Source organism: Gallinula chloropus (assembly GCF_964237585.1).
Source record: "Gallinula chloropus genome assembly, chromosome: Z".
NCBI lineage: Eukaryota > Metazoa > Chordata > Aves > Gruiformes > Rallidae > Gallinula > Gallinula chloropus.
The window spans coordinates 72,160,550-72,448,907 of NC_140089.1; the positions used below are offsets into that span (position 1 = coordinate 72,160,550).

The 288,358-nt window shown below is 40.8% G+C and overlaps 3 protein-coding genes across 4 annotated transcripts; 1 reads left to right on the forward strand and 2 right to left on the reverse strand.

The window, feature by feature from the left end:
- Positions 1-27,600: 27,600 nt before the first annotated feature.
- Positions 27,601-146,247, reverse strand: PARP8 (poly(ADP-ribose) polymerase family member 8; the record flags this gene model as incomplete). 2 transcript variants are annotated; one of them, XM_084278302.1, is made up of 26 exons in its annotated part: positions 27,601-27,901; positions 28,542-28,626; positions 31,347-31,416; positions 32,292-32,368; positions 33,648-33,717; positions 36,641-36,713; positions 37,237-37,349; positions 38,169-38,217; positions 38,572-38,639; positions 40,021-40,086; positions 45,489-45,614; positions 50,358-50,450; positions 63,279-63,374; positions 63,478-63,531; positions 65,854-66,418; positions 69,097-69,222; positions 70,950-71,016; positions 73,865-73,955; positions 74,988-75,048; positions 78,731-78,825; positions 83,202-83,279; positions 85,749-85,819; positions 87,139-87,228; positions 93,356-93,393; positions 145,220-145,274; positions 146,151-146,247. In XM_084278302.1, the coding sequence occupies 26 exons, from the start codon at positions 146,239-146,241 to the stop codon at positions 27,799-27,801; spliced, it is 2,571 nt and encodes an 856-aa protein (XP_084134428.1). In that variant the 3' UTR covers positions 27,601-27,798. The 2 variants fall into 2 exon arrangements, with proteins under 2 accessions (XP_084134428.1, XP_084134427.1); XM_084278301.1 differs by lacking the exon at positions 45,489-45,614 and having other exon boundaries at positions 146,151-146,241.
- Positions 146,248-189,560: 43,313 nt separating this feature from the next.
- On the forward strand, positions 189,561-213,920 carry EMB (embigin; the record flags this gene model as incomplete). The annotated part of the gene is made up of 10 exons (XM_084278512.1): positions 189,561-189,645; positions 194,133-194,219; positions 196,213-196,302; positions 197,521-197,610; positions 200,796-200,967; positions 202,045-202,133; positions 205,549-205,676; positions 206,780-207,056; positions 207,827-207,860; positions 213,863-213,920. The coding sequence occupies 10 exons, from the start codon at positions 189,561-189,563 to the stop codon at positions 213,918-213,920; spliced, it is 1,110 nt and encodes a 369-aa protein (XP_084134638.1).
- A 40,926-nt stretch (positions 213,921-254,846) lies between these two features.
- LOC311203755 (inositol 1,4,5-trisphosphate receptor-interacting protein-like 1) lies at positions 254,847-256,400 on the reverse strand (the record flags this gene model as incomplete). Its single annotated transcript, XM_084278513.1, is given in 2 exon segments — positions 254,847-256,274; positions 256,278-256,400. Coding segments are annotated over 2 exon segments (1,551 nt in total).
- Between the last annotated feature and the right edge of the window lie 31,958 nt (positions 256,401-288,358).

Sequence of the window (288,358 nt, forward strand, 5' to 3'; positions counted from 1 at the left end):
CTAGAAGTGAACCAAGCAGCAGTGTGACAGAGTCAAAGATGGGACCAAAAGTCCAGCTGAAGTGCGTCCAAATGGCTGGTGATAAAATCCAGGATGGCATGCTACCATCAGAGGTGCTGCGTGTTACTGAGTTCCTTAAGTCCACTCCAAGATGTGATGGGTACGTTGAAGCACATCTGAAGTGTTTCTACACAGATGCACGCAGCATGAGGAAAACCCAAGGAAAGCGGGAAGTCCTGGCTCAGTCCCAGAGCTATGGCAACACTGGCTTAAGTGAAACGTGGTGGGAAGGGTCCTGTGACTGGTGTGATGGTTACAGGCTCTTCAGAAGAGACAGGCAGGGCAGGAAAGGTAGGGTGTGGCACTGTATATAATGGAGGTGCTGGACTGCATGGACCTGTAAATTGGCAACAACACAATTGAGAGTCTCTGGGTTAGGATTAAGGAACAAGCTAAGGGTTTTAGTGGGAGTTTACTATAGACTGCCTGGCCGGAATGATGACATTGATGAGTTATTCCTCAAGGAACTAAGAGACACCTCTAGATCTTGTTCTCAGGGGGGGACTTCAGCTTACCAGACATTAGCTGGGTACACCACACACCTAATACAAATGAGTCCAGGAGATTCCTAAAGCAAATGGATGATAACTTCCTTGTTCAGGTATTGAGGTGCTTTCCTAGATCTCTTGCTTGTGAACAGAGAAGGTCTCATGGAGGAAGTGCAGGTAGATGGCCATGCAAGGTCAGGCAATGTGGGAGGATTGCAGGGACACTGTTCACCTTTGTAGAGAGAAAATTCGTGTGGCCAAAGCTGAGACTGGCCAGCTGAGCTTGGCTAATACTGCGGCAGACAATAAAAAGGGGTTTTTTCAATACATTAACAACAAGATGGGGACCAGAGAGAACATGGGTCCCTTACTTGATGAGAATGGTCACTTTACTGACAGGGATATAGCCAAAGCAGAGACAGTTAACACCTTCTTTGCCTCTGTGTTCAACACAGCTGATGGGCTCTGAGACTTCAGACGCCTCAGGTTGGAGGACTGTGCAGTAATGCTAAACTACTAGTGAACCCTGAACTTGTTGGTGATTTGCTGCTCTGTCTGAGTATGTATAAATCCACAAGCCCTGATGGGATTCATCCCAGGGTACTCAGGGAGTGATGTCATTGTGAGACCTCTTTATTATTTTTCAATGGTCTTGGGAAACTGGAGAGCTGACAAACATCCCAGTTTTCAAGAAGCATAAGAAACAAGACTCTAGTAATTACAGGCCTGTCAGTCTCATGTCAGTGTCTGGTAAAATTATGGAGAAAATCATGCTGGGAGATATTGAAAAATGCCTAAAGGACAACACAGTCATTGGTCACAGCCAACACAAGTTCAGAACAGGAAGGTCCTGTCTATCCAATCGGATTTCCTTTTGCGACAAGGTCACCCAGCTGGCTGACCAAGGGGAACCCTTTGATGTTACTTTTTTGGATTTCAGTAAGGCTTTTGATCCTGGGTCTCACAATATCTCACTGAACAAAATGTACAGCATACAACTAGGCAAAGCCATAATGTGTTGGGTGGGCAGTTGGCTGATGGGTGGGGCCCAGAGGTTGACAGTAAATGGGGTTACATCTGGCTGGCAGCCAGTTACAGTGGGGTTCCCCAGGACTCCAGTTTAGGCGCAGTTCTTTTTAACATTTTCATAAACAATCGGAACTTGGGACTAGAGGGCGTCTTAAGTAAGTTTGCAGGTAACACCAAACTTGGAGGAGCTGCTGATTCCATTGAGAGTGGACAGATTAGAGATTTGGACAGATTAGAGAACTGGGCAATCCCCAACAGCATGAAGTTTAACAAGGGCAAGTGCCGGATTCTGCACCTGGGAAGGGGCAACCCTGGCTGCACATCCAGGTTGGGGGATCAGATGCTGGAGGCCGGCCATACTGAGAGGGATTTGGAGGTCTTGGTTGACAGCAAGTTAACCATGAGCCAGCAGTGTGCCCAACCTTACCCTGGGCTGCATCAAGCATGGTATTGCCAGCCAGTCCAGGGAGGGGATTGTCCTACTCTACACTGCACTGGTGCAGCCTCACCTTGAGTACTGTGGGTGTAGCTTTGGGTGCCACAGTACAAGAGGAACATGAAACTAACAGGAGAGTGCCCGGAGGAGGGCAATGAGGATGGGGAAGGGTCTGGAGGGGAAGTCTTACGAGGAGAGGCTGAAGCCCTTTCGTTTGTTCAGCCTGGAGAAAAGTAGACTGAGGGGAGACCTCACTGTGGTCTACGGATTCCTGATGAGGGAGTGAAGGGACAGGCACCGATCTCCTCTCTCTGGTGACCATGGATAGAATCCAAGGGATTGTCTTAAAGCTGTGAGGGGTGAGATTTAGGTTGGATGTTAGGAAGAAGTTCTTTACTGAGAGGGTGGTTGGGCACTGGCACAGGTTCCCCAGGAAAGGGGTCACAGCACCCAGCTTGGCTGAACTCAAGCGTCTGGATGATGCGCTCAGTCCCATGCTCTGACTTGTCTGGCCCTGTGTGGAGACAGGAGTTGGACTTGATCATCCTGGGTCCCTGCCAGCTTCTATGATTCTATAGCCTTGTTTGCTCTGGCAACATTTTCCAGTCCTCTTAATATGTTAAAATGGCCTCTATTGCCTTATAATATTTTTTTAGTATTACCAGAAAGCTGCAGGTCTTCACCAGTGAGGGAATCTAAAATGCAGAAGGACAGCATTAGACAGAGGTTGCTTCCCAAGATGCACAGCACCTACCCCTAGCCCAAAGCTAATTGCAAAATATCACTAGCATCAAAACATCACTAAATCTTGTAGAAGGGAGTGTACAAAGCAGAATAAACATGACGAGCCATATTACAGAGACATAGTATAAAAGGTATTAGGCAGAGGATATACAGTATCTAAACATCAGATATAACAAAACAGTTAGGAACAGTGTGTCCTGGTTATAGACTTGGTTGTAGACAACAACACAAGTGATAACAGAAAAAGATTGTGACTAAAAAAGTCTGTATAAAAAAATAAGTACACTCACTACAGACTTCAGAATAGTCCTTTATAAAACTTGTGTGCTAGAAAACCATTATTGGCATGTGATATTCACATCAGTGGCCTTTGGAACTGAAACAACTAAAATGCCAATAAGAATCTGGAGGTCATTACAGACACATCCAGATCTGTTGTGTAAGTGAGTGGTACTGACGGAACATAATAATGAGAAATCTGATTTATAGAACATGGACTGCTCTACAGATGTAATTAAGCAGTGCCAGAGATAAGATATTTTGTAGATGCTTAGTCAAGGAGCGTATATATAAATACCAAAGCGACCATACAGTCTTTGATGATAGAGTTTGATGATGTCTAAAGAAATGGGATGCTTTGCAGTGAGTCATATAAAAATGAATCACTGTGTACCAGCAGCTGTTCTTGTTGGCAGAATTATGCTTGCTTGCCTTAGATGTATATTAAAAATACAGACGTAAACTGCCAGATAGGAGTAATAGAAAAGGCAGGAGAACCTACTGGGTTAGATGGTTTAGTTTTATGAAGAGTCTTCTCACTCTGAGGGACTAAAAGCAAGGTCAGTAAATGCATGGGGATTTAGTGGGCCACAAGGAAGAAAATGTCTATAGTATTTGCAGCTGAGGTTTACAGAGGAAAGAGTGAAGAAACACAATTATAGAGTACAGTCAGTGATGAGACATTATTAACATTTTCCTCCTACTGTCAATTTTCTTGCAGAAATGTTGTATTGGTACTTTCACAGGAACTCTGAGAGCCCAGGAGTCCAAGCTAAATTGAAGTTTAGAAAAAAAAAAGAGACTGAGAGAGAGAAATGCTACAGTCTTGATACATGCAATGTATTTAAACTACTGAAACAAATCCAGGTAGGTTAGACAGCTAATGAATACTGATGTGGAAAAAGTACTAATGGTAAGTAATGTCTCTAAAGTATGAGATTTTTGGTGTTATGATCAGGGTTATCTACTTTTCTCTAAGAAAATTCAACTGGCTTGAATAAATGTAGAAATGGATCCGATACAGTCATTGCCCAGGATTCTAGACTGTGGAGAAATTTAGCAATTAAAATGCTGGTAGCCATAGATGTACCAAGGGCAACTTCTTGGGGTTTCATGGGTAATTCCAGTATCGCTACTGAAGTCATCACTAACTGCAAAGCTGTTCTTTTTAGAATTCTGCTGGTCTACTAAGAAATTGCTAATGTAATACTTGATTGTTTATTGGAAACCATTCAGGATCTGTCTTATGTGAGTTGAAGTTAAAAGCTGTCTTCACCGATCCCTATGAGCAACTGTCCCTTACAAAATAAGAGAAGATCTGTGGTTACTTAACAACGCCTTTTCTCTTCCGGGCTATCAGACCTATTTGCTATTTTGTCACTGTGTTTTGGCATTTGTTTTTAAATCGTAAAGGCAGAGAATAATCCAAAAGAGATTATAGCACTTGTAGTACTATTGGTGCTATTCGATACTAACTATAGTTATTTGCATTCCTGACTTCAAGATCTACTTCTGAAACATAAGCACATTGATGGTATTTTATTATTATTGCTCCTATAACTCCTATCACTCCTATTACTCTATTACTAATAGTACTAGTGCCAATACTAGTATTACTAGTACTACCATTTTTCAACTGTTGCAGCCTTCCACAATGACCTCATTGTGCTAGGCACTGTACAAACACTAACAGTCATCACCTAAGTCCTTTTGCAAAGGCAGGTGCTTGGCAGCCATCAGTGTACCAGTTCTTCTTGCCATGCAAAACCCTGGGCAGTACTTGGGAAACTTCAACAGAGGTGACAGAGATTAAATGTACTCTACCATCTCAAAGTTTAATCTTTTCCATGTTTTAAATGAGAATTTCTGGTACTTTTTGTAATGCGCCTCAGGTGTTTTGCAGTAGCTGAGCAACAGCTGCTTAGGAGCTTTCACAATATTTTCCATTGTTTTGACTGGACAGAGCTGTGAAATCAACCCGCTGTTTCATATTCTCTTAGAGTATGTATTATGGAAATCCAGGAGCTCATAGCTGATTTAGATTTTTCATTTTGGTCTATTGGGGTCCATTTTGTGTGTCACCCCAAGATTTAGAATCAGGGGTATTGTCAATTTGTAATAATTTACATTTTGTGTTTTCTTTAAAAAAAAAATTAAAGAATTCACTATGCTTTTAATATCAGCTTAAAATTCTGAACCACTTCCCTGCTCATTTTCAAACTCACCCTCCACATAAATTCCTATTTTCAAGTGCAACTGTGACATTCTCTAGATAATTAATATTTAGTTACAGCCTTTATATTTCCCGCTCTCATTGCACTACTTAATGTGAATGTGGGATTAGTGCCTTTAAAAGACATGCAAGCCTGCCCTTTCAAAGCAATTATTTTATGGGGCATTTCAAAGATTGCTTTATTTTTACATAATGCTGAAAACAAGTATCAGGCTCTGTGTGTCTGAGCAGAAGACCTGGAGCTTTATCAGCCATGCAGTCAGTAGGTGTTTTACACTTCTTCAGTTACAGCATCCTCATGCATAGTGCCACAGGATCTTTACTTGATTGAGTTATATTCTGTTTTGAACTTGGAGAGAGTAGAGAGTAAAAAAAGAAGAGAGGAAAAGAGAAATAAAATAAAGGAAAAGAAGCGATGACAGTAGACAAAAAGATGCATGAAGACAGCAAAGTCTGCTGGGAATCAGTCAGGATTTGCTTCCTCTCATCAAAATTAGAGCTGGAAGGTGAATTTACAGGCAAGACCTGGAAACTGGTTATTTTCTGGTAAACAGACTGCATAAATATCACGAATAAAGGAATTATATTCACACAGGTAACAAGGAGCTTGTGCACATTTAAATGGGTGCACAGCTGATGCATCCACATCACACTTTAGGATTTAATTATCTCTGACATATACTGATTTCTTTTTGATATTATAATCTAAAACCAAATCAGTCTTTGAGTTGCTCAATAAAATAATTGTTTGGAAAGTGTGCACACACATGGTCTCAAAAGGAAGCATTCTAACCCTGCATTTCCACTGAAGCATATCAATTTATTGAGGCAGCTGCTCCCTGTTTCCTTCATTTGTCTGTCAGGTTTCCCTCTCTACAGTCCATCCAAAAGCTATGTAACATTAAAACATAGATTTATAAATCTAGTTACCAGCACAATTATGAAACTTTTCCTTTCTTAGATTCAACAAAAACCCTTAAATGTATAATGTGTAATAAAAATACTTCTTCCTGCCATCACTCAAATACAAAAGGAAAATGATTGTAAGGACTGATACAAACAGAAACAGTTAGATGAATTTCAAAGCAGATGACAGGAAATGTGACCAGACAGCAGTCCATCTTTTTCTCAGTAGACTGTCTAGAGCAATGCCTGGTAGCAGCTGTATAGAGAAGAGCATTAGAAACATGGCCAGTTCAGAGGTTTGGGGGGCTTTCTTTCCTCATTTACCCTATTGGTTTCCGGCTATAATGACAGGGACTTTCTGAGCTAGAATCATGTCATCTGATGGATTTGCCATCTCTGAATTTGTCTAATCCTGTTTATTTTTTTTAGCCTCAAAAACATCCCGTGGCAGTGCATTTCACAATATCGTTGTGACTCATGTGAAAAGCACCTGGTTTTTTATGTTTGATTTTGCATGTTTTATAACATGCCTTGTAGTTCTTCTTATTTCTTATAAAAAATAATGATGCATGATTTCTATTCACCTTCTTTATGGTGTTGATGATTTACATCGCTTTTCCCCTTAAATTTTTCCACAAGCTGTAGAGTCAAAGCCTGTTTATCATACTGAGCCTCTAGCCATATGTTCACTCCCCTGCATTATTTGTAGCGGTACTATAAAATGTGTAGATCTCAGAATCTGAACAGTGTGTATACCATAGTTGACTCTAGTGATCCATGTTTTGCTAGGACATTCACTCTTAGTAATTCCTATAATTTAATTTCTCTTCTAGACTACAGTTGAGTACAGATTTGATATTCACAAAGGACTGTCCACAATTATCTGAAGTTTATTTCTTGTTGAAAATAATTTGCAATAAAATAAAAGCATATTTCCTTATGTTGTTATTAATTTTTGTGGAAAACTTTATCTCATTAAGAGTGAATTCTCTTGTGGAAAGAAAATGAAATTACTCCTATGCAAATTGTTATGCATAGAATTATTTTCATTCATTTTAGTACTCCTGTACTTGCAGTCTCCCTAAAGACTTTGCTTCACAGTCAACAGTCTTGAAATGGTGGTAGGGAGCAAATTCTTTCACATTCAAGTAGTTAGCAACCACTTCTAGGCAGATGTCTGTGGCAGTAAGTTTGCGAGACCAAATTTTTACCACTGGTCTAACTGGCTGACAAGAGAAGCCCAAAGCTAATGCTGAATTTTATTGATTTAATACTGTGAAAAACAGACATTCCTATCTGAGTTCCAGCATAGCACAACCCCTTGTGTTTAACGCTGTGAGTCCTATAATGACCCTTATAGGTATCTCTTAGAAAGTTGTATATTCACTCTTCAGATGAAATCTGTAACTTCACCCTATTCCCAATGGTTACACCTGATAAAAACTGACTGTGATTTTGCGTCCTCTTCATCTACTAGGAGTTAACTAATTTTGATCTTTCTCTGTCAGGTTCATGAGTTGCATTTTAACAGATCTACTTCCCCGTCTCCACCAAAGAGTCTCAAACTCTGCACAGAATGGGAAATAAGTGCTGCTCAGAAGACTGCAACCAGGCATGATGTTTTTTTTTCCTGGAAGGACTACTTGTCCAACTACTACTTCCAAACTTGTTGCAGCTGATTATATGGGACTGTGTGGAGTTAGCAATGATATATTACAAAAGCCTTTAGAAATCAGCAGAGATTTCAAAATGGACCAATACAGGAAATAGTGGTAAGCATGTGTAGAAGAAGGGACCAGGCTTTAAGGGCTGTTACAAAAGTAGATAGTTTTGCTCCTAACAGAATTTTCAGAAGCAGCTTTATCTCACTGCAGTGCTCCTAACGCATTTACACAATTCTGTAAATATCATTAGGCTTCTTTCTGCATTTCCTCTGCACAGATTTTGTCTAACAGCAGTGACTCTGAAATTAATTTTATTAAAATGTTGTCAGCAGTACCATATATTTTTGATGGTCATGCAAACAGACCAGGTACCTGACAGGTGGTGGAATATGAAACAACATGCAGATGGCTATGTGAGAGGAGGTAGCAGAGTCTAACCTCCCAAGGCACTCTGCTCAGTGATGCTTCTCTTTCAATGTGCTGAAATAAACTGGAGTGAAAAAACAGCCATAAACTGAAAATTATTTTCTTTCCAGAAAAACCTTTGCAGGCTGGAAAATTGTTTACAAATTAATGCAACACAAACTAGCTCTATTACCCTCTTCAGGGTTTGGTAGTAATACATCATATCAACTTCCACTCCTGTTTGGGGCAGAAAATTTGAAGAAAAGGTGATTTGTAGAAGCATGAAGATACGGTATGTAAAATGTTTCATGAAGATTATGGTATAGCTGATAGTCAGATAACCTGACCGGTGTAGGGTGGGAAAATAAAACAGTCTGGGTGTGAAATCTGTCAGGAACTAATTACCAGAGGCACAAGTTTCTATCAGGTAAACAGTGGCTATGAGACACAGTAATTGAGCTATCTCAGTGCTTGGACATCCTTCTCCCAAAGCTCTGAGATGTATTGTAGATGGCCCAGATTTACAATACTTTTATTGGCACATACCAAATTCAAGAAGAGTTTCTGATTCAAAGCCAGAATTTTCACTCAGCACTAAATTCTGTGCGGATAAGTTTTCTTTCCTAGAGCAAAATACAAGCATTACAAAATAGCTACCAGTTTGGAAAATGTGACACAACTAATTTTGAAGTAAAGCATTAGACGTGGGCATGTATCAATGATTCTTAATGAATAGCGCAATGTGCTGTAACAGGGCTGGGGCTCTGGGCACGTGGTTCTGGGGCACTGAGCCTTCTGCACCCTGAGATCCTCACGAGTTTCCGTTGTCCCAATGCCCTGGTAGAGTCTCAGGGATTCCTGAGCATCTCTGGGGCTCCTTTGCTGCAGGGCAGCACTCCAGAAGCAGAGATCCTTAACACTGGAGGCTGGCTGGCTGCCCAGAAGATTTGGAAATACAGGATCCTCAGCAGCGCATAGGTAGTGCACTGGCTCTATTTAATATTAATTCAGAGAAGACAATACATCACCACAAAACATCTTTACACTTTATTAAATTTCCACTTTCCAATAAAACTCCTTTTCCTTCCAAACATTCCTGTGCAGTCTTTTTTCTGGTGCAGTAAGAAATTATAGATTGTACATCAGCACCTAACTGGCTGCAGTTCCCTATGCTCACATCCAGAAGTGATAACATGCATAGAAATCCAGTTCTGCTGAAACCCAACAAGCTAAAGAAAGAGTTTCTTAAAATGGAATTTAAGGTTCTTAGACATCAAAAACTTTACTCTTGGTCTTTGGTCAGACTGCAGAATTTTTCTTGCTGAAGAAGTAGTTGGAGGCAGTCTAACCCTGAGCACGATGCTCATGCAGTCTGTGGAGCTTGCTGTGCAGCTGACAGAGGATGTTCTTTTGATTTATAAACTAAGCAGAAAAACAAGTCTAAGAAATGGCCTTATATTGTGTTTGCAGGGCTTCCATTAAGATGTCCTGCTGCTTTTCAGCATTTTTCAAGATAAAATTCTGTCACCTCCTTTTCCCTCTATCTGCATAACCAGAAAAGGTGTTTTGCAATGACTTTTAAGCAATGTGATATACTGCCACTAACACCTCCTTAGACACAGAAAATTGCCAAGCATCTAAGATAGCTCCCAGGGTGGCAGGGTCTATCCACTGTGCATTGCAGCCCCTGACATTTTGAGTCTCTTTTTCTGAGGAAATGGTTTCTTTCAGTCATTATCAGAAAGCAAGAAGGGAAGGAGAAGAACAAAACATTGTGGCTTCCCCTGTTTCTTTCCCTTGCTTCTCTTTAAATTAAATATCTAAATTATTTAGGCACAAGTGATCGTGCTGTCATTTTGAAGATTATTTAGGTATACAATTTGGTGAAGGGCATTCGTGTGCTGTGCTGGAAAGATCCGTTATGCTGCATGACACTGGCTGGTACAAATTCTTCATAAAGATTAAGGCACTGGATGTAACTCTACATGCTCTCTGTAAAGATTCAGATTCCTGAAGTTCCCTTGCTGTTCCTTGCTGTCTGGAGGCAGGAGAGGACACTGGAGTTTGTTGTGTGTACCTTTATTATGGTACCTAATTATGATGTTTAATTTCACAGTGAATCTCAGCCACAAATGAAACCTTAGACATCTAGATATCCATAATCAACAGCTTACCATCTCAAACTCCTCTCAACCAGCCTACTGCTACCTCCACCTTTTGGATTAATAACCACATTTGTTTCCTGGATGTACTACTTTTCTGTGGTGTATTCCACACCAGAGGAAATTTCATTTCTCGACATATCAGTTTCCCTTTCTCTAAAGATGAAGACAACAATAATATTTCCAGTTGAAGTACAGCAAGTAAATTTTAATTTAGTCCATACATGCATATCTGTGTGTTGGCTACCAATGTTGAGAAACAGCGTGGCCAGCAGGTCCAGGGAAGTGATTGTGCACTTCTACTTGGCACTGGTGAGGCCACACCTCAAGTACTGTGTTCAGTTTTGGGCCCCTCACTACAAGAAAGACATCGAGTTTGTGGAGTGTCCAGAGAAAGGCAACCAGGCTGGTGAAGGGGCTGGAGAGCAAACCTTATGAGGAGTGTTGTTTAGCCCAGAGAAGAGGTGGCTGAGGGGAGACCTTATTACTGCCTACAATTACTTGAAAGGAGGTTGTAGAGAGATGGGTGTTGGTCTCATTGCCCAGGCAACGGGTGATAGGAAGAGGGAGAATGGGCTCAAGCTGTACCAGGGCAGGGTCAGATTAGACACCAGGAAAATGTTCTTCACCGAAAGGGTTGTCGGGCATTGGAACAGGCTGCCCAGGGAGGTGGTTGAGTCACCATCCCAGGATGTATTTAAAAGACGGGTAGATGAGGTGTTCAGGGATGTGGTTTAGTAGAGGATGGGTATGGTTGGGCTTGATGATCTCAAAGGTCTTTTCCAACCTAGTGATTCCATGATTCTGTGATCTATTGGTGAATAAGACATTACGATCAATCAAAGCATTGCCACAGTGAAGATATCATAGGGGGCAGCAAACATTTTCTAGATAAGAAACACGAGAGGCAAATGGTATATTGGGGATTTTTCCCATTAATTTATACAGTCTTTAAGATACTACAGCCATTGTGTTTGTGAATATATTAATTTTACCGCCATCAAGCAAGCAGGTTGATGGCAGTAAAACTAATTAATTTTCAGGTTTAACTGCTTTTTCTGGCATCCTAGCTTTCTTCTCTTTTTGAATAAATAACATTTCATTTATGTACTCATACAAAGAGAAAGAAGGATAAATCAGGGGAAAGAGGCACAATGTCCATCCACAGAGTGCTTGGGAGTCTATCTTGTGTATCAGTGTTGTTTTGAGTAACCTTGTGAGATGGTAGCACATGTTGGCAAGTCAGACTTGCTAAATGCATCTTGAGTATTTCTCATGCTGACCTCAGGGCCAGTCTTTGCAAAGAGAAAATTCTTCACTTCTTACCAGGTTTAATACATACAAATGTGTAGTCATTTAACAGTTGCTAGCATGCCTATATACATCTAGCAGAATTTCTTTAAAAATAAAGACCATTGCTAGTGTTCTTTCCAAGTAAAATAAAATAAAAATATTGTGTTTTACACTTTTGAAGTGTAAAACAGATATAATCCAAACGTCCAGGTCATATGCCATATCATGAACCCTACATGGTATCCTCTTGCAGCTATATAACATCTAAACATATAACATATAAACATATAAACATATAAACATATAACATATAAACATATAAACATATAACATCTAAATAATTCCCCCATTCTAAATAACATCTCAGTGTAAATACATCTCTTATTCTCATACTGAAAGAACATAGAAAAAGAATCGTATCATATTCCAAGATAATCAAATGTCCTAAGTCTAATGCTGAAGGAAGATGAAGTAACATTACAGGTTTTTCAACTGTCCATTTCACAGATGTAAAGAATAAATATTCAGTTATTCATACACATTATTTGTTTTATTCTTCTCTCACCAAGAAGATACAGTAATCATTTGTACTTGATTAGCATTATCAAATATTTAAAATGTCAAAATCCAAACCTAAGGGCTCATAGATTCTTCCTCTTGTACTTAAGGACGTTCACATTAAATGGATTTTGGCTACAGCTTGTGGTTAAATGCTGTATCTGACAACATTTTTTAATGCCTCCACACAGCTCATAATGATAATTATCAGTTTACATAATTCATTGCAGTAATAAAAATGGAGGCAAAAGACTAAAATCTACACTACTAGGAAGAGGAAAAAGTATCAAATCTATCCCTGCAGCTCAGAACTAATGCCACTGCATATCTCATCATTTCCCCTTAGATAAAACTATCTAATGAAATCTTGGAATGCTCATTTTCATGCATTTTTTTTTCTTCAGATATAATGTGCAGTGTTAATACTACAACCCTGCAAGAGATCAAAGTTTAAAATATCTTAAAATGTGTCTTTCCTTAAGGAAGGAGACAAAACACAATGCTTTACTCAGGTGGAAGGAACAAATAATTTGCTGAGTTGCTTTTACTAGAGGCAAGTCTGTTGTATCTACTCTTTTAGAAAAACTGAGGCAATCTCATTTTCTTTTTCAATGATTGCCATAGATGGCACCAACTTTTATGAAAGAGCACTCTACTTTATCACTAGTAGGACACTTGGATCTATGTTTTCTTCCTTAGATTGAGATAACTAAATTTCATGCCTGCTCCACTGGGAAGAACAGACCATGTTGTGGCAGACATCTATCACTCTTTCTTTGGCACGACTTGTCTTTTATTCTGGTTTTAGGAAATGCCCCAGCAGCCCAGTCTCCTATTCCAGTAGCCAGGTTTATTCTCAATTTAGGATATTTACAAACTTCAGAAGCAGGGCTAAAAAATGTCCTATGAGAATGTTTCACTGGAGTTAGTTTTTTTGAGAAAAAGACAACTATATGCTTATATATGTTTATACTGAAAACGAATGGGCATATAACATTGCTTGCATGTTTCTCCCTCACTCAAACACTACCCAGAACCCACTCACTCACTGGCACTGTTGGTAGAAAGCACGTTGCCCTCATACTCACTTTTCTGCAATGATCATTCTATAAAACCATGGGTTTATCTTTCACAGGTTAACTTCCCTTTCTCCTGGCCTTTTCTACTGACAGTTGATATCAGTCAGGACTCTCAGATCTGAGTCCCCAGTGAGGAGCTGAAAGAACAGTCCTCAGTGTAATGCTCAAGCCAGCTTCTCTTGGGGACCACTCTGCACTGCCAGTTTTGTTGGGGAAGAGCTCTCCTCTCTCTGTCTGTGTAACCAATGACAAAACCCAGAAAATATGTGCTTTTACTGTGCTAGTTACTTTTACAAGCTAAAGAAGGCTTTGTGTTTTGTAAAATATACATTCTCTGTGCTTTCAGTTCCCTTTATTGTATGTTACATGTGTGGTTCTATGCTACTGTTCTCATGTCCGAGTTCTGTGTTGGTTTTCTTTAGTTTTGCATGACTTACAAGTTGAGAGCAACAGCTCTGCAGTACAAGAAGGGTAATGGAAAAAAGGTTGCTGGAAAAGAGACAAGAACCCAAATCCCACCTCCTACACAGGACAAATTGCTACTGTCAATTCCTGCAACTTTGACACAGGGCTGCATCATCTTCAGAAAAACGTTTCCATCCTCATAGGCACAGCTACTCAGTGATATTTCCTTCTATATATGACACACTATATGAAAGGCTGTAGGAAAAGCCTGAATTTTTGAGACTGATCTTTTTCAAAACTGCAGAATGCAGGATCTGGCTTGAGTTTAGTATTCACACATGTATTTCAGGGGACTGTGGAGGAAATGGTATCATGCAGTCACGTAGTATTGATGAGAATCTAGATGTAGTTTTGCAGAGGTGAGCAGAGAGTCTGGCAAGTGTTTGAAAGCTCATATTTTTGCTACTGTAATGCTGGTGTTAGATCTCAGAAGTCTCACTCTAAGTCTATCAGGAAGTTCACATTTTTTGGGTTGGTTTGGTTTTTTTGCAGCTTACATCTTTTATACAGGAGAAGAATAATTTGAACAAAAATGTGTGATTAGTGACTTCTCTGGTAACACAGAAAAACTGGTAGAAAGGCCAGCTTGGTAGAGAGGCCAGCTGTTCTGATGCTGGGCCAGGGCTTGAGGCCTAGTGGCACGGGCATTTTGTATGAGTGTCCTGGAGCCTAAAGTCATGGACTAAATGAACTCAACAGATATTTTAGAGGGATGGCTTATAGATCAAGGGAATGGTATCTGAGTGTGTGTGTGTGTGTGCCAAAGACAGGGAAAATGGTGGTGCTGAAGGGAATGGTTGTATTTGGGCATGATGTAGATGGTACAGAATAAGGGGTGGATAATGTCCTGGGTTCAGCTAGGATAGGGTTAATGTTCTTTCTAGCAGCTGATGTAGCACTGTGTTTGGGAGTTGGGATCAGAGCAGTGCTGACAACACATGGATGGTTTTAACTGTTCCTAAGCAGTCAGGGCTTTTCAGCTTCTTATACTGCCTGCTAGTGAGAAGGTGAGGGCACCCAGGAAGCTGGAAAGGGACACAGCAAGGACAGATGACCCAAACTAACCAAAGAGGGTATTCCATACCATGAGGTTATGCTCAGCATAAAGGGGGGCTGGTGGAGGAGAAGCACATGGCTCCAGGACACACAATTTGGGGACAATCTAACTTTGGGACAGCTCTGAGCTATATGGTCTGAGTTGTGCAGTTCACTGAGAAGCTGCATTGTGCATCACCAGCTCTGTGTGTTTTGCTGTAAAATCCTGTTATTGTTATTTCTCCTTCCCTTTGCTGTGCCAGTAAACTGTCCTTGTCACAACCCACGAGGCCTGCTTTTTGGGTTTTTTTCCCCTCTTCCGCCCCCCCTCCCCGCCACACCTTCTACCGTCAGAGAGTGCAACTGTGGTGCTCAGCTGCCAGCTGTGGTAGAATCATGGTAATGAGGAACTCCTGTAAGTAAGAAGAGACAGAGTCAATAGTCTCTAAGGTGAGCACAGCAAAAAGTGAGGAGATGTGCTTTCAGCCCACAGAGATTGCCCAGGAAAGATCATACGGACATAGCAAGGTGATCTTGTGTGGTAAGTGTCCTCCACAGAATCATAGAGTAGTTTGTGTTGGAAGGAACTTTTAAAGGCCATCTAGTCCAACCCTCTCAATAAGCAGGGTTATCTTCAACTAGATCAGGTTGCTCACAACCCTGACCAACCTGACCTTGCATGTTTCCAGGGTGGGACACCTTCCAGCTCCCTGGCAGCCTATTCGAGTGTTTCACCACTCTCATCATAAAAATGTTCTTCCTTATATCTAGTCTAAATCTTCCCTCTTTTAGTTAAAAACCATTTCCTCTTGTCCTATTGCAAGAAGCCCTGATAAAAAGTTTGTCCTCATTGTTCTTATAAGCTCCCTTTAAGTACTGAAAGGCCCTCTTTAAGTACTGAAGCCTTCTCATCTCCAAGGTGAACAACTCATACTCTCCTCCCATCTTCAGAGAAGAGGTGCTCCAGATCTCTGATTTTTTTGTGTCCATGAGAGTGAACACTACCAAGACAGCAATGAAAAGTAACTTCTATGCAAATGTTTAAAATGTGAGCACAGAACCAAGAATTTTCTGGAAGAAGAATGCATGCTTTACCCTAAGTAAGCCTTTGGACCTGCTGGTGCTGAATTTAAAAAACAGTTCAGAGACAAGGGCAAATGCAGTTGGTCAAAGAGAAGAAGATGAAAGACCCTGTGGATCAGGTGTGTATGAAGATAGCCCTCTGTTCAGAGGGAATTTGTGGAAGTGGCCAAATATCTGGCCATGCGTTCTGATATGCCCTGCAGGAAGCCAACCTCACCACCAAAAAACAGCTCATTCAGGCTTTCTCATACCAGCAGTCTGGTCCAGTATGGATGCTGTAGGAACAATTTTGCAAGTAAAATTGCTTCCTCAGTTAAGTAGCCCTTAGGTGGTTGGCCCAACATCCTGACTTAAAGAGACTGAATCAAAAGATATAGAGATGAGCTCAAACCAGCAGAAAAAGGAAAGAATAAATTTCACTCGCTGCTGAAAGGGCTCAGTGAAACAAAAAAATACCACCTCAACATCCCCCTTCAAAATATCTAACTACTATAGCATGATTTTCATCAAGTGATCACATTATGTTGATTAATTACTGCAGGAAATGAGTACCTCAATTCAGGTTTTATGCAGACCAGCAAGAGGGTGCAAGGAAGTCTGTGTTGCATATTGCTACTATACCTTTCAAGTTTTTATGGCTCTCAAGAGAAATGAGGCATTCATAATGTGGGGGGAAAATAAAAATCATAGAGAGCAACATAAATCTAAAGGACTAAGTTGTGGAAATCACATCTTTAAACTGACACAGCTGTGATTAACTGGCAATGGCTTTTACAGTTACAAAAGTTTTTGGATATAGTTATTTGCCCAGAGAAAGTTTCTGTTGGTAAAAAAAAAAAAAAAAGCAAGCAAAAGAAAAAAGAACAAGTACAAGTATTTAATCAAATCCTTGTTTTGGGGCTGGTGGGATGGAGTATGTTAAACCACTAGACTTGCACCTCAAGAAGCTTGGTTTTGAATCTGTTCTGATCACAGGCCACAGACTATTAACTTCCCAGTAGACATTCGCTCACATTTTTTTATAAAACCACCCGCAGGATTCAGTAGTCTTTGCTCAGCAGAGCACTGGAATAAATTATCGTTCATGGCTGATCTCTACTTGCTTAGCCATCTTAGCAAGTGCAGTCTCTGTGTATGTAAAACAGTGCTCCGTAATTTCCCACATTCAAACCCCAAATTGCCAATTAAAAGGATATATGCATGTGTGTGTATGAATGTATAGTTAAAGAAAAAAAAGGTAATTATTGTTGGTAATGGTGTCTATATAGAGGCCTGAATCATAATTGACTTAAATTGGTGTTGGAACTAGATAATCTTTGAGGTCCCTTCCAACCAAAAGCATTCTGTGATTCTATGATTTGACAAATCACTGCTGTAGAATCACTCGTACTTAGGATGAAGGAATCAAGCTACAAATCAAAATAATAGCATCCTTCATCCATTTTGAATTTACTTTCCCCACAGGGGAACGTACAAAGTGAAGCAAATGCAGCAGTGCTTTAAGAAATTTAATCTTCTACCAAGGAATAGTTTTACTGCTACACAGCAAAGACCTAGGTCTAGACAACCAAACATCCCAAATTTGATCAGGATGGCTGTGCCTGTACAAGCAAACTGAAAAGGCTTGAGAACATTGCTGGGCATGAAACACAACTGCATGGCTCACAAATCTGCTAGAGCATTCCCTTGCACAATTTCACCCTACATAAACTCCTACACAACTTCCAGTCGGCATGGACCATGAACCACATCTTTACTGTATCTTTGTATCTTCCTTTGCATTCATGCATGCTAGAGTTGGCAGGAATACATGCAAATAAAGATCCACAGAGCAGTGGATTTAAATTGCTAAAGGAACAGTGTAAAAAAGTAACATTGTTTAAGGATAACAGAATTAGAACAGGCCAAATTTTTAGCTTTATCCAACGGTTCAACAATATTCTAAAAGCCAAAACCAAGATCAGTCCACATTGAGATCAACCAATAAATTCTAGCACTACCCCAAAGCATCTGCTGCCTAGGGTGTGGAAACGTCACTTACAAATAACACAAGTGAAAAATGTTCATCATAAATGTCATATACATGTCATCAATTCTTTCAATCCTCTAAGGAAAAGTTTGATTCAAGGAAATGGATTTGGGGTTTACAAACATAAAAAATCTCTGTGGAAAGAAAGGATATGCATCTGGTAGAATACTGATGAAAAAGCCCATTTCAAATCGATTTATGGAAATTTTTCAAGCAGATTAATCTAGGAGATCAATAACATTCCTTAAAGTAACTAAGACCCCAGTAAGCTTCCTAATAATAACACAGGAAAAGATGAATCTAGGAAGGAAAGACCAGCAATCCAACCTGAACCTTATTTAAAGACATAGCCAGAACTACAGGTAGAGTGTATTTCAAACTTATGCTGCCAGTTTTGCTTAGATGAAAGGAAATTATGAGAGGAAATGGTGTATATAAAACTCCTTAGCTTTTAACAGCATCCTTCTTGGCATACTCTCTCAGCCACACATTCTTGTTCTCATGTATAAGTTAATAGTTTGTACATATGCTTTTCATATTGTAGGACTGTAATTTAAATACTTTTTTATTATTCATGGCCCCACATTTTTGCATTTTAACTGAAATATCCTCAGTGTTGTATTTTAATGCTAATGTTTTATGCTTTTCTAAAGGCTAGCTGTGTGAGCAAAAGAGTGAATGATAGGGAAGAGAACCGCAATGGATCAGAAATTCAGGTCACATTAGCTTGGTTATACAGAATATGAAGTCATTGAAGAACATAACAAAATAGTCATCTTTCCAAAAAGCCCTACATAACTTTTTGGTAGTGGGAAAAGGAAAAAAAAAATTTGGACAAAAAGGATAACCCAGCCTTCCAGAGAGAGAAATGCCACAGTTCAGGTTCAGCAAGTGGTTGAGCAGCTACCTAAAGACCTTTGGAATGGGGGAACAAAATAGACCAATGGTGTCCAATGCTGGACTGATACTGTCAACTGATGGGGCTGAAAAAGAGATGAAAGATCCAAAGCACGCAACTATGTGAAGGAATCTGAAGCAAGGTTGATAACTAAAAATAAGGTAGTAAGTGAGATCTGGGTGCTTCCTTCACAAACAATATCTGTAATTCAGGATGCTTTTTTAAGTAGAAAAGAAGTACAAGTAGGGACAACTCAGCAGCCACAGAAGAGACTTGAGCTTTTTGATATTTACGTCCCACTGATTAGCATGGCAAGCATGAAATTGAAGTTTGCAGAAGATAATAAAGAGTCAAATAGTGGAATAATACAATTTCACACAGATGGAATATTGCATGAAGAGCAACATGCCAGCTACAGTAACACATACAGAGGATGCATGACTGGTGTCTTGAAATTCCCTGTGGGCAAGAATTTAAAAGCCTCTAGCAAAATGTGTCATTGCTAAAGAGAGTGAGATCTACCAAAAGCTACCACATTAGGGTAATTAAAACCTGTGCTTGTATCACACTGCCCTTATCAAAGAAGTGTTGTTAACAGTGATCCTTAGCTTTCAGTCAAAAGAACTGTTGTAATTCACATATATATATATATGTGCAAATATATTTACATTTCAATATATGCTATCTATTCACACTAATACATATTTAAATTAGTTTGGTCTTTGGGTCCTCTCATCTTCAAACTTCTTCATACTGAATTAATCTCAGTAGATGACTGTGAGCAGAAATATCCCCAAACCCTAAGTTATTTGGGAGAGATGGGGGGAGCAAGATCTTTTTCTTAAACGTTCAGCAAAACTGTTCAACAGCTCACATGGGAATAATAATCTGACCGGAGCTGAAAACCAGCAAGGAAAGTATCAGCTACCTATTCCCTTTCTGGATTGTTTCACCTGTACAGACTCCATGAGAATATGTAAATAAAATATGAGACAGGCTCCAAGGAACTGTCAGCTAACCAAGCCATTGTTCATCCTTCCCAAGATCTGCAAGAAAGTTGCTACTGCTACAAGTAAGCCTGCTAGATACTAGTGCAATGGGACACTGCCCTAAGCATGCTATTAGTCTGAGCTTCACAGCTATAGGACAGCAGTTTGAGGAAAACTAACAGATTTTTTTTTCTTGTTTCTTCCAAACAATGGAAAGCTTTCTCTTTAAAAGTTACAAATTAGAATTGCTTTGCTGATGATAAGCTCTGGCTTTTGTTGAGCAAACCTTAAGCCAGGAGTTCCTGTATTTTTTTCCAGACATGATCTCTGGAGATTTGTGCTGCTCTTGCTTCTGTAGCAGTTACTGTTCCTGCTGCTAGTGTTATTCCCACTGCTTCAGCATTTTGCAAAATGCCAGTTTTCTGGAACTGGCTGAAATCCAATAGCTTACGCCTTGCACAGGACCTTGCTACATTCAGTGCTGCTACTAAAAGGGTCTTATGCCCCGTTCAGAGGCTTCCATTTCCATATGTCGAATTACACTTCTCTCCCTCAAACATGAATGCAAAAGGTTTGCCACATTTAAGAAAATTATCCTGAGGGAGCTATTATGTAGGCTACTAAAAAATGCCAATTTAAAATCTACAGATTTTTGTTTTGTTGTGTTTTTTTTTTCTCTTTGTACGGCTTTTGTCTTTCATGTGCTGTTCCTCTTTCACCTGTTTTGACACTAGGTTTTTGCAAGGCACTGAGCCCTATAGTAAGTCTTCGTTATATTCCTTAAAACTTCTTCTCATTAGTAACTGAAGAGCTTGCACTGTGGTGAGAGCTGGGACACAGAAACACTGTGGCCCTTAGCTACTACTGGCTTTATTTATTTAGTGCACCCTAATTCAAGCGGCCTCCCAGTATTTGGGGTGGACAAATGGGGGCTCAGGCTGTGTGACCTGTGCAAAATTACTTGCTGCAATCTGCAGTGCACAGTAATTCAGAAAAAAGTTGGTCAACTCTGCAAACACAATTTAATGAACACAGCATGTACTTTTTCCAGTGGTCATACTTAGAAAACTTTCTGCGCTTCCTCTAGTCAAAAAGTCAGTGTGTGAAAACAGCTCTGGTCCACTGCAATAATTTTGTATTCCTGTTGATTAATGTTTGGATTATTAATTTCTTGGGTCCCACACTGAGCTGCTCAACATGTGAATACAATATGCCATTAACTTTCTCATTGGAAAATGGACTATTGATGAATATGCAGAGAGCTTGCGAAGCAGCAACTTAGAAATGGCGTACTAGTTAAGTCAACGCTGATATAAATCCTGTCCCCACTGCTATCTGTGGGTACTAATTTTAGCAAAGTCAGAGACTTCATCACTGATTCAGCTGTTGTTTCAGTGAGCTTGGAAGTCCCTGTTTCTTCCAACTTTAAGGTCCCCAAAGTATGGAGTATCTCTTTCCATTACAGAACCCAAGCTCCAACCTGTAAACACCAATCAAAAGTATCAGTCAATTAGGGTAGGAACAATGTATTTTTTCTTCTCTCATAGTTCTATTTGTGTAAAACACTTAACAGCATTCAAAAGAATAGTACCACTTTCACTTCTCCAATCAAAAATCTACAATAATAAAATAATAAATTTAACAAAGCAAGAGGTAAAACTTTCAAAATATACAAGTTAATATCCACCCATATAATTAAAATGAGCTCACAGGCAGTGAAACTCCCCCCCTCACTGAATTAATAACCAGTCCCACAAATGTCTGCATATTTTATGAGCTGCAGATGTGCATTTATACTTTAAACATACCCACATTAAAGTACAACATGGTTTGTCATACATTTGCTGTGTTTTCATGACAAAAACAGCTCTACAGGAAAACAGAGGACTACTTTAAAAGCAATTATAAAAGGCATCTTGAAACATCCTTATCCATTTTACACAACACTGTACATGCAAAATACTACTTTAATTCCAGTATCTCCATTCTGAACCAGTTGTGTAACCCATTCAGATAAACACAGCATGGAAAGCTGTGTTATCTAAGTGTTTCTAAAAAGATCTCTGCAGAAATTTTTTACTTCAATACATGTAGAAGCATGACATAACCTTTAGATGTCGTCGAGATTAGCAAAAGTCAAAAAACTGCTTCAGATGCAGTTTAACTCTTGGACAACTGTTTTAACTTCGAACAGAGTTCTCAAAATAGTGCCCAAATGCACAGTGCTTGTTGAACAAATTCTGATTTATTGAAAGTAAACATTTACATTGGCTACAATGTTATAACTGTTACAAAGCTGGATAAAAGAGGCTTAAATAGCAATAGAAAGCAAGTGCAGTAAAAAGTGAATAGAGAAAATATTTGGCCTTAGTGATCTTCTGGCAGTATTTACATTATGTACATTTTGTTAAATATTTGTAGTAACTCTAAGGCACCATAGGCTAAATAGCAGGCTGCAGTACTATTTTGTGCACAGAATTTAATAAATTTATTTGGAGAATAAAAGGCTGTAGAGTTAAAAGAAACATAGGCATACTTTATGTTTACATAAAGGGTGGCTGCTTCTTAAAATTCAAAGATACAATACATACTGGGTAAATTCAAAAATTATTTTTAGAACATTAAATTATATTGAATGCCTGTGCATAAGGACTATTTTTACTGACTTGCTGGTAAATGTTTAATGTAATCTATTCTTCAACAGGTTTTTCACACGCTAGATATGTTCACCTAAAAACTACTTGAATTTTTTTTTTCTTACAAAAATCTTATACCTAGTATGTATACAAAATCCCAATGCAAAGTGTAATGGGTAGTAATTTACATCGTAGCCATTCTGCGGCGGACTGAAACTTAGCAAGAGCACGCAATCAAAATACTACAAAACAGCAGCTCAAGGTGTTTTATTCACCCCGCTCTTGTTGCTGGCTGTTGCTCCAGCCAGTGAGCAAGGGTATGAAACTGCCACCCCAGGAAAGACAGAGGCGGTCTGTGCTTTCACACCTGATGTTTCCAAAACTAAATCCGGACATTCAAACTACTGGCGACATCCTTGTACATTTTGTATGACACTGTGCATGCAGAACGCCGCTCTGCTTTGAGTAAATCTTCCCATTTTTATTTATCCCCTTTCGGAAGCGCTAGTGTCCCTCTACTCCTGAGCGCTTCAAGAAATATATTTAATTATTATCACAGCCCTGGCTGACTGGACTTAAGATTCTCTCTGAACAACTTTCTATGCTACACATATCTTAAGTGCTCTCCAAACAACAGACCTTGCTCGGTTTAGTCAACAGGCTCATCTTTCACCTTGAGGTAGTGTTTGTAACACAGAAATTGCGCAGGACACCAGATTAACACCAAATAAAGCGCCGTGGGACCCTATGTGCCTGAAAAGACACGTGGATGTGTGGCCACTGCCAGCCAGGCTGCCACAGTGCTGCTGGCACAATGCCCTTAGTGCTCCTGGCGCAATGGCCACAGAGCTGCTGGCACAATGCCTGCAGCGGAGTGGCTGTGCGTGGCAACACTAGGCCCTGTCTGCGGGGCCCTCCCAGCCCTTTGTCCCCCTCACCACCACCACAGCTGCTGTCCCACCATCACAGAGCTAAGGAGAAGCCCAGTCCTGTGAAATCTTGCCCGAGCCTACTGGGCAGGCGGTGCCTGGGTGTCTGCATGCTGACCCCATGACCCCACTGTGAAGCGGCCTTTGCCTCAGCGGTTTCTTAAAAACTTACCAGGAAAGTGGGGTGTGTCTAGTACAAAACCCGCCTGTTTTCGTTTAAGGGCCCAACCCTCAGCACCTCTGACAGGCGCTCAGCACAGCGTGGGATCAGGCCCCAACCCTAGCTGTTGCGAAAATGCTAGGATTACGGAGTGCTTTTTCTCCTGTAGCATTACCTCCCTGTCAGTGATGGCTCACAATCTTTTGTATGAGACTGTATTTTCCAGAGCCAAGAAGAAATCCAACTAACTTAATAAGATACTTAAGTAACTAGATACTGCTTTTACATTTATTAAGGTTGGTTTGTTGGGGTTTTTTTTTAAGTGTGTCTTTTTAGGAATCTCTTCACTCAGTTGTCCCTTTTCGGGCTTTTAAGCACTTCGTACTCATCCGTGGTGGAAGTACACTGATTGCTACCACAGTAGTAATTGTTTATAAGCAAAGTATAATTGATCTAAGCACAAAGTCTTCATTTGGAGTGATCTTATATTTGTATTAACAAAAGCATAATCTTAGCATTATTCATCAGATGCATTTTTAGTACCAACATCTATAATAATAAAATTACACAGCATCAATAACAGTTTTTCATGAGCTTTAGAGGAAAAGTATTAGCATAAACAATTCCGGTGTTGACTAATTCCTGTAAAATATTAAGCAGAATATTACACAAACTGGCCATTTTATGATAAGTAATATGGATCCAGAGACTCAGGTTTATCAAAACAGTATAGCACTGCCAAAGAAAACAGTTACGCTGATTCATATCATAGAAGATAACTCAAATTGCTTAACCCCTTGAATGCCAAATATCCACCTGAATCTCAAGAAAGGTTTAAAAGCATCATTTTGGATTCCTTTCTCAATGTTTAAAATATCCAGAAGTATAAACATGGCAATTCAGAATCAGGGTGCAACATTAAGGTATTAGTCAAACCTTCCCCATTCAAGGGCTTATAATTTGTAGTTGGATGTAGAAAGGAATTGTTATAAAGTTCTTTCCCCAGAATCCCCTTTGTTGCTCCGTGCTGGACTTGGTCACAGCTAGCTAGCTATGGCTTCACGGAGATTTATACTAAGAAAAACAGTAGAGCTGGGTCTATTTTCTTTGATTAAAAGCTATCTGTGCAAAGCCTACATCTTTACAGCGGGAGCTACAAAGTTTGCTCTATCACCAACACGTGTACATGATAACAGAAGAAAGGAAATGCAAGGGCTTTGGGGATAACACAGGGTTGATGACCCTGGCTTTTTTTCATCCCCTGGAATCCATGTGAATGCAAGTATTTGGAAGAATCTGGAAATGTGCAACTTCCACCCCCGGATAGAACTACGAGGGAAAAATCCTTCCAAGAAAATCTCATCCTTCAGCTTTTTTATTCCAGTACTTGGTGATAAAGTCTTTGTTTCAGCTTAGAAGTTTGCTATAGAAAGGCTATTTGAGTAATATATCCCCAAAGAACGTCCCTCTTTTCCCTCACCTTTTAAAAATAAGAACTAATACTCAAGACTCACTCACGTTCACCTGCAGATAATACAACATCTTAGAAGAAGTTTCTGAACTATATATTTGCTAAAGAAAAGTGTCTGAGTGAGAGCCTGGCAAGTGAATTTTGGTATAGTTCAACTGCTGGGTTTTTTTGTGTGTGACACTGGGCTTATGCCCTTGCACTGTCCCCTACAGCATGACACCTTCCCAGGTGGTCCAGCTGCCCAGGGTACAGTGATGCCCCATACCTCCAAGGGCTGTTTCCCCACACTGCAGCTTCATTGTCCCAGTACCTTTTCTTGCCATGTACTGTGTGGGATCTTAGCTGCTAATGCCACCTGTTAGTAGTTTGGTGACATTTTTTGTGTTCTTTCCTACCAGCAAACCCCCTGTCCCTTCAGAACTACCCTTCTCCCTGAAAGGTTTTGCCATCTCCCCATTGCCTGTGCTCATCACATTCTCCCTTTTACTCTTGGCCACCCTCCTTCCCCATGTGTAAGCCAGTTGCCTCACTACTCCCTGAAGTGGGCACCTTACCACAGCAAGACCTCCATACACTTTGGAACTCAGTTTTCCTCCATGCTGTCCCTTCCTCCTGCTCAAACATTCAAAATAAACCTCTGAGCAGTCTCAAAATCTGGCAGGGATGTGTTCTGCCTTCCCTTTCCAGTTGCTGTACTTACAGTGGCACCATGCATGGCCAGTATCATGACCCCACCATGCAAACCAAGGCTGACTTGCTGCCATAGCTACATTCCAGGTTTCTTCCTTTGAGGGACTCACTTGTGACCCTGTGGCAGCTTGAAAGGACAGGGATGATGACAGCTTACTTGGCTTCTCCAGCTCACTCATGATCATCTTTCTTTTTGCCTAGTTTTTTGAGGAGGCCTCCCAGAGTCAATGTGGAATATCTCTGTGGGCTTGCTTCCTAGTTTCTTTTTGTTACAAAACATAGTGATTCAGACACATATGGCAGGAAAAATTACAGAGATGGTCAAGCCAGGGTTTCAGCTCCACTTCTCAATTATGCTGATTTTGTCAGTTACAAAGCCTAAGGCAGTCTTTACGTAGATAAAGAAATTTCAGGAATCCTCTTTGTTTCAAGAAGTTAACCTGTATCCCAACACAAAAGATAACAGTTAGAGTAGTGATTCTCATGTTACGGATCCACCTGGTGGGGGTGAAAGTCAATAGAAATTCAGTATCAAAACAGGGATTTGCAACAGGATTGGCTTTACAAGTTTGGATGTGAACCCATAAAAACTGAAATCCCCAGCAAACAAACCTGGAATAGTAAAATACACCTCCAAACTGTGTTCTCCTAGGCCAAATAACACTATTTTAGTTGTAGTGCACTTCAATTGCAGTAAGTAATAAGGGAAAATAGCTTGAACTAGATAGGAGGACTCACCCATTATAGCATATCAAATGCCGTTCTGTTTAAAAGAAGCAAACGTGCCTGTGTTCTGCTGTGCTGCTATTTGGTGCTTCAGTATTATTATTATTAAAACTATGTAATGGAGGATTCACTCTATTTTTGCTTTCTGAGGTGGCTTGTAATAGTTGCACAGACGGTAAGCTCCATGTTCAGGGGTGAGATTGATGCTTCAGGGTAGCTACCGTGAGGGCCACCGAGGGCACTCAACAGGACACAGGATTTGCTTTATGCCTTAGAGACTTGGCCTCTCCCTACCTGTGTTGCTATCATGCTCACTTGGAAAAAACAGGTGCTGATTTGAAGGACAGAGAAATTTAAATTGGATTGTTTTCCCTTAGCAATAAATTAATAAAAATATTTCACCAAGAGAAAATCAGTAATATTTTGCATTTGATGCATTTTCTGATGTACCAACAATCAACTTAATCATGTAAAAACCTTAATTCAGCATGTATTTTTCAATATGTGGCTAAATTTACCCACAGAGCAGTTTCACTTATCTTAAGATGAAAACATTAAGAACCTTGTTGATATAAAGAAACTGTAAAATCTAGTATATAAAAACCAAACTTGTAAAAAGGAAGTTAACAGCTTCAGTATTTCCAGATATATGCTTGGCTTATACAATTAAAAGCTGCAACTGAGCTGCTTAATGGATAGGACAGTGATTCCAGAGATGAAAACTAAACATTACATTCAATACTTTTTGGTTTTTTCCACTCATTAAATAATAAAAAAAATATTGTTTTAACCTTTGACTCTAAATCCTAGCTGCATCTGTGTAAAATAAAATGAATTAAAGATATCTGCAGGTAACCAATCTCTTTAATTTGACATGTTCCAGACAACCTTTTATTGTGTTTAAATACGAGAATATTTTACTTATTGCAAAGTATCCTGTGTAATACAGGTGCTCCGCTATAAAATCTTCTCTCTCACTTGTAATTCAGTCATTCTAAATTTAAAATACCAGTATACAGTACTAAAACCTCCAGTGGAAGTTTAATATAAAAATATCAGCACAAAACTCCTTTTTAAATCTGTTTATTGTGAGCAACCCAAATGCCTGTTTAATTGTTATTAGTTGTAGTATGTTAATAGACTTTGCACCCCTACAGTTGCTAATTTATACCATGTCAGGTATTTTGATGAGATAAGAAATACTAAGTAAGAAAACAGTTAAGTATTCAAAGGGTTAATTTGCTTAGAATAGTAATAATAAATTATTTTTTTGCATCTTCTTCAGTTCAAAATCCAGCTTTGAGACTGAGGAAGGCTTCCAAATCACATCGATTAAATAAGAGTGGTCCTTTTAACCAGTAGCAGTTTGATTGCCAATGACTCGAAGAATCTCTTTATGAATGCTTGGTTCCTGGGTATTTATACTTGTATCACCCACTTGACCATCTTCATAACTAAAAAAAAGTACAGAAAATAAAATCAAATTAGTGTTATATTAATCTACCTAAAAACATCCAAACCCCCATTCATTCAATAATCGAGTCCTTATTCCATATGTTAAGTTACAATGTTAAAACGCTCTGCTGTGTTTCACCATTATATGCAGATCCTAAACCCAATGGAGAGTGAAGAGTGGTAAAGTGGTTGTCACTGAAACGCTGAGGCAAATAAGCCACTTGGACTTAGAGGGGACAAGTCATAGGTGAGAGGCGAAATGTTCACATCAGGAGGCCCTTAATGAATTCCTCTGCTTTAAACCACAAATGGTATTTTGTGATACATGGATAGGCTGGCTTACTGTAACATGAGGTAATGCTCTAGAGTGGGAAAAATCAGTAACTCTCCATTCATTTACTGTGAAACAAAATACCTACTAACCCTTTGTCACTAGCTTATCCATACATTTCCTAACAAATGCATCCATTTTTTCTAAACATTTCCTAAGTACTGAGCAAGATAAAAAGATTAAGTAACACTGAAAAGAATTAGGAAGAAATGTCTTTAATCTAGTTCAGTTACAACTACTGGAGGGAACATGGGGAAAAAGGTCTAGGATGAACAGAAGTTGAGTGATAAAAGCAGCTTCGTACTCACACAAAGAAAAATCTTGTACACACATGATCCGTATTTGGAACTACCCATATCTCCCCATGTTTGTGCAGATCGGATGAGGTTATCACTATCAAGGAAAGAGTAAATTTCATAGTGATGAAAACATGTCTGGAAAAAAAGGCTTGAAAAGATTTGCTTTTTTATATGTCATAAATAACCTTCTGGGAATATGTAGTTTTCTATTGTATATCTGTGGTGTGGTGCAGACTGAGTTGATTGCTAGTACAAACAGGGAGATAAACTTGATTCTTATTTCCAAAATATATTTTCCAGAAAACACAGATGCTTGCTATATGGGAGCTATTTGTTAATTGGAATGAAAAATGAAAAAATGTATTTATTAAAAATTGATTTAAAATGGCCATAGTGCTGTTAGGGAGGATCTGAGTCAACTAACCAACCTTTGGAACAGATATTTGTGTTTGATGGTGGCTGAGCCAAAAATAGGACATTAAAGACAAAGCCTGAAACTGAGATATGACAAATTTGGGATTTGCAAAAGTACCAAATATTTTTTTAAAATAAGCAATTATGACTCAAGAGGATTATGAAGCTTGCCAAAACTTGCTCAATGTTTATAAAACAGCAGTATACTTGAACAGTTGTTTACCAGCAGAATGAGGACAACACAGGAAAGAAACCTTTTTATTGATAGGAAGAGGCTATTTAGCAGCATGGTTCTGGACAAGTTATCTACCTGTGGTATGAGCGTGTTCAAGGTGTGCTGGGTGAAGGACTGGTTGAAGGGCAGAGCTTAAAGGTTTGTAATGAATGGGGCTACATCTGTCTGGCAACTGGCCACCAGTGCCATTCCTCAAGGCTCAATTCTGAAGCCAGTTCTGTTCATTATATTTATCAATGATCTGCATGAAGGAGTTTAATGAACCATTAGCATGTTTGGGATGTGCTGTTGACTCTGTTGAGGGAGGAGAGGCCTAGCAGAGATCTAGACAGATCAGAGCATTAGGCTGTGATTAGTGGAATGAATTTACAGGTCCAAATGCTGGATTCCACACTAGGATGGAGTAATGCTGGGCACAAGTATAACTTGGGAGAGGAGTGGCTGGAGAGCCACTGGGGTGCTGGTTCACAGCAGCTCAGCAGACAGCCAGCAGTGTGCTGGGGGGGGCATCAAACAGGGTATGTAATTTTTAACATACATTTATCAGTTGTAACTAATTTTATTTAAAATCTCTATTAACTACCTCCCCATAAAACTTCACAGAAAAAATGAGTATCAGTGATGCAAAATATATTTTACCAAATATTCAAAATTCTCCCTTATAAAATTGATAATCCATGATTAAGTGTGAGAACAGAATGACATGGATGACAAAGTCCTTGCGAAAGAAGTAATTTCTACTATGAAACTTCATTCAGCAAATTCTAGGAAACCCTAGATTTATTCCTGTCTTCTGAAAGTTTTAGAACTAAATTTATATATTTTTCTGTTCAGATCAAAATGCATTTTCATGTTGATTGACATCTCCTGAATAATGCTTAATATTTATTTTAACATTCTCAAAAAGAAATGTATTTACATTAAAAAGTGGCATATACAATTTACAGCTTCCATTTTGAAATTACTTCTTTTCCACTATCTCTATTAAATTTTACTTTCAAAAGTAAGCAAATACTCCAAATGATGGGCAAACTGAGTTTAATACAATATCTAATTGTTTGGCCAATGAGACTAATCACTACTAGTACAATTCTAATTCAAATTTTATAATTCCTAGTTCTCTAAACCTGCTGAGGTTTCACTAATTATTAAAAGACTAGACAAGTCACAGAATCACAAGGTTGGAAAAGCCTTTTAAGATCATCAAGTCCCCCCATTCCCATCCTAAACAACCATATCCCTGAGCATGTCATCTACCCTCTTTTTAAACACATCCAGAAAAGGTGACTCAACCCCCTCCCTGCGCAGCCTGTTCCAGGCCCCAACAACTCTTTCTATAATTTTTTTTTCTAACATCTAACCTCAACCTGCCCTGGCACAGCTTCATGCCATTTCCCCTTGTTCTATATCCTGTTACCTGGCTGAAGAGACCATCGCCCACCTCTCTACAACCTCCCTTCAGGTAGGTGTAGGTGGTGATAAGGTCTCCCCTCAGCCTCCTCTTATCCAGGCTAAACATCCCCAGCTCCCTCAGCCGCTCCTCATAGGATTTGCCCTCCAGCCCCTTCACCAGCCTGGTTGCCCTTCTCTGGACTTGCTCAAGGACCTCAATGCCCTTCTTATGGTGAGGAGCCCAGAACTGGACACAGTACTCGAGGTGTGGCCTCACCAATGTCAACTATAAAGTCTTTCAAGAATAACTGTAGTCCTATACACTGAATTTTAATTTCACAAAATTCCTGAAGCAGTCTGAGAAAACAAACTGGTATCAGGAGAACAGTGTATTTGCCTGAAGGGTGAAAAATTATTTGGCAATCCAATAGGAAAGCTGTTTTTTCCAAGTTTTAGGTGTTTAATACGTTTGTCAAGAGCTTGCAGGATGTTAGTGTTTCAAATAACGGCCACAACTTGGGTTATGTTGATGGCTTAGGAGCATGATCACATTCGAAAGACAGACAAGATGATCAGTCGATTGGTGCAGGCTTTGTTTGAAGAGGGAAACATTCTGAAGTGAAATGCAAAGGTCGGCTATTCGTCAAACGTTAATATGCCTACAAGTAGTCTCTTACCTAAAAAGAACCAATACTGGAACTAAAAGTCTCACTGATTTGCATCCAGTAACAGTGTCCACGACTAAAACAGTTTTTCAAAGGCTTTCAGCTTACCTTCACATAAGGCTATGCATTTTAAGTTACGGCTTTGCAAAAATTGTGACTGTTGTCCTTTCTTCTGTGACTGAGGTGTAAAAACATGAGAAAACTTAATTAGTGCAGTAAGGCAACCTGAGTGAAAAAGTAACAAAGGTGAGGGCTGCTGCTATTTTCAGTGGTTTATTAATGAACAAAGATAGAGGCAGTCTTTCTAAAGCATTTCTATTGTATTTCTAAATGTAATAGAATTTCTAAAAATATTTATATCATTTGTTTGGGTTATTGTAGGAGGGATTTAAATGTCTTTATCTGGAAAGAAAAATTCCTCATTATTAGAGAATTATTAATATTGTTAGAAATACCAGAGTGTTACTAATAACCAAACTGATAGCAGAAAAAAAAAAAAGCAGCTATTACATGCCAGTCTCTCCAAAGGCAGATTTTTCTGCAGTTTCCATGTGTTAACAATGGAAAGAGTTGCAAGATTTCTCTTTCAAAATGTAGCCCTACACATAAATGCTATGAATTTGCTTTAGATAAAGCAGAATTGTAATGGTTTAATATGTAAAAACCATGAAAAAGAAAAACTGACTAGCTATAAATGAAATGGTACTAATTTTCCAGCACTAACCACTCTCAATTCCATTTGCATCATTCTTCTACAAGTCTAGAATTTGGGAAGCAAAGGCTTGCTAAGGGTCATAATGCAATTTGTATTTAATTTTCATTCTCTTCCTAAATTATTCTGGTTGGTAAAGAAAGGCACAAGACCTGCATTATAGTCTGTAAATTGTTACTACAAACAGTTGGAATGTATATGACATTTGCAGTCTCTGAAGTTGTTGATTTTGTTTGATAAAATAAAACTGTTAGCTTTCACAAAGGGAGTATTACCTCCTTTTCTGCTATCAAGATCCCAAGCATAAAACCATAAATCTGGAGGTGGTTGATGTACTGTACCTGTGATGTATTACTGCCCTTACTGCCTGAAGCTGGTTCATCTTTAGCTGACACCTTCTGCTGCTTCTTGTTCATCCCTAGGAACATCAAAATCAGGTAAGATATCCTGGCATATAAATACCATAATAAGTAAGGTTAAATATGGAGAACAAACCAGGTAGCACAGTGGGAATCACAGTCCTTTGCATGGCACCCCAAAAGCTATTTAACTTTGTCATAGAATAACCCAATTTAATCCTGCAAATTCTCAGTACATCTGCATGTACTGCAAAAACCTTAGCAAAGCGAAGTTGGCATCAGGTAGGTACAATAGTAGATAAACGTGAGCTTAAATGTCACCAAATTCTGCTCAGGAATGCTATTTGCTGGTTCATTAGCAGAGTTGCATGTCAGCATGTCTTCAGTCTAACTGACCCTATTCACAGTGAAGAAACACAGTCTGATTTACTGTGGGTGGGCCAGTAAAATCACAAGGCAAAGAACTTCAGATACTAATCTTTGACACTTTATTCAGACATTAAAAATCTAAATAGTTTTAGGGGTAGTTAATTTATCTAAAGTTTTAAAGTCTACCTTGGTTTAATAATCTATACATTAAAGTATTAAACTATTTGTCAGCCACATTGGATCCAATTTCTATTTCAGAAATCTAAACACATAAATTTGTGTCTTAGATCTCTTTTATATTCCTCATGTTGGTTTCCATGAAACTCGTGCAATGAAACAGGTTTCCTTGCCTTTCCAGTAGCCTGCATTTCTTGGCAGTTTGCAAACACAGACTGAATTACAGGGAACTTTAATTCTTTGAAGGAACAGGTAATATAGGCCATTACTCGTATTAAAATTCAATAAATAGAGTAAAAAATGCTGAGGTCATAAAATGAATTGTGACATTATCTAAAAATACTGAAAATCAGAAAGTGTAACTAAAAGTTTCAGAATTATCTACATGGGCACAAACTCACATTCAGCTATACCAGCACTTTACAGCTATACTGTAAAGAAACAGTAAATATGAAATAACTAAAGGAAAAAGTCACCATACTAAAAAAAAAATACATCTCTTGAGTTTCTTAATGCACGTATTGGTGTACATTCTTTCTATTATGCTTCTATTTTTTATTTAATTCTAATATGGAAAACTCTGCGAAACTCACTGCTTCAAGCACAGTTCCAAGAAACTTAGCACCATGGAAAATGAGGAATTTAGATTTTCTCCTTTTTGAACAAATTAAATCTTGGTCAACAAAGATAAAATTTACTACAATGTTGCAAATAGTGAAGCTAGTAAGAGAAGCAGTAAAATAAGATATCCCCCTATATTTCTCCAGCTTTAGGGTGATTTATAAATATCACCTGAGTAACCAAATGATATGCTTGACAATGGACTAAGGTAGATTCCACTTCCAAACATTGCACCATGGAGCTGAAAAAGAGCAGAATGGTCATTTAACATTAGTTTGGTAATTTGGACAAAATAGTAATGATAGACACAAGTCCTAATGTAGATATACAAATGCCCCACTCTGCTGATTTATTGACTGATAATAAATGGTGTTCAAAGAAGTCTTTAAAACCATCAGACTGCAAATATACAACTAAAATAACTGCATATTCTGGAAACCATGTCCGAATGCCCCAAACAAATTTTATATGAGATTTATATGCATAATCACATTTTCTGTTTTTAAATATAACATTACCATGGAGGATGATTACATAGGGTGCTTGTATACATGTCCAAATACAATTAGCCTTAAGAAGGATGAGCAAGCTCAGCATGTGTCTTATATGAAAACATTGGCAGGAAGCACTGCCTAAGCCAGCCTTTGTGAATCAACAGCAGCATCAGATGCTTCTCTTTTCTGTAAAGTTAAGAACTGAAGAGATGGGTCCAACCCCCCTGCCAAAGCAGCTCCCTAGCTCATAGTGCACAGATAGGCATCCGGACGGGTCTTGAGTATCTCCAGAGATGGAGACTCCACCACCCCCTGGGCAGCCTGTCCCAGGGCTCTGTCACCCTCACTGTGTAAGAGTTCTTCCGCATGTTGGTGCGGAAAATTCCTGTGCTCCATCTTGAAGCCATTGCCCCTTGTTCTGTCTCCACAGGCCACTGAAAAGGTGCTGGCCATTTCCCCCTGCATCCCATACTTAAGATATTTATAAACATGAATAAGCCTTTCCTCATAGGGGAGATGCCCCAGGACCTGATGATCTCTCGAGGTCTCTTCCAACCCCTATGATTCTAATATTCTATGATTCTATGATATTGAAAAATTTAGTCAGCAGTTCAGTTGGGAGTACTGGAGGGAATGGGTTTAATCAAGATTTTGCCTGAATCAGTTCAGGTGTGCACATCCCATCGCTGCAGGATTGCACTTTAGTTACAAAGCTACCAGCTGTCTGAAAAGAAGAGGGAAGGAAAGAATCTTCTTCACCAACATCACTGTTCCCTGTCATTAAGACTGGACTAAGCAACTGTCCTGGTTTTGGTCAGGATGGAGTTAACTTCATTTGTAGCAGCGGATGGAATGCTGTGGTTGAGAGTTAAAATGGGAGTAGTGCTGATAACACCCTGATGTTTTTAGTTGCTGTCAGACAGTCAAGGACTTTTTCAGCTCTTCATGAGAAAGGAGGGGCGAAGCCAGGACAGGTGACCTAACTGACCAAAGAGAGTATTCCATGCCAGTTACGTCCTGCCCAGGATATCGGGGGCTGACGGGAGGAAGGCCGAGGGCAGCTCCGGGATGTGCGGTTCTTGGGGGACGGTCGGGTTCTGGGACGACTCTGGGTGGCACGGCCTGAGCTGTGTGGTTTGGTGAGAAACTGCATTGTGCAGCAACAGCTTCATATATTTTTGCTCTAAAGTCCTGTTAGCATTGTTACATTGTATCTTTCTGTTATCTTAGTAAACTATCCTTATCCCAACCCACGGGCCTCTTATTTCTTGGTTTTGGGGTTATTTGCCCCTTCCTTTTCCCTTTCCCTTCCCTTACCTATTCCTCCCCCCCCCCCCCCCCCTTCCCCCTTCCCCTGCTCTTTTCCTTTAAAGAGCAGGCAGCTGTGTGGATCTCGGCTCTCAGCTGGGGTGAAACCACGACAGCAACAAAAGCAAGCATTTTAATTAGTCCTGCACTTGTTTTCTTTTCTGGAAAGAGGGAAGTATGGGTCTCACTTCTCCACCAGGGACTGATGACTTCATGTGAAAAAGCCTTTAGAGAAAACACACCAAGGAGTTGTTGAAGCACAAATAAGAAATCCAAAGTAGCTCCTGTCTAGGTAGATGTTATGACCATTGGGCTTCAGAGTCATGATCATTCTTGTATTTTTCCTCTGACCCAATGATATTTACATTGTCTCTGCAATGTGTCTGAGCTCTCATAGGAATGTGCAAACATGGCTTCACTCCTCCAGATGCCACAATGCTGCATCAGATCCTTGGTAAGTAGGCATTTTTCCTGTCTGGTTGGTACTGGGGCAAATAGGATGAACTGCAGTCAGGATACGCCTTAGCTAGGTGAGAGATCTAAAAATGACAAACTGTATAAAATAGGGCTTTATTGCTTCCTCCCAGTATCTCACCCCTCAACAACAACAAAAAAGCATAAACAAAAGGGTTTACTTTGGTGAAATTTGGTGTGTAAATTGTGCTTTCTTGGAGAAGTATCTTCCAAAGATACTAATAAAACCACCCAACCTACTAAAAAGACCTGAAATTTCCATTTCTTTTTTTTTCAGAATCTTCTGTACCCTGATCCTTAGTCAGTACCCTGGGATCCTCCTCCAAGGTATCATGGAATCAGCTCTGGGGAAGAGCTGTCAAAACCATAATGCTAAAATAAACTAAGTTATAGCTCCCAGTCCCTCAGGTACTGCCTGCTTTGCTCTGCAATAGTGGTCTCTTGATGATTCAGTCCGAGAAAGTGAAGCTTGCAGTAGCTGCCCCCCTGGCTAGTACAATCATATTTCCGTTCCCAAGGAAACCAGAGGAGAATAGATGGTGTAAATCCAATTTCTGTAATTCAAGTATACATTTGGATCCTATAACGTGAAGACAGTATATGTAGCTCTAAATTTCACTCCTGCTTTTAAGCATTACCGAGCTAAGCCTCCTGGAGGTGCTGCTCTGCAATGTAACTGAAACACTGACTCCAGCAATTGGATTTTGTAACCATTTTAGCAGACCCACTGTTAGATTCTAATTGCATCAGAAAAGTACCTTTTCCAGAAAAAAAGACATCCATTTTTTCCAACTATATGACTACCAGAATCACACCCCCTGAAAACTTGCCTAAGCTAGTATGGAACCAAACATGCACAGGTTAGCTGAAGTCTAGTCTCCTATTTACCTGCAGCCTTGTATTGGAAGCAACAACCAAGCCATTCCTCAGGATGGAATGCCAGTTTTCAATGTGTGAACCACTGAAAAAAACCAAAGGGAGTTAAAATCCACAGTGTAAGATGCAAAATTAAAACAGTAATCCTTTAAAACAAATTCACAGCTTTAAACTTCAAATGGGGGGAAGGGGAGGAGAAGGGGAAGGAAAAGGGAAAGGAAAAGGGGAAGAGGAAAGGGAGGCAAAGGAAAAGGGGAAGGGGAAGGAGAAGGGAAAGGGAAAGGGAAAGGGAAAGGAAAGGGAAAGGGAAAGGGAAAGGGAAAGGGAAAGGGAAAGGGAAAGGGAAAGGGAAAGGGAAAGGGAAAGGGAAAGGGAAAGGGAAAGGGAAAGAGAAAAAGGAAAAGAAAGGCAGGGGTAAAGGAAAAGGACACAAGTCCAACATCACCATGTCAGCTAAACCATGTCCTGGGATACCACTTCTACATGTTTTTTGAACATCTCCAGGGATGACGACTCCACCACCTTTCAGGCCAGCCTGTTCCAATGCTTGGAAAAAAACGAGCATGACATTTTGATAAACTTTGATTAATATGAATATAAGTACTTACTGAAATGCAAAGGTACTTCCATAGAGATTTTTAGCAGCTCGGAAATTGGATTCTTTGGCTGGTGGACTGCTGAGAAGTAGGAACTGGTGGGGAGTGTGCATAAACTTCAGTTGCTGTAAAATATAATGGTGCACAAGTGAAATACATTGATTAACACAAAAGCATTATATTTCCATAATGCCAGTTCTTAAAATACCGTGCTGTTTTGCACAGTACATGACTACATCTAAATAAATACATGAACTAAGTTGAAACTGGTCTCATTATCATAGGTTTTACCTGAAATCAAACAGTAAAAATGTCTTCCAGTTTATGAAATATGTGGGAGTTTCTGAAACAGATTTCATCCTTATATGGCTCTAGTAAAGTAATTAAATTGAAAAATTTCATCATGGTATCTGATCAGAGCTGGCTTTGAATTAAGGTTCAGATTTGAAAGGCTGCAGATTACTATGCCTTAATCAGAGGATCAGAGGCATACATACTCAGAAATGAATCTCAGCCCCATCCCCATAAAATTCAAGTTCTATAATCTTTTTAAGGTGTACTCATATGTGCATCCCCTGGTATATCATGCTTGTGTGCACCCATTTCTGTGCAATTCTGTATCTAATATCCTATACGATAAAAACAGAAAAAGTGAAATTATTGTTACCCAATCTCAGATGACTACAAGGTAGAAATTTGTACTTGAGCTACTCACCTCAAATGGGCTTTTTCTGAGCATTATTTGTTTGACCTATTTTATATATTCACAACATGATTCTACGAGTCATGACCTGAAACTGATGATTTCTCTCCCTTTTCTACTAATGGAGTCCATGTGATTAGATAGATTGTACACACCTATGTCTGGCTAGGAGAATCCCACCTGAAATGCTCATACGAACAATGAGAAGTAGGAAAATAATAAAGTACCCCCAGACACTTACCCTATTCACTGGTAGCTTCACAATATGTGATCTATTACTAGAAATAACCCTAAAATAAGAACAGTTAGATGTATTAGACATGGTAACCAAACAGAACTTTTCTTTAAAATGTGTTATAAATGACAACCACAAGCAACCAGCTGTAGGCTTTGAACATATCAGATGGAAGAAGACCAAATCCTGTCTAGAAAGTGAGATCAGAGGCTGTACAAATGAGCTGGAGTCTTTCCAGTGTTTTCAGGGGGCCCAGAAGAGGTCCAGAAACGGCCTTAGAAACACCTGCAGTTGCAAATATCAACCCTGATGTTAATTCTTAGGGTGAGCTTATACCAAATTCCACTGGTGATTATTCATTTATCTTGGTATTTTAATAGCTATCATCTCATGTGAGTCAATTTTATACCATTGTAGAAGAGGATGTGCAAGTGGGTCTTGTTTATCCATTTGCTTCTTTATCTCCAAGTAAGGTGCCTAGAAAAGAGTAATTGCATTCTTTACTTCTAGTTGAAATCATAAGGTTAAATTTTATATGTTACATTGCTCATGATTTAATCTATTAATATGAAAACATGGGACTCATTACTAGGCTTAAATAACAGTTTTACTGACATTTAGCATTGTACAGTTATAAATGTGTTTTGACAACAAGAAGAATTAATATACCAATTATTTTCCCTGAAGTAAAATAATAAGCATATCATTAGCATCAAAATGAGTATATTACAGCAAATATTGGTGATCTCAGAGAGAACGGGCAAAGACATCTTTTTATGTTTGGCTTTTGGATTAAGAAATTGGACTGGAACTTCATACAGTAACTCTCTCAAAATACCCCAATACAATCCACTCAAATTTTTTAACTGTTTCACGGTATAAACTGGTAAGTAAAATAGTGCTTCTCTTTTTAATAACTTTGAAAACCTTTCTAAATTTCAGTCACAGTGCCATGCATCCCCTTAAAACTGCTTGGTCCAAGAATTATTTTAACATTTTTTTAAAAACCCCACAAAATAGTGGTTATTTTTCTTTTATAAAGAAATTATAGTAAGTAACATAAATACCTGATTTTTAATAAAAATATATACAAGTTGTTGCATTATGTAACAAAAATTTGTTAATTTTAATTTTCAGTTTGTTTTACTCCTTTCTACACAGTTTGTTCTTCATTCCAGAATCCCAAAGTTCCTTTCAAATAGATATAGAGTAAGATTTATAAACTGTTGGGAGGTTACATTTCTACAGCAGTTGGAAAAGCAAAGGCCATGTGAGAGATTTCAATAATCAGTTATAATCAGCTGGGCTGTTTGTGAAGAGTAACGATAAACATAATAAACAAAATCACATAATAATATAAAATAACACAGTAAACATAATAAACAAACAAAAAGTATGGCTATCAGATTCTATCCCATTGTGGTTATTGAGAAATCATACAGTCCCAAAAGAGCCAGCCCTTTAAGTCCCCAACCATACGTAGCTGCTCAAGTGTTTTGCTCTAGTAGAAATAAAGCTATCATTCAGAACACTGTCACAAAATCAATTTCTTTTGGTTTGGAAATAAAAGACCCAGTTTGGCTTTGATATTTCCAGAAATGCAGCAGTTGGTGATTATCTCGTTACAACTTCCCATTCTGCTGTTATTATCTTTTATTTAAACTTCAAAAGATCAGTTTTACGTCATCACTTTTATTTGACCACTGGTATGGAAACTCTAGTTTTGATATTTTAAACACATTTTATTATTATTACTGCTCTATAGGAAAGAGATGGTAACACTGACTTCCCCACCCAAGCAATTTGAACAGCTTCCTAGTTCAAGAAACAGCAAAAATCAGGCAGTTTTTTAACTCACCTGTGTCATCTCTCTAATAGAAGTGATACTGTCCAATGCCTTCATGACTCGGTCATAATTCTTCTTCTGATGTAGCATAAAATAAGCAAATAAAAGATTATGAGTCTTTGGCTCTACAAAAGCCTGAATCCTTTGTGTATAAAACCAAAGCCAGGATAGACGTCCAGCAAACCAATTCTTTCAAACATTTCTAACCAATAGCTTCCTTCCACCTCACACATAGACTTTCTCATTAGTAGTCCAGGAAAATTACCTGAAAAAATATTACTATGGTGCCTTTTCTTTGAATTACACTGGAATCTCCAACACACTAACATAAACCAACTCATTAAAAAAAAAAAAAGTATTTGTAACTAAACACGGTTTCTGACAGTTATTTGGACAAAAAGCTATTAATTTAAACAGAATCACAGAATCCTTTTGGTTGGAATAGATCTTTAAGATCAAGTCCAACTGTTAACCAACACTGCCAAGGCTAACCACTAAACTATGTCCCTGAGCATCACATCTATGCATCTTTTAAATACCTCCAATGATGGATACCTTCACACAGGTGATTATTAACCCTTCTGGTGAAAGATTTTTTATTAACATCCAATTTAACCCAGTGCAATTTTGAGACCATTTCCTCTTGCCCTATCACATGTTACTTGGGAGAAGAGACCCAGGCCCACCTTGCTAAAATGTCCTTTCAGGTAGTTGTAGTGAGCAATAAGGTCTCCCCTCAGCCTCCTGTTAAAGGAGATCTTCCAGACTAAAGAACCCAAGTTTCCTCAGCAACTCCTCTTCAGACTTGTGCTCTAGACCCTTTTCCAGCTCAATGCCCTTCTCTGGATATGCTCAGTGTCTTTCCTGTAGTGAGGGGCCTAAAACTGAACACAGCACTCAAGGTGTGGTCTCACTTGTGCCAAGAACAGGGGCACAATCCATTCCCTGGTCCTGCTAGCCACACCATTCCTGATACAGGCCAGTATGCACTTGGCCTTCTTGGTCATCGGGGAACACTGTTGGCTCATCTTCAACCAGCTATCAACCAACACCCCCAGGTCCTTCTCTGCCATCCAGCTTTCCAGACACTCTTCCCTGAGCCTGCAGTACTGCCTGGGTTTGTTGTGACCCAAGTGCAGGATGCAGCACTGAGTCTTAATGAACCTCCCACAATTGGCCTTGGTCCATCAATGCAGCCTGTTGAAATCCCTCTGCAAAGGCTTCCCACCCTCAGGCAGATCAAAGCTCTCACACAACGTGGTGTTGCCTGCAAACTTACCGAGGGTACACTCAATCCTCTCATCCAGACCATTAATAAGGTTATCAAAGACAACTGGCTCCGGTACTGGGACCTGGGGAACACCACTTGTGACCAGCTGCTGCCTGGATTTAACTTCATTCACCCCAATTCTTTGGGACTGGCCAACCAAGCAGTTTTTAACCTGGCTAAGTGTACACCCATCCAAGCCACAAGCAGCCAGGTTCTCTAGAAAAATGTTGTGGGAAATGGTGTCAAAGATTTTACTAAAGGCCAGACAGGTAAACAACATCTACAGCATCTCCCTCATACACTAAGTGGATTGCCTTGTCATAGGAAGAGATCAGGTTAGTCAAGCAGGACCTGCCCTTTGTAAACCCATTCTAACTAGGCCTGATCACCAGGATGCACTGTACGTGCTGCATGAAGGCACTCAAGATGATCTGCTCCAAAACTTTCCCTGGCACTGAGGTCAGTCTGACAGGTCTGTAGTTTCCCAGATCCTTCTTCTGGCCCCTCCTGTAGATGGGTGTCACACTGCCTAATCTCCAGTCAACTGGGACCTCCCTGGTTAGCCATTCTGATCATAAATGTTGGAAAGTGGCTTTGAGAGCACTTCTGCCAGTTCCCTCAGTACCCTTGGTGGATCCCATATGACCCCAAAGACTTGTGTGTGTCTACATGGTGTAACAGGTTGCTGACCATTGGAAAACGGGGACTTCATTCCCCTCCCTGTCACTGTCTTCCAGCTCAGAGCAGTGGATACCTGGCCAACAACTGGTATTACTGCTAAAGACTTAAGCAAAGAAGGTATTAAGTATCTCAGCCTTTTCCTCATCCTTTGTCACTTTGTTTCCCCCCACATCCACTAAAGGCTGGACATTCTCCTTAGTCATCCTTTTGTTCTTACATTATTTACAAAACCATTTTTTATTATCTTTAACTGCAGTAGTCAGGTTAAGTTCTGGCTGGGCTTTGGCCCTTCTAATTTTCTTTCTGCATAGCCTCATGACACCTTGTAGTCCTCCTCAGTTGCCTGTCCCTTCTTCCAAAGGCCTTAAACTGTATTTTTTTTTTTACTGACTTCCAGCCATTGCTCTCTGTCAGCCAGGCCAGGCTTCTTCCCTGCTGACTCATATTTCAGCACATGGGGACAGGTCCTGTGCCTGCTTCTTTAATATTTCCTTCTTGAAGAATGTCCAGCCTCCCAGACTCCTTTTCCTTTCAGGACTGCCTCTCAAGTGGCTTTGCCAAAACGCCAAATCTGCATTCCAGAAGTCATAGAATCATAGAATCATAGAATCATAGGGGTTGGAAGGGACCTCGAGAGATCATCGGGTCCAACCCCCCTGCCAAAGCAGCTCCCCAGCTCATATTGCACAGACAGACGTCCAGACGGGTCTTGAATATCTCCAGAGATGGAGACTCCACCACCGCCCTGGGCAGCCTGTCCCAGGGCTCTGTCACCTTCACTGTGTAAAAGTTCTTCCGCATTTTGGTGCGGAACTTCCTGTGCTCCAACTTGCAGCCATTGCCCCTTGTCCTGTCTTCACAGAGCACTGAAAAGGGGTTGGCCATTTCCCCCTGCATCCCATACTTAATACATTTATAAACATTAATAAGGTCACCCCTTAAAAATGCAAGGCAGCAATACTGCTGACCCCTCCCTTACTCCTCCAAGAATCAAAACCTCTAATTTCATGATCACTGTGCCCAAGAGAGCCGCCAACCACCACAACACGACAAGTCCTTCCCTATTCACAAACAATGGGTCTATCAGGGCATCTTCCCTAGTTGGCTACCTCACCAGCTGTGACAGGAAGTTGTCACCCACACACTCCAAGAACCTCCTGGACTGTTGCTTCTCTGCAGTATTGTTTTTTCAGCAGACATCTGTTAAGTTGAAATCCTTCATGAAAACAATGGTTAGAGATCACAAGATTTCTCCTAGGTGCTTATGGAATATTTTCTCTGCCAGTTCATCCTGGTTAGGTGGTCTATAACCTATACTCACACTGCGTATCTGCCTTATTTGCCTTCCTCCTGATTCTTAGACCCTCAGTCTTATCATAATTGTCATAGAGCTCTAAACAATCGAAACACTGTTTAGCATACAGAGCCACCCCACTACCTCTCCTTTCTTGCATATAACTTCTAAAGAGTTTGCAACCAGATGTGAGTCATCTCACCAGAGTTTTGTGAGTGCAACTATATCATAGTTTTTCTGCTGCATAATGTCTTTGAGCTCTTCTTGTTTGTTGCCTATGCTGCATGGATTGATGCTGTTGTACTTCAGCTGGGCTACTGATTCCATGACCTTTTTGAGAGTGGAATCCTACTTGACCATTCTCAGGCACCTCTGTGGTTTCTAACCCAATAATAACCTTTGTGTCCTTGCTGCCACATGGCTCTCCATCTCCTACCTTCACTGATATGGTAGACCAAAGGACCTTGCCATGACACCGATATCTATAAAATAGAATTTCCCACTTTACAGGGACTTTCAGAAGGGTGTTTGTGTTAGTGCTTAGACACTGTTTAATTTAGGGTTAAATGCACTACCTTGCTTTCCTAATGACTATCCTTGTAGAAGAACTGAAAGACTGAAAAAGAGGAAACATCCTGTCCCAGAAGATGTGAGAGTGTCCTGGGTTTGGCTAGGATAAGTTAGTTTTCTTTCTAGCAGTGCTGTGTTTGGGAGTTGGGATGAGAGCTGTGCTGAAAACACACGGATACTTTCACCTGTTCCCAAGCAGTCAGGGGCTTTTCAGCTTCTCATGCTGACCTGCTAGTGAGAAGGTGAGGGCACCCACGAAGCTGGGAGGGGACACAGCCAGGACAAGTGACCCAACCTAACCAAAGACAGTATTCCATACCATGAGGTAATGCTCAGCACAAAAGCGGGCTGGTGGGGGAGAAGCTCATGGCTCCAGAATACGTGATTTGGGGATGGTCTGACTTTGGGATGGCTCTGAGCTCTGCGGTCTGAGTTGTGCAGTTCACTGAGAAACTGCATTGTATATCATCAGTTTTGTATATGGATCATACCACACTGACAACTGAAATAATGAAGTAACCAAATAGGTGTTAAATAAAATGCTAAATAAACAAATGTGTTTGCTTTTCTAACAGCTCTACAAAACATGAGGTCCTTCAGTTTTCTCTCTGCTTCACCCTGATCCTTGCCTAACTTCAGCTTGGGAAATGCTAGCAGACAGCTTCACCTTTTCTGCATGAATGAGCTTAACAGTCTGTTTCAGCAGCTTCACATGTCACGCCACCTTCCAGAACTTCACTGTTCCCCATCTCTGAGTCTTGCCAACTTCTATTCATGAGTTTTCACCTTGCTCATATTGGAAAGAAGCTGGGAGGAAGAGATGTGGGCTCTGCCAGCCCAGGGGCTCTCTCTATACCTTTTCTGGCGTGACTGTCTTTTATATTCCCTTATCCGCTTCAAACTCCCCTTGCCCAACCACTAGACTTGGTGTCTCCTAATCAGCCCTGTTCCAAGTACCTCCTCGGCAAGTCCGTCTTCCCACATGCTACACAACACGCTTGTCCTAAGCTCCTCCAAAGGAAAGACCACCGCTAACTGGCCTTTACTCAAAAAAAGTGAAATGTATCCCAATGCACGATATCCAGAGTTCTCATTTATGCCTTTGGGGGACTGCTCAAGTGAGAAGCAATAGTTCACAATTTCCTGAGGGGATCCCTGAGAGGCAGTATTTGCAGCCTGAGCAGCAAGTAGTACAAAGACAATTTTTTACTTCAAAACTGATGGTTGCAGAAAATTACTATTATGTCAACTTTCACAAAATTATATTTAGGGACATAATTGTTTGCAAAGAAAAAAGGAATAAGAATAGAAAGATGGACAGTCTGCACCTCCCAAAGGCCATCTTCCTTTTTGTGTCCAACGTGTGACAGAAAGATCCCAAGAAAACAAAGGTTTGCATCTATAATTTATACCCTAGAAGAACTATTTGGCTTCAACATAACTTTGAATGCAACTTAAAGTTTATATTCAAATACCTTCTTAGAGAAAATTTAAAAAGCTACAAACTTATGAAAATAGTCACACATTCTGTGATTCTGTGATTTGCACTATATTCTGGAGCTGTATTTTGTATAGTAAAGGAGACTCCTCTAGGAGAAGGCTTTGCTTTGCAATCTCATGCATGACTAAAACCAAGCTATGACATAAAGACAGATAACTACTTACCCTGGGGTTAAAGGCCAGCATCTGAGGATCATTAGGATCAACTACAGAAGGATATGGCTCAAAAATGACAACTTTCCTAGGTGACTCTAATGCAGACCGACACATGGATACTAGCAGATCAACCACCTAGAGATAAAGAAAAATGTTTATTCAATATATGTATTTTCATATTGGATCTTCCAATTTGCTTTTCTGACACACTATGGTAATACTATATTTCATCATTAGGTATATTAACCAAACCATGCTATCCATAGGAGAGTAAGTAGGACCACTATGTCGTCCTAAATGTGCTGCTATGTCAAGTGCTTTGCTTACAGACTGCTTTCTTTAGTGCGCATGTGTTAATTCCTCGATTAAACTCATTCATTAGAGAAATGAAGCTCGTACATGGCTGTACAGGAGACACCAGTGAAGTATGTTGCTCAAGAACAAGGAAGACTTTGTGAATCTGTACCACTGCCTGCTGCTTACTGAAGACAGTAATCATAGAAACATGTGTATACATTGCTTCTGCTAAAGTCAGACTATGCAGTGATTTAACAGTCATTTGTATGGTTCACATTGGAAGATACTCTTCCTTCCATCCTGTTGTATGAAATTACAAGATGGCTTTGGGTATCTATGATTTACAACTTTTAACTGTAAGACCATGCATGTAATGCGTACACAGGCTTGTATTCACATATGTGCATGTAGGCATATGTACAATTTAGCAACAGATTTCTGCATAAACATTCCAAAATTTGTAATTCTGAGCTTATAAAGAGAATACAGCAACCACAAGCAAGACAGAATGCAGATTTCTGGCACCTGTGAAACCTAAATCCAGTTCATAATGAAATCCAAAGTTGCTACAGAAAAATGTAGCTCCAAATTAGTTCAAACCCCTATTTTTTCGGTGCCTTCTGAAAATATTCCTCTGTGAAAATGGACTTTTCCATGAAAGAAAGGAAAAGCTAAAGTGAGTTGTATATAGTAGGCATCCCCGGTTTCTACCACAGCTCACAGCTCAAGTTGTTCTAGAAGTTTTTATGTATCTGTCATTGTACCTGATAATTTGGAAGAAAAAAAAAAAAAAAGATGGTCCCTTACAGAAGCAGAATGAAAATAAGAATCATGATGAAAAAGAAAAGGAACTGCACTGTGGTGAGTCATACTGTTGCTATTCTCCTCCTCTGTTCCTTTAGCACAAATGGACAATTTTCTCCATCAGTTTAAAAATATTCTGTTAGTTCCTGTTACTAAATACCTTACCTATATTGAAAATGAAGTTATTTAAATAATGAACCCTACCTCCATGGTGCTCTGCTTACTTTCCAGTTTATAATACCTATAAGTTTCAAAATTTGCATTAGTATTTGCAAAGGAGACTAGGAATCTCCATACATAGGCAGGTCAGGCAACAGGCCTGCATCAACATAAATGCATTACCATGAAACTGAGGCTGAGTTCATACACCCTGCTTTTGAGAAGTACTTCTTAGCCTCTGGTTGCAATATACTGCTAGGGAAGAGTTGTTTCAGTCCCCAGATTTCTTAATACGATGACTCAAAGTTGTCTTTTCTGTGTTGTTTCTCACCGTGATAACTGCATATTGGTCTGACATGGTGGAAAACATGCATAGATTAGTCTTAGTTAAACCCTAATTTTCCATGAGATCATTGTTTTGAGCTGATGGAATGCAGAGCAACTTAAACTGGGAGGTAAGTCTAATACAATTATAATGCAAACTTGTGTATGCATTCCTTGGTAACAGGAAGTGCTGTGGATCTAGGAAACGTCCTTGCAGTTGGGCCTGAACTCCTCCTCCTTAACACTAGGTACCAAAGTACGTAAGTAAGGACTAAAATATTTTCAAGGAGGACAAGATGACACTTGCTGATGACAATCCCCTCTTATGACATCAGTCACTCAGGCAGTGCTTCTCTCTCCAGGGACTCTCTCCAGGGAGTCTGAACAAATCGGGCACTTAATTTTCAGGCATACTGACTATGTGACTAAAATAAGGCAAGGCGAGTTTGGGCTTGAAAGTTTTAGAAAGTACAATCTCTTATTATTAAGGAGGAGCCATAAGAATATCGGAGTGACAAAGTAGGGGTGCAAACATTAGGAAATGAGCTGAAAACATAGCAGAAAAAGAACTCAGGATGTGATTTCTAATAATGGGAATGTATATTCAGGTTCCTCCACTACACAAAATTATTTGGAGGAAGATTCTTATGACAAAATGTAGAAAGTCACAATGCGAACACCCACTTCTTACTAGTCAGCCTAAGCTCTCTTTATAATCAATGGAGAAAATAATCACTGTGCTGACAGTCTACGCTGTGATTCACACTTTCCTAAACTAATGTCAAAAATAGCTCTGATGAATCAAACCCTGGAAATGCTGAATTCTTTCTGCAAACAGGAATGGGAGCTCAACTAGATCAGATGTAGCAAGCTCAGAGCAATGCTATCACTAGAGTGAAACAGCAAAATTTAGTCACCTAGGTCCAATGGGACAATCGACAAAACCTCTTAACTAAGTCTTTTAAGCAATGTTGATGTTGTAATCACTTCAGTACTCTACAGCGAAGCTCTGTAGAGGTACTCTAGAGAACTAAAGCAAGCTCTACATATGCCTGCAAGAGCGATACCTACATAAAACAAAGTGAGAGCAAACTAGGACCACCTTTCCTGTTGGCTGTATTTAAAAAGAGATCAACTTTGTTCTATCTTTAAGTTGGAGAGGTACAGATTTCATGGGTGGACTGTTCAGAAGACAAGGAATTGGCCGTACAGTCACATCGAGAGGGTAGTGGTCAACTGCTTAATGTCCAGATGGAGATCAGTGATGAGTGGTGTTCCTCAGGGGTCTGTACTGGGACCAGTACTTTTTAATATTCTCATCAGTGACATAAGACAGTGGAATCAAATGCACGCTCAGCAAGTGTGCAGAGACACCAAGCTGAGTGGTGTGGCTGGCACACCTGAGGGACAGAATGCCATCCAGAGGGTCCTGAACAAGCTCAAGAAGTGGGCCTAAGTGAATCTCAGGGTATTCAGTAAGGCCAAGTGTAAGGACCTCCACATGGTTGGGGCAGTCCTTGGCACAAATAGAGGTTGATGGATGAAGGGATTGAGAACAGCACTGAGGAGAAGGACTTGGGAGTGTTGGTGGATAAAAGATGGACGTGAGTCAGCAATGCATGCTTGCAGCCCAGAAAGCCAACCGTATCCTGGGCTGCATCAAAACTAGCATGACCAGCAGGTCAAGGGAGGCGATTCTGACCCTCTGCACTCTCATGGGGCCCCATCTGGAGTACTGTGTCTACCTCTGGGTCCTTCAGCAGAAGACTGCATGCAGATGAGGGCCATGAGGGCTGGAGCACCTCTTCTCTGAAGTCAGGCTGAGAGTTTTTGGGTTTTTCAGCTTGGAGAAAAGAAGGCTCTGAAGAGACCTTATTGCAGCCTTTCAGTACTTGAAGGGGACTTATCAGAGAGGTGGAGACAAACTTTTTAGCAGGGCAGATAAATTTTTTACAGTGAATGGTGAAACACTGGAACGGGTTGCTCAGAGAGGTGGTAGATGCCTCGTCTCTGAAAACATTCAAAGTCAGGTTGGACAGGACTCTAAGCAACCTGATCTAATTGAAGATATCCCTGCTAATTGCAGTGAGGTTGAACTAGATGACCTGTAAAAGATCCCTTCCAACCCAAACTATTCTATGATTCTTTGATTTTAAATGTACATGTAATGTATCATATAAGTGCCTGAATTGAAAAAAACCCAAAAAATTCTGTCTTACCAGAAACACATATCTGAGGAAGAAGTAGGGTTTCATCAGCACACCACTCCATTTCTTAGAAGCTTACACACGTATCCCAAAATTTTATATCCTTGATGTTGCAGATATAGCCATCTAACAATCTTCAGACATCAGATGAAGAGCTGATGTTGAGATCCTGCAGTCTCAAGTGAAGAAGCTGGTGTACATGGCTCTAAGTTTCTTCCATTGGGGATAGGCCCGTAGGTGGTATTCAGGCACTTGGACAAATAACCTTATTTCCAGTGGCCTGACTCACTAGTGCTAGTTAAGGTTACTTGAACTGAATGTTTTCTCTTCCAAAAAAACCCCATGTCACTTAGTAAATAAATGTACAGTAAGTGACATATGTCTAGGAAATCAGAAAGGAATGAATGTAAGATGTGTAATCAGTTAAGATAGTAAAACAATTTTATATGTAAGATTTTTAGCTTTCTAATTTACTGTGGTTTAAGGTTAAATGGTGATTTGGAAACATTAAAATACTTAAAGGCATATAAACTTATGAAAGAAAACAATTATATTATTATAACTACATTAATAACTGAACTTAAGCAAGCTTATGTTAAAATCCCTATCCTTGAGAAGAGTGAAAAAACCCTATGTAGCAACATCAGTAAGGACTTTCCCACTGTTATTTAATGATCAAAACAACAGATGCTCAGTGGATAGCTGCATTGCAACAACATGAACAGGAAGTAGCTTATTAATTGCATGAGAGTAGTAATGGCTCATTAGGTGAAAATAAATGGGAATTATCTCCAAATGACAATGACTGCCTTTATTAACAACCCAGGTGACCTAATTGAATACAACAGAACAAGAAAACAGGGTTACTCTAATTACATGGAAGCAAAACAATGGAAGCACCTCATTAGTACCGTTTGAACACACCATGTATAAAACTGTATTTACAGCTGTAAGAGTGGACAAATAACTAATACTTACCGAAAAGTACTTGTATGGAGAATACAATTCAAAATGAATACCAAAAGAGACTGAAAGACTGAATATATTATAGAAAATCATACATGTAATAACCATTGAATAATTCTACCTGAGCCCCGGTTGCAATTTCATCAGCAGCTTCGTTCATCACTCCCAGTGTTTGGAAAGCAAATACGCACAGCTCCCGTTCACAAACAGTGGGCTACACAGAGAAAGAAAGTTAATTATACTTTTGTTCTAGTTTTGCATTCTTGATTTTACTCTTTAATACCTACAACAAAGCCCAAACACAACGTTATTGTTTTTCTTCAAATATTAACTGCAACATTAAATTAGAATTATGAATACATTTCAATTATTGAGGAAGATATATTAAAGAAGCATATTAGTAATGTGAAGAACAAGTGTGAACAAATCCTAAGTACTCACAAAGGCTAAACGTAAGAAATCCACAGATTACAAAACCAAAATTACAGGCATAGTACCCAAATGTCCTTATCACTATTTTGTCAGGCACTGAAAACTTCCTACATAATTAAAAGTAATGTAATGGAGAGCAAATCCCCAAATGAATGGAGGGACACCCCCTTCATAAATGGGGGTTTATTCTTCACAGCTTGTTCTTCACTGTCGAGAACACACATAAAAATCTCATCTACACAATACATTTATTGGAGAAGCTACTTTTAATTTTTAACTAATTTAACAATTTATTCATCAACTTCAAGAAAATGCATTATATTTTTAATGAAAAAACTGTATTTGGGAAGGCCACATGTGATTTAAATAAGGTGCTTCCACTCTTCTTTTCAGATATCAAAAATTATTGAAAAAATCTTGCTGTTGAACCAGGTTTTTTGTCTATATTTTTGAAAAAATTAATTCACACAACCATCACAATGATCATATAAAAAACTTATATGTAAGTTTGTATATATATATTATAATAATTAAATACAAAATATTGAGTAAGAATGGAGCATTCTGCCTTCATAAAGCAAACAAAGCAGAAACAAAAAAGAACCTAGCTTTAAGTAAAGAGAATAGGTATGACTTCACAGACTTCCTAATTGGTTACAACCCTTACAACAACTTCATTCTTATTTACCTAAAGATAATTAGCAGACCAAGTTTTTAAAGCCTCAAGTAATGAATCACACAGCAAATTTTTATAATCATTCAAAATGAACAAAGAGTTGAAAGAAATACAAGAAATAAACACAAATTAAAACCTTCCTTAAGACTGACCCAACTAAATATAATTCTTATTACAAAGTTGAAAACAATAGAAAATATTTTTGGATACCATTTCTTTGATTCTATATTCATAAATTCTAGTTCACTGAAACCTAAAATTATCTTTGGTAGGCACTACTGAACTTTTCTATCTACAAATTATGAGTCTAGTTACCACAATAATCGCTAAAGCATTCATAGTGGTATGCTTTGAAGTTCAAGCCAATGTCTCTAGGAAGCACTTGCAGAAATTAAAAAATGAATTGAGCACACAAAGAAAACATAAAATTTAGCTGAATCCTGTTTCAGGCAACAGCTTTGTAAGTAATACGCATACTGCTGGATTCGTAATCACTTGTTTCATAGCCCTTAAAATATGCATTTGCTGGGTTTCAAAGATTCAAGACTTCAATAAACATCTGAAATCTGCTGCACTGACATTTCTCACATCAGCTGCTTTACAAGAGCTATAATCTTTCAAGTCTAATATGGTGTCAATCATCTGATTTATGCTATCAGCTATGTTACATTGCATTAGGCAGCAGATGAAGCCTAACATGATCCAACTCACAGAGCCATGGAATGCTAGTAAAAAAGTATTTATTATTGTCATTGTTCTTAGGTTTTCAGCATTTAGAAGAAGGTGGTTAAAACATTTACTTAGTTGCAGAAGCATGGTGGCACTACCACCTTGACTATCATAGTGAACAGTATACACAGACTTCCATTTATTTCAGAGCAAGTGATTGCTTTGGAATAGCAGGCTAATCTATGTTTACCCATGCTTGCCATGAAGTGACATTTCAAGAAAAGTTATTTTTGACATTTTGGTTACAATGCCAACTAAGTTATCCTGACACTTAAAGACGTCAAATGGAGCACAGGATTTGTCATATTTTGTTCTTTCCCCCTGTCCCCTTTTTCCTCCTGTGTTACCATCCCAGAAATATCTACACCTTTGGAAGAGGAAAGTCAGGAAAATTGTCACTGTACTTATGTTTGACATTTTAAAGCCTTTTCTTCTCTCAGGTGGACACTGGAGCTAAGATCTTAAGAGATACTCTGATCTCTGATTCTCTGATCTTTGATCCTCTGAAGAAGAAGAGACATTATTGTTAGGGTCTGAGTATTTTGGCTCCAAAATCAAATGGGGAAAAGAAACCAAACCCTGTAGCTATATGGACACCTCACTATGCTGCCTTCATAGATCTATCCCAATGCTTTCTAACCCAAGCTCTGGACAATTTAAAAGCACTTCTGAATCCTTTCCGAAATTTGTCTCAATTTAACCAGATCAGGTGCTTTTAACTTAGATTTCCCACAAGTGTTAGTAGAGTGTTCCAAGAGATGTTCATACAGTCATTTCACTGTCCTCTACTCCAGTAATCAATTAGATTCAGCCATTTAAACCTCTCTTTCCCTACAAATTTTTTTTCCTACAAAAAAGGAGATTGGTTTGCACTTAAGAGGCAAACATTTGGAGGGTTTTTGTTTGTCACACAATAGTAAAATCTATCCATTGTCACATTCCCCTATTTTGGTTTTGTCTGCAAATGTGTATGCTAGAAACAATGAGAACATATTAAAACAAAGTTAATAAATCAACTGCAGAAGACAGATGTTAAAGAAAATCACAAGCTTTATGGGAAAACTACGATTTAAAGCTGCTCTTACATGGCTGGTAATGCTTTGCATACTGCCAGTGTGTTTCCATTTATGGTGCCCACTTGGCTCTTCTCTTGTAATAGGATGTGAGCCCTTGGGATAGGAACAGCCTTGTTCTGACCTCGTATCATAAATACGAGAGATGTCCCTAGCCACCGTAAACAAACAAGAACAACAGCACTAACACATTTATAAAAGCTATGTTGCTCCAATGGATACTCTTACTTTGGTTCATGTACGTGTACTATTCAGCAGACCAAACTTTCTAAGAACTTCTGTGTCCGTACATGAAAGTGCAGGCATGCTCTTACTGATATGGACTGATACCCACAAAGGTACAGAATATCCAATCTATCAGGTTAGCCGTTTCTATTGTTTTCAAAAGGAAAATACACGACAAAAGGGGTTTATATATTCAAGTATGTATTTCTGAACATGAACATTACACATTACAACCATCACTCTGAAGCCACGCAGAACTGACTAGCAGGGCAACTTTGTTTTCCACTACCTGAAGAGGACAGCTGTAACTCCTCTTCACCACCAGCACCTGCTAGTGGTCTCACGAATACTTCATTTTCCACTCAAAAAGAGAAAATTAACATGAAGCCATTGACTTCCACAAAACTATTAGCTAAATGAAGCTCACTGGTGCTGAAAGACTATTTAGAAGGATAATTATTCCAGTGGGGAAAAGCAAGAATATAAACCAGGCAGTTAACCTGAGACTGAAAATGCTTGGAAGCAGAAAGTACTGACAAAAGCAGAAAGCATTTTTTCAGCTTTTGAGGTTTTCAGACTTTTCCTTTAGCCCCTCCCCCGCATTATTTGAATGCTCAGTAGCACCCATCCAACTGTTGCTGTGATGAAAAAGGGCTCAATCAGAGTTTTTGTATGTAACAATGCAAGTGTCACTTCTTAGAGCACTGACATGGAAACCATCTAGATATTATGCCATATTCTGGTTCCTGGACTCATACACAAAATATTTCCCAGGCATTCTTTCAATTTGGAAAAGCTGAAGCTTTCATAGCTGATATCGATCTGTCTTGCTACTTCATAATGTGTGCTGTGTCTGTGCCCAGAAGAGCAATGTACTACCCTTTCCTGTATCCTCAGGGATGTCACACAGACATTAATGAGGCTGCAACATGACTGACACAACTAAAAACTCTTGATCTAAAAGGAGAAGCTCTGGGAGGGCTTATAGCCTGACTTACAGCAAATGTAACAAATGGTAAAGGTGAAACCATTAGTGACCATCTCACCATCTCACTTTTAATGAAAGCAACAGGCACAGGGATGGAGTGTAACTTCAAACCTCCATTCTGTTTCCTACTCTCAACCATGGAAATGCTTAGTTTTTCCATAAGAAGAACCTCTCTGAGAAGGATATAAGAGAGCAGTGTTAATATTGAAAATGCATGAGGAAGTAAGGCAGGCAGGGAGGAAGGCAGGAAGGAAGGAAGGAAGGCAGGAAGGAAGGAAGGCAGGAAGGAAGGCAGGAAGGAAGGCAGGAAGGAAGGAAGGAAGGAAGGCAGGAAGGAAGGCAGGAAGGAAGGCAGGAAGGCAGGAAGGAAGGAAAGGAAGGAAGGAAGGAAGGAAGGAAGGAAGGAAGGAAGGAAGGAAGGAAGGAAGGAAGGAAGGAAGGAAGGAAGGAAGGAAGGAAGGAAGGAAGGAAGGAAGGAAGGAAGGAAGGAAGGAAGGAAGGAAGGAAGGAAGGAAGGAAGGAAGGAAGGAAGGAAGGAAGGAAGGAAGGAAGGAAGGAAGGAAGGAAGGAAGGAAGGAAGGAAGGAAGGAAGGAAGGAAGGAAGGAAGGAAGGAAGGAAGGAAGGAAGGAAGGAAGGAAGGAAGGAAGGAAGGAAGGAAGGAAGGAAGGAAGGAAGGAAGGAAGGAAGGAAGGAAGGAAGGAAGGAAGGAAGGAGGAAAAAGTAAAGAAATTTCACAGCTTGTGTCAATTATGGGTTTTTAGATATGCCTTAGCTGTACTGGTAAGAAAAGGCAAAATAAGACTAGTTGCTAATTCTCTACTACCTGAGTTCCTGCTAGCTAAGGATCAATTGTATTCAGAGCAGTAAAAATGTGACAAATTCTGAAAGAGTCCAGAGCGGTAGGAAAGGCTCTCTTCTGGCTCTCTCACAGTTTATACCTGTAAGCCATGCTTTCAGATTAAATACCAAACACCATAGAAACTTCTGATGTATCTATAGATCTGACACAAAAGGTAAAAACGGTGCCTGGAAGGCCAGCACTGATGAGGCACTTCAACACTTTCTACCAGTACTACTTAAAGTCTGTATGAAAATTTTCATTCTCTGTAAGAGGACTACAGCAAAGCACATTTGTGAGCTTGACTTGTATATTTACTGGAGTATAACACAAGGGTCAATTCAATTCAAAATTGATAACATAAAAAGTTTTAGGAAATCTGTATCCTAGAAAACATTTCCACAGAATTACGGGGTGAAGATTTGAGGCCACACTTTAATCATTACTGAACTAATGCAGAATTACGCTCAACTGTAGCATAAGGTTTATCAAATGCAAAAGTTTAAGCAATTTTTAATTATTAGTGAGCAATGTAATTCTAAACGGCAAGTTCAGTGCATATCTGCCTACTCTCCCATGATTTATACATCTGAGTAAAGCATCCCAGCACTAGTTCATAGTGGATTAAACCTCCTATGATTCATTAAAATTCAGCTTTGTAGTTTAATAATCTTTATTGATTGTTTTTGCTTTATACTAAAACATACATTTAAAAATAAAGTTATTCAAATTAAATATTTATAATATTGTGTAGGCTCCCTACAATTTAAATAGTCTGTCTATTCTATCCTATAAGCTCTACAAAGTCAAGGTACGATAAGATCTGTGTATGTATACACACTGACAAAGAGCAGGAATAATTTATTTGATATCCTATCACTATAAATCCATACCGTAAGGTCTCTGAATAATCTCACAATATTCATCTGATATATGAAACATGCTGCTGAAAGACATACAAGATACCACAGTGGTAAGCAGATACAACCTATAGAAAAATTAGGGTAGTCTGGGGCTGAATAAAAAATGTCACTTGTTCTGTTAGGTTTTGTTTTGGCTGATTCAGATTTTATTTCCCATCTGTCTTCCTGGTTTTTGTTTTGTTTTGCATTCTTGGAGAGCTTATACCCTTTTTTTATAATGCATTTTTATTTCCCAGATATATAGTTGGCAAATTGACAAGCATTTTGGAGTGCTAGTAGGGCAAGGTGCACTTTGGTAAATTCCTGGAGACAGGAAGAGAAGTTTTACTGTAGCCTTTTAACATTACTGGTAAAAAACAAAGTGACTGAAATCCATTCTACTAAACTACTGGTTGTAAGACACATTTCTTAAAAAGACAAAACCCACTTCTATTGTGGAGTAATGGCATCATAAGTACCATGACGTTATTACCTAGGAATGTCAGAATTCCACAAGCATCTTGGTTAACCTCCAGTCTGGCTAAACATATTTATACACATACTCTTTTTTTCCATAGTTCAATGATGTTTATGCTATTTCAAAAGCCTCCCACCCGTAAGCGTTGCACTGTTCCCAGAAACCAAGGCTACTGTGTTTCAGTGGTCGCCAAGAATCTTACACTCAAAGACAGAGAAATCCAACGCCCCTTCAAGTCTATAGGAACTCACTGAGGGCAAGATTTCACCCATAATAAATAAATCAAAAAAATGAGAATTTTGGGATGAAAAAAAAAAAAAACCAACCTGAGAACTTTGGGATGAAAAACATTCTTAAAATATAAGCTTACTCGCATAAGAACAGATATATCAGAAATACCAGGCTGCACTTTTACAGCTAAATACAAATAAATGGTAATTTAAATATTCTTTTACAGTGCTTTGCCATTCATATTTTATGGAGAAAACATTAAACAGCAGAGATATCTGTACCACAGTAGAAATTTCAAAGAAACTACCTTCAGTATATAGTTTTGCTGTTTGTTTTCTATTTCCTGCTTTGTTCTAGTAAGGTTTCAGTCTGAGGTTTCAACACAAGATGGCACTCTAAAGAGACTTCTTGACAGAAAGAAAAGTTATGGCTACAGAGAGGGGTTTTTTATCATCTTACTGAATACATTCTGAGATTTTTTTTTTTTTTGTCCTGTACAATTCCCTCTCAGGTCTTTACAATCCATTCCATGATGCTGTTGTGCCAATTCAGGAAGGCATAGACAGTCAGATATGACATTAGCCACACATCTTAAGTTATGCTATGTAAAAGCTGAATATGATCAAAGAATTCTAGAATGACTGGGGTTGAAAGGGACCTCTGGAGGTCATCTGGTGCAAGACTCTTGCTCAAGCAGGCTCTCCTGGAGGTGGTAGCCCAGGACTGTGTCCAGGTGCCTTCTGAATGTCTCCACAGCTGGAGACTCCAAAACCTCTCCAGGCAAATTGCTCCCAGATTTAGTCACCCTCAGAAGAGGTGAAAAAGGTAGGAAAGAGTCTTCTCTTGCTCCAACGGAATCTCCTGTGTTTCAGTCTGTGCCCACTGCCTCTTGTCCCACTGGCTCCATCCTTTTGGCACCCTCCCTTCAGGTATTTATAGACATCAGTAAGATACTTCCCCAGCCTTCTCTTCTCCAGACTGAACAGTCCCAGTGCCTTTCTTCCTATGTGAGATGCTCTAGTGCCCTAGTCATCTTAGCAGCCCTTCGCTGAGACTCTCTCCACTAGCTCCATCTCTGTCTTGTACCGGGGAGCCCAGAACTCGCCACATACTCCAGCTGTGGCCTCACTAGTGCTGGGTGAGGATCATCTATCTCCACCTGCTGCCAATTTTATTGTTTGGAGCAGCCCAGGACACCATTAACCTTCCTTACTGTATAAGCACGTTGTTGGCTCATGTTCAGCTTGGTGTCTACTAGGACTCGCAGGCCCTTTTCTGCCAAGCCTCTTTCCGGATGGGTGGTTAACATCACATATTGGTGCCCAGGGCTACTTCTCTGCAGCTGCAAGGCTTTGCCCTTCTCCTTATTGAACTGCATAAAACTCCTGTCTGACCACTTCTTCAGCCTGTTGAGGTCCCTCTGAATGGCATCCCATTGGTCTGGAATATCATCCACTTCTCCCAGTTTTGTATCATATGCAAACTCATTGAGGGTACACTCTGTTCTATATTCCAGGTGATTAATGAAGATAGGAGCAGACCCAGTCTTGATCCCTGAGGTACTTAACTACTTAATGGCCTTCAATAGATTTTGTACCACTGATAATCACCCTCAGAAATTCAGTGAGTTTTCAGACTACCTCACTATCTCCTCATCCAACCCATGCATCAACAGCTTCTTTATGAGTATCTATGGGTAGGTAGTGTCAAAAGCCTTAATTAAGTTCATGTAGACAATATCTACTGTCTTCCTCTGATCTACCAGACCAATCATTTCATCACAGAAGTTTATTAATGACTTCCCACTGGTGAAGTTATGCTGACTATTCCTGATCTTCTTGTCCTTAATGTGCCTGGAAATGGTTTCCAGGCTTACATGCTCCATCACCTTCCCAGAGATTGAAGTGAGGGTGACCACCCTGTAGTTCTCTGGGCCCTCCCCTTCTTGCACTTCTTGAAGAAAGAAGTTACATTTGCTTTCGTTCAGTCTTTCAATATGATAACACACAATAATATATTTTTATTATACTGTTTTTAAGCAGATCCTTAAATATAATAACCACTTTTGTTAATGATCTCATTATATTTAAGTGTTTGCAATAAAAATACATGCTGAATTCCTAAAACAAGCCATCTCTCTACTATTATAGCAGCAAAACTGTTGCATTATTAAAATGCAACTTAGTCCTTCCACAGAATATTATTATGACCTCTAGAGTAACAGGAGGAATTTCATATGGGATTACAAAAGTGCCTTCTAATACTGAACCAAACAATGCTGAAGTTTATTAAGTATATTATATCTGCTTTATAAAATATTTTTTTTAGTTAGATGAAACAAATCATATAGTTGAAAGCTAACTTTAGAGCTCAAGTACTGTATTTATTCTCTCATTCAGGACTAGCTTTCTGAAAACTTCATCTGAAATTTTAGAAAAAGCTAAAATCAGCTTTCTCTAAAGCTTTATCAAGCACTGAAACAAGTTGACCAGGCAGGCTGAGTCTCTATACAAAAGCCAGTGAAAGATAGTGGATGAAATGAGGTCCAGTTTCAGGGGCTCCATGGTAGAATATCCCAGCAAATTATAATGGGATTTGTGGAAATCATTAAAATTTCCTAAGTTTAATTCTAGTATTTAATTTGGTAATTGACAGTAATCATAATAATGTATTTAACTATCTTAACAACACATATATGAGAGAAATGCCAACTGTTTAAAAATATCAGAAAAAAAGGATTTAAAAATATGTTTTTGAAACAATTAAAATCAAACCTCTATAAAGAAATAGTAGTCCATGTCCCACTCATCTAAAGAATTACCCTGTTGAGAATAAATTCAAAGACAGTAACACAAAGTTAACAATTCAAATGAGCAAACTTACTTTTTCCAATAGGTTTAGAGGTCTGCCTTCTCCATCTCTCCTCTGCACAAAACCTATGTCTCACCTTGTACTTCCCATTGTTTGCTAAAGCTGAGCAAAGGGCTACTTCAGAAGAGCTGTGCAACACAAGTTGCCTTGCAGGAAGATGCACTGTGATTCTTTACATGAGATAAGGGAGCTGTTTAAATGTAAAGGCTGCAGTCCCAAATCTTGCTAATGATTTTAAAGCTGTTTCTTAATCCTTCTAAGAAGAGTGAAATATGTAGCATTCAGATCACAGTTAGGAATTAAAGAATACCTTATCTTCTTAGGATCCATGAATTCATTGAATATTCCTTGTACTTTGCAGCAAGACTGTAAATCATGCCATGCAGTGATTTCTGGGAATTTGCAGTTTTCTGTTGCATTCTATGTAAATGTATATTTCTAAACATCAATTTAGCTTTTATTACTTTGAGTGCACTGTAAATAATCATTAAATCTCACTGTGCTCTTGAAATAAATGTTAGAGAAACAGGCTATCATGAGAAATAACATTCATCCTCATCTCATATGGGAAAGGTGTGGATACCTACAGGAATGCATTGTCTGCTTTACTGTTTGTTTGTTGTTTGTTTTTTTTTTCAAAGGGGATGGAATCAAGCAATGGATCATGGACATTTATAAAGAAGAGTTTTACAGCTTCATGATGTGTTATCGTACTTTTCTACACTCCTTACATTCTAGAGAATCTCTGTCCTTCCCCTTCACAGTAATAAAAGCTGCAGTTCCTTGTGAGAACGTTAGGTGAGAACGTTAGGTTTGTGAGTGTTTTGAAGTTACTCCAGCTACATGAATTATTCTTATCTACACACACACCTGTGGAGTATACACAGGAACTGTATCTCTAATTCTGGCCTTCTGTATTTGAGTGAGCTTTTGGAGCACAGGAGAAAACTAATTAATCTGTAAGATCCATACTTTGTTCCATAAAGAAATTCCCATGAGAAATGAAAGAATTTTATGCATATTCATCTTCTGTAGGTCATTAAGGTAGCCTCTTTATTTATTTAGAAAATGTCCAGATTTTAAGAAAACAAAATGAATTGAAACAGTTACTAAAAACAGAACAGCCCCTTGAAAATACCCAGGAAAAAGAAACATAATACTGAGAAGAATATTTGTACTGAGAGAGACTGATTTAAAGATGCTTCATAACTAAGATAAAAATAAAGCCTGTAAAGGAAATCTGCAGAAAGGAAAAACTTTGTCTCGTTTTCATTTGATATCTTTAGCTGTCCAAAGAATGAGACATCTAAATTATGCAAATCATTTACAATCAACACAAAAAATTTGTATCCAAGAATGAGAGTTTAGAGTATTCAAATAATGTAACTATTGTGTGATGGCAATTGTTAAATTTTTTTAACTGTATTTCAAGACAATTAATTAAACTACAATATAGCTCAGGAAAGGTGTTGGGCTAGGACACCTGAGGATTATAGAATCAACTTTCTTACTCGATTCTTTGCAATTGCAGAGACCTCCATTAAATACCAGAAAATCAAGCCTAAATACCTGTTAAAATAACTTCTCAAGCAATAATGTTGCTATGTTTTTAGCATCATGATCATTATGAAAAGTGGTGAAATTACTGTTGTATCAAAAGTATGAGCTGTTTATGAAGGCCACAGATCCTACCTGAGACAGATGACATAAAGCTAAATTGCATGTAGCCTTGCCTTAAATGAAAGACCCCTCTATTTTGCGTAATGAAAAACTGTAATCCTGCTGCAAGATTTGATCTCAGAAATAAAGTGCTCTTTCAGTTGGGTTATTCTTTATTCTTTTTATACACCTTATATACCTATATACACAGATACATGTGTATATGTGTATGCAGCTGAAGCTTGTAAATAAACCTTACAACCTGCATCGACCAGGCCTCTCAGTTGAGGGAAGCATGAAGTTCTTTAACACCCTTTGTCAAATTCATGCTCAATTCAAACTGAGATACTTTCTCACCTTCTACAGAACTGAAAACACATTAATAGCTCTACATTGCTTATTGAGTCATTCAAGCATACAGAGCACGTGCTAGATTTTTCCCGCTCTCTCCCTCTCCCTGGGTTATGTAAGGACAACCTTCCATCTTTTGCAAAGCTTGCTAAGTTATGCTGCTTGCAAAGGCTCTGATGAATATACGTTTGGTGGAAAACATGGTTGTACTTTCCTCTGTTTTGAAGCACTGACAAACTCTCAGACAGATAGCGGAAATAACCCCTCTTTAAACTGAAGACAGTGGAAAGTTATTCTTTGGGATTTTATCCTCTAAGGTTGGATGACAAGAAGAATTAAGGTTCTTTTATTTAGAGTAGATGAGTTTCCATTCCATTTTCTTACAATAGTTCACATTGTGAACATGAATAAATCCTACTGTTTGATTTGTCCTATGGATGAGAGATAAACCCCAATAATTCAAAGAATTATACTATCCAAACTTTACTCACTATTCAAACATTAGTCACTTCATTTTATCTCATCCTGTCACAGGTAATGTGCACAGAGGTGCATTCAAAGATGAACAACAATGAACTGATGCCTTTTCTACAGTCTTCTACTCAGGGTTTTGTTGCTGACAAATCTGGCAGACCATGTTTTTAAAAGGGAGATATGAGCTCAAAGAGGCAAAAAACACCCGACAGGATAATGAAAAGTACAGAGTTTTAACAATGACTTAAAATGGTCCTAACAGAATATAAAGATGCTTTTGCAAATCCTATTAGCAGCCTATTTGCATAACCTGACTGCAGTGAGAATGCCTTGACCGTGATGCCAGAGTGTCACAAGGGATGGTGATGAAGTGACTTCTGCTACTGTGTAATCAATGACCTTCCTGGATTTACACCAGTGTTATTTAGGTTTCCATAACATTCTAATCTGGAAAATCAGTCCTAAAGGTTCTTTCATGAAGTTGCACTGGTCCCGTAGCTCCAGGCAGACTGTTTCTCATGACCAATCTTAAGTCTTTTTCACTGTACGTGTCCACCAACAGCATGAGAGGGTACAACATTCAGCACAGAAAAATCCTGGTTCTCTTTCTATTGCTTTTTTACCACATTATGTAGGATGGCTCATTTCAGTGCTCCATGAGCAAATGAGGGTTAGAAGAACTTCGCAGTCTTCTGGCATTAACACCAGTGTATCTGCATACCTGGGTCATGGCTTGCTAAGAGCTCAACAGCTGAGGTAACTCTGTTTTTAAAAGAATGCCAGAGGACTAGGAAAGCATTCTAATGGTTTACCTCTATCTTATCTGGTTGTGACTACTGTAGCAGAGTAGTGTTCAGTGAAATACACCCTCTGCTTATGTTTCTGTGATATTATACAAGCCTGATTTCCATCTCCCTTGCTTGCAATACAATCTTTTTTTTTTTTCATATTTACAGCAAAATCTAGTTAATATGCATTACTTTAGCATCTTAAAAGGATATTAGGATGAAATGCATCTGAAATACTTAAATAGTTCTAGAGCAGGTTTGTATGGTCCATTGCTATTTAAGGCATTATAAAATGCATTGTTTATCCCAGCAAGCAAACCACTTACCCTCAGCATAGGGCCATTCTGGAAAACATGGGGTTCATCACAAACTACACAGTATTCATTCAGTACCGGTATCCGCTGCTCGGCAAATTCAATAGTCTGAGAACAATGAAAATGAGAATAAAAACATCTGCTTAAAAATAATTAAAAGTCAGCTCATGTTCCACAGTGTTTCATGAATGGGCAAGATATGACATCCTACCTGCACAAGAAAGCCACGGTCTCGTACCGGAATGCATTTTGCACCATAATTTTGCTGCAAGGAAAAAGTTGAGGCAACTTCAGTGTTGGCAGATTCATTATAACGAAATGGTAAAACATTTGTATTTTTGTGTGCAAATATATTAATTAAACAAGATTTGTACCTAAGAAGAGCTCTCATTTGCATAAAGCAGACATTACAAATAATCAGTCATTTGAGAGTGAAGTAGATTTTTAGCATTTCTTTTTTGTTCTTGAATCTGGTAAGATTTTGCATCTGAGCATCCCCAAAGCTTTAATCTCCAATGGAAATACCAGTGCCTTAACTCCATTCTGGCCTTCGGTAACTTCCATTAAATTGTAACTGTGCATTGTCTGTCCAAATATGGGCTTTATCCTTAGGCTTGAAAGACTAATGTAATGCTCGGAACAGCTGAAAATCTGTTCCTTTTAAGTTTACTAAGATCTCACTTCTGTAAAAACCACACTAACAGATCTCTGTGCTCAGATACTACTCAAATTCCCTGTCTTTTCCTTTCAACAAACAACACAAATTAGAAGGAACTTCTGCTACAGAGTCACAGAATCACAGAATTGTAGGGGTTGGAAGGGGCCTCGAGAGATCCAACCCCAAAGATACAAAATTCCCTCTAGGCTGACCTCCATCTCAATCAAACCTTGTTTTGAATAAGAGTCAGATTACCACCATTTACAGCTTTTTTAGTTTTGTTTATAGGCTTATTGCCTTTCATTTTTCTATCTGCTTAGTTGGGAAACTTTTCCCCTTTTTCTCCTGTGAAACATTTCTCGTGTGAAACAGTCTCTCCATATATGAGACTGAAATACTTTAGCTAAGAACCAAAGAGAAGCTAGGTCCTGATTCATCACTTCTACATTCCACTGACTTGAAATTGCAGTTAGGTGTCCAAGTGATCCATATATCTTGCGCCTGCATGTAAAATGTGAAGCAGACTGTTGATGCCCTTCCACTAACATCATTCAACCTGCACCTGACTACGTATATGATGATTTTCCCTCACAGTAAATGCATTCTAATAATAAATTACTCACAGTTTTAACAGACTGTCAAGCAGAGCTAGCATTTCTTTCATATCAGATGATAACATCAGTAATGAAACCACTTAGTCAATTCTTTATTATCTTATCAAGATCAGTGGGGCTCTTCTACTAACTTCAGGAGACAAATTCTTGCTCTGTTAAGACATCCTCTGCTGATTCAGAAAGAAAAATGCAACCCTAAGCTGAGATAAGTAAAATACCTGTTGGCTCACCTCAAATTAACACTGTTGAGTACATTACAGGAACTAACACATAGCATGTGTATAAATAATGTTCCAATAGCATCTCAGTGCTTTTAGATCTGATGAGTATAGCTCACAGCATATTAAACTAATTTACCATGACACATAGCACACTCAGTATAAATTCATTCTTCAGAATGCACTATTTTGAATATATGTATGGCATTCCAAGAACAAATCAGCTTTTTCTTGCTGAGAACATCAAGGCACCACCAGGCTAAAGGACTGTACTGTCTCCTAAGTGCCTCTCCACAGATCTAAGAGACAGAACAGACGGATGCCTTGAAAGAATGCAAATAGACCTGCTCTTTCCTCTGAAGTGTACAAGTCATTTTTTAAGAGGCAGAGGAAGAATTAATTTTGAGTGCTCATTCTTAAATTTGAGAATGTGTGCTACCCTTTGTTTTCCCAATTGATCATGTCTCCAAGGAAAGAAAGTGGGCTAATGTGGACCTAATTCCTTCCCTGACCTCCAGCTGCCACCAGTGTGTTTGAAGGTTAGATCTTTCAGAAACCACAAATTCGCAAGAGGTGAGCTGAACCGTGACTGCATTCTTTCCACTATGATGATGATCACAGATGCAAAGACCAGAAGGAGAGGTGACTTGGCACCTGAACAAGCCAATAGATGGTTTCTTCCTCCACAAAGCAAACACTGAATTCAGAAAAGACCTGTGTGACCAAGCCAGTTTTGCAGCAAGAAGCTCACACTGTCCCTTACTCCCGCACTAATAAAGAAGGCAGGGAAGCAAGTGGATGACTGAATCTTTCCCACAGCCAGCAGGTACACTGAGTTGTATTCAATGTGACATGTAAAATCTGTCTTGAACTAAGCAAATCCTCATTTTATAACAAATACATGCACATGCTCAGTTTTTTAAATCCTCCTTAAAAAGCTGAATCTATTGCTCTATCTTCCAACATATTCAATATATTTGATGCATTCACTAACATGTGTCCTAGGTTTTAGTGCCTTTTTGTAACAAGCATAACTGCACATTTGGCAAATAATAGGAGGAAAATGAGCAGAATAAAAAAACCAAAACATTACGCACAGCAGCTTGTGAAGGTGATGATGAAGATGGTGTTAAGATACCAATAAGCCCTGAGGTAAGAGAGAGCCTCCTGCTCTCTGCTATGGTGGACTCCTTGAAAGGCTCCATTTTGGATGTCTTAGGGGCATTGGAGTAAGTCTTGCTGAGTAACTTGTGATTCTTCAATCCATCCAATTCTTCCATTCTCAGATTACTGGAGTAGGACCTGCTTAAAAGTTTGTGGGGCTTCAAGGTGCTGTTGTGCTCACATCGTGGATCCCCAGAACACGACCTACTTAATAGCTTGTGGGGCTTTAAAGTGATGCACTCCTCCTGCTTGACGGCTGCAGAGCAAGAACGGTTCAAGAGTTTGTGCGATTTAATAGCCATTGTCTGTTCAGCCCTAGGGTCACTCGACAACGAGCGGCCAAAGGTTCTGTGAGATTTTGTGGCACACATATCCTCTGCCTTCACTGTGCTAGAGCAAGTCCTTCTCAGCAGCTTGTGAGTTTTGGAGATCCCATCCTGTTCTGACTTCAATTTTGATTTATTTTTACCACAGCCAGGTGGAGGATAACTTGGCGACCTTTAACAGAGAGAACAAAGTTGGAGAATAATCAAAATCTTGTGCAAAGCAAGTAAGACCACACATAAGTAAAAGCTTTTGTGACCACTGTCTTTATGTATTTCACTAGTGATAAATGCAGTCCAAAATTTTAAAAAACGATGACTACAGCACTAATTTTTCAATATCAAATAAACATCTTACTCGTATTTGCATACAATTTCATTGATCAAAAAGGCAAGTAGCTACTTAAGTACAAATTAAGTAAAAAATCCTTAAAGCTCTTAGTAAAGGTCGCTATATCTCTTAACAAACCATTTATTCAGGGAATTATCTTTGAAATGAAAACTGCATTATTTCATGTAAGATTATAACACATTTTCCTTATCAAAATCTGTCTTTCCTATATAATCATCATGAAATGATCCATTAAAGTTCTTGTCCTCTGTGTACAGCATAAAAAATTCTGCCTCCAGATCCAACGGAAGATATAATGAGCAGTGAAGCTTGCAGTCAGTAAATAAAACTGAATTCAGCTGAAATTAACATTATTTTAAAAAACCCAACAGAATAATCTGGGTGCTGTATGGAAGACAATTTTATGAAGTTTCCTGGTTTAGACTGTAAATGAGAATGAGAGGGACCTGAATTACAAATGCAGAGTGAAGACCAAAAGTTTTTCCTGAAACAACATTCATATGAACTATCACACTTCTAGCCTGTTCACATTTGCCCGTCCTTGCAAAGCAAGAACATATAATAGGTATGCTGAGTATTTTTTCTATGCCTTATAAGCAACTCTAATCTTTGGATCGAACAGAAAAGAAGTGAAACCCCAAGGGAAGAAGCTGGCAGGTTTCCCCAGCGTGTTAGCAAGTGGTGACAGTCGAAGATGCACGTGGAGGTTGCTGACTCACTGTTGCGGTTGGCTCACTACCACCCTCCCACAGTCAGGAGGTAGGAATGGTGCTCTGGAGAGAGAGGGCATCTGTGTGTTTGGGCTAAGCCACCTTTGGACAGGCATTGCAAGAGCAGCAAAACCAAGAGGAGAAAGATTGAGCTGGCTATTTTAATGCCCTATCTGAATGAAACCAAACCCCAAACTACAGCCTGCAGTAGGCAATGGTGTGCGGCATGGTAGGGAATGGATAAGCCTTCTACTTAAACCACCACTTTTCTACCTTTGTAAAGACAAATAGTCTTTTGACATCTTTGCCATTCCTCCCTTCTTCGATGTGAGTGATCAGTTCTCTTTTGTCATATATGGAATTTAAAAGGGCAAAATTCATCCAAAAGACGGAACGTTCAAAGCAGCATTCAAATAAAATTCACAGAAGGGATGATCTCTCAACCCTTCCTAAGCAGCAAAACATGCTAGAGGAAATAGCTACATTCCTGAAATAGCTAAAATCAGAGCCAGGTTTTACATACACTTCAGAAAGTAAATGGCAGAAGTCATAATGAACTCAAATTAACTATTCACAAATTATTTCTTATGTTTTTAATGCCTTCGTTCTTTGAAATTCTGTGCCTGCATTTCAGTAGTGAATATTAGTGTACCTAAACAGTGGAGAGGGGTGGGTGCTCAGCAGGTCTAAAAAATCAGTCTTTCATTGTTGACCATTCTAGTTTTAGAAAATTAAAAATACACACAGCTGTAGAAGGAACCACTGTGGAAAGAACACCATTTCTTTTCATATATGCATGTAATATATATGTTATGTATTACTTCAATGTATTAATGTCATGGTTTTACCCCGGCTGAGAGCCGAGATCCACGCAGCTGCCTGCTCTTTAAAGGAAAAGAGCAGGGGAAGGAGGGTGAGGGGTGTGTGAGGCAAGGGAAGGGAAAAGGAAGGGGCAAATAACACCCCCAAAACCAAGAAACCAAAAGCCCGTGGGTTGGGATAAGGATAGTTTACTAAAATAGCAGAAAGATAAAATACAACAATGCTAACAGGACTTTAGAGCAAAAAACACATGAAACTGTTGATACACAATGCAGTTTCTCACCGAGCCACACAGCTCAGGCCATGGCACCCAGAGCTGTCCTGGAACCCGACCGTCCCCCAAAAACCGCGTGTTCTGGAGCCACCCCCTCCTCCTCTTATCAGCCCCCCTTTATACTGAGCAGGACGTAATTGGTATGGAATAGCCCCTTTGGCCAGTTTGGGTCACCTGTCCTGGCTTCGTCCCCTTCTTTCTCATGAATAGAGAAATATGAAGAACTGAGAAAGTCCTTGACTGCTTGACCACAACTGAAAACATCAGGGTGTTATCAGCACTGCTTCCATTTTGACACCCAAACACAGCATTCCATCCGCTGCTACAAAAGAAGTTAACTCCATCCTGACTGAAACCAGGACAATTAATTATTCTTATTATTCAGGTAATAGGTAAATGCTACAAAGCTATAAAGATACAAGAAGTTAAATAATATAAAATTATTTCCAATTCTAGATGAAACATGGCTGATTCAGAGAGCAGGGCATCGAAATACTTCGCCTTCAAATAGTCTTAGAAGCTACAGTAGTACCTAGTTCACTTTTGATGTCATGCAAGGCAAGGACTGGAAACCCATGGGGTAAGATATAAATAGAGCACTTCGCTGTGGAGAAAAGTCAACACTTCACCTTGTGAAGTCTGTTGTGGATTTTGAATAGGATATGGTGGTAACAGTTCATTTTCCTTGCTATTACCTGCGCAATGTAGAAAAGATGTGCAGAGGTGATTTCACTTTTTTGTCAGACAACTTCTTATTGTGCGTACAATTGGATTTCTCTTTGCTGTTCTTCCACTGTTGTGTAACAAATGTCTGCATGATCCTGCAAATTAAGAAAGAAAAAGAAACCTTTTCTTATCCTAGCCCAGAGATACTCATTTTAATACTAGGATCTCCATGTTCACCATGTAGGGGACTGTCCTCACTCTGCAGGCAGTTTTTCCATCATGTATGTGGCCTGATGATTGGGTGCCTCAGGTGCCCAAAAATGCTTTCCCCCCCCGCCCCCCCCCCCAACATAGAACTAATTTATGTGAAGCTCTTACTGAGCATACAGTCTGTGTAAACAGCCAGCACAAGACTTATGCAGGTATGCCTTTCATGATGATCTGGAGACACACTGACTCAAAGACATCCCAGACAGCTATAGTAATCTGTCTCTCCACCACCTACAGAGGTAGGTGACAGCATCCACACTGCTCAAGTAGCTGCATCTTCTCCTAAGGCACAAGCACAAAGGTAGGGATGTCAAATATTAACTATCGAAAGAGGAATTACAGAGAAGACAGAGCTGGACACTTCCCAGAGGTGGACGGCAAAAGAACACAGTCAAAAGTTGTAGCAAGGAAAAGCTAAAAAACACAATGGCTATAAAAAAAAGTTATCCATAAGAACAGTGGTTAACTACAATGGGCTGCCCACCAAGGCTAGAGATTTCACAGCTCAGCTGCCTGAGACTCAGAGTGAACTAATCAAACTTTGATGGTGATACATAGAGTAGAAGGCTGCACAAAGTCACCTTCAGTAGCTCCCTCCAAGCCAACTTACTCTGTGACTAATCTAGCAGTGAGGGTCTATGAGAGATAAAGTCAAAGTCTTGGAGTAATAAAGTCAAAGCAGTATGGACTTTATTGAAAATTTAGTGAATCTTAACTGTGAATATCCTACTCCTACAGCCATGAGGGCCAGTGGGGTTCATGGGTATTCTGATTTTTGCTGTGAATTATGCAGCTATATCCTTGAAAAAGTCTTATGGGAACCTCTACTAATTACCTTGTGAACAAAGCAGAGGCAGTGTAAGCACTGAAATGTTTTGAGACTGTTCATGTCTAGGGAGCGCTTTTTTTTTCCTACGAAGTCATGTACCATAGAGATTTTAGTAACATAACTTCACTTGTAGGATTCCAAAAATGCTGCACTAATTTTTTTAAACATCAAACAGTAAAAGATTTTCTTTCTTAAGAGATTCTTAATGGTGAAATGGCCAGATATTACAGCCTATATTCTTGTCATTTTATTACATAAACAAGCAATATGAAAAAATGACTCTGCAAAATTTTGAATTGAATCGTACCACACTCATATGAAGCTAGTGATTTTTCAACTATCCTTCCCTCTTGTCCTCAAAACCTGGATGGCCTCATTACTGTGGTACAGCCTAGAGGCCACCATAAAAGCATAAGCCCTTAGGGTATGCATGATGCTCAAAAAGATTCCTGTTACGGAGGCTTCACCATCTAGGCAGAAACATTAAATTGAACACTCCCAGCTAGAGTCTTTTGAACATTTCTACCTTACTTCTTTCATGGCAGCAAAGTGACAGAAAACCCTGGCAGGCAGCAGAAATCAGGTTTGCCACAAGAAGTGTCAAAACTGAACTCAAAAAGGCAAATCCTGTTATTTTTTTATTTAAAGAAAACAAAGTTCAAAACACTTGGATCCAATCAAACAGAAAAGCTGTGAATTTCATCCTATGTGGCATGGTCCAGGACCTTAAAAGTGTTTAGTATCTGCCTATAAATAAACAGTAGTTTACACTTCTAGACTTACTTTTTCAGCTGATGTCCCAGCCCAAATCTTTCCTTAGTAGAGATCTGAAATACATCCACTGTTGGCACTGTGGAAAAAGGAGATTATTACTGACACATGAACTTACAGCAATAATCAAGAGCTCATGAACTTATAGGACATATTTAAGGACTTTGTTCTATTTGGACCTTTGCTACAGACAATGGCATTGAAGCAATGGTGAAATGACATCAACGGACATGACATCAAAGCCTATTAAGAAACAAATGGTCCTTTTTGGAATATCATCCAATATAATTTATAATTTTATAAATGGGTATTTGAGAAATTGAATTCCTCCCAAATATATCCGTTCCCAGTAGTTTTAATTACAAATTGTATATTTGTTTTTTACATTATACAAGTCGCATCAAGTTGTATGTATCTGGACGGGTAATTCATCTCACCTCCTCTCTTAAATTTTTTTCCAAGTAAGTCGACTTTACACACTACAGTTCCTGTGACTATGAAGAAAATCCAGAGTGGAATAAACTGAATTAATTACTGTTGGGGTTTTCTTTCTGAAGGTGTTTTAATGCAAGATCCACAATCATATTCTAAATGCCTGATATATGAATTGCAGTGGATAAGGATTACACTGAATTTTCCTGGAGACCTGACCTAATATTGGTATATGCATATTCATCTGCAGAAAGTTGAAAGTGTACAGGGCGAAGGCTGGAAATTACCTACTGGTCTTATTAAAATCTTTTAATAACATTTACTAGATAGAAGTAGCAGATGGAATCCAGCACTTGTTGAGAGAGCCTCAGGTCCTCAAGGCAGGGCAACAGCCAACACATATTACAAGCATGAATAGACTTTATATTTCATATTACATAAGGTGGTAGTGACTACAGTAAAACAAAAAAGGAATGAAACCCAAAAGATATGGGGTCATTTCAAACTTTATAAGAGAATGTAAATCAGTATTTTAAAACCTGTATTATTCTGATTACTAAGAAAGCCAGATTTTATTCAGAAATTTACTTTAATAAATTAAATTTTAAAATAAAATAGAACAGCTCTAACCTGGCCATCCAATTTCACTTAGTTCAATGCCCTGTGGATACCCCTTTCTCTAATGTTATTATTCAAATATCATCTCATATTTTAAAGACAAACTGATTTTTTTCAAAAGGGATTAATCATTTGATTAGCTTTTGCAATGTCTTTAGACTGCCAAACTTAGGACATGTGGCAGCGCTGTAATTTTTTCAAACACAATCACTATATGTAAAACAGCAATCTTAAAATCTGACATTTAGACCACAACTGTTGTCTAAGTTCTACAGCCAGAGGAGCCAGCATGGTACCTTCAAAGGCTGATTCATGCTCATCTATGAAAGGTTTGTAAGGCACGTGGGAGAAACTGCCCACAAGTACAATAATGAGATAGTTATTGACTACCTAAAATTAGGGTAGTAGGCAGCCATCAGGTGGTATGAATACTTCCCATAGTGCTTTGCACTATATGGCATTTATCTTCCTTTTATCAACCAACATAAAGTATTACAGGAGAAAAAAATGCAGCGTAAAATTGCAGCAGAAGTCTCAAAACAAGATATTTAAGGGGGAAGAGGAATGCAAAGAGTCTTGTAACACAGAAGATGGTGAATCTCATTGTCCTTTTCTGGTCAACAGACATGGTGCAACAGCAGCTGAGCTCACAAAACTAGCATCAGTGAAGGATTTGTGTCTGGCCCCGATCTTGCCTTTCTTGGTAGTGAGGCAATCCTATAATCAGTCAGCTGCAGGACTGGAAACTAAACTTCCCATTTTAATCTTGTCAATGGTGCAGAAGATACATTGTTGTGACTTCTTATTTCACTAGATCATTTCTTACTGCATGCTGCTCTTCATGCTTTACCATCTCTATTTGATGCACTTTTAAAAAAAAATATATTTTGCTAGAACTATAATGAATACTAACACTGACACCTGCAATTGCAGATAAATATTTTAACATCTGCATATTTACAAAAAAGATTGAATTGATAAAATGCAGACAAAGAGACCAAAGTCAAGAAAAAAAAAAAGGTGTAATGAAATGCTTACTTGAATGAACAGAATATAGCTTAGCATCAGCAGGCAACATATCCTATAAAAATAGCTCACTGGGACAGATTTTACTAAACATATTATGACTGGAAGTATCTATTCATTTTCCAGAGGCAGAATTCTCCCTCAGATACAAGCCTGAACTGACAGCTTGTATTGAAAGTCTCCAAAGCCAGGCAAGTTACGATCAAAATTGCAGCTTAGTTCTGACTTTCCACTGTAAAAATGTATCTGAAGTTGAGTCTTGCATATGAATGTTTCCCAGTCTTCAAAATCAGTTTACTCTTCAGCAGTTTGACCATTTTCACACTCATGTGGAAACTTTATTTACTTAACAACTAATTCAAATGTAAAGATTCACAGAGTTCACACAGTCATTTAGAAACCTGAAGCTAAAAGGATACTTATCATGACTTGATTCTTCAAAGGTTCATGAAAAATTGCTGCACAGATCTGCATAAATATGCTTTATCAGTGATAGCTAACCTGTGAAGGTGATCCCTGATCTCCAAAATCAGGAAATCATGTCTTAGAAACTGTAGATATTTATTCCTTAACACTGGTTCCTTGGGGAAACAGCTGAATTTCAAAGATATCAAGAAAAAAAGTTCTACAAGTCAACCTATTAAAGTTTAAGTTAGGTGCCCATGTCATTATTTAGGGTCTAATCAAACACATATATGTAACCTTAATGTCAAAGCACTAGGACTGCTCTCCGTACAGATCTATGTACATGCAGGGTCAAGGATTTGGCAATGAATAAGCACCTATCACCTAGTACACGGCTCAGGTCAAGACACCATACTAAGCACATGATGAATACACAGATGACTAACCTGGACCATTTAAATACTGTGTTAGTGAACAGTGCAATCGCACTATGATAGGCTCTGTGCGGATTACATCCCAAGCCACAGCAATCTCTTCCTAGTTCAAGACAAAAAGAAAAAAAAAAAAAACAAACCAGACACCATTAGCCAACATGAGAAACTATTATATTTCATCAGTCACCTTAAGGGTGTGTTACAAACATTATCCATCCATTTACCTAGTCGTGAAATATCTACTTGAGCTTTAAAGTTGAAACTTAGTACAAACTATCACCTGGTGATGCCCCTGTAACAGCAGTTGTTGAGTATGTTCATTTAAACCAGGCACAGGCTTACACACAGCACAACATCTACAGTGCAGGCAGACACTTTCACATGTATCAAGAGATACTTCTTCACAGCAAAGGAACATATAAAATTGGAAAGGAAAATCATCCAGAAATGCAGGGCAAAGGAAACTTTTTTTCCTTTAAGGCTGATTAAAATAATTCAATTTATGATCAGATGTTCTTATGTTTCAGAAAGTCCAAGAACAACTTCCTTATGTGTTGTGCTGACCTGAGAATATGACGTATCTGGGAAAAAGCTATTTATGTCCCTAAAAACACTGATTTTTATTCCCTATCTAGAAGACGGGAAGATGCTGCACAGATGAGGTGAGGAAGTGTGGAGTTAATGACAGCATAACTTGTTACAGAAGCCATGCTGCCAGTCAACAGCACCACTGCCCTGTGTCTGCTTCATTACTCAAGCTAATCAGGTGCAGATGTTGCAAAGCACACAGAAGAGCTCCAGCCAAGGTCTTCTCTCCAGGGCTCTATGAAGTGCTTTCACCTAACTAACATCTAGGATAGCAAAAAAAGAAATGTATGTCATTTACTATTCACAACATATGTCTGAAAAGAAATACATGCTCAGTAAATAAAAGCCTACAAAGCATTTTAACAATGCTATCATAAAAGGAAACGGAAACCTTTGCAACGAGTATCAATCAATAACATGACAGTCACTTGTGAAGATCAAATCTCTGTCAAAGGAATATATCAGTGGTTGTCTAGAGACTCTGATGTGTAGCAAAATTAAATGGGTATTAATGTTCATTATGTAATTCTGTGATTAGATTACTTACATCAAGAAAGCTAACATCAATATGCAGATCAATATCTACATCATCAATGGCTCCATATTCCCTGAAAGGAAAGAATAACATTACATTACAGCTCTTTAAGATAGTCCTCAGCCCAGGAGTACTTATAACAACGAAGATTTTATAAAAGCTAATCTTGTCTGTAAAATCAGAATGGTTATAAAATACACATTTACATAGATTGGGTCAATATTCCCAGTGGGTGACCGTCTGCTGCTCTGAAACTTTCTTTCAGCCGTTTTTGCTTAAACAGGCTAAATCTTTTCTTGACTAATTCCCTCAAACTCTCTCTACATTGCTGTGATGCATTTTTGTCTCACATATTGCACAAATAAATCAGGAAAACAATAATGGTCACATGCTGCTCCTATTTATGACAAAAGAAAACCCTAGTTAATGTTCCAAAGTATTTCAGGTTAACAGCCAGTAACCTAAGGAGAGGCTTGAGATAAATCACTGTAGACAAATACAACATAGCCTAGAGGGTGGCATATTATACCTGTGGGATTGCTTCATACATTCAAGCATTTGTTTGTCAAAACATAAAGATTGCCCTGTAATGCGCTCAAGGCAATAGGTACCTTATTTTATCTGTTATGTGTAGTACTGCTGAAATCCCCAAGGTTCAGATTTAACTTTTGCTCATAGGTGTTTCATTGCCATCTGAAATCTTACACTTTAAGTGTGACTTTTCTGCATCTTACTTTCTGTCTCATTCTGATTGCCCTCCCTCAATGTACCTGAAGAAACAGGCCTAGAAAATACTAATTCATAAACCTAAATAAAAAGTAACTGGCAGAAGCCATAATGTTTTCCATTTCATTTAAATTACTTAAGTAGACAATACTGTCAAAGTTCAATCATTTCCAAATTTTCAGATTAGCCACTAGTTTTTTTTCTTTAAGCTGCATTTACATTCTTGTTCTAACAGTGACTTCCACACTCTTCTATTAAACTACACTAAGTGCACACCAGTGGCTGCGCATAGATAAACTGATACAGTAATTTTCAACTACAAAAATATGCCTGTGAATGTAACTGCCTCCTCCCAAAGTGTCCTCACAGACCATGGTAGGCCCTAGCTCACATTGGAAATGACTTGACCTCTTTTGAAGTATGGTGGAGGGAATCCCTTCCACCAAACTTCAGCATTCCAATGGTTCTCTTCAGTTAAGGGCAAACCCAAAGTCTCTCTTTAGATCAGACGTGTGATGTGGCACATGTGGCACATGTGGCACATGTGGGACAGGTAAACAGCTGGCCAGGGCTGTGTTACCTGGAGAATTCCCAGTCACCCTGACAGCTGCTCCAGAGTCTGCTCACCCAAAGCTCACTGACCTTTCTTTACTGAGAGCATGACAGACTCCCCAGGGAAGTGGTCAGCGCACCCAGACAGACTGAGCTCAAGAAGTGTCTGGACGATGCACTCAGTCATCTGCTCTGACTCGTCTGGCCCTGTGTGGAGCCAGGAGTTGGACTTGATGATCCTTATGGGTCCCTTCCAACTCAGGATAGTCTGTGATTCTAAGATTAGTTACACACTGAAGTGAAATTCTGTGACTGCAGACAGCTCAGTGAAGAGCTGGCTGTGAAACAGTGAAATTCACCTACTGCATGGCTTAGCCACTGTCCAGCACAACAGTGCTCTCAGAGGGTTTTAAGTAATTTTCCAGAAGATCCAAAAAACAGATTTTGTGTGCACTTTTAAGTAATATATATGAATGCAGGCTGGTGTTACATGACTGGGATTCAAAAGGCTGTGAACAGGCAAAATTTTATAAATTAAACAGAAACATAGCTGAACTAACAAAACACAGAAAGTTTAGTGGAAGAAACTGTAAGATAAAAATAAGTTATAACTGTGGAATTTCCATATTTACTGAAATCCTTTTGCCCCCACTTCATTACCATACTAGAAAAATTATTTTAGACACATGATGCTGACTATTTTAGTTTTACTTCCTGAAGTTGAAAGCAGAGAAGAAATCATGTTTTCTTCCAGCACCTGCGCCTTTTGATTTGCTGCCTGCAATGTCTCCAGGAATACACTGTGATTTAGAAGCTCCCAGAGGTCCCCTGTCGATCAATGCAAATAGATAACAGAAGAGTTTGGATCAATTGGTCCAGAAGTGTTTCTTACAGCTTTGGTGGCCAGATTTCAAAGGACAGTGGTGAAAAGTTTGCAGGTATAGGATTTTCACTTTCATAAGTACAGTTTTCTCTGTGACAACAAGATACTACTAAAAGAAGGTCAACTGTCTAGGAAATAGGCATCTTAGCAGTAGTCAATGTCAGACAGGCTTCTCTCTCCACAAAGAACTGGAGCTGCAGGAGAGGGATGAAACTGAATGCTTAATGCTGTGTTTGTCATTTCTAAGAATTTGTGAGTATTTTCAACTGCAACAGAGTGGGAGAAGCATCAAAGTTTTCCACATGCCAAAAGCAGCCACAGATGCCAATTTCTACTACAACAGCGAGCTCAAGGAGATCACAATGCTTCCAGTGTAACAGTTGATTCAATAAATTAGATGCATTCAAGTTTTTGAAAGGTTACATATAATGTTTCAATTTGAGGAGATTGAGGGAGCCTATTATCAAGATAGTCTCAATTTCATAGTTATCAGGTTGGCAACTAAACATTTATCTCCTTCATTTCCTAAACCCATATGCAACTCTTCAGATTTCAATTCCCCAGGTCCTTGAAATGTAATGAAATTTCCACTTAATTTGAAAAGGTATAGTACACCATGGTTGTAGATGTGCTCTCTCCTAAGACAAAAATAACAGAGCTTATTGTTTAGAGGTTAATGGAAATTGTTACTTGCAATATATATAGGCCTAAGGTTTTTATCTTCTCTGTATTTTATTACTTGGTTTGTATGACAACTTCGATATTTTCTTTGTAATACATCTGACAGGTCTGTAACATCTTCCCTACCTGTTATTTTTATGAAATTATTGAGATTGCATAGATGGAAAATGAAAAATATAATACAGTTATGCCCTGTGGCAGAATCACATATGCTCATACAGGTCAAACATAATTTTTGTGTAATTGCGCTTTGCAATCCAACTCTGACTGAAGTTCCATCACTCCTCTGTGTAGGATACTTTTAGATTCCCACAATAAAAAGCTTCCCTAAAATCTAATCAAAGTCTTGTTTGTTGCTAAAGCAGCTAGTTTTTTATTGTCTCTCTCATGATGGCAATAGAGAACATTTGATCACTCCTCCTATCCACAAACTGGGGTTTTTTGAAGAAGGAAAGCTGTTATTAAGTCTTCTCCTTCTCTTTTTTTTTTTTTTCCCAGAAAATACAAATCCAATTCCTGCAATCTTTCCCTAGGGAAAACATTTACCAAATCTCTTATCATTCCTCTTGTTCACCTCCAAGGCAAAAGACAGAATATAACAGAAAAAGAGTTTAACAAGGGTAAAAAGTAAAGCTGAACAGTAATTTTCAACAAAATACAACTGACTGAACTGTAAAAAGCAATGTTTTAGAGCAGGCTTCCAGGGCTTGTTCTCAGAACATACAGTTGCACCAGTACTCAACCAAAAAAAAGAACAAACAAAACAAGCATTATTTCCAGCCCAGCAGTGCTCCTTCCCTTTGCCACACAATATGCAGAAATCACAAGAAAAGACTTGTACTTTTGCAGCAAGGGAAGGTCCACAAAAAACTCAGTCTCCAAAACGTTAAAGGTGGAAAAGTCAATGACATACCTGAGAGATACTGCATTAGGTCCATAGATCTCTCTCACTGCTGTCAAATCAGCCTCCAGCTGTGGGTGCTTGTGAAGTTCTCCATCATAGCTAACCTAACAGGAAAAAAATATCCTAGGAGTTCTTATTTATATCATTTCTGGCACCTGGCCTAGGCTCTTGACAGTTCTCCATGCAAAATATACTACATAAAGACTCCTTCATGCCATGCTCAGAAATGACACCCAGTTGATATTCTGAAGCTCAGTTGGTCTAGCTCTGCTAAGCAATATTTGCAAAGCAAGCACCCCCACATCAAAATTTTTGAGAAGCTGAAAAGGATTCTGTCCCATCCTGTCCTGTCCTGTTCTGTACTGGGGTTTGTTCTGGGACACCTGTGGATTTTAAAACTGTTAAATAGAAGAAGAGCCAGACTTTGTCACATCATCCCAGTCCAATCACTACGGGACAAAGGTTTGGTTCCTCTTGCCTGTTGTTATACTTCTATATATATTAGACACAAAACAGCTTGTGCTCAACAAGAGAAGCATGGAACTATACTACACCAAGTGTCTTAGCATTTAAATGTCACTTTCTGCCTACCCATTGACTGCATTCTGTCCACAAGTGTCATGATATCAGACCAAAAAATCCAAGAAAAACTAAAGAATACTTTCCCATCTTAAGTATTTAATCAGAGGCAGTGTAAAGAAACATGTATTTAGACATCATCTTTTTCTTTTTTCAAACTCTACATGTAAAACAGAAAAAGGTAGAGTAGTGCTTACACTATAAAGCAGAACTTGTGAGCTGATGTGGTTGGACTCTATGAAGCCAAAATAATTAATATCCTTCTATCTTCTACAAGGACCAAAATACCTCTTCTACAAGGACCAAAATACCTCTTCAGGCTTGTAGCAATCTCTTCAGTCTATTATTAGTCTTGCTAAGCAACATGGTCCTGATTGTGTGTACCTAATTCTACTTTAAAATTCGATTGACAGTAATTCCACAAAAGTCAATGAACTCCCTACATATGGACAGATCTAGAAGCAAGAGTAGGATTTGGCTTCAGAGAACGAAGCACAAGAGTGTAATCTATCCCTTTAGACACATATATTTTTGTATATGTATGTCTCCTTATACAGGAATTCTTGCTATTGCAGAATCATATCTAACTGCAGTACTGTTTCTTCTGTTTCTACATCCATATCTGTAGGCCACCTCTGCTGGACATTTTCAGCTCTGATATCTGGCAGTGTACTTCTCAAACTAATTAAATACATTTCAATAGAATTAAAATAATAATCAGCCAATCACTTTTTACATGTCAAAATTAGCAAAGAATAATTCAATTAGAGTTAGAATTCTTCAAATATAAGGCAAATAAGTCATCAGTATAGTACAGGCATGTGTTTATCAGAGACATCAACTATATTCATGACCAGAAGGCATGTCAGAACAATTTTCCAAGTAGAAGAGCATGGGAAGAAAACCTTTATTGTATTTCTTTTCACTTTAGGTAGGAGAAAAACAATCCTTGTTACATGCTCATTACTCAAATATGAATTATTTAAAGATGCATAAATAATTGCTGTCCTGCTTCCAAAGAGAGCACAGCAATCATTTCATGAATTGTAGATCTGGTGCACCCGCCACCTTTGCTGGTCCTAAACCACTGTATTTCTATTCTGGTTTACTTTATCAATAGCAGTAAAATCCAATAGAAACACTACACAGAACATGCTCAACATAATGCTTTCTCCAATCTACTTTTTGATGGCAAAAGTTTATGAACTAAAAAAGGAAGTAATGCAGTGCTCCAGCAAATTATAAGACCACAGTATGGTATCTTCCATCCCTGAATTAGTGCCACAGGCATGCTGATGTACACAGAGGAGACTACCAGAGCATTTGCATTTGCAAGTATGTCCTGCCACTGAAGCAGAAGAGAGGGAGAGTGCCAAACACAGTACTATTACTGTTTCAATCTCCTGTTCTCATTTGCAAATATGAGAAGACAGAGATTCAAAGCAAGAATCAACAAAGAGTCTCAGAGAAAGTGAATATAGAAGCCAAAAAATCTGATAACTTTGCTGTGTCTGAAGGGTCTGTGTTTAGAAAGTCTCAGTTTTTAATCTGAGAATTTATTCAGATTATTTTGTCCCACATAATGACAAAAGGTTTCATTTTTAAAGGAGATTAAGTGATTTACAAACCTAAATCCCAATGAAAATCAATAGAACTTAGGTTATTGACTCACTTCAGCTACTTTAAAGTATTTATCCATTAAATCCTTAGGGAGGATTACAAGCAGGTGCCTAGGAAGTGAATACAAACACTTAATTTATGACCAAAAGGTCATGTCTTGTTTTCACTGCCCATCAAATGTCCTTGTTTCATCATCAGCTGCTCTCTCGTCATTCCAGCTGTAACCACTTAGAAATGTTAAGTATTATCCCTGACCTTCACCTTTCCCAACAGTATTGCAGACAATGGTATCTATTCCCTCTAGTTGCTAAAGCCACTATTTTTGTCCCCTTTCTTTTCGGGCAGATCACACACTTGTCTTGAAGCAGCTTGCCTTGCTTGTTCCCCACATATACAGTCAACTGCTCTGTCTTCCTAATACACCTGGTGTCCACTTAACTCTTACACTCATTTCATTTGAAAAAAGGCTATTCTTTTTACCTCTCCAGAAACTTCGCTCATTTTCAGTCCTTGATAATTTCTTTAATTACATATGCCTTCTTTTGAATTTTGTTTCTTTTGACCATTTTAAATTCAAAATTTCCTTTTTTTCACTTTTGTTAAATACACTTTGTCCTTTTTTTCTCTGTTTATTCTCACTATTTTCCTTTTTGAATATTTTATACTCCATACATTCACAATAATACGTTATTTTATTTTTATTTATATTCTGATCTAATTGTAAGGATTTCGACAGTTACTATTCCTTCAATTAAATGTACTGCCTTAAGAAAAGACAATGCAGTGTAACGTAGTTTCCACAGTAAACATATGGCAATTCTAACCAGCATTGCCTATTACAGAGCTTTTTCACAGCTTGCAAAATGATGTACTGCTCTCTGTGTTCATATCTCATAGGCAGCATTAATATTTATTCATTCATTTTGGCACTGGCAGGCATCCTTTACCAAATGTATTAGAGCTTGTTCAAGAAATAAGCACTCCCAGCTGTTCGCTGCCTTTTCCTTCACCTTGAGGTTACCGCCCTTTCCGCAGAGGTGAAAAATGAAACCAGTACACACAGCTCATCACTGCAGGGCAAAACGGGAAGATTTTTCCTCTCAGGCAGATTGAAACAAGACATTGCTCTCTGCACTGAAGTATGTGCACATGGTCCCTCCCAGCGCTCGGTGGGGCCGCAGAGCCAGCAACTGAAGAGAGGCAATTCCTGCAGTCATTTCTAAACTGAACATGAGTCAATACCCCATCAGTTATTTTTGACAATGAAAATACATTCTTTCAGTTCCACTTTCAGTATAATTTTTAATAGCCTTTTAGGGGTGTGCTTTTTTGTTTGTTTGTTTGTTTTAAAGCACCTCAGCTGTTCGCCTCATGTTCAAACCCCACCATGAGGTCGGCTCTGCAAGTTAAGAGGTTCAGCAATGTCCTGCTCATCAGTGTCCCATTCTCTCTGCACTGACTCCACCGTTTGACACTCCTGTAACCTCAGCTCTGCACACCCAGGGCATGGACGGCTTCAGCCTCGAGGCTGAGGCAGCAACAACGTGCATAAACAGCAGCTGTAATTAATTAATAAACAGTACTAATAATATAAGTGAGGAATGATTCTTTTGGGGAAATAGTTAGAATAAGAAAAGAAGAATCTGAATAGAGACTAGCAGCATGAAGCGCTCTATTGTCACTGCAAAAGGAAAAGAGATGAAGATATTTTACTTCTCAATATGTAAGAGAATGTGATAAGAACTACATCTGCTGAGGGAACAGGAAGGAAAGACACAAAGTAGTACATTAATCTAGAAACATGCAGCATTTTCCAAGGTGAATTTAACTGTAGAGCTCAGGAAAAGAATAGACTACTGCCTAGATCAAAATGGTTTTGTAATAACCATTTTTACCATTAATTTGCAATGCTCTTGATTTTATAAAATGGCAATCCTCCAGAAGGAAACAGAGTTGGATCCAGTCTGATTTCCTATTTCTATCAATAATGGGATAAGCTTTAAAGACTGAACATCTATTTCCTGGAAGCAAGCAACTGGGTTCTAATTTCAAACATTTGGAAGAATACTCGCTTCTTCTATTCTTACAACTTTGCAAATGTAAACAAATTAATCTTTATATAATTACACAGTATAACATATCCAATCTTTATGCTATATATGCACAGCATTCTATTCAAATTTGAAGTAACCTAAGAAATTGCTATCCTCCATATATAATGGAAACAACAAGTCTTCAAATAATAGTTTCTTGGCACTTGTGCAAAAATTTCCTCCATTACCTGTCCTCCATAATAAAATTCCTCAGAATCATTATCCCCTTCAGAGTCTTCTTCAACTGTGCTGTTGTGTCGTGACTCCTTAATAGAAAAGGAAAATTAACAATGATACAAGTTATATGCTTATCTTGAATTTATAGTTCTAGTTATAAATACAGGAATACAATTTTACAAATCAGCTTGTAGCACCCTTTATGAAGAAAGGGTTCAGCATCGTTTTTGCAGAAGACTCCTAAGGGCCTGTTTTAAGAACAATGAAACATCAGACAGAACAAGCACCTACTACAGAGTACCTAAAAACACCCTGAATATATGTTGGAGAAATAATACTTGTTGGAGAAAAAATACACAGTGGGGTATTTTAAGGGACTGGAAAATTCAGTAAGCTGTGCAGGATACTTCACTGTGTGCTTTTGCTAAACTAAGCATAATTTGCCCACCAAGACAGGTTCTGGACTTAATTTGCTTGGTCTTTCAGTGTTCTAATAAAATTCCAATTTACTTTAGTCTGGTAAATCAATTTTAACCGTTTAAGGAAATAATGCAAGTCCAAGCCTGGGATGTCTTAAGTTCTTTTTTTTGAAGAAATGACACATCGCTGCTTATCTATTATTTTTAACACAAGTACCAGCCTTCTGTTACCAGAAAAGTTCAAACAATTTTCTAACTAGCTCTGTTCTGAGACTTTAAAAATTAAGGATTAAAAAGTAATATGCTTACTCAGGTAAAACCTCTTCTAAACAGGCTGCTCTGTGAATAATTGCACTCAAGTAGATAGAACTGATCCTGGTACAGACTGCAACTCAGCATGAGCTGAAGTGTTGTATTCTGCTTCCCACCCATGGAACCTTTAGGTATAATTATGTAACTGTTTGAAGATATTAATTCTTGTTTTCCACAATCCATGTGTTATTTCTAGGCCTTATGCTGACAGGGATCCTCTAAAGAACACCTGTTAAGATCATAATTCCTCATTTCAACCTGAACACAGTGTACTCACTGCTTATTCTGTACTTATGTCCAGCACAGAACTGCCATGATGGAATAGAAATCAGATGTATGAACCAAATAATAGATGTTACCCCTCAATCCCATATATTCATAAATGTCAAATATACCCTTATCACCATTTCTATGGCCAGAGATCCTAATTCCCATTTCCCAAACTTCACCTCTAAATCTCTGCTCTATTTGCTGTGTGTATACAGAGAACAAAAATTTAACTTCAGCCAATTCCATGGCAATTATCTGTGGCAAAGCATAAAAATTATTTCTGCTTCTTCCTCACTGAAAAGAAACAAAGTGACTTTAGTCTTCTTCGTTTTATAAAAACCTTAGCTTAAGGGGAATTCTGTGTTAAAACAGAACTCAACTGAAAAAAATTTCAACACAAACCAAAGAGAAATGAAAGCCTCATATTAGAATAGTGGCAAACCCATCCTATCCTAACCAAACCTCTAACTGTCTAGTCAACAGAAATGGTCAGCGTTAGAAACTTTTTAAACATGTTTTTTTCTTTAGTACTTTCACATTTCAGTACCTTGTTCAACTAAAAAATAATATAAAAGCTCAAACCCTGTCCTATAGATGTTAACTGTATTTCAGGCTTTTAATCAAATGGGTAAACTCTTCCTGCGCTTGAATTCAACTGATGTTTGCCAAGCACTGAATAGAATGATGAGGCAGTAGAAGCAAAGTACTTACAGTGTAGCTTTTTATATCAAGTCAGGTTTCATCTATTCAAGAAACCAACCATACACATTAGCATTTCTGGGCATGCTTACCCCCATTTTGGGGATCAAACATGGGGACTGGGGCTTAAAAAGTAGTTGTTAAGAAACTCGGCAACCACGCTGACCAAAGGAAGTCTTTAGGTCTAGCTCCTGAATTCTTCATACAATACTCAATTTCTTGCATGAGGTAGGACCCTATATGGTACTTTTTTGAGTCTGTAACACTGTCAAGACCTGTAGGCTTCAGGGTAGTGCTGCTTCTTTCTTGAGATAATGTCTCTGAGAGACTGATGAAGGACCTACACCAGAAGTACAGCACAAACACAACCATGACTGGAAGGCCTTAATATCCCAAGCACTACTTATGGTGAATGGAGCAATGCTGAGGTCTAGAGCCTCCAGTGGGGCTGCTCTAGGCCTGCACTAAGCAGGAGTGAGCTAATAATAGGACAGGGTTCTGTGTGAAAGTGTAGGTTAAAAAGTAATGGAATTATGATCTGCTTCTCCAGGAGAAGTCTGTATCAGTCTAGACTGGGAGGGTCTAGAAAAAAATATAAAACGTGCAGAAAAAAATATGAAATAAATGTCAAAAACATATTTCCTAGGATGGGAGCATCCCTATCCCAACTAAGTCATTCACTGATTGATCCACACATGAAACCCAGAGAGCTATATTCATCTTCTAAAATATGTGAATGTGTACAGCTTCTGCAAGCACACATTTGACAGCAAATATATGGTAAACATTCATATTTTATTATTTTCTCTTGTTTCTGAAAACAACTTTGGTTAAAATATGCATACAAGAAATCCTTACCTCTCCATTCTCCCTCTGTAATTTTGATTTTATGGATAAGCAATAATTGACATCACTTGTTTTTCTTAATTCTTAAAAGAAAAGGGAAAATAGGGAACATCTGTGAAAAATGTGAAATAATTTTGCATATGCAGACTTGAAATACATAGTTGCAGTACTAAAGCAAGTGAGGGAAAAAGGTTACAGGCATGAAAAGCACGAAAGAGTTTACTATACAACAGCCTAATATAAAGAAGCCCCTACTTCTCACAAGACTTAGATTTTTAACTTTAAAATGAAACTCAGCTGTTCCACCTAGGAGATTTGTTTTTCTCAATCTGTGATATACAGTTTAGTGTTGATCATTGATTTTGTATAATTTATAAAACAATGAAAAATCAAAATCCCTCAGGAAAATTAAATCAAATCAAATCATCTTCTATACATACATAGGGTTTTATTCTAGGCTTTATTTCTTCTTAAATTACAGAAATATTTGCAAGCTAAATTAATCTTGAATTTCTGACCTTAGTGGCCAGTTTTTGTTTGAGTGCTGCTGTACCAACTTCAGTAAAATTATTCTGCTTTTACATCAGTATAAATAAGATCAGAGACTGAAGATCATACCGATTTTCAGTGGAATTCAAAATAATTCCGTGTTACGCAAAAAAAGCCCTAAAGCATTGTAATAATAATAAAAAGACTGCAAAGTCAAGTGTTCCTATCTGAAGAACTGCCAGAATTAGGACTGCTCTATGCAGTTTCTCCTGCAGCCTGAAATCATCAGGGAATTTGGCTGCTAAAAATCTAGAAAGTCTCTATAGAGTATGCGCAAATCTTGATTATATATTGCATAAATGCGCCTATATGTCTGAAAAGCATGGCCTTTCATCTATCAGACAGTTCTTGAAAGTACGGAAATAATTTAAATGAGAGATTCACAAAATCACTGGGAAAAATATATTTTTTTTCTATAGGCTAATTTAGCAAAACAGCTGAACCATTTTGTTTGAAATTTCCTGAAATAATTCACCAGAGGCAATGGTAGTTATAGACTCTTTCATCCCCAGTGGTGAAGGTTTAGTGAAGTTTTAAGCAAGTGAGCATGAAAACTTATAATTGGAAAGTATTAAGCATTTCTAACTGTAGTGAAGGAGAACTGCTTTAGCACAGACTGCAGGACATTAAAAGGGTATAATACATTCTGCCTGCAAAACTGTGGTGATCCCCAAAAGAAATGTTTTAATTTCTTCTATTTTGAAATGTAGGACAATTTACTACAGCAAGACTGTGAGAAAAATAGGAAACTGTACAGCTGCACATATTAACATATCTCCCTTTAAGTGCAGGTAGCATTGTGCCTTTCCTCACAAAACATGAACTTGATAAAACTCCTGGGACATAAGATTACCTGTAGCGATCTGGTGGAAAATTACTGGAATCGGCTCTGTTGTAACTAACACATCTTCATCATTATCAGAACTGGAAACGTAAGTATTATCTACAAAAGAAAAACAATTTACATGCTGAAGTCCAGTTGTGCTCGGCTACACTGTTCCCACATTTCCCAGCCCAGCCTTGTACCATAAGGAACCACTCCCCAGACGGCTTGGGAAGCAGAGCACTACCATCTTCTTGGTCTGTGTTTTTCTTTCCCTTGAGGTTGATAACAAAAAGAAAAATACCAAAAGGATGGTACATTCATACCCAAGTTTTATACAGGCAAAGCCCTGAAGGCCAATGTCATGGCTTTCGTCAATCACTGTTCCACAAGTATTATAAGGTTTGTGAGGCAACCTTTTCCAAAATGAAGCCTTTCTGACAGCAAAACTCGAGCTAGATCTGCTGTGCAGAGTGAAGGCTGCATTCAGAGCTGGGTGTTAACATCCCATTATGCAAAATACCTGTGCCTCATATTGCCTAGTCACATAAAGGTTGTTTGAAGTATCTTCTAATCAGTGGATAACCTTTCCTGCGCCTGATTCAGGAAAAAACAAATCCTCCCACTTCACAAAAATGTTAGGTATGGATATGAATATGGAAAGTCTATCCCAAATTTTCTTAAAAAATGTAGGGATTACGCTGAGTGGGGATGTGTGTGTTGTGCTTTTGGCTTGGTTTCTTTTTTTCCTTTCCAACCAAACATTTAATAACAACAAATGAAAGCAGCGAGTTTTTATGTAGTATCTACAGAAGCTAATTTTGCATGAATTGCTGAACTGCCTATGAAAGTAATAATATTTTGTTTTCTACTGATCTGGTCTGAATTGAAACTTATGCTCTAAAGCAGAAAGCCTGACAGGATAATCACAGATAGAGACAAATAAGAGAACTCAAATGGGGATTTGATCTATCCTCACTATGAACACTCCAGTTCCCCATCAGCAAAGAGCATGAACTCACAGGTAATTTTATACATACTGCTGCAATCCCAAAGCCTTCGACTGCAGTGTTTCAAGTGAAATGTTAAAGATGTTAACATTAATTGAGCAATATGTTCAGTAATATAATCGTGTGGAGTACAGAGGTTCTTCGCAGCTTATATCAAGATGATGTCCCGGTGCTGCCACTCCTTCCCTGCAGAGGTGTGGTGCCATCTGGGAGCTGCACAGCCAGGCACAGAGCGGCAGGTGGGGTTTTCCCAGCCCATGACCTGTGAAACAGCCTTTCTGCCTCATTCACACACATCTTCAGAGTCTGACTTTATCCCACACCTTCACCTGCTTCCACTCCTGTGCTGGCCCATGAGGTAATCCGAGTGATGTGTGCTCGGCTCAACACACACCTATTGCGAGCAAGCGACGGCTGCTGGAGGCCACCACCATTTTTCCCTGAGCTCTGCACCCCAGCAGGCACAGCAACCCACTTCACCAGCTCAGTGTGTGCCTGCTTGGCTGTGCACTTGGCATAAATGTTTTAGAACTGTGCAAATAAAATGAGGTTCCAGTCATTTGCCAGCATTCACTCCTTCTCCCACAGTCAGGACGGGCTGTGAACTGGGCCTCCAGGACACCTGCATCTCACCCCCTCCATGAACCCTCATGCCGTGCCTCTATTTGCGCCCTCCACCTCGCTGCCATCATTTCAGTGTTAGACTCCTCATGCTGCAGGATACGGGCATATACAACATATACAACCATTTCCTTCTAATGAACTGGAACAACAGAGGCCACCATTTGGATCTAAACATACCTCACACCATATATATGGATGAGAGAAAGGAAACCCATGTGCTAGAACTTACTGCTGTACTAAAAAGTATGAAAAACGACACTGTGTGCTATACAGAATAGACAATCACCAAGATATACATATATGGAAAAAAAGGACTGCTCAATTACAGGTTTTATAGATTTTAATTATATTTTTATGCCCATTGTCATTCTTTCTTGGCAGCTGGATAATATGATTTTCACTGCCAAGTTTTTGTTTTCCTTGTCTATTTGGCAGACATTAGGGTTTTTTTCTTCCCTTCCATCCGTCTAACGAAACTTGAACTTAAGATACTGGTTTTAGTTTGCATCTAGTTTCTAACACACTACACCCAGGAATACACCTCTTTTTAAGCGGAGGACCTAGTGCCTGGACCTAGCGGAGGAATGTAACATGTCCTGAAACCAGTTCTCTCCATCTCTGCTGCAATCTAACATGATCTCAGAAAACGATGTTTCTGTTAACAGATGTGTAATACACAAATCACTGGGATGAAAGACTACTGCAGTTCTGCAGGTTTAAGGCAGTCAACACGTATCACTCCAAACATACATTCATTACTAAAATGCTCGCTGCTTTAATGCTTCTCACAGGAGTCTTGATCCACTCACATTAATGGCACTTTAGTCTACTCATTGATGTTTTATTCTATAACTGCTCCTTAGGAGCATTATTTTTCCCCAGTTGTGTCAATGTTATGAGAAAATAGTTACAGAAATACTTTGTTAGAACTGTTATTACCTGCATCTAAAATTTTCAACAATATTTTCACAACTTCAGCGATGTATATATAACTTTGAGACATTGCTGTCTCAACTCCACTCCTATTAAGCTCTTCAGTATGCCACTGTGAGCATATTTTTAGCTTTCACTCATAATTATGAAACTTTCAAACACCATCCATTATTGAAAGTTGTCATGTCATATTATGGTTCCCATAGGTACGATTTAATGCTCAGGTGTTTATAATCTTTTGATGCTTTATGAAGCAACTCAACAATAGCTACACATCGTTATCACTGCAAAAGCAGTGATGCTGCATACATAACAGCAATGCAGGGAGCTGGAGTATACACAGTGCCCGAAGCTCTTCTTATAGTATCTCAAATTTACTTGTGGTGGTACCAATTTTGGCTGAATGAACATAATTTGTATAGTAATTTTATCTGTTCTATTTTCACATACTTACAGCATCCATTAGCAATTTACCTGATAACCAACCAATCCTTTCTTGGATTTCCAAATTCAGTCCACTGTGTGTTACACATTCTTAATCTCCAGAGGATACAACTTTGGTACAGCTATGCACTAATGTACTTAAGCCTTAATCTGTACAGATTTATCCGGTGAGAAATTTAATTTGATGAGCATGTGTTGCTCCTAACTATATCAGCTAGCAGTGTTACTTGAAGATCATCTTCTGGTGGAGGAGGACATCAGCACAGAGCTTACCACACTTGACAGAACTGCGCCCTGACATGTCCCTTAAAATAGATGCCAGAGAGGACAGAGTCAGCAATAATGTTAAGTTAGAGATTTAGGACAAAGAGAGGAGACTAAGAATCTGGCTTACCAGTCAAAATGAGCATTTTTAGCATCAAAGCTGTAAAATGGCAAAGAGTCATTATCATTCCTAAACACCTCTTCATCACAAAGCAAACAGATCCTGCAAAAGCCTGAGATATGAATAAAATCAGCTCTTCCAAAGCCTTGGTCAGTAAACATATGCAGCTGGTTTACACCCCCCTCACCATGTTAGCTACAGTGTAAAATATTCAAATTCTCTCTCTGAGTTCAAAATGTAGGAGGTGATGGCAGAGAGTATTCACTGTGTTTTAAAGCACCAAAGTCACTCAGGCTAGTAGGCCACCAGGACAAGCTGCAAACAGCATCCGTAAGGGAAGTCTGAGGTCTGTCAGATAGAATTTTCTCAGGAGATGACATCTCCTGTGCTGTGGGAGCATGTTTAGTGCTCCAGCTTGTCATGTAGTTAGAGCTTTCCAGAAGTCAAGTTTAGTGCCTTCATAATGGCTTAATCTCTAAAAAGAATAAATCAATTTCTTATGTTTTAAAAACCAAATTCTTAATAACATGATGAAGGCTTTTTTTTCAATTACTTGTCCCTCCATTCATTTCCAGGTCAATGTTGTTATCAATAAATCAATATATCTCTGGTATGACTGTGTATTTTATGAATCTCAGTTTCTCTGAAAGAAACTTTACACTCCACTGCCATTCAGTGAGACCTGGACAAGCTGCAGAGCTGGGCAGGGAGAAACCAGATGAGATTCAACAAAAGCAAGTGTAGAGTCTTGCACCTGGGAAGGAATTAACCACTTGTATCAGTACAGGCTGGGGGTGACCTGCTGGAGAAGAGCTCTGTGGAGAAGGTCCTGGGGGTCCTGGTTGATGACAGGTTGGCCATGAGCCAGCAGTGTGCACGGGTGGCTAAGAGCCAATGGGATCCTGGGGTGCATCCGAAGGAGAGTGGCCAGCAGGTCAAAGGAGGTGATCCTCCCCCTCTACTCTGCCCTGCTCAGGCCCCACCTGGAGTATTGTGTCCAGTTCTGGGCTCCCTGTTATAAAAAAGACAGGGATCTCCTGGAGAGAGTCCAGAGAAGGGCTACAGAGATGATTGATTGAGGGCCTGGAGCATCTCCCCTATGAGGAAAGGCTGAGTGAGCTGGGACTGTTCAGCTTGGAGAAAAGAAGACTAAGGGGGGACCTTATTAATGTTTATAATTATCTGAAGCAGGGGATGCAGGGGGAAATGGCCAGCCCCTTTTCAGTGGTCTGTGGAGACAGGACAAGGGGCAATGGCTGCAAGTTGGAGCACAGGAAATTCCGCACCAACATGCAGAAGAACTTTTTCACAGTGAGGGTGACAGAGCCCTGGGACAGGCTGCCCAGGGAGGTGGTGGAGTCTCCTTCTCTGGAGATATTCAAGACCCGTCTGGATGCCTGTCTGTGCAATATGAGCTGGGGAGCTGCTTTGGCTGGGGGGTTGGACCCGATGACCTCTCGAGGTCCCTTCCAACCCCTATGATTCTATGATTCTTTCCACACTGCATGTTGAATAGATTAGGAGTTTTCTCTCCATTTTTTTACTGGTAAAAAATCCCTCTCTCATAAAGATTATCAGCATTCTTGACATAACCCATTGTATGTAAGGTGAATATAGGAAGTTCCACCCAAACATGAAGAGGAACTTTACTGTGTAGATAGCAGAGCACTGGAACAGGCTGCCCAGAAAAGTTGTGGAGTCTCCATCTCTGGAGATATTCAAAACCCATCTGGGTGCTCTGTGCAACCTGGTCTAGGAGATACTGCTTTAGCAGGGGGGTTCAACTAAATGATTTCCAGAGGTCCTTTCCAAGGCCTAACCTTTTGTGACTCTATTTAGCATCACTGCTGATGCCAATTTCTCTCTACATGTGCTTGAAACTGCTGTTTTGAACAGGTATAGTCTACTGCTTATCAGTGAAAAAGATCAAAGCCTCACTTCTTTCTAAAAGAAACAAGAAATATTTCTTTTAAAAATATTACCGAGACATTATGGATAAAGATCAAAAAAGGCCAGAGGGTTTCATATCATTCATGGTACTTGCAGTATTAAATACACAAATGAGCAAAATACACAATCCAACAGTATTACCATGTACCTTTACTTGCACAGCTTGGGTCTGCCCTCATCCCCACTTCCCTCCTGCTTCTGCTAACCTCTGTGCTACCTGAACTATCTGTGCAGCCTCTCTGTGAAGGAAACCAGGGAAACAAGCCAGCTGAAAACCAGCTTTTGCTCTTGCCTGTCTGTCTTTCATATAAATAATTCCCCTTCTCTATATAGGCTGCATGGTTACACAAATGCTTTTGCCAACACAGCTCAGAGTATGAAAGGGAGGCAGGACTGACCAGCTGGGAATGGCTTTACAAGCTTACGTTACCAGAGACATTCCCATACACAAACTCTTGGCTCAAACTGACCCTGAGAAGCATCAATGCACAGTCCACCGGCTTCACTTGAAGAATGAGAGCAGTCTCATTAAGGTCTAACACAGAAGTGCTTTGCTGGCCCTGTGCCAGACTGCTCAGCCTCTTGAAAGATCAAGCTTTATCTACCATGCCAAAGAGGAGATGGGCGTTTTCTCACTCCTATCGCTGTTGGCTCCAGACACTGAAAGCATCACAACCTCCTGCCTCTGTAAACTTGTGAACCAGGTTTTCTCACCCTGACCCAGCTGATAAATGTTGCCTGGAAAGGAGAAATGACTGTGAAAATAATCTAACGCATGGAAAGTGATTAGCACAAGGATGCACCTGGAAGACATCAACACCCTTTCAGATATTCTCATCTGAATACAGCAAATCATGATAACATGCATACATGTGTCAGGGACAAGAATGTTGCACTGTACCTGGGTAATCCTCAGAGACATGCACTGAATAGGATACACTGTAGATAGAAAAAAAAGAACAACAGAATTAATAACAGCAACAATAACTGATGGCATATCATTATTTTTTCATGATCCTGTATTATTTTATGTTTATTTATAGGTTTCTGACATTTTCCAGGACAGAAGTTTAACTGCTATTTTGATGCCTTTTGAAGTGCCCAGTGTCATGCTCATCTTGAAAGCTTATTTTGCTATATTGGCACATCCCAATCAACCTTCTTAAAAAGAGTATCAAGACTGCATTGCATTTACTTTAGAAATTAAAAAAATAACAACAACCAAAACCAAAGTTGTTCTTTGAACACCAGAAAATCCCAGTTTTCCCTGCATCCAGATACTGGGGTTGACAGTAGAAAGCCCATCTTGCTGGCTGTGGCACTTCTCTACGTTCTTTATGTTCCCATTAGTGTCCGCAAAGACTCTGGATGGCTTGGGCTCCTTCATCTCATCCAAACCCCTCTTTTTTATAACAGTTGTGGCAATTTTGTTTGACACCTGTACCTCTTTGTCAAGCCGACTTCATATCAAATGTGAAAGAGCCATGGTCACACTAAACTGCATTACCTGAATCAGAAAACAGTTATACGGACACATCGTCCTGGTCCTTCAGCTCAGGCCACCTGTGCTTTTGCTACCACCCAGTGAGATCTTTGCTAAATTCACTTCTGAGAGCCAGGTCAATGGGCATGATGGCCAGCTCCATTATCTAACAACCCACCTAGTCCTTTTGATTTCTTTTTTTTTTTTTTTTAAGGTTAATGTGAGTCTTCAATTTGCATTAAAACCATTCAACTCTGCAACATGCTGAAAGCTTTCCATTGTATAATTCATGTTCTTTCCACTTCTAAATTCTATAAATTGTATGTGTCAACTTACACATTTAAATAATACATGGCGTGTGTTCATGTCTGTAGCAAGTTAAGCATACAGACAAATGCAGGATGGCACAGTCCTCTTAGTAAATTTTGGTACGTATTGTACATCACTAAAAATGGATACAGTGGATCTTTATAAATTACATGAACACAACTTTCATGTAAACTATAAAATGAAACAATGCATTATTTTTTTCTCTCAAGGACTAACATTAAATGAGCTCCACTTTCAAAATTCAATGACTGTAGGAGGTAATCAGTATAAAAATGGAAGTCCCTCACACTTTCTTCCATAAGTCAATCTATTGCTGCACAGCTCTGTCACCTGTTTTTGCATATCATCTATTCTAGTGTAATTCACTTTATGTATTGTTTGACTGAGAAGTAAAGATGCCTGTTTCTTCAACTCTTCAACAGCTGCAAATGTTCACATAAATTGAAGCAGAAAGTGTTTACTACAGCTGACAACAGATTTAGCCGTACAACCCCTGATAGCCTCAGTCAAGCCAGAATTAAATCTCATCACTGTGCAAATTCAACATTTTGTGATTTTTCCCTTTTAATTATTTTTCAGACATTTGGAAAAAGCAGCATCTGCATCCCCTCATCTTGGAGCATTTTCCCTAAAGACTGGTGTATTTAATTAATCTGTCATGGCATATAATATCACAATTTTAAATAGGAAAATATTCCAAAATAAGGAAATGTTATAGCTCTGAGCAGTCATGTATGGAGAATTTTGCCCTGTGGTGCCAACTCCCCCTGCCCCCACCCCAACAAAACAAAATCCAAGTTAAATAACAAAACCCATCTTATAGATGTTGAGTTTGTAACCATAACTTCTCCCTTCTTCTACCAAAAGAGGTACTTTGATCTTACTCTTTTCGACTGGCTACTTACACACGTCTTTCCTGCCTCCAGAACTGCTGTGTATGGATTTATTTTACTATTGTTATATAGGACTATCTTTTACTTCAAAAAAAGAAAAATCTTTCTAAAACTCATTCCATATTGAAATACAAAACCATCTCTATCCAATTTAAAAACTCCAGCAAAGCAGGGAAATTCCACATACGCATCAAAAAAAATCTTAATATTGAGAACAAGAGCAGGGGCTGAAGAACTTATAGGATTTCCATCAGTGCAGATACTCAAAATTCATGTTCATAAGGCCCTCAGTATCTATAACATAATGTTGAAGCTGGATTTGACTTCAAAGTTAACTTCTGCTTTGAGTTGGAAGTGGACCAGGTAGTCTATATGGGTCACACTGCAACCCATCCCCCCACACTTTACGCTCTGTGTGGATGTGCTTTGTAGGAAACCCTACAAAAGTGTGTTTCTCTTCCTTCTTCTTCATCATGTGGTACCTGTGGCATTTAACAGAGACGATAAATGGAAACTATGAAGAAAAATATACACTGTAGGTCTTGTGAAATGGAACTAAAATGAAAAGGTTCATGGAGATGCAGACTAGAAATAGCCTCAGACAAGATTCTGTGATGACTGTAAGCAAATTCAGGGTCTGACCCAGAGCCCACTGAATTCAGCTGTGGTCTTGCTACTAAGGGGAGTATCACTGGAGAAGAGAAAGGAAAGGTAAAAACTAGGTGAAGTAAAATTAATAACAGTCCCCTTGCAGAAAAAACAAACAAACTTGCCACCAAAATCTGATACACGTCCATCTGAAAAGCATTAATAGAAAATCTATCTGCCAAACCAAAATTAAGTGGTAGCACTTTGTAAATAGTAACAGAATTTGGTTAAGTCTGAACTGCCAATTCAGAGGAAAGACTTTAAAGGAGACGTGGACCAAAGATTAAATAGCAAAATGCCTGAAAATGGGATATTAAATTCCAATTAAAATAAGCCAGTATTTTTTTATTAAAAACACTACTGACTCATTTCAGGAACTGAACAAACTTAGTTTACTCCTCAGCTCGGCAGAACTACTAGTTTGTTATGCTGGCTGTGTTTTATCTGAAACTCAATCTCACTAGTTCCACCCCACATCCCCCATCTATAAAAAAGGGAGTATCTTTCCATCTAAATTCACATCTTCAGGACATGTTGGGATCTCTGTGCTGCTTTCTCTTCAGGGTACCCACATCACTGTACTCTGACAAGTATTACTTAAATATTACGCCAGAGAAAGCTCTTGTGGGAACAGCCTTTTAGATAGTCTATTCCTCTTACACACATATAAACTCATATTTGGGCAGAATATATGGCTTATTTGAGCCTCCAGAGAGAAGTGGTGAGGCTTTGCTTGGACTTGTAATCTTGCGTCAGTTATGTGCAGGCTATGGAAGCAAAAAGTGGAAATAAAACTACTAAACAGAACAAAACTTGCTTTTGTGTCCCAGCCTGCCCCTGTGATTTGTCATAATGGATCACATGTTGTCACGTTTTTCTTCACTCGGGATAAACTGCTTCCCACTGACTGGGGACATGACTTGTCAGAAAAAAAGGTACACTAGGCTACCAAAGGTGTCTTATGATGGTCATGTCCTGCAGCCATCCAAGCATTTTCATCCAGACTACTTCAATGTGATTTAAAGTCAAGACAGAAACACATGACTGTGACAGCTTACAGTACCTTGAACTGCACAGATTTCAGTGAAGATGCAGATGTTCAACACCTCTTGGTGTTAAATCCTCTCAGAGCCAAAGAAAGCTTTTACTGAAGCAGCTTTCTCATTTAAGTACTCAGAAATGCAACTGGAATTAATTTAGGCCTGCCCCCCACACAGAAGTACAACGTGATTATTCCAGAGAGGGATGTGATTTTTCCTTCTGGCAGTGTAGTTACTCTGTACAACCCTATTGCAGTTACATTACTATAAATACAGCTTATAGCACTATAATTTATTTCCATTCCCATAAACACATTCTAACCAGCCAACCATTATCCTTACTTGTTCAGTTATATTGCTTTAGCTACATGAGCTTAGTTCAGCTCTTGGGTGTTAGCAAAGCCTCAATGATGGTCTTAGTTTGGTTTTATCCACCATAGACCCTTGGCAGAAGGCATCCTACAGTAGATTTTTTTTTGGCCCTTAAGCTCAGAACAAGATTCATACTAGAAATGGCCTAGTAAAATTACTTAGCAGTTAAGCACCATATGAGAAATTAAAGAGAGCCATCATGTTAATCTGTGTATAAGTTTTGAGTGTAACCTTCTTATTGCTTCTAGTAAGATATAGATCCGCAGCCTTAGCTTAGTAACAATTCTACTCAGAGGGGACTCCTTGTAAGCATTTTCCAATGTGTTTTAACTACATCTGTTCTTCCTTCAGAAAGATTAACCTCCAAAAGTCCATCTGCATTTGAGAACTAAGTAGTCAGCTAGATGGGGATCCACTACATATCTGCTAATTTTCAACGAATCTGTTCCAGATGGATACAGAAGATTTACCTTCATTTGACATTAAAAAGCAGCCCAGAGTCCAAACTGATTACAGTACCAGAAAAAATATCACCCCAAAATTGAAGGTCCAGGGCAGAGAAGAAAAATCAATGAAAAGTGAAGAAGGCAGGAAAAGAAAAGTTACTGCAACAATGTGTGTTCATATAGCAGCCTCACCTCTTTGCACCAATTTTTAAGACTGTTTCCCATGTCTTGAACTGCGTTTTTTGCCTATTACAGCACAAACCCCAGCATCAGACATGCATCTTGAAGGCACGACAGTGAAGCTGGAGCTGGAGTGTATGGCGTATCTTCTCATCAAATTCATGTTATCTCAACTCTATGCCACCTGTAGTTTCTCTCTAGGAAACAAATCCTTTAAGCTGAATTTCCAGCTGTTTTGCACAGCAGGAACACCATGAAGCATCTGGCTCAAGTCTAAGATTTATGCATGTGGAACGGTTATGACAATTCAACCAGTGCTGTCCCGTGGTAACAGCTGACTTACTGCCTTATTAAGTGTGGAAATTGTGATCTAGTTTCTATTCCAGTTTTAGCTGTCTTTACTAGAGCCAGAGCTCCATGTGCTAATGTTGTAGCTTGCAAACTTGCTGAAAAAAGGAAACAAGTTTTTGTCACATGGAACCTTACAGTGGTTTAATGCCAATCTATAGCAAGATGTAAGAAAAGAGTAAATAGGACTTTCTTATCTTAATGCATCTGGAGCTACAGAATTCAGAACAGATTATTTTTTATTTATGACATCCAAAATCTAGCATATCAATAAAGTATTATACCTGTAGAAAAATACTAAGACTCAGCAAAGTATGGTATAGACAAGTATGTAAAATTGAATGCTACTGTGGTATTGTATGCCAAGGTCAACTTTTGAACAAGACAGTGATCTGAAGAAAAGAATAGTGAAACCTTGATAAGAAAAATAAAATTATACTGGTGAAAACTTTGGCCACATTCTTCAATGGATTCACATTACTTTCACAGCCTTTACCCTCCTCTTCTACCTCAGGAAGATCACCATTCGATCCTGAGGACAGATTCTTCATCCTATTTTACTTCTGACTAGTCTTTTTTCCTCAAAATGAAAGAAAATTAGTTCCAAAAGGATAGCCCCACTAACATAGGCCACTCAGTTTTTCTAGTAACTGGTCTCAGAGCCAGTGTGAAACTTAATAGCCTGGGGAAAAATATCACAAATTAGGATTTTCAGAAGATGTGCTGTGGGATACCATCCAAACAAAACTATGAAATTGCATTCTTGAAACATCTGGTCTTTGAACAAGTGCATTAGGAATTGGTAGGAGATGAAGTCATTTAGCTATTGGCTTGCTGAAAAACAAGGTAGGCTACTTAGACAAAAAAAATGGAATAATTAAGAAGGAAAAAAAATCCACTAATCTTTTTCTTTTCTTGTAGTTGACCTTATATGAATTAGAAAATTCTCTGAAGAGAATTACAATTCAAACTAATAGTTAAACACACTGCTAAAGGCTTCAATGTCCAGTCTTCCAATTTGTACAAAGATGACATGCATGCAAATAACAGAAGAGACCCAGAGTCCACAAGTAGCTATTTTCTGTGGCAAAAAGATCTCTTCTGCTCACATCCTAAGTCACAGCCTGGACACAACCATTTTGTTTACACTGAAAACTGAACAAACAAAAAGAAACCTATAAAAGCAATTGAAAAAATAAGCAAAAATTACTACTGTGTTACTGTTGGAGCTTCTATCCTGGACAAACCCCGGACAGTTACTTAAAACTAGGACAGAAAAAAAAACTTATTGCAAACTCCCCTTTTGGTGTCCAACTGCTGCAGCCCTGATAAATGTTAGGGTTTTTAATAATTTATGAACAAGAGAATTAGCAAAAAAACTTCATCACTTGGTATGTATGACCACTCTGCTATGAAACACTTCATTACCTTTCAATGGAGCTCTTAAAAACAATGCAATTGCACTACAGGAAAAATAATCTTGTTCTTTCACTCTGGAGCTTCTGAAAGATTCCATCCCCTCAGCACATATCAGCTGAGGGTGTGCGCCATTGAAGCTCATATTCAGAAATATACATAAAGTTATGGCAGCGTTCTGAAATTTCTTATGAGGTAAATTTTGTAATCAACTATTGCTAGAAGTCATAATGTCTTTAGTAAGAAAACCAGACACTTTTAAGATGTATTTATAAATGCACATTTATAATAATAATGCACATTTTACTGCATTGCAAATCACATTAATGACTGAAGTAAATACTGTTAGCCAATACAAATCAGTGAGTCCTGCATTCCACTCATGCACAATACCTTTACAATAGTCTCTGTAATGTGACAAAGGCATAAATGGAACTGAAAAAAGTTCCAGTTGCATAAAACAGGAACCACAAAGTAAGGTGCATCTCCAAACAAAAATAGAGATGACCAGTAGTTAGAATCACACGAATTAGAAATACAGAAGATACCACATCTCATGACATGGTTCTGAAAATAAAAGTTTGCATAAGGCTTTTAAAAATGCAAATAAGTATATATGCCTTTTCCTCTTTCACACAGTGAAATAACTACTGAAGCACAGGACCTGAACTTTTTTTTAAGCACTGAAATAATAACTGATGTCATTACCTTATTATCTTCTGGAAAAGAGAATTAGAAGTCTCCACAAATAGGATAAAAATTAAAAGGAGGTGGACCTATGTTTTCTGGACATATTAGCATAGCTATGGGAAATGTGACTGTTAATCAAGGGCAGCAAGAATAATCTTACTATATTAAAATTGATTTTTTTTTTCTATTACAGAATTTAGGGTTGAATTAAATCCCAGTGAAGTCCAAGGGACACTTTGGTACTGGACAAAGAAGATTACGGACAAGTTGCACAGAAAATAGAAAACCTTTGACCCCTGCCACGCTCCTGGTATTTCCAGAAACAAGTACTTAATCTTTGCTAGAAATTTCAAGAGGTATTCCAAAGAGGGCAGATTTTGGTGAGCACTTACTTGGGTTTTTTCCTATACAACTGGATTGTGACTGTTTTCACATCCATACTACTTCTGGATTCCTGACTGAAACAGGCTTCATGGCTTTCTAACCAGCTTTTGAAGTATCCTTTAAAATGTTTTAATTGTGCGTGTTTGTATCTCGACACTTTCTTTTCAAATATACCTGCCACCTTAAATCGCCTTCTGAAACACATTAGTTTGAGTTTCTATATTCTATATCCCTTGTGATCCAGTAACTGATGACACAGTATCAGTCAAAGCTATTTTTTGCTGCCAGATAAAGCCATGTGCTTGCAAAGAATTGAAATTTGTGCACACACTCCTTTCACTATACATCAGAACTCCCCATGGTGCACCAGCAATTATACAGAAAAGAGTAACAAGTGACTCTGAGTAATCTTTTCCTCTGGATGTTGGAGGATGCACGTGTGTGATGACATATGAAAAGTCCCAGGCGCATCTACTGATGACAAATTAGAACCATTCCAAAGAGAGATGAGCAGTGTCAGTGCGTCAAAAATGGCACTGCTTTCATTTCTTGACATAACCTGGAGGAAGAGGCACTGAGTCAAAGTCATATGTTTGCATTTGTCACTAAGAATAATTGAGCTACTGGTCCTTCCACACAACCAGAGTGCATCTGAATCAAACGATGAACGTAATTCATAAAGCCCCGCTTGATTTAGCATGTTATTCAAATGAAGGGGACACATGAGTCTGCAGCTCAACCATTTCCCTTTAGCAAAGAACCCAATGAAAAAGGCATTGCAACTTCTAGTAAATGCACTGAAATCTATAGGATTAATCATCATTCCAAAACACACAAGGGCACTTCTAAAAATAAAAGCCGCAGCTATGAAATAAGCAAATCAGGGACAACTTGGGGGGAGAAAGTGCATGTTGTGTATCATTCTAGAAAGAGTTACATTAAAATATGGCTACATGTGCAAAGCCAAGTTGCCTGCAGTCAGGCTATACCAGAATCAGACCATGTTATACAGAACTACAAAAAACACTTCTTGCAGCCATCCTATCTGACCAGTTCCCGTTCCCTTCCCTGCACACTGATACTCTTTAACCTCTCCATCCTCCCCATTAGCTGTTGACCCTCTATCAATCTGTCCCAGGACACAGAGTGCAAAACAAACTCAGGACAGTAGCCTCTTGACCCAGCTCAGCTGCAGCCACAACAGCTTCTAGGATTGTAGCTTTTGGACACCTCACTTCCAGGCTTGGGACCACCTTTCTTTTTATTTGTTTAGTTTTGGTTGGGTTTTTTTAGTAAAAGTGTTTTTTCTCTCTTCAGCTTCTTCCTTACAATTTTGGAACCTTGCTGTCAGAAGCAACCGTTACAAGCTCTTTTTGGCGTCAGTTAAGAATGACCTTAAAGCCATGAGGTTTTGGTTCACAGTTTCTATCAGAAGGCTGTTCTGAGTCTCTTGTGGCCATAATTCTAGTAACACTGTTTTCAATACTGACCAAATGAACAGAAAACCCTTGTCAAACCCTTGTACAAAGCCTCTGTCTTGTGATCTTTCAAAATAAAAATAAAAGGATGAGAAAAGCAACAACCATGATCCCAAGGCAGACACACTGGACAAAACTGCAAGCCAATCAGTTACAGTGATCCCAGCAACAGAAGAGAGCATCTTTGTCAGAGGACGCTTTACTTCATCATATTAGCAGCTTATTCCAGCATCTCAACTATCATTACAAACAAAAATGAAGCCCATATAAATACCTGGAGACATTCACTGCTTACCTTTATCATGTCCCTAACAAATGGAACAGCCCTTTCCTTCACACAAACTATTCAGCAATGGGGAAAAGTCCTAGGTACCCTTCTTCAACCACTCTATACATTCATTAAATAGTTGTCATTTTGCTTGTTTATCTAATGAGGCATGCAACAGCCACTGCTGTGCAGGGAAAAAAAGTAACAAATTCAAATACTCCTTCTTTTCAGTTCTTTGAGATATCTCACTTAAAATTTTTCCCTTCCTCCTGCCCTCCCCCACTCTCAGATAAAGTCCCCAGTACTTCTCAGTATAGCTGACACTTCTCAGTATAGCTGAAATACTGTATTTATGGCCTAGAACCAATTTTTTTCTGTAAGTTCCATACATACAACTTCCATTAACAACAGTACAAACTCAAAAAATAACTTCCAAATACAGAACTGTAGCATCAAACTATACTATTCATGCCCATTGAACCCATTCACATAATTCAGGACCACTTGCATGCATGCAGCCAGTTTCTTACCTATTGCTTACAAGAAAACACAACCTCCTGGTCAGGTTAGTAAGGTGGTGTCTGGCACCTCAGATAATTGCCAGTTATGATACACCATGGATCCATACCCTGCACATATTTTAACCCAAGGTGACAGCCACTGTTTCCAACTCCCGTGCTACACAGCTGGAAGGACTGCTTGCAAACCTAAGGGGTTGGTTCTTCCCAATGTCATGGATGGTCAAAGCCACACCGTGTTCTGTGGTTAAGTGACAAAAAAAGGAGGTGCTACACAGCTACTCATAATGCCAGCAGGCTTTGCCTCTTCAGCTCAGAGACCTAAAAATTGCAGTGGTGAAGCATGAAAAGCAGGTTAAACTACCCTCCCTTGGGCCTCAATGGGATACTAACTTCTCCACAATCATGCCACAGTCACGAACAGCAAATAAAATGGAAAATTCCATATGAGATAGCAAGATTTATTTTTTTTCCCCATTCTTTTCAAATATGGCAGTTTCAGTCTGAGCGGACAAGTACACTTCAAATACAGTCCTGGGTGTTCTTAGCATTAGAAAGATGTCAGTAAATTGGGGAGGTACAGGAATCATCAAGAAGTAATCACCAATCCGGCAGAAAAGGCTGGTGAGCAAAAAAAAGGAAACTGGTTCAGGCATCTAGGTATACAGAGTATGGCAAATCAATGAGCTAGTGTGGAAGGAAAGGTGATGACTACTGAGATATGTTTTCCAGCATGCAAACAAGAAGACGGATATCATATTTGCATGATGGGCCAAGGGAATATGGCAAGCCATATTCAAGTGAAATTAGAGGGAAAAGTATAACTTTGCTGAAAATTGAACACGGAGAAGAACCCTACTAAACAGTGAGTTAGTGTCCTGGAAAAGGGTTAGATGTCTAATCACACAGGCATTTAAAGTATGGATGGAAAAGGAGCTTAAGTAAAATTCATGGAAGAAAATTTGCACTGGCAAGATTACTAACACATCTCCTATTGCTAGTTTCAATGAGTTATGAATGAGTAAAATGTTACTTGCCTTTCTCACTAGTAGCTGAGAGAACAAAGTTGTTCATTGAATATGACATTGATGACTCTCAATGTGACTCATGGACAAAAAATTCAAAGCGTACCCTTCTACAGTATTTCAGCAGTGTGCAGAACAACAGCAGCAGGGAATTTCAGTTCAAGTGTTTTTTATGCATTTGAAGTGGCAGCTTTGGCTAAGATCTGCAACAGTTCTTCCACCAATTTCTCAGAAATTGTAGCTGTTCCTGAATATCACACTCTGATTTCTTCTTCACGACAGAACGCAATAGGAAGCATACTGCGCAAATTTTTTTTTTTGTTTTTTTTTTTGCATTTAGGGGTATTAAGTAACATCCCATCTATTGAAGAATAATTTCTAAATACTTTCTGAATTTCTAAATACTAAATGCTCTTGGGCTGAACTAGGTGCAAGACTGCTCACAGAATATTAATTTCGTATTATACTCACACAACCATATCTGAATACAATTTGGCAGACGTTCCTACAGAAAATGCTAAGCGAACTATAGAGCAAACAGCAAAAGATAATTTCAGTACCCTAACCAACATGTAGTTAGATTTTGAATACTGTTTTAATTTGAGAAGATACAATTAAAAAATCCCTCCACTAGTCTTAATTAGATCCCTGTCTTCTCAAAAAAATAATTACATGTCAGATGAAGCACTGTCTTAGAAAAGCCCCTGGATTCTTGCAAAGGCAGAGGTAACTCTGTTCCCAGCTGTGTGACAGTCACTTGTTACATGCCTCCCAGCAAGAAAAAATTCACACATTTTCAAAAGGCGGACAGGAACTACAAAGCTTTCGAGACACTGATTTACCTTGTGCGTGTGCTGAACCTCTACAACTCCAAGAGAAATCAGCGGGACCCATCAGCAGTTTTGAAAAATAAGGCCTTATTGTACAGATTTAAAAAATAACCAGGTAACAATAATTGTGCTGAAATGGTAGTTATATACCTAGACTGTTTATATTGTCTTCAAAATCTCATCAGTACACATCCACCATTTTAGATACTTCGTTGTTCACACAAAGGTATAAAAATGTTAATTTTATCATGGGTATATATAAAACATTAGTTATCTCAAAAGGGATTTGGCTACCTAAGCACCTTTTATGAGGCCATCATGTAAATTACCTTTGAGAAACTAGTAAAACAAGACTTATGCTAATGTAGTCAAAAGCAGTACATACTTTCTAAAATCCTGGCCCTATTAAATTCAACAGGCATAACTCTCACCTTCAGGTAATTCTGCCAAAATGTGTGGATACACTGCATTTTAATCTCCTCAAAAAATGTTCCCCTGAAAAATTTAACAGTAGCCATGGGTCAAACTGCTCACCTGCTCACACAATTGTTGTTGATCATCACAGGCATCAGTGATGTGAGTCATGCCAGCACTTCGATCAATAAACACCCCCATTTCTTTCACAGCCCCCTCGGGTGCTACAGAGTTACTGCAGAGGCTGCTCCTCCAGAACAGAAAGCGAGGAGCTCAGTGGCAGAGTGATTATAGTTCACTCCATTTTGAAAGGTCTCTCGCTTTCCATCATCTGATAGAGTCATTAAGCCCAAGAGAAGTGGGATAACTGTTCAAAATTACTGCCTGGGGTGAAATGGAACAGTAAAGCCATATCACTTATTTGCACCAGAGAAATTAAAAGGAAAAATAGCATTCTCCTTTCACACCAGGACACCCATAGCAAAGGGCCTGAAAAATATAGCAAGATTTTACTGCTTAACGGAATACTTACAGTGATATATTAAGGCACAGAAATTATTACTGTGGGAGAGTCCATGACGTATTAATCAAAACATATTTGAAAAGCTTCATCGTATTTTTAAATTACATTAGACTGTGTGGGATCTGGCCTCAAGGACCCAGCCACTTCCCAGGGTGTGCTATGTCCTCAGCTCCTGCTGAGAAGGCTATGGGACCAAAGGATGCTTAGCATTTAAAAGGACAGGACCAGCAATGCTCAAAGGAAAATGTAACCTAAATTTAACCTAAATGACTCAATCAGATAAGTAGCTTAATTAACAACATATAACATGAACGTGGTTAGTGACATAAGCAAAGAAATTTCAAGATTTTTTTATTTAAATCCCAAACTAAAAATCCAACACCAAGTAACAACTTAGGACTACGTCACCTCCCATGTTACTCAGCAGCAAAACTCTGGTTTGCGTTGAAAGAAACAGAAATCAGCCTTTCTTCCCCTTCTCCCCACTTCTCTAGTTGGTAGATGACTGGAGAACGTGTCTATTGCTTTTGTTCTCGACTGCTTCCTCTCCAAGCCTCAGCACTTGTGGAAACACCATCAAAAGTTGTGGGACAATGCCTTAGTGGGAAAGCTAGTGATAGGAAACATAAGTAGGAAAGAAATACCCAGGAATGACACCGAACTGTTTCAGCTTACACTGTCAGTCAGTGGTAGATTACAAGAGACCTTTTCTCTCACGGACACCAGCTGAAAGACCATTCTTTCTCATATAAAGTTCCTCAATGATGGCAAAACTTGTTATCCACGGGATATAGTTTTTCATTCCTACCAAATAGAGTTTTTTTAAATCACAGAACTATAGAATCACAGAACAGTTTGGGTTGGAAGGGACCTCAAAGATCATCTAGTCCCACCCTCTTGCCATGGGCAGGGACACCCTCCACTAGACCAGATTACCCAAAGCCCCATCCAGCCTGGCCTTGAACACTACCAGCGAGGGGGCAGCCACAGCTTCTCTGAGCAACCTGTGCCAGGGTCTCACCACACTCACAGGGAAGAATTTCATCCTAATGTTTAATCTAAATCTACCCTCTTTCACTTTAAAGCCATCACCCATTGTCCTATCACTACACTCCCTGACATACAGTCCCTCCCCAGCTTTCCTGTAGGCCCCCCAGGGTCTCTCAGCCTGTATTCACAGGAGAGGTGCTCCAGCCCTCTCATCATCTATGTGGCCCTCCTCTGGATTCACTCAAGCAGGTCCATTTCTTTCTTCTGATGGGGACCCCAGAGCTGGATGCAGTAATCCACTGTTGCAGTTTTGCGAGGCTGTGCTGCTGAGATGGTTTTTGTAAGCAGCAGTTACAGATTTCTCCCAGCCTCAGTGTAAACTTCAAACAATTCAAGGCCAAAGTAACAGCTAGAGATAGTCATAGCACCTCTGAGAATCACATATAGGAGAAAAAAACATGGGAAGTGGTTGCATTTTGCCACCAGAAGAGAGAAGATGTAACGAGCTGTGCAGACACCAAGGCCAGGAAAGGGCAGGGGAGGAGGCACCCCAGGTGCCGGAGAGAAAGATGCCCCTGCAGCCTGTGGAGAAACCCATGGAAAAGGCTGAGACCCCACCTGCAGCCCATGGAGGGGCTCCATGCTGGATGGAGCAGGTGGAGACATAGAGAAGATGCTGTGACCCTATGTTGGGATAAGCCCCTGCCAGCACTTGCAGCCATGAGTAGAATCAGAGACACAGAGGTGAGAGAGAGTTTTGTGTCGGAACAGGTTTGCTGGGGGAGGCTTGTAACCCCGTGGAGGACTGGGACTGAGAGACATTGTGATAAAGAGATAAAGCCCTGTGGGAAAGGACTCACATTGGAGAAGTTCGTGGAGGTCTATCTCCAGGGGGGTGAGACCCCACAGTGCAGCAGGGGGAGGGTGCGGAATGAATGCTTCCCCACCGCCCCTCCCGCCCCCAAGCTGAGAAGGAAACCCACTTGCAAGGGACTGAACGAAGCCCCCATCTCCCTGTCCCGGCCCCCCTGTGCTGCGATCGGGGGGAAGAAGGGAGTGAAATCATGGCTAGAGAGAAGTCTGCTAAGAAGGGAGCAGGGAGGGAGGTTAGAGGTGTCGTAAGATCTGGAAAAGGAAAACAACTCATGAAGAAGTAACCGAGAACCCCATTTTTTCCCAGTCCCTGCCCCCCTGCGCTGCAAATGGGGGGGAAGAAGGGAGCAAAATTCTGACTAAAGTCTGCTTAGAAGGGAGTGGTGGGGGGAAGTGTTTTAAGATCTGGTTGCATTTGTTTTAAGATCTGGTCACACTCTTGACTCTGGTTTTCACTGTTCTTTGTAGTGTAGTGTAACAAATTAGATAGTTCTCTTTCTTCACTCTGTGTTGAGTTTGTTTTGCCCATGTCATTCGATGACAGAGTGATCTCTCCCTGTCCTTATTTTGACTCCTGAGCCTCTCAATACATATTTTCTCCCCTGTCCGACTAAGAAGGGGAGTAATAGACTGACTTTGGTGGGCGTCTGGCTTCCAGCCAGGGCTAAACCACCACACCACCCAGGTGAGGTCTCACAAGAGCAGATCAGAGTGACAGAATCACCTCCCTGACCTGCCAGTCACATTGCTTAAGGAGCCCAGGAGACGTTTGGCTTTCTGGGCTTCAAGCATATGTTACTGACTCATGTTCAGCTTTTCATCCACCAATACCCCAAAGTCCTTCTCAGGTCTGCTTTCAATCCAAATAAAAGGTTTAGGGTTGACTTTTTGCAATTTTTTTTCAATTAATCATATATATATAATCAAAATATTACATCTACTACCTGCCTAATTTAACTACATACAGTCAACTGTATTTTGTGCAGTTAAATTCCAACTAGTATGGACAATACAGCTTTGCTCCTCTGAAACCTGCAAAACCTTGCCACTTGCCTTTCTGAAACAATAAATTAGAAAGGCTTACATGAAGACTGCTGTGAATTTAACTGATATGCATTTTCAATAAAATAAAGATTTTAGTTTTAATTTTGGAACACCCACTACACATTTTTATTGAACTTCCACCCAACATAGTTACAGCAGTGGACTATTCAATTGCTACTGCTTCCCAGAGCAATGGGATTTTACTGACCTCTCATTGCTAAACAGTCTACAAGTAGTATTAGATGAGTAGCAACCAGTTTGAGGTTTTAAAAGCTTGCAAATCTAACATTATGTCCTGTAAGTAATGTAAGATGCAGAGGGAACAAGAGGTAATTCAACTGGCAATAAGAAATATAGCTGTATCTCTTACAATTAGGAAAAAGCATTTATACAAGACTTCATGCTTACACACAAGCACACTTGCACTGTCCTACCAACAGGCCTGATCCTGTCATCCTCAACAGTTTTACAGTGGTGGCCAAGCCAATACAGAGCTCACAAATACAGTAATGCTACAGAAAACTACTAAGCAAAATTGGAAGCAAAAAGTAGTACAGAGGCAGTTAAGTGAGTTTAATATACAAATACTCTGATTATAGATTTTCTTCCCTTTTTTTTAAATTCTTTGCAATATGGATCACATTGAAATATGAGAAAGGAAACTACTTTTGTCTGATATACTTCACCAATGAATCCTAGCTTTAATGAGGAATTACCATAATTCAAATTCAATCTCTTAAACAATTCGTTGTCCCTCACCTTCTGTGAATTCACTGTGTCATTCTAACCTAATGAACATCACAGTAATGCACACTACATCTTTCCAACATCAAAACTACTTGCCTTCCAAAATGGTAATTAGAAAAAATGAAACTACAGAGAAATAACTACATTTTGTTTGTTTGATTTGTTTCAAAAATAGAGCTGATCGTGCAGAACACTGGATCCACTACTGAGTAAGTGTGAAATGAAGCTAATTTCATTTGATGTACTATATTTACCTTATTAGCTCAGGAAAGAAACGGAAATGCAGCAGCATTCCGTAAATGTGCCTAATAAAGTCAGCAAACATAGGCATCCATAGCTTAGACAATATATTTCCAGTGAGCTATATTTGTTTTCATCAAAGTATTTGTGTACGGAGAAATTACAGCTTAAATCTAAATCTGAAAAGCAAAACAAAAAAGGTGCAGCTCTTTCACAGAACTAAGCATGTAAGATGTTTAATTAGGAGTCTATTCTTCTTTTCAAGATTATGCAATCCCCCCAGTCACCTCGGTGGATCTTACACACCAAGAAAAACAGAATTTGAAGTCAAAGGTTGTTTGTGTTTGCCTCTCTTATATGCTCTTCTTTCAAATCCAGTCGTGAAAGAACCTTCCCTTAAGCAAGAACTGAAAATAACATTCCTGCCCCTCTTCTGTGGGAGACTGCAGGGGAAGAGATGGGCAAGGAGAGGGTATGCTTAACCCAAAGTATGTGCGGGACCAAAATGGTGTGTGGGGCAATGTGAATTGGAAATGCTTAGCCATTACATTTCTAAACTGAACTACTCCTAAAACCAGCGGGAGCCCTGACATCCATTCCCATGGAAAAAACTGGTTCTGTGGGGATACAACGCTTCTCCATAGGGGATCGGGAAAGGAGAGGTTTTAGTAAGTGAGCATCTAGCATGAGAGAACCAACTGAACTGGGTGCTTTATGATCCATGAAAATATCTAGCCACATAGGAAAAAAAAAAAAGGAGGAAAAATTATAATTTGCCCAAATCAGTTTGCACTCAAATTGTACTTAATTTAAATAAACAGACACATGAGTTCAAGGAGTTCAGCTCTGCCTAGGCACAAATGAAACTAATGCAAGCTCGTTTATTAATAGACAGTTAAAACCATCCGGAAAGGCCTGATGAGTCAGTACAAGTCAGCAGCTGAGGGAGATCTCCACAGCTTTCACAGGATGAGTGCCTGTGACAATGAGGTCTATAGCTAAGGCCACCAGTGGTAACACACAGCTGATGATGGGAATCACTGCAGTGGACACAGCAGCACTCAGTGCTGCACTTGGCCTGCTGGCAGGTTAGGTGATCAACTCCACATGCAATCACACCAGGGAGCAATGGAACCCCAACAGCCTGGTCTGAGAAAGGGAGCCCCAAGGGAGCTGGGGCAGACCCGGGGGCTTACAGGCTCCATGGGCTAGGGCTGACACCCAACACAGGGGGCAATGGGAGAGGTTCACACCAGCATCTTGCAGACTGAGGGGTTACTGCCAGGAGGCATGAGACACTTTATGAGGTGCCTTGGAAGACTGTTTGACAACTGCCAAAGACTTAAGCTGAGAAGGGCCAACATCAAAGATGATTGGGGAGGGGGTGGGGAGATGGGAGGGGAGGGAAACAAGCAAGGGAAAAGAGAAGGACGAGAGAATATAAGAGGCTGGTCCTGTGTCAACAAGTCAAGATGCTTGTCTTAGCCATGCTCAGTGCCTGAGCACAAAAATGAACTAGCAGGTGAGCATGATAGGAGGGCTGGGGAGCCTATATCTATAATATATGCATATTGTACCTACTGGGGATACGTGCACCACCTTGCTGCCAGCCAGATTTGGGGACATGGAGCTATGACAGCCTCACCTCTGGCAGGCTACCAGGGTTGGCAACTCTGGGGCAACCCCACCTCTGTGTGCAATTTACACAAATAATTGTAATTCGTCATCTGATAACCAAATAGGAAGAACTATATATCAACTAAAGTACTGTTAAGAATATCCTAACTATGCTCCTCACAGCTCACAAACTTCTAAAGCTTAGTTATGAGGGACTAGTACAGAATGCAGTTCATATGTTATGCCTGTGCAAACTTGGTACCTGAGATTAAACACTAACAAATCTAATAAACAGTGTAGTTTTTAGTATTTCAGAACTGTAATGAATTATCTACACTTCTACTGGGGAAAAAATATTAACTCGGAAGTCACATTGGCTTGTCAGAAAACAAGCTTGGGGTAATAAATACTGCTCTGTGGTTATATTTGTATTTGTAGCTGTATTTGTAGCTTTACATTCAGCTGAGCCATCAGTGCCTCTGAACAGCTGAGACTGATAAAAACATAGTCCAGTGAAAACAAACGAGGATGAGATCTGAGCTTTGCACCTGGCAACTGATGAACTCCTTGACATGGCTTTGAGCCTCATGCTTCCTCTTCCCCTTCTGCAAAATGCTTTGAAAACTACAGATTAAAACCGTGCTTATTGCACGTTATATTGAAGCCTTGTACTCCAAAATAAGACACAAAGTAAATTAGCCATCAAATTCTCAGATGGTAAACAACAGCTTTCTCCCATCCCAGCTGATAATATTCTCAAACCAAGAGGCCATGTCACAAATCAGTTCTTACTTCTCACTTGTGACAGAAAACTTCTCAAAAACTGTTTGCAAAGCTGTGACCTCCAAAAGCAACTAATGACCCTGGCCACATCTGACAAAGCAGAGGTCAAACTGGTGAGCAAGCCCTGTCCTGGCAGACCTACCATGCCACTGTAGGGTGAGGGCAGTGCTTGCAAAAGAGCCTCAGACAATCAATCTCTGCTGAGGATCTGCTCCAGTTTCTTCCAAACACGGGTCCAGCTAGCCCAGTGGCTCAGTACAGCACTCGGCCATGAAACACAACTCTGAAAGTGGGTGCTACATTGAAGCTGCTTGTGGATTCTGGGCAGCTGATGTTGGTCACTTCTTGCTGTGATCACCCAGAGATTCCAAAGAAAGATTTGTGTAAGGGGCTGCAAGCAGGATCAGACCTTTTGACTGGTAAATCAATTGACACACAGTTTGTCTGAAGATCAATGTTTCTCTAATGTCTGTTGGAAAGTAAAAATATCTTTTCTTGATGACTCATTTTCCACACTAAAGAACATCCGTGGGTGGGAGAACAGAGATGAAGCAATTCTATTTTTTTCCTCCTGTCACTATTGTAGCATCTCTAAACTCCAGCATGAAATAGAAAGCACTTCCAAGATGCTTCCAGCAAGTGAACTGAACAGCACTGTTTTGTTACCCCTTTTGTCATCATTTTTATCCAGATGCGTATTATATTCAAATTATTTCAGCACTGTTATGCTCACTCTTAGAACCTCAGAACCTTAGAACCAAACACACAGGCAGAAGGAGAGCGTTTATTGCACAAACTACTCAAATTTGTGGTGTGTTTTTTTCAAAAACTTCTTTGCTGTTAGTGTTCAGAGTCCAGTCATGACAGTTAAAAGTTAGAGGCAGTATCCCTATGAATTTAATGAGAATATATTTATCCTGAGGGATTATGCTAAACAACAGCCTCTCATAGTAAGGAGTGCCTCAGAAAACCCCTGCAACATTGCTGGACTCTTAAGACCCTACAGAGCTCAGCAATGGCTTTCTGCTGTCCCAGTGTCCCCCTACTACACTACACTTCAAGTTGATATGATACATCTTCCCTTTTGTTCCAGATGGGGAAAGGCGTGGGATACTGACACCTAGTATCAGGATAAGTAGGTGATCCCAGGATCCTCCTAGGGAAAGAAGAATTTTCATACACTCAGAAGCCGGGCAGAAAACAGCCCACAGCTTCTGAACCAGTGTGCCCAAAACAGAAACAGCAGGAAGTGTGGGAAGACTCATCATAAAAGGAGATTTCCTCGCCTCCTCCTCCTTCCCTTGAGCAAGCTGACTCATGGTTTCTCAGCAGCAGAGGCATAGTCTTCCCCAGCAATGGCAAAGCATCCATCCTAGAGCAGCAGTAGTGGAACTCCAGTGGGTTGAAAGGTAATGACCGAAAAATTGACCTTTTTTTGAAGGGTATAGGGATCAGGAGGAGCTAGGGTCAAGAGGATCAGAAAGCCTCCATCAGCCAGTAAGAAAGACTGGACATCTTTTGCCCTCCAGTCTTCCACCCTGCTCCCAAACGCCTTGCGTATCCAGTACTCCTCCAGCAAGAGAGACCTCTAGCAGAACCCATAAGTGCCATGTTGCATATCCTACACTCTGAGCATCCACCTGCCCTCACCCACATGTACATCCCTGCCTTGTTACAGGGAGAGAAGGGTGGACAAGCGGAGGGCCAGTATGCTTTGTTCATTGCCAATGTGGAATAAGAAATTTTTCTGAGTGGGGAAGGAGGCAGAGGAATTCTTACAGCATGGGAGGCCATCCAAATTCAGGTTATATGCTTTGTACATGAACATAAATCAAGAGTTATCTTCTTTTTAACTTAAGGACAAAACCATTTATGACCATTTTAAAGTGAAATATGAATATATATATTGACTTAAGCTCAAGTGCCTCTTGTTATTTTGAGACATTTTTCTTTAATGCTTTGCTGTGTTGCAAAAGTCATTACAGGGTTGACTGTGATGATTCATGAATTCCTTCCTGTGCTCTTATTTGCTAGATGGACTTATTTATTTATTCAGGTTTAAACTTTACACAGCCCCAGGTTCACGCTCTGTTAAAAACCATTGAAAACGCAGGTGTCCAGTTAAGTCTGTCCAATAACAAATATTTGGTGTGGTTCACAGATCTCTATCTGAGATAGTACAATCTATCTTGCATACTGACTTTGATTTTACATTTGCAAGGGGAAAGGATCAAAGTTTGCTCAAAGAGAGAGGACAGGTGCTTTCAGGCAGAGACAAAAATATTCACAAGCAACCACAGGTATACCCAAAAGAATAGTGCTTTCAGAGAGCATTTGTGCAAGCAGCTCTAAAGATACAGACAGAATAATCAGTATCTTCTGTGCATGAACTCCTCAACCCAGCAGCTGCTGATGTAAGAGGAGATCTGAAGATGCCATTTCACACTCCTTACCTCTCCAGTCAGTATCAAATACACATCTGCAGATTTATTTCCCAAATTTCCCAACAAGAGAATAACCCAGGCAGTTATTACTGACCACAGACCCAAAGGTGGGTGGCACCAAAGGCATTCACTAATATTTGTAGGATATGATGCAGAAACAGAAAAAGGAAACAACAGAGGCATGAGCGTTCCCAAGCTGCAGAGCAGTGCATCATTAGCAGCACTAAGGTTTCCTGCTCACTACATTTCCAACTCAAGCATGATTTTCTCGAAACTGATGACATAGTCAAAGCGCTGACAGCTGTCATACATATGGGTGGTAATTTCTCTTAGTGAACCTTTTCACTTCTGAAATCTTGACAAACGCAGGTGTTAAACCAAGAAAATCTAGTATGAGTTACTATTCTCTATTGACCTTAATGAAGAAACCACCTTCAGTGTGTCAACAAAGATCAGGCACAAAAAAGAAAACACCTCCACCGTGTAAGTTTACAGTTATAGGCATGGGCCATATGCTGTCCACATCTGTCTGAGTCTGTAGTACAGAAATACAAGCTAAACACAGATCATCCGTCAAACAAGAGACAACTGTTTTCAGAAGACCTATAGAACTTCCACGAGCTCAGGTTTCACTGGACCAGTGTCCAAGGACAACATCTTCACTCAGCATTCAGATTTCATGTTCATCATGAGTAGTCATAAGTCATCTAAAATATCTGCAGGCTTATCAAACCTCTCCATAGCTGAGAACTTCCAAAGTTATACATCACAGCAAAACATGAGATTTGTCCAGACAGGTCTTAAAGATTCATCAGTCTTTCAAGGTATTGTATTGCACGTTATTTCCTTTAAACGTGGCTCATAACAGAACCCTCAGGCAAAATGTGAAAGATCCACAAATTCTTGTCTCAGAGGGTTTTTTTATTCCGTTCATGCACTACACCCTAATGCAAACAAAAATGGAGAAAGGTTTATTTCTCTTTCCCTCAATTTGAAACTTCTCTAGATGACAATATTGTGCTTTCTGTGATAGCTTGTTAACTCCTTTGCAGAGAGATAATCTTTTCACCCTTGGCACTTCATTCAGATACGGTGAGGTCAGAAGTCTGGCAGAAGTATCTTTGCTTGTATGTATTTGGCAATGATCAATAAGAGAAACAGAAAGGAAATGAAAGGCATTGGAATAAAAATGGAAGAAACCCAACAGCAAACATGACACAGAATCCTAAAGGGGACTTGGGGATTATTTTTAAGATTTAAAGGAAAAAAACCTCTTGTCCTTCTTTCCCAGTATAAAGCAATTTGTTTAGATGAAGTGCAACACTGGGCTTAGTGAGAAGAATTCCAGCTGAGCTCTGCCCGGGTGACCCGGGGCCTCTGCCACCCTTGGCCAGCAGACAGAAGAACACTTGTTTTCCACATCTCCAGGACTAACCAGCCTGAAAAAGTACTGTTCATATTCCATGCCAACTTGCTTTCCTATCATGTACAAAAAACCTAAAGTGACAATAAATTCAGAACTATTTTTAACTTTAAACTGGATAAGTTACTATATTTTCAGCATATGAATAAAACCTGGTGGTATTAATTTGACAGTTTCTAAAATCCAAATTTCAAATGGAAACTAACCTTAGGGAAGCATTGTTGCCCATAAAAGTAGAATTTTGCACATTTTGTGAGAAGCTAAGATTTCCAAACCATTTTTAATAGTTTATGTTTACAATATTTAAATGCACATTAATTTATGAAACAAATTATTATGGATTCCTCTACTTCAAATTACATTGCTTTAAATTTACTGGTCAGTTTTTGTTTCTCTCTGTTCCACTCTTCTAATCACTTACTGATATACAAACTTTGTTTCATTGTAATATGGTAAGACCGCCAAAGCCTCCATTACCTCCTAGGAGGTCTTTCTTCCCAATTTCCCTATCAGATTCTCTCCTCCTTCCCAATTTTCATCTGCATTTTATTTTCTCACCTTCTCCTCTCTCAGTCTCCACAGATCTCTAAAAGAGCTGCAGTTCATTATACTAAATTGAAAGGGTTTAAAAATTACTCATCACTTATTTAACAACTGAAAAGTATGTCTCCACTAAACCAAAAAAACTCCATGAGAAGCATATGCTTCCTGCAGATGAGTTTTCAATCAAAGTGGTAACCATCTTCCAAGGAAAATATGTTTTTATATGGTCTTAATGAATCCTGGAAATTGTAATTGAAGAACTTCATGTCCTCTGTGGTCTGAATGAAGTAAGCATCTTGTACTTAACACAGTGTCAGACCCTCTTGCACATGGTCCATCACCCCACGCAAATAACCAACCAACAACATATCAATTGCGAAAAGATAACCAAAGGAAAACTAGAGGGAAAACAGGATCAGAAACTTCACAGGAACCAGAGTGCAAAATGTCTTGGGCCAAAACAAGAACTGTGAACATTGCTGCACTGAGCTGGCAGGAACAGCAAGCACAGAGGGCACAGGAGAAACTGCCTGGGGGTCACCAGGTACAGCAGTGTTCATTTGCTTTGCTATTTCCTTGGCAATGACACAGTAAGGAAGACAAGAAATAATATTAGGCCACTATCTAAGCAGAGATGTTTACAAACTTTTATAATTAGACAATTTATTATCAAAAATCACTTTAATTGAGTTTAATTATGAACAGGTTAAATTAATTACTTGTACAAGATTAATTCAGGCAAGAGTGGGGCTCCCTGTGCCTCGCAGAGATATATATTATGAGAGTACCTGCTCAATCAAAGCCACAATCTTATTCATACTACAGAAACACAGAAGTACACAGCAAAACCTGACTAAAACTCATGGAGTTAGATATGGGATGCTACATGAAAACAGGCCATACCAGGACTTTGCAAATAGATAATGCAGAAGATGATGTGGCTTTTAATGTAGATTCACCTATATGGACAGATGACTGACCAAGACCTTCCAATTATTTTCTGTCCTTCTAGGATAGGTGGCCTGACGGTGCCAGCCATAAAATTTAACAGTGAAATCCCATGGTCTGGTAGGTGGCACTAAGGAGATCTTTTCAAACTCCTGCAGATAACCACCACTGTCAAATCCTCACCACAGTAACAAGTACCATAGGAGACTAAGCAGCAAGGGAAGTGTAATGTCTTCCAGTGAATATTTCCATACAATAAAAACTGCTGCACAACTAGGACCAGTTCTCCCTGAGTCTTCAGGCAATGACAATGACTGATAAACACGGTATGTGGTAAAGTAAGTTTGACGCAAGTTGTCAGGGAGGCCTAATACTGCTCCATCCCCCCAGCTTATTCACTCCTCCTAAAACTTACTCAGCACCACTTCCACCAGAGACGTTTTTGCCTGTCGGTAGGAGAGAAAAACAAACTTCAGCTGAAAATTGCACTTCACAATTAAAATCCTCCCTGGGCTATACTTCCAAGTATTATAGAGTATTTACTCAAAAGCACTAAAGGGGATGAGATGCATGAGTCTCATTAGAGAAAACACAGACTTCTGTATCAAATTAATATTCTCCCTCTTTTCCCCATTCATATTAGGACAGAGTTAACAATTCCCATCTAAGTGTCAGTGGTAATAAATAATAAGAAACAATAATGTGCTTGTGCAAACAGAGGAAACTCTCCCCAACCTGAGGGTACAGAAGGTGGATTTATTATTCCCCTAAGACTTGCCACATAGGCTATACTGGTCAGGTAAGGAAATAAAGCACAAACCCCAAATCCCACTGTCCCCATAATAACTAAATTATAATATTAGTGCAAAGCTATTAAGGCCATTTAACATGATCCTTCTAGAGTTCCAAACAACTGTTTCACATTTTGCCTACTTACAAATACATTAAAATGGATTCTAGCTAAATTACTGTTTTGGTTACTTTGGAGTCCGTTCATTAGTAGAACCCCTACCTTCTTCATGCCTTATTAAAATTCCTTTCTTAATGAATCTTTCTACACATGGAAATATATTATTGACACAACTCAAACAAAGTATATACTCTGTCAACAATGCTAAATTATCTTCATTACACAGCAGCGCAGAACTGAAACAAAAGCTACAGCACTTGATCATTTAAAACAGCATACCAGGCTAAATGGTTCCACACTTCAATAAATAGTGCAGAAATCTGGGATTTCAATGAGAAGAGCACCTATTGATTTAATACAGGAACCTGAAAGGTTTACACAAAAAGAGAGATTTGTAACTCCTAGCTTTCTCTAAAATGCAGAGAGAGGGAAATAGATTTTTTTTCCCCGAGGAAAACAGAACTGTTGAAGAGAGAACACGTGGAGAAAAACAGCCTGTTTTGATCATTTACTCCTCACAGAGCCAAACATCACAGAATCAAATGACCAAAGCCAGTAAGTAAAAAATATGAGATAGTAAATGCAAGAAAGAGTAAAACGCTGTATTGATTCAAGAAAGTTATAATTATATTGAATAATATACTCTTCACTTCAATTCCACCAACTGGACCAGAAGCATCAATTCCAGGTAAGTACCTAAAGTTAGATGGCATACATCTGTGTCCCTCTCAAAAAACCCTACAAAATTTTAAGACATACACTGAAAATGAAGGCACGCTCTTGCACAAAGACATGTACATGTGAAATGAATCTTGGCTGAGGGCCTGGTCTGCAGTTCATACATTGCTGTGGCTCTAGTGAAGCACGCAGAACCAGCTTATGCCGGTCCTTAAGTATGCAAAGTAGAAGACATCAACCTGTAAATACAAAACCAAGTATAGCTTTATCATACATAGTGTATCAGGTGAAAGTACAAAATGCCAACAAAAAATAAATGGCAGTGCAGGTTTTTAATTTTTTTTTGTTTGTTTTGGCGGGAAAAAAAGCATTTCTACTGCCTTTTATGAGCTATGCCTACATGCCATGTGTCGACACCCTCCACCACAGTCTAGAAAACAGCTGTGCAAATTACAAAGTATTTGTGTACATTTGCATTTGCCTTAATTTAATCCTAAAATTTCCATTTTTTATATATAAGGTCAGCCATCCCCTTTATCTCTAGGATAGAATTTGCAGATACAATTCTTATTAGCAATGTACGCCTGCATTAAAGTACTAAGAAACTTCTTTGCACCACAGGCTCTTGCTTCCACCTTTACCATATGTGAATCTACCACTTGCCAAACTGCACTGTAAATAAACGCTTACAATGGCACTGGCGGGCCCAACAAATGAGAGTGTTAGACAATAGTAGGGAACACTGAGTTCCGTCATTTACACCATTGTTTTCTACTAAGAACAGATGGTTCAAGAGAAAATGCAAACATCCCCTTACGAGATGCCAGGTAAATGGCTGCTGCTTTTTAAATGGCTGAAACCTTTGCCAGCTGAGCAGAATAAATGAAATGCAGTCGTGAACAAGAAGCTATGACCTTCAGTTACAGGCCTTTAATTTGTAAGTCTTTTTTTTTCATCATATATACTTGTCAAAGGTGCAGTTCATAAACATTTAGTACTGATTTAACAGGCCCTACCTAACACCATAAGCAGAAGTGCAAAGACAAAGACAGGAGTTTATTTCTCAGCCTGACATCAGACATTATGTCCCAGGTTCTCCATAGCAATTCCCAAACTGAATGATGAGAGGTAGCAGGATGCAGCTGGGGAGGCCAAAAAAGACAAAGGTGAGTGCAGCATATCTCTGACAATATTCCAAAAGAAACAGCAACTCTTTAATGTAAAGGAAGATGTGTAAGAACAAGGGGATGATTCGAAGTGCAGATTCGCTATCTACAGTTAGGTGGCATATAGGATGAGTTTCTAATAATCAAAATAAAGGTGTCTGAAACTGTCTCTCAACATCATTAATTTACCTTATATGGCGATACATACATCTACCAAGTGGATTACTATGAGACAATTGCCCAGAAATAACTTGCATTCAGTGCTACAGCATCTATTCAATTTTATACTCAAAGCTTACACTAGGTCTCTCACCAGAATACATCATCTTCAGAAAGTCCATCTCCTCCTCAGCAGTATTATTAGGTAGGCAAACCCCAAACCATGTCTAACACATGCCCACTCCTTTCCCAGTTCTTCTAGCTTAATGCACTAGGACACAGACATCTAGACATCACAGTCACCTGCTTTAGTGGATACAGATCTTTAGAAGTCATAATACCAGCACTGTTGCCCTATAGTGATTTATATTAAGGCTAAGGAAATTTTCTGATAGCTAATTCTCAACCTGCCAGCTATAACCAGAGCCTAGTGGGAACAGAACTGCTCCTGAATCCTTAACTGGTTTGCGTGCAGCAAGGATGTGCCTGCTCCTGACGCTGCAGCAAGACAGTGAGAGATTGTCTCAACGCGTTCTCTGCATAAAAACAAGTCTGGAGGAGCAAATGTTACGTGTGCATCACTGCTTCTCAGGCATCAGAGGAACTAAACACCAGAAGGTGTATGCCTTCTTGTTGTCAGCCCTACCTTATTGTGTTAGGTAGGTCCTGTTACATCGGAGGTAAACGTTTACAAACTGCACCTTTGACAAACATCTATGATTAAGAGAAAGAGACTTATAAATTAGAGGTCTGTAACTGAAGGCCATAGCTTCTTGTTCACGGCTGCATTTCATTTATTCTGCTCAGCTAGAAAAGATTTCAGTCAAACCAGACCACAGGGGAACCAGGCAAGATGCTTATGTCTTTCTCTATCAGAATGCATACAGCATACAGCTATGTCTGGGATGATAAATGTATAAATAAAAGGGATGAAGCAAAACAAGCTAAAACCAAGTGAAATGTTCTGACTGACAGGGGAGATACATGCAAACAAGGACAGTGAGTTACAGTGGCACTGAAAGATCACACAGTTAACTAAATATTAGATCCCTGAGAAAGAAGCTTCATACTGTGATTAATTTGACCTAAACAGTAGGCTGCCACCAAAAAAAAAAAGACATCCCCTTCCCCACCCCTCCTCTGCTCACTGCTTTCACTACTCTCAAGACCCAGCAACCGATTTAATCTCTCCCTTCTGCTGCATCTAACGACTGTGCAGTCACAATCTTCAGTTCTCTAACAAATCAACCCACTGCTGGAAGGGACGGGATATTAATATAGCCACATATCCTTCTTCACCCGTGGGCAATGAAAAAGCTGCCGTTGGGCAGCATTCTGCAGCTAGGTTGGATTATACGCAACGAGGAACTGAGCTCTAGACCTGCACAGCCTCTGCACCTGTGCTTTCCTTAGTGTTTCACCCACTGCAGTCTTGAATTTGCATCATCCGCTTTAAATTCCCCAAACTAGATAGCTGTACGCATGAGAGACCATCTTGGTTATGAAGAAGTTTTCCACATCTAGTCCCAAAACTATAATGAAATGCTTTCAGATATATCAAGGGATGTCAAAGCCCCCAAGAAAATAACTAGCATGGCCACAAGCATAAGCTGGGAATGTAAATCGTTGTAAATTCTTGTAAACCATCCAAAAGCTAAGCACTGAAATGTCAAGTCCTAAGGTATATATCCACAAAGAACTGAAGTACCAACTGCATATGTAGTTCAAAGAAAAAAGAAATGTAAATATTCACAGGTAAAGGCAAAAAAAAAAAAAAGGAAAAAACACAATGGTGTTTTCTAGATAGATGAATGGGCTACCTTACAGTTTTCACACTAGCCACAGCCAGCAAGTACCTAGTGCTGAAACTGCAGCTGCTCTTGCTGCCTGAAGCTCAGATACGGTAATGGCAGCAAGCTTTGACAAGTCTGATTAAATACTGATAAAGCACCATAAACTAATTAATTTCAGAATACTTCAGTGAAGCAAAGTAACATCATCCCCATGCAATACTGGTGAAATTGAGGTACTAAAAGAGCTGATCACTAAAACACTGTTTTCTGGCTCCCTGGAATGTACTATTGGCTTACTTTTCTAAGAACAAAATATTTTCTGCAACAGACTGAGCTCTCCACACTGATGATTTGTTCTGTGACCATAGAAGCTTTAAGGATGGGACAGCTGAAAGGCATAAAAATTGACAAATACTATGTTCAATTTTTGCTAACACAGTTGAATACTATATACTTCAAAATAGGAACTCTTCGGTGCTTAAAACATGCAAACCTTTCTGCTAGATCTCTATTGTAAAGTCACTGTGTGTACACGTATGCATATGGAAGAAGTAGCCTTTCAGAAAATCTTCGGTGCTCATCAGATTAATTCCGGCAACACACTGTGAAGTATTACCCATGCAGCAATCCCTTTGAAACTGCTAGTTTCCTTCTCCAAAATGGCTACGGTGAGGTATCATCTTCCCTGACAAGCATGTCAGCCTTTCTTTCAGGCTGAGCAGGGTTTGCTGTGCAGGGTGGCAGCGACTGCAGCTAGAAGAGATGAACATTGCATAATGCTAGGTGCATCCCCCACCCCTCAAGTTTCAAGTCTCCACTCAGGCACAGATACCTCATAGAAAGCCAAGAGAGCAGAAGGCAACGTGGAAGAGAGATGGCTGTAAAAAAAGACTATCTGCGTTGAGCATCTTAAAGCCTGTATTTTTGCAGAGTAAAAAATGTATCTGCAACTGAAAGCGTAACCGAACTTTTACAGAAGGAACGAGGCAGCACAAACGTAACTTGAAAATGCTGTCTGTAGGGCTGTGGGTGAACCTGTATACATATAAATTTTTATGTATATATAGGCCTTTATGAACTGCATCTATTTTTATGTCTAACAGCTGTTTTTCACTCAGTGTATTGAACTGTGTTCCTTCTGCTAAAAGAAGAGCAGTAACAACTACCAATTTGTCAAGAAAAAAAACTCCACCACAGTAATTAAGAACTAGTAAGTATTTGAGTAAGGTTACTTCAGCACAAAATGGCTTTTGTGTTTCCTCTGAAAAAGGTGTTAAGTTTGGAAATAAGTATCTTCCACAAGCACAGAAAGGGTCCAGACTGCCATGCTGCCTTCTGCAATCTCTGGGTGTCTAGTGGAAGGACACAGACAGAACTGCCAAGCCGAAGACAGGCTGAGAGATACAGCTTTCCTGACAGGAAGGCAGCCTTAAATCTAGGGGTCAGCCTGGGCTCAGGGAATCATAGAATCATAGAATGATCTGGGTTGGAAGGGACACCAAGGATCACAGAGTTCCAGCTCCCCTGCCACAGGTAGGGCCATCAACATCCCTCCAGGCCTGGACCTAGACAAGGTTGTCCAGTGCCCCATCCAGCCTGGCCTTGTGGGTTGTACCAATGAGAGCCAGTATAGATGATCCTGCCCCAAGGCCACCGGATGTCTCCCAGAGGCAAAGAAATGAGCTAGCCAGCCTCAGCATATAATGTGAGCTAAATTAAGCAAAACAGAGATAGGAAACCCATGTTGAACCTACCTTCTACAAGTTTCCTTGTCACTTGACAGCTCTGGAAACAAATGTTAATGAGTACTGAAGACCCTGAGGGATCATCATCAGCATTTTGGGACCTGTAGGGTAGGACATCCCAAGCCTGGGAGGGTAATAAAAAAGTGCCTGTGCTCAGGGAACATGTGAAGGTAAAAAAAGAGGAGTAGTAGCCGCTGTGTGACCCAAAGAAATGTGGAAGGTGCACTTACATGACCCAAACTCCATCTCCCTCTGACCATAAAGGAGGGAGCAGAGGTAGCAGCTTTGCTAGCTGTGTCCTTGCATCTGATTCCCTGTCCTGGTTTACCCGTTTCTCACTACCACCCCACCGCTTCACTTCTGGAAAAGGATGGGTGCTTCCAGTCAAGCATGGGTCCTTCCAGTCAAGAAACAAAGCGTTCAAGTCTGGCTTGTTTCTACAATACCTCTACTGATATAAAGTGCATGGTCCAAAAATCTGTTCTGGTTATCTGAAAGATTGGGATCTAGTTAGAGAGACCTATTTGACACCACTCAGACGATGATGCTTTTCAAAAAAGCCATGGGTGGCCAGGTAGACCTGTATATGAAAGCCATGGACAAAACAATCACCTCGGAAGATCTCACTTCCCTAGGGGACATGAGCTGAGTTCACACTCTGAACATCTTTGGGATACACAATAACCCTTTCCTGTCAGACAAAGCACTTCCAACACATCCAGAACGACATTCACAACACAAAGTGCCTTCGATGCAGAAGGCACCATAGAATAAATGCCTCTTGGAAAAGGAGTAGTATTCCATATCAAGTGCTACTTCGTGCAGAAGAGCCTCAGGTTCTTTAGAAAAAGAATAGCTACAGATGTTACATACCTACAGACATTGTAATACACAGATGCACAGGTTGACAGAGGCCACTTTCACAGCAGAATCAGAGCACTTAAGCTAAATGGAAGGAAGGTTACGAGAGTCTAAGCTTTGGTGCCGAGAATATTTGGTTATGTTGGGCTTCCTGTGGAAGCCAGCAAAGAGTAGACCAGCAACACACCCAGTACATCCCACCCTTCAGATACAGCAGTTCTGCCTGAAGACACAGCTACCTACAGACCTGAGTGGCTGCGCAGTTTCAGTAGCAGATCTTAATGAAATATTTTGGAAGGGATGCTATTAACAAACAGCACTGGCAACAGCCATTTACATAAAACTTACTCCTCTTTCAGAAAAGAGGAAATTCTTCAAAGAGCATGAGTCAGGGGAATGACATTCCCACCACTGTCTCCAGAGCATACACAGACAACTGGCTCTAACCCACAGCCTGGCACTGCTCTAAGGGTGTACGTACATCAGACACCCTCTTGGATAAGAAATGTCTACGGTAAAAAAAGAGTTTATGGGACCACGTGTTTTAAAGTGTCTCAGCACTGATGGATTAAATACATGCCAGCATAAAAATGTCATTCATCTTTCTTTCAGGTCCACCGAATATCTGCGAGTTCTCATTGCTACTCAAAACCTTAAATTAAAAAGGAAGATCTGAATTAAATCAGATTCTCCCTTGGACATATTTCTTTCCATGTCTATTGAACAGAAGTGCTGAAAGGTTTATTTTAAAGCAAATCAGTGGAGGAAAATAACTCTTGGTGAGGTAAATAAATCCTCTGAAGAACAAAATGCAGAATGCTATCCTGACCTGACAAATTTCCCTGAATCCAGGACAGTGGCCCCGATGCCTCACTCACCAAAGACTTGTGTTTCATGCAGATTTAGTGACTATACGTGTACAAAACACAAGTTATATAAATTAAAGCAATCTTAGGAACAGATACATATATTTGCTTAGCATTCTTCAATTACACTTTAAAACATTTTATGGATTTTATGCAAATCTGGGTAGGTAGGAAGTTTTACAATTTAGGATCAAAGCGATCAACAGACTTAGATGTGGGAAGGGAAGCAAAGAAGATTAAAAGAGAATGAGGTTGGGTGGGTTTTTTTCTTGCTTATAATTTCAAAGGAAATTGTTCACAATTTAAATTTCATTGGTGAGAGGAGAAAGGGACGTGTTGAGCTGTGATACATTTACTGACATTTCCTTCTTCCTGTGGGGGGGAAAATTCCCATAAATGCTAGTGCCGGTGCAGAATGACTTCGTTCATGTGTGAGGTATTTCTTGCATCACCAGTATGAACTGTGGCACTGTACTGATTTTGTCTGCGATAGTTTTCTGTACAGTAGCTTGCGCAGTGCTGGATTTCAGACACGTGGCCAGAACAGGGTTGCTAACACGGGGGTATTGTAGTTACTGCTGAGCAGTGCTTATTCTGTTCCTCATGCTGCCCTGACGGTGAGGAGCCCTGGGGTGGGCAAGACTCTGGGAGGGGACACAGCCAGGACAGCTGCCGTTGAGTTTGTCCTGCTGGGGCAGTTGTATGGTGCTGAGCTGCACACTGTGGGAACACAACAGGTACGGCCTTAGGAGGCAGCTCTGCAGTCTGTGCTGTGAACTTCCATTCCCTACAGCAGTATGGATGTGTTGACATTCAAGCACTGCTGTGAATCTTCAAATCTGCTTTTCTTATCTCTCTTCTCTATTTTACCTCATGCAGGCCCCTGTACGTCTACAGTTTAAAAGAACTTTGAAAAGCATCAAGGACATTGCCTTTTCTATGATATCCAGTCTTGTCTCAGTTTTTTTCCTTTTGGAATACCATGAGACCTGCTTTTAAAGTATGCACAACAAGATGAGCAACAGACCCCTACCTCACCACAGCTCCAGTCGGTAATTACCGAGTCCATGTGCTTCTGCAGGCTTCATTCTGAATCCTTGCCTGAGCATCCCCCACTGTAACCTCTTTATATGAGCAAATTTATATGAATCAGGATTGCAATCCATATTTAAAATCCCATCGACAATGAAACAGATGTTACAAACCTCTCCTTCATCTTTATGCATGCAAATATGCAAGTGTTTAGTTTTCAAACTGCAGCCAAAAAGTAAAGTACTTTAATAAGAAACCTAGGCTATATACACCCAAAAGCTATTCTATAATTAACACAGCTTTAATTTGTTTGCCTGAAACACAAATGCTAGTTCAGTCAGGAGTTAGATCTAGCGATTGCAATCACGGTTTGCAATCGGACTCTTAAGTTATAGGGACACAAATGTATTTAAAGCCAAACCTGAATCTGATCATGGTACGCATCATGGGCACCACTAAAATATCCCATGATTTTATCACCCTGTAACAATTTAGGGGCAGTTTCCCCAACAGATTATCTACCTTGAGTTTTCTCTTTTAAAAGAAGTAAATTCTAAAATGGGCCAATTATTCTAAGAATGCTACAGAGCAACAAAATGTATTTTCCCCTTTACTCCTAGCCTATTTTAATCATTTCTATGTGGAGTGGTACATTTCTTTAGAACATAACACATTTTTTCTCAAGAGGGTTCTTTTTTCTTTTTCTTTCCCTCAGGCATGATCTCTCCTCACATGCTCTTATTGGCGGCGTTTCCTCTCTGACTCAAGCTCTCACACCTGTCTTTCCATTTCCCCTTCCAAAGTACACGTGTATCTCCTCGTCACTCACACTTCACCCTTTCCATCAGTACCAGCCATCTTCATCTCACCATTCTGCCCCAGCTTCTCCAACACGGTCTCTCTCTACACCTGCCCTGACTGGGTAAGGCAGCTCCAGCACACCCAGCTGTGGACTGGTGGTGTGTATCTAGGCTGAGCTACTGTCCTGAGTCAGATTTTCAGCCTGAATAGCTACTGGAAGGCATGACGCTGGACATGTGGCAGTGAAAAAACATTACTCCTGCACTGAACCCACACACCTCAGTGAAGCCTGAGACACCAGGCCAGTATCACCAAACCTTGACTGCTGTAAATTTCATAATGCACGGAGAGAACAGCATTCGCTGAGTTGTGGTGAGACATGCACCAAAGCTACAGCAGAGCAAGACTTGCATAATCATATTGCTTTAAAATGGACCTAACAGCATTTCTCGTCACTGAGATCCACAGATGTGCGTTGATGCAGCTGTGTGTCATCTTGCCCTGTGCCATTACATAACACCTTCAATGTGATTTCAAATATCTGAATGTAAGTATATGCATTCATACAGCACAGATGCTCAGGTTCATAAACTTGTGACTGAATTACATTGTTTCATCACTGCAATACCCATCTGTGAAAGGTAATACAATCTAGACCTCTTCTCCTGTATTATCTTTGACTTCTTTTAAAAAACACCATCTAAGAAGGAGAACACACGAAAGCATAAACTGGTTATAGACCACGTTGCACCAAGGCAGCCTGAGGTTAAGTTGTAAGAATGAGATACATTTATTTGGGGATCGGAATACACAGACTTCACCAGTGAGAAAAAACTCAAGCTGTTATTTTTCTTTACTGATTAAATATATCCTAGATGTCAAGGGCTTGATACATCCTTCACAATTCAGTGGCTCCCAAATCTCACACAGACAGTATGCTGGAGCTGCAACTGTCATTTTACTCGAAAGACCACAGTGAGGCAAGAATCTCACAACTGTTCTGTATTAAAAGATAGATTTAGAGCAAAATTCCATTGAAAAATACATGAACCCATGTCAACTGACATCAGATGAGTTTCATTTCACAAAAGGAACTCATTAGTTGACCCAGGAGACAGAAGATTGAATGCTCATTAAGAAGTCTTTTGACATCTCCGTTCCTAACCAGCTGTGTTCCCTAAGCACCTACGTTTCTGCTCTGGAGCCCGCATCCAAACTGCCAGCATCTAAGCAGTCTTACACAATTAGTCACAGCTGTACAAAAGAAGTTAGGGATGGTGAGACCAAATTTTAGAAACATCCACAGCTAAATGAAAAATGAGAAGGGACTGGACCATGCAGAGATCTTAGGAAATGTTTAGGCTCTGTTTTCAGGCCAGAGCAGCCTGACTGCAGGGCTGGATGCACCATGGAGTATCACATTTGAACATCCCAGTATCTCTACCCTTGGGACTACAGCAGGATGATGCACTGCCAAAGGAAAGGGAACCACTGCCACAAAACATTTAGCTGTCCTTTGGAACAAAAAGGGCCAGTGCCCAGATACCTAATGCTTCGCAACTCCAGGCAGGAGGGCAAGTACCTAAATTCCCTGAGAGTGCCTGTCCTGACACACAAGCTTGGCAGCTTTTCCTACTGGGAACTCAGGACACTCCTTTGCGAAGCCTCTCCTCGGCAGCCTGCCAGTCCTGCCAGCAGCTGGGTCCTCACACCAGCAGCCCCAACTCATAGGAAGCCAGACACAGGCCAGTACGCCTTATGAGGCAGGTGCTATAAATTTCATTCCACAGATACTTTGTTCAGAAGGCCAAAAAGAGTTAGTTTCTCTGATGCAAACCCCCCGCTGCCTTCCTACACTGGCACTCGCTCTGCGTGTTCATCCATCTTCACTTCCAACAGAAAATAAAGTTCTTTTAGATTTCATTCCAAAAGATGAATGTTTTTACCATGCTGCTTCTCAGCACACCTCTGCGGGGTCATCTGCCATTTTACTAGTGAAGCTGTGAAGTAGCTAATGATGAAATAATAAAAGCTCAAATCTCAGTGACAGGGCTTCTGATCATCAATAGAAATACATGCTTGTGTCTGGAACATAAAATAAACATGGCATGTTAACATGTTGGAGGACCCTGATGAAGATTTCAGATAAAGCATAATCAATCCCTCACAAGTTTAATTAATGGATGGTGCCTGACCAGTTATCTCAAAATGCTATTGACCGTGACATTGACCATATGAGATGATCAATGTTAATGCAGATAATACTAACAAAGGAATCACTGAGTACCTGAAGCCTCTGTAAATAAATATATGTTAGAAATAAACATAAGGAATGTTTTTATTAGATAGATGGCCAGGCAGATACATGGAGTTAAGTTCTTTGAGTGTAAATACAGCCAGTATCATTGCTTCAGCTTTATGCAGATCACTGCAGCTACAGGTATTAGAACAGCAAAACACATCAAAGCAATTTGAACTATAAATGGAATTATTTCAAAATTAAATTTGGCCCAACATTAAATATTTGCCTCAATTACTCCAGTGATCTGTAACTGAAATAAATACAATGATAAATGCAAAATATGACCATATAAAGGAAATGTAACTGTGCTTTCTCTTCAGTTAGGCTTATGTCATCTCATTAGTTTACACAGTCTAGAGGTGGAGAGGAACAGGCTACATGGAGAAACCTTTTATGTATTTAATTTCAGTCACAATACCGATCAGCAACAAAATGAAAATGTTTACGCAATAATCTCCTGAAACTGATCAAGTACAGCAATAAACACCTCAGCAGTTCTGACTGATTGACTTCAAAATAGAAGTAATCTACACAGGAAAGTCCCAGTGTCATTCCAACCCACTCTGCCTTCACCTCACAATTCAAGGATCTTTTCAGTAGTGTATATTATCTAGTTAATCATGAGTGTATTGCAGTCATGAAAGTTAAGGAGTTGCAAAGGATTCTCACTCAGCAGCAGCTTATGCCCCAGTGAATGTTACTGTTGCTACAGAATCATGGGCAGCATCCCAACAGGATGTATTGAAATAGGAGGGGCAGAGCAGCTCAAACACTTTACAGACCTGAGCCTTGGATACAAGTCAGTCAGACACACAAAGTATTTTTTTAATTATTATTTTATTTATAAATATTAGAAGGTGGGGTACTAGTCATCCTCAGTCCTTAAAAATAAAATGAAGCAAAACCTGTCATTGTATCTCTGAAGGAAATAACACTACGATAATACGTAACGAGTCTGGCTTCAACCTCCTGACAGTATTATTCATTACCATGAAAAATAAATAATAACTCTGAGAGAAAATACAGATGTAAACAGATAATGAGGAAACAGATATTTACATTGTGCTTATTGTCTTGTAGATGAGAGTAGATGGCAACAAGTAACACCTTATTCTGTCTTCATGGTTTAACATATGATCTATTTAATAAAGATGACTTTCCACACGCACTCAAACTACCTCTTCAGACTGATGTAACTCAAGAGCTGAATACCAACCAGTACTCTTTCTTCTTGTTACTCCCTCCACATTTCTTTTTTGTAGTCCTTCATGCAACAGCAGCAGCAACAAAAAGGAAACAGCAAACCTCTTCCTGTGACAAGGCTCCGCCACCTTCGGTCACACATTAACGCTCCCTCAAGCAATGGTGCAGAACCTCTGCCACCCTCCTAGCCACTGTGGCAACTTACCAGGAAAATGAGGGGCAAAACTCATTTGCATGCACATTTGAAAAAAGCACACATTTGAATCAGAGAAAAATGAAAGGACAAAAAAAAAGTTCTCGTAGTTCTTATTATGGAGAGCTCAGATGTGTTCAGAGCCATAAAACCTCTGAGGAAGAAGGAAGGAGGGTGCTAAAGAGAAAGCTGACACCACTTGTCTAAAACAAACGTGCAAGCATGCATTGGATTAGATCTGAGGCAGCTGCATATGCTGCAGCTTTGTGTGCACCAGATTACTGTATGAAATTAGCACTGGAAAAGAGATACTCTCTACTCAGCTCCTCTGCAGGAGAAAGTATTTTATGCTTAACCTGAAGGACTGTGAGGCCTCTGGGAAGCAGAGGCAATGAGAAAGGTCTGTAATCCATCTTCAATTCTTTTTTTCCAAATTTCAGAGATACTTATGTCACAGAATTCCTTCCATTTGCCTAATGAGCTTTTTGTTGGCAACAAAAGGGCTCCCTCCCCCTCCAATATTATTTAAGTAGTTAATTATTTATTTTACCTGACCTGACCCCCACCAAACGGTCCTGTGGAGCTATGTTATCTGCCAGCATGCCACAAGTCACGCTTGCCCTGGCACGGGAGGAGAGCAGTGGTTGGGAAGCACACACTCCCACAGCAGGCTGCCAAGCTCTGCCCCGCAGCCGGTGGAGCGCAGCGGGGCACCGTGCCTCTCCACCTGCAGCAGCTCTTCATCCTGCTCCGACACACCTCTGATCAAAGGTGGTCACTTCAAGTAGATCTCAGAGCTACACCTACTGAGGTGTGGAAGACTAGCTTTCAGGCAGGGTACATGCACAGGAATTTCACCCTCCCTCCATTCACGTGGTTGTGCAGGGCACAGTCCGTGGCCGTTCCTCCGGATGTACCTACCAGTACACCGCCCTGGCACACTTCCTTATCCACACAGGTCCTGTGGTGTGCTGTGGGCTCGCTTCCCCCATCCTGTGCCCACAGGGCTGGTGGGCTGCACAACAGGCAAACCTAGTTTGCAAGGATGACCCTTTAAGAAACAGAGATAGAGCCAGAGAGACCAGCTCACAGGAGTGGTTTGCAACAGGATGTCTTTCTCCTGTCACTTATCTGATTACACATCAAAGCAGAAACCAAAAAAGGAAAGTATCAACCTGCATTGTAGTGGGCAAAAAGTCACCCTTGATCAGTTACACTAATGGAAAAATACTTGAAAAGAGCATTGCAAGGATCCCCACAGCAAGTACTGAACACCCGGAAAAGTGCAGGGTGACAGTTAATGGCACTGTGCACCTAATGGAATGTGTGCGACTGCGGACAGCAGTATCAGAGGGTTTCCTGTATCTGGGGGAACAGAATGAGAAGACAACTACTGGGGAGAGACTCACAAAGGTACATAAACAGTGCCTTTTACATAAGAAGTAGCCTGTAAAATGAAGAATGAGAAACAGTAAAAAGCAGTATCTATGTTTTTATATATGCTTTGCAGTTCTATTTAAAACAACTTTCACTAGTTCATGCTAAAATGCATTTACACCTGTGTAGCAGCTACCGCAAAAGACCTGAAATGCATACTGTTTCTAAACATCTGTTCAGTCTTACTTAGGTACAACAGTAAGTTCAGGAACATCCCAGCTAAAAAAGATTTTTAAACCTAAATCAGCAAACTACTCAGGCAGCAGCTGCAATTATTTCAGCAATGATTTTTTTTTTCCTAGCCACCCACGTATTAGACACCAAAAAACAGAATAACGAACAGCAGTGAGCATGTGATCACTCTGATTAACAGTTTGAGCACCCATTGTTATTCTGGTGAAACCTCCTAAGAACTGAAGGAATCATTTCAGGATACATACATATATAAAATATGAAGAGAACTGGTAGGTAAGTGATTTATAGGTGCTCCGTGTCGTTAGCTGGCATAGTACAGCTGTTTGATACCAATTATTTCATGTCTGTCTACTTCAACAGTATGAACACAACAGATAGTGGGTTTTGTCAGAATAAATCAGTAAGCAGAGCACCCCTGTAAACAAAAGGCCAGAAAAAAGGTGGAAAATTACAAGTTGGGAAGGAATGGAAAGACAACTGTAAGAAACCCCATGCTCTCCAGTCGCATGGCTGAAATGAAAACAGCATCATCAGGGATGGTGTGACACCCTCCCTAACTTCTGTAGATTGAGGTTATTGTTATCTCTCAAGGGGGAGCAGCAGAATTGCTATTTGCTGTGGGACAAGACATTCCTTGTGCCAGAGGGATCCTGTGGGAACAACAACATGGCATGGAGATGGGTAGGTGCTCTGTCAAGATCACTCTGGCACTGAAAATGAAGAGACACCACTATGATGTCTTGGCTCTTGGGGGTCACACCACATACAGACCTGAGACTTCAGTGCCACATGGCTGAGAACAGCTCTTTGTTATATGGGAAAACTTCAGGTATCTCTGCCTGATTTTTGTGTCATCATCCTATCTTCAAAAAGAGTGTAATTTCTATCTCGCTTTATGAGCTTCCATGGAACTTGTCCTTAACCTGTCACCTAAAATGCAAACACAAACTGTGTTACACAAAATGTGTAATTTCACTTTGGTATGTAACTAGTAATAAAATCAAAGAATATCCTGGGTTGGAAGGGACCCGTAAGGATCATCAAGTCCAACTCCTGGCTCCACACAGGGCCAGACAAGTCAGAGCAGGTGATTGAGCGTATCGTCCACACTTCTTGAGCTCAGTCTGGCTGGGTGCTGTGACCACTTTTCTGGGGAGCCTGTGCCAGTACCCAACCACCCTCTCAGTAAAGAACTTCTTCCTGACATCCAATCTAAACCTCCTCTGTCATAGCTTCATACTGTTCCCTCAGGTTCTACCACTGGTCACCAAAGAGAGGAGATCAGCGTCTGCCCCTTCACTCCCCCTCATCAGGAAACCATAGACCACAATGAGGTCTCCCTCAGCCTCTTCTTCTCCAGGCTGAACAGACCAAGGGACTTCAGCCTCTCCTCATAAGACTTCCCCTCCAGACCCTTCTCCATCCCTGTTGCCCTCCTCTGGGCACTCTCCAATATTTTTCTGCCCCTCTTGTACTGTGGCACCCAAAGCTGCACACACAGGACTCCAGGTGAGGCCGCATCAGCGCAGTGCAGAGCAGGACAATCCCCTCCCTGGACTAGATGGCCATGCCATGCTTGATGCACCCCAGGGTAAGGTTGGCCCTCCTGGCTGGCTGGGCACACTGCTGGCTCATGGTTAACTTGCTGACGACCAAGACCCCCAAATCCCTCTCAGCATGGCTGGCCTCCAGCATCTGATCCCCCAGCCTGCATGTGTAGCCAATGTATAGTCAATGAAGATAACATACTGCATTTATATATAGCTTTGCTCTGTTTAAACTTCCTTAACAAGATGAATATAATTATAGACAGGTCCTCAGTGCTGTATGTTGGCACGACTTCACTGAATTCCATGGCAATTTGTCAATTTAAATTAGAATATGGTAATAAAGTTATATCACATAAAGTACAACAAAGAAATAACTTAGGATAAAGTACAGATGGGAATACGCCATAAGCAGCCAAAGTAATGGCGAAATGTCCATTAATACCAGCTATTTATGATGATTTGCTCAGCACTTACGTCAAAAATTCTGCAGCTGTTACATACACTGAAATATGATGGAAACATGCTTTAGAAATTGCCATGCCGGGCAAGACAAGCCAACTTTCACAATGGCCTTTGAGTCAAAGATGTGACCCACTGCGCTGTTGGCAGACAATCCCTTGCTAATAGCGAAAATGAGGAAGGACTTCTTAGCCAGGGCAAAAGCTTTTCTTGAACCCAAATGACAATTGGTTTATGTCCTCTATGAGCAAAATCAATAGCTTTTGTAATTTTTATCCTGACACCTGTAACTGCAACTCCTGGTCTCTTCACAGACAGCAAATGCTTAATCCTTATTATCACTCTGGGAGGTCAGCATCTTCCACACATCCATGCCTGCCTTGAAGCCAGACAGTGCTAGATGTAAAAGGTATTTACACTTCATATTGCTGTGTGTTTGTTGTCCTTGGCAAAGGTCAGTTTTCAGCTGAACTACAGGATGGATGTTTTTCTTCATGCCTTAAATAAAGGCATACACTTTTATGAAGTAGTACTTTTGTATATCTAGTTATTGATGTTTGAACACAGCAGCAATATAGTAAGCAATTACTCATCACAAGAGGGACAATCTAAAACAAATAATAGCTTATCAGTAAAATATAAATTCAGGTACAGAAAGAGCCTCAAGTCTTCCTCCACTCATCTACTCCCTATAGTGTGGTTCACAAGGAGAATGCATTTCTTTTAATTCACTATATATACTTAAAACTAAATAAACAAAGAATTTCTCGGAATTTGTTACTTAAATAAGACCAAAACAAACAAATAAAATGCAATAGCCAAAACATGGTCCTTGGATTACAGAGCAAAATACCTTAACAAGAAGAACTAAACTGATGGATGCAATTTTACATCACTAATGAAGTCACAACAGCTTTAAGCACCACTTAAGGTTGATGTCTAAATGCCATCAACAGCTAAGGCTGGCACAGGGAACATGTAGAAAGCAGGACTGGATGCCAGAGGCAATGCTGCTCTTGTGTTACTCAAATATTTGAAAAAAAATAATAAAAAAGAAGAATGTGCACATAGGTCTAGCTAAAGGCAAGAGAGCCTCCATCTTTGGTGGGCTGATTATTGTGATCCTTTACTCTGTACTCCAGAGAGCAATACTAAACTAATTTAAAACTTCTGTTGGCCTGAGTTAACAAAACTAGAGTATGCCCAAGGAGATCCTTGCAGAGGCTATGTTCCTCCTGTTGCCACCTAGACAGACCCAATTTCACTGTTCTTGTCATCCACAGATAAAACACGAGTCCTTCAATGCATAAGCCTACAAAATCCCACTACTGAAATTTTATGCCAAGCCTAACAAGCCTTGTTCTATAGGATGATTAGAAGTCTTTATAGCAAAATACTTCTCTAATTTAAAGGAATTAATAAGCTTAGTTTTCAGCTCTAACTCCGCTAGAGCTACAAGCATGTAGCTCTAGATTTCATGTAACATTCATTGAACTGTATTAAACTAGTAGACTGGCATAATTTATGTAATTCCTTATCTACAAGGGAAGGGTAGCATTCATAACTGCTGTAACTAAGGCATTAACCCAATATATGTTTTCCAGGAGTTTTAGATACTTAAATACATGTCTCAGTCTGTAAAACCAGGGTTTTTTTAATGTTTCCACTGTTTTTCACAAATATATACTTAAATGACCAGATTTCACATAATTTTAATCTGTTAGTTTTAATACCTTTTAGGTATTTTTATGGAATAGTCCTCATGAATAAATCACTATTTCTATTTCAACTAATGGTTTTACCTACAAGAAGCTCTGAAACCATTCTGGGACTCAGTTTTCATTCTGAGGGAGTGCAGGTAAAAAGGTTTTCTTGTGGCCTAGTAAATTACGTTCTTAAAAGAGGACTCTGTGACAACCAGGTTTCCCAGGTGCTAAGGCTAAAAGTACTGAGAAAGAAAAGCATGTTTTTGACAACTGGCCTTCTGTCTGAGCCCTCTCCAACACCAGCGACTTTGTCAGAATGCATGAAAGCAAGCTTTTTCCCTTGGATAAACTGCAGCTCTCCCACCATCCAGGAGAGTACTTAAAGATGAGAATACTTCTGCAAAGATAGCAGAAAACATAATTATGGTCTTCATAACTCCCACCACGTGAAAAATATCACCTGGATTGCCATTCACTAGAAGCAGTCAGGGCCAAAAAAAAGCTCAGCAGTGTGACTGTCACCCCAAGTGAGACCCACCAGCCTGAGTGGAATTACTCAGGATTCATACAGCAGTAATTGACATCGAGCAGCTGACTATCAGCACATACTTTCATGACAATGAAGTGCTTCCTGGTTTTAACACCTTTATCAACCCCAGGTCCTAATCTGACAAAAGAGCATCGTAATTATTTTCATCTTTTTCAGTATGTATGATTATTACAGGGTGAGAACTCCCCATCAAAGATGAATTTTTGAAAATGAAAGAAAAAGAATGAGCAACATAACAAAAAAAAAAAACCCAAACCCAAACCAAACAAAAAAACCCCACCCCCATCCCCAAAAATATTCTATCATTTACAGAAAAGCTAATGGCCTGGAATACCATGTCTAACCCATAGGCTATTTTTTTCTACTTGAGAGCAAATGCTGCCTGTCACAAACACCTTATTGAGTAGAAGCATGACAGTTGAGCAGTACAGTTATCCTGCCTTCTAGCTTGGCTGCTAAAATATGAAAAATTCTTATCTATAAACATAAAATGGAGCACTCATTTAAAGCAACAGGATTTCAAGATGGCAACCAGTAATATGAGATGAAATGTAAAATGCCACACAGTTTGAAAGGAACTTTTTCTTTGATTATATACTTCTGCAAATGGTTTGTCACCATTTTTTTGCCCTTTCTCTTGGCAAACAGCACATTTCATTGCACAGGACACATGCTGCTGCCCCTTTTATTTCTGATCAATGCCTCAAGGCTGGAAGGAAACATCCAGAGGCTTTGCTAGTTTCTTTTCGCTTCCTATTTATCCTCAAGTCTTCACTTCAGACAGGCTCCTGCTGAGTCTCCCTCAGAAGTGATTCAGCTCAATCCTAATTACCGGGACACACCATAGTCTTCTACCACAGCCAGGAGAACCCAAAACCTTCTACGGCGCTCACACAGGTACTCTGCCCTCTCAAGCAAGCTACACAAAGATGCTCCCCCTCTAACCTTTACCCAAGACTCTTTTCTGCCTGTTACCCTATGCGAACATGTGCAAGACCATGACTTACTCCCACGGGATTACATAATGCCCAAAACACGTATGATGCCCTTTGCAGTAGGGGAACACAATGTCTGACATAAAGCTCCCTGGAGATAACGGGTCCTTCCCAGGAGAACTCTGACTCATACAAGCAACAATTGCTCCCAGTCCTTAGGCAAAGCTCTTTCCTGCTCTTCCTCCCGCAGAAACAGGCTGGATGCAATCCTGTGTGAGCATGCAGAAGGCTGTCAAGGGAAGGAGATGGTATTTCTGTATCTTGTTTAGTCTGTCTTCTTTCAGTGAAATTTTCTAGCTCCTGCTGTAGAGGATAACAGGCTTATCCTTACAAGTCAGATTTACCCTGTGACAAGGAGCTACTTTTCCTCAGTTGGGGCCAGTTCAATGAAGCATCTGTAAACATCCTCAACCTCTTGTAGCAAGGAGGACATTAATTCTAAAGAATTGTTGTCTTAAATGGGATTTATTTAATGCCAATGCTGAAATATACATTCGAGTTTTTCTAGATTTACTCACATTTCATCCCTTTCTTAGTTTTAATTGTAACTAAAATTAACTATCCCAGCAGTCTAAAATTTACTTTCCCTCCAGGTGCCAAAGCTTATTATAGTGGGTATTTTGACTCTGAGTGATTAGACTCTGACTCAAATGAGAATTCATATTCTGCACAGTAAGTAATCCATAGAGAATATATGCCAACAGGTATCTTCAGCTCTTTATTTATCAGCAATGAAAAATACGGGAAATTATTAGAGATGAACACGAAAAGTCAGAAACGGCATTAGTTCCAGTACGGAGGAAAGTTACCTAAATTAATTTTGCCAGAATGAACTCTGCTTTTAGATATATGTCTTACCACACTAACACTTTTAACAATGACAGCCTACAGTTCTATTTTTAGGTACTTAATATGTTAAAATACGTGATGAAAGTGGAGAAAGAAGAAGTTACTGAAAACGTTTTCTGTAAAGACATTCAAGCGCTCTTCCCAAAGCTGTGCTGGTGAACCACCCAAACAACAGCTCATACGTTTGTGCAACAAAAACACCTGCATGGAGGCTGAGATGTGTTTTAGAAGTGTTAAGCAATGCTCAGGAGTACTGAGACCACTACACGGTGTAGGGAGTTGGGCACTTCTGAAAAGGAGGCCATTCGTTTAAAAGTGCCTAAAAACGCATTTCTCTCAGTGAGTGGTCGCCATTCACAATTTGAAGGTATTGTTCCTAGTACCAGTACAGTGTGCAGCTGAAAGAGGACAGCCACTCTCTTGACTAGACCGGTAAGAGATCTCCACCAGACCATACTTTCCCTGAAGTGATTTTTACAAGATGTGGCAATGGGGACTGGGTTAATTTTAGACAGCACTTATTTTCTAACAGCACGGCAAGAAGGATCTGTCAGACACAAGACCACCAGAAAAGGTAAGCTCAGTTAAGACTGGGAGTAGAATGATGTTGGTTCTGCTTTTCACAAACCCTCAATGTTGCACTTAATGACGTTTTTTTACTATAGTGTTCTATTAAGTGTCTTTTTAGGATGAATCACACCTACCAAATTTCTTGTACTATCTATCAAAAAGACTGTAGGAACACATGGGTAGGTTTCACGTATTTGCTTGCTACGACTGTCAATACTAGAAGGTAGTATAAAATCAGAATAGGTAGCAGAAATTCATAGAATGATAAGTGTTTGTCTTAAAGAGAGATTTTAAACTGAAACTTATTTAATACCTGACACAAAACTGTTTTTTAAAAGTACCCGAGGCTGAATTCAACATTACTTCATCTACAGAATCTTTAATGAAAAAACAAAAATCACAGTGCCTGCCATGTTATATCTAAACTAGATGCCTGTCTCTTGTAACAGATTTCTCTGCCAGGAAATGGTGCAGCCACAGCAAAAATGTTAAGCCATATTTGATAGGAAAGTTAAAACTGAAAGACGATGTAAAATCTTCCAGGGTTTTTGAAATAGCAATAAACAGAGGGCCAAGTACAAGACCTGTATCTAGTTTTCACCCCTCTTACTGTAGTAGAGGTAGATTTTAGGAATGCAATTATATATTTAATAACCTGAATACAAAGTTAAGCACATCCATCAGCAACAGAAGTTGAGCTGTATTTGCACCAGCCCTTCCTAAGCCCTGTGCAAAATCGGTGCCAGCTAAACTAAAGCCATTCAGAGCAATGGATTCCATTAAAAATATCTTCACATCTTCTCAAGTCATACTTTCATGGACACTTTCATCTTATGTAAGCTACCAAGGCTTCTGGAAGGAACAGCCCCACCTTTTCTTCCAAAGCCCTGCAGTGCGAGTAAACATACTGCCATGCAACAAACCTGACAGAGGAGCTACGTTAAAACTAACCCATCCAAAAAAGGCTGGTCTTACACTAGATCATTTTGGAAAGAAAAAAAACCTACAATATTCAGAAAAGCATTCAATTTTGGTAGTTTCTGATGGACACAAATTTATGTTTCAATTTTTTAAAAAACTTTAATTGTCTAAAAATGTTTTTCGTCTCTCTCTGCTCTACTCCCCTCTTTTCTTCCTCCACAGTATACCTAAGTGGATGATAAATGTCAAGATAAAAACACACATCAATTAGCCCAAAACCATTATTCTTCAAAGCTTTTTTTTTTGTACTGAACACTTCCAGTGTGACACCAGAATTGCAAAATTATTCCATCTCTCGTGTAGGCAGCTCTACTAAATTCACGTGAGTAGCAATAGGGCATACCACTGAAGGGGACAAAAAAGGCTCCATATCTATCTGTTATCAAGTGCTTCAAACACCTGGTGGACATAATGTACTGGGACTTGAGATTGTGGTCTTCATCTCTAGCTTTAGAAAGCCAGATGCAATTCAGTTTCTCTTTCAGTGGCACAGATCCCCAGCTGTGAAATATTTCACTGCTGCTGTGAGGTGGGAATTAATCAGTTTACATGAGATTTTCTGATTCTACAGTATTAAGCACTGCACATAACCCCTTGAATAGAAAGCAAAAAGCCAAATCAGCACAGCTAACAGTCTGTCATTAGTTTAAGCAGAAATAAACAATTACTTCAGACAATAAATCAACTTTTCTTCCTTCTTCAGAACTGTCACTGTTTTAATCGTTGTGCTAAAGCACGTAAAGCAGAATGCAAGAGTCCACTGTGCCACAGAAGATGGGAATTCTGCTGAGAAAATTAACCAGTATGTTCAGTTCTTATCTCGTTTCTTAACAATATGCTGCAGTATTAGTTCTCATGCACAGCCTTTATTGCCATTGTCCCTCGCTGCCAATGAGAGTTAAGTACATATTTGAATGAAGAGGTATTTCAGGACTGACACCATGTCCTTGTTTAGCCTTAGAAAAAAAAAAAAAAAGAAGAAAAAAAAAAGGAGGGGAAAAGAAAAACACTAGGGAAAGGAAACATTGCTTCCATGTAAACCATGTCAAATGACATATAAAGTGAAAACAACTTCAGGGCATTGTGCATTTTTATTTGAAACATGACATATCAGTAGTTCTGTTCAGTCTGCATGGTTTCTGAAGGAGCAATGTTTCACAGAGGGGCAGAAAATGGGAAAAAGAAAACAAGAGATTCTTTTAAAAAAAAGAAGAACTCGATATGTTCACACTTTAACATCCTTTTTAGATCCTGCAGTAAAAAACATAAAAAATCCAGCCACTTCTGATATTCTGCCAGATGTAGTTAAAGAGTAAATCTTGCATAGTCACAGCAAATGAACACCAAATGAACACCTCACTTTATAAGAAATCTATCACCATACTTACTGCTATCTGACAATGAAATTAAAAATATAAAATTGATAGTCTGTCCCATATTTAGTGCCCACATTATGCACAGACATGTCCTTTCACCAATAAATTGCTAATTACAACCTTCCCAAACCAGGACACATCACTGCAGTGTAAAACACCTCTCATGATTTGTAAGTGTGAACACAGTTAATTAAAAAAAAAATAATAACATCATTAAATACAGTTTGAAAGGATTAACTCAACTACATAGGTAAAGGTTTATTTATGATAATTCCCACAAAACAAATATGTTTGCATTTACAGAGATTCTTCCTTTCTAACTTCTCAAGAAAAATTCTGCAAATACAGAATCACCTCAAAGCGTGTTTACGCCCATCCAGTGATTATTTACACATAGATTATTTACACAATAGCCTAATTCACCTAAAGGTCAAATGTTAGGTCTGCATAAAGAATACAAAAATAATAGTTACCAGTTGGTTTCCCTGGAACCTCAGGACGTGATCAAAAGCTAAGCCATGCCCTCAGGGTTTTGGTTCAGCACTTCACAGTGGGAATACAAGTTGGCTCCACTGAAGCGATGATAAATGTGCTCCGGATCAGGCCTGTCTATTGGGATTGATCTGCAGTGTGGTTATGTACTGCCTCAGTATTTGAATACTACTAATGTAGGAAGAGACTGGGCAATCAATCCAAGCAACAGGGGAAAATCAGATAAAAGTCAGAGAAGCTGGACCCAGGAAGAAAAATCTCACACGGTAAATAACAGTTTAAAGAACCCAAATAAACCTCAGGTTCTCATAATAACTAAAATAATACCATTACATTGACTGTCATGGACTTACACTGATTTCCTGAGAATCTGGCTCTAAGTTTATGAATTAAGACCACTGAAAAACGGACTTCATGGGCACTAGTGGCAACTACAGTATGCAGAGGAAAAACCCCAATGATGTTTCACTTGCTAGTATTGTTCCCTGCCTTTATACAAGGGCAAGAGAAAAATCCTCGTTCTTAAACACAAAACATACTGCCTTCCTTCAAGGTTCCTGCTCTTTTATCTAACCATTATAGCTAAAACAAAGCCATAATGCACACTGACCTGAAGGAACAGCTAAAGGACATAAAGCATACAAAAGACTTACTCCAAGCATGGCTAATGAGCGCTCAAATACTGTAATCTTCCTTACACACCATTTCCACTCTTACTCATTTAAATCTTTTTCTAGGTTTGGACACTCATCCAGCGAACACCCACTTATCTCAGTGGACTCAAAACAATACTCAAAAACCTATGGTTGCATCAGTTCTAAAGTCAGCAAGCTGGATACCCGAAGTCACTGAACAAGGCCTGTCAGCCAATGCTCAAGCCTGCAATTGTGAACTAACAGAGCTTTTATCTCTTAGGGACAGTTCCTGAGTGCAACAGTGAAAAAATGGGGTCACTATTCAGGAGGCCACAGCTGAAGTAGTGGCAATAAGAAAAAAAAAAAAATCATGGCCAAATGCAATAAAAAGATCCTTATATAGCTCTCCTAAACCGTTAGCACGTGCAAGCCACTGCTATCGACCCTGTACTGGAAGCTTGCTTGAATGCCGCACGCAGTGCAGTGTAGGTGCTAGCACCTTCCCTAAAATGAAACCAGTAACTCATCTTCAGAGTGAAGCTTGGCTCTTAATAGTCAAGTCTTAAGGTTGTCACTTTACTTACTTCACAAGGGAATAGACCTGCCACTCAGGACACCACTGTACGCTAAGAATATTGTAAAATGTCTTTCTAATTACAATACAAACAAGCAGAGAACATGAAACCCTTACTTATCTCAAAGGATGCTTTTTCAATGTCCTTAAAATGTGAAAAGGAAGGTGACATTTGACACTTTCACCCATTTCTGTTGGCATGACATTCGTTTCTCAATTCAGACTGAATTTTCAAGGTCCTGTGACCAGCCACCAGTTCCCTAAACAAAATTCAAGGCTGCGGGATGCAAAGCCCTCTTCTCCCTCTGGTTGTAGAAGTAACAATGTTTTGTTTCAACATTTATAAACCAGTTTGTTTCCAATCAGTTCCGCCCTTAGGCTTTCTACTTTATTCAACCTGGCAAATGGAAACAATAGGCAGGTTTCACTTCCTGGTTTCTTGCTGCAATAATTGGTTTAGAAAGCAGGGCAAAGTAACTTTCAAAATCAATAGCTTTAATCACACACTAAGTAATATTTAGATAATGCTTACTCTATCAAGCCTTTCAAAACTGTTCTTTTGAAACAAGCCCAAAACACAGACTAGAACCCTAAGTGAAAGAGCATACTACAAGCAGCCTAACAATTGACTCTCGGCTACTGGGTAAATCAAGCTACTCAACTGAAAATGACAGAAGCTGGATCTTCCTTTAGATGGAAGAGGAAGGAAAGGTAGTGAGGTGGGAAAGCATTTTTCTGAGCAGTCTTGCAGGCCGAGGACCATCTGGGAGCCTGGTCCCACACCAACCGCAAAGCATGGATGGGGGAGAACTGATGGCTGTGGGAGTGCTGCCTGTCCTGAAAGGTTCACTGGCAAAGAACACAGTATTTTAATCCTGGGGGGGTGAAATCAGTTGCTGAAGGTATAAACCAGACTGAGAAAAAAAAAAATCAAAAAACTCCAAACAAATCCCCCACAAAAAAAAACCCCAATCCAAACAACCCCAACCAAAACCCCAAGAGTCCTTGTCAAGTCTAATAAAATTCAGCTAAAAGAGAACGGTTAACACCTTATTAAGTGAAAGGTAACTAGGAGACAGAGAAACAGAAAGGATGTGTGTTCAAGCTTTCAGATAAATTTCCATTTGAAAACAGGCAAACACCACAAACCCTGAAATACAATTTTAAATTGTGCACATGCACAATCCAGTTTATAACCAAAAGCTCAGAACCACTTAGAAATAATAGTTAAACTAACCTTTAATAAAAACATTGTTTTCAGCCGTGTAAGCTATACTGACATTTCACTTAATGTCTCAGGAATTTGATTTGGTCAATTGCAGACAGTCTTGCATCTGTCACAGGGCTAAATATGGCTCTCATGCAAGAGAGTAAGGTGCTGATGTGAAATTTGGCCTATTTATTACTAAAACCGTAACTTTTCCCGGGTTTTTAACATGAATTAACTTCACGTTGGTGCCTTTGTTGAGTTTGAGTACAGCCGAGAATTGTAGGTATCCACATAAATTAAAAAAGAGGAACGGCAGCGCTCCACAGAGCAGCACTCGGAGGAACGAGCCTCCGACAACTAGGATCACCTTTCTGATCACCTCCCTCCACACTTCCTCCTCAGTTTACGTTCGCACGAAGTCAGATGATTTACGGATCCTCCTTGCAAAAGGAAAGGAAAGAAAAAAGCCTGACACCGTAGTGAACCGCCGCCCCTCACTGCCAGCAGGAAATGGAGTAATTACTGTAATAAAAAGGTACCTTTTGGAGCCGCCGATATAGGTGAAGGTAAAGGTGGAGTCTGAGTACCTGAAATCTGAAAGACAAAGAGCTGCGTTATTACGACTTGTCTTTATTTTGGCTGAAATAGCCGAGGGTTTGCAGACAGGATTCAGCTACCGACACGGGGGTGGGCTTGGGGGGGTTCGGGGTGAATCAGAGGAAATGCAGCATCTCGCCCCCCCCCCCCCCCCCCCCCCCAATCCCAGCCCCTCGCAACAAGTGCTCGGTGCTATGGCAACGGCAGGGATTTCCATTGTCAGAAACGGCAACAGGCAGCCACCAGCCGGGCTCCTGCGACGGCTCGGCACGGCCGGCACCGCACCGGCATCGCCGAGGAAGCCGCGAAACCCCGGGCGGGGCGGCTGCGGGGGGGTTCTGTTTGCACGGAAAGGAGGCTACGTTTACCTCTGGCCGTGCCCCCTGCTCTGTAGCCCGTCGGTAGGGCGAGGATAAAGGCAGAGACCGAGGATGGCAGGAGCCCGGCCGCCCGCAGAACAGCAGCCTAGCGCCCGAAGCAAAAAAGGCACAGGGGCTGCGCTCGGTTAGGCGCTCGCCCTAGCAGCTGCGGGCTGCGCCAGGCAGCGGGGGGGACGCACACGCATACCCGCACCCGCCCGGCTTTGCGTGTGGCCACTGCCACGCTCCTTGACTCGGGATGCCTTCCTCCCCCCCCCACCTTCTTTCTCGGCCGTTGCCTGGTCTCATCTGCCCTCGCATGCCCTCGTAAGGAGAGGAGGAAGAAGGGGGATGAAGGCAGGCACACGGCGGCTCGGCGACGGCTCCCGGGAACGGAGGCGAAGGGCACGGGCACAGCCCGGGCAGCCGCGCCGCGGCGGGAGCGGGGTCTGGGGCGGGCGGCGACGGCGGCGGCTTCCGCGCCGCCAACCTGGCGCCCGGGAGAGAAACTCACCTGCAAACAGGCAGTCCTTCTCCGCCTTGCACTTTTGGATCACAACGTCAATATCCTTCTGAATCCTCTCTTGTCTTGAACACATCCCCATGAAATAAATCCCCGAGGAAAAAAAAAAAGCAGCCTTTATTTCCACCCCACCCCACCCCCCTGCGCTGCCAGCTTTTAATATTCAGTCCGAAAGATGGACCCTTGGGCGGGCGAGCAGTAGTCTCGCCGGCGGCCCGGAGGGATCCGCTCGGCCGGCTGGAGGACGGAGGAGGAAGGCGGCAGGAGCCGATGTTGCATGCCCAGATGTGCCCGCCCAGATGTGCTGCCGCTGCCGGCGAATGGCAATTTCTTCACAATGGATCCAGTGGAGGGTGGCGGCGGCGACACGGGATCCCCCCACCCCCCCACGCCCTCTGAGTTTTTTGGGGTTGGTTGGCTGGTTTGGTCTTTTTTTGGAGGAGGGAAAAAAAAAAAAAAAAAAAAGGAGGGGGGGCCAAGGCGACCCGACCGCTCACATCCCTGCCCCTCCCGCCAGCAGCGGCGATCGTCGCGCAGCAGCACCGCGGAGCCGGCGGCGGCGGCGCCCGCACCCGGTCCCTGGCGGCGCGGTGGGGCCGGCGCTGCTGCAGCGACGCCGAGCCGCAGACCCTCCCCTCGCACCCGGCCCGGCACGTACGGCCCCCGCCGGCTCCCCCGGCGGAGGCGGCGCGGGGGAAGGAAGAGGCGGATGCACAGAGCCTTGCGGACGGCCCGGGAGGCGGCCGGCTCGATGGCCCCGGCCCCGCCGCCGACCCTCGCCTCCTCCCCCCGCCCCGAGCGTAGGCTGCTGCCTCCTCCCGGAGAAATGCAAATGGCAAGTGATCCGGGCGGCGGGGTGGCTCCCGAGCTGGCACCGGGGAGGAAGCGGGCAGCGCCGGCTCGCGCAAGGCCGACAGCGGCGGGGCACGGGGGAGAAGGGCGCTTCCCGGCTGGGCGCCGGGCTGGGGCGGGGTAGAGGGGTGCGCTCGCCCTTTGTCCCGGGGATAGCGCTGTCCCGCAGCGCCCTTCCCGGGCACGCCGGAGCCGGGACGCCCTCGCCAGCAGCCTTTCCAGGGCTCCCGGCGGCGCGGGCGTACCCCTGCGGCTCTCCCCGCCGGCGGCCGCCTTCCGCCCGCCTCCGCGCCCTGCCGCCCCCGCGGCGGCTGCGCTTCTGCTCGACACCGCGGGCGGGCGGTGGCGAGGGCGCCGCTGGTGTGGCAGAGCTCCTCCACCCAGCCCTTGCCTGGGCAGGAAAACCTGGCAGCCCACCGAAACGACAGACAGAGAAATAACGTGTTTGTAGCCCCTCTCTGACCATCGTGGCTTTTTATCGGGCTCCTCTCCCCTCAGTCTCCAGCAAAGCTGTCTCGCAAACCGGCGTGCTCCGGGCAGGACCCGGGCTGTCGGTCCAGTGCCTAGCAGTGGGCGCTAGTCCGGGCTAGAGGCGTGGGAGCTAATGCAATACATGCAGTAACCGTAACACGCCTCGGAGGGAACGGCCAAGTCTGCAAAAGCAGATATTTTTCATCAAAGTGCGAAGTGAATAATTAATAAAACTGGGTATGAATGTAGTAGAAACAGATTTGATTAAAAAAATTTGAAAGAATAATTTAAAAGATCCATTTTTATGTGTTCGCCCAGCTCTAAGCAGCTCTGATGGATTATTCATTATCGAGCTCAGTCGCTTTATTGTGTTTTCATTAAGCATGTCTGTATTAATCATGCGTTGTTGATTTCAGACATGGGACAAACACAATCTTTATTTCCTTGCTTGCTCTTAAGAGAAAAAAGCTAAAAATGTGAGGATAAAAATATTCCATATTTATCGCTCTCTTGATAAGGTCTTGTGTCTGAAGAAGGGAACAGAAGGCAAATTACAGGGAAAAGTAGTGTTTGAGGAGACCAAAAATCCATCACGTGATAGGACTCTCTCCCTCTAAGATGATCATTATTGAAGGGAGATTTCCAGATGACTTTTCAGTGCTGTTCACTGAATTCTCTTCTGCAGCAAGGCTCTTCCAAGGCAGGGTACACAAGTTGTCACTGTAGTCAGAAATACAGTGTAATATGGCAAAACACTTCATCTATGAAGTTATGTCAGCTTGGTGAACGACTGATGTTTTTCTACAGGTTTGGGGTCTATATCTAGCTATTCAAGCTAGGACATCAGCAGCCATGTTTGCTGCCTTTCCCTTAATCATTGTTAAAAAATGTAATTAGAAATTGATTTATTCTGGTGGGGTTTTGATCCTGAACCTTTCAGAGAAAGGTCCCTGTTACCCCTACCACGCAGATTGTGAATGGGGGGCGGAGAGGAGGTTGATCAGTAGTTACACAGTATTTATGCTGACAATTCTGCTCACAGTTTATTCTGACTACAGGGTTCTTCTCAGTATCCAGTCAATTAGCACAATTCTTCACTGCCTTTTTAAGCCTCAGAATATTTTCATAGGCTTGGTAACAGTGAATTGAAAAGTCATCCACAAAGAAACACCACTGTCTTCAAGAAAGCTAATATGGTTCAAATCTGGTTTCACAGCATCAACTCAATAGAACAAGAAGCCTGGAAATATGGCTGGTTATTCCATTTATTATTGTTTATTGTAAGTGGCTCTTGAATTCCTACATTCTTAGCCAATTTGGGCCTTAATTTACGCGATGACTCCAGTGTTGTCACAGAAGGAATAGCTGATATCAGTGAGGAAAAGCTGGATGATATATTGAGGTCATTCTGTTGATTAAAATACTGAAAATAGAAGTGTTAGAAAATGAAGGTGAGTCTTTAGACCTGATCCCTAAATTTGTAAAGATTGACAAGCTGCTGAAGTGGAGGTACAGTAAGTTACTGCAACAGTATCTGTATACATGCTGTAATCCCTGTAACAATGTACATTATATCACCCTTGTGAAAAAACTTCCTGAAGGGATTTACAATTTATTCCATGAACGACAGGACGGTTGGTCTTAGAAGTAACGGTCTTGACTCAAAGTTGTTCAATGTATGCCATTCCAGTTGCTTTTTCCGTCTTCAAAACTGGCTTGTGTCATTTCTAGTTTCGTCTCAAGTTCGGAGACGATTGTACTGAACTGATTGCTGCAATTAAGGAAAAAGGGAACACAAGAAACTTGCATAATATCTACAGAGGTGTAAGTAATGTAAAAAGGAATTGTGATCTGTGGAGCACACGACTTTATGTAAGAAGATTGCCTCAAAATGTAATGGGGGAAAATTGTCTAAAGAGAGAGAAACAACACAGTGAATGTGTTTCAGTAATGTGTGAACAGTGACTGAGAAAGTTGCTGAGGAAATGCACAGGTTAGCCAGTTTCTGCTTGTAGATGGGTTCGACCTCTTTTAGACTAAGCAGATTTTTGTCATTTTATGCCCCAAAATACCCCTTTCCACCCATTTGAAAAGCTGTTAGAAATGTTTCAGTAAGCATCAGCACACCCTGTTCTGTCCCAAAGTACCTTCTTTATATATTTTTCTAGACATGTTCCTGTTACATATAAGACATATTAGAAGTCTTAAGAAAAGTAAGAATACACAGGTTTAGCATTGTAGGGAACATCCAAAACTCGTGGCGATGCATTGTGGCATCTGTCCAATATTTCAAACATGGGAGAACGTTCAAAAGGGCAAAGACAAGGAAGATAATCCAAAAACCTCCAAAACACGAAATTGCCATCAGTCCTCCAAAACCTGTCTCCACTTTTGTGCGCTCCAGATGAGACTAGTACGAAACAAACTAAACTGCTTTTTCTCTGGTTTAAAGAACTATTTTGCCAGTCACCAATACAGCAAAGCTTACTGATGTCAGTAGACGGTAAGCTTGGAGAGGGTGGAACATTTAAAGGATCAATACTATTCCACTCTTATAGCATAAACCAGAATGTTACCCTTCCAATAAGCTTCCTCAAAATGACACAGTCATTTCTAAAAGTCACTGTGGTGCTAAAGTCTGAAAGCGTAGGCACTAAGTTGTGAGAGATGTAGAAGCAGCACTTAGCTGTTCCCACCAACAGAGAAGTGACATAAAGTGCACATACACAAAAAAAGTTTAGCTTGAAGCTCTAGTATAGCTCTAGCAATAGAGTTACACTGTTACAATCTTATATGCTGATGTAATATTGAAGCAAATACTCTGAGTTACATCATTTTCTTTAGGCCTGTTCCAGCTTTGAACAGATACCAAGTCATCTGTCTTCTACACCATTGCTCTTGGCTATCCATCCCAGTAGTTCAAGTAGCCACTCTGTGTATTCACAATCCTTAGCCAGAGCGGTCCATAATGAAATACAAATTCAGATTAAGCACACTAGCATGGTGGATCTATCATGATTTAGGACTGAGTTTCACCAATTAAAATACCTCAACTAACCTTTGAAGTGGGTTAGCACTAGTCCATTGACAAAAAAGCTTTTGCTTTTTAAAAAAGTGATATTTAAAATTGAATCAACAGCATGACTCAAAATATTGCTTAATTCTTAATAAAAGCTGTTAATATTTTTCCATTATAAAAAAGTAATGACTTATACTACAATGTGAAGCAGTACCTTAAACTATAACCTGTCCAGTCCTCTGTAAGTTTAAGCCATCTCATCTAGCCTAGGAGGTGAAAAAACCTTCAGCTAAATTAAATGTTAACATTACTTTTTTTTTGTTTAATAGAAATGAAGGAAAAAGAAAATTCTTGAAGTAATGTACTAGAGGACCAAGGCTTATTATTATCAAGTCAATATTGAAATCTACAAATCAATTGTAGGGTTTCTTTCTTTAAAAAAAAACAAAAAAACAAACCCAAACATATTCAGCAGCAGGAATAGTCACCTCAGACAAAACAAATGGATGTCCAGGTGTGGTGCACAGGTGTGTGGATTGCTATGACAGTGGCCTCTAGCTTTCCATCAAAGACCAAGTGCTCATCCTTCCAGATGTCACTGAGGCCTACAATACTGAAGACTATGGCTGCTTGCATGAGAAGTGCTCCTAGCAGTGTTCAATAAATCATGCAATCAGAGTCCCAAATGACACCACAATTTATTGTAACTCTTAGCATTACACTTTCTAATGATGATTTTAACTTGTTTTTCCTCCTTCAGTGATGTAATCTCATTTATCAGTCTCTGCCCATTAGCCTTTTTTCTCCTATTACTTTTTCCTTTCCTCACTAACTCTGACACCAGCAAGACTACATTTTATATATATATATTTAGTGCATCTCATTATTCCCTCTTTTCAACTCTTCTGTCTATGCCATCCATTCAGTTCCCCTCTTCCACCTCTCACTTGGCACTTCATGAGCAGCTCCAGAGAAGAGGGCTAAAATCGAGCTTTCTCTACAGAAATGGGGATTGTGTAAGAGAGGCAAGCAGAAACACTTTTAAACCTTGTATCCATGACTTTGTAAGGCAAGTAACTGTGCCTCCATCTCTACTATTCTGCAGCTCAGTACCCAGAATATTTCTGTAGAAGTTGAGAGTTATGAGTGTATGTTCGTAGGCCGACATGAAGTTGCTGCTCATTGTCTCCAAAACTGTCTCTTATCAGAGTTACACCCTGAGGTCAAGCAGTGATCAGTGCTGAAGGTAAACCATCCTGCCTGAACATAACAGTCAGTCTGAGGCACCTATCTCAGGGATGCAGATAAGCACCTAAGGCCAGGCCAGAGGCAGAATTTCAGCCCCATTCCTTGCTTGGCCCTGGGCTGTGCTCCCTTTACAACTATTCTAAACCCCCTTCCCAAGAGCTTTCTCTCCCACTCGCTGTGTAGGGAACCTGGATGGCTTAGCTATGCTCACTGAATAGCTGCTTTTACAGCCCACCTACAGCACATAAGCACTGTTCCCAATTCACATTTAGTCCTAAATGATAATGTTTAAAGAATGGCTCAAGAGTATGTGGAGTATTTCTGAAATCCATAGTGTTACTAGTGTCATTTACCACAGACGAACTTATTACCTGGCAAATTTCTCAACTGCTAAGCAAATATATGGTTAAAAAGCCTTTAAAAAAAAAAAAAATCACTCCTCTGTTGCCTATATCCAGATTGCAATTTCTTAATTGCAAATATTCATGCCAGAAAGTACTCAAACTGTAAAATACTTACCTTGCTAAAAATACTCCATTTAGTCCATTTTCTGCAACAGTAAATATGATTCACCATGTCACCATCTGTTATCAGGTACTAATGCATTCCTGCTGCAACAACCTTCACTGCAGCCAACCTGTGCCTGATCTTAACTAAGAATTTGTAATCCCAAATTAAAAGCAATTGCCAGGTACTCTCAGTATATAGCTGAAATTGGTAAGGTGGGAAGCACTCAGCACCTTGCAAGACTAGTCCTTAGAAACTGAGGACTAATTCCAACAGTAGACAGCATTTCATTTATGCTGCAAGCTGTTGGGTACTGTTTTGATCTCTGACCAAACACTAAATGAGAGCCTGAAAAAGAGGGAAAATTAGCACATGCAGAGTTTCATGCTGCTGCAACAACTCTGCTTCCATACCCAAACTCATTTAGTGTTTGCTCAGCTATTGCTGCACAACCAACTGTGTTTAACCTTACAGATGTAATTAGATTTGGGTGCCTGCATTTGTTCCTTTCACAAGATTGGAACTGGAGGTTAATGCAGTGTTCAATCAGTCTTTTTAAACCAAGGCACTCTTTAATCTTAAGGAACTAAACATAAAGTGACATTTACAGTAATTCATAAGTGTGTGCAGCTGTCTCATCTAACTGTTACCAAAAAGCATCCCAAGCTTGCATACAACAGCCTAGCTTTCATGCTCCATATGGGTGTCTGTCTTAGTCGTTTTCTCAGAGTCTCCTGTCCAGTGCCCCTGTGGCTAAGAAAAGGGAGTTGGGTTTTTAACTGTTCATATGCCATCTTTTATGGTTGTTTCTCATGTGGTAAAACAGTTGTGTAACATGGCTGGAGCCATAGTACGCTTTTTGTCTTTATAAATAATAGCTCGAATATTGTATTTGACATTAAACTCAAAAAAGGGTATACATTGTGTGGGGTTTTGTTTATTCCTTTAGCTGCTAGGAGACACAGACAGATGTGTGCAGTATTCATCCTGTTGGCCTATTAATTGCTTTTAATTTGTTTGCAAGCCATGTTCATGATTACTAGACAACCTGTCCCCTGTTTTCCCTGTTATCTTAACCCTGAAGTACAGTATGAGCTGTACAATGGTATCCAGAATCTAAACTAGTAAAAATCTGCAGTCTCTGCAGTCTCTGCTATATCCCAAACATACTGGAACAATTAAAAAAAATCTTAGGCAAAAAGTCTGTGCAGTTATAAATCAAAACCACTGAAGTAGTTGGAGAAACAAATCCACTCATTTTGATGTATTTGCTGCACTTCATACAAAATAATGCTTACCACATATTGAGTAGATTTCTTTCCTTTTAAAATTATTTGCTAGCTTCAGAAGACTTTTCAGATGACCAGCTTCAGATGTCCAGTGGTGAGACTGCTGGCCATCTGCAAGACAGAAGTAAGTGAAAAGAAGAAGCGTCACTGAAACAAAAGCTGACATCCCATAAAGGACATACATATCAAATGCAAAAGTGAGTGTGCCATATTTACAACAAAAATACCTGCCTCAGGTAAATCTACAATGTAGCAGCAGAAGGGAGGAAGAAAGTAGAGGTGTCAATAAATTCACAAATAACTTGGAGAAAAGGAGTAAGATAGCTTTTACTTGAATAAATATTTATTTATTTATTTAACTCAAATGGGGTTTTTTTGGAGGGTGAGTTAGTGTCCTTCCTAATTATTAAAAAAAAAAGTCCATGGGTATTAACAATTAAAAAAATAAGACCTTTACTTTGCAAATTGCACCTAAGCATTCAGCATGAGTAGTCCTACCGATCTGAGTAAGAAAAGTTATGAATGAAAATGAAATTATTAATTATTTTAAACACAATGTTTGTGTTAGTTGTGCCATACCCATACTTTGATTTTAAAAATTGTGCAGCATAGAAAAAAAATGGCATTTTCTGTAAGCCTACTGAAGATTTGCCTGTTCTGGTAATATTAATATTAAAAGCAAGTCTCCTTATGTGCAGTGTATTCTTGAAAAAGATACCAAAATAATTCACTGTCATTAATAAAGCACTGCCTATATGGCATTCAGGTTATGATCATTTGTAATGAACCTTCTTGGTTCCTTCTCTGATACAGAAAATATGCAATAAACCCAAGGGTATATCCATAAGGTAAAATAAATATATCCTCTAGTAGGCAATTCCTCTATCTTAACACAGAGAGGTATCATATTACTTAAAAAACCGAAATGAATGAAGAGAAACATGCAAAAAAAAAGTTTATTGATTAAGTGTGCTTTTCAGGTCTTCCATATGACCTTTTTCTCTTTCCTCTTCTTCTGCAATACTGTTTTTACTTCTTTCTGAAATGAGATCTAGGCTGCCAGCAGTGAAGTAACCCATTTTACAAATCCTATTGGAGCTCCATCTGTTTTGGTTGAACTTTGTATCTATTTTGTCTCATCTAATACCCATAAACACTAATTAAATATATTATAAAATGTAGATGAGCTGTCCTGTAACTGATGAGGTTGTTTTACAAGGCTTACAGTATGTTTATATTGTTTGTGTAGTATGAGACCAATTTCTTTTAACATTCACAACATAAAGTATATACTTACGTAAATAGACAAAATCAATTATACAGCTATCCTTGCTATGTGGGAATAGTATAGAAAAACAGCCATAATTGAAATTAGATGGTTATTACTGATTCATAGATGTAAACTTTAGTTATTTTATATAGCATTTCACATTCTATGCTTTCCTTTTTTTTCTTTCAAAATGATGAAAACCATGAGGCTACCACATAAATCTATCTAAACATTTCAAGGGTGAAAAGAAATATCTCAGAAAACAATCAGCTGATAATGTTTCAACAGACTTTTCTTCACACATTTGCCATTCCCTGAAATCAGTATGTCCATCATTGTCTTTAAATTATTTCAGTTGTATAGAGATGCTCTGTGAGGTTTTGGTGAGCAAAACAGCTACAAAATGCTACATAAGGAGATTTATGTTAGTTTTTGTGTCTTTGTGATTTTTTTATGCAGTTACGGACAGTTCTAAGCTATAAACCCTATTTTTATTTTCTTATTAAATTAATTTTTCATCTTCCTACATAATTATCTAAATTTTGTAAACTACACAGATATAGCTCTTGGCACAATATTTCATGCTAAAAGAGAAATACAGCTGGATGGAATCCTAAAATATTCAGCACTGATTTATGCATTTCAGTAAACTCAGTCACAAGAGCAGAGCTGGGTAAATAGTAGGAAAAATTATTCATGGAGACATTTACAAATCCCTTACAATTTGGCTGTAGTCCCACCAGTTATACTTGCTTGGTTTAAAAAATATTAAGCAGGATTGTTTTATTGGGTTATGTCAGTATGCAGCCATGATAATTCTGGTATGAGCATTAGCATTTACATTTGAGGCAGAAAATTATTTTTGTCTGTTTACGTTGCCAAAAAATACTCAATATTATGTAATGTAATTCCAACAGATATATAAAGCACTATAAATTATTAAAAATAATAGAGTGAAGAGTCTTCAAGCAATATAATACTTAATAGTTGTTCACATAAAGGTGTTTAAATCATGAAGTGATATACATATATAAAAATGGCAGGGTGAAGGTCCTCAGCATTCTGAGGTCCTTTCAACTGTGACTTCTGCTGTTGAATCAAAGAAAAAGGAGAATCATATTTGTCTTGTATCAAGCAACACTTACTTTTGTAATTTCTTTTTGGGATCGAAATAGGAGATAGAGAAGTTCTGGCCCATTTAACAGAAGATAGATTTTCTCAGCCTGAAACAAAAAGTTTCATTCTGGGACACTCATATGAGGAAAAACAAAGTCATAAAACTGCACTATGAAGAAATGTCCTTTTATTTTGTAGCTTAGACCTGAGGAGACCTTATGTCAATGTCTCATATCTTGGGCCCTCAACATTTATTGATGTATTTCATAGGAGGCCTAACAGCTTCAACAAGAGAACCCTGCTCTAGAAAACTGCCCCAGCTTCTAGCTAGAATACTTGGCAGAAGCCAAGTTTGGTTTTTTTTTCCTGCCTTGATGGGAATAGAAAAGTAATGAACCTCCAGCTGCACTGTTGGAACTCTCACACAAGAGGATTCCAGGCTCTGGGTAAACGTAGTTGTGGTTTAGACAAAGAGAAACAACTTTACAAGTAAGGGCAAGAGCACTCATCTCAGAGCTCTAGAGGAAGGAACTGTTTAACTTCAGTGTATCTGGAGTGAATGCACTAGCCATGGTACTCAACAAAGAGGAAGATTATTTTCTGTTGGGAAAAAAAAAAATCTATCCATACAATTAACCATAATAAATAATTCAGCAACTCCCTTGGCATTTTTGTAACTTTATAAAAAGAGCACTTGTTCTTGTATCTCTCTGAAGCTCTCCTAAGGAGGAAGAAGGAATGAATAAAAGGAATATTCAGGAAAACAAGGTACAGGCTGTGCACTGGTGGAGTCTGGAACTCCTTAAGTCTCATTAGTGTTCTTGAGGGCAATGTTCCCAAATGGTCAAAATATGATCAATGAAGATGGCTGTAAAATAGAAGATTTTCAGGCAAACAAACAAGCAGGAAAACAAACACAAAATAAGATAAAGATTAAAAAACCCCAACAGACTAAACTTTGAATTTATATGTGGATGTTAACAAGAGCCACTGCAACATACCGTGCAAGGTAGCTCCTTCATTCCCCTTCTCTCCTTGTCCTCCAAAAAAAAGACGAAATTTCACAGATTCCATAGTCCACTTAGCTTATACCTTTGGCTGTGTGTTTTAAGCTCCTTTGCTGGACCAGCACTGGAACTTGCGCAAACACACAGTGACCTGGTGTGGGAACAAAATACATAAATAACATGAATACATAAATGCAGAAAATACATAATACATAAAAGTAATTTTCAACAAGCTCTTGAAGTGGTTTACTAAAAAACTAAAAGGAACATGTTGATTCAAGAGAGGGGCAGGACCACAGCAAAACCCATTGATAGGTTGTAGCCATTCTGAGAAGTTTTGCAAGTCCAAATCTAATCTCACATACACTGATTACAGTCAAGTAGTCTCCTTAACCCCTTGCACAGGCAAGAACATAAATCTTGGAGTCTAAAACATAAATCTTCTACTGAAGTGAAGTATGTGAAGTATATGTCACTTCACATCGAGGGACCTAAAAATGCCAGTTGCATAGAATCATAGAACTGTTTTGGTTGGAAAAGACCTTCAAGTCAAACCATTAACCTTGCACTGCCAATTCCACCACTAAACCATGAAACATCTGATGTGAGAAAGACACAATAACTCATCACAAAGTGGAGTTTCGGAAAACAGAAGGCCAGATAACATGATGCAGTTATCTCAGTTATTTCTTCATTGCAGAGGTGACAAGGGTAGCTTGGGTCTGGAGATGGGGAGCCTGCCAAGGACACAAACTATCCAGGAAGGAATGCTCATTGTGATAATGTAAACCACAGTCTCATTTTGCTGATAGTCTGGGAACAGATCTGCGGGTACCAGTTTATGAGGGCACAGAGACCTGAGTCAAGCAACTGGTTCTTTGCAGCCTGGGATAACAAATGTTACCATTCTGCCTAAACAGACACTAGCATTTTTGATGAGATGAGCATCCCCACTGCACAATCCATAAAAGCAAACCTTGTTAACACCATTCCTCACTTCCAATCTCCTACCCAGAAAAGAGTCGTTACTACCCAATAAATTATTTTAAACACCACTTGTGAGGAATATGATTCAGAAAAAAATATTGCAGGAAAAAAGAAGTGCCATAGTTAGTCTCCATACAAGCATTTGATCACAAGTTCAGAAACTAATTTCCTTTAGTAGCATATGGCCCATTAAATTCTTTAGCATTTTAAAATGATGTCTTGTCCTGTGGCCATACTATATTTTAAGAAAGCAGTGTAGCATTTTTGATTCTTCAGGAAGAAATTAGTATGGAGACCTATATCCTGGTATTCAGTCTTTGTCCACTGCAATGTTCAGTTTTAGTTTTTAGTTGATTTACCCAAGTTATCCTGAAATACTTTGTATTCGTAAAAACAGTATTTTGGAATCAGACTTCTCTCAGTGAGTCCAAAGAATAGAATATGTTATGTGGCCTTTTGCAGCTTCCTTTAAATATTCTGTGCATTTACTTTCTGATTTACATCCAGCAGTAACTGGGAGAAAAGGAGTATGATTATACTTCTTAACTTCATTCTAAAAAATGTAAAAAGGGTTTGAAGTGATAGAATTCATAAAATCCCACCTTGATATCTAATTGCCTTAGAGTGATAGCAAACAATAGACATCTGAGTGAAAAAGGAACTGTGCAAGGTGTGTACAACGGCCCTCTATATTATTGCAACTATTCAGTTAGCCATCTGAGGCCTTCTATGTTTACTATTTTTGAAAGCTAAAAATTGCCTTTTCGTTGTACAGATTCTTTGGGTTCTAGGACTGCTTATCAAGTTGATTAATGCAATTTTGGTTTGTTTGGCATATTGGGAGATGGGTGGGGTTGAGAGTTTTGGGAAATGTGGTGGGTTTTAACACAACAGGTGGACAAGAAAGGAAATGTTCTAGCTACGTAAGATGACAACAAAAGTGGATGGTTTAATTTAAAAGTTGCCTCCCATCATAGCTCTTTTTATTATTATTATTTTTTTCCCTAAGCAACTGTGCTTTCATAGCAAAAACCAAGCTAGATCATTTCTTCCAGAAACATTCCCCTTGTCTCCTCATCAGTGTGCTCACCACTGCTACTGGTAATAGTACATGGCAAAAATTATTACAATACAGAGACCTGGGGGATAGCTTATTGTAGAGATGAAATGCCTGTACATGGCTTCAGCTGCTCTCATAATAGTTGGAGGCAAGCTGTCCATCCTGTTGAAGTGCACGTGTATGGTCTGAAACCCATTTCCCTGACAGACTAGTTGCAAGTTTCATGAGGTAACCGCAGCTTCCTCCTCTGCTGGGGGTGGGAGGTGTCCCCAGACTACCTGCTTGTTGCTGCCTGTGTCCACCTTCGGTTTCTTCACACTCTTCACTGTTCCTTTTCCTGTTGTTTGCCAGGCTGCATGCTCAGCAAGCAGTTGTACAGAAGACCTAACCTCCATTGCGCAACGAGATTTCCTTTGGTATGAGTAAGGGGGTGAAAGAGATTTTTTCAAAAGGTGAAATTTGCTGTAGAACAAAGTAATGGACAGTGTTACTGCACCATTTCCAGGTTGATTGAAAATACATTAGAGGAACAGTTGCAGAAAGAAGCTATGAATACCCTTTACAGCTACAGTAAAAGTCAGTGCTTTAAGGTTAAGCAAGCAAAGTCTCCCTCCTACAGACACTGTATGAAGGACCAGATGGAGTCTGACTCTTTCGCTGAAGTCATAGTTTAACCTTGATGTTCTCATTTAACCTTGCAATTTATTTGATAGCATTTCATTGGTAAAGTATATTATCATAAAAACAGGAATATGGTTAATTGTTTCACTGCAAGTAAGCACCTGCAACAACTCCTCGCCCCCAGCTTCAAATTCACGTATGTATCTTCCAAATTCTAGTTTACTTTCTCATACAGATGACAGATATCTATTTTCTGAAGTAGATGATTACTATGTTGTTATTTTCTGTTTTGAGGAACGGTATCTGAAGAAACATGACCACTTGTAGTTTGAGCAAAACCAAGTATGAGGGGCTTGTGGTTAATAAACAGCCATCCATATATAGAGACTGCCCTGTACTGGGTTCTGATAAGTGTTCTGCTTAATAATGCTGTAGGGCAGCCTAAAATCAGATATAAACACTATCCAATTTCGGAGCACATGCAAGATTTATCACTGGTGACTGTTTCTGTATAAGTTTAACAGTATATGTTGCATACAATGCAGTAACACAATCTTAAAGAATGAATAGTGAAGTGAGTAGTTATGGTACAGTTATAGTCCAAGAATGTATTGACAGAAAAAGATGGGAAAGACTGCAAGGGATAAGACAGTTCAGGGACTAGTAAAAACATTAAAAAAATAAAAACAAGCAAGGGACAGCTTGCTTGTTTATTGTTTTACATTGAAAATGCTAATTTTGCCTCTGTAGTAATATTAATATTCTCTGACGCCTGTTCCAGAAATAGAAATCTCAGATTTAATACCATTCTGTTCATCCCTAAAAATACAGCTGACTGTGATAAGTAATTGGTTTACCAGTATTATTTACTCTGTCACAGTAGTGCATATGCTATGCCTTCTCTAAAGTGAACTATAAGCAGTTTTCTGTGGTGAAATAGAACAGTTGTGAAATTTTGCTAGAGATCATTAAAAAAAAAACTCACTCAAATTACCCTTTGATCTAAAAGGCCTTTAAATTTTTGCCACAACAAAGTTTATTTCACCTTCAATGGTGGAAAAATATATCCTCAAATGACCATGATGTATTGGTCAAAACTAATTTAATCATGTTATTGACAGTTCCCAAAGGAAGTGAATGGGGAAGTGTAGATTCAGTTCAACTTTTCTCTGTATCTTAATGTTTCATTTCTTGGAATTACTTGCAGTCTCTTGAGTTATATTAGAATTTTATATATTGCATTGGAAAGGACTAGACAACTTCAAAAGCATCAGCCAGCCAAAGTCCTTATATTAGATAATTTATTGGCCTTTCCAGTTTGAAATTATTCTATTTATTTGTATCTTAGTTAACCAATAGTTTATTAAATTATGTGAAAATCCTTCCTCCTTGAAAAGTCTGGTTGATTTTCAACATAGTATAACAAAGGCTATGGGTTATGGGACAATTAACAGTGTGCAAGCTCTGTTTTACTCTCTGCAACTGAAATGCCATCTGCTGTAGTTTATAATACTTCTGCCACTATACCTTCTTCTGCCTTTTACCAAGGAGCCTCAGGAAGGAAAAGTAATTTTTGAAAGCAACACTGCAACCAGAAGAGACTAAGAAATCATTGCCAAGCCCTAAAGAGGCACAAACTGATAACAAATTATATGCATAAAAATATAGGCAAAATGCTGACTATTGTACAACATGAGTAATTCTTACTGAGCCTTAAAAATAGTGGATGAGCAAAATTGTACACACAGGTGTATTTTTACTTCAAGAATTGCTAAAACACTAAAATTATGGCTTAGATTATTGTACTTCAATCAGTTATATGTTATAATTAATTCACTGATCTATTTCCAAAATGAAAGTCATAATGAAAGGAATAAAAACTACCATATTTCTCCTTGGACTTTTTCTTCTTTCGGTAAAGTGAAATACTAAAATCCTAATTTCTATCAAATCTAGACTGAATGAGAATAAAAGAGGACATTTAAAGACTGAACTATGTAAAAGCACTTCGATTTTGAGGAGATTCACAGTGACAGTAACAAAAGAGTTTGTCTGTCTTGAGGCAATGAAAGATTACTTTTTTTGAATAGATTATTATGTGAGTCCTTTAGAGAAAATGTAACCCTTAGGAGGTATGTAACAATCAAACAGCAGCTAGTATGAACCTGGGATAGATTCAGGAAAGAGAGAGGTCCTTTGTGTAGACGTTTAGAAAGGAATTATCTACTCAGTCTGAAAACACCATTTAGCGGGCAAATGCCACGGGGTGCCACGGGCTATGCCTTTGATAGGTGTTCCTTAAAAAGGCTCTGTGTTCATTTTGACAGGGCTGAGGTGCTCAGCTTCCTCAGCAAGACTGCTATAATCCACACTTGTTCCTCTGCATCCTGGGTTACATAAAAAGTGTGGCCACCAGATTGAGAGGTGATTCTGCCCCTCTGCTCTGGTGAGGCCCCACCTAGAGTACTGTGTCCAGCTCTGGAGCCCTGAGCAGAAGGACATGGACCACTTGGAGTGGCTTCAGAGGAGGGCCACAAGGGTGACCAGAGGACTGGAGCACCTCTCCTATGAAGACGGGCTGAGAGAGTTGGGCTTCTTCCAGGGAGACCTTACAGTGGCCTTCCAGTACCTGAAGGGAACCTACAGAAAAACTGTTTGCAAGGGCATGTAACAATGGGACGAGAGGCAGGGTAGGTTCAGATGAGACATTAGGAAGAAATTCTTTACTATGAGGGTGGTGAGACACTGGAACAGGTTGCCCAGAGAGGTGGTGGAGGCCCCATCCCTGGATGCATTCAAAGTCTGGCTTGATGCAGCTCTGACTGTGATCTAGTTAAAGGTGTCATTGCTTACTGCAGGGGGCGTTAGACTAGATGACCTTAAAAGGTCCCTTCCAACCTATGCCATTCTGTGATTCTCTGTGGTTTTGGATGGTGTTTCTAGAACTGCTAAGAACCAGCTTGTTTCCCGAGAGGAGACAGCCCCTTAATACTAGCTCTGTAGAGGACAGCCAAGGGACAGCCCCACGGTGAGTCCCAGGAGCCAGAGTTCTGGATCAGTGGGTAGGACGCTCCTGTAAGCAGGAGGATGAGCTGCTGTTCCTGGTGCCCCCTGCAAGGTGTCCCTTCGCCCCAGGGGGATGTCTGAGCACTCTGTCCCACCTGGCTGGAAACGCCATCTCTCTGCTGGCTGACAGTCACTGTTCAGTAACTGGGTTTCAGGGGCTGGCAGTAACATGAAAGGATTTAACTTCCTGGTCTTTGTTCCAAAGTCTGTTGTTGATTAAACTGTCATTAGATGAAATGTTCGTGTAATGATTGGAGTGGGGCCTAGCACACAAATGGCACTGTTGCCTGCTCATGCTGCCTGCCTTCATGGTCCCTCTCTGGCCTCTCACACCTCTGCTTTTTCATGGGCTCCACCACAGAAATACCCCTCTGCTCTGGCTGGCTACATCCTCAAAATGGGAAATGAAGACTTACCTGAAGGAGGCAGACAGTACCCATCAGCAGCCCCAGAGCCCTCCAGGCAGCCACATCAGGAAGCAGGAGCTGGACTGCAGACAAGGTGCCTGGAGGGCCTAATCACTCTTCAGGGGAGGACATGAGACAGTCATACCAAAAGCAGCCGAGGCAGGGGCTGGCATCCTGATCTAGGTGGAACTGGAGGCATGGGCAGGCTGGGGGGAGCCAGAGGGCCAGGCAGGACTTGCTGGTGCACCCTGGTCCTGGCACACACAGGCGAGGCATGATGGGTGTCATGTGGGGAAGGAAGGGAAGGGCACCTCCTCTATGGGTTCACATTTTGTTTCTCTTCTGCTTTCTGAGCTGTACGGAAATGCTCATTTTCAGATTTGTACTCAGAGGAGCTGGAGTTACAAAGAGTGCCATGAACACCTCAGGGCTGGGGCTTGGCACCTTCCCCTGCTGCTGGGGCTAACTTTGCTTCCTAAAACAGGGCTGAAAAATATTTTCCTTACAGGAAAAACATGACTTGATAACTATTGGATAAGTCTGAAAGGAAAATTTGAAAAGCAAAATGAAAATAAAAACTATATTCCCAACACTGTTTCAAGAACAGTTGCTGAACAAAGTACACAAATGGGATTTAGAGTATTTCCAATCACTCCCCAGCAAGTGCTCTGACCACATGGCCACAGATTCATACTCCTCTTCAGTGTGTCTCTTTGTCCTAATTAATATTTAATTATTCTGTGACAAGTGTAAGAGCTATTGCAGAGGGGCTGGGGAGCAAGGGATGGGGCTGGAGCCTGCCATGGCGAAAAAGCAAGTCCTATCTCAGTGCCACCTTGGTGTGGGGACTTTATTCCATGCTGGATGTTGAGAGGATGTAATTTCACGATTTCTCATTCATCATCCAATTTAGGAAAGGGTCAATCCCTAGGACAGATAGATCTCTACATCTGTTCAAACTATAAATGTAGAAAGAGCAATTTAGGTGGGATGTTGGTGTCAATAACTCTTGCCTTGAGAATGAGCTTGGAGTATCTGGTTATGTACTTTAAGTACTGTATTAGAGAGACAGAGGTAGATTTGCTTTACCTTCTTCCTCATGGAAATCAATATATTCTGAAGTGTCTGTACAAGCATAGCTACTGAAATGATGAGAAGAAAAAACACAAACAATGCCAAATAGGTACAAAAATAAAAGCATTGTCTTAATTCTTGGACCTAGGACAGAAGGAAGTCTGTTAAAAGCACAAAGCTCTGAAGATTGTCTGGACAAGCCTGAGGGATAGGGAAGAGAAAAGACAATCCCTTGTTGAGGGAGAGAGACGTGTGCCCTGAGAGGATGCAAATGATGACAGACTACAAGCATAAAAGCACAGGCAAAGTGCTGACTCTAGTACTGAATAGGCCATTCTAAATTCAGCACAGTGATAGGTGAGCAGATTTTCACGAATTCCTTGCTCCAACGAAATAAACAATCAGGACACAATCTAGAACAACATTTGGATGATAAACACGATTTAGTGCAAGCAAAGACAAGAAAAAAGGATATGAGTCTTACTCTGAGACATAACTTTCTCTAGTCCCAACTTTGAAGGGAAGTGTGGAAAACACTGAATTTATAGAGGTACAGCAGGGGCCAAAAAGCCCAGAAATTAGGTGCTGACTTCACACATGGGGAAAAGCATGCAGAGAAATAATGAGACACACAACAACCACATTTTCCCCCAAAGTGGTTTCCCTAGCTTTCCCACTATTTTAGCTAGATGCTGTGTACAACATGAGGCATCTAGCACTTAAAAGTATTTAAGGAACTGTGCAAAACAACCTTTAAGGACTTGACCAACACTTCTGCATTTCACTCCCCCCCTCTTTAAAAGAAATGATGGCTCTCAAAAGCTAAAATAAAATGGTTTTATCACCATAACTAGAACCCTGGAATTATCCAGAGTATTGTGTCCAGTTCTGGGCTCCCTGGTATAAAAAAGACAGGGCTCTCCTGGACAGAGTCCAGAGAAGGGCTACGAAGATGATTAAGGGGCTGGAGCATCTCCCCTATGAGGAAAGGCAGAGTGAGCTGGGACTGTTCAGCCTAGAGAAAAGAAGACTAAGGGGCAACCTTATTAATGATTACAAATATCTTAAGTAGGGGATGCAGGGGGAAATGGCCAGCCCCTTTTCAGTGGTCTGTGGAGACAGGACAAGGGGCAATGGCTGCAAGTTGGAGCACAGGAAGTTCCACACCAACATGAGGAAGAACTTTTACACAGTGAGGGTGACAGAGCCCTGGGACAGGCTGCCCAGGGAGGTGGTGGAGTCTCCTTCTCTGGAGATATTCAAGACCCGTCTGGATGCCTGTCTGTGCAATATGAGCTGGGGAGCTGCTTTGGCAGGGGGGTTGGACCCGATGATCTCTCGCAGTCCCTTCCAACCCCTATGATTCTATCATTCTATGATTCTATGATCTACAACAACTTGACAACTAAAGCTTTGCTTTGGTAATTACCAGATTCCAGGGATATCACAGATCCACAGAATTGTAGGGGTTGGAAGGGACCTCAGGAGATCATTCAGAACCCAAAGAAGGTTCACATAGGGGAACATTGCACAGGATCACATCCAGCCAGGTCTTGAATATCTCCAGAGAAGGAGACTCCACAACCTCTCTGGGCAGCCTATTCCAATGCTCTGTCATCCTCAAAGTTTTTCCTCATGTTGAGACAGAACTTCCTGTGTTCCAGTTTTATCCCGTTGCCCCTTGTCCTGTCACTGGGTACCACTGAAAAGTGTCTGGCCCTATCTCCTCAACACCCTCCTTTGGATATTTATAAGCACTAATGAGATCCCCCCTCAGTGTTCTGCACCCTAAGCAAACCCAGCTCTCTTAGCCTTTCCTCATATGTGAGATGCTCCAGTCCCTTCATCAACCTTTCAACCTTGTAGCCATTCACTGGACCCTTTCTAGTGGTTCCCTGTCTTTCTTGAACTGGAGAGCCCAGAACTGGACACAGTACTCCAGATGTGGCCTCACCAGTGCAGTGTAGGGGGAGGATAACCTCTCTCAACCTGCTGGCCACACTTTTCTTAATGCACCCCAGGTGCCATTGGCCTTCCTGGCCACGAGGGCACACTGCTGGCTCACAGAGAGCTTCTTATCTACCAGGATGCACAGGTCCTTCTCTGCAGGGCTGCTTTCCAGCAGGTCAACACTTAACCTGTACTGATGCCTGTGTTTATTCCTCCGTAGGTGTGGGACCCTAAACCTGCCTTTGTTGAACTTAATTGATTCCTCTTTGCCCAATTCTCCAGCCTGTACAGATCTTGCTGAATAACAGTGTAGCTGGTGTGTTGGCCACTCATCCCAGTTTTAATCACCAGCAAATTTGCTTTATGCCTCATCCAGGTCATTGATGAATATGTTAAGACCAAACCACACACTGACCCTTGTGCCAAACCACTGGCTACAGGCTTCCAACTAGACTCTGCACTGCTTATCACAACCTCCTGTGCTCTGCCATTCTGCCAGCTCTCAATCCACTTCACTGTTCACACTTAGATCTAACCCACACTTCCTAAGTGTTTTCAAGGATGGTGTGAGACACAGTGTCAAAAGCCTTGCTGAAGTCAAGGTAGACAACATCCACTGCTCCCTCTTCATCAATACAGCCTGTCATTTCATAATAGAAGGCTATCAGTTTGGTCAGGCTTGATTTCCCCATGCTGATCATTCTCAATAACTTTCTTCTCCTTCACCCCCAGGATGAGCTGTTCCACCACCTTCCCAGAGATGGAGATGAGACTGACTGGCCTTTAGTTTCCTGGGTTTTCCTTTTTGACCTTTTTGGAGACTGGAGTGACATTGGCTTTCCTCCAGTCTTCAGGCATCTCTCCTGTTTTCCATGGCCTCCCAAGGAGGACTGAGAGTGGCCTAGCAATAACTCCTGCCAGGTTGCCTGAGCACTCATGGATGCATCCCATCAGGTCCAATGGATTTGTAATTGTCAAGTTGCCTCGATGTTCTCTAACATGATCCTCCTCAACCAAGCCTTGGTTTTCCTTTCACAAGGCTTTCTCTCTTACTTCCAGGGTCTAGGTATCCTTTACTGCCTTAGCAGTAAAGACTGAAGCAGGGAAGGCAGTCAGTAACTTTGTCTTCTCTCTATTTCCCACCTCATTCAGCAGCAGACTCACATTTTCCCTAGGTACCCTCAGTATCAGAGATATTCTCGTTTTCCTTACGTGTTCTCGGTAGCATTCAGGCAGATGTGCCAAGATTAACCATAGCATTCAAGTGTTTGAAATATTGCATATTTATGTTCACAAGGAAGAGCCAAGGCATTGTTTCTATGGCCATTTCCTCATTTTGTGTTGATTACAACAAAAAGAACTCTTTGCCAACATTCAGTTTTCAGTAGCCTTTCAGATTTCTAAGTGTCTGAAATGGACCCAACACTGTCACCATCCAACCTGCTATTATAGTAGGCATAAGAGAGAATAATAAAGATTTTGAAAGTTAATTTGATGTTAAGTATTATCAGAAAGAAGAGTAAAGACCTAGTCATATGATCAATATTCATCACAGCTGGCTATCAAGAGGAAATGAAACATTCTTATATACCATCCTGCATACTTACAATGTCCACTTCTCTTGAGTGGGGAAAAAGACAGTGGTCTGATACACACTGGTGACAGTTGAAAATCTTTCTCCTTTTCACACTTCTGTTGAAAATACTCTAACAACTAATATTTTGTTTCTTGGTGGTTGTACAATTTCTTCATGACCATGGTATTTCTGATGCTTCTTTGAAATTCTTTGCAACCTTAGGTGCCAGTTCTGTTCCTTCACTATAGCTTACTGTGGAAGTAATAAACATTGAAATTACATTCAAATCTAGGCATAAAGGACCCCTATAACACCACACAGATCAGTAGTCTTTCCCCTGTGTTTTGACCATAAACTCTCCATACCTCCTTTTAAACCATTTACACAATAAAGTGCTATTTTTTAATGTCTTGTACACTGTACAACAGCCTCATTTTTTTTTATGCAACACTCAGCAGAACAATATAGTGCAAGTCAGAGAAAACTGACACTTCAGTGGTTCACTACTATCAGTAAAATTCAGTTATTAAGATCACTGGTGTTATGACTATGACATTTCACTGAACATATGATTTACCACAACCAGCCTCATCTGACTCCTGTCACCTCCACTCAGAAAAATAAAGATCTCTTAAAATAACCAAACATGCAGGGTTTTTTTCTAGCATGGGGAAAGGATTTTTTTTTACATATAAAACTATGCAGTGTTTAGGTGTCTCTAGAGAATGATCACCTCTCCTTTTATCTTACAGGTCAGCAGTTCAAAACCAGCTTGTCTCAGCAGTGAGTGAATGCTATTGCCTTCATAGAAGTATTCAGTGCTGTATGTAGAGCAATATAGTCTTGTTGCATTCTGAGTTTTTCACAGCCAACACAGTATTGTACTGTATGAAGTGCAACCATATTGCACTCTATTTTAGCACATTCAAAAACAACTTGAATATTCGCTTTTAGATACATCCAACCTAAAAGAAGAAATACTAAGCTCAGAAAAGGGAAAACAAGCACAAGCTTCTGACCTGTTTTTCAAATAGGATGGCTTTAAAATGAAAGGATAAAGGGACTAAATGTGTGAGTGACCAGTGCAAAACCAAAAACAAGTAGGAATCTGGAACTGGTTGGAGACTATGCACAAAAAAGTACAAGAAAGTTATCTATTGAATGCTATCAGATACTTAGTTGTATTTAAAATAGTACCAAACGTTGTGGTCCCAGGAGTTTCTCTGCAGTTTCAAACCTAAACTCGTTCAGAAGTACTTCTATAGATCCAACTTAGCCTGGACCAGTTACCAGGGCCTCGGCTCCCAACTGGCTGGTGTGGTGTCTGGTGACCAAGGACAGCCTTGCCGCAAGGCTCTGTGCCTCTCTTGTTCGAGGATGGAATGCAGGAGATTCACAATCACACTGAGTATCGGGGGAGATCAAGTTCCACCAAGCCGGCTGGCTGTACTGAGAGATTTCTAGTCGTAAACAGCAGAGGAAACTAGATGTTGTGCCAGAAGTAGGGTATTCCTTTAGCTCATTAGACAGAATTGAACTTCAGACAAGCTTCAGACTTGCCTAGCCAGAGAGCATAAACGCAAGTGCAGCAGCAAGTGCCAAGAAGTAAAAAAACCCAAAACCCAACCCCCCACCACCATTTTTCTTTTCCAATGTATCACTTTCTAATGATAAATATTTGCAACGACAGTTGGTGAAAACTCTGAGAAAGGCAGATTCTGCATGATTTTAAGATAGATGTTAACTCTTGGTTGTCTTTAAAAAGAAAACCTTTTTCTTAATATGTGTCAGTAATTTCTGTTACACAAGAGTTTAACCCGCCCCTGAATTGTTGCAGATAAGCACTTTTTTCTTTATAGTTTAACAGAGCCTACTGATTTGAGAAACAGAGACCGTGATTTAAAAATAAGTGTAGTGGAAGATAGACTGTGGTAAAAGTAAATTTATCTCCCAGCTGAGTAGAGATCGCTTTCTTCCCCAAAATAAAATTGCTGCCACCACCCACCTACTCTCTACAGTCACCGAAGCCAGCACTCTGGCAAGTCACTATGTCGGCATCAGCAGTGAAGTTGCCTAGGGATAACGAGAAAGAACGTGTTGAGAGGGGAGTTTCTTTCCTGCAGAGCTGTTCCCCTAGGCAGATTACTGATACCTGTGAAAGGAAACTAATGACTTGTCATTATCATGCAAAAAGTTATTTTTGCATTGGAGAAAGGTTTATTGTTTTGCTTTAAGCCTTATTTGCATATTCCTTGTTAGCTGGGTTTTATATAAACACGGCTTGCTTTAGGTATGTCTACAATGCCTTCCAAATACACACCAAAACCAACCGGCACTCGAGTTTGTCCATGCCACAAGCCCATGGGCTTTGGGCAAGATTAGTCCTTTCCTAATAGGGCAGTGAAACACATTCTACCATTTAGTATGACCCCAAGCACGTTCCTGCATGGTCTCCGATCAGATCAGCACCTACTGAGTGAAAAACTGCTGCCTCGGATACACTGTGAGGAACTTAGTATATGTTTCCTACAAGCAATATTTTTGTGGCTCTATTTCACCATCTGATACTATTTTACAGACAGCATTTTCCCCTTAGGTCTATGTAAGAAAAAGAGGGATAAAGAAAAAAATACTATATAAACTTAGCATTAACATTTCTTCTCCTGTATGAAATACAACTGATGATTCTACATTTTCATTGAAATTACACTCATATGCACACAAACACAAAATGGCAAAAGCTATTGCAGGTAAGTGGCATCAGAAACAAACATGCAGTTGACAAACTTTATTATTTAGTTTCCATTGTAAGAGTGAAAAAAAAATCAAACACTGCACAGTTATTATTATCTGAATAACAAACATAAAAGTGCTACTTGATAGCACTGCTGTTCTTAGTAGAAATCTTCTGGAAAAAATTGTTTGCTTATTTCCAAGAGAAATCCAGTCCTTGTGTGATATATCTCCCTTTTGTACTTTGCTTCCTTTCTAAAAGACCAGAAGTTTAATTTTTTGAACTACAGAGGATGCCTGTTTAGGACTGAATGTAGACAGTCATACTGTGAATCAGATAAGCTGCATACTTGGCATACAGGCAAAGAATTAGAAACAGCGATGCTTCCGGCTTCAATTGACTTCAGGTTGCCATTACAAGATCTCGTCTCTTTTGTGAAGTTCCTCTTTTGAAAAACTCCAAGTGTGTGGGTTTTGTTTCTGTTACACAATGTTATGCAGTATGTGTTTTAGAAAAATGTAGACAGCAAAAATGCCTCCTTTCTTCTAATATTAATTTAACACCACCAAAAAAAATATGTGGAAAGAGATTCATATTTTGAAAAAAAAAAAAAAGAAAGAGGAGAAAATGTTTGAAATAAGGTAATTGAAAGGTCATCATTCAGGCTGTTAGGTTGAATTAAGTGGTGTGTGGACTGTAACATATTCTTTATTACAAGCTGGTCTGGAGGTAGACTTCCCTTGTAAGGATGTTTGTTTCTCCAGAAATACCACTTATATTACTTCTACCCAAGACATCACAGAGTGCAAAGGTTTTCAAGAACAAATACATAGCTTAAAGGGGAAATTGCAAAAAAAAAAAGTAATACATGCACGTGAGTAATTTTTTTCCCTACTAGGAAGGAAAGACACAATTCATGGAGTTTCAGTGAGCAGAACAGCTTCTGCAGCACACAACAGCTGGAACAATTACTGCACTACCATGAGAGCTGCCTTAGCACTGGTTTCCTCCAGTGTTCAAGGATGAAGCTGCAGAAAATTGGTAGAAATAAGTAATGAATTATGCTACTTATAAACTGGAAGTTTGCCTGGACCCACACAGAATCATAGAGCCATAGAATGATATGAGTTGGAAGGGACCTTTAAAGCTCATCTAGTCCAACACCCACCTCAACCCTTATCAAGATTAAGTAGGCCATTGACTAAGAATGACGTGAAAAGTGTGAAAAGGGGATCAGGTATTTTCCAACCACTGTAGTCACACATTTCTGGCAGTGACTTCTGCTATCTAGATTTAGTTTCCTATTTCCCACTACTAAGCTCAAGTAATTTAGTGCATTGAAGTCCTTGTCTCTATATGAAGTGTGATGAATGGGTTAATATTTTGTTCATTGAAACAAGGAACGAATGATATTGTAAGTTGCTGATGAAGCATTAATGGAGCTTACCTTAAGTAGTAAAATCAACCAATAAATACAATGCCTGCTAAAAAAAAAAAAGAGAAGAAGACCAACTATGGAAGAGGGGTCTGTGATAAGGAAACTAACTAGGAATTGTTTTCAAACCTTCTGACTGTAAATAAGCAACTAGGGCAAAGGGGAACCATTGTTCCATCATTAGTAACACCCTGAAAGAACTTCAGATCTTGCTGAGTTGGTGCCTGTGGTAGACTATGGCTGTGAATGGGTAACCAGGGGGAACCATTGTTTTATCATTAGCAACATCCTGATAGGATTAAAGGAGTTAACCAAATAAGCAACTGAACACAACGTAGAGGAGGACGACGGGGGACCCGGACGACCCCCACTACCAGCTTACACAGCCACAGAAAAACACTGGAATATGCCACGTGTACCCGGAACTACAGGACTATAAAAAGGGGACTCCAGAAGGGTGAGGCGCGTGCCGTTTGCAGGAGCAAGGGTCTCCTCCGGACGCCCAGCGCTGATATTTGCCTATATCTTGCGGGCTTGCTTAATTAATAAATTGTTGTTTGGCTTTATCAACTGGACTATGTCTCAAATTTATAACAATTTGGTGCCGTGACTCGGATGCAACTCACGAGACGGGACTCTTGGTCTTATCAGGGAGGCGCCCCGCCTGTTTTTTTTGGCGGCCTTGGTAGCCCATATCCCATCTCGATTGCACCGACGAACCCAAATTCCAAGATATTAGGCAAAGGAGGCCGGCAGACCCTATAAACTTTGTGCACAAAGGTCCGGACGAAGACGCAGGACGCGTGAGTATCTGTGGGGGAAATCCGTTCGGTCTGGGTCGGGGATCCTGGAAGCGCGGCGAGTGTGTGTGTGCATGAGAGGGGGACCGGCAGCTCGGATTCCCCAAGCGAGTGCGGACCCTCAGTAGTGCGGTTCTCATTGCCCGCGAGGGCGTGAGCCACGAACCAGGGGAAGCGAGTGAATATATTGTTGACTGAGTGCGCTCCAGACGATGGGACAAGGGAAAAGCAAGCCCCCAAATCCCATAAAATTTCCACCGGTACCCAGGGATAGTCCACTGGGCTTTATGTTAGACAATTGGGAACTTTATCCCACCACAGGGGATAAGAAAAAGGCGAGGATGATCTATTATTGTGTAGCAATATGGGGAGGGAAGGAGATTTCCCAAAATGTTTTTTGGCCAATGTTTGGGTCACTGGAGGATTGGGTTAGGCAGAAATTAAATCTGTGGGTAAACAGTAAGACCCCTTTGAGCCAAGAGGAGAGTGAGTATGCTAGAGTATGGGTAACTAGACCAGGTACTAATACATTATTATTTCCTCTGAAGGAAAAAAGAGGGAGAAATAGGGAAGAGGAAGAAATCCCATTAATTCCACCCCCATACGTATCACCTCAAGACAATCCACTCTCTAATGCACCACCCCCAGTAGAGGGCCACCCTGAATTAGTGAATGACACCCAGGGTCCCATGACTCGGAGACGGGCCCGACAACAAAATTTATACCCACTCCGAGAATTGCCCATTGGTGGCCAGGGCCCAAATCCAATTATAGGATTTGTATCGGTTCCTCTAAGCTCGGGGGATGTACGGGAATTTAAGAAGGACATGGGGAACCTTTTAGAAGACCCACTAGGAGTCTCAGAAAAATTAGATCAATTTCTGGGGCCTAGCATTTATACTTGGGAAGAATTACAATCCATATTGAATATTCTGTTTACAGCTGAGGAGCGAAATATGATTAGGAAAGCAGGGATGCGAATTTGGGATGCACAGCATGCTCAAGGGCCCTTGGCAGATACTAAATGGCCATTACAAAACCCTAATTGGAACCATCAACAACCAGACCATCGGACTAATATGCAGGACCTTAGGGGAATAATAGTGCAAGGGATTAGAGAGGCAGTACCTAGGGGACAAAACATTAACAAGGCATTTAAGGATAGACGAGTCACCCACTGAGTGGTTGGAACGATTAAGAAAAAATTTGCAAATGTATTCAGGATTGGATCCTGACACTCTGCTGGGGCAGGCCTTGTTAAAAACACAATTTGTGGCCAAATCATGGGAGGATATTCGAAGAAAACTAGAAAAGATAGATAATTGGCAAGATCGAGGTTTAGATGAGTTATTAAGGGAAGCACAGAAAGTGTATGTAAGGAGAGATGAAGAAAGCTATCGAAGACAGGTAAAGATGATGGTAGCGGCTGTTAAGGAAGTTAGGAAACCCGAAACCTTCTCTGAAACAAGGTCAATGACCCAGAGAAATGGGGAAAAGACTCCCCGGGTGGAAAGGAAAGAAGTAGGTGTATGTTTTTACTGTGGAAATAAAGGGCACTTTAGAAGGGAATGTAGAAAAAAATTAAAAGATGAGAAAGCCTTTAAGGAAGACTAGAGGGGTCAGGGGCTCTACTTGCTGGGGACACAGAAATATCAAGAGCCCTTGATAAAGTTAAAAGTAGGTCCCCAGCAACAAGAGATGGAATTTTTGGTAGATACAGGGGCGGAGAGGTCAACTGTTCAAAAATTACCTGGGGGATGCAAATTATCTAAAGAAACTGCTCAAGTGGTAGGGGCTAAAGGGGAACCTTTTGAAGTCCCAGTAATTAAAGACGTGTTAATAGAAACAAAATTTAAAATTGGACTAGGAAATTTTTTATTGATCCCGGAGGCGGATTTTAATCTATTGGGGAGAGATTTAATTATTGATCTAGGCATTAACATAGAAGTAGTGAACAAGGAAATGAGGATTAAACTTTGTTCCTTAAGAGTAGAGGATGAAGCGAAAATCGATCCAGAAGTTTGGTACACTCCTGATAGTATAGGAAGACTAGATATAGCACCTTTTTCGGTTACTATTAAGGACCCAGAAGTGCCAATAAGGATTAAGCAGTACCCCATCTCCCCTGAGGGTAAAATGGGGCTACAGCCGGAGATACAAAGATTACTGGATAAAGGCCTTCTTGAACCTTGTATGTCCCCCTTCAACACCCCCATTTTGCCCATAAAGAAAGCAGACGGGTCGTATCGGCTAGTGCATGATCTCAGAGAAATTAATAAAAGGACGGTGGCTCGTTTTCCAGTAGTAGCAAACCCCTATACCTTGTTAAGTAGACTGGGTCCTGAAAAACAATATTATAGTGTGATAGATCTCAAAGATGCATTTTGGGCATGTCCCCTGGATAAAGGGAGTAGAGATTACTTTGCATTTGAATGGGAGAACCCGGACACACACAGAAGGCAGCAGTTGAGATGGACAGTACTTCCTCAGGGGTTTACTGAATCCCCAAACCTATTCGGACAAGCTTTAGAGCAAATGTTACAGGAATACCAGACGGGAGAAAAGGGTTACTCTCATTCAGTATGTGGATGACCTCCTTATTGCCGGAGAAACGGAGGAGGAGGTCCGGGAGGAGAGTATCAGATTATTAAACTTTTTAAGCTCGAAGGGATTGAAGGTGTCTAAAACGAAACTCCAATTTGTTGAGGAAGAAGTAAAATATTTGGGACATTATCTCCGAAAAGGGGAAAAGAAAATAGACCCAGAAAGGGTAAAAGGAATTTTAGCTATGCCACCTCCTAAAAACAAAAGGCAAGTACGACAGCTGTTAGGACTTGTCGGTTATTGCCGACAGTGGATAGAAAATTTTAGTGCGAAAGTAAAATTTTTATATAAAAAACTAAGTCATGAGGGGTTATTAAAATGGACCAGGGAGGATGATGAGCGTTTAAATGAACTACGACATGATTTAGTTAACGCCCCGGTATTGAGCCTCCCAGATGTTAAAAGACCTTTTTATTTGTTTGTGAACACAGACGGTGGCACGGCCTATGGAGTATTGACTCAGGAATGGGCAGGGAAAAAGAAACCTGTAGGGTACTTGTCTAAATTGTTAGACCCAGTGAGTCAAGGATGGCCTACTTGCTTACAGGCCATAGTAGCATGCGCATTACTTATAGAGGAAGCCAATAAGATCACCCTTAATGGGGAATTGCGGGTACTATCTCCCCATAATATTCGGGGAATATTGCAACAAAAAGCCGAAAAGTGGATTACAGATGCTCGACTTTTGAAGTATGAAGGGATTTTGCTTAATTCTCCCAAGTTATCCTTGGAAGTAACCAATTTACAGAACTTAGCCCAATTTTTGTACGGAAAACCCGATGGGGACAACTTGACGCATGAATGTTTGTCAGTTATAGAGGACCAAACGAAAATTAGACCAGATTTGGACGAGGAGGAGTTGGAGGAAGGAGAAAGACTATTTGTAGATGGCTCATCTCGGGTGGTGGATGGAAAAAGGGTATCGGGCTATGCAATAATCGGAGGAGAAGATTTAACTGTTATAGAATCAGGGCCATTGAGCAAATCCTGGTCAGCACAAGCCTGTGAACTTTATGCTGTGCTACGGGCACTACAATTGTTACGTAACAAATCTGGTACTATCTATACAGACTCAAGATATGCATATGGGGTTGTACATACATTTGGGAAAATTTGGGAAGAAAGAGGATTAATAAATTCACAAGGAAAAGGCCTAATACATCAGGAGTTAATAAGGGAGGTGTTAAAAGCTTTAAGAGAACCTAAAAGAATTGCTGTGGTGCATTTGAGAGGACACCAAAGGGGGATGAATTTTAAAAGCAGGGGAAACAATGCAGCAGATCAGGAAGCCAGAAAGGCGGCTTTGTTACCCCAAGAGACAAGATGTGATGCTCAATGGTATAAGGGGAAGCTAAGTAAAAACTGCCCTTTTGAGGTAAATAGGGCACAAAGGATATATAGCTTTACCATCCGAGAGAAGGAGAAAATGAGAAAAATGGGACTAAAAGAAGACTCCAGTGGGGAATGGAGACTCCCAGAGGATAACAGAACAGTTCTACCTAAGTCAGTGGCCCTCGAAATAATGAGAAAAATACACAACAAAACGCATTGGGGAGCACAGGCACTGGTAGATCAATTCACCATAAATCACATGTGTTTTGGGGCAGACGACCTGGCTAAACAGGTAGTGCGTGGCTGTGTCACCTGTTTAAGGGTAAACAGGACCAACTTAAGGCAACCCTTGAGGGGAGGACGACCGGCAGCACGAAGGCCGTTTGCCAACATCCAGTTAGATTTTACAGAGCTACCAAAGATTGGAAGATATAAATATTTATTAGTAATGGTAGACCATTTGACCCATTATGTGGAGGCCTTCCCTACAGTAAAAGCCACTGCCCAAGTAGTGGTCAAAACTCTTTTGGAACAAATTATTCCCCGGTATGGTGTGACAGAGACAATTGATTCAGACAGAGGCCCTCATTTTATATCTAAAATTATAACAGAGATTATGACAGCACTAGGGATTCGGTGGGATCACCATACCCCTTGGCATCCCCAGAGTTCAGGGCGAGTAGAAAGGATGAATGGGGAAATAAAAAAACAATTAACAAAACTCACGGTTGAGACCAAATTATCATGGGTGAAGTGCTTGCCCCTAGCCTTGTTAAATATAAGAACACAACCCAGAACTGACATGGGAATTTCCCCATTTGAAATGCTGTATGGAATGCCCTACAATATGGAAAGGCCCCAGGATCACCCAATTCTGAGGGATCAGGATATGAATATGTATATAGCAAACTTAATGAAGTATAGGGAAAATTTATGGAAAAAAGGGATATTAGCACAAAGGCCCCCATTAGACCTGAAGCTACATCGTGTCCAGCCAGGGGACTGGATAATGATTAGAACGTGGAAGGAAACAACATTAACCCCACGATGGGAAGGACCTTATCTTGTGTTACTGACTACAGAAACTGCGGTCCGGACAGCAGAAAAGGGATGGACTCACGCCAGTAGAATCAAAGGACCCGTGGAAGGACCAACCCCCGAACCAAAACCAACCTCGGGGTGGCAAGTAATTGGAAAACCAGGGGATCTTAGGTTAAAAATACAAAGGAAAGGAAATTGACTGATGGACAAATATTGCATTGAATATACCTCAGATGCTGGTTATACCAAAGAAGGAATAATTTGTAATTCGGAATAAGGGTAAAGTGTAAAAAAAAAAAAAAAAAAAAAAAAAAAAAAATTTAAATTCTAGATGTAATTGTTATCCTTTTGTTTGTTGTATCTGTAAGGTTTGCAGAGACAAGTAGTGGGAACATTGCAACTGGGGAATTCCTCCCAGGGCAGTTTGTGACCCCTGTTGGAAATTACAGCATAAAATTACCAGTTGGACTTTAAGATATAGGGTGAAATATGAGGGACTAATCTGGTTGTCAAGGGAATGGTGGGACATTTTTGTATTCGGAGTTGAACCAAAACCAAGTCCCTTTGTAATAGATATTGTTGATTGCACTTGTCGGACTTCTCTTAAAAGAGTTTTGTGTCATTCACCCCCCGGTCAAACATAAAAATTTGAAAGACAACGAAGTCTGTCTCAGGGGACTCCTGAAGAAGATCCTTGCTGCCGAGAAGATGGTACCCCTCGTGGCTCGAAGCAACCGAGTCGACGAGCGAGGCAGAGGGATCAAAAGCTGTGGAGAAACGAACCCCCAGACTGGGACGCAGAAAAGGTATTCCTGGAACTACCTCAGGGGTGGAACTAGAAACAATTATTTTGGGAAAGGGAACAAAGTGCAACCAAAAAGAAACTTTGAAAGTTTCCCCATTTGTTACAGCGGTGGTTACCTCTTGACTCTGCAAACTATCATAATATATTCTTTGTTATTTAAAGTAGGAACAGGAGAATACATTCCTCATCAACCATTTAAGTGGGTCCTGCGTCACCTTTCCAGTGACAAGGCACTCCACGAAACTACCACACCGGGTAGTCCATTTTTTGAATTTAAACTAAAGGACATATTTCCTTCACAACTAGGATTTCCCAAATTTGGTGATCAATCATTGTATCAAACTTATTGGTGTCCTGCTTCCAATCCGGGTAAAGGTTACTGTAACTACCCGGGGTATGGATATTGTGGATATTGGGGTTGTGAAACTATTGTGACAAGTAATAGATGGCAACCACAACAACCTGATAAATTCTTGCAAATCAAGTACACGCCTCTTCACTGTCGCGAGCCAAAATTTGGAACTGACAAACAGATATACACACCCCAAAACGGACAAAAACACACTTGTAAAGGATACAATATGACCATTCTCCAGCCAACTCATAAAAGTTGGGCTACTGGGAAAGTGTGGACAGTGTTTGTCCGTGCCCCCAGAGACATTTGGGTAAATATAGAGATCACTAGGCTCCCAATAACAATATCCCAACCAGTTGGGCCCAATCAAATTCTTACAGGATTCGGCGAGAGTACTACAATTCCGAGTACGACAAACTTCACAGCACCAGAAGTAGACAACTCCATTATAAACCCCCCTACCAATAGGAAAAAGGACTCTCCTCTGTGGAAAATAATGCAAGCTACATATAATTCCCTGAACAAAACCAACCCTGCATTAACTGATAAGTGTTGGTTATGTTATAATATAGAACCTCCTTTTTATGAAGCAATAGGAGTGAATGATACATATAATTCTAGCTCGGAAAATGCACCTTCCCAGTGCTCCTGGGGGGGAAAGGACAAAGGGAATAACAATGCAATATGTTTCTGGGAAAGGAGCCTGTATTGGTAAAATGCAAGAATCAACTAAAAAACTATGCAGTTCCATATTAGAAAATCCCGGAGGGAAGTGGATCATTCCTTCGAAAGGGGCCCGATGGATATGTTCAAAAACAGGCCTCACTCCTTGTGTATCCCTCAAAGTGATTAGCGCTTCTAAGGAATATTGTATCCAGGTTGTTCTAATTCCAAAGATATTATACCATTCTGAGGAGGAAGTATATAACCATTGGAATACAGACACTCCTCATATCGTAAAAAGAGAACCCATAACAGCTATCACAATAGCCACACTATTAGGTCTTGGAGCAGTGGGAGCAGGGACGGGAATAGCTTCTCTCGCCCAACAACAACAGGGGTTTAATTCTCTACAAGTAGCCATAGATGAGGACCTGAAACGAATAGAGAATTCCATTACAGCCTTGGAAAAATCCTTGACCTCGTTGTCAGAGGTAGTTTTACAAAATAGAAGAGGGATGGATATCCTTTTTCTACAACAAGGTGGGCTTTGTGCCGCTCTGGGAGAAGAATGCTGCTTCTATGCGGATCACACGGGTGTGGTACGAGATTCCATGACTAAGTTAAGGGAAGGGCTCGAAAAACGAAAGAGAGAGAGAGAGACTAATCAAAGTTGGTACGAATCCTGGTTCAACTATTCTCCTTGGTTAACTACCCTTTTATCAACCATAGCAGGCCCACTAATCCTGCTAATATTGGGTTTAACATTTGGACCATGTATCTTTAATAAACTAATTACCATTGTAAAAGGACGCTTAGAAGCAGCACATTTAATGCTTATTAGAACACAATATGAATCGTCACCTGAAGAATCGGGCGGCGAGGAATTAGAATGGGCCAAGCAGGAATTAAAAAGGTTCAATGAACAAAAATAAAGAAAAAGAAAAAGGGGGGATTGTGATGAATGGGTTAATATTTTGTTCATTGAAACAAGGAACGAATGATATTGTAAGTTGCTGATGAAGCATTAATGGAGCTTACCTTAAGTAGTAAAATCAACCAATAAATACAATGCCTGCTAAAAAAAAAAAAGAGAAGAAGACCAACTATGGAAGAGGGGTCTGTGATAAGGAAACTAACTAGGAATTGTTTTCAAACCTTCTGACTGTAAATAAGCAACTAGGGCAAAGGGGAACCATTGTTCCATCATTAGTAACACCCTGAAAGAACTTCAGATCTTGCTGAGTTGGTGCCTGTGGTAGACTATGGCTGTGAATGGGTAACCAGGGGGAACCATTGTTTTATCATTAGCAACATCCTGATAGGATTAAAGGAGTTAACCAAATAAGCAACTGAACACAACGTAGAGGAGGACGACGGGGGACCCGGACGACCCCCACTACCAGCTTACACAGCCACAGAAAAACACTGGAATATGCCACGTGTACCCGGAACTACAGGACTATAAAAAGGGGACTCCAGAAGGGTGAGGCGCGTGCCGTTTGCAGGAGCAAGGGTCTCCTCCGGACGCCCAGCGCTGATATTTGCCTATATCTTGCGGGCTTGCTTAATTAATAAATTGTTGTTTGGCTTTATCAACTGGAGTATGTCTCAAATTTATAACATGAAGTAGAAATTATTTAATGATTACTTTTTAAAGTAATTAACACCTGCATTGCCCCTGGCTTGATGCACTGTAATAGTAAGGCACTGTCATCCTCAGGGGTGTATTATCAAGAGAAGAAAAAACCCTTAAATTAATTTAGAGTTAATAAGCTTTGTTTTAGCAACTTTGTGAGAAGCTTTACGTAATTTCATGAGACTTTCAAGCATATTTGAAAGAAGTGTGCACCAATAAGAAACTGTAATTGTAATTTTATTTGTGGTGTGATTATCCCAGGAGATTTCAAATGTGAGTATACCACTTTTGCAGTAAGAGATCAGTATTCATCTGCAAAGCCTAGAGAAGACACCTCTGTAAGAAGCTTCTGCTTGAAAAAATAGCATGTTTCCTAGCTGATGTAATACCCTAGCTGTAAGCCCAGGAGACCAGATCTACAATCAAACCCCTTACAAAAGGCCTAGAGGATAATGAACCTGTTGCACTGTAGCAGTTTTTCAGGTCATTCGTACTTGGAATCTAATTTCCAACATAATGCCAATGTGTAAGAGCACTGAAACATTTGCTTGCATCAAAATCACTGTGTTCACACAGCTGTCTGCAGTCTCAGATGCTCATCGTGCAATCTGTGTTGTGTATTAGAGGGGGCAACTCAAATTCTTCCCAAGCCAAATCCAAACATGCTGTCTGTGCAAAGGGCATGGCTTGCTCTCTCCTAAAAGAAAGAGGAGTAATAAAACAGGTCAGCAGAGAATGCCTCTGACTTTTTTTCAGTGCACCCCGAGTAGACTTTGCTATCAGAGTAGATCCCGGGGAATCGAAAAAACTTGGCACATGGCAGAAAAAGCTAGAAAAGAAACAGTCAAGTGTAAAACTTTTCCTGGGTTACCTCAGGTGAGCCACTTAGTGTGTCACTGGAGTTAACATTACCTTCGAGGACAATGTGAGGACAAACACTTTAAATGTTGCCAAGCTGGGGAATAGGGTCCACATGCAGAGATCATGCTTTTCTCTGACAGACTTGTTTTAAACACTATGAGAAGCCAGTCAGAGGAATATAAGTCATCTAAAGTCATAAATCAGAATCACCCAACATCCTCACGATAGACTGATTTACATTTTACTCTGAAACCTTATTTTCTAGTAAATAATTACGCAACCCTTAGCAATAAGCCTTCTAAAGTCTTACTAATGACAGATGTAATTTATTACTTCTTAAGTTATTTAAAAGCCAAACAAAATTATTTTTCCTCCTAAAAGCACTCTTAATGTTACTAACTCTAACTTGCAGCTCAGTTAACCAAAATGGAGTAATTACAACAAACTAAATCTTACACTATAAATTTAAATACTTCAACTCAGTTTACTATTGGTTCCACTATCTCTCATAACCAAAAGAAGGTGAAACAAGCTGGAACAAAAAGATGCTTTTCTCTGGCATTTGTAGGGTTTACAAAACCTAAAATAAACTTCATAGATCAGCCAGGATAAGTTGATATCAGTTACTACTGAAAAAAAACCCAAACCTCTGTCGATCTTTCACTACAAATGTTCCGCATTCTTCTCTTCACAAGGAATCTTCTTTTTTTTTTTAAAATGGTTGCACTAAAAGGTCAAACTTAATTAGGATAAATTATCTTTGCATAATCCTTCCCCAGTTTACTGAATACAGAACCATTTAGAAACATATTAATTCCAGTTCTACACACTAACATATTTTGGATTCTCTCACTTATAAATATGTATTTTTTGTCCCCTGGAAATACTGATAACACTGTCTAAGTTATATTATAACCCTGATGAATCTTTTGTGGAAATGCCTTGTAGAATGAATCTGCTGTTAAAGTCACCTTCAGAAGTTCATCTTTGAACACTTCTGGTGTGATATAAGCCAAGCTGAAAAGGCATTTTAACGCCATTATTACCAGTGGCATATATCCAGATAAAATTTATGATAAAAAGATCCATAGGGTGACTGTCTCACAGCCCAGTAGATCCTCTCTCATAGATTCTACTGGATGCTTCCAATGGGGCAGTTTACAGCTCTGGATGAAAAACCTTTCACACAGAAGAAAAGATTGTAGGCATCAGGGAAACTATTGGATTATGATGAATACTCAGACTGAAAAAGCCAATGAGGGAAAATGGTTTTGTACAAATAAGTATTCCACAAATTCTAGACATACAAAGCCTGCCTCCTCATATTCATTCTTGTTGCAAAGAAGTTAGGTTTCATTATTAGAGTTCTGGTGGCTTTCCTTCCTTTGAACTCTGTTACATGCTGTTTGCACTTCTTCAAACAAAGTATTTGCAGGCAGGAAAACAATCATGTTGTCAAAGAAGCTCTTCCAGGAGTGAAGAGAAAGAAATGTTTGCAGGCTGATTTATTTTAGAATGGTGTTTTCCTACCCACCTAAAGAAAAATATCCAAGACCACCTCTCTCTGGAGCAGCATACTTTTCAAAATAAAAGTCCTAGGGTATTCAGATCTGAGAAAGCATCATTTCACAGAGTATTTAAATGCCTCTGTACTGGTTACATAAGCACTTGGTGATTTAAAAGCTATGAGAATCATCCCTGTGGTAAAACCCAAAACCGAATTTTCTCTTTAACACAAATAGTATGCTGCAAGAAACAGGGATGTATTCCTGTAGCATGCAGATTCCAGAGTACATTTCCTTGTGCTGTCTCAGGTGGCAGGGTTCTGCCAACACATATATACGGATTCTTAGTGTTAGGAGAGTAAATATTCACATTTACTCAGAGTTAGCACTATTAGGCATTCCCAACGCATATGGACTGAGGTCTCTGCCTCTGTGCTGATGAGGACAAGGACATATCTTCCCCATGTTCCACAAAGATATGAAGTGATCAAATGACAGCACAGTTCTTCCCACTTCAGTTCTGGCTGTGATGACTTTACAGTGAGGGAAAGTGCCAAAGACACTACCACAACTTCTGCAGTTGCTCCCTTCCCGGAGTCCTGTGATTTCAGAAAAAAACCCAACAGCTTTGCTTTCATTTAAGCAAGTAAATAATTAAAAAGCAAAAGGCTAATAAAAACTGTTCAAAACCTCAGGATTTTGAAATTACAAATACCAATTTTAGTTGCACTGCTTTCTCCATTTTGTGCCTGAAGCCCTCTTTTCTCTTTCTAAAATAACATATAAAGACTAAAGGGAAAACAGTTGTTGAAAGTGAAAGGATGCTTTTCAAAGTTTACTGAAGTTGACTAAATAGATGAAACAGTGTAGCTTGAATGACTTCCCTCCACCAGGAATATAACCAGTAAGGCTTAGGCCACTTTACTTTTTACGTATTTTATATTGCCTTATCTTCAGCATTACAAACTTATTTAAAAATAACCAGGTCTGTGTCAACTATGGAAAAAAGAAAAGCCAACAAACCCCACAATGAAGGAACAGGTTAGTTGAATGAGGCCAAGTCTACACTCTTGTCATCACACTCACAAAAAAATGGAAAAGCATTATCTTGTACATCATACTTCATACTTCCTCTAGAGCAGGAGCACTCATAACCCAATTTCAATGATGTAAAGAAGGCCTCTTTAACCAGACAACTTAGTGCTTCCACTTACTGCTGCTAGTAATCAAGGAAGTACAATAGTAGAATGGAGGAGACTTTCCAGTATAGTTTATTGTATACAAGGCCTCTCATGATTTGTTATCTTTGCAACAAAAGAGAAACTATTTCTAAGAGTTTGAAAGTGTGGAAAACAGAGAATTAATGAAAAATAAAGACATATCTAAAGTGATCTTCTTCCTAATACTAAAGCAGTAGGTGAAACTTCGTGCCTTCAGTGTAATTACAATTACACAATCACTGTTATCAAACTGTATTCATATCAGAGGGTGGCTTACTTTTTCCATGTACATTACTGTAATGAAAGATACTATCTCCTGCAAAGTCTGGTCTTGCTTGAAACATTTAAAATATTTTCTGGACATTTTGAGGCAGCAGCTTGCAAAACAAATGCTGTGATGGAGTGGCACGCATTGGTATCAGAATGAACTTTATTTCTACATCAAACTAACAGATTGTAGAAAATTCTTTAAATGTCTGTAAATAAGGTTTCAATCTAAATTGTGTTTTAAACAGAGGACTGTTTTTTTCACTGTATTTACCATTTAAAAAATGTTAATTTTGTTTAAGGTTTGGGAGGGTGGGTGTGGTAGGAAAGGGCAAAAGGCGAAAAGAATTGTTTGCCAAAAATCTTACTTGGCTGACTTTCTGGAGCCAATGCCCGACAATGGTGTATTTGCCATATGAACAAAGCCTTTTCTGAGCAGAGCCCTACTGCATAATCTGCAAGTGTGCACAAAATCAAACCCTGTGCAGTAACAATTGATATTACATCTTGTATGATCAGTAGTGCCAACCTCAATGACTGGTACTGGCAGCAACCTAAGATTTGTAAGAAATGTGTTTCTAAAGCACTACAGCCCAAACATTCGCTTCACCTACAGCTCAGATCTTAGAACATGACATTAAATGTTCGATAAATGGCAGGATTCTCAATAGAGATTACATGCTTCATCTTACATGTTGCCTTCAAGGAGGTGCTGGGACGGGTTTACAGCCACTCAGCAGCGTGCAGACACTGCAGAGCAGGCAACTGCAGAGTATGCAGATTGCATAATCTGGCCTGTAATTTTAAATCCAGCCAAGAGGTCAGTCTAGTCAAATCTTTCAAAGAGAGCAAGCAAAAGATAAATGTTTGGGGGAGACAATAAAAATCCATTTTGTAGTCTTGTACTAGCATCCAATATATTGCTTTGGCTTTCAGAAACATGTGCATTGTCTCTTTATTTTATGATAACCTGTTACTGTAGAATGGGGTCTTGTGTGAAGGTCTTGTGTAGCATCTACACTGTCACACCTTTTAGATAGTAGTCCATAGATTAGTAACATTAATCTGGCCATGCCTGCAAGAGTTATTTCTGAAAGTAATAGTTTCTCCTGATTCCCACTGTTTATTTTCATGCTTTTGCAACTAAAAATTTCACACCCATAAAAAAAATTATCCTCATTAAAGTTCTTTGAATGTTAGAAAAAATCTAGTTAAAGTCTAATAAGGTCCTGATGACACAGCTTCACATACTGAAAGCAGCTAAGCACCATCCCTGAAACATATCTGAACTGCCGCCTCAAGATGTTCTCAGTCCCTTTGACTTCCTATCTTTTTTTCTTTTTCCAGCTTTCAACTGTGTGTTAGTTACCTTACAATTCTGTGATTCTGTGATACCCCAAATTTGAGTGGATTTTATAAAATGTAGTTTTCAGCCAAGGAAATGGTTGGATCCATTATGTCCTTTGGTTGTTTTACTGCTTTAGTTGTTAACAGACATAAAATGAATGCCAAAGAACTGGGCTTTAAGAACATAGACTTGGTTGTTGGAGAAAAGGTGCTGTAGAAGTATGAATTATAACCCAGATTTTTTTTCAGCCAATAATCGACTTGTCACAGCAATTTTTAGAGTTTCAATTACTTTCCTTCTGCCATGAAAAATTTTGGCAACGATCTTCCAGCTGAATAAAAGAGCAATTTCCCTGTATCAGAGGTTTTATTAAATATAAAAGTTTTCTTATAAGCCAGAGGTTTAACATATGAATCCTTGCTCCAAAACAACTGCCGTATTTGCCAAGTAATTATCATGTGAGAGAAGTGAGAAAAGAATTAGCTTCTCTGGAAATAAGAGAAAAGAATTATCTTGAGAAGGAGGAAAATACGTTGGATGTTAATAGATGAAGCAGATTAGTCTTAGTATGTAAAATGTAAATAAGATACTTTTCCTGACAGTCCTAATTATTCACCAGTGTTTTCAAATGCAAGCAAATATGACAGCTGATTTTTTCTAACATCCCAAATATTCAACTTTCTCATAGTTTATCACTTACCTTATAATTTCTGAAATCTCTCACTCCTACACTTTCAATAATCTACCAAAACCAGCAGTTCTACTTGGGGAGTAATCTCGTACCAGCATATTATTATAGTAAGGTAAACTCTGCAGCATTGAAACTCTTGAAAGGCTGTTTGGTTTTTTGCTCAATCACTTCCTCTAAATTCTGCTTCCTCTTTGCCGTTCTTTTCATTGCTTTGTGGCTGCTCTATGTCTTATAATGAGTGTAAGAAACAACAGCTCCCTTGGGAGTAATTTAATAATTATTTCTTTTCCTCCTATTCAGCATTAGGAGTGTGGGATGCACTGCTAGCAGACGACTAGCCTGGAAGAAGAGTTGATAAGGAATCTTGCAGAGGTATTCATCATGTCCTCAGACTGCTTTGATGCTCTACTATGTCTACTATGGACAAGACAGAGAAGCCAGTCTTATATAGGACATAATGTCAAGTTGCTCAAAACAAATCACCTCTATCAGAACCTCTATATTTCCACTGATAAAGCAAGCAACAGATAGATCCTAGACCAGATGGTCCTAGCAGCTCCATTCCTGCCAGCTTTCAGTTTGGCCATAGATTTCTACATAGACTTGTCCCACAATAACCCATACAAGTGGTTTCCAGGAGGATAAAGTCTGCCTCACCAAAAGGTGCTGCATACCCTATTGCTAAATCAGGTGAACAGAAGTATTTCTTTTCACTGATTCCAGGGAGAGCTAGCTGGAGCTACAAACCAGCCCCTCCTAATAAAGGCAGTTAGCATACCCTTTTCTTTTTACTCCCTTCCTTGCCCTCCCCCCACAGAGGAAAGTCTCTTCAGGCTTAACTGGTTCAGATAAAACAGCTTTCATGTTCCAGCCATTTTTTCCCCATTAAGAGCTGAAGAGCTTTTGCCATTCCTAAACAGCCTTATCTGTATTGGATTCTCTCTGAGTCCCATCGCTTGGTGCAGTTGTAGCAGGCTGGCAGATTAACACAATTTAGGGCTTCAAACTCTCTGTAGAGCACAATGCTGCTATCACACCACACCACAGATCTACAGGTTGCAGCTAAATTTCAAAAGCAGTGCATTCACAGTTGTGTAGGCATCACTGACTCCTATATATGTATGACTTTCTACTTTTTGTACATGAGCTAAACAACAAACACAGACGGCTTCATCCCATTGCTCCTAGCACACAAAGGCTATTAGTTATTTCAGCAACAGAAAAGGCTCCTGTCACAGTCCCATTTAGCTAGCAGGAATCCTGATATTACATCTTGTATGAACGCAGCAAAGGCTTAACAAAACAGTCTTGTTCCCTTTGTTTTACCACTAATTATGCTTATTGGGAAGTTTTATGATGGAACATTTTAATCTGAAGGACGTTCTATTGGTATTGGGAGGATATGTATATCAGCATGGCCATGTTCAATGCTGGAAAATCAACACAAAGGGCATTTTACATACTCACGCTCTGCATAAACTCCTACCACTCTGCCAGCATGGGAGAGCCAAGATGATGTAAAGGCTTAATTGCAGTGACCTTTCTGCATTATTGATACAAACCTTATACACAATTCAACTTTGGCATTAGCTGAAGTAATCATATCTTGATAGGAAAGAAGCCACAACAAGTACCCCATCATGGAGACTCTCCTTCAGAGAACGTCATCCTGACAGATTTTTTATACTGCAACATCCAAATTCAGTTATTTGTCAAGTAACAAACAGAAACACACACACACAAGTGGTTTTACTATATAAGTACACAGACACATATACATATATATATATATATATAAACAGATTAAAACAGGGTAAGGAACTGTGATTTTAAAGGCACCAAGCAGCAGGCAAAGTCCTGAGAAGCATTTTGTTAGAAATGGTGCTCCCCGGGCATTGCTGCCCAAGCCAGAAGATTCAGAAAAGGAGATGTGAATGGCTGCAGCTCTCATACAGTATAACCCAGCTGCCCTGGAGCCACTGACCCTCAAAGCTGGGCTCTCGAGAAGATCACCAGGCAAAGGGCAGAGACAGGCTGTGCTCTGCCCCAGGCAACCTTCTCTAGGCAAACCCTACCAGAGCCAGCTGCCTCGGAGGGCGGCTCCGGCCGAGGTGGTTCTGCAGCAACAGCTGCTTTTAGCCAAAAACAAGAAACGACCCAACCTCCCTACTGCCTGCTTCCAGCCGGCCCCAGCGCGGCGAACCGGGTCAGCTGTGAGGGCCCCTCACCAATTAGCCACCGGTGCTCACCCACGCCCTTCCTTCCGCCGCATAAAGCCTGGCGGGGCCGCACCGGCTGTCACTGTGCCGGCAGTCATATATCCTCTCCGTAAGGCGGTACAGTGGTGCCTGCAGCGGTGTCCTGGCTTCCTTTGGCCGCTCGTTGCCGGACGCTTGCCTGCTTGGTGGATCGGGGCTGCTTTCTTTTGGTTTTTGATCCGTCTCGCAGCCGCCAGGTCTCCCGCGGAGCCGCTCCGGCCCGCGAAAAGCTTCTTCGGCAGCCGCTGCCCGCGGGCGGTGCGGGGCCGAGCCAGCTGTCTGAGCGCCGCCGCGGCAAGTGGGAGTGCGGCGGCGGCTGCGGCACCATGCCTGCCGCCTTCTTCGTGAAGCGCCTGGGGCTGCTGCTGCTGCTCTGTCTCAGCCTCCGCCTCTCTGGAGGGAGCCCCGCAGGTAAATGCTCCCTCGTCTTTCGGGCTGAGCTTGGCCGGGCGGCCCCATCCGCCCTCAACGTCGGTGTGGGCTGGGGCGAAGGGGCAGGGGAGCTTCGGCTGAGCAAAGGTCCTCCCTGCCCCGGAGCATCCCCCTGGCTCCCCAGGGGGACGAAGCGGTGGCCCGGCAGGACGGCTGTCTCTCGGCGCCGCCTTACTTGAGCGGCCTCAGCGACCGCGACCCTCCCGCGGGGTCGGAACGCGTCAGCTTTGCCTCCTCTCCGGCACCCGCTGCTGCTTCAGCCTCCCCGTGTTCCGTCGTCTTTAGCTTCAAAAAAATGTGCTCGTTTTTCTCGTAGGCCTGCTGGAAAGTAGGGATTCTCCTTCCCTGCTGTCCTGTAATGGAGGTGGTTGGTAGCTCTGCTGCCGGGCCTGGGTGCAGCGGGTATGCTGGCTGCGGTGCTGAACCACGTCCAGTGATGCTTGGTCCAGTAGTCTGACACTGTTTGCTTTCTGCCTCATGAACGGAAGAGTTTATTGGCTCTCAGATGCAGGATTTGGAGGTTGAGGCAAGGTAGTGCTATCCTTATGAAGTAAAGGATCATTGAAGGCTTGAAAAACCCCCACAGATCAGTAACTTGAGTTACTAAAATATAGGTAGGCCTAGAAGGTTGGGAGGAGTGTGGCCTGCAGGGACACAGTGTTTTCAAATGTGGTACTTAAAATCCATGAAGGAGAAGGGCCTTAAGCCTTCCGGGCCCTATTCTTGAACTAGTGGTTTTTGGTAGTTAGGAGCAGGCCAGCTGATCCTAAGGAAATAAAACATTTCTACACCTAGTGATTTCACTTGTTTATCCTGTTTTTGAAGTATTGCGGAGTAGTGCAGAATGGTAAGAGAAGGAAATGGCAGATTGCTGATGCAAGGTGTGGTTGTTGGAGCATGCCTTGTCAAGGCTGAAAGTTCTGCCTGTGCATGTGTGTGAGAATTATTGATGTGGCTTTAGCCATCAGTGGCTTAGCTCTGTTTTCAGTGTGTAATATGTAAGTAGTTACATTCTTGTCCATTCCTCTGTTTGCTTTCCTGACAGGAGTAATACTGCTTTCTGTGTGATGATTACTTATGTAAAATTTGTGGTAGCTTCACATAATATTAAAGGACAGGAATTTTTTGCTGTTCTTGAATGGTATTTATGTACCTAATACTGACTGAAGCCATCAGTGAAATGGTACCCTCTTCCAAAAAACAACCCTACCCTCCTTCCCCCCCCAGCAACTCCCAATTTGTTTTTCCAAAATTTCCACAGACTTAACATATTCCTAAAGTGGTTGCTTTTCAGGCTTTTGTTAAATACTTTTGTATTTGTATGAAGTAGATAGGGAGTCTTCATGCTGACTTCTGTGATGAGCTCAATGCGAGGAAGAGAATTTCACTGTTATTAGCTAGGTGTGTAAAAAGCTAAGTCAAGCACAGAGACTGCTTGCACAGGTGTAGCAAAGGGAAGCTCGTGCTCCTTTGGAGAAATAAACCTGCTTTCTAGAGAAGTCTGGAAACTGTGTATTCTGGAGATGTTCGAGTTGAGTGGATTTCTTCAATGGAAAGAAATGCTTGCAGAAACAGTGACCAGCAGTACTTGGTGCATGTGTTATGGAGCCTTCTGCAGCAAATCAGGCAGATAACAGAAGAGGCCACCTAGATTTTGAGAAATAGTTTGGAAAGAATTATTATTCTGTTACTCTTGTCTTGTAAACATTTAGTTCTTCATCTTGGAATTTAAGCTCTTGTTCTGTACTGAGTTGACAGTAACTTCTGTCACAACACTGTTCTGCAGTGTTTGCTGCTTTGTTTGGTTACTGTTGTGATTGCCTAATTTAGTTGTAGCATGTGCTGCCTGATGAGGAAAAGGAAACCCACCACATCTCATCATGCAACTTCTGCCACCAAAGAAGCAAAGGAGTAATGAGTGGAGGATACACCTCATTACTTACAGACTTTCCTTCCAGGTTCAGTTTTTTTATTTGTCCTGACAGAAGGGCTTCTTTTACGGCATTTCTGAGTCCTTCACCTGGATCCTCTGGTGCTTCTGTAGAACTCAGCCTGCCATTTTCTCTTTTCTAGAGGCAGTAAGAGGTTCTGGCAGCTGACTATAGATGCTACTGAATACCTGTGTGTTTACATAGAGTATAAAATTAATATAAATTTAATTTACATTAAATGAATGATGTTAAATTAAAGGAAACTATTTCAGCCACTTTTTTGGGCTGAAAGAGTGAATAGATTTTAAAACCCGAGTTGCTCTGGTGATGATAAGTGTGGTACAACCACATATTTATCCTGAAAATACTGGCTCCAGTAAAGAGCAGAGGCAAGGTAGAAAAATAAATTAATGACCTCATTGTCTCACCCCTTCCTGTGTAAAGATCAGGGCAACAGGAGCTCAGAAAGCTACCACACTATTGATTAAATCTAATGCAAGTCAATTATAGACTAAGGCATGCAGCCATGACTCAGTAGTTCAAGAAATCATTCTACTTGACTTGCTTACATCACTGCTTGGCTTGATGACACTAATGATGCAGTGCTAGGTCATCTTGATCTCTGATGCTATTCAGGAGGTGTATATGAGAGAAGCAATGCAGTATTATCTCTGTGCTTCTCTATATGAGAGAAGCAATGCAGTATTATCTCTGTGCTGCGTAGCTTGACATATAGACAGACAAGAGCCAAGACATGGAAGCAGTGATGACTAGACATAGTGATACTTGATTCACATACCAAGTGAAAGCAGTCAAGAAAGCCAAGCTGGGAACCCTATTACTATGCAAACCACGTTGCCAGTTATCTGCCTTCCTTGCAGAGAGATAGCAGAGCTGTTGTAAGCTTGGCACTGGTACCTTCTAATTTTATCATCTTTGGGGATTTTAATTACTGTGCAGGTGATGCATTTACTAAGCTGACACAGTCAGGTGATCCATGACATCCTTAGAATGCCTCAAGATGCTGTAGATATGAAAATCTGTGGACCTTTCCTCAACCTTTCTGTAAATATTGGAAGCATAATAGCTCTCCCTGCTCTCTGCACCTCTGTTGAGCAGAGAATAAGACTCAAGTCTTATAGGCTGGGTCATGAGCCAGCAGATAGACAGAAGGGCTTTCTTAAGCTCTTAGCTTGTGTGAAGGGCTGAGAGGGGGACCCTTCACTGTGTGCCTAGTAGAGCGGTTTGAAAAATGAAGAGCTTGTTAAGAACCACTAAGGCTTAATTTTTTTTATCATTCTCAGACTGTCTTGTTCCACTCTTAATCCAAACTGCACGAAGTATGATGGGCAAATTGAGGAAGTACTTGGTACAAGCCAGCAAGGGCTCTTATGTAGGCTGTAGTAACTGTTCTGGAGGTACTAGAGGGGAGTCTATAGGTTGTCTATGCCTGTAGTGCTGAAATGGGGTAGGAGTTTAGTAGTGTCTGCTTGTTAGCACTGGCAGGGTGCTAACTTTACCTTCTGCTGAAGGCACACAGTTTGAATAAAATTGAAGAATGATGTAGCTTTTCACTTTTCATCTATGCTTGCAGGTCTAGCAGAACTTACTACCCTTCCCAGACTTAATTTACAACTGCAAAAATGTCCTCTTTCCCCATGTATCTACTGCCCAAATAACTTAAAAGCTACTTAGGTGAGGTTGTGCTGAGTTTGAGGAGGTGTGCATCCTGCTGCTGTAGCAGTACAGTATGTCCTGGAATACCTAACCATGTGAAGATACAGCTTTTATTTTATGCCACCCAAATATGGGAACAGAAAAGAATGAGCAAACATCTCTGTTATATCTAGGGACCTTAATTCTTCATAGATCAAGAACTAAGCAAGTGTTCTGTCTCTTCCACAGCTGTTCCTCCTCCAGTCAAGAACATAAAAAAAAAGCTCAAGCTTTGCCTGGCCCTTACAAAAACTGTATTATAGGTGTAGAGTCAAATTTGCCATGGTCTTAGGGAAAGTGGAGTTAGTTGTGAGTATTAGTTATTGAAGCCCATGTTTGACGGATCCTTTTTTGTTACAGAACATGTAATGTTGTAATGAGATCCTTATTTTATTTGTGAACCTGCTAATCTCTGTTTAAAAATAATTAACTAGTGTCAGTCTCATAAGATATGATGGTCTAAGCCCAGAAACAAGACAGGGCTGAGTACAGGTTTTAAAGTTTATTGGTCTGCTGGAATATTCTGAAGAATGGCTTTGCCTTGACTATAGCCTAACTACAGCAAAAGATGGGTATACACAAATTAGAAGTCAAATAATACTGTGACTGTTTCTTCATCTTGCCTAAAGTGAACAAAAGAACTAATGGAAAGTAATTCTTGCACACTTTTGGTGTGTATGTTCCCAACTTGGGGGGAAGAAAACTTAGGCAGTAGGCTAAGGTGAGGAGGTTCTGTTTGGATTTTCATGGACTAGATGCTTCTAACTCAGTTCCACTGAAAGAATAAAATTTCCTTTAAACCCTTTTTTTCCTTTTTAGAGCCAGCTATGAGAACGCAAGATGCCAGTCAGTCTCAGACAAGCTCTTTGACCAAGATGCAAACTGGAACTAATGAATCATCTCCTGGTAATAGTTTCATTTTAGTATACTGAAAGCTGTAATAAATACTTTTTCCTAGTGATACTATGTTACCATAGAGTTTAAAATTTCAGTGAAGTGTTTTGAAATAAAATCAAGGACCTGAAAAAGCTATCAAACTCCCAGTAATGTATCTGTTGCCCTTAGGCATATATGCCATAAAAGCAGGCAATGACCCTAGAGATGGGACAATTCAGAAACTGGAACCATTGTGGGAAGTTCTGTTCCAGCGCTTATACCTAATTTTTCATGTGAGGATGACTTCTTAAGCTGTTGTATTAGGGAAGGGTACAATAATGTCCTTGCTTTACTATGCCTACTAGCTTCATCTATCTATTTTTAAATTAGATGTGTCAAAACCTTCTGCTGTCTCCATACTTTAATCACCATATTGTGGACCTTAATTGTTGTTTTGTTAGGGAGCAGAGGAGTTCCAGGCAGGAGAAGAAATCAGAATTGTTGATTCTAGCTTTTTCTCTGTAAAGATCAGCACAGCAGGAATTCAGCAGTGTACCAAAGCTCATGCTGATTAATGCACATCAAACATGGGTGAAGTTATATTTATACATGAACACAAGCAAGTCTGGAAAGCTATTCAGTCTGCAGTTCTGTCATTGGAGATAATAGTGCTATTTACCTGGTATTCATCTTTAGAGCCTTTTAGTATGTTGTGTGTGAGAACCAGAGGGAGTGTGATAGCTGCTAGATTCAGTAATCCTTTCCATACTTAAACACATACATCTGAGCTAAAATATGCAAAGTATTTTGTATAATGTGACTTTAACCATTTATGTTTGATACATGAATTGAGGAAGAAAGTCAGTATGAGGAACCTATTGGTATGCAAGGCACCTTTAACAGTTGTCTATTTTTTGTGCGTGGATAACAGCTACCATACAATGGTATGCCTTCTGAATGTATCATCATGAGGGATTTCAGTTACAAACCAGGTGATGCATGTACTGGATTGACAAACTCAGCTGATCCATGACAACCTTGGCATTCTGACAAGGTGTCTGCACACACAGACAGAGGAAGATTCCCCAGAACTTTTTCAGCAGTCTGTTATTTCAGGGGCAAACACTGAGACTAGTTTATTTCTCATATCTAGTCCTTCATAATTTATTTGCTTGAAGTGTTTTGGACTAGTAGTTGAAATTGGCAATGGTCTGTTGTCAACAATCACCAAGTGAACTAGCCTGAAGCTCTCTTCTGAATTGGTAATTTTAATATACAAGCTTATTGTTGCTTAAACTGTTCGAAGCATCGGGAAGGTATGAAAGTGCAGATGGAACAAGCCATATGACATACTGATTACCTGTGGTGTATGTAGCATTGTTGTGAGCTGATATGCTGATAAAGAAAACCACTGCTTTATGAAACAGGCTGGCAACAGGAAAGGCATGTGGTACCTCTGCTTGTCCTGGATCAGTGACCTTTAGCTGTAAACCACTAGCAGGGACTTCCTTCAGAGCAACCAGATTCTCTCAACTGTGGCTGAGGCATGTGTTTTAAGGACTTTCTCAAACTTCAGTGTTTTTATCCAGGAAAAGAATAATTCTGAGGAGATCTGGGCTTTCAGAGATACTATTTCTACTGATCAACCCTGCCACCCTGTGCTTCCCTCAGTGTGAAGACTGAAGCTGTAGCTCAGTTTTTTTCTGTTTTCCCAACTGAGAGTGGGAACCTTTTCAATCCATGGACAGGAGAGATAATGAAGTCTCTTTCCTACTAAAAAAGGCTAGAAAAGTTTTCTTCCATAATGCTGTATGATTAGGCAGATCCTGTCTACAGTTACTGTTTGTATATTTGAGATGCATTATAAAATGGCAATAAAATTACTCTGGAAGCATGCAAAATGTGGCTTAAGTATAGTGCACTTATTTATTAATAAAATGTAGTGCCAGGGGTGTGTATGTGAAATCACTATTTCTTTTGTTTCATCACTGAATTTAAAGCAGACTTGTTTTTCACCTTTCAGAGCACATGACGACTACACAAACTGTCAACTGGCAAACTCAGAGGAGCCCTTCAGATCATTTGATAGTTGGACATAATGTATATACGCCTGGTAAAAGCAATTATATGTTGTCTTCCACTTAAACTGTTAAGCTTCAGTTACCCTAAAGATTCTATTGTGATTTTTCTAGTGAAGTGGTTATGGAAAATTTCTATTAGTTGATAATAACCAATACAGTCTGTTTAAAGGTGTATAGAAAGTAACTGAAGAAACTGGAAAAAAGTGTAAGATTTCTATAACTGTATTGAACTGACCTTTCCTTTAAAACATAATTTCTAGTCTTTTCACAGTATGCTTCAGTTTACTAGGAACATGCTTTAGTATAGCACAAAGGAAATGTGTGTAGATGTGAAGGGTGATACTTCCTTATCTGACCTACATCTGTTGATAAAGCTATAGCTTAACTGCATTCTTGCTCTGTTCTTGAAATGCATGGAGCATGAGAACAGGTGTCATGGTGGGAACAGGCTGCCTATGCTTACAGTTGCCCGCCTGATAGCTGCATCAACCTTTGCATCACCTTATAAAGCCAGTGCTTGAATGGTACACTATCCACAGTCCCTACAGAAAAGGTATTTTACTGTCCATATTAAATGTTATAAATGTAGTTTTCCCACACACAAAGTTTTAGTTGGGCACATAGTAGTCAATATTGATATTCTTTGTGTGTGGAAATTCACTGAAGTATCACAGGAGTTCTGTGGAGTAGTGAGGGACTCTGACCATGTTCCAGTGGAGTGCAGAGTGTTCTTGCCTGTGCATTCATTATAACTGCTTACCTCCAGTGTTCCAGCTGTGGTGTTGAAATGTAGTGGCTTTGGGAATGCCAGTGTTCTGTCCTACTGTTTTTTCTTTTGTTTTTCTACAGTCTTCTACTACTTTTTAAGCAGAGCTTGGAACATTGGTGTAGTCCTATACAGTTTTAGGACCCACCTGTAAGCTCTAGGTGACTACTTGAAACTGGCTGTGAAATACAGTTAAGATTTCTTTAGAGATTGACATTTACAATTACAACATTGGAAGTTTCCAGTTATAGTGTAAAATAGTATAATTACTATAACAGTAAGGACACCACACTGTTGCTTTAAGATTCTGGCTGTTAACGTGCAAAGAATATGAAAGGATCTCCACAGGAGTCAGAATTTGGCAAGGTCCTCTCCCCCCAAGATTCCTGTAAGAGACAATAGCAATACTATATTGACACTCTGCTGTAGGATTATCTTTATAGGATCATAACATACTACTTTGCTTCCCCCACAACCTCGTTAGGTACAGATCTTACATCACAAGACTTCAAGCAGGCAGCCAAAGAGAAGGTGTCTAATGTCACTGTTGTGAAGTATGAGGTAATCCTGCGTGGTGAGTGTGTTTTTTCTGTTCCAGTTACATTAAACGCCTACAACTATATGCAGTCTCTTGATAGAATTAAGATGCTTACACTGAGCATGGGGTGAGCTCAATAAAAGAAAAGATTAGCAATTTCTATTACTGAATATTTGTGTTCTAATTAGTATTCGTGCAGTGGAGAGTGAGATTCTTTTTATTAAAACAAGTGAAACTACCTCATAGCTCTCTGTTCTCCCAAACTGATTCCAGCAACAATTTCATTGTTCTATTGAATCCACTTGGAAAGACTACATAAGGTAGGGTACTCCCTAACATTCGTGTGTTTGCAGTACTGTCGAATTTGAAGTATGGAGGAAAGGCAAGATAAGTCCTTTCCTGAAGTGGATATAAAGTTCTCAGTTGCCATATAACAATTTTGAATTCCTTGAGCAACTGAAAAATCAATCTAACTGAAATTTTTCTAAATTCAAATCAATTAACTTCTTTGCAAAATACTGGTCTGATATTGTAAGGGCATAATCACACAGAATTTATGTTGTATCTTCCAGTGGGAAACTTAAGGTGGTGTCTGTCTTATTCTGTGCATGTACTTTTGGTATGGACATGGTCCGGATATCAGTCTTGCTAGAGGTTAATATTCCACAACATAAGATTTTCATGTTCCATTAATGTGGATTTAGTTTTAAAATAACCTCAAAAGGTATAGGTTTTATTTTTAGCCAGTATAACTAATCTGACTGTAAAACTCTTACCCTTGTGAAACCAATTTCGTTTATTACATTACTGTGTTCATAAACAGCCTCAACAATGTGAGTTATGCTTAGCTCGCTTATTGAATGTAATGTAATGAGTTACTGCAATTGTCTTTGCTCTGCTGTGGAAGGTCAAGGTGTTGCACCAGTAATTTTAAGTCCAGTTCAACATATCTGTAATACTTTGGCTTGGCCTTGGAGTCCTGGGTGTGTTCTTAAGGCTGTCTCTGCTTGATCCAGTGAAGTTCAAATATTGTGTGGGAGTATCTGGTGCTTCCACTTCAGCTAGACTTTGCTGCTTAGGTATGACTTGCAGAACAAAGTCAGTGAACTGTACCTTAAAACTTCCTTTTCTCTCAAAGAATTTGACCTGTGAAAGATGCATGTTTCTTCTTTGACCAACAGCTGCTGCAGGGTAGGTCTAGGATTGAGGTGAAGCCTCAGTTTTCATGGAGTATTCAGATGGACTAACAACAGCTGTATCTACAAAGTGTGAAAGAAAAGGCTAGTTAAAAAATGTCAGTGCTGATGGGTACAAAGTCAGGTGTTTTTATAAAAGGCTGTTTATGGATCAGATAGTGAGTTTCAAAAGCAGACATCTTTTTTGGATATGCTTGATTTATGCATATGGAGTTTGCAAAAAAGTGCAGGTTTTTCCACTGTATTAGAATGTGTTGTGGTTTTGCATGGCTGGGTTCTGGTGGAGAAGGGGGCTGCAGGGTGACTTCTACAAGAAGCAGCCAGAAGTTCTCTGCAGGCCACACAGAGCAAACACCAGCCAGCTCAAGGCTGGACCTGCTGCTGACCAAGGCTGAGCCCATCAGTGATGATCACAGTGCCTCTGGGAATTACATTTAGGAAAAGAATATGCAAGCAGCTGCTTTTTGCCACCAGAGAAGGGAGTGAGAAGATGTAAGAAGCTTTGCAGACACAAAGGTCAGTGAAGGTGGAATGGGGAGGAGGTGCTGCAGGCACCAGAGAGAAAGATTCCCCTGGAGCCCGTTGAGAAACGCATGGTGGAGCAGGTGTCTCCCCACAGTCCATGCAAGGTGATGGGGAGCAGAGACCCCACTCACAGCCTGTGGAGAGGCCCCACACTGGAGAGAGTGGAGACATATGGAAGGTACTGTGACCCACACTGGAACAAACTCCTGTCAGGACCTGCAACGTGTGGAGACAGGCCCATACCAGAGCCAGTTTGCTGGGGGGATTTGTGACTCTGAGGGACCAGGCTGGAGCAGTCTGGGCCTGAAAAACAGCACCCCAAGGAAGGTATCCACACTGGGGTGGTTGATGAAGAGCTGAAGCCGTGTGGGGCTCACATTGGAGAAGCTTTTGGATGTCTCTCCTGTGGGTGGGAGGAAGAGTGTGAGGAATGCCCCATTTAAGAAAGAAAACAGCTTGTGAGAAACTGACTCAAATCTCCATTGCTCCCACCACCCAGTGCCACACTGTGAGGAAAAGAAGGGAGGGAAATAATGAATAAAGCTTAGTCTGTGAAGAAAGTAAGGATGGAGGGAGGTGCTTTAAGATCTGGTTGTACTTCTCATTATCTGACTTTGGGTTCACTGTGTGTGTGTAGGGTAATAAATTAGGTAGTCTTTTATTCCATGTTGAGTCTGTTTTGCCTATGACACTAATTGCAGAATGATCTCTTTCTGTCCATATCTCTACTCCTAAGCCTCTCAATATTTATTTTCTCCCCTTTCCAGCTTAAAAGAGGAGCAATAGAGCAATTTTGGTGGGTATCTGGCTTCCAGCCAGGGTCAAACCACCACAGAATGTTTTCACATAATAATTCTGCTGGCTTGCCACTGGAAAGCAAAGGCAGCCATAAATGTGTTTGAAGATGATTTGGTTTCAAGATGAGCAGCTGTAGCGTAAAAGGCCAGACATTACTGGTGATCTCACAGTATCATCAGTCTTCGCTTGGCTAAAACATGGATGCTTGTAGATATTTGCAAGTCAAACTCTTTCATATTGTTAATAAACTTCTTTATAAATTTTAGAAATACTTTTAAGCAATAAATCCTTTTTAATACCAAATATGAGTTCAGAGAAGTTTAGACTGAGAGCAGGCATTGTTTCCCCTGGTGAGAGCCAAGTACTTAATATGTTTTGTTTTGGGTTAAAGTATGTAGAAGTCTGAGTCTGTCTTGCTTTCAGTCAAATTAATATTTATGTTTCTATATTAAAGCCCTCTAGGAGTTTACCTACAGAATGGAACGACCATGACATTTGTAATGAATGTGTGTAATAACTCAGTGTTGCCTTAAGAAAATCACTGTCAAACGCTGTCTGATTTTGCAATGTTGTTGTCCTGGGAAGTTCAATAACAACATGCTGTATCCACCTGTAAAACACAATCTTGGAATCCCTTTTTTTTTTTCCCCCTCAGAATGAAGAAATAGGTGTCTCAAACTTTTTTTTTTAAACTCCTCTTAGGTGATTCTGGCACTCCTGTGGAAAAAAATATCACTTTGGTAAATGCAACTGCAATTGAACTTTCATGCAGATTGGATGATAAATATTCTCATGAAGGAAATCAAGTGACTTGGAAGAAGGGAAATGAAAAAATTGGACATGTCAGTAAAAATGAAAACAGCTGGAGCATCCAGTAAGTAGCATACTTTAGTTTGAATTGCATGTGCTAATGAGTTATATGCATATACACTGCCCAATACTAGTCACATATATATATTAGTCAGATGTGATGATAATACATGTCAATAACTGACATACTGATGCTGCAGGAAAGGAGAAAGGTTGCAGTTACCTTGAGCCTCAAGGAAGACTTCCTGGTTTTCCTCTAGTACTAGGAAAACAGTTTCTTCAAGAGAAGAATATAGAATAAATGCACAGTTTCTGAGGTCCTGTAACTTTGTTCAGTAACTGAAGTATAAACTTAAGCATGAAATGGCCGGGTCTTTGCTTCATAACTATCAAAAGAAAGTAGCTTTCCAGTAAAGGTTTTTATTGTTTTGAAGGCTTTCTTATCTCTTCGGAGCCTCTAAAGAGATTCAAGAAATGTTGTAGGAAATTTTTCTTTGACACAGTTTACTGATGGATTTAAAAATCTGTAAATGGATTAGTTTTAAGCAGGTAGCTCCCAGTTGATTTCTGTACAGCTTTAGTTTCTTAACTTCAGCAATGTTTACATAACTTCCTTGGTTACTTCTCTCTTACTTCATATACACAAATACAACTAATATATTTCTTTTTCAAAGTAGCTGTGAAATGTATAGATTGCCAGCAGAGAATATGCTGGACTTCATTAAGTGGCAGCTCTTAAACTGTTTTGTGAAGCTGTGCTAGGCATCGACTGACTGATTTCAGAAAGAATAAAATGTTCAAATACTCTCTTCTGAAGTTGTACATAGCATATGTTATATAGATCACATATTGAACCCATGTCTAATTCAGTAACCTGTAGATCACACTGCTTAAAGATGCTTGGCCTTCTGTGTGCAACAAGGGTGAAAATTATATTTATCTTCCCAGGTGTGCTTGTGCTCTTTTTAAATACCATGTTGCTTCTACATTACACTAAACCTGAATCTGAGTGGTTGAGCAGTGCATTTTCTCTGCTTCACTACTAATATCTGCTGGTTTCTTTAGAATGTTAATTAGCAGTCACTGATAGTTTTAGGACAAATACAAGTGAGAAAGCAAACTGATTAAACTTTTTTTTAAGACTGAGGATCTGGGATCACAGTAAGCTGGGAAGTTACAGTTGTACTCTGAAAGGTGAAGAAGAAATCAGTGCTATTTTTCACTTGCAAGGTAATTGTGTTTAATCTTAACTTGCTTTATTTTAAATTTTGCTTCTCTTGGCTATTGAAATTCTGTGTTAATATGGTTTCTGGTTAGTATGGAAATTGGAACTTCATTTGATATGCAGTGCCTGGTATGATCAAGTGAAGTGAGAATCACTATCAAAGACATTTCTGTAGCATGGAGGCATGAAGAGTTTTGAAGCAGAAGCTAAAAGCCTTTTTAACTAAACTTGTCAAAACAACCAAAAGACCATATAACCCTACTTTTTTCCTAAATGTGTAACTAATATCCCCTTCCCTCTCTATCCCTACAGCAGGAGTGAATACTGCTCACTTATGGGGGGGTGGGAGGAAAGGATGGTGTCTTAGAAGTCTTTCAAAAAGCAGAGCCAGTGACTTAAACTTGGTCAAGGACTTGGTGTTACAGAAAGAGCAAGAATTGCCAAAGTGGAGGCAGGCTTTTAAACAAATTCAGTTGTAGTTCTGACACACCAGATTGCTGCTTTGGCGTATCTTTTGCTTTGCGTAAGAACGGCACTTAAGGTTAGTGTGTTTCATGGGGAGTATTAGGCCCTTATGTGTTGTATTATCTTCTCTAGTGGTATTGCCCCTGAAAGAAGTAGGTGAAATCCAATTGAATGGGAGACTTGGAAATAACTAAATACAGGCTGCTGAGAACTTTAATCTCTAATGATAGTTATTCCATTATCTATTTCCACCATCCAAATTTTACAAAGAACAAGGCAAATATTTGATCTGGGAAAAACTTTGACTGGGATATGCAAGTTTCTCTCTGAATATAGGCTTCTAAAAGCTCTGACTCTTCAGATAACTACTCTAACCTCAGCTGACCTAACCAGCACAGCTTTAATTCTCAATGCTGCAACCTGGCTTTGTTCAGTGGGATATGTGTTCATATGACTTGATGAAGCTCTTATGTATATTCAAATCTTGCATAGTAATGCTGATATATGCATTAGTCTCCCATTCCAGCGGGAGACTAACTTGCGATGCTGAAGAAAAATCTTAATAAAGTACAATTTTTTCTAATATCTAAAAATGACTACATATGTTATTGTCAACATGTGGGTATGGTTTAGTTGAATGGCTACCTGACTCTGTGTAACTTGAAAAAAATAAAAATCAAAGTACACCTTATTCTTTTGAAAGTATACAATAACTATTTCAGTAAGGGCAGGAATGACTCAATAGGGAAGTCGTCTTTTCCAGAACAGTGCATAGGACTGGTTGATTTATTACAAGAAGATAGGAGAATTGCTTCACAATGGTTGAATGCTGCCACTTTGGATGCCATAAAAAGTACTGACTTGACACTTCTCAAGATTAATGCAAGAGTGGAGGAAATAGGAAAGAAGTCCTTGAATCTTCCAGTCAATAATGCAGAGAGAACAATTCTCAAACTGAAAGATGAGTAATGTGTTGGTATAGATTCAGTGGTTAAAGTCCATTGTTGCTGAAAGCTAACTGCAATGGTTTTTCCTCTAGGCAGCCAGACATTATTGTATGTGTTGCCTCTCTTACCCGTCCCATCCTGGTGTGGCATAACTTTGCAGTGTTTGAGGAGTGAAGCTTTTACCCAGGGCTACAAAGGTTAAGAGAAGCTTATAAGAGAAGTTCAAATTACTAAATGTTAAGACCAGTCATGAGTATTTAAATGGAGTGAAGTGTTGGAATAGCTATATTAAGGGGTAGAATAGATTTACCTTGTGTTTGCCTTTTGAGGGATCCTTGAGCAGCTGTCCAGGTACATGCACTGTCTTTAAACCAGTATGGAAATCAGACTGGCATATGTGCTGGTCCAATCACCTGTCTGTTCATTTCTTCCACACTTTTTTCTGTGTAGCATCAGTGTGTTACCACCAAATTCTGGGTGATTTAATCAGAAAAATACCTGGGACAAAGCATATATCCTTGCATGTATTCAAGGATTGATCAGTCTGTTAGAGCCAGATACTTGTGTCCTTCATGGTTAATGCAGTCGCATCGCTGGTATGCCTGTAGCTGTGCTTTGCTGCTGGTCATCATGGCTAAATCTACCTGACTACCACATAAACCTATTATGCTGGGTATAAGGAGTTTTATTTGTTTTCACATGTGGTGTTCTTTTTTCCAACCTGTTTTTGTTGTTCTCTTATAAATTGGGAAGAAGGTGGCAGCAGTGTAGTAAAGTTGTCCGTTTTACTGACAGCAGTGAAGATACTCTGTCATTACCCTTTAAAAGGGTGATGTGTAATGATACATATAGAGTGAGAAGACTTGTCTAGTAGTAAGGCTGGGTTGATGTATGGTACAACAAATTCTGAGTTTGTGAACAATGTTCTTACTAAAAAATGGGTTTCATAAAGAACTCCATTCCAGAAATAAAAGTTTGAATACTTATGATAAGTGAACTCTTCAGGGCAATTAGTTTGTGCTCAGCCAGTCAAGAATGGGAGGGAACAAGAACAGTCCTGGCTTATACCAAATTGTTCCATTGTAACTGCTGAAAGCAAATTATTGGCCTGTTTAGTCTAGTGTGACAATATAACTTAAAAGATTTACTGGGTCTGTCCTTACAAGGTAGAGAAATGAAACTTGAAATAAAATTTTAAATAATGGGGTCTGAGGAAAACATGTTGGTAAACATCATAATGAGGGAAAGAAAGGGCAAGGGGAAACACTATCATCATATACTTGCTCACATAACTCTTTGTATGATGTGCCAATATATTCAGCAGCTTTTTCTCTTTGGTCTTGGAAGGCTGTGGTCAGCCATAGTTATGGCTGGGACAAGTAGCTCAACTTATGTCTTGTTTCTTGTGGCCATGTTCTATCCTTAGAAAGACTGGACCAACAGTTGTTTTTACTGGCATTCCCCTGGAAGTCATTACTTCAGCTCACAGTGCTTTGTAACTACAAAGCACTCTATCTGCAAACTTTGTCTTAATTAACAAACGTTCTATGCAAGTACAGCTTGCCAGGTACCATTATGTGGCAGCAGTATGACTGGAACAGACTTCCAGCAGTTTTTTCAGATTGAGTGAAAATGCAGAAAAACTAGTATGTTTCTAGTGCACTAGAACTTAAGCATGTAGCTCACAGCTGTCAAGGAAGGGAAAATGGAGAAGGGTAGAAATCAGTCTGGTGTTAACTTGGTTTTCAGTGTTGACAACTGTGATCAGACAGCAACAAGAGAACAGGATTCCTGTAGTCTTCTACACAAATTCTGTATATGGAATATCAGCCTGAAATGTCTCCTTGTTTAGATCATGTTATGGATTATAGAATCATTTGTGCTTTTAAGGGAAAAAGAAGGAAATGGTTGGCTATAAATACATACCTAAATATAATTTATTCTTTTGGAAAGCTGTAATTAAAACCTGTAGCTCTCACTTGATGAACTTTTTTCTACTTGTTCTTAGTACCAATAATTGAAGGAAAAGATAAACCCATAGTCAGTTACGAAGGAGATACGGTTGTAATGATTTGTAAATCTTATGGCTATACTCCCATTGCTTGGACCTGGTATAGGACCAATGGAACTGAACAGGTAAGGCTTCTGTCAGTTTTGCTTGGCCAATGCGGCAAAAAAAGTACAGACATGCTGTGAAATATAATGACTTTACACTGCAGGCTGTGCAGATTGCATTTCCATTAAAGTTAGTGTCAGTCTCTACTCATGGGAAAATACCCTTGATATTTAGAAGTATTCATTGCTACAGAGATATAGATTTTTGTCTGTTTTGTATGGTGTTTCTTTTCCAAAATCCTTTACCTATACTCTGACAGCCCAGATAAGTGCAAAACAAATCAGGTGGGTATTGAGACTTGTTCTTACTGTATTAGTGATGGCTATAACACTCACATCTTATTTGGTGATACCTTAAAAGTGTCTTGCTATAAAGGGTTTTGTATTGGAGGCTTGAGGGAGAACAGGAACATATCCCTGCTATTCCTCCTCTTCCAGGTACAAGTAATTCTGTATTTCCTGACCTTTATGACTCCTCTGAGGCTCTAGACCTGAAGGAGGTAATCGTATGGTGGAGACTGCTGTGCCACTTGATTCCAAAGAGGCTGAAATATCCTCAGCGGTTTCTCTCACTGCACAGTTTCTCTCCACATGCATACCTTTCAGGATTCTCCTTAGCCTTGGAGGTGTATCCACTTTTTCCCAGCCCTTTTCTGGGGGAGGCACTACTAACTGTGTGGAGATAAATAGATCTATTGCCATTGTACTGTTGCAGAGTAGCACTGACTTGTATGAGTGTCAAGGTATTCATGAGTGAAGTAGCAATCACAGTTCAACTTCACTGAAAGATTATGCTTTGTCCTGTGATGTAATCTGAGCATTAGATCCTGACACCGGAAGCTGGCTTTCTCTTTGGAGAGTCAATACTGGAGGGTACCTTTCACCTGACTTTAAACACACTAAAGCATGTCAGACAACTTGCTTAAAGTGCATGTTCCTTTATTGAATATGAAGGGAACCAGTGTGGCCAGCAAGGTAAATCCTTCCCTTGGAGGTTAGCTAAACTTGCTTCACAAATGCTCTTTGTTCTTAACTCACTTTACATCTCTCTATAGAACAATCTGTTGATAACTTGATTAAATCCTTTGCTGTTGCATTAGTAAGACTTGTGGTTTCTTTTTCAGATCGCCATTAATGACTCTGTACTGGCAGACAAGTATGAAATTAATAGAAAAACTGCCAATGTAACTGATCTGAAGATAATGAAACTCACCAGCGAAGATGATGGTGTATATTGGTGTGAAGCTGCTTTTGAACTAGGCAAAAGCAAAGGGAAAGTGAAGCTTAAAGTTCTGTCCTTCACAGTGCCTCTCAAACCCTTTCTAGCAATTGTGGCTGAAGTTGTTACTTTAGTAACTATTGTTTTCCTTTATGAGATGTATTCAAAAAAGAAAGAGAAAAGTGCTGGTAAGTGGGGGTTTTTTCCTAGTGTTTGATTGAAATTGCAGCCAAAGGTAGAAAGCTATGACCCATAGTGTTTTATATGTGAAGTTCAGAGTGGTTTTTTCACATCTGTATTTTTTTTACAAAAAGCTACTAGAACATTACACTATTTAAATTTTAATCTCTTCCACGAGTCTTGATTCAGGTACAAAGTACTTCAATAGGCAGTACTTCCCCATAAAGGATTTGGTATAGTCCTTGTTTTTTTCTTGACCAGTCAAAGCAATGGAGAAGCTTTAACTTTTGGGGGAATGCATAGATATGGAAGCAATTGATAGTGGTCTTGAAGGGAGAGGCTTCTGTGAAGAAATTGAGTAAGAAGGAAAAATGTATTAAAACAGAATGCTCTAATGTTGGTGGCATAACTTAAGGTACACACAGGTGAGCTGAACTAGATGGGGAAGATGAAACAGAAGTGATACATGAATTCCATATATATATGTCTGTATTACACAAATGCATACATGTATCTCTTTCTAATTTTATGCATAAAAATATAATATGATAAACATTAAAATAAGATTAATCAAACTTGATCAAAATAAGCTCTTTGGCAGATTTCAAAGTAATTCCATTGAACAGAAGATAATTTAAATGGCAAATTTAAGAAAGTTAATAAAATGCAAAAGTAGGTTTGTTTTGCTTAGATATGAAGTAGTATAATTAAAAAGAACTTTGGTAGTTGTTGTTAAATTGAGACCTTACAGAATCCTTTTTCTGTTCTACAGAAGATGAAAACAAGTTCGACCAAATGGAACAACTGTAAGTTAAGAATCTGTTTGTCTTGCTTATTTGTGTGTTATATAAATTTATACCACCTTGTTGATGCAGCTAGGAAGTATTAATGATGAATGTGAATGTACAGATTATTTCTTTCCTTGAGACTTCCTAATTCCAGAATACAGAAAATGCTGATTTCTACCTAGCACTTAATTTTGCTGTGTGGAAAACACTTCAGTCTTTTGTAAGAGCACCATGTGCCCTCACTATAAACTCATTCTAAAAAGCTGTAAGTATGAGGAACCCAGTTCAAACAACTGCAGAAGCATGTTGCAGTGCAGGTTTGGGGTGCAGGGAATGTAACAATATTCTTGCAGCAGGAGACAGCTCCGATCACGGTTGTGTCCTGTGTGAGCTGATTAGGGATCTCCTCAGCCGAGCAGCATACCTACAAGGAAAGGTAGATGTTCTCAAAGATAAACTAGACAGCATCAGGGAGGCTGAAATAGAGATAGATCAGAGGAGCCAGGTTCTGTCCTCCCAGCTGTAGAAGTGTGAATACTCAGCAGATAGCGTCCAGGACCAGAGTGACCCTGTACCCTCCCCCAGGCAGGACAGCCTAAATGAAAGGGACGAATGGAAGCAGATACGTGGCAAGGGTAGTAAGAGAGTGCCTTCCATGCCTATCCTTCCACCACAAGTTCCTCTGAGCAATAGATATAAGGCCCTACTACAAGGGAACCACCCAGATAATGAGATGGCTGATAGAAAAATGCCTCCTGAGGTGGTGTTCCCTAGGACAAGACCCCCTAAGCAAATCATCACAACAGCCTCTGTTAAAACAAAAAGACTGGTCATTGTCCTCCATTTGGAGGGAACTGAGGGCCCGATCTGTAGGCTGGACCCTCTAGGGAAGTCTACTGCCTTAAGGGAGCTTCAGTTAGGGACTTAAAGAGACTCTCAACCTTGGTCAGGCACACGGACTATTATCTGCTTTTAATTTTCCAAATAGGTAGTAATGAAATCCATAAAAGAAAACTGAGGATCTTTAAGAAAGATTTAAGGGCCCTGGGATGCATGGTACAAGGATCTGGAGCATAGGTAGTGTTTTCCTCCATCATTCCTACTACAGGGAATGGGGAGGGATGGAGTGAGAAGAGCCAGGAAATTAATACCTGGCTCAGAGCATGGTGTGAGAAACAGAACTTTGGGTTCTTTGACAGTGAGCTGGCTCGAGACTCATCAGCCTTGCTTTCTAGGGATGGGGAGCACTTATCCCCAAGGGGCAGAAGGATACTGTCAAAGAAGTTAGCAGGGCTCATTAATAGAGCTTTAAACTAGAAAAGAAGGGGGAGGGGGACAGGGCCAGGCTAGATGGAAAAAAGCCTGGTGTGGTGGTCAAGTTATTGAGGGATGGTGTGCTAGCAATGACCTCTGGTCAGCCACCCTAGTTAACCAGGGGGATAGTGTGCTAATTCAGAGTAGAAATGTAACTACTATTGATGGGCTAGGTAACTTAACCAGCTGTCATTTGGAAAACAAGGCTTCCCTAAGGAGTGTATCAAGATCAATAGACCAGGTGAAGTGCATCTACACCAATGCATGCAGCATGGGCAACAAACAAGAGGAATTAGAAGTCCTTGTTACTAAAGGAGACTATGATGTGATTGACCTCACAGAAAAGTGGTAGGATAATTCACATGACTGGAGTGCTGCAATTGCTGATTACAAACTATACAGATGTGACAGGCTGGGTAGGAGAGAAGGTGGGGTAGCCTGGTATGTCAGAGAATGTTTTGACAGCCTGGAGCTGGAGTATGGTGATGACAGGGTTGAGTGTCTCTGGGTAAAAATCAGAGGGGCACAAAATCAGGGAGATATAGTGATGGGAGTCTACTATAGATCACCTGACCAGCAGGAGGAAGCTGATGAGTTGTTTTTTAAACAACTGGGAGAAGTCTCCTGATCACCAGCCCTCATCCTTATTGGGGACTTCAACTTACTGGATGTCTCCTGGAGGTACAATACAGCAGGGAGGAAGCAGTCTAGCAGGTTCCTGAAGTGTTTGGAAGACAACTGCCTGACCCAGCTGGTGAATGAACCCACCAGGGAAGGTGCCCTGCTGGACTTGTTGTTTGTAAACAAGTGGGGAATGTGAAGGTTGGAGGATGCCTGGGGCATAGTGATCATGAGTTGACAGAGTTCTTAGTACTGGGAGAAGTAAGGGAGGCAGCAGAACAAGAACCTTAGACTTTTGTAGGGCTGACTTTGGACTGTTCAGAAAGCTGCTTGATAAGATTTCATGGGAGGCAGCTCTTGAGTGCAAAGGAGCCCAAGAGGGTTGGTTGCTCCTCAAGAAGGAAATCTTGGCGGTACAAGAACAGGCTGTCCCAGTCTGCCAGAAGAGGAGTTGGCAAGGAAGGAAGCCAGCTTGGCTGAGAGATCCAGGAAGATATTTGGGAAAAGAGGGAAAAATACGAGCTGTGGAAGAAGGGGCAGGTGTCTTTGGCCGACTGTAGGAATTTAGTGAGATCATGTAGGGAGAAAGTCAGAAGGGCTAAAGCTGAGCTGGAACTCGGACTGGCCAGTTCTGTAAAAGATAATAAAAAGTCCTTCTATGGGTATATGAACAGTAAGAGGAGGGTCAAGGAGAATCTCCACCCCTTATTGGATGCAGAGGGAACATTAGTGACAAGGGATGAGGACAAGGCTGAGGTCCTTAATTTCTTCTTTTCTTCAGTCTTTAATAGTAAAAATGGATATTCCCTGAGTACTCATCCTCAGGAACTGGCTGACAGAGGGGAAGAATAGCAAAGTTCCCATGGTTCAGGAAGAAATGGTTAGTGACCTACTTGACCAGTTAGATACCCACAAGTCAGTAGGGCCAGATGGGATTCACATGAGGATGCTGAGAGCTGACAGATGTGCTTGCCAAACCCCTATCCATCATCTACCAGCAATCCTGGCAGACTGGGGAAGTTCCACTCAACTGGAGGCTGGCAGATGTGACACCCATTTACAAGAAGGGTTGGAAGGAGGATCCAGGGAACTACAGGCCTGTCACTCTGACCTCAGTCCTGGGGAAGATCATGGAGAGGGTTATCTTGGGAGCTATCATGCAGCACATGCGTGATGGCCAGGGGATCAGGCCCAGTCAACACAGGTTTACAAAAGGTAAATCCTGTCAAACTAACCTGATCGCCTTCTATGACAAGGGGACCCAATTAATGGACAAGGGAAAGGCTGTGGATGTGGTCTACCTGGACTTCAGTAAAGCCTTTGATTTTATTTAGATTTGCAAATTGGACTATTGTAAAGCATTCTGACTGAAAAACTGGCTGCCACTGGCATTGACAGGTGGACCCTCAGCTGGGTTAAAAACTGTCTGGATGGATGGGCCCAAAGTGTGCTGGTGAATGGAACAAAATGCAGCTGGAGGCCGGTCACGAGTGGCGCCCCCCAGGCCTCAGTCCTGGGTCCAGTCTTGTTCAACATCTTTATCAATGACCTCAATGAAGGGATTGAATGCTCCCTCGGTAACTTTGCAGATGACACTAAACTGGGAGGAAGTGTTGATCTGCCTGAGGGTAGGGAGGCTCTTCAGAGGGATCTGAACAGACTGGACTGATGGGCTGGGGCCAATGGGATGAAGTTTAACATGGCCAAGTGTAGAGTGCTGCACCTGGGACATAACCCCATGCAGCGCTACAGGCTTGGGGGAGACTGGCTGGAGAGCTGTCAGGCAGAGAAGGACCTGGGGGTGTTGGTTGACTGCAGGCTGAATATGAGCCAACAGTGTGCTCAGGCAGCCAAGAAGGCCAATGGCATTCTGGTTTGTATCAAAACCAGTGTGGCCAGTAGGTCTGGGGAAGTGATTGTGCCCCTGTACTCGTTTGTGCATTGTACGCATTGGTGAGGCTGCACCTCGAGTACTGTGTGCAGTTCTGGCACCTCACCATAAGAAGGACATTGAGGTCCTGGAGCAAGTGCAGAGAAGGGCAACCAGGCTGGTGAAGGGGCTGGAGGGCAAATCCTATGAAGAGTGGCTGAGGGAGCTGGGGCTATTTAGTCTGGAGAAGAGGAGGCTGAGGGGAGACCTTATCACCACCTACAACTACCGGAAGAGAGGTTGTAGAGAGGTGGGCGATGGTCTCTTCAGCCAGGTGACAGGAGATGGGACAAGGGGAAATGGCATGAAGCTGTGCCAGGGCAGGTTTAGATTGGATATTAGAAAAAAATTTTTTACTGAAAGAGTTGTCAGGGCCTGGAACAGGCTGCCCAGGTCAGGGGTTGAGTCACCTTCCCTGGATGTGTTCCAAAAAAAGGGTAGATGAGGTACTTAGGGATATGGTTTAGCATAGGCTGGGAATGGTTGGACTTGATGATCTTCAAAGGTCTTTTCCAACCTTGTGATTTTGTGAAGTTTCTGGTAGAAGCTTTACAAAAGAGGCTTTGATTCTTTTCTTTTTCTCATACATATTTTATTTGTTCATATTAACATACATTTTTCTCACTTGCATGTGAACAAAGCCCTGACAGTCCCAGGTAAGTCTGTAGCTGCTGGGATGTTGGCAGCTCATAGTGTTGGCTGTTTTGGTGGTAGCTCCATCCTCTCTGGGAAAGGGGGGCCTCTGACATGCTGATTGCTTGCACTATCTAGACACAGCAATGGCTGCACTACTGGTGCCAAAGGAGCAGGTGGAGGCACTTCTGCGGCTGCTCTGCTGCTTGAGGGTTGATGCCTCTATGCTGGCTTCCCGCTCCTTAGGATGATGCATTTCTAAAGGCTTGCTTGTGGAAATAAGCTATGTTTCTCTCTCTCTGCCCAGTCACTTCATATGGCCTGCTAACTTTCCCTTGTTTTAAGATGCAGCCTAACAGTTCTTTAGATGTGTCCAGTCTACTCCAGTTTTCTTTCCTTCAATTTCTTCTGTACATGTCTATCTCCCTCTTGTCCTGAGTCCTCTTTTCCTTGAATTTCTTGCTGCATTGACCTTCTTTTTTCCTCTGTTGCATTCACTTTACCATTCCTTTTTTCAGTGCTAGCTGAAAACATATTTTAGTGCTTTTTCCCCTTATCTAAACAGCTTTAAATCTGTAATTCAATTATAGTATAAAGTGGGGATATGTCTTGGGAATATAGTATGCTATTATACTGCTGAGTGTTTGGGGATGTGTTTTGGATGGAAAATTGAATAGCTGCCCTTGTTGCACAGCCGTGCTTCTTATGAGCATGCTGAAACTATTACAATAGGTTTGTAACACAGAATAGTGCGCTAAAATATTTTTAGACTTGAGCTGTGGGATGTTTTCGTCAGCAACTTGATCTTTATTTGATATTATATCTTAAGTATTCCTCATACATGTTTATCTATTAAACCACGTACTACTTGATTTTAATAACTGAAAGCTGAATTTCAACTACTAGCTCTTTAGAAGATAAATTTGTATACCAGAGAATGGCTTTAAAGGAGCTCTTCTGGTCCGTGATGACTAATATACAGCTGAACTTGGTTGGGGAGGTTATAATTAAAATGCCACATCCAACAATGAATTAGGTGGGAGGCTAGTGATTCAGAAACAGATTTTTTACTAAGATAATTTTTAATCCAAGTCTTGATTGTGACCAATACCATATAGCTAGCTGTATATTGTTCCTGTTGGACTATTGTATCACTATTTCTACCTGTGTTCTGAGAATGTTGAGCTGTATATTGCTTGTATATTTGAATTTTCATTTTACATATGAATTCTGGTCCATCAGTTCATACAGCTTATAGGAGACATTTTTTTGGAATATCACTGTTATGACTTCTGCCCAGAATCTTGTGGGATTTTTGAGGGGGATTTAGTTGAGCCTTTACTACTTGTCTGAAAGACTTGAAGTGTCAGTATTTTGGTAGCATAAATTTTTTTTAAATAGTTTTTTCTTAACTTCACAATCTGTAAGAGAAAATCAAATACACTTCAGATGTAATCTTTGATCAGATTGCAGTACTAGAATGACTGTCTTCATCCTGTGCTTAAACCTCTTTTTCTTACAGTAAGTCAGAAGAAAGCAATGGTCTGGAAAACAGTGGTGCTAGGCACAGAAACGTTTAGTCTGGTTCCTAAGAAGGTAAGAGATGAAACAGACCAGATTCTGTTTCTCTTAAGCAGCCTAACAGGAGGGCAAAGAAATCCACTGTGCTATCCCAGTCTATTTTGATGTAGTAACAACGTAGTAATAGAACCATTGTTTAGATAAAACAATATGTAGTCATTCATGATGTATTATCAGCAAGAAAGTGAGTCCAAAACCTCTTAATTCAGTGCTATCATCATTGTGATTTAATAGTTCTGGTCACTCATGCAGCCCTTCAATAGGGCCCAGGTTAACCTGCTTAATCACTTGGCTACTGATCATTAAACACTTCTGTGAATGCCAGGGTAGGTGCTGAGATGCATAAGGATTGCTGATGTATCCAAAACTTGTATGCTTTCAGGCTGTATTTTGGGTGTTGAATGAGTCTCTTGGAAAGGATGCAAGTGAAGAATGTGACAGTATCAGGGATATGAAACAAGGGATTATAGGAGGCTAGGAAAGACAACAGAATTTAATAAATGGTGACTGAAGGGATTAGTGGTTGAAGGAAACAGAGGATGATACGTATCCCCGTGGAAGCTACATAATGAAGCTCCCCGATTCTGTGCTGCCTTTACAGTCTAATTACAGGCTGCTTATACTTATGCCAGCTGGAAATGCTTATCAGAGGATGGTCTGACAGTTGAGGACACTCTAGCTATTTCCTCTTGTTTTTCCATCTCTGCATCTGGTATCCCGATCTCCAATCTCAAAATGAGGTGTGAGTGACTTTGCATTCATGTCACTGCTGGTGCTTTTTGCCCACCATGAGTTATCTACCCGAAGGAAATTTTTTCTAAACTCTTTGTTTTAAAGAACAAAAGTGTCAGGTAAAGCTCAGAATAATAAATCAGAAAATAATAAGGAAAAAATACTTTCCAAGAGTATATTGTCTCCTGTTTTCTGCATGTTAATTGTTGATTGCTGCCTTAATTTCCAAGGATTTGTCCCATATTGCATCAAAGGTCTCACTTAGTGAATCACTAAGGATTCAGATTTGCAAATTGGACTATTGAAAAAAGGTGTAAAATATAAACTAGAATGTTTATTTTTTAAAAAGGAAATATTAAGCAGCAGAATAATAGAATTTATATTATATTATAAGGATATGTATTTCTTTAATTCAGGAAACTTAAGCCTACAGAAGCGGAAATCATCACAAAGCTACAGAAGATGTGTGCGGCTATACACTGTAAACATTCACTATGCTTTTAGTAAACTTCTCTACACTTAGGAGGAATAAGATTCTTTTAAAATAGCTGTGAAACTTGTCTATACAGGTGATAATGCATTCTGATATATGGCATTTAGACCTTTGCTGTCTGCAACATTGTGATTTTACTACTTAATGGCAGTTTTTCCATGATCAGACTTCCTGTTTTATGACTGATCTTTGTCCTAAATTGAAACTTTGCATTCACTGAATGAACAGGTAAAATGGAGCAGGCCTGTTATCTAAGTGCTGTAAAGCTGGACTTGTAAGATCAGAAAAGTATTTCCACCAAAGAAAATGGCTTTTACTAGCAGATGAAGCAAATGTGACAGTCATTTTTACCAAAGAAATAGTCAAAGGGAAATCTTTATCATGGTTTAAACGAAACGTTAACAGTTGGCTCTGATCAGTGAAACTTTATTCTTACTCTTAGCTTCACTTAAATGAGAATGTACTCAGAATGTACCTATATTTTTCATAAGATGTCCTGCCATATATCTGCGCTACTGTTTTGTACTTCTGAATGGGCTAAACACTTAAATACTGTCCATATCAGATACTTCACAAGAATTTCAGAGTCGGTGAAAGAAGCAAAGGGGATACAGTACCATATCAGAATATAACTGAAATAATTCCTTACACTTGCACAAATTATTAAAGGATCTGAGAGCTGCAAAATGTTATGCAATTATAATTTATACAGAACATGGCAATTTCATAAATACCAGTCTGATTTTTACCATACATCCTGTCTAACTGGTGGCTTCACTTCTTTCAGGATACTGTATTGTTCCTTAAACTCCTCTCAGCACAGAGAAGGTCTTGAGCAGCTAAAATTTTCAGGGACGTAGTGGTACTCATGTTGCTGCCTCCTATTTCTATACATAACATTATGACACTGCTGTTATGATACTGCCTTAAAAGAGCTAGTTGCCGTAACTTTAAATACACAGTTTAGTTTCAGTATACATTTAGCAATTGAAAAAATGCAGCTAATTGGAAAAAGGTTGATTGCATTAGTTGCATCTGCTTACTAATCCAAAAGAAAAGTAAGAAAAACTTCAATTTTAAAGGGGAAAGTAAAGTCTTCAAAAAATCTTCTGCTAGCAACAGAAATGTAAGGGAAAAACAGGCAACACTTGCAAACTTGCTAGGGAGGAAAAAGGGGAAAAATCTACATAGAATTTTCTTTAACTGGTCCTTCTTTTGAACACAAAGACATACAGGAAAAATAAAACATAAAATAGCTGTAACTTCCTTTCTCTCTTTCTACTTTACTGCTCTGAGTTTGAAAACATCAAAAATCCTAGCAGTAATTCTTTTCTGGGGATAGGGTTCAAAACTCCATTCTGTTCTATACTTTCTCATGGGTTTTTGCAGCTATAACATATACTTCCCATTGTTTTTCATTTGGTTTTTGACTTGTAATTAAGTGTTGACTGTAAGGGCTGAACACTGATGAAGATTTCCCTTGCTAATACACTGTGTTTATTGTATTTTGCCTTGGAGTTTCTATGCACTGTAAAACTAGAATGCGTTTACAGGGTTTTTATAAGAATTTATTGTTGATATACCATTTCTGTTGCAGCAAGAAAATGTTTGCTGTTCAAAAATGACCTCTGTATATTAATTGCTTGAAACATTTTTTGGTAGAAAATAGATTTTTTTATTTACTATCGCATTTAAAAAAAAGCTTATTTGGAACTTTAATTCTTAAATCTAAATAAAGCAGCATTAATATATTTTACAACAAAAAAGGCTAGGTACTATCTGGAAAAAGCTCATATTTTAATCAGAAATTGTAACTTATTTCTACCTTCACTGAGCATTCCTATCTGATCTTGAAACTGGTAGGAAGCCTTGGCCAACATAGGTGAGCTATGTGAATACATACCTTTGGGTTAGCAAACAAGGACTGCTCTGAAGGCAGGAAGGAACTGGAGAAACTGGACAAAGCATGGACTGTGGATCTATTATGTGTTCCTCCTATCAGGACTGTATTAGTTTGGTCAAACTGGCTGCTGCAACTGTAGTTTTGTCTTGACCTGTCTCTAGCATGTTCGACTTGCCATGTCTGCAAGGGGTTTGGTGCTCATTTTTAGGTTGGTAAGTAGCTATTTGATCTTGGTAAGTAGTTTTATTCCTTGTAGATGCATCTGGGTTAAAACCCTGGTTTCACCAACACAGGGGAAGAATAAATAGAATTAAATTACAAGTCTTAAATAATTGGCCATTAATAGTTATAACTTCAAAGGCATAAACCCCGCCCTTTTTTGACTAGATATCACACAGGAAGCTCCAGAAATATAGGAATGCATATTCCAAGAAATGCATGTTGTATATGTTCAAAACATCGCACAGTTGCTTTGTAAATCTGTTTTATTATGCAAATACAGACTTCAATAGAACAAAAATTTGGAGACTGTAAACCAAAACTCTAGGCAATGATTTTTTTAAGTCACTCAAGCTGAGATAAATGAGAGTCAAAACAATCCTTAAGATATTTTCCTCAACCATCAGTTAGAACTCAGTGTAAGGATTGACAAACCTTGTTTTAATAGTAAATCTGTAATAATTGACTTGGTGTTGGCTGAATCTAGCTGTTACAATTATTTGGCAAATCTTGCTGCCTGAGATCAAATACTTTGCTCTTGCAGGAGGTGATGTCATTGGTTTGCATTCCAACAAAAGCCTTATCTGTTTCTTAGAGGAAAAGATTACGGTCTGCAAAAGAATCCTCAAGGGCTGTTTCCTAAGGCTTCAAATTGGTCACTGCAAATTCCCCTTTTCTATAGGTCTGAAGTAGACATGAACAACTCTGAGAGCAGGTTCCTGTAGAAGCTTTACAAATATTAGAAGTTTCCAAACCATGAGCTTGGATAGAATTGTATGATTATTTCCTTAGGTAATTCTTAGAATCTCCATCCTAGTTGTGGGCCAAGATAATTGAGCTATTTGACACACAGTCCTGAAAGAGAGGAAGAACCCATCAGTATTGATACTGATACTGAAATCAGCATCCATGTGCCTCTAACTGTTTTTCAGCCAAAGAAAGTAAGTTTCATATTCTGCCTTTAAATTCAGCCTTTTTTTTGACACTGCTGAGCAATTAAAATTAGGAAAACTGATTGATGTCTTCAGTGTAGGGGAGCTTTTAAATTGAGTGGTCTTAAGAGTTTGGCACATGCCTGCTGACTATAATTAGCCACATGCTGCAGTTTTAGATGGGAGGTTCCAAGAATTGGAAGGGGCAAGGAGTGAGGGGAAAAAAAACAGTTGAGAATAGTTGTTTTGACATGGGAAGGACCTGCAAATATTCCATATGGGTCCTGAGGGATGGAGGGCAGAAGCTGAGATGACTTAAATGAGTGCAGGGAAGGAAGACTGCTTATCTGTAGGATGCTTTTACCTGTGTAGTTCAGACTGTAGGAAGATCCATACAGCGAGTGAAAACAATCTGCCATTGCTATGCACTTGCACAGGTGAAAACACAAGCAGGTGATATGTTTCATAAGAGAACTGGAAGCTAACATCCTTTTTAAAATTCTTCTTCATTGGTTTTAAATAGCATTGAAAGTCATAGTCATGTCAGAACATACATACATAATATATTAAACAACTGTTTATGGAAAAATAACCCAAGTTTCAAACTTTACAACTTGTAATTGCAATGATGAAATGTCTGAATTTACTGTGATAAACAAGTTCTCTTTTTCTAGTTACATTTTAGAGCAAACATTTCAAGGTTGAAGTTTTCTCTTAGCCAAAATGACTGTTGTTCTTCCATACAGAAACATTGTCTGACTTGTTTTCCCGTTCAGTCTTTTGTTTAACCAAATAAAGATTTTTATTATTTTGAGTTGTTAGGTACTGTTTCTACCAACTGATTTCTTGAATTACTTTGAAATTGACATTAAAAGTTATATAATAGTGCCTTGAAGGAAGGAATTTGTTTACCATAAGTTCATTTTTCTTTTTACAAAATGTTTGCTCAAAGTTTCAGAGGAAACTTGACAGCCAAATCTATTTTTCTAGTGACAGACCTCAAAGCTTAATGCTTTTTATCACGCTTGCCTTATTGTACATTCTGATTTTATACTCTGTGCTCATTCAACTGTTTTGTTTTGCTTGAGCAGTAAGATATATACAGAAAATGAAATGGTTACTGTGTGTTTGATGTATATGCAATAACAAGGGGAGTAGTTATGGTTAGTGTAAGTTTATAATACTGTACTTAAAAATAATTCCAATAAATTCAACCATAAAGAATCCATGAAGTGGAGACTGAATTTATGCCTGATGTCTTTGACTAACAAAGTCATTCTCACTTTTATTTGCCTATACCCACAGATCTTATTTAGACAAAAGCTGCTCACTTAATATAACTTAATTGCCTTTACTCAGTTCTTCTAAGTAGAAATTGCCAGAGATAGTTATGTCCAAGTGATTCTACTCTAACTGCATCTCACCTAGAGTCATCCCTTCTAATTTGAACACCTAAATTAAGTACCTGTCCCCTCTGTTAAGGGCAGAAAGGGGTAGAAAGCATTATCTTCCAGTAGAAAATAAGCCTAAGCTCCATTTAGGTTATCTAGGCCTAAGCCCCTGGCACAGGCAGGGACACCCTCCACCAGACCAGGTTGCCCAAAGACCCATCCAGCCTGACCTTGAACACTGCCAGGGAGGGGGCAGCCACAGCTTCTCTGGGCAGCCTGTGCCAGGGCCTCACCACCCTCACAGGGAAGAACTTGGTATGTGTAGTTGTGTTTGGGATTTCTGAATCTCACCAAATACAATCCCTGAAGAGGCCAAAGTCTGCTCTTCTGAAGTCCAGAGTGGTGAGCTTGCTGTGTACCCTCTTTGCTGCCCTGAGAACTCCCCTATTTAATGGTCATTGCAGCCAAGGCTGCATCAGAGCTTCACATTCCCCACCATGTTAATGAGAAAAAGGTCCAGCATGGCACCTCTCCTTGTTGCTGCTTCTATCACTTGAAGAAGGAACTTTCTGCATTGCTTGTGCCCTGTTGTGTTGTCCCTCTAACAGATAGTGTGGTGATAGAAGTACCCCATGAAGACCAGGAGCAGCCTCACATTGAGAAGCCCTATCTGTCTATAGATGATCTCATCTGCTCTGCCTTCCTGCTTGGGTAGCCTGTAGCAGACCCCCACTCTAGTGTCCCCTGCCCTGCCTTTAACCCTGACCTGTAAGCTCTTGGCCAGCTCCTCATCCAGTTCCAGATGGAGCTCCATGCAATCCAGCTGGTCATGGACATAGAGGTGGACACCCCCTTCTTGTCACCTCTCCCTGAAGTTACGCATGGAAAACTTCTGTCTCTCGAGTGCTAATTTTTTATAAAGCACAAGGTATCCAAGTGTATTTACAATGCAAATCTCTGCCCTTGCCTTGAAGTTGGAATATATACTGGTTTCTCCTTTCAGTTGTGATTTTAGAGACCTCAGAATGTTTCATTAAGTTGCCTTCTGACATCACAAACAAGCATAATACCACATTTTCTTAGGCCATATTAATGCTGTCTCTACTCTGTTAAGTAACACATCTCATCCTTGCTGATTGCCCTATTTGCCTGTTGAAAGGATATTATATAATTAAAACTCCACAGCAGCATGGGTCCATTCAGTGTCCCTTTTGGCAGCTGTTTTGAATGTTTCTGAGCATCTGTTTCCCCTAGCACAGTACACCATGATAGGCAGAGTTTTGGAACAGGATAGAGTACCATTGTCTTTATTTCTGCCACTTGGAATGTCTTGTGCAGAAGTACTAGTCCAGGCAAGAATATCAAAGACTAAAGCTAACTCCAACCAATAATTAGTCTTTGATTATAAACAGATGTAAGGTGTGCAGCCAAGATACTCAGAGGACAACTTAGTACCATTGAATAAGAGTGAAGCCATATGTTTGAGTTAAAAAATCAGTCATAGAAATTTAAAGGGCAGTATGTATAAAACAGAGAGAGTAATAGCAGAGGGAGTCAAAGTTTGGAGTTCTTCCAAAAGAGAGGAATGAGAGGATTTATATCTTCTGTTGTCAATGGTCATAGAGTCTACTGAATGCATACGTACTTCTGAAAACCATAAAGGAAAATATATAGAACAATACTTAAAAAAAAAGTTATACAATGCATTGGAAAGAAATCACTTCCACAGTGCAAATAAAATATCCTTTCCATATTGTCTAACACCTGATGTTTAATCCCTTTAATTCTAATTTTTCTGGGGATAAAGATTAGATATTCGTGTCTAACATTTTAAAATATATTAGTCTTTAGAGTATCATAGAATCATAGAATGGTCTGAGTTGGAAGGGACTCCAAGGATCATAGAGCTCCAACCTCCCTGCCACAGGCAGGGACACCAACCTCCAGGCCTGGATCTACACAAGGCTGCCCTGGGCCCCATCCAACCTGGCCTTGAACACCTCCAGGGACGGGGCATCCACTACTTCTCTGGGCAGCCTGTTCCAGCACCTCACCATTCTTTCTGTAAAAAACTTCCCCCTAATATCTAATCTAAACCTTCCCTCCTTTAGCTTTGTCCATTCCCCCTTGTCCTGCCATTATCTGCTCTTTTAAAAAGTTGAATCCCCTCCCGCTTATAAGCTCCCTTCAGGTACTGGAAGGCTGCAATGAGGTCCCCCCGCAGCCTTCTCTTCTCCAGGCTGAACAAGCCCAGTTCCCTCAGCCTCTCTTTGTAGGGCAGGTGCTCCAGCCCTCTAATCATCCTTGTGGCCTCCTCTGAACCCTCTCCAACAGTTCCACATCCTTCTTGTATTGTGGGCCCCAGATCTGGACACAGTACTCCAGATGGGGCCTCACGAGGGCAGAGTAGAGAGGGGCAATCACCTCCCTGACCCTGCTGGCCACCCCTCTTCTGATGGAGCCCAGGATACCATTGGCCTTGCGAGCTGCAAGAGCACACTGCTGGCTCATGTTAAGTTTCTCATCCACCACAATCCCCAAGTCCTTCTCAGCAGGGCTACTCTCAAGGAGCTCTTCTCCCAGTCTGTATCTATGTCTGGGATTCTTCCAGCCCAAGTGCAAGACCTTACACTTGGCAGTGTTGAACCTCATTAGGTTCCCCCGGGCCCACCTTTCCAGCCTGTCAAGATCCCTCTGGATGGCTTCCTTTCCTTCTGGGGTGTCGACCACACCACTCAGCTTGGTGTCATCTGCAAACTTGCTGAGGGTGCACTCAATTCCATCATCAATGTCATTGATAAAGATGTTAAAGAGAACCAGTCCCAAGACAGACCCCTGGGGGACACCGCTTGTGACCGGCCTCCACCTGGACATAGACCCATTGACCACCACCCTTTGGCTACGTTCTGTCAACCAGTTTCTTATCCACTGGATGGTCCACCCATCAAATCCACTTCTCTCCAATTTAGAGATAAGGAAGTGGTGGGGGACTGTGTCAAAGGCCTTGCACAAATCCAGGTAGATGACATCAGTTGCCTTCCCTTTATCTACCAATGCTGTCACTGCATCACAGAAGGTCACCAGATTGGTGAGGCACGACCTTCCCTTGCTGAAGCCGTGCTGGCTGTCCCGGATCACATGCTCTTCCCTCATGTGCTTCAACATGTCATCCAGGAGGATCTGTTCCATGATCTTCCCAGGCACAGAGGTGAGGCTCACCGGCCTGTAATTCCCTGGGTCTTCCTTGCTCCCTTTCTTATAAATGGGAGTGACATGACCTTTTTTCCAGTCCCCAGGGACCTCTCCTGACAGCCACGACTTTTCAAATATGATGGAGAGCGGCTCAGCAACTACATCAGCAGCTCCTTCAGGACCCTGGGATGCAAGTCATCTGGCCCCATAGACTTGTAGACATTCAGTCTCACGAGACGGTCTCGGACTTGCTCTGCTCTTACAGTGGGGGGGGATTTACTCCCCCAGTTCCCACCTAGAGTTCTAGGGATGCAAGGTTCTGGGATTTGAGAATTATGAGAATCCTGGCTGCCATCACATGCAATTACAAAATCAGGATTTGGGATTGTTCTAGCTTCAGGTGCAGTGGTTCTGCTTAGCAAGTATCCATGCAAATCTCGATGACTATAATTTTATGACACAAAAACGAAGGAAAAAAGTTATAAGAAAGAATCAGGAAAATGCTCTGAAGAAAGAAATCCCAGGATATATAACCACCAGTTCAAGAAATATAGATTGTTTGCAAAAGATCTTACTGGCCTCTTTACATGCAAGTATGTCTAGATACTGTCTAGAAAATATGATGCAGTTTGACACAGCCTACTTTTGGAGAAGTAAATAAAGGCATTTCTGTCATATCCATTAACTTGGAGAAACAAGCTTCCTGATTGATGCTTGTTGTATCTGGCTAGACAGAAGGAACCATAAGTGTCTGTAGCACCCTCAGATGCCACCATGAGGAAGTAAGATAGTATGATTGAAAGCAGTTCAGGTGATTTTCCAAGTCTGGTAGGCCTCAGCTATGGACAGTACAGACATATGAACTAATGAACATTTTGAGTTGCATAACCCTTCAGATTTCAGCACCTTTGGGAGAGTTTTACATTGCTTGGCTCTCTTATGGCTTTGGTAGTAAGTAGCAAAAAATGTGTGCAGAGAAGGGAAAGTAAGCTTTCTCCTAACTCACAGTTCACAGAGAGTGACATCAGCTGCTGTTGCAGCTTACACTGATAATGGGGTACATCAGACCCCATAAAGGATGACATGCTCATTGCTCATTCAGCAGGAGCACAGGCGTTATGCCAGGTTATCTGTGGACTACTGCATTGTTCTGTGTGCAAAGGAAGCGATCCTGGGAAATGGGGGATAAGGGGAAGAACTGTGGCTTTATAGAGAACGAAAGGTTTGCTATTAGGTGCTGTGCAGCAGTCACCTCTGTGCAAAATGTTACTGTAGAGGACATGTGACAAGTTATTACTTGATGAAATAGATACCAAGCTTAAACAATGAGGCTAATAATTTTTCTGCCATATCTACATGCAGTAGGTGACAGTACACTAGGAAAAGCTTTCTCTGCACACCCTGACATCCTTTTTCTAAGATCATGGTTGTAGTATGTATGTTGAGTGCCAGAAAAAGAAAACAACAGTGGATCCTTTGACTTTTCCTTTGAATTGAGAGATTTGTTGTGTGCTTTTTCAAAATCACGGGTATTGTGTACAAAGGCAGAAGGATGTGCCTTTAATCTTGTCCTCCTAGTGCCCTCTCTCCCAAAAAAAAGTAATGTGGAAAGTGTACTTTATCACAGCATGGACAAACCATGAACCCTGCTGCTGGCCATTGTCTCAGCAGATAGGTGAGGCAAGCAAGAGGAAAGGAGAAAACAAATCTTAAATGGGCAGAGGGGCAGAAGTGACAGGATGTCAAGAGGGAGAGCCTGAGCAAAGATGTGTGCCAAAGAAATGGAAGTTGTTTGGTAAATTTCTAGGGAGATGAATGCCAAACGCTGGCATTGGTGGTGAATTCAAGCCTACCTCCTTGTTTGTCTTTCCTGGTACCAGAGAAGAACAAGAACGTAAGAAAAAATGAACCAGGTAAGACATCTCAGCAGTGCATCTGTCTCTGAGATACACATAAAGGAAAACCTGTCCTCCATATCACAGCCTGTCCTGTTCATTATTAATTAAAGTTTGGGAAAGAAAGCTTTCAGGTGATAGGCAGGTCTTCATGTGTAAATTGGTTGTAAAGAATAAAATCAGCAGACGTAAGTGACACAATGAGAAGGAGTCAGCATAGGAAGAGTGTTACTACACAAATCTGTAGAAGCTATTCGAAGGAATCAGTAAACTTGTGGAAAAAGTGAAATGGTGTACTTTGATTTAAAAAAAAATAAAATTGATGATGTCCCATACCAACAATATCTGAAAAGAGTAGGGGAAAAAGCAATAGACTATTATAGAGAAATAGCTGCTTTAACAAGAAACAAACATTAATAATGTTCAGCTTTCACAGCGTAAGGAGGGATCACTGTTGTTCAATCTATTAATAAAAGAAAAAATGGGGCTTCATTAGATAAGAAAGTTTTCTGGCAGTTCTTAACTATGAATCTGAAAATGAGTTATCAGAATTGTAGAAAAATAACATTTTAAACAAGATTAAGTGGGAGATTAAAAAAAGTTGATAAAGCCAAACAATACCTAGTTTATGTACATATTGTTATGTTAAACTTTTCCCATGATGTCATTAAACTGATAACTGCTGCAGCATAGTGTGAAAACTAGTTGAAAACAAAGTTTAGACAAGCTTAAAATGTAATTATGTAAATACACAAATGAAAATTCTGCCATTGTCAGCTGCTGATTAGAGGCTTTATCTCAAGGATAGTCTAATCCAAGGATAGTTCAAATCATGGCAGATAACCCTGAAGCATATCACTGTGTGCTTGCCATGCTCTCATACCCACCTCTGGTGATCTAGCAGAAACAGATGGAGTTTTTGGTTGTTATCTTTCTTACAGGCTAGTAACGCAATAGTTAAGGTAGAACTGTGTAATACTGATTTGTTTGTTTCAAGGCTGTGTTTTTCACCACATAGGACTAAAAGACTCTTGAGATCAATAGCTAAGGTACAGTTTCCCATTTTCTATTTTTTTCCCCAATGCAAAATACCATCCAGGAACCATCTATATACCTCATGAAGCCACCAGTGTTGTCACAGTGCAAATAGTACTCTTCACCCATATTCATTTAATACTTTCAGTGTACTTTTATATGAAGTTAAGTTGTACACTGCTTCAGAAGAGGCCGTTAAAATGCTATTTCTTTTCTTCAAATATCTTTCCTCCATTAGAAGGGTTGCTTTAGGAGTATGTGGCCTCAAAGTCTACTCATCCATGTTGGTCAGTAGCCAGCTGTGGGGGTAGTTTGACTCTGGGTAACAACCAAATACCTCCCAGTAATTTCGCTGTCATGTGAGACAGAGAGGAAACAGAAGGCGAGAAGAGTCTTGGATCAGGACAGCGACTCTTTAATTGGGGGAACCACAAGCAAAGCAAAAAGAGGAATTTGTTCACTACCTGCCAGGCTGGCAGCTATCCAGATGCTGCCTGGTAAACAGGACCTCAGCATGTGTAACAGCTGCTTGGGAAGACAAATGCCATAGCTACAAATACCCCCCTTCCTCCTCCTTTCTCTGAGCTTCTAGCAGTGAGCAAGATGCTTATGGGATGGAATTTTCCTTCGATCAGTTTGAGCTGGTTGTCCTCGCTCAATAACTTCCTGTTTTGCCCACCCTGAGTTTACTTGCTGGGAGAGCAGATTGGGAAAAAGAAAGCCCAGATGCTGTGCCAGCACTGTTTAGCAATGGACAAAATATTGCTATGTTATCAACACTGTCTGAGACACAAATCTGAAGCACAGCACAGTTTGGACTGCTATGAAGGACGTTGGCTCCATCCTAGCTGTCCTGGTTTCGGTCAGGATGGAGTTATCTTCTTTTGTAGCAGCGGATGGAATGCTGTGTTTGAGAGTTAAAATGAAAGCCGTGCTGATAACACCCTGATGTTTTTAGTTGTGGTCAAGCAGTCAAGGACTTTCTCAGCTCTTCATATTTCTCTATTAATGAGAAAGGAGGGGACAAAGCCAGGACAGGTGACCCAAACTGGTCAAAGAGGGTATTCTATGCCACTTATGTCATGCTCAGTATAAAGGGGGGCTGATGGGAGGAGGAGGAGGGGGCGGCTCCAGGACGCACGGTTTTTGGGGGACGGTCGGGTTCTGGGACGGCTCTGGGTGGCATGGCCTGAGCTGTGTGGTTTGGTGAGAAACTGCATTGTGTATCAACAGTTTCATAGATATTTTGCTCTAAAGTCCTGTTAGCATTGCTATATTGTATCTTTCTGCTATTTTAGTAAACTACCCTTATCCCAACCCACGGGCTTTTGCTTTCTTGGTTTTGGGGGTGTTATTTGCCCCATCCTTTTCCCTTCCCTTGCCTCACACCCCCGACACTTCTCCTCCTCCTCTCTTCCTTTAAAGAGCAGGCAGCTGCGTGGATCTCAGCTCTCAGCCAGGGTAAAACCATGACACTAGCCAGTACTGGCCCTGAAACACACCACAAAACATCTTTTTTCCTACATAACTCTCATGAAGCTTTCAACCTACTTTCTGCCTGAGTTAATTGACAGGAAATTTCTAACAGCTTTCTAGCCACTCTGCCCCAAGCCTGTAGCGCTGCATGGGGTCGTTATGTCTCAAGTGCAGGACTCTGCACTTGGCATTGTTGAACCTCATCCAGTTGGTCTCAGCCCATTGATCCAGTCTGGTCATATCCCTCTGGCAGAACAACAACACTTCCTCCCAGTTTAGTGTCTTCTGCAAACTTACTGAGGAAACATTCAATCCCTTCATCCAGGTCATTGATAAAGATGTTGAACAGGATTGGACCCAGGACGGAGCCCAGGGGAACACCACTTGTGACCAGCCTCCAGCTGGATTTAGTTCTATTTACCACAACTCTTTGGGCTTGGCCATCGAGCCATTTTTTTACCCAGCAGAGGCTGCTTCTCTCCAGATCAGTGGTAGCAAAATCTCAAGCAGAATGCTGTGAGAAATGGTGTCAAAGGCTTTGCTGAAGTCAAGGTACACTACATGTACAGCTTTTCCCTCATCCACAAAGAGGGCCACCTTGTCATAGAAGATGATCAGGTTAGTTTGGCAGGACCTGCCTTTCATAAACCCATGTGGACTGGGCCTGATCACTTGGTTGTCATGTGTGTGCTGTGTGATACAACGCAAGATGACCCGTTCATGATCTTCCCAGAGGTCAGACTGATAGGTCTGTAGTTTCCTGGATCCTCCCTCTGACCCTTCCTGTAAATGGGTGCAATATCTGCCAACCTCCAGTTGAGTGAAACTTCCCCAGTCTGCCAGGATTGCTGGTAGATGACGGAAAAGGGTTTGGCAAGCACATCTGACAGCTCCCTCAATACCCTCAGGTGGAACCCATCTGGCCCCATAGACTTGTGAATGTCAAAGTAGGCCAAGCAGGTCTCCTCCTGGATCATGGGACTTTTGTTCTGCTCTCCTTCCCTATATTCCAGCTAGGATATTCCCTGAATATCCAAGGAACATCTCACCTTACTATTAAAGATTGAGGCAAAGAAGGAATTAAGCACCTCAGCCTTGTATTCATCTTTTGTCACTACTGTTCTCCCTGCATCCAGTAAAGGCTGAAGATTGTCCTTGGCCCTCCTTTTGCTGTTGATGTATCTGTAGAAAGTTTTTTATTTTCTTTCACAGAATTGGCCAATCTGAGTTCTAGTTGGGCTAAAGCCCTTCTGATCTTCTCTCTACATGATCTTATTTCATCCCTGTAGTCCTCCTGAGATGCCTGCCCCACTTTCCAAAGCTTGCAGACTCTCCTCTTTTTTCTGATGTCCACACAGATCTCTCTGTTTAGCCAAGCTGTTTTTCTCCCTTGCTGGCTCTTTTTCTGGCACATGGTTTTGGACAGGATAGAGTTAATTTCTTTCTAGCACTTGTTGTAATGGTGTTTGGGAGTTGGGATGAGAGCAGTGTTGATGACACCGTGATGGTTTTAGTTGTTGCCAAGCTGTCAGGGACTTTTCAGTTGTTCTTATTTCCCTGCCTAATGAGAAGGCAAGGGGTGCCCCAGAAGCTGGGAGGGGACAGACTGTTCTTGTGCCTCCAAGATTTCTTGTGCCTCCAAGATTCTGACAACCATGAAGCCCTCCTGGGCTCCTTTGCCCTTAAGGACTGTCTACCATGGAACAGTATCAACTAGCCTTCTGAACAGTCCAAAGTCTGTCCTACAGAAGTCACAGAAGTCCAAGGTAGCTGTTCTACTGATCCCCCTCTTCACTCTTCCTAGAAATGAGAATTCTATCGTCTCATGATCACTAAGTCCCAGGCATCCTCCAACCATCACATCTCCCACTAGGCCTTCTCTGTTCACAAACAACAGCTCCAGCGAGGCACCTTCCATAGTCAGTTCACTCACCAGTTGTGTCAGGAAGTTGTCTTCCACGCACTCCAGGAACCTCCTGGACTGTTTCCTCTCTGCTGTGTTATACTTCCAGCAGACACTCGGTAAGCTGATGTCTCCCAGGGCCTAGTGATTGTGTTTATAAAGTCACTTGTCAGCCTCTTCCCCCTGGCCAGGTGGTCTATAGCAGACTCCCACCACAGTATCTGCCTTATTTTTTGCTCCTCTGATTTTAACCCATAGACATTCAACCCTGCCATCACTGTCTTCAAGCTCAAGGCTATCATAACACTCCCTAACATAGAGGGCTACCCCACCTCCTCTCCTTCCTTGCCTGTCCTGCCTGAAGAGTTTGCAACTGTCCACAGCAGCACTCCAGCTACGTGAGTCATCCCACCACATTTCCGTGGTGGGGATTACGTCATAGTCTCTTTGTGTTACAGTAACCTCTAGTTCCTCTTGTTTGTTGCCCATGCTGCATGCACTGGTGTAGATGCATTTCATTTCAGCCTGGCTATTGATCCCACTATATTCCTAAGGGGAATAGTCTCACTTCCTAAGTGACTGCTTGCTAAATTTTCTAACTCAACAGTGGACTTTGCATCCTTGCTACCACTTGAAATACTATCCTACACTTCCTCTGAGGTGGCAGACCAAAGGTCATTGACAACGCACCATCGCTCTAACACTGGAGTGCCATTCCCAGGTTCTTTTTTGCCAAGCCTGGTTTTGTCCCTCTCCTCCTCCCTAGTTTGAAGCTCTATTAACAGCCCTGCTAGATTATTGGGGACTAGCCTTTTGTCCCTTGAGGACAAGTGCACCCCATCCTTTGATAGCAAGCCTGGTGATGTACAGGCCAACCCATGGTCAAAAAAGCCAAATCACAGACAAGGCACTTAGGGCACTGGTGCAACCTGGTTTTGGTCATAAGTTCCTTTCTAGATTTTGGACATCAAATTATAAATTGAAGCGTGGAGCTGGGTGGTGTAACTCTGTTGATTCACTTGTCAATACAATGATTTGACCAGCAAAGGTACCCCATGTTTAAATTTATTTATCCAGAAAAAAAAAATATTGTTGTTCTGGAGAAATAAGAGGAGAACTATTTCTGCAAGTCACAATAACAGAAAAAAAATCAATTGTAAAGAGAGCAAAGTCTTTCTCTTCTCATAGCTTGCCCCTGCTCACCATGAGTTTCAGTAACAGGTGACTCCCAACCTTGGAAAGGGAATTCCCCTAGCACAGTGCTGAGTGATTGCTGCAAGAGGGTACATGGCAAACTGTGCACCCACAAACCACTTGAGAAGTTACTTTGACAGGGTGAAGTCAGACAGGAAACGTGATATGACACTTGATGTGAATTCCTCAGGAAATTGTTTAAGCTGTTGGACAATTAAATTAAAAGTGACAACAAAGCAAATCCTATATCATGCTTATTAAAACTTGGTAACTGAAATAAAAATACTGATTATTTGTTACTACTTTAACACTAATGATAGTGAAGAAAGAGCTAATGCAATTTCACTTGCACACATGCTGTCATCCAATTTCTCACTGAAACCATCCAACACCACTCAGTTATAAAGACTTACTTGTCATCATCCTCACTAAATGAAAGGAATCACAGAAACATGGTCCAAAGGAACAAAAACCCCACAACCCCAAAACAAATCAGCCTAGGATGAAACTTGGGGCAGTGTTTTGCTGAAAGAGTGAGGGTTATTTATGAGAAGAATGTAGCAGAAAAAAAATTCTGGAAGCAGTCAGTATTAACAGAACTTCTGAAAAACAATCCTATAAGGAGAAAGATTTCCTTATGGTTTGGTGAATAATTAAAGGAGAAAAATACATAAAGTATACCCTGATGAAATTAAGGGTAATGGCAAAGCACCAACACACCTAACTAGGAGCACAGGCAAGGTCTGATATTTGGTTGTCAATATGCTACTAAAATTCTATGGTTTTCTTTCTCTTTTGTGGGGATTTTTTTTTTTTTTTTAATAACTGATATCCCCAGCCACCTTACCTGTGAAAAAGTAAGATGCCAGTCCATTTAATTTTCCCTATTTCTGGTGTTACACCTTAAAGTAAAGTACTCCAAAGAAAATCACCTATTTGCTCAAGTTAAGGCCGTTTTTAAGAGGGCAGTATTTTTCCATTGCAGGAATTCATGAAGTCTCGATTCAAAAGGTACAGAACTGCCACACTGCCTGAGTGAACCAAAAAAACCCAACCTGTTAGTCGCTTCCTTCTGCTCCCACTACCAGTTCTATTCATCAGTGTCTATACAGATAGGAAACATTTAAATTAGGGAAACCTGAAGGAGATTTTCTAAAAGCTTACAATAAATTCAGTATGTAGGAAGAATAATACAAAGGTTATCTGAACTAGAAGAACCATGAATGCCTCAGACACGCAGCAGCCTAAGCTGCCCTCCCATTTTCAGGCAGTGAAAGAAGTTAGGTGTTGGAATTTGCTCTCTGTGCATTAATCTGTGAAACTCTGTATTGCATGGGAAGTTCAGTCAGATAATTGCTTTCCACACAGCATCAGAATGAGGTAACGAAGACACCATTACCCCCCATCACTAGAGATATTAGTCTTTTCGTCCCTTTAGGTAATGAATATTCATTAGCGGGTTGGGTTTTTTTAAAAAAACACCCCAAGAATAGTTTCAAAATGTGTTTTTCACTTCTAAAAGCTCATTTATTTAGTTCGGCACACTTCTAAATCATCAGTGGTCGGTACCAGCAGCAGGTCACGAAGACTGCCGGCATTAGGAGGTTCAGTGGTATCAGCGGGAAGCAATTCGGTATCAATATTTTAAAAGCAAACGGAGACGGCAGGGGAGGCACTAATTGGTCTCTCGTCATCCCTGCTCTACCAGAGCTAGAGACGTGTTTGGGGATTGTGCAAATCTCTTCTTTGGCCGCAAGGTGTCACCTTCCCACCGTTGTTTGCAGCCCTTTTCGTCAAGGACGGGGCGGTGACAGCCTCCGGAGCCCGTTGTCAGTGTTTGGAGCCCTGCGACTCCTCAGAGGCCGTAGGTCCCGCGGGAGCCGGAGCCGGGATGCCCTGGGCACCGGGGTGCTGTAACGACGGGGCTGCATCTCTGCCTGCCGCACACAGCCGGGCCTCCAGACAGCGAAACCCATAGAAGCCCAGACTGGTTTGGGTTGGCAGGGACGACAAATCCCACCCAGTCCCAACCTCTTGCCATGAGCAGGTGGCCCAAAGCCCCATCCAGCCTGGCCTTGAACACTGCCAGGGAGGGGACAGCCACAGCTTCTCTGGGCAGCCTGTGCCAGGGCCTCACCACCCTCACAAGGAACAGTTTTTTCCTAAAGAAACTATTTATTTTAGTTTAAAGCCATTAGCCCTTGTCCTAAATTCCCTGATAAACAGTCCCTCTCCAGCTTTCCTGTAGATCCCCTTCAGGTACTGACAGGCTGCATTAAGGTCTTCCAGACCCTTCTCTTCTCTGGGCTGAACTCTCTCAGCCTGTCTTCATAGGCCACATATTGTTGTCAGTTCTGATCTTTTTAAGGGATGTTGTTGTTTTCTGATCTGAAAATTACTTAACACCTCCAAATTTTTATATCCCTTCTGATACTCAGTTGGCTTTCTGCAAGCATTCAGAGACTGCCAACCACAACACTCATCACAGGATGTAGGACCACTTCTTGTACAAATGACTAAGTTGCTTAAGTTTCTGAACAATTTTATTTTGTTGTAAACTACAAGGGATACTGTCACTCTTGACAGCTAGCACATGATAGGGAAATGTGTGACCGAAGACACAAATGTCCCTGAGAAGTGAGTGGGATGTTAGAGAATTACAACAGCAGCAGTGGATTCCCAGAACCTAAGTCTTCTTTCCTGATCTTGGGCATTCATCTTCTGGCTTAGACATCTATTTACCTTACTCCCTCTTCATTTCATGGGGAGATGGACAGACAGACACTCCCAGTCACAATACAAATTTAAGACAGCCTTAAAGTTGCCCTCTGTGTGGAGAACAGCCTGAGCTAAAGGGCTTTCTAGTTTGGCAACACAGGAAGATGCTGGAAGTTGGCACCAGGTTAAATCCAGACCTTCTTTTCTCCTTTGAAAACAAGGAAGGACAAGGATGCAAAGCTTGAACCATCAACTTATATCAGTTATCAAAGGTGTAGATCTCTTTTTCACTGGTCAGCTCCACTTGTTTCCACAACTGTTTCCAGCATCACAGATTTTATCGAAAAAGAATTTGGATGCTCAGCAGGAGACTGAATACCAGATCTGTGCACACAAATGTTCTGTGGAATAGCAGATTTTAGATAATCACCTTCTCCAAAGCCTTTGCACACTCTTCCTGTCAGATCCAATCAGAATCACTGTGTAAAACACTACTCAGTTATTCCAACATTATAACCCAAGGTCGTTAACCATGCTAGTTTGTGATGTGCTGTCCTAATATAAAAGACATGATCTCCCAGAATGGAGTTAACAAGGCCTTAAGCAAGCGTACTCGTTCTAGAAAAGCAGAAATATGTAGCATATATGTTGAGAAACACTGCTACCTGGTATACTTCCACTCTTCTAAACATGTAACAACAAAATGGCTCCCTGTATGTCGATTTAGGAACAGAAATCCAGTTCTTTCTCTAGGTCCTACTTACATTAAGAGGATAGCAGACAGCTCTTGTAATTCACTACTTATCTTAAATAATGCTTTCTGGAAATGTTGAAAGGTATAGGGGAAAAATAAAAGGAAAGCGTTGTCCTTGTGCAGTATACTAAGTATCAGTGCCTCATGATTTTTCAGAGAGTAATACCTCAACCTTCATTTACAGTACCTATTTCTTAAGGTATAATAGGTCAAATCTGAAAAATATTTGCATAATCAAAATGTGACCTCACAGCATTCCACCAGGGGAGCAGTAGAGTGAGAAAACTAGACAATCCTGAGGAATTCTCAGGAGCTTCTTCCTTTCTGAGAAAGATAGCAGCTCCAAGGGGCTGCCAAAACCTGGCCACTTTGCAGCTGTCTGCACAGAAGACTGCTCACAGGAAAACCAACTGTGTTACTCTACGTACAGTGACTGGCATAATTTGCTGACAGCTAGGGCAGCATCATTATACCAAAGTATGTCATGTGAACTGTATAAATTTTCTAACTCAGTGGCTAAGAATGTGCTGTTTCAAACAATCAGTATGCCAATCTATATCATGTGAACAGTATGCACTTTCTGCAGTATTGAAGAATCATGCGTTATTTGAAATAAATCTTGATTCTTTTATCTTTATGTGACCTTGTTGTTAGTCTGCAATATTTTAAGTTGTAAAATGTTTGTGGAGTTTTTTCTTTATGTGTTTTCTCCTCAATCCCTTGAAAGAAACACAATTCCTTTCTGATCTATCCTTTAAATATCTGAAGGAAATGAAGACACGATGTGGTGCTTTTCTGAACCCAGCTTTTAACTCTGTTTGGGCCAAGTGTCCCAGCTAAAGGTCAAAATACACTCTCTTCTGTCAAAGAGTCTAAAGTCTCTGCTCTTTTTCCTCTCTTTCCTCCTGTTACAAACTTTCTTTTGGCAATCTAAATATACTAAAAAACAACACTCCCTCCCCCCCTAAAAAAAAGGTCAAAGAAATCCTAAATTTAGAAAACAAAACTTGTCTTAACAATTCAGTTAATATAAAGAAAACTTTTATTTATAGGTAATACTTATAGACAATAGAAAATTAATGAAACAAGTTAAAAGGCATATGAAATCTGTGTTTCAAAAAAAGAAGTGCTTGTTGTGATGTGAAAATCATAGGACCATATTTTGTTCTTAGATATGGAATATGTTGATAATTTACTTCTCCCAATTCCTCTCAAAACAGGTTTGCTCAACCAAAGTCTTATCTCGCTGAGCTGATCATAGAGTGAGCTCACTTACCTCCTGTTGGTCTCCCAAATACAAGCAGATATTGCTGCTTTTTATCATATGTCTACACTGGGATTTTGCTTTTTGCTGATGATTAGGCCAGGCAGAGGTTCATGAGGAACACAGTGTGCACGGAATGTGACCTTGCAAAGCTGCTTTATCCCCTAGCAGCTCACAGAAAACAGTCTTTTCTAGTTTGCAGTGAGTCATTAATTTTAGCTGACAGACCTGAAGGCAGCATAGATACTAGTGTGCAGCCTGCAAGTCACCTCTCTCTGCTGACTTAACCAATGAAATCACTCTAATTTCTACTGTCTTCTCCAATTTACCAGCAGTTGAGAAAACCTTCACATTCCCACAGACGCCTTTAAAAAATGAATGAAATCCTACCACAATATGTTTGTAAGGGACTCCCTACTGTCCAGCCTAATGTGCCGAAACGGTAATTTATATGATGCATCAGCAATTAAAGAGGGAAATATCAACTTGTTAATAATTTAGTGTTGAGAAGTTGAAGTTACTCATGTGCTTGAGGGGTTTTTTTATACCATTGTTTCTCCACGAGGAAACAGAAATTGGAAAATGAATAAAGGACTGTCATGATCATTCTTTAGTATAAACCACTCTCACTTGTTAGTCCCAATGTCTTATATTCTCTTCCTCAGTGTCCCACCAGGTATCATATTATTTGTTCGAAAGCTTTAATAATATGGCAACATTAATATGCATGAGGCTCACTTTGGATAGCACTGACAGATGCAAGGGATAGCATACATTGATTAAGATGCATGATTGATAGCTTTCTCAATCCAAACAAATGAATCTGGAAAGGATGATCTGATACAGGAAGTTGAAATATATCAGAACAAGGATGTTCTTTTCTGACTGCAGAACTGAAGCAGCAAGATCAACTGGCAGAGATTAATTTTATAAAAAAAGGGTTCAGATAGAAAGTTTCCAAGTTTACAGATCAAGTTTTCTGTTTTTAAGATGTCTGTATTTCCATTTTGCCATTATTGTTTCCAGCCCTTTAAAACTGAAGTTTTGTCTCTGCTGGAAATTTTGTATCATTTCAGTGTCAATAGACCAGTAAGAAGAGATGTGCCTTGTTACCAGTCGGGATGCAGTTAGACTGTGGGAAATGTCAGTTCCCAAAGGCAAAGGTTCCTTTTCCCCAATTTGCTTCTGCTCAAATTAAACAGATTAGCTTAGTTTTTATGGATGCCTGAGTTCATCTCACTGGCAGTTCTTGCAGTTATGCATTTTGAATATGATAGCAGAAAGTTTCCAAGTGCCACTGTCTTCAGTACTTCCTGGCAGAAAACTTAATACATCCTTCACGTGCAGGTGGGTCCTAACTCAGCATGATGAATTTTTCTGTAAATTCTGACACATGTAGTGTCAATGCTAAAAAAAAGGAGAGACTGCATCACCCAGCGCTGCGGGTACTAAGCTGTCCTGTGGGCTTCCAAGTAGGCTCAAACTGCTGACTGCACCTATGAAACAAAGCCAACAAAAGTAGGGATAGCTAGAAGTGGTGTTGTGTACGTGGTAGCAGAGACATGATAGAGAAAAAGCCTCATCTAGCTCCTTAGCTCGTGATGTTTGTGATGTCTCTGCCTCTCTGTGGCTGGGTAGAAGGCTCAAAGTATTCTATTCAAAACAAGTCTGTATATTCTATTCCTATAATGAGGAATTACGTTCTTAACCATTACCTCAATAGAAAAAGTTATTTTTATGCTTTTAAACATTGTCTGTAACAGCTTTGTTTCTTAGGTAGCTCAGAACATCAAGATGTTCTGTATCATCATCTTCACAATTCCCTGCCTTTGGAGTGCCTGAACATCTACAGAACATGCTTCCACTATGGTTCAAGGGCTAAGGCTACAATATCGTAACACAGAGTGCCATGCTTGGGGATTTAAATTGGTCCTGAGAAAGGTTAACTAGAAGAAATTTGCAAATGAGAAGAAAATGGGCAGGGTCGAAAAGTCTGGGCAGACACATTTCCTACAGTTAAGCAGGGGGTGGGTGAATGTTCCAGATCTGAGGACCTAGCTGCCACAAATGGGATGGTCAGACCTCCCTGTTTCAGACATGACCCTTCCTATCCCACTGTTGTTTCTGTTCAGAAAGCCTCTTTCAGAGAGCTCATCCAGCTAAAAGTAATCATTTTGTTTTGGAGGGTTAGTTTTCTAAAAAAGGTCTGTCTGTAAACTGACTTACAAGGACAGTGGTCTCCAAAGTGGGGTGCATGCACAGGTCCATTGAGGTTTGGGAAGGAAATGGTTTTGGTACTGTTATAAAAATTTTTAAAATGTATTTCAAAGCAAGTGTTTAGTTCCTCTTAATCTCATCCTTTTTATTCCCTATTTTTGTGAATGTGCAGAATACATTAATACAGCAATAAAATATATAATTTATTAAAAAATAAATACACTTATATGACAGAGTTGTGTTCAAAAAGTTTTACTGGTGAGATGTACATTCAAGAAGGATTGGAGATGATGAAAATGAGGGGAATGAGGGTGCAGTCCACACCTCATTGTCAACTCTCTTGACTGTAGCTGGCTAGAAGGTCCGATTAGCTGCACTGTCAAACCAGTCCTCAGACTTGATAGTTATTCACCACTTCCTCTTCTAATTAGCGGGGTTAAGAGAATGAAAAATCCATCAAGTCATATCTGTGGCCTTGACTTTTTATATGACATACTTCTCAGAGGCAATAATCTCTAACAGAATAGCTTGACAGGCTTGTGGGAATTGCAGTCTCTTAAATTGTTCTAGCATAAATGGCTATAACAGGTAGGTCAAAGTTTCTGATAGTATTTATGTAAATAAGTTTTAAAGTGGACTCTTACTTTTAAAATAATGGTGTTAGTTTTGCTTCACGCTTTCAGACACCGGATCTCATGTGCCAATGTAGACATGATCCCTTTCTCCTTTCTGGCCTGGATCTATTACACTCAAAGTACCAACTATTGTTACAGGGCTGGATATCTGATTTAAAATGGACAATGAAACAATGCTAAAAAATGTTAGACTCCTGAGTTGTACTTAGTACCTGCACCAGAGAAATCACCATACAAATTGCAGTTTTAAGAAGACATAATAGTACATAAAATCTACTTGATGGCTTCATGGTATTTTATGAATGTCATTTTCTATCTCAATAACACAGCTGGAATAAAAAATATTATGCAAATAATTTTGTAGAAGGATAAAGCTGAAAAAAGACCCATCCCATACTTACATTATTACCTAGTAAAACCTAAGAAATAATACAATTAGGTGTGTAGAAAGAAAAGGGATTTTTCTGTATACTGAGAAACAATGTATTTGGAGACAAGTTCTTGCCAGATATACAGATCAAATGCATCCTATTAATTTTAATTTTCTTGAAAGAAAAAAACTGACTAACAGCAAGTTTTGTTTGAGTTGTATTTATCAGATGAGACTTTCTACTGTGCAAAGTTTTCTTTGTACGAAATAGCAACATTTGCTGCATTAATTCTGAAGGGCAGTTTCGTTTCAAAGATATTAATGTCAGTGTCCACGCTTCACAGGCAAGTGACTTGGCAGAGAGAGGAACACATGTTCCTAAAGGGATTTTTCAGTTAAAAGACCTCAAATTAACTGTGCTGGCAGCTCCCACATCAGCTAGAAGAGTATGCCCATTTTATGGGTCAACAGTCCAAAACGACTCTGCAATCTTTACAATACAATCATCATCTTAGTTGTCCCTGATAAAAGACTCTGATGCTAATCTGAGTTTTCATGGTTTTTTTTTTTTTTTTTTAATTTTGGCAAAAGCTGAGAGAAAGTAAGGCCAGAAAAAGAAAAACAACCCTAAAATGATGCCAAACCAAAATCATGAGAGTGCTGATCCAAAGGGATGCATAGATCAGAGGTCCATCTAATCCATTATACATGCTCTAAAAGCTGACAATAGTGGATGTCTAAGGAGAAAATTAGACCAGAATGAGCATACAGTGCTTTTGCCAAATGCTTCTGTAACCTTCAAAACCATAAAGGTCTATGTCTTACTGCCCAAATGCACTATCTCTGTATTCACAGCTTGCAAAGGAATTCCTCTCCATGGCTTTGTTAATAAGCTTTTTGAATCCATGCAAACTTTCACTGACCACAGCAGCTCACAGCAGTAAAACCGGATAGTTTAATGGAACATTATGCAAAAGACCATCTCCTTTGGTTTGTTTTCAGCCTTTCCACGACAGCTTCACTCAAAGTTTCCTTGCCTGTACACTGGAAAATAAAAGGCATGGTTATTCCTTACTCACTCTCACAATTTCACAAACCTACCATATGCTCCCCATAGGCTGTAGAGTTGTAGTCTACTAAATTGTCCCTGGAATACCCATTCCTGGATTTCTAACAGTAGAATGTTGTTGTTCCATCCAGAAGTGACTGTTACAGAGATTGCTGGAGACCTGTATGTGAAAAGTGAACGATGAGTGGCACTAAGGCAGTGAATACATAGTAACCATTTGTAGTCTCTTCCAGTATCAAAATTAGAGTCATCACATAACTGTAGTCAAGCTTTCAAACTTAACTGATGCAAGATGCTGTAGATGCTAAAAGCTTATGCAGGATCTGTTACAGCTGAATAGTATTTGTTCAAGAAAAATCCATCAAGAAACAATATCTGAATCACACAGAGCTTTAGTTAAGAAACATTGTGAGTGTGTCCTGGGGAGCTGCAACTCAGTCTTCATACTGTTTCTTCTTTGCTCCCCTCAGCGTGTGATGTTGAACTAGGATTTATTACTTTCTCAATGGTAAGAAAACCCACAAAAAAAAATATTAAGGCCAAAAGCTGTACATGCTATATCTTCACCAACATTTACTTTGAGAAAGAAATACTGTTTGATAACCTGTGTTACAGGGTTTTGGGCTTTTGGAAGCCTCAAATAATTCTGAATGATTCATATAAGTTTACTAAATAGTGATTTACTTTGCTTCTCTATTGCTTTCCTAAACCAAAGTAGGCATGGAGCAAAAGTGCCAATAACCACAGCAAGAGCAATAAAGGACAAGGTGTAATGCATCATAATTTTCTTGATTGTTTGTGGGAATGCTGTGCCAAAAATAGTAAGTAAGTTGAAAACTATGTTCTGTCTATGGTATAAGTTGAGTCTCATCAAGTTTATCTCACCAGGAGGGAGGTCTTTCCTCCCCAGAAGGGATTATGTCAGAGCTCTTTCTTTTCACATAGTTCTTGCACTGATTGAAAGTTAGTAGAGAAGGTATATAATAAGGAATGTAAACATAATCCTTCAGTCTTCTTTCTAATCTTATTTCATTAAGATTTTTTAATGCAAAAATATAATATGATTTATGGGAGAGACAATTCAGGCTGAAGTTTCTTTGCAGAAATAAAAAAGCCCCTTATGGGTGAATTTTCAAATTACCTTTCCTCATAGTTCTGCAACTAGGACAGTAAATTGTTTAGACATTTATATTTTTCCTGTATCTCTTTTAGAACTACTGCGTGACTCAAGCTCAAAAGCAGAAGCAAGTACTTCAAATCAAAGACCTGCTTAAAAGCTGATGAGCTATAGAAATTGAGTCATTTTTTTGTCTGTTTTCTGAGAAGCAGCTAGAATGTACCAGGAACATGTCTGGTAGTTCTGCAGTACAAAATGTTTTTTTCAGGACTCTTTTGTTAGTAGGTATAAGATGATGAGGTAAGAAATCTTAGAGGAAGATTACTGATGATTAAAAGTCCTTGCAAAGACACTTGAATTATACTCTTACCATGGACAAATAAAAAGAGAAGGCCCCTTCAAAAAGAAGTTAAGCTAAACCACAGGCAAATAAATTGTTTCATAACAAGTGAAGAATTCCCTTTCCATAATTTCTTTACCCAAGCAATAAGTAAACAGGTTAGTGTGAGCAGTGCATTTATTTATTTAGAGACAAAACTGTATCGTGTAATGCAATTTATATTGAAAGAATTTGTCTGACGACAGAAGACAAGATACAATTACTTTGTAATTAATTGCAGTAATAGCCTGTGATCAAAAGAACATGATGTACACTGAACAGGTTAATGCTAAAATGTAAACAGGCTGAATTTCTGCGCAGTGGCTGCAATACTGAAACAGACTGTAAAAGTGGAATATTTTGCCTGGAAAGGTAGCGTAACTACACATATTTCTGAAATACAAAAGCAAGGGGGGATCTTCAGAAACGGAGTATCATAAACGTTGCAATATGAAGTCCTAGGCTGCGCATATATGGACTAAAAGATCTAGGATCTTGGCAGTAAGAAAGAGGGGGAATGATTTCAGATCAATTGACATCAAAGCTATAGAAAAGTCAAAGACCAACTCTGGATAAACTGGGTTAGATATATTAAAGAGAAATAAGGAAGTATGACTGTACTTTTAAAAAAACCCTCACAGATTCTCATGAATATTCTGAGATATTTATCAGATACTAAGAGAGCTTGGTCACAAATTCATGTAGTTTCTAGATGATATTTATCTCACAATCGTGTTTAGTAAAGATACTAATATTTTTAAGTTCTTTTAAAACAAGTAGGAAAAAAATCTCCTTAAATTACATTAAAAAAATCTTGCATATTGTAACAAGCAATTGGTACCAGTGGCAAACTCGGTAAGAGAAGTACTTATTATGAATATAATTTTGATAAATTAAAAAAAATCAAGTCAAAACCTGGTATTTCATAAGAACACAATCTCTCTTACAAATACATTGATCTGTTACATTCCTAATTCCCCCTTTTTGTTTTTTTTTAGCAGATTAATATCTTTACACACAGACTGATGCATTTTTAAATCTGTCTATCTACATATTCTGTGCTGTGTCACTAGAATGAGACTTTATTGATCCACTCAGACATCTTGCTGTGGACAAGGTTGACTTCTAAACTGCTTCAACAAAACATCAGTAAATTATGCAATTCTGACTTCAAGATTCCTTAACATCTCAACCCATCTGCCAAAAACCAGAAAATATTTTTTAACTTGTGCAGATATTGGAAACTTCACATGTGAGTGCACACACAGAGGAATCACCAGCAGATCTCTAGGGCACCCTGTGCACTGGGCATTTCCCAGAGTTCATGGTGGAAAGATAAGGAGGGTGAATGACTTGATTTGTTATGTGCTAAGACTTAAATGCCTATTCCTAATGCATACTTGGAAGTACAATATCCTGAAGATATATAGAGAGATATATGAAGGAAAAACAAGGAGTGGGCAACTGCCTTAGTCTTCTAAAGCAGTTCTTTCTGTACAATATACAGCTGAGTAACAGTGGAATTTGCAAGAGATCACACGTCTTTTTGCAAGCATGTTATCATATTTCCAGTGTCTGTAATGAATCACAGAAAGAGCTGTCGCTGATTGCTAATATCACCCTACAATTAAATTCCCTCTGTGCTAAGGAGCTCCCAGAATGTAAAAACAACAGAAGTGGAGAGCCCACTGGATGGGTGGGCATGGGTGAAGGCCTGTTGACATGATCCCTTCACTGCCCTTCATCCACAGAAAGTGCCACTGACTGCTGTGAGGCCATCCAAGGACGGCTGATCTGCCATTCCGCACCAGCCTCCAGATGGACACCGCCTACAGTCTGTAGCAAACCCTGTTCCAAACAGCTGCTCCTGTGCATAGCCAGCGCATGTCTGCGCTGTCTTAAACAATGCTGGAACCCTTAGAAGAAAGCCCCTCAGGAATGTTATTCGCCTAGCACTGCAAGGTTGCTAGGCATAAACAATTGGGGTTTTACTTTTTTTACTGATGAATGTGACAGCACTTGTGACTACCTGCTAGGAACTAGGATTTTGTTTTCAGTGCAACTTCCCCACGTTTAAATTGTGGTAAAACTTAGCTGTTGTATGCCAGTTATCTATCTGCACTCATATGGCAGCCTTTAGATTATGTTTACTTAACACTTCAGGAAGGTCATGGAATCCTGGAAGCCATTTCCAGGCACACAAAGAAGAACCTGATTGGGACTAGTCAGCATGGGTTCAGCAACCCGATAACCTATGATGTAATGACTCTTGGTAGATATGTGGAGAGCTGTGGATATTGCCTACTTGGCTACCTAGACTTCATTAAAGCTTTTAACACAGCCTCCCATAAGATTCTCACAGGGAAGCTGCTGAACTACCAGCTGGGTGAGCAGGCAGCAAGGTGAACTGAAAACTATCTGAAAGAATGGGCTCATAGAATTGTGAACTAGTTGGAGGCCAATAACTAGCAGTGTACCCCAGGGGTCAACACCGGGTCCAATGCCATTCAACATCTTCATTAATTATCTGGACATTGGTGGGATGTACCCTCAGCAAGTCTGATGATGACACATAATTGGGAGAAGTGACTGATACACCAGAGGGTCATGGTAATACAGAGTGATCTCAACAGACTGGAAAAATGACACAAGCCTCAATATATACAACAAAAAGCACAGTAAAGTCCTATACCTGAGGAGGAACAACTCAAATATGCAAGGAGCCTAAGAGCTGAAAGCAGTTTTGCAGAAAAGTACCTGGGGATCCTGGCAGACAGGATCCAGCAATGTGCCCTTGTGGCATAGGTAGCTACTGCTAACCTGTGCTGCACTAGAAGGAGTTTTAACCACACAACAAGGGAGGTGATCCTTCCACTCTCCTCAGCATGGTGAGGCCACCTCTGGAGGACCGTGTCCAGATCTGGGTTCCCTAATACAAGAGAGAGGTGGAGCTATTGGAGAGACTCCAGAGAAAGATAACTAAGGTGATGAAAGGGACTGGAGCATCTCACATAGGAGGAAAGGCTGAGAGAGCTGGGAATGTTCAGCCTAGGGGTAAAGAAGGCTCAGGAGAGATCTCGTCAAGCTGCACAAATATCTGATGACAGGGTGCAGAGACAACTGAGTCAGACTTTGTCCAGTGGTGTCCACTGTGTCCTGGTTTTGGTCAGGATGGAGTTAACTTCATTTGTAGCAGCGGATGGGATGCTGTGTTTGGGAGTTAAAATGAAAGCAGTGCTGATAACACCCTGATGGTTTTAGTTGCTGTCAGACAGTCAAGGACTTTCTCAGCTCTTCATGAGAAAGGAGGGGTGAAGCCAGGACAGGTGACCCAACTGGCCAAAGAGAGTATTCCATGCCAGTTACGTCCTGCCCAGGGTATCGGGAGGCTGATGGGAGGAAGGCCGAGGGCGGCTCCGGGACGCGCGGTTCTTGGGGGATGGTCGGGTTCTGGGACGGCTCTGGGTGGCACGGCCTGACCTGTGTGGTTTGGTGAGAAACTGCATTGTGTATCAACAGCTTCATATATTTTTGCTCTAAAGTCCTGTTAGCATTGTTATATTGTATCTTTCTGTTATCTTAGTAAACTATCCTTATCCCAACCCACGGGCCTCTTAGTTTCTTGGTTTTGGGGTTATTTGCCCTTTCCTTTTCCCTTCCCTTGCCTCTCACCCCCCCCTCCCCCCCCCCCCCCCCCCCCCCCTTGCCTCTTCCCCTGCTCTTTTCCTTTAAGAAGCAGGCAGCTGCGTGGATCTCGGCTCTCAGCCGGGGTAAAACCACGACACACTGACAAGGCAGAAGGCAATAATCACAAACTGAAACACCGGAGTATCCTTTTGAACACCAGAAAACACTTTGTCTCTGTGGGGGTGAATAAGCATGGGAACAGATTAGCCAGGGAGGTTGTGGACTTTCCATCATTGGAGATCCTCAAAAGCTGTCTGGACATGGTCTGGGCAAGTGGCTGTAGGTGACCCTGCTTTATCAGGGGGATTGGACAAGATGACCTCCAGAGGTCTCTTTTAACCTCAGTCTTCTGTGAGTCTGTGAACTTCATAAACAGGATTTGTATAAACTGTTAAGTTCTATTTTTAATGCTAGAGCTTCAATTTTGGGCACTTGGAAAAAGATACAGAAGTTCTGAATAGGATGATGAAAGCAGAAAAGTGCTGGCAAATAAAGGCATCAGAGCTTTAGTACTGTATTTCATAAATATAGACTGTCTTTTTGTTTCTCTCATTTAAAAAATTTAAAGGTAGGACTTTATCCTCTACTAACCTTCCTGCCTTCATTTTTTTCATGTAGTATAAAATATGTATGTATCATTTCTTATTTAGATTTAGAGATACTAAGGAATAAAATCTTCAATATAGGCAGTAGCTTTCATCCCAGGGAAATCTCAAATCAGCCAGATAGATTTAAGGACTCCTTAAGTGGAAATACTTCTAGAATTAATATAGCACCGTTTTAATGAAAGTTATGCTAATTATGTTAATTAACTAAGAATACTGTACCCATTTCAAACTGCCGATAGATTGCTAAATAGAGCATTAACACTCCATGTGTAATTCAGTCAGTATGACATGTACTATAAATTCTGCAGGCAAGATCATAGTCAGATTGACATGTTCTTGTAGGTTAGGAAACATCATTTCATAGTTACTCAACCTTAAAATGCCTAAATCTTTAGTAACTTCAAATGTTAAACAGCATAGATTAATCTACCATACAATCAGTGAGTTATGTACAGCTCCCTGTCTTATACTGGTGAGTGCATTGGGTTTTATATATCTCAAAGGAAGAATGCCACCTGATATATCACAGCTTCCTGAAAACTACGCCTTTCCATTCAGTTCCTGGGCCAGTTGGGCTATCCTGCAAGCATCATAAACAGCTATTTCTAAAGTAATCTGGAATAGTATTATTCATGTATGCTTTTGTCATATTAAATAGAAAAAAATGTACATTAAGAAAATGCTATACTGGTGTGGTGGCTTTTTATCAAGATGGGACTGGCAGGGACCCTGCTGCAGTTTTGTGAGGCTGTGCTGCTGAGACAGTTTTTGTAAGCAGCGGTTACAGTTTTCTGCCAGCCTCAAAGTGTAAACATCAGGCAATTCAAGGCCAAAGTGGCATCCAAGAGATCGTCATAGAGCCTCTGAGAATCACATATAGAAGAAAAAAACCCAGAAGTAGCTGCATTTTGCCAAAGGAGAAGGGAGTGAGAAGATGTAACGAGCTGAGCAGACACCAAGGCTGGGGAGGGAGGGGGAGGAGGTGGCCCAGGTGCCGGAGAGAAAGATGCCCCTGCAGCCCGTGGAGAAACCCGTGGAGAAGGCTGAGAGGGGCTCCACGCTTGATGGAGCAGGTGGAGACATAGAGAAGACACTGTGACCTTACGTTGCAGCAAGCCCCTGCCAGCACTTGCAGCCTACAGAGATGACAGAGAGAGATTTGTGCCGGAACAGGTTTGCTGGGGGGAGGCTTGTAACCCCGTGGAGGATTGGGACTGAGAGACATCGCGATTTACTACTGCCCGCCATAGCGGTGATCCACGGTGGGGCAGCTGAATGAAGAGATAAACCCCTGGGGGAAGAGAATCACGTTGGAGAAGTTCATGGAGGACTGTCTCCCATGGGTGAGACCCCACAGTGCAGCAGGGGGAGGGTGTGGAATGAATGCCCCCACGGCCGAGAAGGGACTTGGAAGGGACTGACCGAAGCCCCCATCTCCCAGTCCCTGCCCCCCTGTACTGCAAGCAGGGGGAAGAAGGGAGTGAAATCATGACTAGCGAGAAGTCCGCTAAGAAGGGAGCGGGGGGAGGTAGAAGTGTTTTAAGATCTGGAAAACAGCTCATGAAGAAGTAACCGAGAACCCCATTTTTCCCAGTCCCTCCCCTGCTGTACTGCGAGCCGGGTGGGAGGTGGGAGGGGAGGGTGGGGGAAGAAGGGAGCAAAATCATGGCTAAAGGGAAGTCTGCTTAGAATGGAGGGGAGGGGGGAAGGTGCTACCGAGAACCCCATTCTCTCTAGTCCCTGCCCACCCTGTGCTGCGAATGGGAGGGAAGAAGGGAACAAAATTCTGACTGAAGTCTGCTAAGAAGGGAGGGGTGGGGGGAAGTGTTTTAAGATCTGCGTTTGTTTTAAGATCTGGTCACGCTCGCAATTCTGGTTTCACTGTTCTTTGTAGTGTAGTGTAATAAATTAGATAGTTCTCTTTTCTTCACTTTGTTGAGTTTCGTTTGCCCATGTCGTTGCTGACAGAATGATCTGTCCTTGTCCTTATCTTGACTCCTAAGCCTCTCGATATATATTTTCTCCCCTGTCCAACTAAGAAGGGGAGTAATAGACTGACTTTGGTGGGCATCTGGCCTCCAGCCAGGGCTAAACCACCACAGACCCCTGACACCTTACAGCATGAGCCTCTGGCACTGGAGTAATTAGAGGGCTCTATGAACGTGAGCACTGGTAAAAGCATTTCAGCTCAATGACCTGCAAGATATCACTCAAGGTGGAACAGTCTGCTGGCACACTGAGTCCGAGTACCACAGATGTGCCTTCCAGTGCTAAAGTAGTGAAGAGTAGCTGCCATTTAAATCTAAGTTTCCACAAGCCCTCTGGAGAGCACAGGATCCTGCTGGAAGCTCACCTGATTCAGTCACACAGTAGTACTCCCTGCTCAACGACTCACATGCCACATGGGCAATTCAGAAAGCATCGTGTTCAGAGGATTAACTCTACGGATATGCAGAATAAAGAACATAAAGCACATTGTTGTTTTCTCCTTTCACTGTGTTTCTCCTCTGACAGTTACCCACAGTGTTGTTGTGACTGTAAGTAAACCGTGTAAGATCTGACTTGGTTTGTTCAAAACCATTAGCTGTATCCAGGTTATATTTTCAAAGTTTGTGCACTCCCAAGTAAAACAGAAACAAACTACTATTTCTTGAGAAAAACTCAGTTTAGCATTTGGTCAGTGCTTGAGTCATGATCGTAATTATTTCTGACTCTTGCAACAATACTGAACATCCAGAAAGAAGTTGAAAGTCTTTAGATACTTAAAATAAAAACATAGAATCTGATTTCTCTGATGGAAAAAGGAAGGTATTTCCTTGGTGGATATTGCTGCCTGGTAATCCAATGAATCCTCATACAGACACCTGGGGGCGGTAAATCTTCACTTTCTTTTTCACACTTTCCCTTTCTAATTTATGCTTCTTAGTGTCTCAATGGAAGACAAATAGAAAGACTTAAAAAGGAAGCAAGTACATTATCAGGCTGTAGCGTTGTAGGCCTTATTGCTAAATCATACATAGCAGTCTCGTTATTTACAATAACTCTACTAAACGTAGATATAAAATGTTTACATGTTCTTATTGCCAGTAGAGAGGTTTCAGGTGGTTCAGATATATTAGCCTCTATCATAAGAAATTACTTCATGTGCCTTTAAATGTTAAAAGATGTTAATTTTAACCTTCCTGATAGATGTATGTGCTCTGCTGTGCTTTGATCATCAGCTTTCCCTTCAAGCAGAGCACACTACCATCCAGGTAAAAATGGGATGACGTGTCAGTGTATTCCACATTCTGATACAGAAGACACCATTCCTAAACAATTGCCTCCTTTGAAAGATTTTGTAGTTCTGTGACAAAGAAGTAAGTAACATTATCACCTACTTCTAAACCAGGTTGCCTTGTACCAATATTCCTGTGGTAGTTTAGGCCTGGTTGGCAGCCAGATGCCTCCCCTTTTCAGTTGGATGGGGGAGAAAATATATATTGAGAGGCTTAGGAGTTGAAATAAGGACAGGGAGAGATCATTCTGCAGTTAGCATCATGGGAATTCATTACACTGTACTTCACACCCAGTGACACCAGAGTTGGGTAATGAGAAGTGTGACCAGATCTTAAAGCACCTTTCCTCCCCCACCCCTCCATTCTCAGTCTCATGGGGAGAGGTGCTTTAAGATCACATTGAAGCACGGGGCTGGGGGCAGCGACTGGGGAAATGGGGAAACAGTCTCACAAGGTGTTTTCCTTCTCCACATCTTGAAACACCTCTACATACCCCCAATACCTCCCTTCTTAGCAGACTTCACTTTAGTCATGATTTCACTCCCTTCTTCCTCCTCATTGTGGCACAGGGAAAGGAAGGGACTGGGGAAATGTGGGCTTTGGTGTTCTTTGCAAGTTCATTTCCTTCTTGGCCAGGGGTGGCATTCAGCCCACACACCCCCTGGCTGCACTGTGGGGTCCCACCCACGGAAGACAGTCCTTCGTGAACTTCTCCAACTTAAGTCCCTTCCCACAGGGCTTCAGCTCTTCACCAGCTCGAGTCCCCTCTGCACGGGAGCTGCCATAGTCTGACTTTGCAGATGGCGCTGCCGCCCTTCCCGGCACCTTTACCTGCTCACTCAGCTGAACAGGAGCCGATCTCGAGCTCCAGCACTGCAGCTGAGCGAGGAGAGCCCCTGGCAGACTGTCCTGCTGGCCTTCATGTGACACTTTTCTGTAGTCACAGGGCCAGACACCACGGCAGTGGCTGGGAGGCAGGGGGGAGTTGCCAGCGTCATGTGACCACAGGGGGTGACTGGTGCTGCAAAACCCACCTGGGCAAACGAGGCCCTTTGGTGAGCCCCTTCCTCAAGAGGGGTTGGCTGCTGAGGAAGCTCCAGAGGAGAGCAGCTCTGCAGTGATGGGCTGTGGGAGCCCAATAAACATACAATTTTCTTTTTCACAGGGTGTTTTTTTCGAACCCAAACAAGAGCCCATCTGTTGCAGGGAATCCTCTTCAAAGTGGTCTCCACAACGTAGGAAACCCAGAGGGGAGAATTTTCTGGAGTGCACAGTGATTTTACTTGGCTGTGAGAACTGCCAGGCTGGTTCCCAAAACCCACTCCAGGCAAATGAGCACCCTTTGTTGAGCCCCTTTCCAGGGCTCAATGCCTGTCAGGGAAGCAGAGCTCCAGGCGTGGGGAAGCGGGCAGCATGGCACTGCCACGCAAGCAAAGCAGCTTGGTGTGACAGACAGAAGCTGTGAAGGATTTGGCTTTCATGAGGTGAACTGGTGTCAAAGCCTGGACAGCCTGTTTGTTCGCAAAGTCTGTGCAGGTGCAGAATAACAGGCAATGCCTGTAGCTAGTCAAGCTCTTCCCTGAAGCCGCGTGCAGCTGCAGAGGTCCTGAGTTGCCCCGAGCACAAATCCTTGTGAAGGACTCAGAAAAGGCCCATCCAGAAACTGTGTAAACACGTATTGCCTATAAACCATTGACACCACATGTAAAACTGCCAGCCTTTCCAATCTCAACCGCTCTGTGACCCAGTGATTCCACTATACCTCCTCTGACTTTATGGTGAGCTAGTTCTTATGTAGGGAATGAAGAGAAATCCATGGGTAGGTAGGCGTTATGGTAGATTTCAACTCCCCAGATATCTGCTAGGAGTACAAGACTGCTGTGACCCAACACGTCCTGGAAATAGCTGAAGCTGGTGTCACCAGTACTCCTTGCGTGGAGGAAAGGAGCCCATCTACAGCTGCTCTTTGCCAATGGAGAACGGCTCATGGGAGATGTGATGGTTGATGGCTCTGCTGTCCGCAGCAGTAAGAAAGAGGTAGAGTTTAAAATTTTAGCACAACAAGAAGAAAGGTAGTCACCCTGGATTCCAGGAGAGCACATTTGAAGCTTCTCAGGGAGCTACTTAGCAGTGTGCCCCAGGAATCTGCCTTTTGCGCTACAAGAGTCTACAAGTGCTGATACGTTCATTATTCATTGTCTCTACTGGTCCTTTCTCCCATCCAACTATTCGATTTGGTTTGATGTGATTCTTATTGAGAAATATGTCTTGGAGACTGCCCTGCTCTCCTTCCCCCTGCCCACAGCTCCTGGGTCTAATATTTGGAGGAATTGTGTTGGTGAAGCAGCTTCCATGAATTGGTGTTTTTTGCACTGACCTTTCTGTTACTGCTATAAGACCCTGAGAGGTGTAATTGAAAAGTTTATCCACCACAGGTATTGCTATGAACGAAGCGATGTAGTGACGATTTTCAGTTGCCTTTCAGAGTACTAACATTTCCCATTCACTGGATTGTTCACCCATTTAAGAGGCCCCTAAAGAAGGGAGGGGATTAGGCCTTTTCCACAGAGTGAGAGGAAGAAAAGAAACAAGAGCATCAAGTCCTGTGAGCAGGACAACCAGTCCTTACAGGAAGAAGTTGTCCACAATTAGTGAGGAATGAGCAGAACTTGCAAAAGACAGAAAGCTGCCGAGTTGTTTCAAAAACCTTGTTGGAAAGCAAGTACTTGTCCCGCAAGGACACAATGGCCAGAAAGGAAGTTATTTATAATCTCTTTTGATTTCAGTTCTCATTTACTCACTTTGAATTTTCTTTATGCCTTCTCTATAACAAAAGCTAATGACTTTCATTTATGAGCTAATAAAAATGGTCTTTGAGATTCTGTGCCTTTTCATTTTCTTTGGGGAGGTCATTACAAGGACACAGAGACATATCCACCTCACAGCAGTATCGAATGTGCGAGATAGGACATAATGGGCAAATATATTTAGGCCACATTTCTCAGATGTTGCTATTTGAGCTCCAGCACCTGGCAATTTGATGATAAACTATAGATCTTTTTTACATCTCCAAAATGAGTGTCCCTAGGTTCTAAAGTTGTTCTTGTAGGTATTTTCTGAATATTTTTTAAAAGTTAAAGTCTTTCTTTGTATCAGGTCCCACAAAACAGAAAACTAACTTTTCCATAACATCAGAAAGTCCCTTGGTTCTAGAACAGGTTCTGAGAGCGTTTCCATAACATCAGAAAGTCCCTTCGTTCTAGAATAGGTTCTGAGAGCTGTCCTAGAAAAGGAGATGACTAGGGCACTGGACCAAGATTCAGTAGATTCTACTGATACTAGGACATACTCTGTGACATGGTCACAGGCATTTAGTTTTCTTTGACCATTGGTAGTCCATCTATGAAAGGGTATTGGACTTCTGGAATGTACAGGAATTCATGAGTTAAAATTTTATTTCCAAATTGCAAATTCAGGGGTTGTAAGAATGGCGAGTTTTCCCTTTCCCTGTGGTTCCCACTCTATTTCCTGTTTTAATTCCGATTTTCCCTTTTGTTTATTCAACACTGAGAACTGACACAGAGAACATTGCTTTTGTATCCACCAGAAATGTAACCTGGGTTTTTGTTGTTGGGTTTTTTTTTTTTAAGCTTATTTTAAAACTTCCATGCTCAGAGGAAGGTATAGCAGGAATTATCAGGGCAGTGATAGCAATATCTCATTCTATCAATTCCTTTTAATGCCGAATTTTTACAGTGCATTTTAGTAGAGTTACATGGAGAGCAAAGTCCTTGAACCCTTTTGTCTTTGTAAAGAGAGACATTTCTTGGTTAATTGAATTACATTCCTTTGCCACTTTGATTTTTCTCTTAATTAAAAGAATATATCCACATACGGGACTTCACCCCATTTTCCTTTCCCGTTTACAAAACAATATGAACTGCAGAATGGTGTCATACTTAAGGGATTCATTCAAAGGTCACTTTTGGCTATTTAATTTATACAATGGCCACTCATGATTGCAAGATTCAATGAGCTGAATTTTACAAAAATTACCATGCAATTCCTTCCAGTGTGCCAGAAGGCAGCTTAAGGGGGAGGCTCTTGGTATCAGATCTTTATTTCCTCCAAAGAAATTTGGAAACTTCAGTGCCATTGTGAGTGGTTGCGATTACTCGCCTTTTGCACTCATCAATTACAAAATTTGGCAGACTTAAACCCCCTTGCGTTCCAGCCAAATCTCAGCTAATACCGGGCAGCTGGGGACGGCTGAGCTTAACTCCTGAGTGATGCCCAATTATATTCCATATCAAATACAGAAACAACATTTTAACAATCGTTTTGGTTTTTGGTTTTGTTGGGGTTTTTTTTCTTTGTTTTTTTTTTTTTTTCATTAAACCTGTTCCCCTTTTTATTTATGCTGGCCCTCGCAGGGGTTTTGGCTGTGCCCCTCCCGGGATAACAGAACCATGGATCAAAGTTCCACACTCGCTTTGTGCACGTCTCATTCACTCACTTTTATACACAACTTCAACATACAACTTTCAAACATAAAACACAAAATTCAATACACCATTTCACCAACACCTCAGTTCTATATTCTTAGAACTTGAACCTTTACCAGTAAGGTACCTTACTTCCTTTATGCAGGCCTGCTTTTTATACCTTTTGCCTTTACCTATTCCTCTGTTGCCAACCCTGCGATAGCTTTCACATTCACCTTACGGGCGGTGCCCAGGCTTCCTCCATACTCAGGAATTCCCTGCCCAACCACGCGGAACTTTTGCTCTGTCTAACTGGCAGGCTCTTTGGTGTCACCTGTGCCCAACCAAGTGGTGCTCCATGAGCGGCAACTTACAGGTTAGTTCACCAGGCCGGCTCCCCAATTCTTAAGAAGTGCCTTACCTCCCCAGTGAACGTTGTGAGGAGCTGTAAGGGTCGAAAGCGAAGCCTCTCCCCAAGAATCCCTTGGTGCCGGCTGGAGTTTGATCAGCATCCGATCCCTTCCAGTCTCACTCACAAGGTCCTATCTGGGTTGCCAACGTTGCTTTCCTCAACATTGTGGCTTTCTGGTGAATGCGTATTCTAAATTTCAGTCTTACTGTAAGCCCTCTGTAACACATAACCTGGAAAACGGATGATTTCAACTGGGGTCCTGGGCAAGGACAAGCCTCTGAACAAATGAAACAGGAAGTTGTCCATGCAGTAGCTCTTGGGCCAGTCTGGGCAGGATCAGATGTAAAAAAATCTGCTCTATGCCGCAGCTGGGCAGACTGTGGTGTATAATAAACTGCCAGAAAATGAGAAGTGATGGACCCCGTACACCGATGGGTCCTGTCCCACTGTGGGAAAGCGTTGGAGGTTGACAGCTGCTGCATGGAGTCCTATACATCAAGCTGCAGAAGCTGCTGAAGGAGAAGGTGAATCAAGCCGGTCTGCAGAGGTGAAAACCATCCCACTGGCTTTAAGCATTGCTGAACGCGTGTTGTGGTTTAGCCCTGGTCAGCAGTTAAGCAGCACACAGCCACTTGCTCGCTCCCTGCCCAGCAAGATGGGGGAGAACTTGAAGAGTGAAAGTGAGAGAATTTGTGGGCTGTGATGAAAAGAGTTTAATAGGACACACAAAAATAGTAAGCGTAGAACCCTAGAATGCTTTGGGTTGCAAGGGACCTCAAAGATCACCTAGATAATATTAATAATCTATTACTAACAATATATACACATAAGTAGTGCTGAACGGCACCGCTTCTCTCCACCTGAAGTTGATGCTGCATGAGACCCCCGGGTGCCATGCAAGACCCCCACCTAGCTTCTGAATCCACGGCGCAAGCAAAGCAAACCAAGGGATTTGTTCACCACTTCCTATCGGCAGGCAGGTATTCACCCCAAAGCTGATGCTGGGCAAGACCCCCTACCACTGTACCAAGCTCTCAGCTGCTGCACCAGGCCCCCAGCTGTCACTCTGCCCCGCAGCCCGCTCCCACTTACAAACAGAACATGACGTCCTATGGTATGGAATAGCCCTTTGGCCAATGGGTATCTCAAATGCCTATCATGCAGCAGCTTCCAGGAAAATCAAACAGCACAATGGGCAGCTAAAGAAGACCAAGAGAACAATGCGGGGGGAGGGGGGACGACACACGGACACACAGGACACTCAAGCCCAGGCAGAAACCAGAGCCCGCTATATCAGCTTTTCTGAAGAATGCTCCCCAAATTGGCAGCAGCTAAGTGGTCAGCACCCTTTGCCCACCTTCCCCAACACAGCGATGCACAGACACTTGCAGGCATGTGTTATTTTCAAACACAACATTTAATGGCATCTTTGCACAGGGTAATGGTCCAGGAGGGAAAGGATGATCTCTTTTTTTTTTTTTTTTTGTCCTGGATTCTCTCCTTCTTTTCCCTTCTCTATGTGGTGTCTGTGAGATGCACAAATACCGCTCTGTGCATGAAGACCTCTTTCAGTGTCCTTTGAAGAGCAGTGTCACAAGCTCTTCTTCTAGCTCACTGAAGTCACACAGTGCCTTTGCATGGGCTGCTGGATCCTCCACCAGGTACCAGAAGAGATTGAGTGGCTCAGCTGTTTCTAACGCCATGGGCAAGACAATCTCCTTGGGCACATTCTCATTGCCAAAGAAGAAATGGTTGAGGCGTTTCTCCTCCAGGCAGCAGTGCAGGTATGACTTGATATCCCACAGCCGCAGCAGGAAATCCTTCCTGCACCAGCCTGACAGGGGTATGGTTGTCAGGAGGTGCATCACAGCTGTCTTGAAGGCATAGGTAGAAAAGTCAGTGCCCACCAGGATGCAGGCACAGAGCTGCAGGCACTTGAGGTGGAAGCTGTCATACGGGGTCCGCCTGGCAATATACCTGAAGAACTTCACCTCCGCCACAGCGTAGGTCTCTGGCCACTTTGTGTTTGAGGTGGAGCTGGCTTCCATACTCTGGCTGCTCACAAAGATGTCCGAGTCACCTTGTTGCACCCCAAACATGATCTCCACAAAGTAGGTTCTTCTGGAAGTATTTGTCAGCTGCAGCTTACAGGAGTGGCTGGAGGGTAGTATCTTCATACAGTAGTGACGTGACTGAGGCAAAAGCATCCAAGCTGACCTAACATACTTCTGGAACCAGCAGAGAGTTTTCTGCATGTCTAGGTAGGAGTCAGTGCAGAGGGTATGCAGGAGGCTGGGACCCTGATTACTCCTCAGTCTTGCCTCGGAGTGGTGGAGGAAGCACAGCATTTTCCCCACCAGCTGCTCATTCGTGCAGGTGCACTCAAGCTCCACACGGATGCAGGCATGCTTTGCTGGTATCTCCCCTGGGGTGCCCATCTCCAGGTGGAAGACATGCCCACTGGGGGGATTCATTGGGATGAGCAGGGAATAGACAGCATCATGCTCCTGAGGACTCCAACCTTCAAAGGTGCTTCCCACACCGATAGGTGGTTGCAGCACTGGAAAGAACTTCTTTGTGAAGAGGCCTTGGAAGGTGTGGATGACATTCCCCACCAGCTCCTCAACCACCTGTCTCCGGTAGGTCAGGTTCTGCTTTGGCCACTGGATGCGCTTTGCAAAAATCCTGCCCAGATTAATCTCACCATCATCAGAATCTTCACTTTCTTCCTCTTCCTCCTCCTCTTCCACCATCTCCTCAATGTCACTGCTGGAGCTATCATCACTGATGTCTGCCTGATGACTCCTTTTCTGGAGCCGCCACCAGAGGCCAAAGAGCAGGACCAGGACTCCAGCAATCACCCAGAACTGCCAGTACTGCAGGGCAGCAAAGAGCAGGGATCGCCAGGCCATGCTGCTCTGCTCCTGAGTGCTGGGCTCCAGGCTTCTCTGCTCCACAGTCCTCTGCTCCAGCTCCTGCTGCAGCAGAGTCATCTTCTAGCTCAGGCAGATGTGACGCTGCTCCATGCGATCACGAGTGAGCTCATCCAGCTCCTCACCAATCATATGCAGGCGCCGGATGATGCTTTTCACAAGCTTTGTAATGACTGTGGTGACAGACATAGCCTGCAGGAGAAAAGGGCTTCAGCGGGCCTGGGAAGGATCTGGGAGGGGAGCTGCAGAGAGTAGGGAGCCAGTAGGAGAGGGGGTGAGGCAGCTGGGAGGCAGCAGGGCCTGTGCCCAGCCCCCGTGTCGACAGCACCATGCCCAGGCCAAGGCTCATCAACCAGAGGCTGGTCCCTTGATGCCGGGTGAGAACCCACCTCCCCGGGGGCCCATATTTCTGCCCCAGCCCTCGTCCAGCCCAGCCTCCCCCATGTCTGTACTCACCACTAGCCAAGGCTACACTGGGCAGCAGTTGCTTTTGTGCAACCCTTACAACCACCTGTCCCCATTGTGATGCTGCTGCTGCCACAGGCACAGGAGACAATCACAGATGCTGCTGTAGCCAGCCCCACCCTTGAGCCTCACCCTGGCTCTTTGTGACAGGATTCTTCCGCTGCTGCCCCCACCTGTCCCTGACTTTGTCCTGTAAATCTGGACTGATTGATAATCATTGCTGATGGTTGTGATGTCTCCATCCATCTCACGGGTGAGGTGATTTTGGGATGAGAGATAACAGCACAATAGCCAAGGGCTATCTATGCAAATGTGCCCACCTGCGCAGAGCGCTGGTCAGTGTCCACTGGCACCTGCGGGTGGTGTGTTAAATATGACTATGAGCCAATCATCTTACTCCATAAACACTGAGCAGTCCAAGAGCCCTTTGAGCTCTCCTGAGACAACAGTGGCTTCATGTCAGGCTTCACGTCTCTCATCCAGCCCAGTTTACCCCCTGGGCCAGTGTGTGCACGCACCGCTAGCCCAGGCCACACCGGTCAGTGCTGCCTGCGCGCCCCTTGTAACCACCAGCCCCCATTGTGATGCTGCTGCTGTCACAGGTGCAGGAGCCAATCACAGGCGCGGCCACAGCCAGCCCTGCCTGTGGGTCTCACCCTGGCCCCGCTGCTCACAAGTGCCCCGGGCAAGCCAAAGCCTCAAAGACACCCCCAAATCACAGGCCAGCCTGGTGGCATGGTGTCCTAGTTGTGGCCAGGCCAGAGTCAACCTCCCCAAGCAGCCAGCACAGCTGAGCTGAGTTATCGCAGCTCTTCCTCCTGAGACCTGCCCTCCTGGCTGCTGGTGGCATATAGTTGTGAGAATAACAAGTTAAAGAATGTAGTTTGAGCTACAAAGTTTGGGAAAAGCCATAATTATAATGAAAAATGATGCAGGTGCCTTAAAATTAGGAGACTTTAATGTGAATTATACAGCCCTAAACTAGAGGTTGTGTTTCGACCCATGTAAAGGTAAAGTTTCTTGCCAAAACATTTCCATACCAAGTGGGTGTCCACTCCCTGTAATTCAAGGATTAAGGAGAGACTTTTCATTTGACTGTATTCTTAAAGGATTATGGTGGCTATGTGGAGATGGAAAGGCCTGCTCCATAAATGGAGCAGAACACAAACTTTAGGATACCGAATTCCTGGAGACCAAATATTTAATCACTTGAGGAATTCTATGAACCCCTTGAGGACAATACATAAAAAGGGACTAAACCCCCTAGTAGTACAGCCAGCTGCTTTTCACGAGTTTGCAAGATGGTTGCTCCCATTGCTTGAAGTAAGTGAATTGGAAAAAGCTACAGTTACTATGTCTGCCAGCATGGAGTTATTCCAAAAGGAAACAAGAGATGCTATCCATAGATAGCAAATAGAGGTTTCTTCCTTAAGTGATGTAGTTAGACAAAACCTATTACCATTAGCTCTGTCGCATGGTAAAGAAGGAGTCACGTGCATGGCAATAAACCAAAGCTGTTGTGCATCTATAAATCGGGAAAAGGAATGGAAGCAAATTTAAATAATTTGGAATCAAACAAAAATTCTTCACCAAATAGCTCAAGATAATACATCGTGAGGATTTAAAGAGGCTTGGAATAAGCTTACTTCCTGGCACCCAAAACTTTGCCTGGCTCAAACAACTTTTTACATGTGTTGTTATGATGATAAGTATTTTAGTTATAATTTCTTCTGTGGCAATTTAATGTTCTTTGTGGAGGTGTAAATGAACCACTATAACATACGGGGACTGGAGGAGAAATAAAATAAGACATCAGGTAGAGACAGGTAAATACTTTTCAAAATCATTAAAATAGGATGGTATCATTTGAGATTCCAAAAGAATTTGTAAGGATAATGAAAAGGGGAGAATGATTCAATGATATGTAATAATGATGAGTCTATTGATATAGATGTAGCTTAAGAGACAATTAATTGATATAGCTTTAATATAAGAAGAATTTGTGTGTTTTGAGAATAGATTTGTTTTGGATTTTAGTAGAATATGGGTCTAACCATGTGAGCTGTTTCATGAGAGCAGCTACAAAAATTAGGGGTAACAGCGGAACAGCTTTGAAGATAAAGAAGTGAAGATAGGGGAGTCATAAATAATGAGATCAACAACCAATTCAGAGACAGAGTATATCATGTTTTCAGCAAAAAGGTGTTCCTAACTAGTTTGTGCAGGAAAGTGTTTTTGAGTGCAGGAATGTGTTTTAGAAACTATGGAGAAAACTGTAAAGAGCATGCACTGAGAGACAGGAAGACGTCCAGCCTTCATCCCTGAAGACCACCAGAAGACACCTTGAGTGTCACTAAGCATGTTCTATCTTGGAGGAGTTAATGTAAATGACTTCCTAGAAATAATTTGCATAACCCTGCCTTTCCTTAGCAATTATAATGAATATGTATAGTTAATCTGTATCAATATGAGAAATTTGGCTTTAAACAGCGCACACAGTGTTCCCAGCACTGCAATAAAGAATTCCTGCTTAACAGTCACCAAGGCTACCAAGTTTTGATTCTGGCTTTTCAAGGCATCAGTTTAGCACCCCTAGTGGGACCCTCTCTGCTCGGCTGCAGGATCCGGTAAGGAACAGGACTGCCTAGGTGCATCCTGGGATTTCCCAGAGGGACTCCTCGCTCAGCTTGGCTCACTGCAGGAGTAGACAAGGACCATTCTCCAATTTTTAAGGTATTCCTCTAAACTCATGTGAGCTCTGGGTTTTGGTGTATACCTAGTTGTATCTGGTATACTTGGGTATCTTGGTATTTGGTTTTTGGAGACGGGTCGTTTGGGGGATACTGTAAGTTGTCGGGGGACGGCCCACGCGAGTGTCGTATACCAGGTTACTAGTGCCTGATTGTATACGCTTGATTAGTAGCGTGTAAATGCTGCTAATGATTGGAATCTCGCTAAGTGTATCGAGTATTGTTCTGGTTTGGATTTATCATATAAAGGTCTTGTGTAGGTGTGACTGAGACTTTTAAGTCCTGCTGTGAACTTCTGTAACAATGTGGTTCAGTGGGAGAAATCCTGCCTGTCACACGGGAGACCGGGGTTTGATTCCCAATGGGAGTCGCTGCTCTGGTGGCACTGATTTATTGGTCTTGACTTTGGATATTGTTACAAGGAACTGAGTTTTGAAAACTGATTTAGATTTAATGACCGGTTGGTGTGAGTGAAATGAACTAATGGTGGTGTGAGTGGAGAGTGACTGAGTCACAACAGATCTGCGATAGAGAAAATTACCCACTAGAAATTTATGATTTCTTTTAAATTTTTGGTGTAATCAATGTGGAACTGATTTATTAGAGAAGCTGTATCATTCTCGTTAGTATTGCTGGAGAGATAGTCAGGAGTTGAGTTAAAAATAAGAATGGGAATTGAGAGGTTCCCACCCATGTATAAGAAGGGTTGGAATGAGGATCCAGGGAACTACAGGCCTGTCACTCTGACCTCAGTCCTGGGGAAGATCATGGAGAGGGTCATCTTGGGAGCTATCATGCAGCACACACGTGATGGCCAGGGGATCAGGCCCAGTCAACATGGGTTTACAAAAGGTAGATCCTGTCAAACTAACCTGATTGCCTTCTATGACAAGGGGACCCGCTTAATGGACAAGGGGAAGGCTGTGGCTGTGGTCTACCTGGACTTCAGTAAAGCCTTTGACACAGTTTCTCACAGCATTCTGACTGAGAAACTGGCTGCCACTGGCTTTGACAGGTGGACCCTCAGCTGGGTTAAAAACTGTCTGGATGGACAGGCCCAAAGTGTGCTGGTGAATGGAACAAAATGCAGCTGGAGGCCGGTCACGAGTGGTGTCCCCCAGGGCTCAGTCCTTGGTGCAGTCTTGTTCAACATCTTTATCAATGACCTTGATGAAGGGATTGAATGCTCCCTCAGTAATGTTAGAAATGACAAGAGGTCCTAAAAACAGGACTTAAGGTAGACAAGTAGTGAAGCAGTAATTTATTATACGTTCTTGCAAGAGCGTGTGACCCAGCAAAGTAGGCACACTTTTGGTCAGTGCCTGCAGCCTTTTTATACCACACATCTATACATATTCATCACCTGTCCCGCTTCGTATTAAGAGGAGTTCAAAGAGGTGGTTTCCATAAACTCCTCCCAATTGCGTCTGCGCATTGTCCTGTGGTAGTGGTCGTCGGGGGTCTCAGCGATGAAGGCTCCCGAGTCTTCCTCAGGTTGAACCTTTCACCTCCTTCCTCTGTTTATGGATTTTACAGGCTCAACCCAGGTGCCCCCATCCACAGCAGTACACAATATAATACACATGGCATGTCTGGGACATTCCCGCTTTCATTGGTGAAGTAAATTAAAATGTATGAGTCCTTTTGTCTGGGACAACTGCTTACTGGCAAGTAGTTGTCTTTATCTTAACTTTCTTGGCAACTGACATGGCCCTGGGCTGAAGGAAGTCAAAGCTCCATACAGGTTTCAGATTGCAACATGGTTGAAGCCTGTTCCTTGAGGCCTGATTTCCTTAAATTCCAGCCCATGTCCTCAGTCACGATTTAACCCCTTATCTCATTGTCCAGGATCATCTGTATCTTTTAGCAGAGCTATATACTCAAATTGAACCCTTGAGAACAGTATTCCCCCTTATTTTATGTGCTATCCTAAATTCTCTACACAGGATTCCTGATGAGGCAGCCTAAGTCCTTTAAGTCAGTAAAGAATACAATAACATTTTTCAGTTTGCAAAAGCAACATTTCTTAGCACTTTCCACAGTAAGTTTGCAGATGACACTAAACTGGGAGGAAGTGTTGATCTGCCTGAGGGTAGGGAGGCTCTTCAGAGGGATCTGGACAGACTGGACTGGTGGGCTGAGGCCAATGGGATGAAGTTTAACAAGGCCAAGTGTAGAGTGCTGCACATGGGACATAACAACCCCATGCAGCGCTACAGGCTTGGGGGAGACTGGCTGGAGAGCTGTCAGGCAGAGAAGGACCTGAGGTTGTTGGTTGACTGCAGGCTGAATATGAGCCAACAGTGTGCCCAGGCAGCCAAGAAGGCCAATGGCATCCTGGCTTGTATCAAAACCAGTGTGGCCAGTAGGTCTAGGGAGGTAATTGTGCCCCTGTACTCAGCATTGGTGAAGCCACACTTTGAGTACTGTGTGCAGTTCTGGCTCCTCACCATAAGAAGGCAGTTGAGGTCCTTGAATGAGTGCAGAGAAGGGAAACGAGGCTGGTGAAGGGGCTGGAGGGCAAATCCTATGAAGAGTGGCTGAGGGAGCTGGGGCTGTTTAGCTTGGAGAAAAGGATGCTGATGGGAGACCTTACGACCACCTACAATTATCTGAATGGAGGTTGTAGAGAGGTTGGTGTTGATCTCTTCACCAAAGTGACAGGTGATAGGACAAGGGGAAATGGCCTTAAGTTGTGCCAGGGCCAGTTCAGACTAGACATTAGGAAAAAATTCACTGAAGGGGTTGTTGGGCATTGGAACAGCCAAAGAAGCTGCTTTGGGGCCTGAATTTGTTAAGACATGTAATCTTACTCCTTGTGTATCTATAGTAATCTTACTCCTTGTGTATCTATAGAAATGGAAGGAATTGGGAACTTTTGAAACAAAAGAAGGGAAGTGGATTCTCTCGGATGGATGAAAAATGCTAAAAAAAACCCACAAACAAATCATGAAGGAAATAATGGCCATTTTACACCAAGGGAGTCATTGGGGGGTACAAATAATGTGTGATTTAATCCTAAGGAAGTATGGACACATAGAAATGTATACTGTAGCTAAACAGATCTGTAAAAGGTGCATTGTTTGTAAAAAGATAAATAAAAAGGTTCTCAAGAAACAGCCTCAAGGAGGAAGAGAACCTGGTTTAAGACCTTTTCAAAGTATTCAAATAGATTTCATGGAAGGTTGAAATATCCTGGTATTGGTTGGCCATCTAACAGAATGAGTGGAAGCATGTCCATCCAATGGCTTCAGCCACAGCTGCAGAGGTCATTAAAATCCTTCCAGAACAAATTATTCCCCGGTATGGAATAATTGAAAATGTGGATTCAGACCAAGGGAGTCACTTTACATCCAGGGTGCTTCAAGGGACTATGGAAGGATTAGGGATATCCTAGGACTTTCATCCTCCCTGGCATCCGCCCTCCTCTGGTAGGGTTGAACGGATGAATCAAACCCTAAAGAAACAATTATCAAAGTTAATTTTAGAAACTACCTTGGATTAAATGTCTGCCCATTGCCTTGCTGAGAATTTGAATTACACCTAGGAAAGACTTTGGTGTATCTCCCTATGAAATGTTCTTTGGCTTGCATTATATGGGTGAAATCAGAAAAATCCCAAGGTTTGAAACCAAAGATACTTTTCTTAAGAACTATATACTGGGGCTAATCTCTTCCTTAGCCTTTCTCAGGAATAAAGGTCTCTCTGCACAAACTCCACCATTGGAATTTGCAGCCCATAATATCCAACCTGGAGAATGGGTTCTGACTTGGAAGGAATCCAAGCTACAGCCTGAATGGGAAGGCCCTTTCCAGGTTCTACTGACAACTGAAGCTGCCATGAGAACTGCTGAGAAGGGTTAGACTCATTACACCCGGCTCAAAGGACCAGTGGAACAACCTTCTGAGGACAAACATTGGTGTGTATACAGCCCATGGAGAATCCTCTGCTCACCAAACTGAAGAAACAGTAATTTAAAGATGGTTTGAAATATTGTTTTAGTAGTGATTTTCTTTAGTTTTTATTATACTGTTGTGTTTGGGGAGGGGTAAAAGGTCTGAAAATATTCAAAATGATGTTAATATGGTGTTTATATGTCACTTTAGTGCAAATAGGAGTGTTGGGTCGTGCTAGAAAACCCCTTAGTAATCAAAAGAACTTACAATTCAGCATTCCAGAGGGGACCGGGATCCAGAGCACTATGTTTGATGCTTGCCAAATTTTGGATTGTGGGAATCTAAAAAAACCCCAAAGGGCACAGAGCCATGCAGAAAAGTACATGTGTCCTGAACCAATACAAGGTTAGACACTTTATGGGATAGGTCCTTGCTTGCCCCTCTTGGAACAATGTTTGGTGGACTACCAAGGTTAATGGATGGACAGCAGATGTAAATTGAAAAAGTTTATATTAGGAACCCCTAAAAGAGATGATTACCATCTCAAAAGGACATACTACCCACAATTGCCAAGAAAAAGAGGGAAAGATCCAGTAGGGCGATTCAAAATAACTGTAGAAATACCTGAAAATAAAACTTCAGACAAGGGAAAAGAGTGGAAAAGTACACAGAAACCTAGGACAAAGATAGGAGGACTTGTCAATGATCCTACAATAGTAAAAGTAGTTAGAATTGAGGATTTGAAACAGACATTTGAAATAGAAACAGGATATGGAGAGATGAATGCCTGGGTGGAATGGGTAAAATACACTGTGAAAAGTTTAAACAAGAGTGTTTGCCATGCATGTGCCTCAGGTTGACCTAAACCACAAGTTGTCCCCTTTCCCCTAGGATGGTCCAATGATCACACAGAAATGGAGTGCATTATTGCACTGTACCAGGAAAAAACAGCCTGGGTAAATGATACCTGTAAAACACTCTCACTTCTGTTCCCAGCCTTGCTGAAGAAGGACATTCAAACACCCCCTGTTCTCACAGGTGTAGTTGGAAATCACACGGCTTGTCTTTCACGACAGGGCGGAGTGACTACACAATTTGTAGGGGAGTTCTCAGGATGTAAGAGAACGTTGAATGTGACAAATGTTAAAGGTGGGAACTATTCATCATTACAGGTTCCCAGAGCTGACTGGTGGTGGTATTGTGGAGGGAGAGTTCTGAGTAATATTCTTCCGCCCAACTGGAAAGGCACTTGTGCTATAGTACAATTGGCTATCCCATTCACCCTGGCATTCAGAGAGGATGAGGTTTCTAGAGAGAAAGACATCAGGGCCAAAAGAAGCATATTGGGAACGTCCTTTGATGACAGAATATATATATAGATTCAATTGGAGTTCCTTGAGGGGTTCCTGATGAATTTAAGGCTAGGAATCAGATTGCTGCAGGTTTTGAATCATTCTTTTTTGGTGGGTCACAGTAAGTAAAAATGTAGGTTGCATCAATTATATCTGTTATAATCAACAGAGATTCATAAGTCATATGAGGGATGCTGTTAAAGGAATGTCAGAACAATTGGATGCCAATAGCAGAATGACATGGGAAAATAGGATGCTCCTAGATATGTTGCTAGCAGAAAAAGGAGGAGTATGTGTCATGTTAGGGGGAAAGTGTTGCACATTTATACCAAATAATATACTGGTCCTGATGGAACGATTGCCAGAACCTTACAAGGCCTTACCACTTTGGCCCATGAACTAGCAGAAAATTCAGGAATAGATACTTCTCTTACTGGGTGGTGGGAATCCTGGTTTGGAAAATGGAAGGGAATGGTGATATCAGTTTTCATTTCCCTGATAGTGGTAACAGGAATTTTAGTGGCCATAGGGTGTTGTATAATCCCTTGTGTTAGGGGTCTTATACAGAGATTAATAGAAACTGCAATAACTGAGAAGATGCCCCTGGGACCACTGCCTTATAATATGCTTCTCCTAGAGGAACAAGAAACAGATAATAGAGAATCTCAGGAAAAAGAATGTGAAGCAATACTGGCCAGGTTAGAAGCTTCATATGAAATGGGACTTTGAAAATATGCAAAAGGCAACAGTGAGTATAAAGAAAAGAAGGGGGGAATTGTGGAAAATGCTAAGAAATGTTGCTTTTGCAAACTGAAAAATGTTATTGTATTCTCTACTGACTTAAAGGACTCAGGCTGCCTCATCAGAGATCCTGTGTAGAGAATTTAGGATAGCACATAAAATAAGGAGGAATACTGTTTTCAAATAAGGGTTCAATTTGAGTACATAGCTCTGCTAAAAGATACAGATGATCCTGGACAATGAGATAAGGGGTTAAATCGTGACTGAGGACATGGGCTGGAATTTAAGGAAATCAGGCTCAACGAACAGGCTTCAATCATGTTGATTGTACATCAAGTCAAACGGGCAAAACGATGTGGGGTCTCTGGGGTCTCGATAAATCTAATCATTTTGATCAGGAGAGAACAAACCTTTTCAGAGGCTACAAAATTAACACGTGTAATCTGAAACCTGTATGGAGCTTTGACTTCCTTCAGCCCAGGGCCCTGTCAGTTGCCGAGAAAGTTAAGATAAAGACAACTACTTGCCAGTAAGCAGTTGTCCCAGACAAAAGGACTCATACATTTTAATTTACTTCACCAATGGAAGTGGGAATGTCTCAGACACGCCATGTGTATTATATATTGTGTACTGCTGTGGATGGGGGCGCCTGGGTTGAGCCTGTAAAATCCATAAACAGAGGAAGGAGGTGAAAGGTTCAACCTGAGGAAGACTCAAACCTTCATCGCTGAGACCCCCGACGACCACTACCATAGGACAATGCGCAGACGCAATTGGGAGGAGTTTATGGAAACCACCTCTTTGAACTCCTCTTAATACGAAGCGGGACAGGTGATGAATATGTATAGATGTGTGGTATAAAAAGGCTGCAAACTCTGACCAAAGGTGTGCCTACTCTGTTGGGTCACCCGGTCTTGCAAGAACATATAATAAATTACTGCTTCACTACTTGTCTACCTTAAGTCCTGTTTTTAGGACCTTTTGTCATTTCTAACACTATCCTAAATTCTCTACACAGGATCTCTGATGAGGCAGCCTGAGTCCTTTAAGTCAGTAAAGAATACAATAACATTTTTCAGTTTGCAAAAACAACATTTCTTAGTACTTTCCACAACCTCAGAAAATTTGTTTCCAAAAAGTTATCATCTGTCCCTTTGTTTCGATAATTTGAAACCAGGTAAAAATTCTACCTCTTATTTTCTAAGTCTCCAGTGTAGGATGAGAGGTGTGTCCCTTGCCTCCTCCCTTTTCTATTTTAAAGAGAATTGCAAATTTAGAATAGCACCTTTGAAAATCTCATTTCCACCCTGTTTTTATTTTTTTTTTGTTACCAAGATAGGTTTATATTGTTGCACTTAGTGAATTTATTTCATTTACACTGTATGAGCCACACAGTTCTACCATCAAATTCCCCCCTTATTATGTCTACATGATTTTAGTACATTCACACATGTTTCTGCCTTATAAGTAACTTCTTTGGTTATGCCAAACAAACTTAATTTTTGCATACAATGCAGAAAGAGCTAGAACAGTTGGTGCATGTCTGTGACACAGTGGTAGTGGTCAGAGTCAGTGTCCTGATGGTATATCCCTTGAATTCTAGAAAAGAGGACCTGTGTTACTTTGTGTCATATTGAAAGGCACCGACTCCGATCATGGTGCATCAAAGACACCTTTAATAACAATTTAGCAAACTTTTATACCATCTCCATGCCTGAAGCAGCAGCCTGGAGTCAGGGTCCAGTACTTTTCATTAACACAAGAACAACTTTCCTATGCAAAAGCTTGCCCCACCCTGGCGAACTCCCGTTGTGCAGGAGTCTTTCTGTCTGCACCTTCTTTAACACTACAAAGCGCACCCTGCCACCTTCCTGCTGAACAGCACACAAATTTCCATCTCTACAAGACCCTCCATCTCCTGCTTTAGTGCTTTTTCTCTTGCTTTCGCAGCTTCCCTCCAACGAGCATAACTGCCTCTTTTCCAGGGCCTCTTGCCTCTCAATCTGATAGCTGATCTACATTATGGCCTTTCCAAGCTGATGACAGGAGTCATCATGTCTTCTAGGGACAGCTGTGTGCTTTCCTTTTCACTATGGACTTGGGCAAGTGTGTTCTTTTTGATGTAGTTTATGTAACCTTCAATTCAGTTATATCCCTATTAAAAAAAAAAAAACCTGCTGTTTAGTTAATACTTATTATTCAACAAGCACTAAAAGAGGGCAGGTTTAGATCTGATGTTAGGAAGAAATTCTTCCCTGTGAGGGCGGTGAGGCCCTGGCACAGGCTGCCCAGAGAAGCTGTGGCTGCCCCCTCCCTGGCAGTGTTCAAGGCCAGGCTGGATGGGGCTTTGGGCAGCCTGGGCTGGTGGTGGATGTCCCTGCCATGGCAGGCAGTTGGGACTGGATGGGCTTTGAGGTTTCTTCCAACCCAAACCACTCAGTGATTCTATGATTCTGTTTCTCATCTTGATAACACTGTAGTCTGTGATGAGTCTTTTCACTTCTCTAAGCGATACCTGAGGAGCAATTGCGTATTTTCACAAAACTGATTATGAACCTCTGTCCATTATGTACCTTCCTCTACCAGCTATAAAGCAAGCATCAATTGTATGCAAGTGATCACCACACACTAAAGATTATATTTTTTGGCAGGGGGAAAGAGAACTTCGTGCTTGGATCTGTACTTTGCGACACTATTGGGGCTTTAATACTTTTTTTCCTTAGGAGGACTCCATTTTATTTGTACTATAGCTGTGGAAGTAGAGGTTAATCAGTATTCTCAAACAAGGTCACATACAGGACCAGATTCTCAGTGCTTGTACTGTTGTCCTGAAATCTTGCCAGAGAAAATGTTTGTACAAATGCAAGGCCACCTTTCAGGTCAGAAGCAGTTTATTATGAAACTGACAATATACTCGCCTTAAGAAGTGGGATTAGAAAATCTTGATGTGATTCTCATACTGTTTATCATAGTGACAGAACAGGTTTGGAGGTATCAGAAAGCAAATACGACATATTTTCTCCACGCTTGCTGTCTTTGAGGGTCATGTATTCATTAGAGTTCCTAGACATAACAGTAATTACAGAAGTCCGGTCTGGAGCTTTGAGGAAGATCTGCTTGAATCGTTTTTTAAAGCATACCAATATTATTGAAGACTGACAAAACCTTAAATGGTTCTTGGTTAAAGATGAATGTTCTAAGCCTATGTAAAACAATACAAGCAGCTCAAAAGGACAAAAAAACCACAAAACCCTTGTACATGCAAAAGTCAGATTTTATCTTGAGCAGATATTACAAACAGAATATTTCAAGTGAAAAACACCAAAGAATTTTCTCACTTCAATCCATTGCAGACTTGAAGGGTGGGTTGTTTTATTCAGGCTTTTTCTCTCACAAACTATCTTCTTTTTTTTTTTTTTCTTTTTGGCTTCCTGAAGCCACAGACAGCTCTACCCTCTCCCATCTGTCCCTCAGACCTGAAGGTCTGTGTCTGCTTCTGGCGCTCCTTAGCAGTCTCCCATTCTTTGCTGTACTTAATCTTTTAATCTTCCTTCCTACAGTTTATTTTCACAGAATCACAGAACCATTTTGGCTGGAAAAGACCTTTGAGATCATCAAGTCCTACTGTCAACCTAGCACTGTAGCACTGCCAAATCCACCACTAAACCATGTCCGTAAGCACTGCATCAAGAAGTCTTTTAAAATACCTCCAGGAATGGTCACTTTTAAATACCTCCAGGAAGTGGGGAACCACTTCTCTGGGCAGCCTGTTCCAATGATCAACAAACCTTGTGGTGAAGGAATTTTTCCTAATATTAAAACTGAACTTCATCTGGTGCAACTTGAGACCATTTCCTCTTGTCCTTCGTGCACCTCATGGCAATCCTAAACCTTGGAACAAGAAATATCCCGTTTCAGGGATAAAACTCTTCCCCCAGGAATAAGGAACCTCTTCCTTTTCCCATTCTTAAGTCTGTTTTATACTCTCCTCCGCAGTTTCCAAGGTTTCTCTGAAGGAAGGTGGAATTTCCCATTTTTTCCTATGGTTTTTACATATACTTTTGCCAAATGAAGGCTCTACATCCTAGACACATCTTTTCAGAATATGGACAAGAAAATAAAACAGATCTGCCTATGACAACCACAGAGCCATGTTTTATGAAGAGTTGAAATTAGAGTAATGATGTTTTAAAACACTAATACGGAGGCAAAACATAAAAGCCACAATCACGTTTTGTAAGCAGAACCCTTCCCCCACTGTTGTTTCCAGTCCAGGAGCCACATGGTGAATTAGCAGCAGCCCCTCTCAAAGTGTGAACAGTAAGTCCCCCCTCTGCATTCACCAGGTGCTTACAGCCCCAGTGCCCCTGCACTGGCCTGCCCATGTTTTCTGTCCATCTTGCCCTGTGATCTTGAAAGCACTCCACAGCACTCCCAGAGATGACCTATGACAGTGTTTAAAGCCCAGACATTTTTCTACACATTATTTGAATGTAATACGTACATCCAGAGTCAGATATTTCCCTAACTGCTTGAAAAACTCCTTCACAGCCTGTGCTTACACACAGAGATTCTGTCACCTCCTGGATCAGTCTGAAGCAATGTGCAGAGAGATAGTATCATGAAAATTAAGTTTTGGCTAACAGACTAATCAAATTGTCCCAGAGCAGAAATAGTGATGACATTAAAATTTTGAACTAAACACCAAAGAAATAGTATGGCTTTCATGCCGTGTCCCCTTAGAAGACACCCAAGATTGCAGCTGCAGCACATGTTCAGTCTAATGCCCGCGCTTCAGGACAACTTTTGTCTTTGTCAGACCCTTGGGAAATGGACCCTAACAATCATTTGGGAGTAGCACACTACTTTGTGAAGCAGAACACAAAGAAGGTAGCTATTTAAAGGCTAAGGCTATCTGCTCACATTAGACAGAGGTAGCACCAGAGTACATGAATTATGTCCACTTTTGTCAATATTAATCTACATTGTTACACAGATGTTGAAACCTTTGTTTTGGAAGTGACTGACAATTGCCAGAGCAAGGAACACATTAATTGAGTGCTGCTGATAACGTATCAGATGAGATAATTAGAAACATTATTGAAGTTCCTAGTATGGTCATTTATCTTATCTGTTCACTCAAAGAAAAAAAAACCTTACATGTTTTCTGCATTAAAAAAAAAGTGTCTATGAAAAAATGTGATGCAGGCAGCAAAAGTGAAATCACTATACATAAGCAGTCCTATGAGGAAAACAGTTACAGAGAAAGGTGACAATTAGAAGGTGGAAACTTGTCATCCATAAATGTCAGGTCTGACATGGAAAAAGCTTAGGGGCTGAGAAGATTATTTGCACATGAATAAGTGTGAGTAAATCATAGAATCACAGAATACCCTGAGTTGGAAGAGACCCTTAAAGATCATCAAGTCCAACTCCTGGCTCCACACAGGACCAGCCAAGTCAGAGGATAGGACTGAGCGCATGGTCCAGATGCTTCTTGAACTCAACCAGTCTGAGTGCTGTGACTACTTTTCTGGCGATTCTGTGCCAGTGCCCGACCACCTTTTCAGTAAAGAACCTCTTCTCACTAAAGAAACTCTTCCTAACATCCAACCTAAACTTCCCCTGTCTCGGCTTCATGCTGTTCCCTCCGGTTCTATCCCTGGTCACCAAAGAGAGGAGATCAGCGTCTGCCCCTTCGCACTCCTTGTCAGGAAGTCATAGACCACCATGAGGTCTCCTCAGCCTCCTCTTTTCCAAGCTGAACAAACAAAGGGACTTCCGCCTCTCCTCATAAGACTTCCCCTCCAGACCCTTCTCCATCCTCATTGCCCTCCTCTGGATACTCTCCAATAGTTTTGTGTCCCTCTTGTACTGTGGCACCCAAAGCTGCACACACAGGACTCCAGGTGAGGCCGCACCAGCACAGTGCAGAGCAGGACAATCCCCTCCCTGTACCAGCTGGCAATGCCATGCTTGATGCACCCCAGGGTAAGGTTGGCCCTCCTGGCTGCCTGGGCACACTGCTGGCTCATGGTTAACTTGCTGACGACCAAGACCCCCAAATCCTTCTCAGCATGGCTGGCCTCCAGCATCTGATCCCCCAGCCTGGATGTGCAGCCAGGGTTGCCCTTCCCAGGCGCAGAATCCAGCACTTGCCCTTGTTAAACTTCAAGCTGTTGGTGACTGTCCAGGTCTCTCTGTAAGGCTTCTCCACCCTCAACAGAGTCAACAGCTCCTACCAATTTAGTGTCATCTGCACATTTACTTAAGACACCCTCTAGTCCTGAGTCCAGGTCATTTATGAAAATGTTAAAAAGAACTGGGCCTAAACTGGAGCCCTGGGAAACCCCACTGTGACTGGCTGCCAGCCAGATGTAACCCCATTTACTGTCACCCTCTGGGCCTAACCCATCAGCCAATTGCCCACCCAACACATTATGGCTTTGCCTAGTTGTACGCAGGACATTTTGTTCAGTGAGATATTGTGAGACCCAGGATCAAAAGCCTTGCTGAAATCCAAAAAGGTAATATCAAAGGGTTCCCCTTGGTCGGCCAGCTGGGTGACCTTGTCGCAAAAGGAAATCCGATTGGATAGACAGGACCTTCATGTTCTGAACTTGTGTTGGCTGTGACCAATGACTGTGTTGTCCTTTAGGCGTTTTTCAATATCTCCCAGCATGATTTTCTCCATAATTTTACCAGACACCGACGTGAGACTGACAGGCCTGTAATTATTAGAGTCTTGTTTCTTATGCTTCTTGAAAACTGGGATGTTTGTCAGCTCTCCAGTTTCCCAAGACCATTGAAAAATAATAAAGAGGTCTCACAATGACATCACTCCCTGAGTACCCTGGGATGAATCCCATCAGGGCTCGTGGATTTATATGCATCCAGACAGAGCAACAAATCACCAACAAGTTCAGGGTTCACTAGTAGTTTAGCATTACTGCACAGTCCTCCAACCTGAGGCATCTGAAGTCTCAGAGCCCATCAGCTGTGCTGAACACAGAGGCAAAGAAGGTGTTAACTGTCTCTGCTTTGTCTATATCCCTGTCAGTAAAGTGACCATTCTCATCAAGTAAGGGACCAATGTTCTCTCTGGTCCCCATCTTGTTGTTAATGTATTGAAAAAAAAACCTTTTTATTGTCTGCTACAGTGTTTGCCAGCCTCAGCTCTGAGCTTTGGCCACGTGAATTTTCTCTCTACAAAGGTCAACAGTGTCCCTGCAATCCTTCCACAGTGCCTGACCTTGCTTCCATTGGCTATACACTTTGTTTTTCCACCTAAGCTCTAGAAGAAGGTCCCTGCTCAGCCAAGCCAGCCTCCTGCCCTGCTACTTGACTTCTGACATTTTGGAATTGCCAGTTCCTGTCTTTTTAGAGGATGGTACTTAAAAAGTGACCAGCATTGTTGGACCCCAATGCCTTCAAAAACAGTTTCCCTGGAGACCTTATCAAGCAGCCCTCTGAGCAGCCAAAAATCTACTCCCTCTGTAGCTAGTGGTGGAGTTTTGGAGGCAGTTTTCCTCCTCTCACCACTACTTCATGGTCACTATGGTCAAGATGGCCACCTACCTCCACTTCCCCCATGAGACTTTCTCTGGTCACAAGCAAGACATCTAGGAGGGCACCTTCCCTTGTCAGCTCCCTTAATAACTGAACAAGGAGGTTATCCTCCAGCTGCTCTAGGAATCTCCTGGACCTGTTTGTATCAGCTGTGTGGTGTTCCCAGTTAACATCTGGCAAAGCTGACGTGCCCCCTAAGGACAAGAGCAGTTGATCTACAGGTGTGTCTTAGTTCCCTGAGGAATAATTCAACAATGTCATCATTCTGACCAGGCAGTCTATAGTAGACTCCAACTCCAATATCCCCTTTATTTGTTTGTTCCTTACTCCTTACCCAGAGACTGTGTTGTCACCAACTGATGGCTCCGTGCAATCCAGCCCCTCCATTACATACAGTGCCACTCCCCCACCTCTCCTGCTCTGCCTGTCTCTTCTGAAGACTCTGTAACCATCACACCAGTCACAGGACCCTTCCCACCACGTTTCACTTAAGCCAGTGACGCCATAGCTCTGGGACTGAGCCAGGACTTCCCACTCTCCTTGGGTTTTCCTCATGCTCTGTGCATCTGTGTAGAAACACTTCAGATGTGCTTCAACGTACCCATCACATCTTGGAGTGGACTTAAGGAACTCAGTAACACACAGCACCTCTGATTGTAGCATGCCATCCTGGATTTTATCACCAGCCATTTGGACACACTTTAGCTGGAATTTTGGTCCCACCATGCTGACACTGTCCCTCCGTTCATGTTTAGTGAGCCTGGTTTTAGCACCTTCCCCTACAGATATAAGCCTTCTCTACAAGACCTGCCAAGTGCTGGGCTAGGGTCTTTTCCCCACTTTGGGACAGAGGGACCCCATCTGTCACCAGCAATTCTGGTGCCAAATAAACCATCCCATGATCCAACCCCCTGACCTGAGTCGATCAGGTGTGCTTTCTTGCTCCTCTTAGTGTTTTTCCTTGTCTCTAAAGGGATGGAGGAAAACACCACCTGTGCTTCCTCACCTCTAGATAATTGCCTCACTGCCCTGAAGTCCCTTTTGATAGCCCTCGGGCTTCTCTTTGCCACTTCATTGCTGCCAACCTGTAATACCAAAAGTGGGTAGCAGTCAGAGGGTTGTACCAGTTTAGGGAAGTGCCTAGTGATATTTCCAACCCAGGAACCAGGGAGGCAACAGAGGTCCCTGTGGGTAGGGTCTGGGTGACATTATCAGGCTCTCCATTGTCATCAGAAGGGAGTTGCCTATGATAACCACCCTTCTTTTGTTTTTTGCTTGGCCAGTCCTGAGGTGTGGGGATTACCAACTCACCCTAGGCGACCCCCTGGGTGTGTCATCCACATCCTCACTTTATTGCCCCTTGAGTTCCAGACCTTCAAACCTGTTCTACAAGGGCACCTGGGAGGGCAAAGATGGCAGGGAGGAGATGTGGCTGCATCTCTGAGTAGAGACCTGTCTCCATTCCTCCCTGTCCCTTTTCCCCCCTCTTTCTGTCTGATGATGACAGGATATGGGAACCTCTGTGACTGTGGAGCAGCCTCCAGTGCCTCTTGGGAGGATGACAGGGAGCAGCTCCTCCAGTCTATCTCCTTTTCACACTCCGTGATGCTCCTCAGTTGTTCTACCTCTTCCCTAAAGCTCCATCACCACCTGCTCACACTGCTCACAGTCAGTATCCCTGCTACCCTGGTAACTGCTGAAGTGGTTACAGACAAGGAAAAGCCTGAGGTTCTCAACAACTTTTTGCCTCAGTCTTCACTGGCCACTATTCTCATCACTGCTCTCAAGCTGATGGCCCACAAGACAGGGTCCAGGGAGACACAGTCCCTCCCACTTTAAGTAAGGATAAGGTTTGTGACCATATGAGGAACCTGAATGTACATAAATCCACGGGACCTGGTGAGATGCATCCCAGAGTCCTGAAGGAACTGGCTGATGTAGTTGCCAGGCCACTCTCTGTGATACTTGAAAAGTCAGGGACTGGTGTTGTTTAATATCTTTATTAATGATATTGACATTGGGATTGAGTGCACCCTCAGCAATGCTGATGATGCCAAGCTGGGTGGTGAGGTTAATGTGCCAGAGGGCTGGGATGCTGTCCAGAGGGAACTGGACAGGCTGTAGGACGGGGCGCAGGTGAACTTCATGAGGTTCAACAAACGCAGGCAGAGGGTTCAGCATCTGGGTTGGGACAATCCCTGTTATCCCTACAGGTTAGGAGATGATGTGCTGTATGTGACGGGGTTGGGCCTTTGCTTTTGTCCCTGCCCACGCTGAGTCAAAGCCACCTTTTCTCAGGAGCTGCCTCTCATCTGCCTGGTGGCTGGGAGCTCCCTCTCTCTGCCTGGGGTGTCTGGGCTCTTTTGCTGCTGATTTAACTGTCAATGAAAGGCCACTCTTGCAGTTCTCCGCTCAGGAAGATTATTAGAGAGTTTCATTATCTGTTATCAAGGCTTCCTTTCCACTGAAGATGAACAAGATAGGTGTTAACCTGGAAAAGATAGATAAGTGGAGTATCAGAGTCTAGAAAATTAAAGTCAGAAATGAAATTTTCTTCAGATCTATGGTTTCCTGATGGAGTTTCCACTCACATGCATGTTAGTAGATTAGATTTAAATGCAAGTTTCTAGTGAAGAAGATTAGATTCGAATGCAAACCTATTTAAAGAAAATTGTTTCTCTCTGAATTCAGACTGTTAGGCTCATGGGCTTGATCTTAAAGGTCTTTTCCAACCTAAATGATCCTATGATTTCTCTTGGAAAAAAATACCCTTTTGCACTGCCTTTGTGAGACTTTTTCTACAATTGCACTGTTGTAGGCTCAGAAATTAATCTCAGCACTGTAGGATAAGCAAGAAAGCATCAAATCAACCTGATGTATTTTCCAATCGAACTGAAGATCTGACACCTGACAACAAAATGAGTGATTTCTCACACTGGAAGAAAAACCTTCAAGAGCTTTACCAGCTGGTGCAAAGCAATCACAGTAACATCCCAGACAAAGCTGATGTCAAGTACCTTATGTCCTGAGATATGAGAGGGTGCATCAGGATCTGCTAGAGTGACACTTCATTGTCTGATGAAGAGGAACAAGATACCTGAGTGAGCTCTTTGAAATGACTCAATAGCATGAGGGACCAACACACAATTCTCTTTTTTTCTTCTTTTTTTTCTATTTTCTATTTTTATTTCTCTCTTCAGAACCAATGTTTTTATCTATTGATGCTATGATTCTGAGCATACATGAAATTCAAGCTTGATTAGTTTCCTGTGCTAATATGCTAGAAGAGAGGTTTTACTTAAAAAAATCCCCAGAATTGACCAGCTTATCTCAGGTATTGAAAATCACCAGGTAACCAAAAGTATTAGATTAAGAAGGTGAAATTAAAACCAATCATCTTTATTGGTTTGGATTTTTTTGGTTGGTTGGTTGGTTTTGGGTTTTTTTACATTTAGTAAGGTAGGGAAAAAAGGCAGAGGAAAAGAGTGTTGTGGAGCATATGTGCAAGAGATTCAGTACTGATGCTTGTTTATCTGAACCATAAAACCATCAAAAGGCACAGCTGAAAATGACACAGATAAATTTGTGAGAAAAGACAAACTTCTCTGGAAGGACAGGTAGTCTTTCCTCCTATCTGTGGTGTACGCACATGTGCACATGCACGTGCACAGACACACTCTGTGTGTGTATTGGCTACTCTTTGCAGTCTGGAAAGACCTACAGGAATGTGAAGAAAAAATATAGATGAATTAATTTACATTTCTTTGCCCCAAATGAAAGTAATTACATAAAAATGAAAATTGAAAAATAAATGTTCCCATTTTAATTTTCAGTGCAATTAGGTGCATTTAGAAGCAAGACAAAGTTTAATTAAGTACTTTTTCAAAGCAGCACAGCATTTTTTCTAATTCATTTCTTATCATTAGGGAAAAAAATCAGTTATCAGCCTGCTGTGAAGATTTATTTAAACCTCAAAACATTATTAAGATCAGGTAAAAAGGAAAATAGAAACAGAACTAAGGAGAAGCACTGGGTGAAAGTTTTCAGGTTGAAATATTTGTTTTGTAAGCACATTACCATCTTGAAAACTTAAGAACTATACAGGAGGAAAAGAGCACTTTGGTGAAGTTGGTATTTCCCATTCTGATATTAAAATTCCTGTCTCCACATGAATTACAGGCATCTTTTAAAAAAAAAAATCTTCTGTACAGTACCAAAGTAAACACAAAACCAAAACATAAACACAAAACTTATCTTCCTCATGTTTTTATGTGAAATGACCTTTTAAATTGAATTTGGTGAGAAATTTTAAGAATTAAATAATAGATTTTCTATACAATCTAAACGTCAACATGATGTCTTATCAACCGAATATCTAATAGCTGAGTGTTTAGTTCTTTCCTTTAGAGGTGCCTTTTAGTTATGCTTGATTACCTCAAAAGAAGTTTGGTTTTCTTAGTCTTAAGTCTTCCAGTAGGTGTGCTACCTCCTTGCCATGAATAAGTTATCTTAATTGGCAATAGTTACTATTTCATTGCATAATGAACCCTAGAAAAAAATATCATAAAATAAGGTCCAACAACCTAAATTTCAGAAGTTTGATTTGTTTTTCTTTTTACATTGTGTCAGAGTATTGGTCCCATCACCATTCTCTGTAGCTGATGGCAGGACAATATTTTTAATCACATTTGAGTAGGTCAATCATTTCTCCTATAATGAGAATAGATTAGCTCATCAGACATTAAGGAAGAATTAAGGAAGAATCACACAGCACTTTCTACAGGGTCAGTGAGAGGGTTTAGTAACATCCCAAGCAAATGCTTGTTTCCAGAGCACTGACTTCTTGATAGAAGTACTTCTGTCCCTGAACATAAATAAACACATACAGAGTGAGACAGAAAGAACCTGTTTCAGAAAGGTTTCTGCAAAAATACTGCAGATCTTCAGATAGATGACTTCCTAGAACTCCTTAAATTTTACTTACAATTTTTATTCCTGACATTTTGAAGACTGAGAATAAAGAAGAGATATTTAATAATTAATTTTTAAATTACTTGGAGAATTGGAGAAAAAAAATTTAAAAATTTAAAAATATGAAGAAAGCAGCAAAAATTGTTAAGGACATCACTTGCATTGAAATCCCCTGCTAATTACATTGTGCGAATGGCAAACATATTTCCAGTTTGGGTTACTGCCAGCAGCAGTTTCTAGTGTGCTGAAAAAAAAGTCATGTTTAATTATGGGGTGAGGATTGTTGGTTTGTGGGTTTGTGGGTTTTTCAAATACATCGATTTTTTTATATGCACAAAAATTTAATGGCCTATTTCAAGATGTCAGAAAATTTGATACAGATCAGCAGCAAAATTATTTTGGCAAGCAGATCACGATCCAGCTTTGACTTAGTGATCGAAGCAGCCTGCTAGAGAGAGCAAGATCATAAAATAATAGAATGGTCTGGGTTGGAAGGGACAAGCCACAAGCAGGGCTACCCAACCTCCAGGCCTGGATCTACACAAGGTTGCCCAGGGCCCCATCCAACCTGGCCTTGAACACCTCCAGGGATGGGGCATCCACCACCTCTCTGGGCAGCTTGTTTTAGCACCTCACCACTCTGTAAAAAACTTCCCCCTAATATCTAATCTAAACCTTCCCTCCTTCAGCTTTAGTCCATTCCCCCATGTCTTGCCATTATGTACCCTTTTAAAAAGCTGATTTCCCTCCTGTTTGTATGTTCCCTTCAGGTACTGGAAGGCTGCAATGAGGTCCCCCCACAGCCTTCTGTTCTCCAGGCTGAACAAGCCCAGCTCCCTCAGCCTCTCTTTGTAGGAGAGCTGCTCCAGCCCTCTAATCATCTTTGTGGCCTCCTCTGAACCCTCTCCAACAGTTCTACATCTTTCTTGTATTGGGGGCCCCAGATCTGGACACAGTACTCCAGATGGGGCTCACAAGGGTAGAGAGGGACAATCACCTCCCTGTCCCTGCTGGCCACCCCTATTCTGATGGAGCCCAGGATACCGACACCAAGATAATCCAACAGCCTGGTTGCTCTAAATGCCATTGTACCCCTACCAGCTCATAAAAACTCACAGATACTAAAACTGATGGCAATAAACAAGTAGGGTTCAGTCCTCCAAAACTTCCTTATCCATACATATTATTTTATATAACAAATAAGCCATTTAAGGAAGAGTAACTGACTATATTTTCGTGGCCAGGCTCTTTGAATACTAGGAGAAATTTCTAGACTAAAGAACGTTTCCCTTCCCTTGCTTCACTGCCATATGGCAAAGGAATAAAGCAGGTAAGAACAGGGGTAATCATCAACCTCCAGAGGTAATCCATAGGCATGTAAAACTGGGGCAAGAACTGTAGAGAGAAAAAAGGCTGTTTTCTACCTACAATTAGAGAGGGACTTGTAGCAATATATGGCTTTCAAGTCTGTTCCAGACTCAACCCTTTGCTGCATGCAATTCTTGACAAAAGCGAACACACACGAGTCTGCCATGGTCAGGTGGGTGATGGACCTGGCCTTTCCTCTCCTTCCACAGCACTTGCAGGTTCAAAGAAGCCTGGGGTTTCCTGGAACAATCCACTTAAAATCTTCACTTGCAACAACCTACTTTAACAAATAGACTGCTTTAAAAGGAACCAGGAAGAAAGAAACAATCAAAGACAAACACAAAATATTAAATCATCTCTTGCCTGGCTGTGGGAATAGGTTTTGACACGTGTACTGTTGAAAGGCTGTCAAAGATCTAGCTGTGGCTTTTTACATGAACTCTTTCCTCTCAGTGCATGCAGACAGGACCCAGGGTCCTCTTACACGTACTTCATGGCTGGCATAATTCTCAGGGCTTCCGTTTGTCTTTTGACAGTGATGACTTGCAAATCTATACCAACTTTTCTAGGCATTGTTTAAGTCTATCTTTTGACATCTCATTCTAGATTCTATCAGATGATTTCTCAAGACTCCTACATAGTATCAAATAAATTTCCTCAAAACCCACAGAATAACTTAAGTAAATCTGTAACTATAATTGAAAAAAATCTGCAACTACTTAATTCACCAACTTTAAACTTAGATCCAGAGGACTTTTGTTGTTAACCTAACTATAAAAATTGCTTCATATTAAACTTTTATGTGGAAAGTAGCATTTTTAATAAGAATTTAATTTTCATGTATTCTTCCTTCTCTAGGTAAGAATTATGAATATGAAGAATTGAAGAATTTACCACCAACAAAACAGAAAATACTCTGAATACAGCCTGCACTGTGAATTACCAAACAGACTGTATTTTAACTAAACATTTTAATTTTGTGTGGGTTGGTTCTTGGTCAATTAATTACAGTCTGCTATAAGCAACACTGTTAGTTCAGTTTATGAATCCAAATAAGCATGCAGCAACTGTTTTAATTACTATCAGTACCGATTGTCCTGGTTTCAGTTTAGATAGAGTTACTTTTCTTCCTAGTAGCCGGGATAATGCTGTGTTTTGGATTTAGGACAAGAATAATGTTGACAACACACTTAGATTTAGTTAATGCCAAGCAGTCAAAGACTTTTTAGCTTACACTGGCTTCCCAGCGAGAAGGTGGAGGGACATAGCCAGGACCCAAACTGACCAATGGGATATTCCATACCATATGATGTCATGGTCAATATATAACCGGGGAGTGGGCAGGCAAGTGGTTCAGCTCAAGAACTAGCTGAACATTGGTTTCAGGTGGTGAGCAGTGGTGCTGTGCACCACTTGTTTTCTGTATTTTTTTATCAGTGTTATTAACATTCTCTTCCTTTTCTGTCCCATTAAACTATGTACCAACCCATGAATTTTACCTTTTTTTAAAATTTATTTTTGATTCCCTCCCCCATCCTACTGCAGGGCAGAGGGGTGGGGGAGGAGAGCAAATGGCTGTGTGGCTGGGCCAGGTGCCTGCTGGGTTAAACCAGAGCAGACCTTTTGGCGTTCACTGTGAGGCTTGAAGGGCTGGGATAACAACCGATCTGACCAGTGTGTGTTGAAACAAATTCGTTGTAAGCATTCATTACATTAGTTTAATGGTCATTGGTCACGATGTTTTATTATTTGTTTGCATGGTTGGGTAAAGGAATTCCTTACTTGCATTATGTATTCCCCAGGGTGCTGTTTATCTTCTCTGGGTGATTGATGAGGATTTCCCTTTTGCTGTGCTGTGTACTACTCCCTTACGGTAACATTACTGGCCATGGGAGTGATTTGGCCTATGTGATCAGCATCGCGGTCACTTCCGTAACTCGGGCGCCATCTCCCGGGAATTATTAGTAATCACACTCGGTACCTTTTCAACTTTGAGACCCAAGTGAGGGGACACGGGTGTAGGAGGGTGGATACTTTCACCTCCACCACCTACCCTTTCTCCTTCAGGCTAGTTACTACAGCTTTTGAGACTTTTGAATACCCTAAGGAGTTTTGAATACTCTTGGGATGTTGAACCCATCATGTTCCTATTGCTGTTGCTTTTGAATGTGTCTCAAGTCTTGTTTAAGAATACGACCCAGAGATATGCCCCAAGGTTGGCTCAGCATGGGTGGCATGGCATGTAGGAGAATATGGGCAGGTATCCAAAGAACTTCTCATGTCCAGTGGTCTGGAACAGTGCTCCTGATCAACTAGAGGATCCTGATGAAGTGATAGAATATTTGAGAATAAATTGCTGTGACTGTTCCAAGGAGGAATAACTTACCTCACTGTACTGGACCTGGCCAATATCTATCAAATACTGCTCAGTAGACAGTAGACAGCACCCTCAGATTGAAGAAAGGGAAAACAAACTGACAGACCCTGTGGTTATTCCAACCCTTGCAACTGGCAGTGCAGCTGAACCAGAGAACCAACCCATGCTGCTATGTTGCCCCTATAAAGAAGTGTACAAAGATATCAGATTGCTTAGTAAGGGATGATGATGAATGAGAGTCATCATGAGAACAGGAGAAAGAGGCAGAACCAGAGGAAACCACCTGCTCTCTGTCCCTGAGTGAGCTGTGGGATATGTGAAAAGATTTCAGCTGTCTTCCAGGAGAGCAAATTGTTACCTAGATACTCCAATACTGGGATAATGGGCACAGTAGCCTGGAGTTAAATGGTAGAGAATCCAAGCAGTTGGGATCCCTGTCCAGGGAAGGGAGCATTGACAAGGTGATTGGGAAAAAGACGCACGCCCTCAGCCTCTGGAAGAGACTTCTGTTAAGTGTGAGGGTATCCCTTTACTGACAGTGGTGTGTGTCATTTAGGCAAATGGACCACCATGGAGAGAGGTATTTAGTACCTAAGGGAATTAGCTGTGTGGGGCATGGTTTATTATGACCTGGACAAGATACAGTTACTCAGAGATCCTGATGAAGTCCAAAACACATGACCCACGTGCCAGAAGCCTGTGTGGAATTCACTGCTGTCATACACCAACTCACTGGCAGTGAGGAACTGGGAAGACAAAGAAGAGCCAATGATAGACACATTGGCTAGCCAACTCCAGCAATAGAAAGAAAATTTCTCTCAGCTGTGGAGAAATTGTCCTGGATGGTCCAGCAACCCAAAGAGGACATGTCTTACTCCCTGGCCATATGCACCAGTATCTCAGCTGTATAAGCATTCCTCCACTCAAAAAAGAGCATATAGAGGGTACACATCATGAAGTGCCTTGTGATTTTACCTGCACGACCACAGAGACGACATGAGGAAGTGGGTTGGAAAACCTACCTCAACCCTGGAGGCATGAATACATGACTTGTAAAGAGAAACAATCAAAAAAAGATAATTCTTCCAGGAAAAATACCACTCCAGTTTCTAGTGGGGAGTCCCTCAGACTAAGTGGAAAGCCTACTCATACATCTAATCCTATTGAAGGGACTTCTAATCCATTTTTACAAGGAGTGAGTAACAAATACAATGACCCCTCTACTATGATCTCCTGAGACTTCACCACTGAGTGGCGTCCATCTCTGGGGACCCCAGCATAAGAAGGACATGGAGCCGTTGAAGCAAGTCCAGAGGAGGGCCATGAAAATGTTGTGGGGGCTGGAGCACCTCTCCTGTAAAGAAAGGCTGAGAGAGCTGAGCACACTGCTGAGTTTTGTCATTCCAGACTTGCTAGAACTTCAATACAAACTGGAGTCAAAGGCAGCCAAGTGATACGCCACAGTGGATATCATGAATATATTTTTTTCAATCCCTTTGGTGGCAGAGTGCAGGCCTGGGTTTGCTTTCACTTGGAGGGGTGCCCAGTACACCTGGAATTGACTGCCCCAGGGGTGGAAACATAGCCCCACCATCTGCATGGACTGATCCAGACTGCATTGAAAAAGGGTGGAGCCCCAGAGCACCTGCAATACATTAATGACATCATCATATGGGGTGACAGAACAGAAGCTTCTGAGAAAAAGAAGAAAATAGTCAAAATCTTTCTGAAAACCTCTTTCACCGTAAAAGAAAGTAAGGTCAATGGATCTGCATGAGAAATCCAGATTTTAGGAACAGACACAGACAGGACAGTTGATATTCCACACCATGTAATGTCATGCTCATTATATAACTGCAGGGTGGGCTGGGAGGCAGTTTAGCTCCACAACTAGCTGAGCATTGGTTTTGGGTGGTGAGCAATTGTGCTGTGCATTAGTTGTTAACTATATTCTCCTTCCTATTGTAACTACTGTTTTTATTATTACTATTGTTATTACTGCCACTACCATATGACTACTGTTCCTAACATTACTACTACTGTTACTACCATTACTACTACTATTCTTTTCCTTTTCTGTCCTACTAATCTGTCTTTATGTTAACCCATGAACTTTACCTTTTTTTTTCCCTTTTGAATTATCTCCTCAATCCCACTGGGAAGCGAGTGAGCGAACAGCTGTGTGGTTGTTTAGCTGCCTGCTGGGATAAGCCACAACACCAGTTTAGGTTCAGCTGGAGTAAATCTAGTGTGTAGGTAGAACCTTTTTTGGGTGCTTCTCAGATTCCTAGTGTATTGTAACTAATACAGCTGGCTATTTACTCTTTGAAGTAACTGTTCTGGTTTCCTGAGAAAATAACTTTTGTGGAAATCCGTGGCCAAAATCCTGTGAAAACCTTTGAATGCTAATCAGCCACAGCTAATAAAAAAGTAATGAATTCACAAAAATTCTGTGAAAACCAGTCTTCCAGTAGTCCCTCAGAAGGAAAACTTCACTCAATTGATCGTCTAGTAACAGACAACTTAAATGTGAAAAAACTCAGGTCCTGCCACAGCTGTATAAAAAGCTGTGTTCAGACATCTCACTTCAAGGTGTAACCTCACACTTCAGTCCATAAGAGGCAGAGCTTACTTGGACCAGTGTTCACAGGACCATTTTACATTTTTCCCCTTACAAAAGGAAGTTTTGTTTACTGATTTGGAAAACAGGGTAAAAGTACAGTAGATTAATGACATCTGCCTCAAGTGCACAATAATTGTGCACCTCATGTAGATTTACATTCTTGCTCTATCTGCAAGAGTATTGGAGACTAAAAGGTTCAACATTATCTTCAGTATTTTTTCATTAATCGCCAACAATTTATTTATAAGATTTTGAATGATAACTTTCCTAGGTGCTTTGCTACTACAGCTTTTTCTCAACTATCAGGCATTTTGGTGCTGTTAAGTAGGAACAGACCAGTGAGCCCTCAGAAGTGTTGTACCACACATCCATCCATCTGCAGTGTTCATCAGACCTAACATGATTGATTATATCTATATCTTACAGTAATTTGGGACTTCTTTCCCCAGATTTGTCTTGTAATACACAAACCAGTTGGAAAATCAAGTATTTGTACTTTAATCAGTGTTCCCTAGGAAAAAAATAAATCACTGTGGGACAAGGTGAAAGTTCACATTGTTCTTTGGTTAACAAACAGTAAATATTGCAGGCTTTTTTCAGGAAATCTCTCATTTCACACTACTACTGATAACCAACTGAAAATTGAAAATTACACAGTGCTTAAAACTAGTTTCTGTAATCCTTGCTTTCTTGGGTTGGGATTTTCCCTCTTTTATCAGAGAAGATAGTTTTTCTTACATGGCAGTACTTTGGAGCCTATCAAAACATAAGAGTGAAAACCTAGTTTGTTTCTACCTGGCAAGTCCACCATGGAGAGCAAATTCAAAACTGTGAGCAGCCCCATACCCAATTCAAACAGGTGAGTGCTCCCCACCACACAATTCTCAACACTTCTTTCTTCCCCCCACCCCGCCATGATTTGTAAGAGTAATTATATCAATATTAAACTTTAAAGCTTCTCTAAATAAATTGGAGAGATAGCAGCCTCAAGTTATGCAAACACACTTTTACAATTTTTTTTTGTTCAGAGTCAAATTTTGTCACCTTTCTTTTTAAGAGAAACTATTAAAAGGTGGGTGATCTATGCCAACATCTCCAAGAAATGCACAGAAATAACCTTTACACAGAAAACAGCAGTCCTCACTAATGAGGACAAAACCCACTTTAGACTGCTTTCAGCAAAGGGCAAGGAAAGCATATCTTTCCTCTGTGAAAGAAAAGGAAGCAGAGAAATTAAAGACTTAGTATGTTCTATGTAAATCTTTAGTCATCCAGGAGCATACAGAGGTTCCTGAATTCTCTGTTTTTGTTTCTACCCTTCTTCACTTCAGGCTTCCCAGCTGCAGAGTGTGTATCAGCTATCATTACCATATCATGAATTAGGCTATTGCTGTTACTATTTTAAGTCAAGTTAGTTGCTGAGGCCAGCAGCTCCAGTGCCAGCATGGGAGCGAGCAGGGTGGGCAAACAGGGCACGCCATGGCAGTTTTTGCAGGATGGGCACTGCAATTTTGTCGTCTCAGGGAGCAATGGTATCTACCTGGCAGAAGGCCACATACTCACTAAACTCCTCACCTGCTGTCAGGCTGCAGGCTGTGCGCCTTACACCAGCACTGGCTGGCTGTAGGGAGCACAACTGTGGGAGGTGCGCTTAGGTAGAGAAACTCCTGTGCTCAGTGGCAGAGCTCCAGGAGGAGCAGAGTAAGATGAGGAGCATATGGGAGTCAGAGAAGGAGATAGGCTGCTGAAACCGCACCCTACAAGCCTTGGGTCAGGACCAACAGGCCAACAGGGGATGGTACAGAGGGTTCAGGGGTGCACCTCCTCTGTGATTGCCTCCTTCATTCCCAGGTGTCATAGCACAATAGGTATAAAGCTCTGCAAGTGGAACAAAACAAATGATGAAAAAGTTGTAGGTTGCATCTAGGTTGCAGGTGTCACCAAGGCTATGTTAGCCTACACCCTGTGTCAAAAATACTTCCATAAAAAATGACATGGGAAATTGCCATAGGAGACTCTTTTGTGAGGGAAACAGAAGGTGCAATATGCTGACTGGACCCACTTCATAGTGAAGTCTGCTGCCTTTTGGGACCCAGCTAAAAAATTTGTCAAGAAAGCTTCTCACCCTGGTACAGCACTCAGATTATTATCCATTATTGCTTTTTCATGTAGGCAGTGCTGAATTTGCAATAAGGAGACCAAGGTTGATTCAAATACACTTCAGGGTCTTGGAATGACTAGTTAAGGGATCAGGAACACAAGTGTTTTAGTCCTTTATCCTTCCAATTGCAGGGAATGATGTTGGAAAAAACAGGAAGATCTGGCATATCAATACCTGGTTCTGAGTCTCTGGTTTTTTGTTCATTGGTCAGTCTACATAACATCAGGTCTGCAGGCGACAGATGGGGTACAGCTGTCTCAAAGAGGGAAAAAGAACTTTGTGCAAGAGTTAGCAGGGCTCACTGAAAATGCTTTAAACTAGATTTGTATGGGGAAGGGGATAAAGCCAGGCTTGCTAGTGGTTAGCCATGGGTTGGCATGCCAATGTTTGAGCAATGGTTTGCTAGTGATATTCTTCAGTCTACTCCATGATGGGCTGAGTATATTTGAAATATCCCTGTACTAACGTGTGCAGCATCCTTTCAGTAGAGGTAAGGAGATCCACATGGCAACAAAGACACAAGGGTTGTCATTGCATTAGAAATCTCAGAAGTGCCTGAGAGCTTAAGAATTAGGACTTCTCCCCAGAAAAAGGGTGTCTTGACGTCCATCAACACCAATGCACATAGCATAGGCAACAAACAGGAGGAGCTGGAAAACATTGTGCAACAGGAAATTATTATGTAATTGCAAGCATGGAAACATGGTGGCATGACTCACACAACTGGACTGCTGCAATGGATGGCTAAAGGTCTTCAGGAATGATAGGCAAGGAAGGAGAGGCTGTGGGTTGGCCCTGTATCCTAAGGAGTGTTTTGAGCTTTCTAGAGGACTACAAGGCTGTCATGAGGTTATGCAGGAAGAAAATTAGAAGAGCCAAAGGTAAGGTAGAACTTAATCTGGCTACCGCAGTTAGAGACAATAAAAACAGTTTCTGTAAAGCCAGTAGCAACAGAAGGAGGACTAAGGAGAATTTCCAACCTTTACTGGATGTGAGGGGGTAACAGTGGCAAAGGATGAGGAAAAGGCTGAGGTACTTAATGCCACCTTTGCCTCAGTCTTTCACAGTAAGACTATTTGTTCTTGGGGTACCCAGCCTGCCAAACTGGAAGATGGGGATGAAAAATAGAATGAGGACTTCATAACTCAAAGGGAAATGGTTAGTGACCTTCTACATCACTTAGATGTACAATCAATTCTATGGGAATAGATGGGATATACCCAAGAGTACTGAGTGAGCTGGCAAGTGCTCACAAAGCCAGTTTCCATCATTCATCATATAACCTGGCTAACCAGGGAGGTTCCAGTTGACTGGATGTTAGCCAATATAACACCCATCTAGGAGAAGGTCTGAAAGGATTATTGTAGAATCATAGAATGAGTTAGGTTGGAAGAGATCTTTAAATGTCATTTAATCCCAGCCCCCTGCAGTAAGCAGGGATACCTTTAACTAAATCATGTTGTTCAGAGGTTCATCAAGCTTAATCTTGAATGCCTCCAAGGATAGGGCCTCCACCACCTCTCTGGGAAGTCTGTTCCAGTGTTTTACCACTCTCATAGTGAAAAAGTTCTTCCTAATGTCTCATCTAAACCTATTCTGCTGTAGTTTAAAACCATTGCCCCTTGTCCTATTGCTACATGCTCTTCAGAGAGACAGAACAGTCCTTCATGAGCTCTCCTACCAGTTCTCTTCAGGTACAGGAAGGCTGCTACAAGGTCTCCCCTGACCCTTCTCTTCTCCAGGCTAAACAAGCCCAACTCTCTCAGTCTGTCTTCATAGGACAGGTGCTAGAGGTGCTCCAGGCCCCTGATCATCCTTCTGGCCCTCCTCTGGACCCACTCCAAGAAGTCTGTATCCTTCTTGCACTGATGGCT